The sequence below is a fragment of the Siphateles boraxobius genome, unplaced genomic scaffold (assembly GCF_051911475.1).
Source record: "Siphateles boraxobius isolate OS27281-9 unplaced genomic scaffold, OSU_SipBor_1 5, whole genome shotgun sequence".
Lineage (NCBI taxonomy): Eukaryota > Metazoa > Chordata > Actinopteri > Cypriniformes > Leuciscidae > Siphateles > Siphateles boraxobius.
The window spans coordinates 33,853,419-34,141,776 of record NW_027509141.1 but is presented as its reverse complement, the minus strand read 5'-3'; the positions used below and the strand labels follow the sequence as shown (position 1 = coordinate 34,141,776).

At 38.3% G+C, this 288,358-nt stretch overlaps 11 protein-coding genes and 1 pseudogene across 18 annotated transcripts; 10 read left to right on the top strand and 2 right to left on the bottom strand.

The window, feature by feature from the left end:
- The first annotated feature begins 36,894 nt into the window (after positions 1 to 36,894).
- Positions 36,895 to 49,789, top strand: LOC143711953 (taste receptor type 1 member 3-like). Its single transcript, XM_077204159.1, has 9 exons — positions 36,895 to 36,971; positions 37,051 to 37,251; positions 39,393 to 39,693; positions 40,330 to 40,686; positions 41,634 to 42,050; positions 42,147 to 42,350; positions 45,317 to 45,437; positions 45,838 to 46,208; positions 46,416 to 49,789. Exons 2-9 carry the CDS (start codon positions 37,052 to 37,054, stop codon positions 46,980 to 46,982), a joined length of 2,538 nt encoding a protein of 845 aa, XP_077060274.1. The 5' UTR covers positions 36,895 to 36,971; position 37,051; the 3' UTR covers positions 46,983 to 49,789.
- Positions 49,790 to 60,010: 10,221 nt separating this feature from the next.
- On the top strand, positions 60,011 to 72,270 carry LOC143711945 (taste receptor type 1 member 3-like; annotated as a pseudogene).
- An 8,792-nt stretch (positions 72,271 to 81,062) lies between these two features.
- On the top strand, positions 81,063 to 86,378 carry LOC143711944 (taste receptor type 1 member 3-like). Its single transcript, XM_077204144.1, has 8 exons — positions 81,063 to 81,262; positions 81,359 to 81,659; positions 82,286 to 82,642; positions 83,629 to 84,045; positions 84,142 to 84,345; positions 84,654 to 84,774; positions 85,190 to 85,560; positions 85,812 to 86,378. The coding sequence occupies exons 1-8, from the start codon at positions 81,063 to 81,065 to the stop codon at positions 86,376 to 86,378; spliced, it is 2,538 nt and encodes an 845-aa protein (XP_077060259.1).
- A 931-nt stretch (positions 86,379 to 87,309) lies between these two features.
- On the top strand, positions 87,310 to 97,149 carry odad1 (outer dynein arm docking complex subunit 1). Its single transcript, XM_077204145.1, has 15 exons — positions 87,310 to 87,405; positions 88,591 to 88,703; positions 88,785 to 88,884; positions 89,199 to 89,379; positions 89,465 to 89,590; positions 90,701 to 90,814; positions 90,898 to 90,965; positions 91,349 to 91,536; positions 92,239 to 92,367; positions 92,441 to 92,523; positions 93,185 to 93,353; positions 93,504 to 93,667; positions 96,156 to 96,259; positions 96,381 to 96,474; positions 96,570 to 97,149. Exons 2-15 carry the CDS (start codon positions 88,637 to 88,639, stop codon positions 96,675 to 96,677), a joined length of 1,695 nt encoding a protein of 564 aa, XP_077060260.1. The 5' UTR covers positions 87,310 to 87,405; positions 88,591 to 88,636; the 3' UTR covers positions 96,678 to 97,149.
- On the bottom strand, positions 95,167 to 136,745 carry slc45a1 (solute carrier family 45 member 1). 3 transcript variants are annotated; one of them, XM_077204142.1, is made up of 10 exons: positions 136,548 to 136,745; positions 135,549 to 135,982; positions 133,086 to 133,178; positions 132,703 to 132,927; positions 130,222 to 131,078; positions 128,858 to 129,011; positions 118,754 to 118,930; positions 118,461 to 118,666; positions 116,689 to 116,914; positions 114,059 to 114,459 (listed from the first exon to the last, which is right to left on the bottom strand). In XM_077204142.1, exons 2-10 carry the CDS (start codon positions 135,970 to 135,972, stop codon positions 114,431 to 114,433), a joined length of 2,391 nt encoding a protein of 796 aa, XP_077060257.1. In that variant the 5' UTR covers positions 135,973 to 135,982; positions 136,548 to 136,745; the 3' UTR covers positions 114,059 to 114,430. The 3 variants fall into 3 exon arrangements, with proteins under 3 accessions (XP_077060258.1, XP_077060257.1, XP_077060256.1); XM_077204143.1 differs by lacking the exons at positions 114,059 to 114,459; positions 116,689 to 116,914 and adding an exon at positions 95,167 to 96,288 and having other exon boundaries at positions 136,548 to 136,740; XM_077204141.1 differs by lacking the exon at positions 114,059 to 114,459 and having other exon boundaries at positions 116,207 to 116,914.
- On the top strand, positions 110,734 to 113,754 carry LOC143711950 (uncharacterized). 3 transcript variants are annotated; one of them, XM_077204155.1, is made up of 5 exons: positions 110,734 to 110,957; positions 112,097 to 112,189; positions 112,500 to 112,569; positions 112,684 to 112,769; positions 112,852 to 113,754. In XM_077204155.1, the coding sequence occupies exons 1-5, from the start codon at positions 110,898 to 110,900 to the stop codon at positions 112,921 to 112,923; spliced, it is 381 nt and encodes a 126-aa protein (XP_077060270.1). In that variant the 5' UTR covers positions 110,734 to 110,897; the 3' UTR covers positions 112,924 to 113,754. The 3 variants fall into 3 exon arrangements, with proteins under 3 accessions (XP_077060270.1, XP_077060271.1, XP_077060272.1); XM_077204156.1 differs by having other exon boundaries at positions 110,753 to 110,957; positions 112,687 to 112,769; XM_077204157.1 differs by having other exon boundaries at positions 110,779 to 110,957; positions 112,690 to 112,769.
- A 10,820-nt stretch (positions 136,746 to 147,565) lies between the features above and the next one.
- prxl2b (peroxiredoxin like 2B) lies at positions 147,566 to 159,196 on the top strand. Its single transcript, XM_077204127.1, has 7 exons — positions 147,566 to 147,770; positions 148,672 to 148,876; positions 150,177 to 150,228; positions 150,681 to 150,744; positions 150,938 to 151,013; positions 151,807 to 151,925; positions 158,737 to 159,196. Exons 1-7 carry the CDS (start codon positions 147,708 to 147,710, stop codon positions 158,761 to 158,763), a joined length of 606 nt encoding a protein of 201 aa, XP_077060242.1. The 5' UTR covers positions 147,566 to 147,707; the 3' UTR covers positions 158,764 to 159,196.
- Positions 159,197 to 159,254: 58 nt separating this feature from the next.
- mmel1 (membrane metallo-endopeptidase-like 1) lies at positions 159,255 to 189,098 on the bottom strand. Of its 2 annotated transcripts, XM_077204123.1 has the most exons (24): positions 188,888 to 189,098; positions 186,636 to 186,800; positions 185,794 to 185,823; positions 185,301 to 185,363; positions 185,050 to 185,211; positions 184,881 to 184,961; positions 183,350 to 183,445; positions 181,593 to 181,711; positions 180,410 to 180,475; positions 180,181 to 180,315; positions 179,956 to 180,045; positions 178,714 to 178,850; positions 177,848 to 177,941; positions 176,616 to 176,744; positions 175,801 to 175,899; positions 174,968 to 175,051; positions 174,759 to 174,859; positions 174,603 to 174,661; positions 170,618 to 170,737; positions 170,273 to 170,406; positions 168,478 to 168,543; positions 168,159 to 168,254; positions 167,604 to 167,680; positions 159,255 to 163,337 (listed from the first exon to the last, which is right to left on the bottom strand). In XM_077204123.1, the coding sequence occupies exons 2-24, from the start codon at positions 186,790 to 186,792 to the stop codon at positions 163,238 to 163,240; spliced, it is 2,295 nt and encodes a 764-aa protein (XP_077060238.1). In that variant the 5' UTR covers positions 186,793 to 186,800; positions 188,888 to 189,098; the 3' UTR covers positions 159,255 to 163,237. The 2 variants fall into 2 exon arrangements, with proteins under 2 accessions (XP_077060238.1, XP_077060239.1); XM_077204124.1 differs by lacking the exon at positions 185,794 to 185,823 and having other exon boundaries at positions 188,888 to 189,073.
- A 6,827-nt stretch (positions 189,099 to 195,925) lies between these two features.
- On the top strand, positions 195,926 to 202,168 carry miip (migration and invasion inhibitory protein). The gene is made up of 9 exons (XM_077204122.1): positions 195,926 to 196,408; positions 196,809 to 196,999; positions 197,295 to 197,382; positions 197,493 to 197,604; positions 197,805 to 197,881; positions 197,985 to 198,111; positions 198,952 to 199,048; positions 200,948 to 201,079; positions 201,816 to 202,168. The coding sequence occupies exons 1-9, from the start codon at positions 196,150 to 196,152 to the stop codon at positions 201,951 to 201,953; spliced, it is 1,221 nt and encodes a 406-aa protein (XP_077060237.1). The 5' UTR covers positions 195,926 to 196,149; the 3' UTR covers positions 201,954 to 202,168.
- A 628-nt stretch (positions 202,169 to 202,796) lies between these two features.
- Positions 202,797 to 218,069, top strand: LOC143711932 (uncharacterized). 2 transcript variants are annotated; one of them, XM_077204121.1, is made up of 11 exons: positions 202,797 to 202,881; positions 204,754 to 204,799; positions 206,254 to 206,349; positions 207,153 to 207,342; positions 208,258 to 208,409; positions 208,501 to 208,644; positions 208,730 to 208,873; positions 209,672 to 209,815; positions 210,315 to 210,334; positions 210,570 to 210,780; positions 212,228 to 218,069. In XM_077204121.1, exons 1-11 carry the CDS (start codon positions 202,831 to 202,833, stop codon positions 212,446 to 212,448), a joined length of 1,419 nt encoding a protein of 472 aa, XP_077060236.1. In that variant the 5' UTR covers positions 202,797 to 202,830; the 3' UTR covers positions 212,449 to 218,069. The 2 variants fall into 2 exon arrangements, with proteins under 2 accessions (XP_077060236.1, XP_077060235.1); XM_077204120.1 differs by having other exon boundaries at positions 209,669 to 209,815.
- Positions 218,070 to 218,620: 551 nt separating this feature from the next.
- tnfrsf1b (tumor necrosis factor receptor superfamily, member 1B) lies at positions 218,621 to 236,200 on the top strand. The gene is made up of 9 exons (XM_077204125.1): positions 218,621 to 218,780; positions 225,928 to 226,024; positions 226,153 to 226,278; positions 230,664 to 230,816; positions 231,214 to 231,304; positions 231,390 to 231,673; positions 232,190 to 232,264; positions 232,434 to 232,471; positions 234,672 to 236,200. Exons 1-9 carry the CDS (start codon positions 218,715 to 218,717, stop codon positions 235,080 to 235,082), a joined length of 1,341 nt encoding a protein of 446 aa, XP_077060240.1. The 5' UTR covers positions 218,621 to 218,714; the 3' UTR covers positions 235,083 to 236,200.
- A 4,196-nt stretch (positions 236,201 to 240,396) lies between these two features.
- trim62.1 (tripartite motif containing 62, tandem duplicate 1) lies at positions 240,397 to 287,036 on the top strand. Of its 2 annotated transcripts, XM_077204117.1 has the most exons (7): positions 240,403 to 240,558; positions 241,849 to 242,384; positions 274,523 to 274,618; positions 279,896 to 280,152; positions 280,276 to 280,320; positions 280,823 to 280,938; positions 284,697 to 287,036. In XM_077204117.1, the coding sequence occupies exons 2-7, from the start codon at positions 241,977 to 241,979 to the stop codon at positions 285,245 to 285,247; spliced, it is 1,473 nt and encodes a 490-aa protein (XP_077060232.1). In that variant the 5' UTR covers positions 240,403 to 240,558; positions 241,849 to 241,976; the 3' UTR covers positions 285,248 to 287,036. The 2 variants fall into 2 exon arrangements, with proteins under 2 accessions (XP_077060234.1, XP_077060232.1); XM_077204119.1 differs by lacking the exon at positions 280,276 to 280,320 and having other exon boundaries at positions 240,397 to 240,558.
- Positions 287,037 to 288,358: the final 1,322 nt, after the last annotated feature.

Genomic DNA, 288,358 nt, shown 5'->3' with positions numbered 1-288,358 from the left:
TTAAAGTTTGCATTTACCTGCCAAGGGAAAACAGATGAAAATTAGCCAGTGTTGGCTAAATCTTGCGCATTTTACATATTGTTATGTATTATTAATGTGTATTGTGCTTGATTAAATAAATAAGTAAAAAATAAAATTAACCCCTCGAATCACGTTCATTTCAACCGTGGTCAGTATGGATCACGTATCAACTACGATCCCTATACTTGATATCACACATCCTGTGATGGGACTATCACTGATGAGCATATCGCGATATCGATGCTAAAACGATTTATCATGCATCCCTAATTTGAAATGTTATAAAAGCGATGCAGAGATGGCATTTTTATTACTCAACAGGTGAGGTATTTTTATTGAACCATAAATTGCCATATGTATTGAGTTCATTGTAAAGCGTTATCTTTTGTGAAGGGTCATATTCATCCACACAGTCACACTGAACAGAAACAAAACTAAAACAATGTTCTTCCACAAAATGCATGCAGTTTTTTTTAACAGCTTTAAAGGGCCAAAAGTAACATCATGTATTTTTAACAAGCTGAAAAAGATTCAGTTTAAAGACAACAATTTTGCTCTCATAATGCAACAGATTGATGAGCGAAACAAGATATTCAATGAGAAAAAATTGATTTTGAAAAATATCCCATGATGAATTGGAGGAGTAGAGAAAATTATTACATTCTGATGAAAGATTGCAATCGTGGTTTTCTTTGGAATAATATGCAATGACAAAGACTCACAAAAAGACTAGAACCATGTGTTAAGAAAATAAAGATTCGATTTTGATGACATGCTGACTTTAAAATGTGTTTTGAAGCTAGAAACGTCTGTTTGTACTTCCAGATATCTGAATCTGATTCAATTCCCCGTGTTAAAGAAAAATCTCAAATTAGATCTCTCAAAAATCTTCTTGACAGCAATGTGCTGAAATTGAGAGCATTTCTCACATTTTTCTTCTGAGAAAAAGACCCTTATCGTGTCTCCTCTAGAGTTTCAAAAGAGATCAATGTGTCAAAGTCTTAAATCGGAGATCTCATTTTTTTCTCATGAAACAATCTGAGGTCACATTCATTTCATAGCTCTTTTTTTCTCCCAATGAAACACCTATACAACAAAATAAATCATTTAAAGAGCAACACGGAGGAGTTTTACACCTGTTGATTAAATCCGGTGGAGATGGGCTCTCTTTAAAAAACCACATGTGTGACATGCTGGCATATTGTCATGGAGTTCCACATGGAAAGGGTGTGCCATCATGAGGGAAAGGGGTGAATCACCAGGTTAAGGCCTGCACCTGTTGATGTAATCTCACTTTGCACATTTCCAAAGACAGGATCAAAGTTCAAACTGAAGATAAGGAGAGAAGCCAACAAATTGAGCTCCTCATGTGAGATGGATAAAAATCATGCGAGCTGTTTCAGAGTTTATTATACCAAAAAAGTCAGGACCTACAACAGCTACAGTAACCCTAAGTATTAAACTTTTTGTGCTACAGACTTATTGTTAGGTTTATGCTACAAACGCAAATACTTCAATTCACGTGGAAGGGAGATAAGTAATCTTACGATTTTCATCTTGTGAAACTAATTTTAAAAGACTGTTAATTGCTGTGGTAAAAACATGTTAATTGGTAAACGCAAATTCCCATATACGGTAAAAATCACAAGAGATCTAATAGGATGTAATTATTAGCAATGCTCTAACAACCAAAAAACACCAGTCTAGCATAGTGTCAATGAGTTTTGCAGAGGCATACACCATTTTTTAAAAGCCTTTCCTCCAGAAATTACAAAAATGTAGTCTTTTTCCTAACTCTGTCTATTGCAGCATAAGCTAGAACTAACTAAGCTGGAAAACTTTGTTTTATTTGAGTGAGAGCAAACATCTGATTGATTATGTGTAAATGGATACATAAACTTTACATGTTGGACAAGCTCTGCCTCTAACATGTGGCCTGGTTTACACAGAAACTATAACAAATGTTTGATTACAATGATGATGATAGCGCCAGGCGGTCTGATTCAAATTTGTTTAGTCAATATTGTAAGGACGTTAGCCTGGCAGACATGCTTATGCACAACTCAAACACACACTCAAGTGCCTCTACATTTTCATATAACATCACGGACAATGATTACAGAAACCTTACTCAACCTTTTCTTCCACCCACGGCGAAAATTAATCATTTTCTCACAAGCAATTAATAGGTTCGCTTCCTGGAAAGGATCTTTAAGACACATAGATGTCTAGCTCAGTGATAAAGCGTGGGGGTTTTGTTTGTTTTTTCATTTAAGACGAGTGCTGCACTCGTTCAAGCAAAGGTCAGGAATCAATAGTAAAGGGGCGGAGCTGTGCTTGTTCAAGCGAGGGTGTGTTTGGTTGGTTTAGAAAATACTGCTTTCTGACTTGCTGGCACCAGCATCATGTGTTATGACATAAAGAGGGACTTAAAAAGTATGAGCCGTCTCATTTATCTTACTCTTTTTCTTTCTTTGCTCTTGCTCTGTCACTTTGGCATGCTTCTAATGTTACAGTGCATCATATTTGCAACCTACAAATAGTTTTACATTGGTTGAAGAACATTTGAGTGATGCAAATCTCATCTAGGGTGGATGCTTGGCATCTTTAGTGAATCTCCCTTGACAAAATCAAAAACCTAAAGACGTTCTTTATTATAATGACACACTGGCAGGATCATCTGTCTCACATGTGGCTCACCTCCCACGTCTGTCTCTCTTATGGATGGAAATGGTTGACGGTGTCTCCACATCAGACAGAGTCATAGAGACGAAGACTATAAAATCCAGCAACTGCGGTCTAATCAGGAATGTCCCAACACAAGTCAGTCTCCTTAATTCCTGTTTTATGGCCAAATAAAAACAAAGAAGGAACACTATTAAGCTTTTAATAAGTGGTGCTTGCTAAGTCAAGTCAAATCAAGTCACCTTCATTTATACAGTGCTTTTAACATTATTGTTTCAAAGCATCTTTACAGTGATAATAGGAAATTAAAGTGAAAGATTGTTTTGGCTTTACGGCAGCTCTAGAATAAAGTTATTGTCCAGCTAAAGTTAGTTTTGATTGATTCACTTCCATTTCAAAGAGCATTAGTTATTAACTTACGGGCCGCTAACACGACACTGTTTTAACTGAAAACAGAAACTTTTGTGTGCGATCTGGCCGTTCATTTGCACGACAACAGTGTTTGGTGGCAAAAGCCAAAAATTAAATCCAACAGTGCAGGAGTTTTTGGATGATTGATTCAGTGCTTGAATCCTATCGTTACATATTTAGATATTTAATTCAGGTTTAAATATATTTTACACATTGTGGCTAGTTTTAAAGTGTATTAAATTAACACAAAGTGTATACTTTGGGAATTTTTGGAATAGACAAATGATTACTCTGATAACTATTTAATTTAATTTTTTTATTATGCAAACCAGTACTAGTTACAGGTGACAGATACAACAAAAACCAAGGCCAACAAAACATACATAACAACAACCAACATATTGTGTGTGTGTTTCTGTGTGTGAGTGTGTGTACAACCTTTTTTCTAAAAGATCTTTCTAAAAAGATTTGCAACACAGAGGCAAACAAATCTAGATTATTTTATAAGAAGTCTCTTGTTCACAAAGCCTGCATTAATTTGATCAAAAATAGAGTAAAAGCCGTGAAATATTGTTACCATTTAAAATAGCTGTTTTCTATGATAATACATTTAAAAATGTCATTTATTCCTGTGATCAAAGCTGAATTTTCAGCATCATTACTCCAGTCTTCAGTGTCACATGATTCTTCGGAAATCAGTATAATATTATGATTTGCTGCTCAAGAAACATTTCTGATTATTATAAATGTTGAAGTTTTTACTGCTTCATATTTTTGAGCAAACAGTGATACATTTTCTCCCCAGACAAACAGAAAGTTCAAAAGAACAGCATTTATTTGAAATAGAAATCTTGTGTAACATTATAAATGTCTTTACTGTCACTTTTGATCGATTTAATGCATCCTATTTCTTAAAAATGTCTTACATCCATAGATCTCAACATTTTAAATCAGATATACTGTTTATAAATTGTATATGCCTGTGTGTGTGTGTATATATATATATATATATATATATATATATATATATATATATATATAATTTTGCTTGCCAGATTCAAACCCATGTCTTTCACGTGAGCATCACACGGCATGAATGTGTCAGAATATGAGTCAGAATACTGGAGAAATTTTGCTTTCATTTATCTGCAAACCACAGCTTTATGTTGAAATGGTTAACATCCAGCATCCTGGCATGGGGGCGATGAAGATTCCAGGTTTTTGCGGTGTTTCCTGTAGTCGTCTTTAGAAGTCAAGATCACGCTTCATTAATGCAGCAATCAGTTTGAGTAACGTGAGAGCTGACGGATGAGGGAGTCACTCTTGCTCTCCTGGTTTCCTGTTCCGGAAGGCCTCAGGGACACACTGGAGAAACATAAAGACCCATACATACTTGCTAATAAAGATTTCAGATGTGCTGCCCGGAAGGAAATAATCAGGGTTGGTTGTGTACTAATACTTTGAAATGCAAGGTGAGTTTTCACAATAAGGGCATATACGGCTGTGATTCACTGGGTGTACATTTTAACACCATTGTACAATTGACAGCTTTTGGAAATGTGTCTCCTGAAATGTAACCATATAAGGAATTCAGCCAATAGACAAAATACAGGTGTGACTTGGTGATGCAATCGTCTTTAACAAAAGTGAAACTCATTGATATGGCGTCATTGTGAACATTTAAAAGGGTTCAAATGAAATTTATCAAACCCACTGGAAGTGCACTAAAAAAATATATATTTTCTTTCTTAGTAGTTTTGTTTGCCATAAACTCAAGAAAGGTTTGAAGAAAAATTACTTAATATCTTAAGTTTTGTTTTCTGAAAAATGCAGCAAACTTAAGTGAGTTTATGCTTAAAAACAAGAAAAAATATCTGCCAATGGGGTAAGAAAAATTATTGTTTTGTTCCTTGAATGAAATTTATTTTTTCTGACCCCACTAGCAGATAACTGTTCTTGTTTTAAGCATGAATGTAATTTTTGACACATTTTGATCTTTTTTTTTCAGAAAACAAGACTTAATATCTTTCGACATGTCAAGTAAATGCATCTTGATTTAAGAATGTTTATATCAATAATAGAAACCAAAAATACTGAGGAAGGAAATCTTTTTTTGCAGTGTGGTAGCATAAGTGTTCCTTAAACCTAATAGGCATAACAACCCAAGTGGTTACTACCTATCTCTTACAAAACCATAGCCAACAACATACATTAATTCATGACAACACAGCCACCCACACATGAGCACAGAACAACTTAATGAGGCCCTGTATCAGCCCCTAGGGCTCACCGACTTCACTTTTTCCAGCTTCTAACACAAAGTGTCCATGTGAATGCATCTGATCTGGGCTAAATGATATGCACATAGGGGAGTTTAAATGCACAGTCTCGAATGAAGCCTTATCATGGGGACAAGTCAAACTAAAAGTCTAAGAACTAAACCTACTGAACTAATAAACAAGCAGCCTCAATAGAGTTTGTGTTTATTCAGATAGGCACCTTTGAGCAGAGCACTGTGCTTAAAGTATGCTAGAGTCGTCACACCTACCTTCAAAAGATTCGTCAAAGTTATGTTTAAGCTTGGCTTCAATAAAATGTAAAGATTAAAAAAGAAAATATTTGTAAAACTGGCCGGCAATGCATATTTAAAGCTACACTGTGTAATTTTTTTAAGTTGATTCTTAGCAAAAAACACTTTTTTCTTTCAAAATTATATGTGCTCATTCATGTGTAATTACTTCCACCAACTAATCAAGTATTCTCGTAAGCGTAGAATCTGCCATTCAGAATAAATACGAGCGAGTCGCTCGAATGGCGGCCTCCATCTTGAAAATACATTAGCCAAAGAGGGACATACCTGGAAATTCAAGCTTCGCCTTCCGCGCTTTTACAGTCAGTGGCACCATGACGAATGCTCAGATTACTCATGACTGCCGGTCGATTTGAAAGCCTGTTGAAGATGGAGGATCACGCCTGTATTCCAGGACATGTAACAGAGTCGCCAAGGAAGCGAAAGAGAGAATTAAAACGACAACGCGACAGGCAAATCAACAAGACCAAAGTCAATATTGGAGTGGCATTTCAAAGTTGGAAAGAGCTCATGAGGATCAAGGATTTTAAAAGGGACGCCGAAGTTTGCCTGCTTTCTTCTCGACAGGTAATTCAGCCTATTTGTGTAAATTCGAAGTGTCATAGTTGCTTGGCTAACTATAGCATGGGTGTGCATAACGCTAGAACGACGTCTAGGATACTATTCCTTGCGCCAATGATAAAAAAGGAACACTAATGGAGGAAGTCGAACTGGAAGCCATGTTAATCTTGGAATAATACGGCCACCGTAGGAGTTAAAACGCCCTCGAAATGGGAGGGGCTAGAAAGTCATATTCAGTTGGTAGTCTTATACAATTTCTTCGCTAGATGGGAGAAAATCTTACACAGTGTAGCTTCTACGAAAGCATGCATGCTAACGCCTGTTGCCATTCAGAGTTAATTGACATGAGAGAATGGTCTTGCACAAATACAATGCGGTTCTCAAAAGAGAAACTGAAGCAACTCATTAAGAAAATGATGTAGCGAATGAATTCTGGGTTAGAGGGAAAAACAGTCTATAGTTCTAAATCTGTCATATTCTGGTATCACGCAACACTAAACTTAATGAGATGTGTTATAAAACCAGACCTGCAACGAAGCTATGCACACAGACTCTTATGGATGAAAGTGCAGTGCTTACAGAAACTACAAAATGCCTGCTTCCCAAAAAAAAAAAAAAAAAAAATTGTGATCTGGTACTCTTATCAAACAAGGTCTGACTAGTAAGTCATTTGAATTTAATTGTTTAATGCACTAGCTAAGCAACGCTGATTGCGATAATGTATGTTTAGCTGCTAAGCAGAGATAATGGTGTCGTAAAGGTGTGCTGTCACTGAGGAAGGATGTTTTACTGGACGTGAGGCTCTTGTAGGACTAATAAATTACAGCGAGACCTGAAGGTCTTTTATGCCTGCTTTCCGAACTCCTGCAAACCTTTAACCCTCCAAAGGGCCAGTAGTCCACAGCAGGAGGTAAAGGTTGGGAATGCTCACATTATGGGCTTTGGGTGTTTGAAGGTGTGTTTAAATGCTCACATGCTAGAGCTCATCTATAACCAACACACACACACGCACACACACACGCATACACGCACGCAAGCACACACACACACAAAAACTCTTTACAGCCCCCTTGCCACGTGGCACAAAATGACTAAAAGCTGCTTTTGTATCATGTTCACTATATTTAACATTTCATGAATTTATCAAACTGCAAAACACTTATATATTATATTACATACAATTACTTTATTTGTACAATTAGGTTAGCAGACAACTAATTCTTTACATTTTTTTCTGAATAAAATTAGGGATTAAAAATACTTGCCACCACGATGCTAGGGTGTCGCTTACAAACCAAGTAAAAAAAAAAAGTCCATCCTCGATACTGTATCTGTATGATATTCTGGTACTATATGACTCGGGTTTCTCATTCCATGTAATTTAATGTTTCCTGGCTGATGGATTAGAAAAGAAACAGCATGCTTTAACGAGAGACACAACAGGAAGAATCATTCACGTCGGTAGCGCATATGGTGCAGGATGGGTTAAAAAAACATATGGTTAGGGGTGTGTTAGGCAAGCATGAGCAATAGTAGTCATGCATGCCTTAGCAAACACCACTAAATAAAAACACTAAAGAAACACTAAAATGGTTTCCACAAAAATATTAAGCAGCAATGAAATAGAAATGAGCAGAAAATCAGCACATTAGAATGATTTCTAAAGGATCATGTAGAAAATTTAGCTTTGAATCACCGGAAATAAGGATATGTTTACACAACAACGATGTGCTAGAAACGACAACGTTGTCAAAATGATCTCCTTCACACGGATTGTTATATTCTGCTGCCAGGCCAGTAGTTGGCAGTGTCACTTTGTAAAGAAACACTATGCACTTATTGACTGAACACATAATACACATGCAAATAACGTCACCGTTTTCACAAATTTGTGTTTTAGTTGTTTACATAGAGATGATAACTGTAGGTTTGAAACCCAATTTCAAAAGCTTGTGTTTTCAGGCCACCAAAAGGCAGTTGTCGAGTAAAAGAACGGACAAAACGCATACAAAGTTATCTGTTTTTAGTAGAAAATAGTGTCATGTAAATGGCCACAGAATAACATTTTTCTATTTTAATATATTATAAATAGTGGTTTTAAATTGAAATAATATTTCACAATGTTTTTACTGTATTTTGATCAAATAAATGCAACCTTTGTTAGGATTAGATACTTCTTTAAAAAAAAATATGTTAAAAAAATCCCAAACAATCATATTTCGTATACTATCTATTTAGATACTCGAAGATGAGAAATGACAAAAATAATGGTAAAATTGTCAAGCTCTAATACCAGAAGCCTCCAGCTGATGTTTTGTTCATCCACCTTAAACAGGAGGAGGCCGCTCTGACCTCACACTTTACAATTTTTGGCAGAGTAAATAAAGAGCATGCAACAGTGATTTCATGGGATGATGGCATTAGTGCATGTACACACTCCACACGCAGCACACACCCTGACCTCTAACTCACATTCCCCACTGCACACACATTTATTTATCGAATAACTGCATATCATAGGCTTCTATTGTTTATATATAAAGCTAATTATAATTACTACAGAGTAAACCTCTAACATAAAGTCTTCTTATTAAAAACATTATGTTCTATATTTTTGAACCATTTTTCTAATTAAAGGGATAGTTCACCCCAAAATGATCATTTATTTATGTATACTATATACTTTATTTATATAGCAGTTTATACAATACAGATACAAAAGAGCTTCACAGAAATAAACAGGAAAATAACAGAATCAAATGAGATTAATTCTAGTTCTGCTGTAACAGCTCTAAAATAACAATAGTGTCATTATTCAGTTCAGTGTTGATTCTGTTAAAGTTCAATAAGTGTGTAAAGTTCATCAATCATGAAACTAGTACAATTCAGCTGTAAGCAGCAATAGTGTCATTATTCAGCTCAAGTCTGTTTAGTGTTGATTCAATTCAGTTCAATAACAGTGTCGATGTTGCAAAATTTGTCAATAATAAAACAAATTCAATTCAGCTTTTATTGAATGTGATACAAAAAAAACATAGACATTTGTAACGACATAAGGATAAATGATTGAATTTTCATTTATGGTGACCTATCCCTTTAAGGACATCCCCTCAGATGTCCTTGGCTTGCTTACAGAGACAATTCTCCCCAAACTTTAGCTAAGAAAACCCATACACACCATCCTCTGGATATCTTAAAGGTATTATATAAGCAAACTGTATAAGCTGCATAATGACTTCCCCATCCAAGTTAAATGTCACTATATGTTTTTTCAAGGCTGCATTTACAGTACGATTGTAATTTTGAATCACTTCTGATTTTGCTTATTTCTCTTCTCGGCTGGTGTATTTATAAGACCAAACGCAACAGCCTCTGGAAAAACACTGTCCCAAAAGCCTTCGTTTGCTTCAAATGCTGTCTGAACTCCAAGACAAACACTGCATGCTAATTAACTCTCCAACCTTCTAATTATGGAAAGGGCAATGTCTGATAATCCGCACTATGAGCAGTTTAACATGAGTATCTGCTGATTCGCTGGTCATGGAGGGACATATGTGTTCTTGCCATTATAACAACGTATGTGTGTAAATGTGCAAGTACACACATGTCTAAAGACATAAATGCCTTTGACACTCGGAGTGGGTGGATTGTGGGTTGTGAGAGCTCATGAGGCAAAGTCCCAATGCACGAGTTAAAAGTGCCATGTGTGCCTCCTTGACATTGACATTTCAACATAAACACTGACACCTCATCAATCCAAATAACAGGAGACCGGAGGTGAGCACCAGAACATGTGTGCATGAGTCACGGCCTTGCAAACCCTCCCTGGACACACATATGGACATCAAGCATCTGTCTCACGCTTCATTTTGGGCCAGAAAACAAGATGGCGTAGAGCTAGCCAGTATGATGTATATAACTGTGCAGGGGTCAAAATCAGAAAAATTCTGCTATACCATTTATACCACAGTATATTTAGGCTATATTTTAAAGTGATAGGTCACCCTAAAATGAAAATTCTGTCATCATTTACTCAAGTTGTTCCAAACTTGTATGAATTTCTGCTGAACACAAAAAAAGATATTTTGAAGAAAAGTTGATTGGTCCTATTGACTTCCATGGTATTTTTTTTCCATACATTTAATGGGACTCATCAACTTTTCTTCAAAATATCTTCTTTTGTGTTCAGTAGCTGAAAGATATTCATACAGGTTTGGAATATTAATTTTTGGGTGAACTATCCCTTTAAGTCTGTATGGGTCTGTTTGTTGTTTCTAATTCAAGTGATGATTAATGTGAAGAATCTGCTTTTACTCTGATGCTAGACACATTCATTTGTTATAAATAATCTGGTCTTTTGGTTTGCGTCCAACAAATTCCAAAGGATAGAAGAAAATATAAAAATTGATGTACTGTATCTTTTATTTTTAAAATATTTGATTAATTGGATTATCAAGAACAGCCATTATCCGAATTATACAGCAATCTTTATGATGTAAAAGATTTGTAAAGGTTTTTTAGCTGTAAATTCGTAATAAAGTTTGTTAGAAAATAATGGCAATACATCCATATTGTACGTTTCAGCATCTATCCAAATAAAATGAACTTTTTTTACCTGTAAATGTTACGTATTAATACCTATAAACAACAACAAGTGGCAGAAGCATCAGTAGTCCCAGTGTAAGAGGCTTGTTCCCCACACAAACTCACAAAAGATTTCAAAAACACATTTCAATTTCGACCCATTAAGAGCGCAGTTAATGTGGCTTCAGGTCTCTGGTGTCATTCGTATACAAAATGATACTTTGTTTATAGCAAGACTGCAAATCATGATAAAAACATCTGTGTTATACCTCCCTTAACAAGAACAAGAGCAGTCCATTTTATCAGACATAAGCAGGAGGGCCGAACTGACAGAGGAAGTGGCCGACACTGCTTACATTACTGGCTTTCTGAGACACGGAGCCAAAGTTTCCCACGCACCAGAGACGTCTTTCACCAACACACATTACGCTCCTAAACTTATCTTAATTAAAATATCAAATGTAAAACTGCAAATGAAAACAAGCTTGTCTTCAATCAAAATGACAAAATTTTCATTTTAATGCTATTATTTGGCCCACATCTGCAGAACAGCATAACTTAAGTCCGTTTAAACAACATTGATTATTTGACATGTCCCGATCACAATTCTTAAACAAAATGTGCTATTGTGAGGGCACTAATATTTCTCCTGAATAAACTTTGGAAAAAGCAGGCTGACTATATGTTTCTGTTTTTTGATTATATTTCATTCTATGGTTCACAAAAGGAGTGACTATGTGGCCAAGAACAACATGTGTGGGAAGCCATGTATGAACGTATAAAAAGAGATGATTTCAGGCAGAGTGTCTAGACATTGTGAGGGAGGAGACTGATTCTAAAAGTAGACATACGCACGAGTAATAATTAAATTGTCCTAGGGCCTACAAACGCTCTTGGCTTCCACTGTTTTGTTCCTATTCTCTTTCCATCACTGTTTAAAGCAGTGCAGTGCCGTTTTAATGAGTTCTTCCCATTTAAATTACCTTGCGGGTACAGATCGTCCTAGTAGAACATGGCACAAACGATTCACAGGAATCCTAGGCTATAGGACATATAATAAGATCATATTTAAAAAATATATAAGACTATAACAAGGGCAATTTCACACTTGAGTTTTTTGTGTGTAAATAGATAATGAAAATAACGAATTTCATTATTGATTATTCACGTTTTTGCACTTTGCATAGAGATTCACATCAATGATGGTACTTTAAAGTACTGAAAAAAAATATTCACATACTCACATTCATACAATAAAAAGCTCATGCAAACAGCAAAGAAAGAATTAAAATTCATGGTGACGGTTAAATTTAAAATACAGAGAGAGGGAGCTCAGTTATTATATCAGATTTTTTGTTTAATCAATTTATATTGTAACCTTTGCATTGTGGCTTTTATCAATATTATCAGCTCGTTTGTGATACTTGGTCTGGGGAGGGCCGTCACTAGAAGATATTTTAAAGAATATTGATATCCAAACATTTTCAGTTCCCCATTGACTTCCATAGTATTTTTTTCATATTATGGAAGTCAGTGGGGACCAGCAACTGTTTTGTTACCCACATTCTTCAAACCATCTTCTTTTGTGTTTTCAACAGAACAAAGAAACTCATACTGGTTTAGAACTTGAGGGTGAGTAAATGAAGAACTATCATTTTTAAAAAGTTAACTATCCCTTTAATGGTTGATATTCACTAGAGCTAAAAATGAATGCAATAGCAAAAGAAATTGAGATATTAATGAGATCTCATTTGTGATTTTCCATTTCCGTGGGGAAGAGCATGAGGTTTCCAAATCCGTTTCACACATTCTGCTGTGTCCCAGCGGACACATACCAAACACTGGCCAGATAAGATTGGGAGTCAGTGAGAACTGCCCATTACCTAAACTATCCCACCCAGTGTAGAGCAATCCATACAGAGCTATCGTCCCAGTTCCTGTATCAGCACAGGAAAAAACCTACAGGATGGCCACCCTTCAGTTCTCTGGACGCCCGGAAAACTGGTGACAGCAAATGCGTCAAAGGGAAGAGAGAGGATCGACCTCTGCTTTATGTAAGGTCAATGTGCGTGAGAAAACGAGAGTGTGTTGAGAAAGGGAGGAATGGAAAGAAATATACAGAGAAAGTAGTTCTCATGAGTGTTGACGGACAAGGGCGGTCAATCTAACAGCATTGTTTTTATAGTGACTAGCATGTGACGTTGAACAGGTTTTGAACTTTTTGCCAATTCATCAGCCATCATTTCACCCTTGTGAGCAATCAAGTTAACCATGACCACAGTCAAGCATGTAAAGCGCAACAGTCGGGTTCTGGAAGAAATAAATTAAATCACATTAGGGAAATTATGTTGAAATATGCCGTATGAACATTCAAGACAAGTCTGTGTGATTTCAACTCTATTAAAAAAGTTTAATAGCCACATTTCCAGTAAAGAATTGCACGACCCGTATTCTTGAGAACAGTTCAACCAATCAGAGAAGTAAAAGTTACTATAAAGCATTGTGATTGACAAACTATCAAAATAATCAATTTTTTGCCATGCACTTAAAATATATTGTTTCTTAGATTAAAAAATCAACTATGAGTCAATAGTTTTATTTAACAATGTTTCTTATTACATTTTATGATTCGCAATGCTTAATTTTCCCTTTGGAGAAAATGAATGAGAAAAATACTTGGGCAGTCACGTTTGCACTTTAACATCTAATGGCTTCAAACATCCTTAGGGGCCAGTAAAAAAAAAACAGGTACACTATCAGTCCATTTTTATGAGGCGAACAATCATCCGCTGCACATTATTGGTCGTTGACAGTATTTACAGACTCATGTTTATTCTTTTGACAAAGTGGCGCCATCTACATTGGTGATTCACATGGGACAGTCTAGTGTGAAGGGAACCCACGGTTGCTGTAGAGACGGAGGGTAAAGAGACACCTACACTGACCACGGCACAGTTAGTGAGTCATGAGAATGAGGCTAGTTCACAGGAAACGCATCCCACACAAGTCCTGTGAGCTGAGCACTTTGGGTCAATCAGCTGTGCCAACATGAATGGAGTAGGGACACCATTAGACATGTTGTCTTTAGGTGGGAAATAAGAGGAATGGACATTTTGTGCTTGTTCAATTTTCTGTAACACACATGTTTTTATAAAGTCGGTTTCAATAATCCAAATGTCACTCATGCAATGTGATGTAATCTGTGCAACTGGGCGTTTTGACTGCATGCTGTCAACCCCCGAAAATGACCTAACTCTGTTTATGTTAGGCCTGGGAGAGCTCTAATTGGCAAACTTGGTTGGATATGCACAACTTTTTTAGACATGGTCAATGGAAGTGGGAAAGTTTTAACATTTACACTTGAAATTTCAACATTGGCAATTAAATCGAAATATATTCTCAATGTATCATGAAAATGTTTGGACATTCTTTATCATTATATTTTCAACATCCTAGAATAATTGAAAAATGAAAACTAAGATAACTTAAAATTAAAGGAAGAAAAACTATTAAAAGTCCCCTTGTGGTGAAAATCCAGCTTTTAATATTGTTTATATGTCCATGTGGTCTTTTTAATATGCATTTGTACATGGTTTGTCTTAAAGCATATGTCAACACCATTGCTGAGTAACTGCAGTGAACCAAAGACAGTCTCAAAAACAAGGTTTGAAATCGCCGGTGTTTCTGACATCACAAACTACCTTGTAACCAATCTGGGGCCTATACCATGAAGCCGGTTTAGGTGGCTAACTTTCAGTTTAGTTTGCGCCAACCCTGGGTTTTGGACCATGAAAATGGTTTGGCTTTTAGCAGTGTTCATCACCATAGTAACTTACGCTGCACGGCTAACCTGGTCCGGGGCAGGTTATGTTCCAGGTAAGAGGTTGCAAACCAAACTTGGACCAATCAGCTGTGAGCAAAGTGACACATGTCTGATGCGATAAAGTCACTCCACCTGTTTCTACTCCAAATTAAATGTCTCTACATAGCAAATGATTTTTAAAGACAAAATCGTCTGGTTTTTAGTGATGCTTATTTAGAATTATAAATTTGTATGATTTAGATATTATTTATGTAATTATTATACCCTTTATCAATCAAACATGTAAAAATTTATTTAATTAATTATTATGACGCAGTTTAAATGAATAAATATATAAAGGTAATATAAAGCACTTTAGCATCAATAGATGAAGCTATAAAATACCTACATGTGAGCTTAAATGTTCAATTCTCTCTATACCTTTATCAGCTGTATAAAATAACTTCAGAACTTTTACTTGCACTGATATACATAGCGAGACTTTTTCTTTTAGTTGTCCTCTTTCATAGACAGCTGTTTTCTTCTTGCTGTGTAAATTTGTTTAAATTCATACTATTTTAATATTTTTATTTAATAAGTGAATTGCACTGCTTCTCTCGCGAGAAATTAATCTCAGTTTCACTCTTTCTCAACATGTGATTGGCTGTTCGCTACTGATGTCACACTTAAACTCCTAAACTCAGGATCAAAGCCTGAGTTGACAGAGAAAGTTGATGATCAGCATCATGGTACATACAAAGCCTGGTTGGATTGGTTTGGTTTTGTCAACTCTAAACTAATCCTGTAACCCTGAGTTTGTTCAACTACCATCATGGTACAGGCCCCAGGTCAACGTGTGATCGTAAATAAGTGGATCTCTGAGCTGCTGTGAGTGAGTGGAGGCGGGGCTCATTTGCATATTCATAGAACTGCATATACTAAATGAGGCAAGGGTGTGGAGTTACATTCAAGCTATTTTAAAGCATAAAGACATTTCTTTAAGGAAAAAAAAAACATTTAACCATGTAATTTTGGTGATCAAAGATGAGTTTTAAGGGATAAAAACTCTTCTTTTGGAAGATTTCAGCTCTGCTAACTCTGGACATTCATCATCCAACACAACATCCTCGGATATTTTTAAACAATATTGAAGGAGTTTGTCATGACACGTAATTTCAAGAATCTAAGCAAAAGCATTTAGATTAAAATGATTTTAAGACCATTACAACATGAATTTAGTCAAGCATATCCAGACTTTTGAATGGCAGTGTATAATTTATCAGACAGACATCCAAAGGAAATTTAATGTGATGGCAAAGGTCCTGTTGTTAACTTTTTCACCGTTTTGCAGCAGTACAGAAGCTCTGTTTAGGATTGGCTGATAAACTGAGTGCTGTACACTGAACTGAGCGAGTGGGAACTGAACAATGGTCGTATTATTGCCAGTATATTGGGTTAAATGCTGGCAGGCTAACAGCATCTGACACAATGTGCGTTTGTTATGAAGGTTCCGTCTCATAAACCATTCATATTATATAACTGTCTGTTCGGTTCTCAGAAAAATGCAAACAGTATGTGTACCCTGAATATTTAAGATTTGTAATTTAGTTTGGCGGCTGCTTTGCATCTTCTTGAAATCTTTTGTGTAACATTCTTTAATCAGGTACATGCGGTGATGGGTTTAAAGAAAAAATTCTGAATGTAAAATAGCCTCCCTTTCAATTCATGTGTGTGATTTTGAATTGGCCACACCCCACAGGAAGTTAATTTGGAATGTGAATTAATTGAATTGCAATTCAAAGTAATTCAACATGCATTGAGCAAAATGTGTTCTTTCATCCTGGAAAACAGTTAAATTGACTAAACATGTTCAAATATATAACTAAATACACATTTCTGTTATATTTGCTCATCATTTTCTGTTCGTAAGGCCTACAAACCTGAAAAAAACAGGCTTTTAAAACCTTTTTCAAGGTTTTGTCAAGCCAACATTCAACGTTTTGTCAGGAAAAATTGAGCTTTCCTATTTGAAAATTTAACTTACATAAAGTTTTTTGAATGAATATTTGAATTCCACTTCCTCAATTGTAATTCAGTTCACATTTAAAATAGTATCACTACTTGGAAAGTATTGCACATTCTTCAGGGTTTTCATGTATGCAGAGCCTGACTGGTGCAACACGAGTTATCTTTGCAGCAGCCAATCTAGTAGAATTGCATGATACCAGGTTCCTCCTATATCTGTCTTATGAACATTTACTTTTTAACAGAATCTGTTTTTCCTCACTATCCCGGTTGTGTTTACCTTTCTCCCTGGTGCTGAGTGTTCCCAGGATATCCACATCAGCTTCCATCTACCTACAGTTCTGATAAAACCCAGTGTTATGCACACTGAGATAAGGCTCACTAAGTCAATACCCAAATATCCTCTTTAGACAAAAACATTCTCCATATCTTTACATAATAAAATCTTGTTTTGGAATGGAATGGATACGAGAGTAACTAAAGTAGTAGTGACACTAGACACACAAAAGTGTTTTTCAGTAATGTGACAGCAGTTTTAAAACAGTGTAGCCTTTTCAGTAACAAGCTACTAAATAAAAGAATAATTCATTCTAGTGAATTATTTCATTTGGACGTTTCATCTGAATGAACCGATTTAAAAAAAAAATGTTCAACCAATTTGAGCCTGGACTCTGGACTTTTGTATGGGAATCAGTCTCGTAACTAGGATTGTAAAGGGCACCACTCACAAAGTACATACTTAAATACATGAAAATATAACATAATAAAATAATTTTGTGTTTACAGTCTCAATCAAGTTGTATATCTACAACAAATGCCAAATTTAATGTCTCTCCGTACATGAGACTATCCCTAAATTAATTTCACAAAATAGCAGTGTTCATTCTATTCATTTATTCATTCAGTTTGCAAATAGCAAACTTTAAATTACATTAACATTAAATTAACTTTGAAAACAAAGCATTCCTCTAGCTCAAACATGGTGCTAGTAATGCCAAGGTCATGGATTTGATTCCCAGAAATGCATGAACTGATCAAATGTATACCTCAATGTAAGTCACATTGGAAAAAAGAGTCTGCCAAATGCATAAATGTAAAGTCACTTCCCCAACACTGCTGTATTAATACAAATACTCACGCGCACACACACACACACACACACACACACACACACACACACACACACACACACACACACACGACTGTTTTCTGTTTGCCGGAGGGAGGGTCAGCCGTGCACTGCTTGACCGAGCTAATAGACAAATAACAGGCGCACTTCTATGAATGATGGTGAACTGTTTATTGTGATGAGGGGGGGGGGAAGGGGGGGGGGCACTGCTAATTGGTTGGGCTGTCAGATATGGAATTTGTTAAACATTGCGGTTGGTCTAGCCTGCAGCCAAAAAAATGTGACTGGTGTCCTTCTAAGAAAACAAAACATTTGATTTAATTGAAAAATGGTTTGTCAAATGAGACATTTGTGACTGAATTGTGAAAAAAACATTCATAAGCATTAATGTCATAGTGTGGCACTGAATACATCTGTCTGCCTATAGATTAACGTCTAACAACTGATTAATTCAGCTGCAAATTATCTATTGACATTCATTATGTAAACATTACAACAACAACAAAAAAAAAAAAATTCTTTGTTATTGGAACAGCCATTGCCAAACAACTATACCTACAACTTCCAAAAAGATTATTGGTTTTCTTTAGACGTGTGCTATTCGTTCTTAAGGAAGCTGCTATTTTGATCATCCCAACTGTGAATGGCAATTGTAAGTCTACTGTTTCATCACATGCAAAACCCACGCACTGTTTGTTTTACTTGTTTCCATAGTGATGTTGTCATCCATTAAAAGCTGAACTCAATAGCACAGGCTGCATTAAGATAATAGTCCTGGAAGTGTTTTTGTCTGTCGGATTCCTCACATCGTTTACATTGTTCAACCACTCGATGAGACCAGTGTTACTCACTGACCCCTTTTCCGGTGTATTAGAGGAAGCCGCATGACTCAGATGGTTTGCCTAACCCCCCTCCAGCCCAATTCACCCAGCTTGGTTAGGGAACTACAACCATGCAATGTGCAGATGTTGCTTATTTTCAACTTCTTTCAAGGAAACGTCTCTTGAAAAGTGACATATCTGGTCAAATATAGCCTTAGGAGAGACAACCTAATATTGCTTTTCTTGTGCATTTAGCAAGTACTTGACTTGTCAACCTTACAAGTTTTATTATAGTCTGGTGGAATAAGATCCATTAGACTATAATAAGTAAGTATAACCGTAAATACAAGTATCTGTTACTATATATTTGCCAAGATGAGCTACTATGTAAATCTAGCACATCAGAAGTGGGACTATTCGGCCATAACCTAACCAATAGCTAAACTATTGTGAATCTTTTATCTGATCAGAAAGATGTTTTATGGCTTATTGGCACTTGCCTGTCTGTCCTAGATACAATCTTCACTGGTAGCTTTAATAACATGCCATCTGCAAGTCTCACAACAGGAGATAATCCTCAAATAGATCAAGTATATTTTTATTGCTGCAAAATACAACATTTCAAGTTTTTAGTTTTTAAAGTTTTTAATATAAAACACAACGCTAAAGGCTGAACTCGAGTCAAGCAAGCTGTGATTTTAAAATAGTGGCACGCACTTATTAAGATAATTAATTATTATCTTTTTATTTAATAATTACGTAATTAATAATTACGGTATTCTGCTTTTAGGAAAAGCAGAAATGCACTTTGAGTTGGATAGCAAGTTTTCACATAATGACAAAACATGATGCCTTTAACATAATATTGAATATTCAAGATGGAGGGAAAAACAGCAAGACGCAATACAAGGGCGAAAAATATGTCTCTATGATGTATATGTACAGACACTTTAAAAAAACTGTCTGACCTTTTATCTGTCAAATCTAACTTTGAGAGAAAAGTTCTAAAATGTATATTCCTAAAAAATAATGAATATGCGAGACAAGGGGAAAACCAAGATGAGAAGCAATATAGACATGTATCTAACTAGCTCTGCTTTTATCTACCGGTCCTAACATGGTGACAAAATTACAAAAACAATTCAAGCTTTGCACTTCTGCAGTACATATCTATAGAAATTCAACAGCACAGTAAGAAGGTGCGTAAATCTCAAGCCTCGGAAGCTAAGGGCAATTCTAGAGGCCTGTCCTTGTGCACTTGCAGAACCAGCTCTGTCAGATATGTCAGTGTCCTTTCCCCTGTCGCTGTGGGTGAGGTTTGAATGAACCTTGGCTGTTGTTGCAAAAATGGTTTTCATAGCTGGATAGTCATCAATTAAAACACACCAAGTACCAGGGTTGCTTTACGTAACTCAGCTAATAGCATCTCTGTGACCCTTTAAGAGTCTCCATTTGCAGCTGAGATATTCAGTACTCATATATACATTTAGATGGCAAAACTGTCTGTATTATACATAAATCATCATGCTCTGATTCGTGGCTAATTTATCACCAAGTTTATTAGCGTAAAAACTTAATGTTCCTGATTAAGTCTGTGCTTCAATGAGTTTTCTTCCTGTAATATCTGTGGAGCAGTTAATATTTAGCTTTGCATGTACCCAGCTACACCTTGCAAGTGCTTACTCTTATTCCTTAGAGTGTGTTAACCTCGAAATGTGTGTGTTTGTGTGCGTGTGTCTCCCTGGGTGGGTGTGTTTGCATGTCTTCTGTGCTGTATCTGTTTGTTGTAGGTTTACAGTTTAAGTGGCTCCTTGTATCACTGTTTGTGACTGCAAATGTGTGTGTGTGTGTGTGCGTGTGTGTGTGTGTATACACACACCTATTTAAATGGACTAAGCCCATCTTATCCAAATCATTTTCTCCATGTGTCAGAATCAAGGTCACGAGCCTGTGTTTTAATGTTGCTAAAAGAGAGATAGATAGATGGACAGATAGAAAGAAAGAGAGAGAGACAGAGGGAAAAAATGACAAAAAGAAATGGTCAAACTGGAAAGTCAGGATTTATGAAAGCAAGAAAAAAAATGTACGAATGCATGGATCTGTTGAGAGACGAACAAGACATACCCTTCCTGCAACCTAAAACTAGAATCTGTGTCACTCTTAAAGAAGTTAACAGTATATTGAATAACTATTATTTAAAGTTTCATGTTACCATGCCATTTACCATTACACAACTCGTCTCCCTACTGTCCGGCTTCAGTGTGGATGTCTCCAGACAGGCTTCAAAGGTCAAGAGGTCACATTCCTGGAACCTCTCAGCATTCTTCCACGGGGATGTGCTTTATGTGTGTGTACAGCAAAGTTTTATACATGGTGTGTGACTATGTGTGTTGCATGTATGAGAACATGTTAAGGTGCAGATTTTTGCGGACAACATTCCTACAAGCAAAATCAAGTCTGCTACAAGCACTTGTCATGCAGATGATTTATGTGCTACAGTTCGACTTTTCTTTGCACATGATGTGTCTGTTTGGAATACTAATTCTGATTGGTCCCTTGCAGCATTCTGTGGTCAAATATTTTTGTATAATGATACTGAACTATATAACGTTGCCCCAAGCATCTGATTCCCTACATCTTTAAACTAATCTACATACAACTAGTGTAAGCTCAAATCAACCTCATGTTAATTCGCATGAATTTATGGTCCCACACATACCATAACCTTTTTAACCAACTAAGACTGAAAACTTAAAAGGATAATTCACCTAAAAATGTAAATTCTGTCATAATTTACTAACTCTCATGTCATTCCAAATGATGACTTTATTTTGCATATAAAAAACCCTCAATGAGGTTCAATGCAATGTGGACCCTGACATCCTCTAAAATATATTATTCTATTTTCTTTAAAGTTGAATTGCTATCTGAATTTTGAAAGTGGTGCCAAAGCTACAACCTTATTGCACTTTTTCCAATCGCATTGAATTTCAATTACTGATTAATTTTTTGGTTGGATGAATTTCAATAACTGAGGAAGGTAAATTAAAACTCATAAAATTGAGTAGAAATGCCAAGTTAAAGATGTTGCAATGATGAAGTCTTTTATAGTCACAAACAAAAAAGGAGGATTTATCTGCCCAATTAAAACACATCTTGGATGAGCATTGTGACATCACAGATTAAGCATTGACGTATTGATTTCAAGTATCTGCTTTGTCATTCTGAAGTCCACAAATTAAAGTCATATGTCATATCTTTGCCATTTGTCACTAAGGTGTAACCATGCTAGGGTGGCTCCATCATATTTTTCAGCAGTGCAATCCTTATTTACAATGTGAGAAGGAGGAGCTCCCTAATGGACCTGATGCAGAGGACCTGATAAAGGGTTTCCCCAAAACTCAGCAGATGAGCCAGTTCTGAGTTTTTAAAGGTGGAGTGCCACCTTTGCCTTGCCAGGGAGGTGAAAGGTTGACTGCTGGTGCTTTTGAGCACAGGTGTTTGTTTTGACAACATGCTAAGAGAAGAGACAAGAGGTCTGGCTAGTCCAGATAATCCAGACACAAACATATGGAAGTACACACCAACATGAGCACGCTTGCAAGTGTACATTGCTATGGATGCCTGCTTCAGACACACAAGGGTGTGGTGCAGTACAACTTGTCTCTCACTCGCTCTCTTTGAATGGGCCACTTGGGCACTGCTTATGTCATCATTTCCAGCCTTTGCCACCCTGGAACACAAAATAAACAATGACAAGAAAAGAAGGCTCATTTTAAGATAAACATGATGGGGAGGGCGCTAGACCTTACACACTTCCTCGCAATGACTCAGTGTTTAGACTGATACTCTAATTTAGTGTTTGGCGGCACTAAACAGGAAAATTTGAAGACGCACGTCCCGAAATCTCAAAACAGTTACCGGAAATCTGAGATAAGGCAACAAGTGACCCCCATTAAGGGGAGGGGTGTGTGTGTGTGTGTGTGTGTGTGTGTGTGTGTGTGTGTGTGTGTGTGTGTGTGTGTGTGTGTGTGTGTGTGTGTGTGTGTGTGTGTGTGTGTGTGTGTGTGTGTGTGTGTGTGTGTGTTAATCTACACATACTGACAGACACATTGAGCCAGCAGTCACATTCCACTGGAGTCAAGCAGCAATTTAGCCCACTATCCTGAAACATACACTCTTGCTGCTGTAATTAGTGCTGTTTGATAGAGCAAACATCCCTATTATTGTTAGTCATACTTGGGGTTAGGAATCTGAACAAAAACCCTCTACATATTAAACTATAGTAAATAAATCCTTTTTAGGAGAGTATATGCTATTACTTTGCTAAGCACTCAAACTTGTGTGTTCTATCAGCCAATATTGTTCAAATTGACAATGTATTCAATTTAATTTATTACATTGAAATATAAATGACATTGTGTCCGAAAATGACAGAATATTATTTGGGGTGAGGGTTGGAGGTGGTGGACTATCCCTTTAATCCTAGACATCCTGGAGATTTCAAATCCATATCACTGCCACTGTCTCATAGGAAGTGTACTTAACTAACATGGCACATCGTAATTTCTTCTGGGAAAGCCCACCCTCAGGAGAGTCACATCCAACCACATTCAAGCCCAGATTAGGGGGAGCCAATGGTTGCACACTAAAGCCAATGGAATCCACATGAGTCATATCCAGAGTCAGGATGTGTGAGAAGTGACGTATAAAATGGAGGAATACTATTGCTAATGTGCAACAGAACAGAGTTCTGAAGTGCATCTCAGGAAAAGTGGTTTCCAGTAAGTTTTCCACAATGACTATAAACAGGCAACACATAGAAGGTGGCCAAATCCCAGGGGCCGTAATTTTAAACATATGTGCCTAGAAACATGTTGCCCTGGCAACTTAATTCTGTTTAGCATCATTGTTAAAATAACATCTGCTTTCAAACTGATGGAGAGGAAAATTGTATTGCTTAGAGGCTGCTCTTTCATAGATCAAGAGACTGGTGGAGTTATCAGATTGAGTGAAGTGTCAAAATTGATTCGGATGTTTCTCCTAAAAAATAAAATAAGAAATAAAGAAACAAATTAGACAATAGCTGATAAATAATAAGAGTATAGAGATAATGGATAGCAGTCTGGATCATAGATTTTATAGATGACAAGCTTTCTTGGCCTGCAATGAATCAGACTGGCCCTATTCAACACATTTCAAAGACACAAACTGTTTATTCCCTGACTCTGAGATGTAACATTTCCTAGAACAGCTTCTCCAGAGTTCAGGGATGCAGGCAGTTTACCAAACAACTTAATTTTAAAGTTGAAAATTTGGGTTTATTAATCACAAACGCATGCAGGAATTTTGACTCACATTTCAGACTAACACTGATTCAAAAGAGCTCACGAACAGGATCTTAATTAGATCCGTGCTGAACCTTAAATGACCTTATTGCGATTTCTCGTTAACCCTTTCTCTTTATGATTACATATTTTAAGGATTACATTTCCTGTCTTCTACAAACATAACTCATTTTCCTCTTTGTGTGTGTTTTGCTTGTATGTGTGTGCGTTTGAAGTGTGTCTCCTGTGGGCCTTGACATTGCTCCGAGTGGTGGGCGTGGCTTTGGCAGAGGTGTGATTAACTCTGACTGACTCAGGGACAGGTGTTTTGAAAGTAGAGGAACGCACCTGTAACATCCTCCTGCTTATTTTAGTTTCAGACTGACAGTCAGCTCACTCCTTCACACGCAAACCTCTGTCATGACCTAAACACACACACATACACCAATTGGTGCTGTGACCAAATATCACGGCATTAGTAATTTTACATTATGGTAACCATAAATAATACAATATAGTTGTTTGGCTGAAAATTCAACTAAAAATATGGTTTATATATTAATATTTACAAATGCAAACCAAAAGATCAGGTTATATACTTGCAACACAAGTTAAAAACAAATGGCTCACAAAATAATAATAAAAAAAAAAATTTAAAGATAGTACCACTCTAAATAGTACATTTTGACTGAATGAGCCACACAGCTTATATACACATACCTATGACTTGTAACTGCACAAGTTGTATATTAAGTTGTGAAAGTTCTTCCTTGTTATATTTTGAAACATGTTACGCTTTTGTATTTTCGCATTTGTTCATGTTTCTTTGTCGTATATACGCGTTAATAACGTGAAATAGTCCTGCCCATTGCCATATAAATGGTCAAATTTACCACACCTTGGTGGATTCTTTTCTAACTTTGCATGATATATATATACTCACACAATACCACCCAGATCAAATACACATACAGTACATGCCTGCTCTGGTTCTCTTCATCAACATGAGCACAACTTCTGGGATCTCAACAGCTCATTTCACAATTTAGGCTACGGCCATTGATTCTTTGCCTTAGAAGAACAAATGACACGTGTATCATTTTGGCACAATCCATCTGTGAAGTGACATTGAGTGCTATTGTGATCAGCACTCAAGTCATGTGGAATTTCCTGTAAGATGGCCATTGTGACGTAAACCACCTTGAGAGTCAAAAGAACTGATTGAGTCATCAGGCACTACAAAGTGAAGGGAGGTAAACTAAAGGAGATGGACTATTGTTTGAGAAGCGTGCACAGCTTGTTTGTTTGAAATGTTGGATGATATCATCCCCATCTGACATCAACCTGACGATTCATTCAAATTTTTAAATATAAGCACTTGTATGCTTCAGATTTGCCATACCAGAAAACAGACCAGTTACAATTAGATAAAGATCTTGCATGACTGCAGGCAAATCAGATTATTATCACCTCCTCCACCTTTTCAGATGACACTATTCCATGTTATACTGCCAAAAGCAGTCAGGCTACAAAACCCATTTTGGAACAGTTTCAAAGCAGCTTTACAGAGATAACAGGAAAATAATGAAACAAAGTTTGTTTCCAGAAGAAAATAACGTCACAGTCCAGCTTAAGTAAGTTCAATGTTTCATTTTTGTTGTAAAAAAAGTTTTTAATTTAGTTAATTTATACATACAGCCCAGGGGTGCCCAATCCTGCTCTTGCCGATCGACTGATCGACTGGCACACTTCATCTCCAACCCTAATCAAACAAATTTAAGACCTTAAGTGGTTGCATCAGGTGTGTTTGATTAGGGTTGGAGATGAAGTGTGCAGGACAGTCGATCGCCAGGAGCAGGATCGGGCACCCCTGATACAGCCGCTCTGGAGTAAACCGTGATGTCATCGTCCAGCTCAGTTCAGTTCTCATATAATGGTGTCAATGCAGGCAGATCAATATTATTGTTGAATATTAAATTAAACTTACATTAAGTTAAAAAATTAAGTTACATTTAATGTCCCCAACTAAGCAAGGCAAAAGCCAATGGCAACAAAGGTGCAAAAAGGCGACAGTGGCAAGGAACCAAAAGTTAATCAGGTGGCAGAAGTCCATCAGACTCAGTCGGGGGTCCAGTTCTCCTCTGGGCAACGAACCAAAAGTGTATGATTATGATTCAGGCAGCATTACAGGTCAGATTGGATGGAAAATAAGGGGAGATGCCTCTGCTGCTGCCATAGGCTCTTAATTATAGGGTACAGAGTGAATTAAAGCGAACTGGGTGTTCTTTACCTTTGTCTGACTACAGTGTGATGGGGATCAGAGGTATCGACTTCTTTTCAGATGTTTCTTCTAAAATAACTTATGGAGAAAAAACAATACAAATGAGACAATAGGGTTTATGTCGAACGTCACATGACCAAACAGAAACCCTGGTCTCATCGCATCCGCTTGTAAAGTGTTAACAGCAGTATGAACTGATGCTCATATCTATGGACTTTTATGGTAATCTGCTACCTAGTTCACTTTGTTATTGCCGTTTTTATTTTTATATATCTAAACGTTAGAGTGAAGAAGAAAAAGGAAAAAACTTTTGGATATCAATCTGTATATGCAAAGGGACATTGGTTATTCTTATCTTTGCTCGCTCCTTTTAAGTTACAGTAAAATAGCAAATGTTTTCACAAAGCACATACAAAAGACCTGAACCGGAAGCGATGCGATCTGTTTTACAGAATACAAAAGTTAAGTTGCACATAATCCTTATTGTTGATGCACAATTAGACTATAGAGCTACATAATTAAAAGGATAGTTCACCCAAAAATGAAAATTAGCCCATGATTTACTCAACCTGAAGCCATCCTATGTGTATATGACATACTTCTTTCAGACGAATACAATCAGAGTCATATTAAAAAATGTCCTGGCGAGTGGACATAAAGTTTTAAATATGGATATTTTTTCTTACACAAACGCATTGCTTCACTTCACAAGGCCTTTATTAACCCCCAGAGTTGTGTGGAGCAATTTCATCATGAATGGATACTCTTTAATGGGCTTCCAAAAAAATGTACCCCATGACTCCCATTATAAAGCGTGGAAGTTAATATATATTTAATATAACTCCGATTGTATTCGTCTGAAAGTAGAATGTCATATACATCTAGGATGGCTTCAGGGTGAGTAAATCATGGGCTAATTTTCATTTTTGGGTGAGCTATCCCTTTAATGAGGATAGCATACAGTAGCCCAGACAATTTTGCTCTGGAGGAAATTTGATATATAATGATGAGTAATGATAATGATGATGAGTTCATATACTGAAATCTTCTTAACAAATCTGATCACAGTTTGTGGGGACCTCTTATGAAACTTCATAAGAGAAAAATCTGAGAAACAATAAACTTAATTTAATCCCATTGCTGTCTAAGAGATACAACTGAGGTATTAAATACATCACTTTTATAATTTTGCTCGTTATAGGGGGTTATTGTAGAATCCAAAAATTGCCTGTATTTAAAGGGATAGTCCAAAAATAATGTCATCATAAATCTGTTTGTATTTTTTATTTTGTGGAAAAGAAAAGAAGATATTTTAAAGAATGTTCGGAACCAAACAACATTGGAGCCCATTGATATCAATGGACAACAAAACCAGTAAGACATTTCTTAAATTATCTTCTTTTATGTTCCACAGAACAAAGAAAGTAATACAGGTTTGGAACCACATGGGGTGAGTAAATGATGACAAATTTTTATTTCTGGGTGAACTAATCCTTTAATGGTACCAACTATACATTGTTCATCCTTGTAACATTCTACCTCCATTATAATTTCCACTCCAGGCTATCTTTGCACTGAAATTAGCCCTATAATAAAAATCAAACGTTTAATGAATGTTCTGTTTCCAAATAGGCATAGCGTGATCTCATTGCAGAAGATTTCTCATTGCAGAAGAAAAGTCAGACGGTAGCACAAAACGCCCACTCTTATGCTATAATTATATTTTTCTTTCAAATGAGAATTTTATTCTCCTATCTGTCATACAGGATGCGCCTACACATCTGACAGATGACTAACCGCTCACCTGGAGTATAATTAAATCCCTCCATTCTATTGAAGCCTTCTGAGGATGTATGAGGCATAAAGGGTCTTGTGACTCACAACCAGTCAGGTAATATAAGCCTGACTTGAATGAACAGGACAGTGGCGAAATCAAATCCAGATCTGTGTCAATAAGCTAAAAAAGCCTGGGGTGAAAAAAGCATCTAAAAAAAGCATACCATTTCCAGACTGCAGGTGTGGATCCGGGGAAAAGTGGTTACATGAGTCAGAGGGGCTGAGTCAGTCTCAACAGGTGGGATTTCCGAAATTGGGATTATTAGATATTCATGTAGAAAGATGAAAAGAGGATGGAAAAACATGTTATATATTCTGTAACTGTGCTATGAAGTAACTAAAAGTAGCAGCACTGATGTAGCTGTTTTTAAATGTCACATTGCATTATTTTAAATTATGAGTACCTTGTAGACTGGAAACATCGCCAACGCTCTCCAATTCAAATCTATCCATTAATGCCCTGTATGGACCACTGATCTAGAAAAGGACAGAGAAACACTTGCATGGCTGACTGCTCCTGGGCCACTTAAACTCTTACATCAGCCTGATAATTGCACTTAAACATGCACAAACACAATCCTTTTGGCTTCAGCCTGTGGCTACAACACAGGGGTTCATACAGTTGTCAATTAACCAAGAATGTTTTCACCCCTGTTTACCCATAGGCTGCTCCAGTTTACCTGTGCTTTAAATGACAGGGTTTTGTGCTAAAAGTTTTCCAAGAAAAACTACCTGTGGAGGTCCATGCAATTATGTTGAGCACTAACTCGCAGAGGTCATTCTTATTGCTTGTCTTAACTGGGTTTTGGGAACTCCTTTGAACTAGTGCTTTGATTGCACAAGTGTTAAACAAGTGGTGTGAATCTTTCTGTGGATTCTGTGGAAGCATCACTGTTATTATGATTATTGTAATAAATAAACCCTTAAACACAAACACTGTTTGTGCTACAGACATGAAACAAACTACCTCAAATCTTTCTGGATTTATGATGATTGCCTGGTGGACAATAAAACAGGTGAAAAAAATCCCACTAAATAATAACCTAGAAACCACCAATCAACCACCCACAAAACTCATCATCACGACACTGAACATAACATTTTGAAAATCTACTCTTTCTTACTATTAGGATGCCTCAGTAACTAGCTGCCAAACACTTACATTTATGCGTTTTAGTAGACACTTTTATCCAATGCGACATTATATTCAAGGTATACATTGACCCATGACCTTGCCAATGCTTGCACCATGTCTACTGTTGGAGCTACAGGAATACCCAGAAATTGGTCCGTTTCATAAAAGCTTTCCTTAAACTTTTGTTCCACAAGCACAAGTTTAAAGCCAGTTTCTTCAATATAAACAGCTACATGAATCACAGATTCAAATACATTTCAAGAAAAATAGCTGCAGAAGATTCACAAACTGATGCAGTCTGTAATGGAGGTTGCTGGAGGTCCCTAATGGTCATGGAGGAGTCTAATGATTTACTATTTTACAGTAGGGAGCAGCTGCAATAAATTACGACAGCTCATAATTTATGCTTCATTACATCTAAAAATTAAATTAAATGAGCAGTGCTGAATTCATTCAAGTGTGCATGCCAAGTGGGAAGCTTAGAGCGGATTATAAATATATGTGTGTCGGTAAGAAGCACCTATTCTTGTTGCAGGGTTAGATTGCTCATCACAGCTTCTATATTTGTTGGTGACAATTGGGTGTTCAATTCTGAGCTCATCTAGAACTGATGAAATGCTGTATAATTATAACACAGAGCGGGAACCAGGTTTAGTCCACTAGATAAATCACTCACTCTCACTTTACCTCTTTCTCTCTCTCTCTTCAAATACATTTTATAATTAAAAACTGTGGCTATTTTTGAATAGATTAAGGATACAACTCCTCTAACAGACAACATGGCACACTTGACAATCTCGTTAACACATTTCCAACACCCTTTTATCTAAATCGACTTAAAGTGCATTTAAGGTGTTTGCTATTTGTATGTAACCTAATAATGACCTTGGATGTCATATGTTGCATTACCGAAAAAGGCAGTTCTGTTTAAATGCAGCTTTGTTGTAGTTTACAAACTGAGGTGCAATATGCTTACCAACTAAAGCAGCTGCAAGAGATATTTTTTGGAATATGATGCCTACAGATATTACTGAAATAGTGTGTCAATTACTGAAATAGTGTGTCTCAGTGTCCTGAGAAATCTGTGACAGTGTTTGACCCTGTAAACAGTCATTCTGTTTGCAATTCTGTTTGGTCTGTAGAAATTGTTCCTTACCTTGAACACAAAGAAGGGTTGACCATGGTGTGGACGGGCAGCTCGGAATTGACCAATAATTTTGTGCCAACCTGGAAGTTACTCACTGCAGTATACAAACACATTTTTTTCCTGCACTTTGAGTTTATGACGTGAAACAGGTTTGCTGTCTCTATATATCTCATATACTTTTATGCAGATTGTTTTGTTTTCTTTACCTCCTCCCTCTTCTGTCAAGCTTTATTTTGTTTGATTTTAATTACAGAGTTTGTATTTGATATGTGACATGGGTTAGTATCTAGCTACATGTATAATATTTTGGTACATTACAATATATGCTGTACGTGTTTAAGTGTGTTAATGTTTAGTTGTGTTTTTGCCCATGACTATGCATGTGTGTATGTGCGCGTGAGTCACACACATACATAGACACACACACACACAAAGTGCATACAGTAACACACAGCCCATGTGAACCAGAAGAACAGGTCAGACAACTGTAGATAAAGGGGGACAACAGGAAACAAGGATGAGTCTTCTGTGTTTAACTGCGGGTGGCAGGCTTAGCCAACACACAAAATCATCACTAAAACACTTAACACAAAACACACATTTTCTTTTATAACGCGTTAGACTACCAGATGTCCTAATGCATACACCCGATTAAATAACTTAATTCAGATAAAATCAGACTTAGCCTACATAAAAACAAACATCATTAAATTTTATATAAAACAAAGTAGCAGGCCAACTAGTACAATTTGGACTGTCAAAATAAACCTTATCATTCCAATCTGTATAAACCAGCATTTCTCTCATCCAACTAAACAGTTCTAGAATCATGTTAACACGGTGTTCTTATTTGCACTTTGCAATCTTATCTCAAACCCTGCAGGTGATGCAATTGCTGCAGTAGCAATCATACCGGTACTTTTCCTTAAAGGTGCTTTGTGCAATTTCACTACTGTATTTTACTGTATAAACCCTTGACCAGTATTATCAAATGTAAGACATACTCATCCTTCAGAAAAACATGTGCCAAAGCACTTATGTATACATGCAAACATATTGCAGACCATTGTTTTTGTCCTATAATACATATATGGAGACAAAAGAACATGCTGAAGGAGAAGGATTTTCAGAGCAAGTTGGAAAAAGAGCAGAGTAAGGATCAAGTGAGGCAGAGAACGAGAGTCTAGTTAATAATTTGTCAGCGACTGTGGTGGATCTAGCCAGCGTGTTGACAACGAGCCCAGTGTTCTCTGGGTCCGCTGATGGAGATTAGAGCTGGACTCATCCAACCATTCACGGGGGGAGAGAGAAAGAGAGAGCTAGACGGACATGAGGGGTCTAGTGAGAGCGGGGGGTTTTGGATGCAACACAAATGGAAGTTCAACAGAACAAGGCAGTGAGTCCACAGGGAATCAAGTGAGAACAGCATTCTGGGAGATCTCAGCACTAGCTTTCAGCACTCCCCGAAATGCTCACACACTCTATACTGCTTCCAAATGCAACTGAGCACCTTCTCTGACGTTGGTAAACTGATGCTTTTTGAAACAGTTTCATCATGCATTTGTTCTTTACTATAAACAGTATAAAAATACAATCCTAAACACCAAAAACAAGCCGTAAACCTGAGCAATAGCCGCAGCAGAACATTCTTACGCAAGCTGTAAAATCTCAGACTTAAACTAGACACCAGGGAACAAACCAAACACACATGATGTTGACAGAGTAATTATCTGCTGATAGGACAAACAGACTCATAACCGGTCACATCTCCGTTCCCTGAAACCAGGTACATTTAACCCATGATATCAGCTGTCCAAACACACTTTGGCTACAGAGTGTACCCTTGCACGGCCCCGAGGCCATCAGCTTCCACCCACGCATGTCTTTTTTGCCCTCTCTGTGCATATCACTAGATCCGTATGCCTCTATCACTCATTTCCTTAATCAGATTAGATGAATATATTCAGCTGATAAATGTGCTTTAACCTTCTTTACCTTGTGTATATATGTTTGTTTATCAGAAAAAACAGTAACAGCATGCAGTTGTTAACCACTTTAATGAGCAGCACTCTTGAATATTGTGCAAGCAGGGCACATCAGGGCGCATACTAAGATGCATCCTCAACCCATGTTCACTGCATGCTGTTTGCACTGTTCTGCCACCTAGTGGCTTCCTGGGGTGAAGTGTGCAGTACCAGATGATACATGACAGTGCTTATGACCGTGTTAAAGGATTTGTATGCAAAATAGACATAATCTTTCAAAGAACATACATTCATTTTTCACGATGTTACCATGCTGGAAACCTTTTAAATGCCAATGGATGAATTAAAAGTCAGACTAAAGTAAGAGTATTCACTTCAAAAAGTGTAAAGAAACATGGTGTATGAGTGGCAGCCTAGTTATTAAGGACCTGGGTTGATAACTCAAATTTTACGTGCAAGCCCTGAAAAGGGTTATACCATTATTCTGTTGAGAAAGACACTTAAAAGTATGACAAACATGAAAATGTTTTGCCAAACTAAATTAACTTTCCTATGACAAATTTCCTTTTGAAAATAATTTTGAGGCCAGATACATGTTTTATCTCCCCCTGATGCAAATTAATACTAATATGCACATTTTAGTGGTATATAAGGTACAAAAGTACCTTTCAAATTACTGCCACAATAATAACCTGGTGTACCACTAAAGCTACCAATGTTTTTTATGACAGTGAAGCGGAAATGACAAAAAAAGTCATTAAAACTACAATTTACAGTGTGCTTCAAGTCACTCACAGTCCAAGATGGTGTAGCTATATACTGTATGTAGATGCCAAGATTTTGTCCTGTTTGACTGAGTATGTAAGGGGGGGTTCCTCGGCTAGTTTTAATGAATCAACTATAAACCTCCATGTTTAATGCAGCCTCAGAGCATAAAACAAACTGCAAATGTGCAGCTTCATAATAACTCACCCAAACCTACGCACACACCCGCTCATCAACACCTACACATGCAGGAAGAGGGAAGGTGGAAGATCCACCTACGCATGTTTAAAACACACCCATGCACTGCACTCGAGGAACGCTGTCCAAACATGCAGCAGCTTCTGCGACAGGGCAACATATAAATACCCCTATGCTGACATCTTCATCTGAACATCAAACCCAAAACAAACTGAAGGAGAAAATTTGTTTTATATCATTTGTTCCAATCGTTTGTTCTTTAAAAAAAGAAAGCATATACGTGCAATATACGTACAAACTAAAGAAGAGAGAAAGCAAAAGTAAATGATCAAAGGTACCAAAAAGCTTTGAGGCAGATTAAAAACAGGATAGATGTTTATGTGCCTTTAGCCTACCAGTTGATGTCAAGATATTCAAGGAGATAAAGAAGTTTTTGTCCCTTTTTTCATTTTAGAGAAGACCTTGATTACAAATCTTCAATTAAAACATAATTTAGACCTCTGCTGGTTAGTGACATTAGAGATATAATGAATTAAGGTCGGCAGAAGCGAGAGACTGAAAGGTTTTAAAATGTCATATCAAGTTGCAAGGGAGCTTTTGTTCCATTTCTATGCAACAGAAATATGTCTCAATCCAATAGATCTCTCAAATGTTTCTCATTTCAGTGAATGAACTATTTATGTAATTCATAATTGACAGATTAACTCAAAATTAATTGAGTCCTGCTCATGTATTTACACTAGGCATAAAGATTAATCTATTCATCATCTGCTTTCAATCCATACAACTACAATAATCCTGTTAGAGATTTACAAAATAAGATTGTGGCGAGCAGGACGAGGCAGAGTGCCGTGGGAGAATGGTACGAGGGCGGTGGCGTGATTACGAATGAGCGACTCCTGCGCGACGCACCGGTCTCGTATCTCCCACAGAGGAGCGGAAGCATAAAAGGTAGAGCAACGACAGAGGAGATCGAGAGATGAACAGGCCTGTTTTTATGTTGTGTTTTGATTCTGTTTTGTGTGGCCAACAGTCGTCCATGAGGGGCTGCTGGCTTATACTATTGTTATTGTATTTGTTTTATTTTATTATTAAAATTTCTTTGAATGTTCGCCGGTTCCCGCCTCCTTCTTCCATGAATCTTAACATTGCTACAAAGATATAAACAAAAACAAACACCAATGAAAAGTAAAGAGAAAAATGCTACGCACCCTAATCCAAATGTATGCAAAGCACTTGTAAACATGTGGCTAGGACAGGAATTCAATGTAAGTTCATCTTAACAACAGTCAAAATTGCATTCAAATTTCTAACCGATAGTTTTGATATTATACGCCTGATGTTACACTTATGTATGCGCCCACAGTATTAAGTAGAGCATGTACGTGACTACATAACTTGCACGGAATAGAAATCTATATTGTAATACTCAATTATATACATATTTTCTTTAGAGTTTAAGGTCATAAAATCAATTCTATCAAATCACTGATAGGTTTAAAATAAATCTTAAAAAACCATTCATTATTAAAATGGGTTGGCCATTTAGTCATTTAAAAAATAGGGTAACACTTTACAATACGGGTGCACTAATATGCACTAATTCATATTTAACTAATGCACAGATAATTATGAGTTAATGTATGACTCATGAAGAACTAAACCATTAATGAATTATTACTGCATCAGCAACTAATAAAGAGTCCATATGATTAATAGATTAAGTAATACATTAAATGCTATTAATTAAATGTGTCATTGTGTATTAATTCCTTAATAACATATTTTATTAACTAATAGTGTAAATTAATGTGTTAATTAACACAATGGGTCAAAGCAATGTACTTCAACTTCCAGTTGTCTGCTTTAATTAATCATTAGCTAATGATTTGCACAGGTATCATTATGTTATGACTTTACTTGTTGAGGCACATGACTATTAACTAATTGTTAAGTAATATGTCATTATGGTTATGGGTTTTGACAGTTGCACATGCAGTGAATGTAATGTCAGAGAGTGTTTGAAGGATGGGTAAGTTGGGCTGCACACAAATATCAGCACACCAGAATCTGAACTCCTGACCGCTGTTACACCGCGTTTAAACTGGACGAGACCATTACAGCTGTCTACACTGGACATGACAGACCATTGCAAGTCCATTTGTCCTTCATAACAGAAGTAGCGCAAGAGCTTGGAGTACGTCAGAAATAGAGTGGCATCAGTTTACTGTCGGGTTTTGTTGTGTAATGTAGCATTGTGGCGCATCCAGTGTAGCATCACTGATTATAATGGGTTCTAGTGTCTTTGTCCAGTCTAGACACAGTGTTATGAAATAGCAGAGCTTGGCCGCATGTTCTCAGTGTTCTGCCTTCAAATCCTCGAGCTCAAGCTTAACCTGACACACTCCTGTGCCATGAACTATTGGATGTGGCAGTTCATCTGGCACAGTGGAATCCTGTTTGAAGAAGGCTGGAAATTGAAATCCATAGTGTGGATGTCATAACCAAAATTACATATTACTTAACAATTAGTTAATAGTCATGTGCCTCAACAAGTAAAGTCATAACATAATGATACCTTTTCAAATGATTTTTTACAAATCATTAGCTAATGATTAATTAAAGCAGACAAATGAAAGTTGAAGTACATTGCTTTGACCCATTGTGGTAATTAACACATTAATTTACACTAGCAGTTAATAAAATATGTTATTAAGGAATTAATACACAATGACACATTTAATTGATAGCATTCAATTTATTACTTAATCTATTATCATATGGACTCTTTATTAGTTGCTGATGCAGTAATAATTCATTAATGGGTTAGTTCTTCATGAGTCATACATTAACTCATGATTATCTGTGCATTAGTTAAACATGAATTAATGCATATTAATGCACCCGTATTGTAAAGTGTTACCAAAAATGGTATAACTACTTCCTTAGTTCTTGCTGTCTTTCAATGTTTATTTCGCTATTCATGCATGAGCTATAATCCATCATGAAGCACTTTCTATCAAATCCACAAACAAATACAATGGAAATACTTTTCTGTGCTTGTGTTCTCTCACTGCACTACACAAACTGTTTCTGAACATACAAGTACTGTTACAGGGAAACAACAGCCTGTTTGATAACAAAAAATTCCTTTGGCTCATATATTTTATTTAAGTACACAAACAATAACTTCCTAAACAATGCATAAGAAACTCCTATGATCTTTGCTGCAAACAGATATCTAGTAGCTTTGCAGTAAAAAGCAGCAAGACAGCCAAATAAGAAAGAAAAAAGCAAGTTCTTTTAAAGTCTAACTTGATAGTGTCCTAAAAACAAAACTATTAACAAAATAGCACAGAGCGAACAATCTGTGTGAACAACCCCTTATACTTCAAAAAATACTTTTTACTCTGTGAATTACCAATGTCATTGAAACGTACTTGAACATTGAGGTGAGACCAGAACATTTCCAAGTAAAGCCGGAATGAAACTTGATGTTGACCCTTGCAGGCAAAGCACCTGCAAGGTGATCGCATAAGTGGGGGGTGGAGCATATTACTCATATACTCACGTGTTGTCTGTTCACCATCTAACCATCATAATCTCTCGCCACTGAGAGAATCACAACACATCAAAACAAGAAGAGCCTAAGCAATACTTCCACTGAGGTCAGTCCAGTTATTTCACTTTCATTTATCAATGTCCATGATAAATATCTTCATGCTTCCTTGACTGTTTACCCTCCAGAATGGCTAAGGAGTGGACACTTCTGGTGCTCTGTGGCATTCTGGGGTCTGGACTCAGCAAGAACCCATCATGGTTTAAGAACATCTCAACAAATCTTTTCAAATCCCCTGGAGATATTCTGATAGGAGGACTTTTCCCTATTAACGAACTCACAAGTGAACTGAGCCAACGGGTGAAGCCTGAAGATCTTGAGTGCAACAGGTAAAATCTTTGAGGAAGCCATATTGACCACGTAGTCTACACATTTTTAAAAAGCATTACTCAGGGCAGACCCCAACATCTTTCGCTGTATGCAGACGATATTATATTGTACATTTCTAACCCTGAAATGTCTATTCCACCATTACTTGAGCTTATTGAAAAATTTGGCAGTCTTTCCGGATTCACGATAAATTGGGAAAAAAGTGAATTAATGCCAGTCTCTGACGATCTAGATAAAACATTTTTAGCTAGTACCAAATTTAAAATTGCAAACAACTCCTTTAAATATTTGGGTATGTTGATCACTAAAAACCCTGAAACGTTATTGAAATTGAATTGGAAAAAGAAAATTGATCAGCTTAAAGATAATATAATTTTTTGGAAGACACTCCCCATGTCCATGGTAGGCAGGATAAACGCGATAAAAATGGTCGTACTTCCAAGATTTTTGTATGTATTTCAATGTATTCCTTTCTTTATACCCCTTTATTATTTTAAACAGCTAGAATCTATTATTACCAGCTTCATATGGGCCAACAAGACTGCTAGGATTAACAAGAAACATCTAAATAAACTTAAGGATCAAGGAGGGTTCGGGCTTCCCAATTTTAAATATTATTATTGGGCAGCTAATATATGTACTTTAGCATGGTGGAGGAAATCCGGATTGGTGGAGTTAGGTGACAAGCCAGAATGGTTAGCAATTGAAGAAGCTTGTTGTAATAAGACTTCATTAACGGCTCTGCTTAATAGTCCCATTAAAATTGACGTCAAGAGTATCAACGGAAACATAGTTATCTCTAATTTAATTTAAGTGTGGAAACAAATTAAGGTATATTTGAAATTTCCAGATATATATCTGGACACTCCAATTTGTAACAATCATGCTTTTCCTCCGGGGTTACATGATAAGCTCTTCTTACAATGGAAACACATGGGTATAGTAACAATTCAGGATCTCTATAGAGAAGGTACATTTAGCTCTTTTGAACAGCTAAAACAAAACTATGCTCTTGTTTCTGCACATTTCTTCCGTCACTTGCAAGTTAGAGACTTTGTTAGAAAGCACATTCCAAACTTTGAAGTTTTGAATTTGAATCCCACCTTAGAGAGAATCGTTAATGTACATCCTGGTATGAATGGTAGTGTGTCTAACTTTTACAAATTACTGCTAGAAAATGTGGACAGTAACACAGAGAAAATAAAACATGACTGGGAGGAGGAAATTGGTTTTAACATTCATGAAAACGTGTGGGATGCATGCTTGAGAAACATACATACATGTTCTGTGAATGCTAGACACAATTTGATTCAGTTCAAGGTAATTCATAGGCTTCATTATTCTAAGTCAAAACTTCATAAAATATATCCCACGATTTCTCCGCTATGTAATAAGTGTAAATTGTCAGAAGGCACACTGTTTCATTCTTTATGGTCATGTAGTAAAATTCAGCCATTTTGGGAATGTATATTTAAATTTATTTCTGAAGCACATTCTATTGAGTTGGAGCCTGGGCCATGCACTGGACTTTTAGGAGCAGAGAATGCTTTATGTAATAAATATCAGGCACAGGCCATTTCGCTGTGTATGATGTTGGCAAAAAGACTGATTTTACAAATGTGGAAAGCAGAGTCTGTCCCAACTTTTGAGATCTGGGCTAGGGAACTGGGAAATATGTTCTACTTGGAAGAACTGAGATTTATATTAAAAGACAAAAGTTCCATTTTCATTAAGATTTGGGAACCAATAAGAAAATTCTTACAGATGGTCTTAACAAGCTTTGTATGTTATTTTAATTTCTGTTATAGCCATTCACTAGGATAAAAGACTGTATATGTTTATTCTTTGCCCATTTACTAAATGTTTTTGTTTGTAGAGCACTTGAAGACACCTTCTACAATCATTGCAATATTGTGGGGGGAGGGGGGAGGGATGCTTTAATTTAAAAGCTGTAAGTATACCTAGCTCAATGTAACATGTACAATGGTACTGCTTAGAAAGTTTATTTAGTAGTACTCTTGTATAGTTACTGATTTGGTGGCATTGTGCATGTGAGTTGTCTTCATAAAAACGAAAATAAAGGGAATAAAAAATAAAGCATTACTCCCTCAAATCACCTTTAATCTTTCTGTTTTGGCAGAATAAGCACATTTGGTCTGTCTCTCTCATTGGTGATGAAGTTCTCTGTGGATGAGATCAACTCTATAGAGGATCTCCTACCTGGAATCACACTAGGATTTGAGAGTTACGACACATGCATGCAACCAGCCGTTGTCATGAGGCCTGTCCTTCAGTTTCTCACAAAGGAATCAACAGAGGAACTGGACATCGCCTGTAACTACACTGACTACAAGACTCGTGTTATAGCTATCATAGGCCCCAGCACCTCTGAGTTGGTCCCGGTCATTGGCAAGCTGATTGGGTTTTTTCTGATGCCATTGGTGAGCTGCCATTAACAGTGTTAGAGGATGAAACAAAATTTCATTAAAAAATGTAGTTGTAACAGGAAAAAAAATTGAAATGCTACAGAGAAAATTACCTTATCATATACAATGAAAAACAAAAATACTGTAAAAAGGGTAACACTTTACAAAAAGGTTTCATTTGTTAACATTAGTTTAATATATTCGTTAACATGAAATAATAATAAACAATACTTCTACCAAATTTATTATTCTTAGTCAATTGTAATTTCAATATTTACAAAAAAAATTAAATCCAAAGTTGTATTTGTTAACATTTGTTGATGCACTGTGAATTAACATGAACAAACTATGAACAATTAGATTTTTATTAACATTAACAAAGATGAATGAATGCTTTAAAAATATATTGCTCATTGTTAGTATAAGATAGCTTATGCTATTTAAAGTATTACATTAAAAATAATTCATTTTTGGAAAAAAATATACATTTGTAACAAATATTATGCATGTACTTTTACCTGGTATATTGTTGGAATTGTTTTAGTAAGCAAAAATCTTAACTAGCATTTTCATACTCAATCTGGGATGCTCTTCCTGTTTTTTCTTTATTTTAATTCCTGTTTTAATTTATCTCTAATTGCCTAATCTTAGATTAGCTATGCTGCCACCAGCGACATGTTCAGTGACAAAGAGACCTTCCCATCCTTCATGCGCACAGTTCCCAGTGATCGCTGGCAGGTTGCAGCCATGGTGCAGCTTCTGAAAAAGTTTGGGTGGAACTGGGTGTCAGTAATAGGTAGTGACGATGAATACGGACAGAAGGGCCAGCAGCTGTTTTCCAGCATGGCCAATGAGGAGTCCATCTGTGTGGCATATCAGGGTTTGATTCCTGTATACACTGATCCAGAGCCAATGATAAAAGAGATTCTCAATCGTATTGTGGATGCCAAAGTGGGGGTGGTGGTTCTTTTCTCTCTCCCCAACCCAGCCAGAGACTTCTTCATAGAGGTAAAAAAATTATAATTTGTTTACAACTTTATAAGGGCCATATCGTGATCTTTTGAAGTACAGGAGTTTGCGATAATATAAAATTATACTGTAGATTCAGAACTGTAAACTTTCTGGCCAAACCAAAAAAGACCATTCAATTAGAAGTTGCAAAAGAGTCTCGTTCCAAAATTATTGGATTCCCAAATACATTAACATGACACCAAGCACAACTGCTGGCTACAATTTAATGGAGGATTTTTTATTGCTATCATCTTTGGTGAAAAAGGGTGCCAACCTCACATCACAACTTTCAAGAAACAGCTAAAACACTGCTTACCACAACCATAAACAAGGGCACTTACTTTAAAACTCACATTGTGCACTACAAATTTTGTAACATTTTTATAACAAATTGCTTGGTATATTCCTCATTTGTAAGTCCTTTCAGATAAAAGTATCTGCTAAATTAATAAATGTAAACTAAGTGCGGGCTGTTACTCATTTCACATGCTAAGAGGCGTTCACATGAACATTTAAGGGTTGTTCTAATAACATGTTTTCTGTTTAAGAATGTAAGATGCAGGACAGTGGAATGGGAAAAAATGCAAGGTCTTTCTTGAGGCATGTTTTAACTAACTTGACCACTGCCGTTTTTAGAACGCTGTGTCACATCCATCTAGGGCATGTTTAAAACCATGAAAAACAGTGCAGAGGAATGCAAAGATACATTCTTTGTGAACATCCCCTTAAGAAGCAAAAACAGCCTGTTTAAATTTAAGGCTCAAAAAGAGAGTAGAAAATGGTCACAAAACAAAATTATGAAACTATATAGGTGCCGGAAATATTATAAGTGGGCTTTAGGGAAAAATATAAATTTGTAATTCTTGTTCTCTTTTTTATTCACTTCTGAATAAGCATTCCAGTTTTGGTGATTGTAAATGTTTTTGTCATCACTACCTGACCAGGTAATCAAACGAAACATAACAGCCGTTTGGGTGGCAAGCACTGCATGGTCTCTGAATGATGGTGTATCCACCCTGCCCGGCATCAATTCAATAGGCACAGTGCTGGCGTTTGCAGACATCACCAGACCTATTGACCTATTCACTCCCTATATCCGTGAGCTCTTCAAAAAAATGGAGACGACACAAATCCCCCAGGAGCCTGATACAGAAATCTCCCCTCTGGACAACCCTTGCCCAAGCTGCAGCTCCCTAAGCCAAGCCAACGTGAGCATGGTAGAGATAAAACTTGTGCAGCGGTCTGCTTTCAGTGTGTATACTGCCATCTACTGTGTTGCACACGCGCTGCATGACTTGCTTGGATGTAATGCCACCCACTGTGCTCTAAATCCCAAGACTGACAACGTCTATCCATGGCAGGTAATCACACACAAGCATCTCTTTCTGTAAATCTGCTTGTTTTAGCATACAAGATTAAGGGTGTACTAATAGAACAGTATATGATCTTTCCTACAGCTGTTAAAGAAACTACAAAAAGTTTCTTTAGATCTAGAGGGAGTCAATTTTAAGTTTGATAAAGAGGGTAATCCAAACTTTGGCTACGATGTTATGCAATGGATCTTCAATGACACCACTGTGCACTTTGATGGAATTGGATACTTTTATCAGAACCTCACAATTGATGAAGAAGACATAAAATGGAACACGAAAAACGGAAAGGTATGAATTGGACAAATGCTTGTATTATAATTTAAATTCATATAACTTGTTTTACCACCAGTCAATAGTTTCTACACACTTTCTCATGATCTTAAATGCTTACAAAGCAGCTGAACGCTGATTGTGATGATCAACAGGTGATGTCAGAGTGCAAACATGAAAGTGTGTGTGTGCTGGTGTGTGAATGAGACGAGTGTGTCAAGGAGTGTTTGTGATAGTGTGAGAGAGAACAGAAAGCAACCCAGATCCTGACAGTTTTGTAGACTAATAATATATAAGACTTATATATTAATTTCTTTCAAATGTTTTTGAAACAATTTACTGTTATTTTAACCATTATTCTAAAATATGTAAAATTGTAATAATAGAGAATGAGTAGGTCTGTCCAAACTTGTGACTGGTTCTAGTGTACATCACAAGCTGTGTCCCAATGTGAAGGCTGCGTCCTCCGAAGGCCGCATTTGAAGGCCGATTGGCCGCATTTGAAGGCCGATTGCGTCACAGCGGCGCGACGAAGGCTGTCCCAATTCAAAGGCTGCATCCTCGAAGGCCGCATTTGAAGGCCGATTGCGTCACCGTGGCGTGATGAAGGCTGTCCCAATTCAATTCCGCATCCTTCGAAGGCCGTATTCGAAGGCCAGTTGCGTCATCGCGGCGCGACGAAGGCTACCCTGATTCAAAAGCGACGCCAAATGCACCCTTCGTTTCCCCGTGAAAGGAAGGATACATAAATGGATCCTTCTCGGTCTATCCTCCCCGATCCTACCCCATAAGTCATTGCGCGCCGGTGACGACAGCACTTTTATTTAAAAAATTACGGATGATTGTTCTTGTCGCCTAGCAACTGTGACAGCTACCGATGAAGAGCGGGAGTAACATTTGAACTGCACTTTTTTATATTCAACTGGGTTTTATATTCCCTTAGTAGCCTACGGAGCCCAGGAACTCTCCTGTTGGGGAAAAAATCAATCCGTGGCCACGGTTGTGCAATCCGTCCCCTCAGTTTATAAACTGTAGCCTACTCACGAATTCTTAAACTGTTCCCTCGGTTTAACAAATCGTGCCCACGATGATTCAACCAGTCCACCTGTTTATGAGGGATGCTTTGCATTGTGTTTAAACTTAATTTTTTTAAATGGATAATTTCTTCAATTTTCTAAAACTCAATTTTTGGGAGAAAAAAGCTCAGTATAATAGAATAAGCAAAAAAAGACTTCACATATAAAAAATAAATATAACACAAACACAAGGTTAGGTTTTATTATATAAAAATAAAACTCATAAATTATTTTATGATTAACATATTAGCCTACTGTCTTCAGTGAACTCATTTATAGTTATAATTATAAACACAAATAATAATAATACTAATTATCATTATTATTAGGCCTATACATTTAGGCTACATATTTAGAAGCCGCTTTTATCAAAAAAAGGAACAAAGCAATTCGGCAAATGTCAGTCATAATACAGGTTAGACAATAATAATACATGGCTAAGATTATCATTTTTTATAAACAAGATTTTGAGCATATCCAAGTGTTTGTGTGGAGTGTGGAGGCGTGCGGGCGCGGACACTTGCATTTTTCTATCAACAGTGGAAACAACTTAAAATAGGCTACTCTATCATTTCTGGTCATACAGAAAATAATAATACATCATTCGCAACTACTTGTATTTGTGCAAAAACGAACGGACGCAAAAGTACACGGACCCAACACTAACTTTTTCTACAAATAGCCTACATTATTTGAAATAATTAATAATATAAGGTCCGTGTACTTTTGCGTCCATTCGTTTTTCTTTTTTTAACCCGTAATTGAAAAACGAAAAAATTAAGGGTTGTTAGGCTATTTTTAAAACGCAAGTTGAGCACCAAAATTTGAATTTGAACTGTACACACCAAATGCTGCGCAAAAAAAAAAAAAAAATATTGACGTATTTTCAGATTTTTGTTTATGACTTTTTCCCCCTTTAATATTTGAAATATTCACAAATTGATAGGGAAAAAGTGACGATATTACTGGTTTTCTAAGGCCAAATTAGAACCTGGAAATTAGATTCGAATTTGTTCGTTTAAAAGTGGACATTTCAAGCTTGTATATTGGCTATATTTTGTTTCAGTTCATTTTTGAGACGCGCTCCAGTTCACGGAGATCATGAAAGCACGCCTGATTTTTTCTTTTATTTTACAAAAGCACAAAGTTTTCTTGTTATTGTGAGTTTACACCAATAAAATTGTGTATTTTTATTTACACATAAAAAATATTGTGAGTAGCCTACAGTTTATAAACTGAAGAGACGGATTGCACAACCGTCGCCACGGATTGTTTTGTTTTTTCCCACAGATGGAGGGTTTTTTCCCTCCATGATACGGGGTTTAAATATATATTTATATTCATCATTTATATTGTCCATTTATGCTACATAATAAAAAGAATACACTAGCCTACAAAATCGCATCAAGGTAAGATATAAGTGAACATTTGAACCATATGCCCATCATGTATGTTTTCTTTTCTTTTCATTACACTATTTACGTAAGTTAACACCCAATACTTGAACAGTTTAAAGTGTAATCTTGCAATTCAGGAAGCAGCTTCTGAATTGGGGCGCAGAAAACCTCTGGCCATGATCCGGCTATTAAAGCCGAAAATACATGACTGAAACATCCTCACCATGTCCTCCTGTAAAATATAAACAAAATAATGTTTATTCAATTATATAAAATGATTTATCAGGATGGCAGCCGTAGGCTACTCTCGCACCGTTGCTTGGCGCCAGGAGCGGTAATTGGGAACACCTCGATGCGCAATTCGGGAATCATACGAAGGCTACATCCGGAGCGTCCTTCGAAGGCTGGGTAGGCTGGGTCCTTCGAAGGACGCGTCCTTCGGAGGATGCAGCCTTCACATTGGGACACAGCTACAGAGTCTGCACCTCTTGACAAATGGTCTCTGTAACAGGTGCCAATGTCCACTTGCTCCTCAGACTGTGGGATAGGACAAGTGCGCAGAGTTAAAGGCTTCCACTCCTGCTGTTTCGACTGCATTGACTGCAAGGAGGGAACGTTCCTAAACAGCACAGGTGCGCGAGTACTAGGGTCTGAAATTAACTTTTCCATTAAGGGGCAATATTTGCCCACAGGAATTTATTTCCAAGAACATTTTTAAGAATGTTTAACGATGCTTTATTCTGTTCTAAGGTGGAATAATCCCATAATGTTATGAGATTAGTGCAATTTTAAATATCCTACGTAAATGATACAATTAAAAAACAGGAACTAAAAGTAATGCATTTTTTACCCTTGCCCATTCATTTCTGACCCTGTTTTCAAGTCATTCTAAACAATCCTAATAGGGCGGTTAATATTTCCTCTTAACATACTTGCTTTATCTAACATGCCTAGCGAATAGAAAATGAATGCATGAGCTCTTTGCCATTTGTATGTTGACTGACCTTAATCTGCCTTCTTTTTGATTTGAAGATGACATCCAGTGTAGATCATGTCCCGATGGCCAGTGGTCCACCCTACGAAGCACAAGCTGTGTCTATCCCATCTATACTTACCTGGCCTGGAGCAACTATGAGTCAATCGGACTCATTCTGGGAGGAATTTTGGTGCTAGTATTACATGTATTGGTAGGGGCTGTATTTTTCATGCACAGAGGAACTCCACTGGTGAAAACTGCAGGTGGACCGTTGAGTGGCCTTGCTCTGTTGAGTCTAGCGGGAGAATGTATAAGCCTGGTGCTGTTCCTGGGTCAGCCGGGAGACGTCGTGTGCCGTCTGCAGCAGCCACTAAACGCCTTTTTTCCCACTGTGGCCCTCTCGGTCATTCTGACCATTTCCCTTCAGGTGATCTTTACAAAATAATAATAATAAATCATTAAAAAATAATGTAATAAAATATATTTGCAATATAGATACAATTTAAATGTACTTCATCTGTACTTCACAACTTAATTGTGTAGTCCTGAAATAAAACCAAATAGAACCACTGTATTAAAACAAGAAATGCAACAAAAAAAATAAAACAATCTACTGCCATCTTTTACTTACCAGATTGTGTGCGTCACAGAGTTCCCTGAAAAGTCTTCCGATCACCTGGAGAACCTACGAGAACGAGGAAGCTGGTTTGTGATTCTGGGATGTTGCGGGCTCCAAGCGGGACTGTGTGGTTGGTACGCCCGAGAAGGTCCCTCCTTGACCCAATACGTGGCCAGTTTGGAGGTGAACTATGTGAAAACTTTTCTGCGTTGCCCAGTGGAGCCCATGTTAAACTTTGGCTTGATGCTCGGTTTCAATGTTCTTCTGGCACTGATGTCATTTATGTCTACCTTCATGGCTCTAAAACCGCCAGGACAGTATAACCTGGCCAGAGATATCACCATCTCCACCTTGATTTACTGTGTAATGTGGGTGATGTTCATCCCCATCTACACAAGTCTAAATGATAAAGAGAAGTCTATTGCTCAAGTAGGAGTAAGTTTACTTAGTAACATGGGGCTGGTAGCGGCCTATTTTTTCCCTAAATGCCACCTGTTGGTCAAACACCCAGAACTCAACACAGATGATCACTTTCGTACATTTTTAGAAGGGGTCCCACCAACACCACCTGAAGAAAGCTAAAAACAATTGCTAAATCATTACTATTATTATATTTATTGGACTCTATGGAATACCTGATTACGATTGGTCATTCGCTGTAGTTTGTGGTAAAATATTTTTGTTTAATGATCCTTATGATCCCTTTCTTTCTTAGTTCTCACTTAAAACATTTCGACGTCAATCAATATTTTAATTTATCTTGTAAGCAGTACACAGTCATCTGCTATAATGATAGCATTATGTTTTATTTTATATATGTGTGTATATACTGAACAAAATTATAAACGCAACACTTTTGTTTTTGCCCCCAATTGACTTTTTCTATGTACACAAAAGTCCTATTTCTCTCAAATATTGTTCACAAATCTGTCTAAGGCCCTGTCCACACGGACACGGGTATTTTTATAACCGTGACTTTTTTTACGCGGTTCGGCCTTTCGTCCACACGAAAACGCACTGAAACCGAACATTTTTGAAAACCCCTGCCAGGGTGAGGATTTTCAGAAACGCCGGTTACAGTGTTGTCGTGTAGACAGTGAAACCGGGGTTTTTGCCTTGCGACGTCAGAGTGTGCGCCGTTATCAGCTGTGTTTGACATCAGATTTGCGCTTCTGATTGGCCAACGTGGCTTTAAGGTTAAGGTTTATATCACCGCCTGCTGGCGTGGCATGCTCTTGACCGCGCTTGATTGCGTGTTTTTACGTTTTCATGTAGACGGAGACCGAGCATGTGTGGACGGGATTTTTTTTAAAAACGCTGTAGGAAAAACTCCGGTTATAAAAATACCCGTGTCCGTGTGGACATGGCCTAAATCTGTCTCAGTGAGCACTTCTCCTTTGCCGGGATAATCCATCCACCTCACAGGTGTGGCATATCAAGATGCTGATTAGACAGTATGATTATTAGGTGTGCCTTAGGCTGGCCACAATAAAAGGCAGACAGATTCTTATTTTTAAAGGCCAGTTATTTCATGGATCCAGGATACTATGCATCCTGATAAAGTTCCCTTGGCATTTGGATTTAAAAAAGCCCCACATCATCACATGCCCTTCACCATTCCTAGAGATTGGCATGGTTTTATTTCAGTTAGCCTAATAGCTGGTTTGATTTGCATTGAGAGATGATCTTATGAAAATTACCCCATGCCAATCTCTAGGTATGTGTGATGATGTGGAGCTATTTTAATTCCAAATGCCAAGGGAACTTTATCAGGAAGCATAGTATCCTGGATTCATGAAATAACTGGCCATTAAAAATAAAAATCTGCCTGCCTCTATGGGAAGTTAACATAGGGGTGTCCTGACTTATGCAACCTGTATTTTAAGGAAGAACATTTATTTACAATGCATTATTCATTCACAAAGAAAATTGGTGTCCTTAAAGATTGGATTTTTAAGGCATTAAGAATTTTTTAAGAATTAGATTTTTTTTATTCCTCTTTTTAGTCAACTTTAGCATGGGTGTGTTCACTTATGCTAAGCACTTTAGATCATGTATTCTGCCATTATTTACTCATTAAAGCAGCACTATGTAGTTTTTGGTCTCGGGGTCCCCCTACAGTTGGGAAACAGTATTCTCTTCTACTACTGTCGTAAAATCTTTATGGTTACACCAGGGGATACACATGCATTTGTTGACAAGCCGATACCGTCTTGAGTTCTTACGAATTCTCACGTCTTGGGCAGACTGCCAGCGTTGCGTGTGAAATGTCTTCATCCCAGGTACATTGGCAAATATTTCAGCATGTCATATGAATATAATTTCATGGGTTTTATTATTTTTCAAACGCCAAAAGATCGCGTAGCTCACGTTTACAAGCCAGCTTCATTATAATAGCCAATTGGCTACTGTTTTAAATAATGGATTATGCTAATTCAATTCAATGTTTGTGTGGTAGGTAATAGCCATATATCATCAATATTATAATATCAAGCTACCATAGATGAATCTGCAAATTTGAAAATCGATTTGCATTATAGCCTGAGGCAAGACACTTTCACCAGAAAAATAAATAAACAAACATGACTATAATGAAGATAAATGGAGGACCAGATAGATTCCGTAACATGGCCAGGCAGACAACAAATTCAAAAAAATAGAGATAGTATGCAAGCAATATATATACTAGTCCAAAAGCATGACGGCCAGGTCAGCATTGGTCGGGCACCCCTCATCCTCCTTTAGCTCACGCCAGCGAGCGAACGCTGGACCAATATTGATCCTCGTTCGGCCTTTTAATTTGTCACTCTCCCTTTTTCTTTTTTTAGTCTCCTCTGACAAAACCTTTGCCTTCTTCCTTTTAGTTGTTGCTTCGGCCATGACAACAACATACAGACAGCAATCAAATGCTAGTTGGGCTCTCACGTCAGAATTTGAGGAAGTGGGGGGTGGTGGGGGAAGTGAGGTATGCCGTAAAGGAGTCGAATTTTGTAGTTCTTTTGTGCTCCGGTTACTACCCGGAACCCGAAGTTACATAGTGCCAGTAAAAGCGATACAGACACTTTCAGGCTATGGCAGACCTGTCATTCAACCTATTGTAAGTCGATGTACCATCTCAAGGGTCTTGGAAATATATTATGAAGGTTGAAAAACTACATAGTGTCGCTTTAACCCGTATGCTGCTCTATGGAATAAATGTAAAAAAGTTTGGAATGACATGAGGGTGAGTAAATAATGACAGAATTGTCATTTCATGAACAGTTCCTAATAACAAACAGAAGAGGGCAGAATTTAGCCAAAGTTAGTGAGTCGTTAGATCATAGAACTCCCACAATGCCCTCATGTCTGTCATGTTTACAGTATATTTGAATAAATAAAAATATATTTTTCCCCCAGTATTCAATTATTTGTTTTGTTTTAAATAAGTGGTCACATGCTTTTGTGTTTCCCATGTCTCTATTTAAGAGTGACGGCAATAAAAGTTTGGCAAAACAACAATTTCCAGGTATTGTGTTTTAAACTTTTATCAGACATCAGATCATTTTAGCATATCTATTTTGGAGACTATCTCAATTACTATATTATGACAGATAGGGCATTATTTCAGCAATAAGGTGCTTGAGGTCATGTTATATTATGAATATAGTCAAAGGGTGCTTTTGGACACAACTAGTTTTTAACCCTTTAAACCATAAGTACATATAAGTGCCATATTCTACTTTGAAAGTACTTTGAAAGGAATGCTATTGACCAATCAATTTAAAAAAAAAACATATTATTATTTTATACTTACTTTATATTTTAATCGTTGATTTTAGCACGGAATAGGCTACTGGAGGATATGATGATTTCATTGGCAACCACGACCACACATTCACTTTTTTTTTTTATTATACATATTTTTGTACACTTATTCTCTACTAAATACTCTGTTTGTAGTATTAATTAGATGGAGGATAAAATAAATCTTAACCCTTGAAGTATTTGTGTCTCTTTTGATGCCAGAAGGGCTTAAAATACATTCCCTTTTCATTTTTTGAAAACAAACTTGCACAGATAATGCATCAGACACAACTCAAGATGGAAGTTTAGGTCCTTTGAAATTCGACCCCTTTTTAACCCCCTCCATTTGCTGCAAAATCTTTTGTGCACAATGCCCAGCGGGTATCCCCGCCCATCCCCCCATCCCCATAAAACATAGAAATATGCCAATTAATCGTTTTATAAGTTAAAGGGATACTCCAGCTGTGGGAAGATGAATGTGTATTTAATAGTGATCATTTATATAGTAGAAATGTGAAATTATTTTTTAAATTGAAGCATTCTAGACTGAGAAAAGGCAGAAAATGTATTTTTTACTCATGTGGCTGAAAGACAACAACTCCCAGAATGCACTTGCTTTGCTGCCCTTAAGAGGCCAGGCCACTCCCAAACCACGCCTACCGGTTACAGGCGGCAGTATCCGAAAAATTTCTCCACACATTCTCTAGGCTAATACATACTCTAGTAACAGTAAAGGTTTAAAGGTTTATAAAAAGAACCACAACCGATGGGAGTTATAACTTTTATATTAACGTAAAATTAATATTAACACTTTTACACTCAAAGCTCTTCCAGAGCTTCGGCTGTTTCCTTATATTCATTCACAGTATTGTCAGTCAGGAGCTGGATATTTCCGTCTGATGTCCTGGACAACACAGGTGGGCAAAACGAGACGATAGTCTTTACCAAGTCGCTCGCCTTGCTGGAACCATTCCATAAAGTGACGATAGGCTGTTAGGCGATATTGTCTACAAAACAGTAAGCACAACGTTAGCAATGCGAACTATTTGCACACAGTATACTATCATAGATGTAAATATAACAACAATAGCTCAGCTGACTAACGTTACGAGGGAAGAACATTGTGATAATGCCGGGTGTCCAAACTCTGTACATTACGTCTTGGTAAAAAAAAGAAAAACAAACCAAATAACGTTACTCACTTTACACTAAGCCGTCCGTTTGTCCCTGCGGGCTTTGGCTGGCGTTTCCAATTTATCTCGTCCAGAAGAAAATGGGATCGTTGAAATTCGTGACAGTAATAGGACTCTCTATCTGTTTCCATAGGCGCACAGCGAGAGCACTGACAGCTCCAGTCCGCCCCAGCTGGAGTCTGGCCGGGCTCGAGTCAGGTCTTGCTCCCCTGCTGCAGCAGCTGCTCCGGCCGCATCTTGTTCCTCCATCTCCCGCAACTGTTCATCGCTGTATTGCGGCTCGTACAGGTAGCCGCGAGCATCAGATTCGCGCAACTGATCTTCGAAATCCCCTTCTGTCATTTCAACTTCTAAACTAACGTTACCTTCCGCTATCGTGATTAGCCCACTATACAAACTTTATACACAGAGCAAGAGCCTGTTAGCTTAGCTTCTACAGAAAGATGGCTGACAATATCTTACTTTCTGGGAGTGAGATCCCGCCCCATATGGGCGTAGTGAAAACATGCGGAACTAGCTACTAGTACTGGCTGTAGTTTTAAGCCTCTGGCCCCAAAATCCTCCGATGACGAAAAATGACGATTTTTGCATCATCGGAGGATTTTTTCCAGACTAAAAATACATAAATCTCTCATATCAGGGGGAAATGAGGGGGGGAAGCAAGGTAATTCGAAAATACTACTGGTTTTCTACTGATACAAATCTTAATGCTAAATCCTGGAGTATCCCTTTAACTGCAGGCGCACCCGCACGCAATGACGGTAGCATCCCCCAGACAAACCCAGACCATGCAGGAAACATTTTATGGTTCACTTTTATTATTGTGACCATTTATTTCTAGTATTATTTATTGGATTTGGCCACTTTATTAATTTTTTTTTTTTTTTTTTTTTTGGAGCCTAATGCGCAATTGCGCTGTTCCCACCGTTTGTATTTGTTTTGAGCCTATGCTTTATTTTTCAGTTATGCACTTTATTTAGTTTCTGCTCTCGTCTTGATCTGGTTTGTTTAATAAAAATTCTTTTTTTATTAAAGTGGACGTGCCTTGTGTGTTTAAGAGTAAAAGCTTTAAATTAATTGTCTATTCGTGTCTCAGCCGCGAAGCTTAGCTCCTATGTTCAGCCTCGCTCTGTGTGAGGACATGCACAGAGCGGCTGAAATGATAGTGTCTGTCAGTTGTCATAACATTTTGACAAAAACAATTGTCTAAATTATGTTGCATATAACTCAACAGTTCTTGTGCTGATATCACTAGTTGACATAGTACTATTTTCGGAAATCATAGGCTATATGGCTATAGCCTACAAGTTTATTATAATAAATACATAAGTATGTTTATTTATAATTCATTTAGGCGGACAAGGCTACCAAGTACTGTGTAGCCATTAATCTAACCTTTTTTTACGTTAGAATAAAGTCGACTAATTAGTCGAAATTTCAGGACTTCAGTCGACCAAGATTTTCTTTGGTTGATTACAGCCCTAGGGTTCGCAGATGCTGACCCAACATTCACCTCCATCCTCCGCACCACCACCAGGGACCTCCCAGGGGTTCGGCTGCGCCCCTGCCTTCGTCTTCAGGCAGGAAATGCAGATCCCGGTACACTCTGATTGTGAGCTACGGATGGGGCACTATGCCAAAGAACCTCATAATATATCTCATAATATAATACTTGCTTGCTCTTGCTGGTCTGTTAATAAATTAATGCTTTGTTATGTAATTTTTAGGGATGCACCGATACCACTTTTTCCAGAACGGATCCGATACAATACTTTAATTTTTGGTACTCGCCGATACCAATACCGTATAACCGATAAATGTATTTTCACTGCATTTGTAATTTTTAAATGAATAGGTAGAGAAACAAAATAATATAAATTATATTAGTTGGCTTAATTTGTTCATCAAATAAATATTTCCTTCAGTTATTTTCATGCTTAATTAAGACTGATAAAATGCATCATGCAATCATATTTTATCTTTCATACAATAGCACAGCACATATTTAGAGGAAGCTCCAGGAGGGCTCAGTGCTGAGGACTGGGTCAGTGGTACAAATGTTTAGACACCAGTGAAATATTCATTCTTTATTCCAATTTTGATACTACAACCAAAACTACTGTAATCAATCAGATGTGAAAAAACTCTGCATATTCATTACATATGCATATAAATTAAATATAGATGGATCTTTTTTTAAAGTTACAAAAGGTAGCCTGTTTATTTCAGAGCAGGGAGTAATTTATTTGTCCTTTGTTTGATTAACATTAAAACACAGCAGCAGGTTTATAGGACCCTTTAAGACCGAACGCACGGACCCCATTTGAATACACTGTCTACTTTCACTTGAATTCGTCAGTACAAGCAAGAGGCTTGAAAGACAATTCAATTCAGTATTTGCGGGCTGAGACGCTGGTTTTCGGGGTGCGCGCTTTGGATGTTTGCAATCATGGATCTTCTTGACCTGCAAACGTCCTGTAATGTAGGGAATCACTCGTTATATACATAAATCAGGTAACAGTTCATGTTTTACTTACATGTAGAATTTAGTTTTAATCCAAATAACACGTGTTCAGTAAACGATCAGCAATCAAGAGCATAGAACAGAAGTGTCTCTTTCTCTCTCTCTCTTTCTCTCTATCTCTCTCTCTCTCGTTCTCTCTCTCTCTCTCTCTCTCTCTCTCTCTCTCTCTCTCTCTCTCTCTCTCTCTCTCTCTCTCTTAACATTAATAATAAGCTACATGCCTGGCTTTACTTTCCTTGCCATTGACATCCGACTAAACTACAAACTTTCCACTGACGTCTGTGAAAAAGTGACCAGCTTGCTGGGCTATAATATAGTAATATAGTAAATATAGTAAAACCTATATAGCTATGGTCCGCGAGCTGATAAGAGAAAACACCTATATAGCTGTGTCGCTGCACGCTCAATCCACTGCACGTTTATCTCTTATCAGCTCGCACACCACAACAGCTATAAAGGTGTTTTCTCTTATTAGCTTGCGCACCACAGCTATATAGGTGTTACTACATTTCGTTTAATATTCCACTAATAAGATACATTTACTTTATAGACAGCCTTGATTTTTATCCCCATTATACTCTCTGTTGTCAGTGTTTTTTTGTCTGGACACAAGTGTACAAACACAGCCTGGTATCGTTGTTGGTATCAGAGCATTTTTACAAGTGCGAGTACATGAACTCAGTGTCGGGCACGAAAATTTGCCTCCTGAGATTTTCTGGTTGAACCTCTTTTCCCTGAGAATAGGGAACGAGACACAGGTCGATTTTTACGCTATGGGAGAACGCCTTTGCGTGAACCGGTGTCTGAAATGGTTATCCAATCATATGCTCATGCTTATCCAGGCAATTCTATTGGCTGGCGACAGCCTATGACATCACAACTAGTGTGACCCGGAAGTATATAAGAGGAGCCTGGAGAACATACCAACAACTTAACATTTGATGGGACTGTTCAGCAGGCATCCCCAAGGCATGGCGAAAGACGCAGTGTCTCGTTCCCTGTTCTCAGGAAACGGAGGTTACAGTCGTAACCTAGACGTTCCTTTTCGAAAGGAAACTCACACTGCGTCGATTTGACGCAGATATGGGGAGCGATATACCAACGCCACCATGCTGAGGGGAGTGCATGCCAAATTATGGCTGTGACAAAACGTCAAAGATGGCAGTTTCACAGAAATGCCTAAAACACTCCCTCTTCGGGTCACATACAGGCTGTCAGTGACAGTGTTCCCTACGGCCCCTGCCCAAGCTATAAGCCTCAAAGAGGCCTCCAATACAATGAAGGCCTACCAAGGCCGTTTAAAGGCTTGGAACTAACAGCTTCCATGGAAGGGGTTCCTTTAAGGGGACATGGCCGGGGGTTCTCGTCCAGTCACTTTCTGAGGGGGACATGAAGTCAACCCCACATGCCACCAGGGAGGCTGACCTGGTCTAAAGACTCGCTGAAGCACGATCCATAACACTCAACAGCTTAACATACACGGGGCAGGGTGGCTGTGAGGGTTCGGGTTGTATATCCTCTTCACCCTCATCAGCCATCTCCTGCTCTCTTGGGCTGGTTGTTTTATATACAGCAGAGCACTCGCTGCTGGATCAGAGGATGTGAATGACAACACATCGTCATCCTGCAGCTCACTCTCGCGAGTCTCAGAGGGGCGTGAGAGATTAACAATTCTCTCAACCTCCTCAGCGAGCTCCCTCTGAAAAAAAACACAATTCCAGTCTCTGCTCTGCCTCAGCGGAAGCGGAACCTGAACCGCCTGGTACAGATGTCTGTCCCTATTCCCTCGAGAAGAGGGCAGACGAGAGTGGAGTTTTCTCAAGGGGAAAAACTCATAATGGCACAAGCAGATCCCTCAGGAACTGATTGTGCATGCTGAGCCCAAACAATAAACACACAGGTTGTGTGTCATCAAGTATCAAATATCTTAGACATAGATACACACACTTCCTGAAGCGTTTTTCACAAGCCATGATTACCTTTTTGAAGTTTCAGGTTGAAGCGTCCAAACCAGTGAGTCCCTAAAGACAAAAAATTGTTGACATGTTCTCTAGGCTCCCCTTATTTATTTCTGGGTCGCACTAGTAGGCAAGGCAAGGCAAGTTTATTTATATAGCACATTTCATACACAGTGGTAATTCAATATGCTTTACATAGAAGACATTTAAATAATCAAAAGAAATCAGAATAATTAAAACAGTTTTGAAAAAAAATATATATATACAGTACAAACAGTCGGACGAAAAGTGGTACAGTGCTCATTCAGTAAATGCAGAGCTAAACGGATGTGTTTTGAGTCTGGATTTGAATGTGACTACTGTAGGAGCACATCTGATCTCTTCTGGAAGCAGGTTCCAGCTACGGCTGGCATAGTAGCTAAAGGCGGTCTCAACATGCTTAGAGTGAACCCTTGGTATTTCCAGCTGATGTGATCCTAATGATCTGAGTGATATGTTGGGTTTATATTCAGTGAGCATATCTGCAATGTATTGAGGTCCTAGGCCATTGAATGATTTATATAATACTTTCAAGTCAATCCTATATGTAACTGGCAGCCAGTGTAAAGACCTGAGGACTGGTGTCATATGTTCATATTTTCTGGTTCTGCTCAGAATCCTGGCAGCAGCGTTCTGTATGAGCTGCAACTGTCTTATGGTCTTTTTGGGAAGGCCAGTGAGAAGTCCATTACAATAATCCACCCTTCTGGTGATGAAAGCATGCACAATTTTCTCTAAGTCTTGACTGGAAACAAAGCATCTAATTCTTACAATATTTTTCAGGTGATAGTATGCTGATTTAGTTATTGCTTTGACATGACTACTGAAACTAAGGTCTGACTCTAGAGACACACCAAGTAGTAGTGTTAGTAGTGATGTCATAGGCTGTCATAGGCCAATAGGATTACCGAGCGTTTCAGACACTTGTTTTTACAGAGACGTCCCCCCATAGCGTCAAATGACGCAGTGGGAGTTCCCTTTTGAAAGGGAACACTGACTACTACCAGGGTTGCCAAGTCCGTTGTTTTCCCTTGAAATTTAGTCGCTTCTCTAAACTGTTGCCAAATTTTCTTTTTCACAATGTTAGCGTGTTGGAAACTTTATAAAAGCCAATGGATGAAATAAAAGTCTGACTGTGTATGCGGGATAGCCTAGTTTTTAAGGACCTGGGTTGATAACTTAAATTTTCACATAAACCTCCATGTTTAATGCAGCCTCAGAGCATAAAACAAACTGCAAAAGTGCAGCTTCCTAATAACTCACCCAAATCCACACCTACGCACACACCCACTCATCAACACCTACACATGCAGGAAGAGGGAAGGTGGAAGATCCACCTTCGCATGTTTAAAACACACCCATGCAGTGCACTCAAAGGACGCTGTCCAAACATGCAGCTTCTTCTGCGACAGGGCAACATACAAATACCCCTATGCTGACATCTTCATCTGAACATCAAACCCAAAATAAACTGAAGGAGAAAATTTGTTTTATATCATATGTTCCAGTCAGCGAACTTCTTTTCTTTAAAAAAAGAAAGCATATACGTGCAATATATTTACAAACTAAAGAAGAGAGAAAGCAAAAGTAAATGATCAAAGGTACCAAAAAGCTTTGAGGCAGATTAAAAACGGGATAGATGTTTGTGTGCCTTTACCGGTTCATGTCAAGATATTCAGGGAGATAAAGAAGTTTTTGTCCCTTTTTTTCATTTTAGAGAAGACCTTGATTACAAATCTTAAATTAAAACATAATTTAGACCTCTGCTGGTTAGTGACATAAGAGATATAATGGATTAAGGTCGGCAGAAGCGAGAGACTAAAAGGTTTTAAAATGTCATATTTAGTTGCAAGGGAGCTTTTGTTCCATTTCTATGCAACAGAAATATGTCTCTATCCAATAGATCTCTCAAATGTTTCTCATTTCAGTGAATGAACTATTTATGTCATTCATAATTGACAGATTAACTCAATAATTAAATCAGTCCTACTATATTTACACTAGGCCAATCATAAAGATCCATCTATTCATTATCTGGATTCAATCCATACAACTACAATAATCCTGTTTGAGATTTACAAAATAAGATATAAACAAAAACTAACACCAATGAAAATGTAAGAGAAAAATGCTTCGCACCCTACTCCAAATGTATGCAAAGAACTTTTTGTTTGTATGTAAACATGTGGCCAGGACAGGAATTCAATGTAGGATCATCTTAACAACATTCAAAATTGAATGCAAATATCCGACAGATAGTTTTGACATTATACATCTGATGATACACTTATGCAAACCAATTTAGCGCCCACAGTATTAAGTGAGTATGTACGTGACCAGTGCTTGAAGTGGGGGAAAAAAGGTGCCGGTACGTGTGTGTGTGTGTGTGTGTGTGTGTGTGTGTGTGTGTGTGTGTGTGTGTGTGTGTGTGTGTGTGTGTGTGTGTGTGTGTGTGTGTGTGTGTGTGTGTGTGTGTGTGTGTGTGTGTGTGAAAACGGAACTCCTCCAAGTCTGCAAGTCCAAAAATACATTTATGGTGAGATACTATACATTTTATTTAATTAAATGCATTTATGGTAAGATTATTATATTTCCATGTCAATCTGTGTTCATTTTGACCACGAACCATGCGCTGTAACTTTAATTCAGCACGTGCAGCACAGCAGAAATAGACTCGTGTGGAAACGATCTCTGCACTGCTGTATAGGCTACACACCGCTCCTGGAACGGATCGCCGGAGCGCATCCGCGTGCAGTGTGAACGCTCTAACCTGTTAATACGGGTGCGGAAAAAATATGCACCACATACGCACTGCAAACGGAGTATATGTGAAACGGGCTTGACACTGACGCTTTTTCTGTCAGTGGTAGAGTACCGGCTACATACGAGAAGTAGCGGTACGCAAGAAACAGTGCAGGTACGCTTAAGAGTAAAATGTAGAAGTGCCGGTACTGCGTACCGGTGAGTACCTTCCCACTTCGAGCACTGTACGTGACTACATAACTTGCAAATACAATAGAGACGAAATCCATATTGTAATATTCAATAATCTACATATTATAGTTATAAGATAAAATATACAGTTTAAGGTCACAAAATCAATTCTATCAAATCACTGATAAGTATGTTTAGAATAAATCTTTAAAAATCATTCATTATTAAAATGGGTTGGCCATTAAGTAATTTAAAAATTAATATAAATACTTCCTTAGCTCTTGCTGTCTTTCAATGTTTATTTCGCTATTCATGCATGAGCTATAATCCATCATGAAGCACTTTCTATCACATCCACAAACAAATACTATGGAAATTTATGTATGAATGCATTGTGCAAGTCACCACATTTCAATTGTTTATTCAACATATATTTTTTTAACCAGATCTCTTTTCTGTGCTTGTGTTTTCTCACTGCACTACACAAAGTGTTTCTGAACATACAAGTACTGTGACAAAACTGTAAAACAACTGTGAAAACAACACCCTGTTTAATAACAAAAAAAATTCCTTTGACTCTTTTTTTATTTTATTTAAGTACACAAACAATAACTTTCTACCCAAGGCATAAGAAACTCCTCTGACCTTTGCTGAAAACAGATATTTAGTAGCTTTGCAGTAAACGCAGCAAGACAGCAAAATAAGAAAGAGTTTAACTTGATAGTGTCCTCAAAACACAGTGCTGAAAAAAACGAGATGAAATTCTACTGGAAAGGAGCAGCTATTAACAACATAACAACCTGTGTGAACAACCCCTTATATTTAAAAAAATACTTTTTAATCTGCGAATTACCAATGTCAATTGAAACGTACTTGAACGTTGAGGTGAGACCAAAACATTTCCAAGTGAAGCCGGAATGAAACTTGATGTTGACCCTTAATTTACAGGCAAAGCACCTGCAAGGTGATCGCAGAAGTGTGGGGTGGTGCATATTTCTCACGTGTTGTCGGTTGACCATCTAACCATCATAATCTCTCGCCACTGAGAGAATCACAACACATCAAAACAAGAAGAGCCTAAGCAATACTGGTCAGTATGGTCAGTCCAGCTATTTCACTTTCATTCATCAATATCCATGATACATATCTTCATGCTTCCTTGATTGTTTACCCTCCAGAATGGCTAAGGAGTGGACACTTCTGGTGCTCTGTGGCATTCTGGGGTCTGGACTCAGCAAGAACCCATCATGGTTTGAGATCATCTCAACAAATCTTTTCAAATCGCCTGGAGATATTCTGATAGGAGGACCTTTCCCAATTAACGAACTCACAAGCCAGCCAACATCAGCCAACAAAGTCACATGTTTGCCGGGAGCCAGAGCGCCTGACATCAAAGCAAATTTAAAAGTGCTGGCTAATGCTAATCGTAAAATCTCTAAGATTGTTATTCACGTCGGCACTAATGATGTTCGACTCCGCCAGTAGGAGATCACCAAAATTAATATTAAAGAGGTGTTTGAACTCGCAAGTACGATGTCAGGCACTGTAATTTGCTCTGGCCCCCTTCCTGTTCGAAGGAGTGGTGAGATAGTTAGCAGATTGTCATCACTCAATGGCTGGCTGTCTAAGTGCTGTCAGCAAAATAATATAGAATTCATAGACAATTGGAAAAGTTTTTGGGGCAAACCTGACCTGTTGAAAAGAGATGGTATTCATCCCTCCTGGGATGGTGCTGCTCTTCTCTCTAGTAATTTGGCTCATAGTCTTAGAGACAAAACATGACAATCTGGGGCTCAGGTCAGGAAGCAGACAGACTGGCTAAACCGACCATCTGCTAGCGGCCTCGCGTCACCAAGGTCAGATAAATCCCATCACATAGAGCCTCTTTCACCTAGATATCATCATATAGAGACTGTGTCTGTTCCCCGAATTTGGAAATCCAAAAAACTTCGAAACCGATCTAAGGTTAAAAATGTAATTGATTTTCAACAAATAAAAAATATATATAATACAGATGAACAAACGATAAAGCTTGGGTTGCTGAATATCCGATCCTTTACTTCAAAAGCGCTCATAGTTAATGATATGATTTCAGATTATAACCTAGATGTGCTGTGTATGACAGAAACCTGGCTAAAATCAAACGATTACATTACTTTAAATGAGTCCACCCCCCATGATTACTGTTATAAACACGAACCTCGCCTGAAAGGCAAAGGGGGAGGTGTTGCTGTAATTTATAGTAATATTTTCTAAACCACTAAAAAATCTAGTTTTAAATATACTTATTTTGAAGTGTTGGTGCTTAATGTAAAAATATATAATGTAAACGATAAATCAAGTTTGAGAATTCTGCTGGCAACTGTATACAGGCCACCAGGGCACCATAAAGATTTTATCAAAGAATTTGCTGACTTTCTATCAGAATTAGTATTGACTGCAGATAAAGTCCTAATTGTTGGGGATTTTAATATACATGTAGATAAAGAAAAAGATGCAATGGGATTGGCATTTAAAGACATTCTTAACTCTATTGGAGTTAGACAACACGTGTCAGGACCTACTCATTGTCGTAATCATACTCTATATCTAATATTATCACATGGAATCAATGTTGATGCTGTTGAAATTCTGCAGCAGAGCGACGACATCTCAGATCATTATCTAGTCCCATGTAAATTACATTTAGCCAAGGCTGCAAAGCCAACTCCGTGTTACATGTTAGACATATCACTTCTGCCACTAAAGATTGCTTTATCAATAATCTTCCTAATCAGTTTCATCATCTCAGCATCCCAGATAGCTTAGAAGAACTTGATATTGCAACAGAAACTTTTAACTCTCTCCTTTCCAGCACTTTAGACACAGTTGCTCCGTTGCGCTTAAAGAAGATTAAAGAAAATAGTCCAACGCTGTGGTACAACGAGCACACCCAGGCCCTTATGAGAGCAGCCAGAAAAATGGAGCGCAACTGGAAGAAAACAAAACTAGAGGTATTTCGGATTTCATGGAAGGAGAGCTCGGTTGCTTACAGAGAGGCTTTAAAAGCTGCTAGATCTGCTTATTTTTCAACCCTATTAGAAGAAAATAAACATAATCCTAGGTATTTATTTGAAAAAGTGGCTACTCTAATGAAAAAGAAAGCTTCAAGCCCAGAAGTATCCAAGAAACACAGCAGTAATGACTTTATGAACTTCTTCACTTATAAGATTGATAATATTAGGGACAAAATGATAACTATGCAACCGTCTACTACAGCATCGCATCAGGGAGTGCATTATAGTCTCCCTGAAGTAAAATTTGATTCATTCATTGCCATAGGAGAGCAAGAATTTTGCAAACTCGTTAATTCATCTAAATCGACAACATGTATGTTAGATCCTATGCCGACTAAACTATTGAAAGAGATGCTTCCAGAAGTCATAGATCCTCTTCTTAACATCATTAATTCGTCTTTGTCTCTAGGATACGTACCAAAAAACTTTAAGCTGGCTATGATTAAACCACTTGTTAAAAAAACGCAACTTGATCCTACAGAATTAGTCAATTACAGGCCGATCTCAAATCTACCTTTTCTATCAAAGATATTAGAAAAAGCAGTATCCTCACAACTGTGTTCCTTTCTTAAAGGAAATGATATCTCTCTATTAGTGTTACTTGATCTTAGTGCTGCATTTGACACCATTGACCACAACATTCTCTTAAATAGACTAAAAAACTATGTTGGCATTAGTGGAATTGCATTAGCATGGTTTAAATCATATTTATCTGACCGCTATCAGTTTGTAGCAGTACATGAAGAGATGTCTTATCGATCACAAGGCTCAGTTCTCGGACCGCTGCTCTACTGGGTGGTTGCCCTGCATGCTTAATAAACAAACTACAGCTAGTTCAAAACGCAGCCGCTAGAGTTCTTACCAGAACCAGGAAGTACGACCATATTAGCCTGGTTGTGTCAACACTGCATTGGCTCCCTATTAAACATTGTATAAATTTTAAAATATTGCTGATTACTTTCAAAGCACTAAATGGTTTAGCCCCCCAGTACTTGAGTGAGCTCTTAACGCATTATAGTCCTTAAGGTCTATTCCGATCTCAAAGTTCTGGCCATAATACCTAGGTAATCCCTAGAATATCTAAATCGACTGCTGGCGGTAGATCCTTTTACTATTTAGCACCAAAACTTTGGAACAATCTTCCTAACATTGTCCGGGAAGCAGACACAGTCTGTCAGTTCAAAGCTAGACTAAAAACACATCTCTTTGACCTAGCATTCACATAACACTCTATAGACTTCTATAATTCAATGTTAGGCTGCTTAGAACACTTCACCTTAAATCCCAATGTACTCGTTACATCATAAGAAGAATGGCATCTACGCTAATTTTAGTGTCTTCGTTTATCCCGAGGTTTTCCCGCAGCCTGCCGGATCCAGACCGTTTCCAGATCTGACGAAGGACTTTCGCCTGGACCCGATGACAATGCAGTGCTGAAGTGCCAACTAGCCTCTCCCTATGGAGGATCCCTATACCACTCTACAGATAAAGCGTTGTGGATTTTTTTTGGTTCGCGTACCTACCCGAAGTGTTAAGATAAAATAAAATTCTGCATCAAAATTTATAGACAAGACAAGTAGTTTGTTTAGGCATGGTTTGTAAGGAATTACAAACCTGCGCACATATATTCAAACGCACATAACTATAGAATCAATTCTTAATGCGCATGTGGATGCAATCAGCGTCTATCACAGGTTCGCGTTTAAAGTCTGTTTAGAGAGAACGGTGTCGTCTTAGCGGCCCCTAATTTAATAACAAACTACTTTAGCTGGAAAAAACATTTTTCAAGAACCACTATAAAACTAAACCAATCTCTGTTACCTTAAATTATATGTTTATCTCTGTAAAGCTGCTTTGGAACTATCTACATTGTTAAAATCGCTATATAAATGAGGATGACTTGACTTGACTTGACAAGTGAACTGAGCCAACGGGTGAAGCCTGAAGATCTTGAGTGCAACAGGTAAAATCTTTGAGGAAGCCATATTGACAACGTAGTCTACAAAATTTTAAAAAGCTTTACTCCCTGAAATCACCTTTAATCTTTCTGTTTTGGCAGAATAAGCACATTTGGTCTGTCTCTCTCATAGGTGATGAAGTTCTCTGTGGATGTGATCAACTCTATAGAGGATCTCCTACCTGGAATCACACTAGGATTTGAGAGTTACGACACATGCATGCAACCAGCCGTTGTCATAAGGCCTGTCCTTCAGTTTCTCACAAAGGAATCAACAGAGGAACTGGACATCGCCTGTAACTACACTGACTACAAGACCCGTGTTATAGCTATCATAGGCCCAAACAACTCCGAGTTGGTCCCGGTCATTGGCAAGCTGATTGGATTTTTTCTGATGCCATTGGTGAGTTGCCATTAAAAGTGTTAGAGGATGAAACATAAAATCTCATTTGTAGCAAATCTGAAAATGCTACAGACCTGACCTTATGACCTTACCATATACAATGAAAAAACAAAAATACTGTAAAAAGGGTAACACTTTACAAAAAGGTTAACATTGTTAACATTAGTTAAATATATTCGTTAACATGAAATAACAATAAGCAATACTTCTACCACATTTATTATTCTTAGTCAATTGTAATTTCAATATTTACTAATACATTTTTAAAATTCAAAGTCGTATTTGTTAACATTTGTTGATGCACTGTGAACTAACATGAACAAACTATGAACAATTCGATTTTTACTAACATTAACAATGATGAACAACTGCTTAAAAAAATATATTGCTCATTGTTAGTTTATGTAAGCTAATGCTATTGTAAAGTGTTAAAGTAAAAATAATTCATTTTTGGAAAAGAATATACATTTGTAACAAATATAATGCATGTACTTTAACCTGGTATATTGTTGGAATTGTTTTGGTAAGCAAAAGTCTTAACTAGCATTTTCATACTCAATCTGGGATGCTCTTCCTGTTTTTTTAATTTTAATTCCTGTTCCAATTTATCTCTAATTGCCTAATCTTAGATTAGCTATGCTGCCACCAGCGACATGTTCAGTGACAAAGAGACCTTCCCATCCTTCATGCGCACAGTTCCCAGTGATCGCTGGCAGGTTGCAGCCATGGTCCAGCTTCTGAAAAAGTTTGGGTGGAACTGGGTGTCAGTAATAGGTAGTGACGATGAATACGGACAGAAGGGCCAGCAGCTGTTTTCCAGCATGGCCAATGAGGAGTCCATCTGTGTGGCATATCAGGGTTTGATTCCTGTATACACTGATCCAGAGCCAATGATAAAAGAGATTCTCAATCGTATTGTGGATGCCAAAGTGGGGGTGGTGGTTGTTTTCTCTCTCCCTGAACCAGCCAGAGACTTCTTCATAGAGGTAAAAAAAAAAAATGTTTGCAACTTTAAAAGGGCCATATTGTGAAAAAAAATATTTGATCTTTTGAAGTACAGGAGTTTGCAATACTATAAAATTATACTGTAGATTCAGAACTGTAAACTTTCTGGCCAAACCAAAAAAGACAATTCAATTTGAAGATGCAAAAGAGCCTCGTTCCAAAATTGTTGGATTCCCAAATACATTAACATGACACCAAGCACACCTGCTGGCTACAATTTAATAGAGGCTCTTTTTATTGCTATCCCTTCACAAAGAAGCACAAAGTTGTTCTTCCTCTTTGGTGAAACAAGAGGCCAACCTCACATCACAACTTTCAAGAAACAGCTAAAACACTGCTTACCACAACCATAAACAAGAGCACTTACTTTAAAACTCGCATTGTGCACTACAAATTTTGCTCACTCTTATAACAAATTGCTTTCTGATCTACCTCATTTGTAAGTCCTTTCGGATAAAAGTATCTGCTAAATTAATAAATGTAAATTAAGTGTGGGGCTGTTACTCATTTCACATGCTAAGTGGACGTTCACATGAACATTTAAGGGTTGTTCAAACAACATGTTTTCTGTTTAAGAATGTAAGATGCAGGACAGTGGAAAGGGAAAAAAATGCAAGGTCTGTCTTGAGGCATGTTTTAACTAAATTGAGCACTGCCGTTTTTCGAACGCTGTGTCACGAGACGCGAGATATCCATCTAAGGCATGTTTAAAACCATGAAAAGCAGTGCAGAGGAATGCAAAGATGCATTCTGTGTGAACATCCTCTTAACCCTTTAGAGTCTTGGGCTATTTTGGCCGTTTTTGAGTACTTTTTTTATTTTTTATTTTGCGACATAAACAAATGTTTACCATACCAATGTTTGGTATAATTTTTTTCAGCACACCATCACATATATGAACAGACAATTAGTTTTTCACTTTGATGTACTGTATCAACATACTGCACCCAAAATCACACAAAAAACACAAAATGCTCAATGAAGCATTTTAAAAGGTTTAAAATGTAAACACAAGTTGTTAATGTCAACATATACAGGTATAATTCAGATATAATCAAGCTATATACAAAAAAATATTATTTACAAAAAATAGCGGGTGTAGCCATAGGCTTTTTTTTTCTTTTTAGCTTTGCCACTTTTTAAAAAATGTTGTGCACATAATTATATAGAGAGCTATATTTAAAGCCTTGCAATCAAAGAGAATGAGGGTTCCCAAATAGTGAAAATACAACATAAAAAAGCTAAAATTGAGATAAAATCAAACTATATGTACAGCAAAAAGCAGGTGTGGCAATAGGCGTTTTTCCTTTTCTTTTTTGCTTAGAAACTCTACAAAACACTTCATGTACAATTACACATATAGCTCCATTACAGGGCTTTCATTTCTTGAGTAAGAGGGGTTCCTCAATAATGCAAATATACTAGGGGTGTAACGATTCATTCGTTTTCTCGATGCATCGATTACAAATCCTGACGATGCATATGCATCGATCTTGAAACATGTATTTCGAATCGTGGATCATTTATTTCGGTCAATATTCGATTTAAAATGCTAAGAATTGCAAAATTTGCGATTCTATATCGATTCAGTGCTTCAAAACATATAAACATTAAATGACTACATGCGCGAATTGAGGCGTTGTGCGGCGTCATTTCGCGTCCTCACAGCTCTCACATACTTGCTGCACTCTTACCATCTTTCACTGGATTTCGCTCGCGCTCGGTCCCATATAGCTCTCATCTACAGATTTTTGAGCAGTCCATGTTTGAGCTCTCCTCAGGACAGCCATTGGTGTTCACATTAGCAGATGACAGCTCTCTATCGAGAAAGCAAGCCATTGATAAACCTGCCATATCATTGCGCGGGCACTGCTATGAAACAACGCGCTCGTTGCGTGTAAACGTCACCGTTAATTTCTTTAAGATAAGATACTGAAGTTTTACGGAAATGGGTCATACTCGTCCTGAGCAGTTAAAGTAAAACCCCACTTATTCAAGGGTGCGTATTTATTACATGGAAAGAGAAAACATATAATAGGTGTCTAAAATGCACACTCTTCCGATTAATCATGAATGATGAATGAAATGTAACTTAATGTCGTTAAACTGAACTGATGAAATAACTACAACATTAATTACACTGAAATAAGAGCGCGTGGTTTATCCATCAATCAGATGCGCATTAAAGTTGCATTCGTAATCGTTACTATAGCACGAGTAGACATCCGGCGCGTTTTCTTTCAGAACCACAAGGAAAATGTTCAGTCTGATAAAGAGAACAAAGAGTAGCTATTCCATGAGGAAACGTTAGTTAAGGTTTAGTTGGGAAAGTTCATGGTATTTTTAGTCTCACAATGGAAGGATGTTTAATGTACCAGGAACACTTTAAGGTTGTGTTCCTACAAAATAGTTCGCATGAACTACCTATACTTTTAAAGCCTCTTTAAATCTTGGTTTACATTTTTACAAATGCTTATTTATAGGCTTTGGAAATATTTTTTATAATAATAGATTCATTTAAAACTAACATGAACTAACGTTAACAATAGATAAAATGTCGTTAATTCTTTTTTTTTTTTTTTTCACTCTGACCCCCGAAGGCAGCTTTATAATTCACACCCTGACTAAGACCCATTGGGGGAAGCATTTAAATAATCCTATGAATGCATATAAAAAAATAAGAATCGAATCGAATTATTCGAATCGCATCAAATTTTAATGTGAATCGCATTGAATCGAATCTTTTTGAATTTGCAAAAATGGTTCTTTAATCGAATCGAAAACCTATGAATCGTGAATCGAATCGATTTGCTGCCTACCCAAAGATTCACAGCCCTAAAATATACCATACAAAAGGTAAAATGAACACAAAATCAAACTTTACATACAACTATTTACAACAAATATCAGGTGTGTTTTTTTTAAATCTGTGCCACTCCTCAAAACAGTTGATTTAAATCTACTCCTAAAGTACTCTCCAAATCTACTCAAACTCTTCCAAAAACTAACAATAATATCTCTCTCTAAATATATCATGTATATATGTCTCTCTTTGTCTACTCTGTAAATCTCCTGCCTTTCAATTTCGCTTCTTTCCTCAGTTGGCGCCTCCTCCATTCCCTAAAATGTGCAGCCTGAAGAGCAGAGTCAGCAGATTCACAAATTTTTCTCTATTTTTTTATGACATAACCAACGAAGTTATTAGAATAAATGCAACGCCTGTCGCATCCCATCTTGCGTTCTTTTACGAACGCGTCAATATTTTTTTATATAGACGCGTAAATGGTCATATCTCCGTTTTTACTTGGTCTATAAACACAAAACAAAAAGTAAAATAGAATTTCAAGCTAGCACTTTCGACAGAAGTGGATGGCAGTGCTCAACAAGACTTTTGTTTTTATGCTTTGACGTCTTAAACTGGTCGTGTGACTATCACGCCGGCGTGATCTGCGACCGCGAAGAGTTAAGAAGCAAAAACAGTCTGTTTAAATTTATGGCTCAAAAAGAGAGTAGAAAATGGTCACAAAACTAAATTATGAAACTATATTGGTGCCGGAAATATTATAAGTGGGCTTTAGGGAAAAATATAAATTTGTAATTCTTGTTCTCTTTTTTTATTCACTTTTTATATTCTGACTAAGCATACCGGTTTTGGTGATTTTAAATGTTTTTGTCATCACTACCTAACCAGGTAATCAAACGAAACATAACAGCCGTTTGGGTGGGAAGCACTGCATGGTCTCTCAATGATGGTGTATCCACCCTGCCCGGCATCAATTCAATAGGCACAGTGCTGGCGTTTGCAGACATCACCAGACCTATTGACCTATTCACTCCCTATATCCGTGAGCTCTTCAAAAAAAATGGAGGAGACACAAATCCCCCAGGAGCCTAATACAGAAATCTCCACTCTGGACAATCCTTGCCCAAGCTGCAGCTCCCTAAGCCAAGCCAACCTGAGCATGGTAGAGGTAAAACTTGTGCAGCGGTCTGCTTTCACTGTGTATACTGCCATCTACTGTGTCGCACACGCGCTGGATGACTTGCTTGGATGTAATGCCACCCGCTGTGCTCTAAATCCCAAGACTGACAGAGTCTATCCATGGCAGGTAATCACACACAAGCATCTCTTTCTGTAAATCTGCTTGTTTTAGCATACAAGATTAAGGGTGTACTAATAGAACCGTTTTTGATCTTTCCTACAGCTGTTAAAGAAACTACAAAAAGTTTCTGTAGATCTAGAGGGAGTCAATTTTAAGTTTGATAAAGAGAGTAATCCAAACGTTGGCTATGATATTATGCAATGGATCTTTAATGACACCACTGTGCGCTTTGATGGAATTGGATACTTTTATGTGAACCTCACAATTGATGAAGAAGACATAAAATGGCACACGAAAAATGGAAAGGTATGAATAGGACAAATGCTTGTATTGTAATTTAAATTGTTTTACTACCAGTCAAGTTTCTACACTTATTCATTATCTGAAATGCTTACAATTAGTTTTGTAGACTAATAATATATAAGACTTAAATCTCAATTTATTTCAAATGTTTTTGAAACAATTTACTGTTATTTTAACCATTATTCTAAAATATGTAATGAGTAGGTGTGTCCAAACTTGTGACTGGTTCTAGTGTACATCACAGAGCCTGACAAATGGTCTCTGTAACAGGTGCCAATGTCCACGTGCTCATCAGACTGTAGGATAGGACAAGTGCGCAGAGTTAAAGGCTTCCACTCCTGCTGTTTCAACTGCATTGACTGCAAGGAGGGAACGTTCCTAAACAGCACAGGTGCGCGACTACTAGGGTCTGAAATTAACTTTTCCATTAAGGGGCAATATTTGCCCACAGGAATTTATTTCCAAGAACATTTTTAAGAATGTTTAACGATGCTTTATTCTGTTCTATGGTGGAATAATCCCATAATGGTATGAGATTAGTGCAATTTTAAATATCCTACATAAATTATACAATTAAAAAACAGGAACTAAAAGTAATTCCCTAAATGCATTGTTGCCCCAGCCCATTCATTTCTGACCCTGTTTTCAAGTCATTCTAAACAATCCTAATAGGGCGGTTAAAATTTGCTCTTAACATACTTGCTTTATCTAACATGCCTAGCGAATAGAAAATGAATGCATGAGCTTCTTGCCATTTGATGTTGACTGACCTTAATCTTCCTTCTCTGTTGATTTGAAGATGACATCCAGTGTAGATCATGTCCCAAAGGCCAGTGGTCCACCCTACGAAGCACAAGCTGTGTCTATCCCATCTATACTTACCTGGCCTGGAGCAACAATGAGTCAATCGGACTCATTCTGGGAGGAATTTTGCTGCTAGCATTACATGTATTGGTAGGGGCTGTATTTTTCAGGCATAGAGGAACTCCACTGGCCAGCATCCATATCACCCTGTAGCCCAAGACTGGTTGCCCACTGAAGCTAAGAATGGCTGAGCCTGGTTAGTACCTGGATGGGAGACCTCCTGAGAAAACCAGGTTGGTGCTGGAAGAGGTGTTAGTGAGGCCAGCAGGGGGCGCTCACCCTGTGGTCTGTGTGGGTCCTAACGCCCCAGTATAGTGACGGGGACACTATACTGTCAAAGAGCACCGTCCTTCAGATGAGACGTTAAACCGAGGTCCTGACTCTCTGTGGTCATTAAAAATCCCATGGCACTACTCGTAAAGAGTAGGGATGTAACCCCGGTGTCCTGGCCACATTCCACCCATTGGCCCCTGCCAATCATGGCCTCCTAATAATCCCCATCCACTGAATTGGCTCTATCACTCTCTCTCCTCTCCAACTATAGCTGGGGTGTGGTGAGCGCACTGGCGCCGTTGTACTGTGGCTACCGTCGCATCATCCAAGTGGATGCTGCACACTGGTGCTGGTTGAGGAAAGAACCCCTGATATGATTGTAAAGCGCTTTGGGTGTACAGTAGTACATATGAAAGCGCTATATAAATGCCTCATTCATTCATTCATTCACTGGTGAAAACTGCAGGTGGACCGTTGAGTGGCCTTGCTCTGTTGAGTCTAGCGGGAGAATGTACAAGCCTGGTGCTGTTCCTGGGTCAGCCGGGAGACATCGTGTGCCGTCTGCAGCAGCCACTAAACGCCTTTTTTCCCACTGTGGCCCTCTCGGTCATTCTGACCATTTCCCTTCAGGTGATCTTTAGAAAAAAGAAAATAAATTAAAAGCCATTTTAATTTAATAAAATGAAATAAATAATAAAAAAATTATGTAATAAAATGTAATTGCAATATTGATACAATTTAAATGTAATTCATCTGTACTTCACAACTTAATTGTGCGTACTTAATTGTGTGATAAGTCATCACTTGAGGTTAAGTGTAAGTCCTGAAATAAAACCAAATAGAACCACTGTATTAAAACAAGAAATGCAAAAAAAAAAAAAATTCTACTGCCATCTTTTACTTACCAGATTGTGTGCGTCACAGAGTTCCCTGAAAAGTCTCCCGATCACCTGGAGAACCTATGAGGACGAGGAAGCTGGTTTGTGATTCTGGGATGTTGCGGGCTCCAAGCGGGACTGTGTGGTTGGTACGCCCGAAAAGGTCCCTCCTTGACCCAATACGTGGCCAGTTTGGAGGTGAACTATGTGAAAACTTTTCTACATTGCCCAGTGGAGCCCATGTTAAACTTTGGCTTGATGCTCGGTTTCAATGTTCTTCTGGCACTGATGTCATTTATGTCTACCTTCATGGCTCTAAAGCCGCCAGGACAGTATAACCTGGCCAGAGATATCATCATCTCCACCTTGATTTACTGTGTAATATGGGTGATGTTCATTCCCATCTACACAAGTCTAAGTGATAAAGAGAAGTCGACTGCTCAAGTAGGAGTAAGTTTACTAAGTAACATGGGGCTGGTAGCGGCCTATTTTTTCCCTAAATGCCGCCTGTTAGTCAAACACCCAGAACTCAACACAGATGATCACTTTCGTACATTTTTAGAAGGGGTCCTACCAACACCACCTGAAGAAAGCTAAAAATAATTGCTAAATCATTAGTGGTAAATTCATTAGTCATTTGTGGTAAAATATTTTTGTTTAATGATCCTTATGATCCCCTTCTTTCTCAGTTCTCACTTAAAACATTTTGACGTCAATCAATATTTTAATTAAGTGGTTCTCAACTCCAGTCCTCGGGACCCACTGCTCTGCACATTTGTATGTCTCCTTATTTAACACACCTGATTCCGATTATCAGCTCGTTAGGAGAGACTCCATGATCTGAACTGAGTGTGTCAGATAAGAGAGACATACAAAATGTGCAGAGCAGAGGGTCCCGAGGACTGGAGTTGAGAACCACTGTTTTAATTTATCTGGTAAGCAGTACGCAGTCATCTGCTATAATAATAGCATTATGTTTTATTTTATATATGTGTGTACTAATATATATATATATACTGAACAAAATTATAAACGCAACACTTTTGTTTTTGCCCCCATTTTTCATGAGCTGAACTCAAAGATCTAAGACTTTTTCTATGTACACAAAGGGCCTATTTCTCTCAAATATTGTTCACAAATCTGTCTAAATCTGTGTCAGTGAGAACTTCTCCTTTGCCGAGATAATCCATCCACCTCACAGGTGTGGCATATCAAGATGCTGATTAGACAGCATGATTATTGCACAGGTGTGCCTTAGTGTCCACAATAAAAGGCAGACAGATTTTAGTTTTTAAAGGCCAGTTATTTCATGGATCCAGGATACTATGCATCCTGATAAAGTTCCTTTGGCCTTTGGAATTAAAATAGCCCCACATCATTACATACCCTTCACCATACCTAGAGATTAGCATGGTTTTATTTCAGTTAGCCTAATAGCTGGTTTGATTTGCATTGAGAGATGATCTTATGAAAAGTACCCCATGCCAATCTCTAGCTATGGTGAAGGGTATGTGATGATTTGGGGCTATTTTAATTACAAAGGCCAAGGGACCTTTATCAGGATGCATCCTGGATCCAATAACTCTCTTTATACCTGCCTTTAAAAATAAAAATCTGCCTGCCTCTATAGGAAATTAACATAGGGGTTCCTGACTTATGCACCCTGTATTTTAAGGAAGAACATTTATTTTACGATACATTATTCATTCACAAAGAAAATTGGTGTCCTTAAAGATTGGATTTTTAAGGCATTAAGGCATAAATTCTTTTTTATTGCTCTTTTTAGTCAACTTTAGCATGGGTGTGTTCACTTATGCTAAGCACTGTCGATCATGTATTCTGTCATTATTTACTCATTAACCTGTATGCTGTTCTATGGAATAAATGTTAAAAGTTTGACCACATGAGGGTGAGTAAATAATGACAGAATTGTCATTTGATGAACAGTTCCTAATAACAAACAGAAGAGGGCAGAATTTAGCCAGAATTTAGCCAAAGTTAGTGAGTCAGTCAGATCGTAGAACTCCCACAATGCCCTCATGTTTGTCATGTTTACAGTATATTTGAATAAATAAAAATATTTTTTCCCCCAGTATTCAATTCTTTGTTTTGTTTTAAATAAGTGGTCACATGCTTTTGTGTTTCCCATGTTTCTATTTAAGAGTGACAGCAATAAAAGTTTGGCAAAACAACAATTTCCAGGTATTGTGTTTTAAACTTTTATCAAACATAAGATCATTTTAGCTAATCTATTTTGGAGACTATCTCAATTACAATATTATGGCAGATAGGGCATTATTTCAGCAATAAGGTGCTTGAGGTCATGTTATATTATGAATATAGTCAAAGGGTGCTTTTGGACACAACAATAGGAGTTTTTAACCCTTTAAACCATGAGTACATATAAGTGCCATATTCTAACTGTACGTTCACACCAGACGTGAATAGAGCGTCAAATTCACGCCTGTCGTGTCTAGTTATATGCTTAGACAATTTGAATCCAATTTGAACAATTTGAATCCATTAATCCAAGAATCCAAAAACAAAAGTTTGAAGCGAAATCCGTTGGCGGCCTTGTTTTTACAAGATGGCTGATGTTGATCGAACATTCATCGAGATAGTCATCGCTCTGTATTTGCTCTGGAGAGCAGAACAGCGGCGTAGGGATCATCGTCGCCTTATTTGGGTCCACCAGACCCTTCGGAGGCGAACCCAGTTTGGCGAGTTTCACCATTTGCTCCAGTAGCTGCGTCTGGATGACGGCCGCTTTCAGCGGTACTTCCGCCTGCCCCGCGCCCTATTTCCTTCTCACACAACACTGTCCAGACACAAACTATGTTCTTGCACTAAAGTATGTTGGTTGTCTTTACATTAGAATAATAATAATGTTTCATATAATCTAGATTAGATATGGAATAAATAGCATTCAATACAAAATTAATGTCTCATATATTAAAATCAAGTTTTTATGTGATAAAATATTTACTCGGGTGGCAGACGCGAATTCGTGTCTGCAGCGTGAATGCACAAAAAGCACTAAATAAAATCATTCGCGCGTAACGTGCCAGACGCTCAATTCGTGCCATTCGTGCCTAAATCACGCCATAAAGGGACCCTAATAAGGGGAGCACCTCCAGCTCTAAGGTTTACATTGCCAACAGGCAGCATACTCGGCAGAAGTGCTATCGACACTTTAAAGCAAGGGGAGTACAATCTTACGCTACTGGACTATCGAGGAGGCCTACTGTAAGGCCAGCTTCGAATGTCATGGGCATTATCCAAGGCAGTGCTTTGGCTCTAAGGGAGCATACTCAACCATCCCACATTGGGGGGAGTAACTAATCTGTCTCTACCTGAGCCTGGGTGGTGAAGGGTGATAACATACGGGCTATGGGTAGCAAAGTACTCTAAATAATGACTCTAGCAAGGGAAGTACAGCATGACCCTGAGGAATGTATCAGGTTGAGGCCTAATATCTTGTATATTCTCTACTAAACCCAAGGGAATAGAGGCCTCAGTAAGTGGCCAACGACATTCAACCTTTTGACTTGAATATTTTATTCAGGGGGCTCAGCGGAAAAAGGCCTAGCTAGATAAACTATCTACAATACTCAGCTCTAGATGGCTGAGGCCTGAGCACACTGCTTCTTACTTTCTAGAGAAAGGCCTGACAACGCACTTGAGATATCTGCATGGGAGGCTTTTTTGAAGAGAGCCTGCTACCTATGCTGCTATCCACCCTCTAACACCACTAGCATTTTTACACCTAATGCAAAAAGGTGGACCTTGGCTAAACAATCTTGTAATAAGAGGAGGCCAGTACTTGGAAAAGCTAGATTAACAAGAATAAATAATCCTGATGGGTTCTAGCTCGAAGGAAGCTACACTCAGTTACTGAGATGCTTGTGGTGAGAATGCTTAGCAAACCGCCACCAATTTCCTAGTTAATAAGCCTAAGCCAGATATTGAGGCGGCCCGTGAGGGCCAACACACGAATATTAAATGACTTAAGTTCAGAGCTATAATCTCAAACGACTATCTAAAAGTGAGAAGAAAACTGCTGCTCTAGTATAAGGTGGCTATCAAGGTGGCCTGAAGAGGGCCAATGCTTGACTTTGTAGTTCTATCTGGAGCTTGACAGAGTGGTGGCCTCAGTAGAATTACTCCCGATAGGGAGGAAGCCATCTCACACAAAAATGTCTATAGATGCTTGGATGAACTGTGGCCTCACTAGAGAATTTTCCATACAGCCAACCTGTTCATTACTACAGATTGGCATTGCCCGCTATATAAGCCTGACGACTATAACATAAGAGGAGGCCTATGGGAAGGGTATGCATAGCCTACCTATATATGGGAACTTCAGGGCCCTAATTTCACCATCCTATGAAAACATTATTTAACACCCCCTTAATACTTTCTAACAGGGAACCGTGGTCTATTATTCAACCTTACTAAAATCTCTTGTAAAGGGAGGGGACCTACAGAGCTCAACCTGATGCCCATAGAGCAATGGCCTAACCGAAATTCACAAAATGGAGGCCTATCACCATAAGAGCACGAAAGAGCGCACTTACTACCAAACCCCAGGCCAGACCTACAGAAGGGTTCCAAATTTAAGGAATAACTCATAATAGGTCCAGCCTCAGGTCTGATATAAGAAATGCTTGGGGTGAGAGATTTAAATGCTTCAAATCTGTCAGCAGATCAGCCTGATATGCTTGCAGCACCGTCATTTGTGTGCAAGGCATCACTAGCCAGACCCACCGCCGCGTATGCCCTGCCATTTAAGCGTGCTGTCATATTTTAGTGGCTTAAAAGGCAGGGCTGGAGCACTTAGTGTCGATGCCTCTCCAGTCTTGAGATAGTTCGCAAACATCTTGTCAAATGGTGCATCGACACATGCCTGTGTTCGAGCATCCCCTCAACATCAGCATAGTTCGCTGATGGTGATGAATGCGCGCTGTATATGGGTTCGTCCATGCCTTTTCAATCTCATTGTGTAGATCGGGCAGGAATGGAAGGCTCATGAGAGCTGGAGCTTTATGGCTGGAAAGAAACCGTTCGTCAAGTCTGCCACGAGCGGTCTCTTCCCTCACGTGCTTCAATAGCTGAAGCTTCGATGAAGCACGATCCATAACACTCAACAGCTTAACATACGCGGGGCAGTGGGCTGTGAGGGTTCGGGTTGTATATCCTCTTCACCCTCATCAGCCATCTCCTGCTCTCTTGGGCTGGTTGTTTTATATACAGCAGAGCACTCGCTGCTGGATCAGAGGATGTGAATAACAACATTTTATATTTAACACAGTCCTGTTCATGTATTTAGGAAAAATATAAAATGTATCTATTCATCATCTGGATTCAATCCATTCAACTACAATAATCCTGTGTGAGATTTACAAAATAAGATTAAAAAAAACTAACACCAATGAAAAGTAAGAGAGAAATGCTACGCACCCTACTCCAAATGTATGCAAAGCGCTTGTAAACATGTGGCTAGGATGGGAATTCAATGTAAGTTCATCTTAACAACAGTCAAAATTGAATGCAAATATCTGACCGATAGTTTTGACATTATACGCCTGATGTTACACTTATGCAAACCCATTTAGCACCCACAGTATTAAGTAGAGTATGTACGTGACTACTGTAAGGCTGGAAGCTTAAGCTGCTATTTTGAACCAATAATCGGAACAAAAGGCAGTTGAAGGATGACGTGTATAATTCAAATATTTATCTGACTCCAATATAATTAGTTTGACTCCATTAAAGTTGTTGTTTTTCTTTAACCTCTTATTCTTTAAAGGTAAAGGTCTTTCTTAGAACTGATAGGAAAACGTAGGATAGTTCAGCCAAAAATTAAAATTCTGTCAGTAATTACTCACCCTCATGTTGTTCCAACCTCATAAGACCTTCGTTCATCTTCTGAACACAAATTAATATATTTTTGATTAAATCTGAGAGCTGGATCACTCCTCCATAGGCTTCTAAGGGATTGAAACTTGCCTATTTTAGCGTAGTGCTTCTGTGTTGTACGTCACACGTAGGCTCACTATTGGCCGACGCTGGTCATGTGTAACGTGTGACGTACAACACAGAAGCACTACGCTGTTAAACTACATCAACTGACTCGAGGCCCACAGAGAAGGAAATTAATAGTTGAAATAAAGTCGTTATTTTTGAGGGGTTTTGCACACAAAAAGTATTCTAGTCGCTTGATACACTTAAGATTGAGCCACTGTAGTCACTTGGACTATTTTAACGATGTCTTTAATAGCTTTTCGGGGCCAGCAAGTTTCAATCCCTTAGAAGCCTATGTGAACCAGCTCTTAGATTTAATCAAAAATATCTTAATTTGTGTTCCGAAGATGAACGAAGGTCTTACAGGGTTGGAACAACATGAGGGAGAGTAATTACTGACAGAATTTTCATTTTTGGGTGAACTATCCCTTTGACCTGAACGTTTAGATAACGAAAGTTATAATCACTTTAGCTTTCAACATCATCAGTGATAAAAGGAAAGATTCTCAAAGCCTGTAAAGCAGGCAAAGTTAGTTAAAGTCCCTGTAAAGTCAAAATTAAGTATGTTTTCTGAGGTTTGTCACACCCCAGGAAAATGTGTTATTAGCCACCCAGCAAAATTTGAATGATAAAAAAAAGCCGGCAAGTACAAAAAATAAGCTATCAAAATCTGGAAAAAATAGTAGTAGTCTCTGCTCTCAAACGCTGGGGGAGTGTCCTCTGGCTGCGCTGAAACCACGCCCACTCACGGGAAGTAAACACTCACCAGTTGTCGGTGCGACAGGAGGTTGAATGCCGAGCCGGGAGATAGTCGGTTCAGCCCCATTCACCAGTAATGTAACAACAGTAACAGTCACTTATAATCAATGAATCCCAGTTGTCTCCGATGAAAGTTTATAAAACTATCCCGTGTAAAATCACCACTACAGAGGCGGGTTTTTGCTTCACAAAATTAATTCACCTTTTCTTGATGTGATCGTTTTTTGGAAATGTAAATAAGGACACCGATCTGTTTTGTACGTGACCGCATACAGGTAGTACGCATTTCCGTTATGAACGCATAGCTAGCTAGCAAACTGTAGGCTGTAGTAACTAATAGTACTGACAGTAACTCGCGATTGATTGAGCGCCAAACTGATGTGAATGTGCTCTATAATATTGTTAGGGGAGGGGCCAGCCTCAGGGGCTTCAGTGCGTCATCAAGTAGGGGCGTGTCCAGGAGCTCAGACACTCCAGTGCGTCATCAAGACCCCGTTTTAGCCCCGCCCAAAAAATTCGGAACACAGCAATGATGAAAAACTGTTTAACGGTCTAACTCCACAATTCAGTACTTCAAAGTTCACAGTCTTTGTAATATGTTTAGCAATACATTTCTAACATTTATAATGTGTTCAGAATTTTTCTTTAGAATTCCCGTTACAGGGACTTTAATAAGTTACATGTTTAAATATACAGACAGAAGAATGGAACGACATACTGTATAGAAAACTTAGTTGTAACAAATAATGCACTGTTGTGCAGAAGAGGCCGTAAAAGCCTTTCTCCTAGTATGAGGTTACGCATTGGATTGGGGGAGTGGCAGGGTTAAAGCCTTTCTCCAAGATCAACAGTTACCTTTCCTTCTTATACCCTGAGCAAAGCATTGTTAAACATGAGTGGAATACCAACACCGAAACTGACCGACAGGAAACCAAAAGATGAGGCAAATGGGTAGTGATCAAGAGGGGGAGAAATACATTAACATATTCTCCTCAATGGATGTTTAACCAACAGTACCTAGATTATATATTAGAATACTTTAATATCTCTATTAATTTCACCACCATTCATTTCAATTTATAAGCTGTCAGATGAGACCAAGCATTACATAGTTACATATTAAATACACTACAAATACATACACTAGTAAATAAAGAGTATGTAGTTGAAATCATATGTCCTGTGAAGCAAATGGTACAGGCGTGTCATTGAGGTGCAAATAACTCTGTCTCTCCCAACAGAATCATCCTGTGCCTGGGGTGTCCCAACAGTCCAGGCACACAGTAAAGAGTACTGGCCATATTTGCTCAGCCCTACACTACATAACTTGCAAATACAATAGACACGGAATAGAGATCCATATTGTAATATTCAATAAGATCCTAATGAGTTTTTTCTGTCTCTCCCGACAGAACCATCCTGTGCCTGGAGTGTTCCAACAGTTCTCAATCAGCATATTGATGACATCCTTCGCACTAGATAGGCATTAGCATACTGTGATGATGAAGGCCATTGTGCCACGTTTAATTCACATGTATGCCTTTAAAAGGATTTCTGAAGTACTAGGGCAGTAAAGAGTTCTGCCCATATTTGCTCAGCCCTACACTACATAACTTGCAAATACAATAGACACGGAATTGAGATCCATATTGTAATATTCAATAATATCCTAATGAGTTTAAGGTCACAATATCAATTCTATCAAGGCATGTTTAAAATAAATCTTTAAAAAATCATTCATTATTAAAATGGGTTGGATATATATCAAATGATTTGAAAATTAATATAAATACTTCCTTAGTTCTTGCTGTCTTTCAATGCTTCATTCGCTATTCATGCATGGCCTACAATCCATCATGAACCACTTTCTATCAAATCCACATACAAATACTATGGAATTTTCTGTATGAATCCAATTGTTTATTCAACACACATTTTTTATACCAGATCTCTTTTCTGTGCTTGTGCTCTCTCACTGCACTACACAAAGTGTTTCTGAACATGCAAGTACAGTGGGAAACAACACCCTGTTTGATAATATATTTTTTTCTTTTGACTCGTATATTTTATTGAAGTACACCTACAATAACTTTCTACTCAATGCATAAAAAAGTCCTCTGACCTTTCCTGCAAAACAGTTTAGTAAAAAAAATAATTATTTTGCAGTTAAAAGAAACGAGACAGCAAAACAAGAAAGCAAAAAGCAAGTTTTTAAAGTTTAAATTATTAGTGTCTAAATACTAATACTTCAAAGCTTTACTCTGCGAATTACCAATGTCATTTGAAATGTACTTGAACATTGAGACCAGATCATTTCCATGTGAAGCCGGAATGAAACTTGATGTTTGACCCTTAATGTACAGGCAAAGCACCTGCAAGCTGATCACAGAAGTGTGGGGGTGGTCCATATTACTCACATACTCACGTACGTGTTGTCAGTTGACCTTCTAACCATCATAATCTCACGCCACTGAGAGAATCACAACACATAAAAACAAGAAGAGCCTAACCAATACTTCTACTAAGGTCAGTCCAGTTTTTTCACTTTCATTTATCAATTTCCATGACACATATCATCATGCTTCTTTGATTGTTTACCCTCCAGAATGGCTAAGGAGTGGACACTTCTGGTGCTCTGTGGCATTCTGGGGTCTGGACTCAGCAAGAACCCATCATGGTTTGAGAACATCTCAACAAATCTTTTCAAATCGCCTGGAGATATTCTGATAGGAGGACTTTTCCCTATTAACGAACTCACAAGTGAACTGAGCCAACGGGTGAAGCCTGAAGATCTTGAGTGCAAAAGGTAAAATCTTTGAGGAAGTCATATTGACCACTTAGTATACAACATTTTAAAAAACTTTACTCCCTCAAATCACCTTTAATCATCCTGTTTTGGCAGAATAAGCACATTTGGTCTGTCTCTCTCATTGGTGATGAAGTTCTCTGTGGATGAGATCAACTCTATAGAGGATCTCCTACCTGGAATCACACTAGGATTTGAGAGTTACGACACATGCATGCAACCAGCCGTTGTCATGAGGCCTGTCCTTCAGTTTCTCACAAAGGAATCAACAGAGGAACTGGACATCGCTTGTAACTACACTGACTACAAGACTCGTGTTATAGCTATCATAGGCCCAAACAACTCCGAGTTGGTCCCGGTCATTGGCAAGCTGACTGGGTTTTTTCTGATGCCATTGGTGAGCTGCCATTAAAAGTGTTAGAGGATGAAACTTAAAATTTCATAAAAAATTTAGTTCTAATAGAACAAAAAGTAAAATGCTACAGAAAAAAATGACCTCACCATATACAATGAAAAACCAAAAATACTGTAAAAAGAGTAACACTTTAGAAAAAGGTTTCATTTGTTAACATTAGTTAAATATATTCGTTAACATGAAATAACAATAAACAATACTTCTACCACATTTATCATTCTTAGTAAATTGTAATTGCAATATTTACTAATACATTTTTAAAATCCAAAGTTGTATTTGTTAAAATTTTTTGATGCACTGTGAACTAACATGAAACAATGAACAATTAGATTTTTACTAACATTAACAAAGATGAATAACTGCTTTAAAAATATATTGCTCATTGTTAGTTTATGTTAGCTAATGCTATTGTAAAGTGTTACGGTAAAAATAATTAATTTTTTGGGAAAAAATATATATTTGTAGCAAATATGATGCATGTACTTTTACCTGGTATATTGTTGGAATTGTTTTTGTAAGCAAAAGTCTTAACTAACATTTTCATAGTCAATCCTTTTTTTCTTTATTTTAATTCCTGTTTTAATTTATCTCTAATTGCCTAATCTTAGATTAGCTACGGTGCCACCAGCGACATGTTCAGTGACAAAGAGACCTTCCCATCCTTCATGCGCACAGTTCCCAGTGATCGCTGGCAGGTTGCAGCCATGGTGCAGCTTCTGAAAAAGTTTGGGTGGAACTGGGTGTCAGTAATAGGTAGTGACGATGAATACGGACAGAAGGGCCAGCAGCTGTTTTCCAGCATGGCCAATGAGGAGTCCATCTGTGTGGCATATCAGGGTTTGATTCCTGTATACAGTGATCCAGAGCCAATGATAAAAGAGATTCTCAATCGTATTGTGAATGCCAAAGTGGGGGTGGTGGTTCTTTTCTCTCTCCCCAAGCCAGCCAGAGACTTCTTCATAGAGGTAAAAAAAAAAAATGTTTGCAACTTTAAAAGGGCAATATTGTCCAAAAAAAAAATTTCTTTTGAAGTATAGGAGTTTGCAATACTATTAAAATTATACTGTAGATTCAGAACTGTAAACTTTCTGGCCAAACCAAAAAAGACAATTCAATTTGAAGATGCAAAAGAGCCTCGTTCCAAAATTGTTGGATTCCCAAATACATTAACATGACACCAAGCACACCTGCTGGCTACAATTTAATAGAGGCTTTTTTATTGGTATCCCTTCACAAAGAAAGAACACAGTTGTTCTTCCTCTTTGGTGAAAAAGGGTGCCAACCTCACATCACAACTTTCAAGAAACAGCTAAAACACTGCTTACCACAACCATAAACAAGGGCACTTACTTTAAAACTTGCATTGTGCACTACAAATTTTGCTCACTCTTATAACATATTGCTTGTGATCTACCTCATTTGTAAGTCCTTTCGGATAAAAGTATCTGCTAAATTAATCAATGTAAATTAAGTGCGGGGCTGTTACTCATTTCGCATGCTAAAAGGACGTTCACATGAACATTTAAGGGTTGTTCAAACAACATGTTTTCTGTTTAAGAATGTAAGATGCAGGACAGTGGAATGGGGGAAAAATGCAATGTCTTTCTTGAGGCATGTTTTAACTAACTTGACCACTGCCGTTTTTAGAACGCTGTGTCACATCCATCTAGGGCATGTTTAAAACCATGAAAAGCAGTGCAGAGGAATGCAAAGATACATTCTTTGTGAACATCCCCTTAAGAAGCAAAAACAGCCTGTTTAAATTTAAGGCTCAAAAAGAGAGTAGAAAATGGTCACAAAACAAAATTATGAAACTATATAGGTGCCGGAAATATTGTAAGTGGGCTTTAGGGAAAAATATTAACATTCTTTTTTATTCACTTCTTTATATTCTGAATAAGCATTCCAGTTTGGGTGATTTTAAATGTTTTTGTCATCACTACCTAACCAGGTAATCAAACGAAACATAACAGCCGTTTGGGTGGGAAGCACTGCATGGTCTCTCAATGATGGTGTATCCACCCTGCCCGGCATCAATTCAATAGGCACAGTGCTGGCGTTTGCAGACATCACCAGACCTATTGACCTATTCACTCCCTATATCCGTGAGCTCTTCAAAAAAATGGAGGAGACACAAATCCTCCAGGAGCCTGATACAGAAATCTCCCCTCTGGACAACCCTTGCCCAAGCTGCAGCTCCCTAAGCCAAGCCAACCTGAGCATGGTAGAGGTAAAACTTGTGCAGCGGTCTGCTTTCAGTGTGTATACTGCCATCTACTGTGTTGCACACGCGCTGCATGACTTGCTTGGATGTAATGCCACCCGCTGTGCTCTAAATCCCAAGACTGACAAAGTCTATCCATGGCAGGTAATCAGACACAAGCATCTCTTTCTGTAAATCTGCTTGTTTTAGCATACAAGATTAAGGGTGTACTAATAGAACAGTATATGATCTTTCCTACAGCTGTTAAAGAAACTACAAAAAGTTTCTGTAGATCTAGAGGAAGTCAATTTTAAGTTTGATAAAGAAGGTAATCCAAACTTTGGCTACGATGTCATGCAATGGATCTTTAATGACACCACTGTGCACTTTGATGGAATTGGATACTTTTATGTGAACCTCACAATTGATGAAGAAGACATAAAATGGCACACGAAAAACGGAAAGGTACGAATGGGACAAATATTTGTATTGTAATTTAAATTCATATAACTTGTTTTACTACCAGTCAATAGTTTCTACACACTTTCTCATGATCTTAAATATTTACAATTAGTTTTATAGACTAATAATATATAATGCTTATATATGAATTTCTTTTAAATGTTGTTGAAAGATTTTACTGTTATTTTAACCATTATTCTAAAATATGTAAAATTGTAATAATACAGAATGAGTAGGTTTGTCCAAACTTGTGACTGGTTCTAGTGTATATCACAGAGCCTGTACCTCTTGACAAATGGTCTCTGTAACAGGTGCCAATGTCCACTTGCTCCTCAGACTGTGGGATAGGACAAGTGCGCAGAGTTAAAGGCTTCCACTCCTGCTGTTTCGACTGCATTGACTGCAAGGAGGGAACGTTCCTAAACAGCACAGGTGCGCGACTACTAGGGTCTGAAATTAACTTTTCCATTAAGGGGCAATATTTGCCCACAGGAATTTATTTCCAAGAACATTTTTTAGAATGTTTAACGATGCTTTGTCCTGTTCTAAAGTGGAATAATCCCATAATGTTATGAGATTAGTGCAATTTTAAATATCCTACATAAATTAAACAATTAAAAAACAGGAACTAAAAGTAATTCCCTAAATACATGTTTGCCCCAGCCCATTCATTTCTGATCCTGTTTTGAAGTCATTCTAAACAATCCTAATAGGGCTGTTAATATTTGCTCTTAACATACTGTACTTGCTTTACCTAACATACCTGTAGCGAATATAAAATGAATGCATAAGTTCTTTGCCATTTGATGTTGACTAACCTTAATCTGCCTTCTCTTTTGATTTGAAGATGACATCCAGTGTAGATCATGTCCCGATGGCCAGTGGTCCACCCTACGAAGCACAAGCTGTGTCTATCCCATCTATACTTACCTGTCCTGGAGCAACTATGAGTCAATCGGACTCATTCTGGGAGGAATTTTGGTGCTAGTATTACATGTATTGGTAGGGGCTGTATTTTTCAGGCACAGAGGAACTCCACTGGTGAAAACTTCAGGTGGACCGTTGAGTGGACTTGCTCTGTTGAGTCTAGCGGGAGAATGTATAAGCCTGGTGCTGTTCCTGGGTCAGCCGGGAGACATCGTGTGCCGTCTGCAGCAGCCACTAAACGCCTTTTTTCCCACTGTGGCCCTCTCGGTCATTCTGACCATTTCCCTTCAGGTGATCTTTAAAAAAGATTTAAAAGACATTTTCATTTAATAAAATTAAATAAATAATTAAAAAATTATGTAATAACATGTAAATGCAATATTGATACAATTTAAATGTACTTTATCTGTACTTCACAATTGTGTGATAAGTCATCACTTGAGGTTCAGTGTAAGTCCTGAAATAAAACCAAATAGAACCACTGTATTAAAACAAGAAATGCAAAAAAATAAAACAATCTACTGCCATCTTTTACTTACCAGATTGTGTGCGTCACAGAGTTCCCTGAAAAGTCTCCCGATCACCTGGAGAACCTACGAGGACGAGGAAGCTGGTTTGTGATTCTGGGATGTTGCGGGCTCCAAGCGGGACTGTGTGTTTGGTACGCCCGAGAAGGTCCCTCCTTGACCCAATACGTGGCCAGTTTGGAGGTGAACTATGTGAAAACTTTTCTGCGTTGCCCAGTGGAGCCCATGTTAAACTTTGGCTTGATGCTCGGTTTCAATGTTCTTCTGGCACTGATGTCATTTATGTCTACCTTCATGGCTCTAAAACCGCCAGGACAGTATAACCTGGCCAGAGATATCACCATCTCCACCTTGATTTACTGTGTAATATGGGTGATGTTCATCCCCATCTACACAAGTCTAAATGATAAAGAGAAGTCTATTGCTCAAGTAGGAGTTAGTTTACTTAGTAACATGGGGCTGGTAGCGGCCTATTTTTTCCCTAAATGCCACCTGTTGGTCAAACACCCAGAACTCAACACAGAGGATCACTTTCGTACATTTTTAGAAGGGGTCCCACCAACACCACCTGAAGAAAGCTAAAAACAATTGCTAAATTATTAATATTATTATTATTGGGCTCTATAGTATACCTGATTACGATTGGTCAATCGTTGTAGTTTGTGGTCAAATATTTTTGTATAATGATCCTTATGATCCCTTTCTTTCTTAGTTCTCAATTAAAACATTTCGACGTCAATCAATATTTTAAAGGGATAGTTCACCCAAAAATGAAAATTCTGTCAGTATTTACTCACCCCCATGTTGTTCCAACCCCGTAAGACCTTTGTTCATATTTTTGATTAAATCTGAGAGCTGGATCACACCTCCATACTAGTCCATAGGCTTCTTGAGGTATTGAACTTGCCGGCCTCGAAAAGTTATTAAAGACATCGTTAAAATAGTCCAAGTGATAAACTTAAGATTGAGCCACTGTAGTCACTTGAACTATTTTAACAGTGTCTTTAATAACTTTTCGAGGCCGGCAAGTTCAATACCTCAAGAAGCCTATGGACTAGTATGGAGGTGTGATCCAGCTCTCAGACTTCATCAAAAATATCTTAATTCCTGTTCCGAAGATGAACGAAGGGTCTTACGGGGTTGGAACAACATAAGGGTGAGTAAATACTGACAGAATTTTCATTTTTGGGAGAACTATCCCTTTAATTTATCTGGTAAGCAGTACGCAGTCATCTGCTATAATAATATAATTTGCCTATGTTTTATTTTATATATGTGTGTATATATATATATATATTTATAGAATACTGGGCATTCAATTTTGCAATACAATGACTTTTAATAAAATAAATGGAAAATAATTATTGTCAAATAGTTCAGATTATTTGTTATTTCTTGTACTACTGATCCTTCCAAATGCTTCTTTTGAATAAAAAACAAAAAATAAATAAAGACGAAACGAAAATCTCTTCATTGCATTGGTCTCGTGTTTGTGAGAAACAGCGCACTCTGTAGACCGTTTCTCCTTAGAGACAGTTGCTAACAACTTTGTCCAAAGGGGAGGAAGACATCTCAAATAAAACCACCTGAAGAGTGATAACAGTACAAGGTAAATAAGCCTTTATTTACCTCAATATATTTTATTGTTATCAGAGGCAGTGATCACTAATAAAATAAAGCTGTATGGCAAACCTAAGTAGCATTATTTAAAAATGTGATTTTTTTTTATCAAAGCTTGACTAGTCGTAGGCTAACGTTACGTTCTCTTCTTGATTAACGTTACATAGCATTAATATAATTTTAATTAATTCATAAATATAAATGTTAAAATGTTGTTGTTAAGGGGGGAAGGGGGCAGTTTATGCTTGTCTGTGTAGAAACATATAACGTTAGTAAACAAATAGCTGCTACTCCGGTACTAACTTAAGTTACTATGGGAACGTAAATTATTGAGATAACATTAATACGTATAACGTTACATTCTGGAACTGAATGATTACTATTAATGTATGATATGGTATTTACCATAAAGATATGGTGATATGGTTTTTACCATACTCCAAAAAGTACCATGGTATTACCAAAGTACAAGCCCAAAAGCGTGGTGATACTGGTCATTTCAGTTAGTGAACAACACAGCAGTATAAAAGTGTATAATTTTTTATACTGCTGTGTGGTGTTAAGAAACGATGCTAACGTTAGTCACTCACATAAGTATTGAGGGAAATTCATACGTCTCCATCGCGTTCACCGTTGAATTTTCGTCTTTTTCGTTGTCCTCTTCTTCATCTTTGTTCAAGTATTCATCTATAAACTCTTCATTCGTTTTTTTTAAATATATATTTCCATATATAATTTCTTGAAATGCCTCTGGATTTTTGTATTTGATGAATCAATTGCTAACATTACTCGCGCCAAAGAGGCTGTGCGCATGTCCGGGTTATGACCTTTGTTATCACGTTTTTGGGCAAATTAAATAATTGTACAATGTCAATGAATCAAATCTTTAATGTTCCAAACATAATGATAAATGTTTTACATGTACTTTTAACGTAATATATACACCATATTATTTTATAGTTTCTGTGTAATAAATAATGACACACATATCATTTTCTATATGTAAACTTGTTATATACACCCAGTTTTTTAAAGGGTTTTGGAGTGTTTAGTTGTTAAGTTGCTGGCAAAAAGTAAATAAATAATTTTGTACAAATCATATAAGGAATTGGTGACCTTGGAGTTTTTTTGTTACTTAAGTTTTGTCTTTATTCTTGTTCTGCACTGTTGTTAGACCAGTGTTTTGTGACTATAGCCTAGTCATCATCATCATCAACATCATGCCTCGTGGAAGATCAGCAACCAGTGCCCTCTCTGACAGCAGTGACTTGGAATTTGATGGAATTGGTAAGCAAATGAAACATTGTTATTAATAATTAAGATAAACAGATGAATGTTCTTATGCAACCAGCTGTTTTTTGTGTCCAGCTGAGACAGAGATTGAAAAACTGCAGAGACAGTTTCGCATAACGGAGGGGGATCGGCAGGCCTACAGCATCCAGTCACAGGAAAAAATTCGCAAACAGCGGTCAGTGCCATAAAACACTTTCAGACGTCTATTGGGTTAACTGACAATGACAAAACTTATTTTGAAAACTCTGAAACTGAAAACTTGAAACCTAACCCTAACAAAAATATTATATTTATTCTAAAAATTGTGCAAAAAAATGCATTCTTTTTCTTAGGGTTAGTAGTAGGGTTAGGATTTGTCATTAGAATCTAATGTCCTAATGATGTTTTACCCAGCAATGTTGCACTATGTACATTTATTGCATTGTGTCTTGTATGGAATGTGAGTTTTTAAGCATATTTAATTTGTTGTGTGTGCATGTTTGTCCACAGCCAGGAGATTTCTAAGCTGCGTGAGGAACATGATGAGTTACTTCGTGTGCTTGAGTGCCAATCACATAGAAAGAATGACAATCAGGACACTGAGAGTATCCAAACTCTGCTGGAGCAGCGAAACACACTGGAGGATCAACTAGAGAATGAGAGACAGACCCAAACACAGATGGAACAGGAGGTGCATATATCACTAATTATTAAACTTTGTCACATAACATACTGTTGGTGCTACAGATGTTTATTTGCATGCATTCTGTTTACAGATCATGAATATGGAGAAAAGGCTGGTGGAAGTGAAAAGAGGAGAGGTCACGGCTTCCCAGAGTCACACGTCTCATTCCCGCCAGACTCAGAAGGCCACACGCACCCTGGAGAACAAACTGGACCGGGTAAACAGAGAATCAAACATTTCACAGCATGCAGTTTTACTGACCACACAACTGTGGACACTTTACATGTAAATCAGTGTAGATTTAAGTGCAGACTGGACCCGACTGTGGCAAAAAATTTGCCCATACAAAACTGTTAATTTGTTCCTTAGATAATGCTGAGTAGCTCTGTTTTTATTAAACCAAATAATACCTTAGTAACAGGATCGATGACTCGATCGGACTGAAAAGCGATCCATTTAAAATTTCAATTGGATTGATTGGAAGGGGTGGTAAAGAACTGAAATAATCCGATCAAATTTTGGGGGTGCTGAAGATGCTGAGATAATGGTGACAACATGAATATAATGCAGAATATTGATGGACAAAAACATAGAAATTAAGAATTTTTTAGGAAAAAAATCCTTAGTAATACGTCCATATTAATATGTTTTACATTTGACTTAAGTAGATTGAAACAGTGGCCAGAAATACACCTACTATATGCGAGTTCATCATTTGTGCTGTGCATTGCTGTATGTGAATAATGGTGGTAAAAATAACCACAATTCTTAGCAAATAATCAGAATAATGAAAATTGTAAATAAAAGGGAAGAGGTTTGCTTGTGTCATGTAAACATCTTACTGCGATTAAGTCCTTACTCTAATGATTGGAAATAATCACATTACTGGTACATATATAAAAATAGTCATAGACCTTAGTCAATTGGACACAATATTGAATTTAACACGGATGAAAATGAGGCAGCACAAATTAGCGTCTGGTTTAAGACATGCTTTTTTTGGGTGGTAAATAATGGCTCAAATATCAGTAAATTAACACGCAAACCTTATTAAATCACCTTGCGTGATTCATTTAAATACTCTCCTTCCATAAATACTGCGTCTGAAAGGGTAACTCCTACAAATGCATATGCAATAATGTCAGCCGAAAAATAACCTTGTCTATGCCTTTTCAGCTCTAATTTTTCACTGTGTGTCTTTAGTAAATCCTGACAGTAGTTTTTTAACGCCAAAAGAGGGTTTGCTGGCGAAAGCTGCTGGTAAATCTGGCCCCATAGTGTGTGCATGAACTTCTCCTTAAATTTGTTTCCCTTGATGTCCCTGCAGGCTCTTATTCGGTTTAACGAACAGCTGACGAAGAACAGCCAGCTCAGAGAAGAGCTGGAGACACTCCGCATGGAACGCGTCCGATACCAGCAGCTGCATCGCAGACTGGAGAAGGTTGGGCATTCTGGGTGTTTAATGAGTTTGAGAGATCCAGTGATTTAGCCCAGTTCAAACAAGTGCTGTTGTCTTTTTTTCAGGTATTGCAAGATGTTCGTAAGGATATTGGTGAAGTTATCGACATTTCAACCACAGCTTATGATGTGAGGTAAGAGAGAAACTTTGAGATTTTAAGTTGCTTCGCTTATATACAAAGTTCCCAAAATCATGAAAAACTTCATAAAAAATTCTGTTTTAGGTTTTTTGCTTCTATTTCAATTTATAAGGCAACATTTCTAATTATTTCAGCTTTTAAATTTTGTTTTAATCGTTTTTGTTTTAGTTTTTAATCAATGATAATAACCCTGCCTCCAATATAAACATAAGTCATAAATGAAATATTATTGGTTATTATTATTCTTATTATTATATCTACATTGAAAAATGCACACCTCAATTTTAATAAAGAGTTTTCAGTATTACACATTGCTCGACTCTCAATGCGTTTTTTGGACATTTGTAGCCGGTTCTATTTATATGTGTGTATTTAAGAGAGGAGGCACAGACCAAAATGACCATGATGAAGGAGAAGGCGATAAAGGATTTTGCGCAGTACTCAGCTGAGATGAAGGAGCTGGAGAGAGTCATCGCTCATGAACACAGACTCAAAGAGTTCATGACCACCAAGAGTAATGAGAGAACCGCCATGGATGATGGACAGGAAATGAGACGCAGACAAGGTCAGAGAGCAATATTTGTAACCAAGAATTATTGTTGGTTAAATTGTGTGCACTACCGTTCAGAAGTTTGGGATCAGTAAGATCAAAAATAAATACAAAATTTTGTCAAGAAATTTTTGATGGCGCAGGCTGATAGGTCCTTAAGTCTGTTCGCAATCACATCATTATCTATTGGGCACAGCTGATTGGTTCCTGCTGTATCAGTAGCCAATGAGCTCGCTGCTCAGCCTTCAAATACTTGGTCAGCATTTGCTGTCGCAGTTGCAGTGCGCTTTCAGAAACCCTACACCTTCCCCAGCTCCACCTGTATAGATCATCTATGGGTAATTGATGTATACTGTGTTGTACAGCAGCAGCAGTATATCTGTCTTGCTCACAGTAGTGTGTTGTGTATGTATTGGCAGTAGTAAGTTCTGTACTTGTTCTGCAGCAACATCAGCAGCAGCAGCAGCAGTGTAGCAGATCTATTCTGCCAAGACCAAACATATCAACATTGTCATATCCATATCCATTTCCATGCCAAACACTCTAATATTTGTCTTGACATATTTTAATTTAATGCATCTATGCTGATTAAAAATATAATTTACTTTTTAAAAATTCTTGCTGGACGCAAATTTTTTTATACTCTAAAACAGACTGATTGATTTTAAATCCAGCTATTTATTTGGCTGAAAAGTAAACGATGTGTGCTGATGGCAGAGATGAAGGAGCAGAGGAGGGCAGACGCCGGAGAGGAGACATTTGACACTCTGGAGGAGGTTTTCCAGCGGATCAAGAGATTGACTGGGGAAGATAATTTGAAGATGTTGGTTACAAATTTCATTCAGGGTGAGCTTTATGTTTTCTGTTTTGTGCCAACAAATGATTGCAATGTGTTAAACTCTTTATGTTTTTTTAACAGTTGAGGACAAGAACTTTGCTCTTTTCAACTTTGTGAATGAACAGAACATAGAAGCTGAGACACTGAGAGAACAAATCCATCAGGTCAGTGTGTAAATCACAGAACTAGTCAAATAAAGACCCAAAACATACATATCGTTCTCAAGATGACCTGATCATTTAGTATAAATACATGATGAGGAAGGACAGTTTAGTACCCTCCACTTTTTGTGAGATAATGATTTAAGTTTCATTAGGTTTATTTCACTAAGCAGCTTTTGTTATTTTAGTATTATTAGTGGTGCATGCCAAAGGCAAGTTATTTACTTTATTTAATAGTTATACTATTATTTACTATTATAGTATTTATATTATATAGTATAGTATTTATACTAAAATATTCTATGTTTTAGTGAAGTTTCTTATTTGATTTTGTCATTTTATTATATTTAGGTTTTTTTCAGTTTTAGATATAGTAATTTTAACACTTCAACTTTTTTCAGTTAATTGTCAAAGTAACATTTCTAATTTAAGTTGTTTAAGTTTTAGTTTTTCGTCTAATATTTATTTTAATGAAATAATCTTAAGCTTTATTTCACTTAATGAAAACAATTTTAATAGTTTTAGTTAATAAGAACAGCACTGAAAACACTTAAAGACCAAGTAAAAGTCTGTGCCAAGCCAAATGAACATGCAACATGCATAATGTTATTCATATTCACATTTGAATACAGACACAACATTGTTTTTGTTGATTCTGTTCCAGATTGGAGAAGAGATTAAGCAGTTGCACATGAAAGGTGTCCAAAAGGAACAGGAAAATCAGGTGGCGTTAAAAGAGTTGATGGATCTACAGCAAGAGTGTGAGACACAAGCTCAACAGTATGAAGCCCAGGCCGATGACATCAGCAAGATCCTTCATCAGATCAAAACAGGTACTAGTAAAATCATCCAAACATGCGTTAACATAACAACGTGGATAAACCCTAGAAGAATCAAGAGGACAACACTGTCACGTTATCGTCTTTGAAGCATATTGATACTTACGTTTTAATACACAAAAGCTTATGTTGATGTCATTCTAGGGACAGACAGTGTGTTCAATAAGATTGACTGCGACCGAACACTTGTGGTAGACATGCTGGGCTCTTCCTCTGGGATCAGAGACAGTAACATCATGACTTACCTCAGCCTGGTGGAGCAGAGAACCAGTGAACTGCTCACCATCCAAGCCTTCATTAATTCTAAGGTACAGAAAAGACCAGAATATACCAACAGGCTATTTCACCCCCTATAGCCTTAAATAGGGCACTATTTGAGTGGACATTTGGAGTGCACTCATTCAATCCCACAATGCACCGTGATAATGAGTGTACAACAGATGTATGCTCATGGCTAGAGAATAGAATACCCATGATGCACTGTGAATTCCTCTAACCAGAAGATGGCGCAGCAGCTAAATCATCCATCTATCTATTTTCCAAACTGCTGGTCCTATGTGGATAAAGAGTAATATCATACAGGTTTAAATTCATTTTTAAATGATTATTAAATTGTTTAATTAAGGTTTATACATGACAGAGTTCAAGATAAATATTTTCATTTTATTACTAGAGCGGCCAGTTTGCTACGTTTTAAATAACTATTAAACATCAAACACAAACGATGCAAAACGGCAGCCGTTCCGGCGCACTCAGAGTCCGAAGTCACTCACTCGTTTTCATTCACTCCTTCAACTCGACAATATTAGTGGAGTGATGTAGGGAATAGTGAAAGAGAGTATTGGGGCCGATTTTGGACACAGCCATAGTGTTAAAGCAATTTTCTGCTGCTTTAACAACAATGAACAAGCAATACAGGTTTCAGATTCATCAGAGATTTTCTTTCAACTGAAGCTGCCAAAATTATATTTATTTTCCATGATTTTATCCCAAATAACATATTGTTTATTAAGCTGGTCTAATATACACTCTACAACAATAAAACCGTTAAAAACATTATACAAACAAGCATTAAAAATACTGGATAAAAAAACATACCATTACCACCACTGTAGTATTCTGAGGAAATATCAGTTACTTACCTGGCACAATCTTATTAAATTCAAAAACATCTGTTTAATATATAAAATCAGACATGTTTTAGCACCTCCTCCATTATGTGATTTTATACATTTTAGATCCAGTGAGGTCAGGGTAACCAGAGGGGCAGTGAGGGAAGATTGCATTATCCCCCGGAGAAAAACAGCTTTTGGTCAGGCTGTCTTCTCCGTTAGAGCAGCACAGCAATGAACACAGTGCCGGGAACCATTAGAGACTCTGTGTCATTCTTTACATTCAAAAAGAATGCAAAAAAATGGCTTGTAGACAGCCAAACTTGTGGGCACTAATGCTTCCTATGTGTATTTAAATATTATTTTAAAAAATTAAGTTGTATTTCTTAACTATAATGTTTTGCATGTAATTTTATTTTATGATTTTATACCTGTGATTATTTTTAAGGCTGCCTTTTTTACACCTGGCTGGGGGACTACCGATGAAAATTAGCACTGTCTTGCTAACTCGGGTACATTTACATTGTGTTAATGTTGATTAATGTACACTGTCCCCTTTTAAAGAAAAAAATAAAGAAAAAAATAAAAATAAAGAAATACAAAGCCGTGCGTTAGAGTGGTTTTACCATGGGTAAAAAAAAAAAAAACTGTCACGGGTGTTGTGCGGGTAGAAGAAGGCAGGCGGAGGCAAAAGCTCTAATTCCAATATTTACTCAAAAACTAATGAAAAGAATAAACAGACACAGGCAGGTTGGCAGAAGGGACATGCTCTAAACATACAGATGAGAACCAACCAGGACTAACTGAACAGAAGGAGACTAAATACAAGTACAAATGAACACTAACGAGGTGAAGACAGGTGACACAGATGTTGATGAGGAGAAACGGGTGGATAATGAGGGAGTGAGTTCAGGTGAGGAGACAAGCGGGATCCAGGGAAGTGTAGTGATGACAGAGACAAAGAAGGCGGTGAATGTGACAAAAATACAATTAGATTACCACTGAAAATAATTTCGACTTGTTCCTCAGTTTGTAAAAACAGTGTAGAATACTCTTACTCTTTGCATCCTGTGTACTCTTAACTTATATTTACGTCAGAGTATTATTATCAGTTATTATTGGTGCTTAATTATTAATACTGGTTCTTAATAATTGTTTTTCATGATTAATATTTTTGTAGAAACCATGATGCATTGTTTTCAGGATTCTTTGATGATTTGAAGGATCAATGAACAGCATTCATTTTAAATAGAAAAGTAATGAATGTGTCCTTGCTCAATAAAAGTATTAATTTCTTCTTTTTTTAATCTTACTTATGCCCAAACTTTTGAATGGTAGTATCACGGTTTCTACAAAATATGAAGCAACAAAAACTGTTTTCAACATTGAGAACAATCAGAAATGTTTCTTGAGCAGCAAATCGGCATATTAGAATGATTTTTTGAAGAATCATGATGCTGAAAACTCAGCTTTGATCACAGGAATAAATTACATTTTAAATATTTATTAAAATAGAAAACAGTGCTTTTAAATTGTAATAATATTTCACTGTTTTAACTGTATTTTTGATAAAATCAATGCATCCTTGATAAGTATAAGAGACTCCTTTCAAAAACATTTTTTTTTTAAATCGTACTTATTCTGAACTGCTGACCAGTATTGTAACTGTAATGTAAATAAATAGGACCTGGAGAAGAGTTACGACCTGAAAGAGGTTGCGCAGTTCCTGCTGGGTCAGAAACCAGATGTGCTGAGACACGCAGAGATCGTTCAGCCGCCCATTACCAGGTGAGGGAAGCTGGAGCTATAGCCACAGTCTATGGAGATAAAACAAAAGTACACATAATATGTGGAAATAATGACTTTAGTTTGTTAATATATGCTCCTGGTCTTTTTGTGCATGATTCAGGCATGATTATGAGCCCGAGGACTCTTCTCTCACTGATGAGGAGGATCGACCTTTGACCCACAAAGAACTCCATCAGCATGTTATGATGAGCAGTGTAAGGCACACAGAATAGCTCTTTCCCATTCTGTCTTATTCATTAACTATAGTTTGCATTACAGTAACATGATGTTTGTGGGTTTTCTGTTGCAGGTCATGCGTAAAGACGAGTCTCTGCGGCGTGCGGGAGGAGGCAAAGATGTGAAACCCCCTAAGAGCAGCACCATGTCTAGCAGCAGACAGCGTTCACTGGAGCCTTAAGACACACTCTGGGCGTCTAATAAAAATGTTGAAAATGATATATAGGCTATAATTCTCTTTCAGCTCCATTCAAACATGCTTAATAGCTATCTAGCTAGATTATACCTAGATCATTTATCCTGTCATTATTTACTCACTAACCCGTATGCTGTTCTATGGAATAAATGTTAAAAGTTTGGAATGACATGAGGGTGAGTAAATAATCACAGAATTGTCATTTGATGAACTGTTCCTAATAACAAACAGAAGAGGGCAGAATTTAGCCAAAGTCAGTTAGATCACAATTCGGTTAGAACTCCCACAATGCCTTCATGTCTGTCATGTTTACAGTATATTTGAATATAAAAAATGTTTTTTCACCCAGTACTCAATTCTTTGTTTAGTTAAATAACGCATCAAGTGGTCACATGCTTTTGTGTTTCCCATGTCTCTATTTAAGAGTGATGGCAATAAAAGTTTGGCAAAACATCAATTTCCATGTATTGTGTTTTAAACTTTTATCAGACATCAGATCATTTTAGCAAATCTATTTTGGAGACTATTTATCGCAATTACTATGTAATTATATTGGGCATTATTTCAGCAATAAGGTGCTTGAGGTCATGTTGCGAATATACTCAAAGGGTGCTTTTGGACACATCATTCAGAAGTTTTTAACCCTATAAACGATAAGTACATATGTTTCAAGTACTTTGAAAGGAGTGCTATTGACCAATCATCATCAAAGACTGGAAATATCTGATTTGTAGTCTTTAATTAAAAATATATATATATATAATTCTTTAATTCTTACTTTACATTTTAATCGTTAATTTTAGAAGCAGGGAATACTGGAGGGTATGAAGATGTCATCGGCCACCACCACACATACACATACTATTTTATGCATATTTTTGTGCGCTAGTATTTAATGAAGCTTGTTGTATTTCGATTGGGGATAAAAATAGATCTTAAGCCTTGACGTATTTGTGTCTCTTTTGATGCCAGAATGGCTTTAAATACGCTCTCTTCTTCATTCTGTGAAAACAAACATGCACAGATAATGCTTTAGACGCAACTCAAGATGGAAGTTTAGGTGGTTTGAAATTCGACCCCTTTTTAACCCCCTCCATTTGCTGCAAAATGTTTTGTGCACACGGCCCACCGGGTTACCATGGCGACACTCCCCCCTATCCCCCCCTTATCGTTTCCTTATACTAGCAACGACTCTCTCTCGCCCACACTGCAAAACAAGCAGCCAATCAGAGAACACGCTGACACAAAGAGAAACACTGACTACTACCAGGGTTGCCAAGTCCGCTATTTTCCCGCGAAATTGAGCCACTTCTTAAAGCTGTTGGTTTGGTTATTGGGCAATTTTTTTAACGCAGACCTGGCAACCCCGACCACTACAACTTGGCCATTTACTATATCACTTCTTATCTCATCCTTCCTCTGCTCTTTTTTCTTCCCATGATGTATGTTCCTTCCTGTCTATCTTAGTATTCATGTATTTTTAGTGTTTGCAAATGCAATTAAACTTTGGTACATAACTGGTCCTGTACTGCTTGTTTTACAGACAAGTAATCAGACTAGAAGTGGGCAACATAGTTTAAACCATGTTGTTTGTTTGTTTGTTATTTATATGTGATTTATTGCTAACAGTGAATGTATTTATTGTCTTATTGCTTTCAAACTATCAAAAAAGTTGCAGTCAAACACATCACACGCGTTCATTCACCGTTATCTTCACCACCCAAACTGGCCCATATCCTGTTAATTTTTCTCTGTCTATCTTGACTCTCCAGCCCTCGTAAACACATCCTGTTAGTCATTCACACACTTTTTCATTCTTGTCTGGCTACATCTGGTTTTTGATAAATCACATGTGTTATTCTGAAGTGACATCTACCAAAAAACTGGACTTTTGCTTTTTTCAAATGGTGGTCACTAGTTGCTTTGCATTGCTGTGCCGTTGCTAGGGTGTTGCTATGCAGATGCTTACCTTTTTGTGTGTTGCTATTCCATTCCCAGTGGGTTCTAAGTGGTTTCTAGAGTGTTGCTATATATGCAGATACTAAGCTCATCTGGGGGGGTTTGTGTGTTGCTATGTCATTATTAGGCTGTTTCTATGCAGATGCTAATCTCTTCTGAGTGGCTTTTCATGCATTGCTATGTCGTTACTAGGGTGTTGCTATACAGATGCCAGGCTCTTCTGAGTGGTTTTTAGTGTGTTGCTATTCTGTTGCTAGTGGGTTCTAAGTGGTTTCTAGAGTGTTGCAATGCAGATGTTAAGCTCTTCTGGGTGGTTTTTAGTGCATTGCTATGTCATTGCAAGGGGGTTGCTGTGTAGGCGGTGCTAATGTATTCCAAGTGGTTTTTATTGCATCGCCATTGGGTTTTACTAGTATATTGCTAAGCAGAATCTATGTTCTTCTGAGTGTTTTTTAGTGTTAGGCCATTGCTAGGGAGTTCTGGGTTGTTAGGTTGTTGCTATGCAGATGCTAATCTCTTCTGGGTGTTTTTAGTTTGTAACTCTGCCATTACTAAGGTGTTGCTATGCATATGTTAAGCTCTTCTGAGTGTTTTTAATTGGATTACTATGCCGTTGCTTGAAGTTTCCCCAGACAGCAACATCGTGTCAGCCCAGATCCGGCCCACATCTGGTACACATGAGCCGCGTTTCCACTGTCGGGCCAGTGCGAGCCAGGGCTTTAAACGGGCCATGCAGTGCTAAAAGCCTCGTGGCTGCAGCACTGAGCCTAAAACCATGCTGCATTTCCACCGTCGGGCCAGACGGTGAGACAAGAGGTCCTGACAGATAAAATAAAAACATGATTGTGATAGCCTTTATGATTTGTCTGATTTCTTCAAGCGGTCATATTTACCATGTCTACTAATGGTTAGCACGCAGTCCTTTGCATCGCATATATTTTTGCCTTGTACCGTACGGTGATCAGAATCCACATCGGATCACAAACAGAAGGTATTCAAACATGAAAGTAAGTTTTGAGCTAAAATTATTTTAAAAGTCTTTAATGCTGATGTTAGCTGGTATATGATTCACTCTGCCCTGCCATCTCCAGACTCAGGTAAACCCCGCCTCTGGCCACTCCTTAAGCCCGAGTTGGCCCGCTTTGAAACAAGGTATTCGGCGGGACAGAAAACCCTGGCCGTTGGCCCAGAGGAAGCCCTGACGAGGCCCGAACAAACCCCGAAAGTGACAGTGGAAACGCGACTGGCCCTGGCACGCACTAGTACGCCTGCTTTTGGCCCGACAGTGGAAACGCGGCTATGGATTTCACACATACCGTATGTGGGCCGGAACTGGGCTGACACTATGTGGCTGTCTGGGTCTAATCTAGTGGGTTGCTAAGATGTTGCTATGCAAATGCTAAGCTCTTCTAAGTGGTTTTTAGTGCATTGCTATACTGTTGCTAGGGGGTTTGGAGTGGTTGCTAAGGCGTTGTTTTGCAGAGGCAAAGTGACTTACTTGCCCAAGAGGGGAAAAAATCAATCTGCAAGTTTCCAAAACTATGTTCATTTTTATGGACATACAAAAAGATGTATAAACAAACTTTAACATTTTAAATCTACCCCTAGATATGAATAATAATACTGATAATTCATTAAAAACACCATGAGACTCTAGACCATTGAGTTTTAAAACTAAAACCATATTCACTGAATACACTAAAGTTAGAAACTTTATGAGGGTGCAATTATAGGTTACTTCCTTGTGGTATGTTCCTGAAGGCTGCGTTCTTTGCCGCCATTTCTTATATGACTGATATTGTACTTTACTCTCTTTACACCTTTATAAGGTCTGCCCGCTCTCTCTCTCTCTCTCTCTCTCTCTCTCTCTCTCTTTCTCTCTCTCTCTCTCTTTCTCTCTCTCTCTCTCTCTTTCTCTCTCTCTCTCTCTGTTTATTTTTCTTGGCAGAATTCCAAGTATTTTCTTCCTTCTCTCCATCCACAAATTGCATTCCCAGAGGCCCTCCCCCGCTTCTGATTGTGTTGTTAGGCAACCTGAGATCTTGCACTGACCTGACCAATCAGGAGCTTTGTTTGTTTTTAAATGTGAGGGGTGTTTTTTATTCTAGTTCTAAAAAACGTTTGCTTTTGCACCTATTTTTAGAACCTTTAGGACTGTGATGAAACCTTAAATGCCCTTTTACAAGGCAGAACTACTGTGATTATGTTAATGTGGTTATGCTCATAATTAGAGTAAACATAATCACAGTGGAGTGTGCATTTTACACACAAAGATACGGTGTAATCACATTTTTCCCACTCTGACCAAAGTACACATGCGCTAATGATGGATGACGTGTTACATTCATGCACAGGTTTGAAAACATGAAACAGACAAAGTCACACAAATCTAATTTTTGTTGCCTGTTTGAACAAAGCCTAATTTTAATGGGTTCCAGCTGTCACCATACATGAAAGCTTTTTGTTAGCTTCATTTGCATGATCCCATATCATTCATATGTGGGATATCATGATGGTTTTAAGGTCCTATGAGGAGGAAAAAGCATTGAATGCCGGTGTAATAAGTAAATGGTAAATGGACTGCATTTATATAGCGCTTTCACAGACCCAATGGCCACCAAAGCACTTTACATATTTGCCTCACATTCACCCATTCACTCACTCACTCATACACGGACATAAGTTCTCAAGGAACAGGGTACATTTGTTTAGTTTTGAATATGCCATCAGTTTCCTATCAATCACATGCCACTAGATGGTGATAATGACAGTCATGGGCGAAGAGTGTGGCGAGAACGAAAGCTGCTGTTGCTAGGTGATCCATCTGCACCTGTTCGTCATGTTACATGGCTGTTCATCACTAATGTTTGTATGCATTAATCTAGTAAATGACCGCTTTTCGTCTTCAGTAATATTTGTACAGAAAGAGCTTATTTGCTAGTTTATACCATTGAATATAGACGTATAGTACAGCAGTATATTTTTTAAAAGATTATCCATGACTTTTCTTGTATGCTACGTGTTTGGAAAATATATCAGGAATAAGGTAAACCCGAGTACAAGGACGTGTGATCATAATTGCACCTCAAAATTAAGAAAACTATTAAAGCACGCTAAAGAATGCTATGTTGTTTCAACCCGTGTTTGGGTAAAATTTGAACAAACTCAACTGTTGGTTTAAAATTTTAATTAAAAAATTTAAACCAACGGTTGGGTTAATCTGTATTTGACCCAAACATTGAAACAACATTTTTTTAGAGTGAATAATTATTTTTTATTTTTTTATTTAATAATGAAGTTAATTATTAAAAAATAAGGTTATTTTATGATCTTTTTCATCTTTAGGATTTTTAGCATTGTGGTATTTTTGTGACATTTAAGAACATTCTCTCATTATATTCTACAAATTATATACAGTTTAACTGTACAGTATTTATTTAGTATTAATTTATCCAGATTTACAATAAATGTGTTGGAGTAATGGTAAGAATCACCATTGAAAATAATGGGAATGCAATGCATACAGTAATGAAAATTAATTATCATGCAAATATCATTCAAATGTTAATGGTCCTAATAATCGGCTTCATTTGCTTTATATAAAGCATAAATTATCTTGAGTTGAGATTCAGCCTCAAGTTCTGAATTCTTTCTGTTCTCAAAACACCATCAATACAAACTTCTTTATGATTAGACCTTCAAAACAGCAGTTGTTAAATGTTTTACAAGCTTGTTCAGATTTGGAGGATCCTTCATGTCTAATCGGAGAGGCTGTTAAAACTGGCCATGAAATGGTTAACCAGAACCCAGCCCCCGAGAGCTCTAATTACTTTCATCCAGTCCTGCAAGGAAGTGTGTTTGCGAAAGATTACAGGAGCCCTTCTTGACCGTGCATGTGAAGGGTTTCGTTCTGCGCCCTCATTTGAGAAACCATAGTTGGTTTATCAATCACCATGAAATATCTCAGTGCATATTTACGGATCCCTGCAGAAGATCCTGTTCCTTCTCGTCTGTCTTTGTTCTCTCCTCTGTCCCTGTTTCTACATCTTTTTCGTGCTGCTGTCCCTCCCCCAGTCAGTCCGCCATGTTTCTGTCTCTTGTCTCATGCAGATGGTTCTTTGTTGAAGCCTCACAAAGGGGCGGAGGTCAGTGTGGCCTAAAACACATGCATAAACCCCATCACATCAACTTTAGCTGCTCCATGGCTCTCTGCTTGCCATTGATACTTTTGATGTTTGCTAAAGCGAGCATCACTCAAGGTTAAAGCAAACTTGTGCTCAAAACATATAAGGAGATGTGTGCTTTTACTTTTCAAAATGACATTGAAGGCTTGTTATATAATCAGTCTTTAAGCCTCTAAAAGGATCAACATGATAAAAACTTTGCTGAATAAAAACTGTTGTATACAATCTGTCGTCTGATTGATCGTTTATAAAGGCCTTTTGGTATAATTGTAAAAACGTCCACCTGCAGTTTGTGGTTCACGTGCCTTTCTGCTGTGAAATCTTTATTGATTTTTAATAAACGTAAGAATAGTAAGAATTGAATATTATTAGTTATATTTCAAGATGAACACTTACCGGACTGAAGCTACTTAGAAAAATCATGTAATAAAGTTTTTCTACTTTAAAAAAATAAAACCTGTTAAAATGTATCAAATATCATCAGGCATTTTTGCCTCCCAATAAAAAGCTTTGATTATAAAACTAAGCATTTAAATATCATCTTACTAAGACTAATATATAATAATATTTATATGAATTTTATAAATATCTTGCCTACAATACTGTTATAAAGATTTACATTATAAGCTTTCAATTTCATCTTACTTTTGGCCATGTAAATATCATAGCAACTGCACCAAATTGCATATTTTTGCTCAGTTTGAGCCTCAGAATGAAACTGAAGTGTTTTCTCCTCAAGTATCAGCTTCATATTCTCCTATCATAGTATATGAGCAATAAAGCCTGATTCATAAAATATGGTTAGCAAAAAACTCATGCAAGCTTTTTAAAATATTTTTTCTATTATTTCATATATCATAAATAGTTTCATGTTCATCTGACCCCAATCACACACATTTAAAGACTATGTAATATATAAGATATTGAAACTGACTGATATTATAAAGATATTGTTTATATAAGACTTGAAACTTTTCTTACGGTCAAACTCAGATTGATAGATGGAACAGACTCTAATTGTTTTTTTGTTTTTTTCTTTGTTTTTTTTTAAAGATGGGCTATTTATATCTTGATACACTTTGTTAAAAACAGTGTTGATATAGCTGGAAGCTAAAAAAAGAGAAAAAAAACATTGACAACAATGATGTCCGTCTGGATAAAAAAGAAGATTTTCTGAATCTGATGTGAACATTTTACCATGCAAAAAATAGGGATAACTGACTAGTGAGGTTAGCACAGACAAACAAACACCATTCACATATTTCTTCACAAAATGTAAACATCTAGTTTATCCTTTGTAGCAAAGGGTGCTGTAATGAAATGATTTGATATTGTATGTACAGTATGTGATGTTTGCACACTGGGCAATAACTTCTGAGCAGCTCTGACTGTGTGTATAAAGACTTCTTTGTCCTCAAAAAACGAATGTGTATATGGCAGCTCTTGTGGGTTGCATTTAGGATTAGCTCAACACTGCATCTGCCAGTGTTTCTCTGGAAAACTACATGTTTCAATGAGCAAATCCTGCAGTTTGCAGATCGTTTAATTGGTAAAGTATGGTTATCTCTTTGTATGTTTGAACTTGCATCCGTCCCAAATCAAATCCAATGGGAAAAATGTCAGCTGCAGCTTGAAGAAGGAAATGCTAATTTGCCATCTGGATTATTGTCCATTTGTTTAATTCCCTTGCGCAAGATCATCTGCTGCAAAAGAAACAGATCTGCTCACTGGTTCCTTCTAGAACTGTAATGCCTTTGAAGGATGCAGAAACTGGATAACCACACTAAGCGTTTAACATACATTAGGCATCTACATCATGTAGGAACATGACAACTTGGTTCCAGACCGCCTTCATTTTGACTACGACCTGCTAAGACCTGCAGACCGCTGGAAACTGTCTCCCGAGGAGTGGCTTCGCTGATGAGATCATGCTCCTGAATATGGGTGAAGCTCAGCCTTCATCAGTGATCATCAGGTAAGGAGGAATTAGGGAGGGAACTGCTTAGAAGACCCTCCCTGTGCTGAATGAATGGAAATTTCCACTAGAGCAAGTAATCAAGTCTTGACCGTAGGTTATTATGCAGCAGAACTGCATCTTTCATTCAGATTGAAATCAATTACTTACGCTATTGGTCAAAAGTTTGGATTTTTTTTTAATGTTTTTGAAAAAGTATCTTCTTCTCATGCACCAAGTATGAATTTATTTAATTGAAAATACAGTAAAAGTAGTAATATTGGGATATATATATTTTTTAATTTCATTTTTTTTCTGTCTGAATATATTTTAAACTGTAATTTATTCCTGTGATCAAAGCTTAATTTTCAGCATCATTACTCCAGTCTTCAGTGTCACCTGATCCTTCAGAAATCCTTCTGATGCTGATTTGCTGCTCAAGAAATATTTCTGATTATTATAATCAATGTTGAAAACAGTTTTGCTATTTCATGTTTTTTCAGGATTCTTTGATGAATAGAAAGTTTAAAAGAACAGCATCTTTAGAAATAGAATTTTTTGAAACATTATAAATATCTGTATTGTCACTTTTGATCAATTAAACGCATCCTTGTTAAATAAAAGTAAAAATAATCTTGTAAAAATAATCTATCAAATAATAATCAATAATAATCTTTAAAAAATCTCTTTCTTACCCCAGGTCTAAATTGTAGTTTATCACAGTTTACACAAAAATATCAAGCAAACAAACCATCAACTTTGATTATATTAATAAATGTTTTAATAAATCAGCATTGATTTCTGAAGGATCATGTGACACTGAAGACTGGTGTAATGATAAATTCAGCTTTGATCACAGGAATAAATTACATTTTAAAATAGATTCACATAGAAAACAGTTATATTAAATTCTAATATTTCACAATATTACTTCTACTGTATGTTTAAAAAAAATCAGCCTTTGGTGTGCAGAAGAGACTTATTTCACACACATTCAAAAAATCTTTATTAATCCAAACTTATAACGATTTAGTCATTTGAACAGCATTTATCATGTAACTCATATTGTGCACTGCATAAATGATTCCATGTATGTTCTTGTAGAAAGGATTGCTATTATATTTAGGCCTAACAGGCAATAAAATGTGCACATGCACACAAAAAAACATTACCTTAACTGCCCTTGCTCTGTAATTCATTCATCTACATCTTGGAGTCTTTGTTATGTTAACTGCCAGATCATTGGACACACTTACTGGAGTACCCAGCATGCCTCATTGAGTGTCACTATTCAGGACGGGGGGCAAATTGGCCACATTCCACAGCATCATGACCTATGTGAAAGCCTGGGCTTGGATAGAGGACACAAAGGACTGACCCTGGAGTTTTACTGTGTGCACACAGAGCCTGAACGAGAGACGCAAATAAAATATGCTGGACAAAAGTGCAGGTTAAATGTGACCATGTCTGATTGTAATTGATTAATGCAGATTATTTGACTCATTTCTAGTGTGTGCTGAAAGTTTGCAACGTATTGTTTTCAACAAACTTGTCAATGCTCAAATATATGTATATTGAAAAAAATGCATTGTTTTGTATTATTCACATGCAGATGCAAAACTGACCATAATGCTCTTTTGGTCCTTTGCGGTTTGCTGATTTTCACCAGGTACACGCAAAGGCATGAGAAAGCATTTCAGAGTGTTAAGGGTTACCACTGTTCAAGACAAAAGCGCACAGTTAGAACACCAAGCCCTCCCTTCGATTCTTCCAATTATGGTGACCCTGTCTTCCCTAATCCTGACCCCTGATCTTTGACAAACCCCTCCTCAAACATCCCCAAAGCCCTGAAATTCCAAGGGTCAGGTTTCAGCCTTTTGTCTTGAAATTTCAGGTGCTTCTGCAAATTACTTCCCTCACTGACCTAAAGGGGAAGTCCTGAACTCAGCGTTTAGAGACAGGAACCACAGACAAATGGGGTTTTCTGAGGTTATTGTGGAACCTGGAGTTTATTCGTGTGCAACTGTAATTTCTGACCAAAAAAAATCGGATAATTTGCTTACAACTAATCGCTGTAAAATGTGCTTAAAAGTGCAGTAAGCGATTTCTGAGAAACGCTGTTGATATTAAAAATCACCAAAACAAACACAGCCCTACCCAAAAGGATCACACCCATATCTTGATAGCTTCACCCCCAAAATCACACCATGCAACACAGGCCCCTCCCCCCTCATGGATGTATACGCCCTTTAATACTGATTGGCTAAGAGTGTTTTGGTGCTCGGTCTGATCCGCTGTCAACGGCATTTCTCAGTATTCGTTTACTGTGCCTTTAAGGAGCAGCTTTGAATATTAGAGAATAGTAGTGCATCCGATAATAAAATGCCATTCGGAACCAATATTGAAAAGGGATATTCAAATAAATAAATGTTGGCAGGACTTGATTTTATTCATCTGGAATCAATTGTAATGTGAAAAATGGGCAATGCCAGAAGGTTAGAGCGGTTGAGACGTAAGAGAGGTTTGCGACGTCATCTAAACGAAAGTCGTTTCAGAGGCGGAGCGTTTTTTTTTTGTTTTTTTTTTTGGAGTGAAGGGCACTGATTAAATGTGCAATAAGATCAGAAACATGCTTTAATATACTAAAAAGGGTGGATTTTGATTACAACATGGATTTGACTAAAAAACGAGAAAGAAAGAAAGAAAGAAAGAAAGAAAGAAAGAAAGAAAGAAAGAAAGAAAGAAAGTAACCATTCACATTGCATGAAAGAAAATGTGAGGATTAGAGGAACATGTTGGCTCTTTTCTTCTTCTTCCCATCTTTGGTTATTCCGAAGCTTTCCTTCATCAAAGTGTGCACTAAAACCAGCAGGCAATCATTGGAATTGTTCCAGTATCCATGGAAACAAATCTAGCTCGTGGGCAGGCTGTGGGTATTCTAGAAGGAGGGGAAAAAACTACAGGAAATGACCTAACAAAGACTCTCTCCTCTCCGATTGCTCCCATTTTCCAGTTAGGGAATGAGTAATGCTTGGACAAGAAGTGTTTTCTTTAAAAAAAAGGAAAATCGTCTGTTACTTGTCTGGATTTGTACGGCAGACACACCGTGGCCTTCCAGCAGCAGACGGCTGTTTCGGTGTGTGCTACATATGGTCTTCATTTCCCCAATGAAAGGGCCTCTCTGTGCATGTGTTCCACTGAGTTTACGTCCAAGCGCAAACGAGGCCTTTATGAGATTGAATTAATTTTCTGTCCATCTTAAGAGTCTCCACCCACTCTGACAAACTGCCAAAATCCAAATCAATCCAAACACAAGCCCATAAAACCTCTTCAGATTAAACATGCATGTAACACTTTCATTACTGGGGCTAATTACATCTACCTTTTAATGTGAAGACTTTTGATAGTTGTAAAGTACTGGTTTGACAGGATAAATGTTCTGAGAGGCATTGCAGTCATTGTAAAAAAAATTATTTCATGCATGCAGATGGGATTATGATCTGGGATTAGTGCTTGGATGCAGATGTACATTAATTTCATATTATTTTTTTCTACTTGTTAAATTCACAGAGTGCAACATGGATCAACATGATTGTTGATCCTGGAACAACATTTCAATCAACCAATCAGATTTGAGGGACAAGTTTATGTCAATTTTAGGCTTACAACCAGGGTTACGTGCTTCTACATCAGTGTTATTCACAATCATTTCTCTCTGATTTTAGAGATAAGTTATAGGTAGGGGTTAGATTTAGGGGAAGGGATAGGGTTTGGACTAAATTTATGGACAGGAATGTTGTTCCAGATTCAACAAAGTATGTTGATCCAGGAGCATGTCTTACTAAACTTTGCTTTGCTCGCACCAAGATCTGCTCAACCAATGGCATTAGTGTGTGGCAGGACTATCATTATTTCTGACCAATGGCAGGGAGAGTAGAGCATCAAATGAAATTATTGATATTTTTACATTTTCATTTTACTTTGGATGTGATAACAGTTACAGACTGTTCTTTTAGAGTGATAGCTTGCAAAAAGGCCAAAATGAATGCAGTCGGACTCTGAAGATTTGCACACAACATGAAAATATGTATTTTGAAAATGTTATATCAGCTAAATATTATAGTTTTCATTGAAGAAAAGCAGTATACTTTATTTATTTTTTGTGCCAAAGGTGTATAAAATAAAAAAATACATGTTCTGATATAGTAAAATCACAAAGTTTACTGCCAAACCTCACCTCATTTCTGGAAAACTAGTCTGAATGAAGCTATAGTCTCCAATTAAATTACTGTTTTCAGCCTCTCTTTTACATTGGAGCCAAAGCTGAGGTTTAAATCAGTGGTCTAGTGCATAATACTCCATCTGATAAAACAAAGACTACATGCTGACCCCTCACACAGCCCACCATAGGCCCACACCATCTGTGACCACCAAGTGCTTTGTTACCACGGTACGGCAGATCTGATGAGATTCAAATGGGGAGGGGCTCTTTATCTCTGTGTTCAAAAGAAAACCCTGATAAAACTTCTGCCTCTATGGACATTTTCAACTTAAACTGTCTGAAGAAAGAGAAAAATATGATTTCTAGTTCAGTATACTTACTCCTTTTGAGGAATTACAGATGTGAGGCAGGGTTAGACTCGTTTGACCCATTGAAAGGGGAACATTATTTACCACAACCGAAATCTGTTCCTTGTGCAACAGGTACTTTTCCTGTAACGGAGAAGCAAGATGACTGTGTGGCTTATCTGTTAGCAATAAATCAGCTGGTTATCTGTGCTGAGATGTTTGATGGTGTATGTGGAGTAGTCATGTTAGCATCTTAGTGTGACTTCTCATTATGAATGAAACAGCTGCCTGGTGCGTCTCCATCTGGGACACAATGGCCTCTGAATACAACATGCTAATGAAACTGTGGCTGTAAACAAAGCCCCCAAAGAAGCTTGAATTCATCTATGCAAGCTTGAAGGCAGGTTCCAACCACACAAAACAACTAGCAAGAGATGACGTCAAAAGAAAGGTCAAGGAAAATAGAAAAAGATTTGTGCAGTTTGCAAAGAGAATGGGAAATAATGACAAAACAACACAAAATATAACATAAAAATACACTGAAGAAAAAGGTTAATTAGCTTACAAATTAATTAGGCCTATATTATTGATACACTTTTTTTAAGTTTACTAACTGCATAAACTATTTGCACTCTCTTCAAATTTATATAGAGAATGAGCCCCTAAAATAAGGAACCAAAACAACGATGGTGCCAGAAATATAGATTGACGTCACCAAAATAGCTTGAATTGATCCTGACCTCGCACTCATCATTTCAGTTTAAATATACAATCTGTTACTATAAACATAACTATACTCCAATGAATTACATTATTATTTTTGGGGGGAATTTTTTTTTATTTATATGCAAATGCAGCCTATACTACAATTTATAGTTTTTTTTTTACCACATTTCTTAATTTAAATTGATGCATTTCTTATATCTCTAAGCTGATCAAAAAACAGGAAAAGATACAGATTCTTTAAATATTATGATAATTTTTTTGGTAATGCCATGTTGTTTTCCTCTGTATGTGTTTATAATGTTACCTTTTCTCTCTCTCTCTTATTTTATTTTATTTGTGAACCTTTACAAGAGGATTATGTAGGCTAATTTCATTCCTGTAGTAGAGGTTCTATCTGTTCTGTCTTGCCTATCTGTTTATTGTTCGATACATTATAATAATAATAATAAAAAGTCAATTTCGACACTTAAAAAAACATTTTTAAAAGACCGGGTAAAGAGTAGGCTAAAATTAAATATTCCACCAATAAGACAAGACGGGCGCATTACAAGTAGTACGAACGAAGGGGCGGGACTTTATGAAACAATTGACAGTGGCTTCACCAATCAAATCGAAGAAAGGATTTAGGTTGCTACGCTTCTGTCCAATCAGATGTCTGTGATGTTGCCGCTGCACTCGACGCGCCTTTCAGTTCTCAGGTTCTGGCAGTTTAGATTCACTCTTCCTCCTCACGTCCGACCGTCTCCTACCTCATCCCACCACTTCTAACGCTTTTTTCGGACATTTTTCTTTAAAACATCTCTATAAACCACCATGGCTGATACCGCTGTTGACACGACCACCACTACCACCACCACCGAGGTCACCGCAAAAGTAAGTTACCTTAAAAACGATGAATTTGAGAGAAGTGGGTATGCCTGACAAACAAAACCGAGAAAAAGGCAAAAATTATCAGCGGCAAATGTTATTCTCAATGAAAAAATGTTAAATTAGTATAAATCGAACACCAGCATCATATATTCCGTTTATTCGTGTTTCGCACGGAGTCGTGTTTAAATTAACGGTTAAAAGAAGAATCACTACGAACGTTGAATTCAAGAATAACGTTAAGTCGTACGAAATAAGGCAAACCTCTATGAGGGAAAATTTCGACATATATTCCCATATGTAATCATATCCAATTAACGGTAGGTATGGGGCTTCGCGGGAGGGGTGAATTGGTGAACCCATCTGCCAGAATGTTTTTTTCTCCGTTCTTTGAAATTTTTTGTGTGTGTGCAAAGTCAAGGCTCTTGATCTCTGCCGCGCGAATAGGCGGGAATATCGCCGCCGCGTGCTGTAAAATGCTCGCGCCTCCCGCCCCCAGTCTCTCGAGCACGTTGTCTTGGCGCGCGCTCTACCTCCTTTTGTTTCCAGCTCGGCGCGTGTGCGCGCATGCGCGTGCACGACCCCTACCGGGGAATAAAGGGGGCAATGGGGCAAGACCGGCGCGAAATAACCTCAAGTGACCTCGACATAAGTGTCCGAACAATAGATTTAATTCACGATGGAATGAACTTAAAACTGATTGTCTTTATATAAAAGATCTATTGTGGTGTCGTTTTCAGAGAAAGAACACAGACAACGTTAAACATTTTTTTTTTTACCATTTTCAGTAATTCACGTTGCGTTTCCGTCACGACAATGTGGTAAATGTGTTAAATGAAAGGTAAATCATATAAAATGATGGCATAGTTTCTAAAAGTGTATTTAAAGCCAAAAACCTGAGGTGGTTTTCATGACCCTGGTGTTGGTTTACCATTTTATGTATTTAAACAGGCAGTCAGCCAGCTGGTGTGTGTGGTCTGTGCCTCATCTGTGTGTGTGGGTGGGGAAGTAACTTACAGAAACAAACTTTCCACTTTACTACCATGAAAAACGCATGCTATCAATGTGAAATAAGCACAGGCTGCATTGTTTATGTAGTCTGAGGGGATTTATTTATTAACCGATAAACTTCTGCTTTATTTCAGGACCTGAAAGAAAAGAAAGAGGTGGTTGAAGAGGCGGCGGAGGCTGTGAAGGAAAACGGCAGCGAAGACGCACCTGCCAATGGAAATGGAACAGTAAGCGTTGAGTATTTCCCAGCAGGCCTTGTGGCTTTTGTCCCCTAGTACCCGCTCGCCGCGCAGGTGTTGAAGGGCCCCCTCCCCCTCGTTCATCACGCTGCTCTTTGTTTAGGGTTGGAGAACTGACACAGATGCATCTTATGAGAAAACAGCTTTGAGGCTGGTTATTTACTTAACTGACCTTCCCACAAACTTTGAAAATGATCGTAATGATACTTAATCGTTGACTTTGTTCATAAATCCCCAAGTCTTCTGGTGACATAACAAACTTGGTATCGATTTCACTCACGGTGTTTTCTCTCTGTAGACTACTAATGGTGCTTCACATAAAGAAGAGGAAACCCATGAGGATGAAGAGGGTGGGGATGATGAGGAGGGTAAGTTTGACTTTGACTCATAAACTGTGAATTTCCACATGTTTTTTTTTTTCACTTTTACTGAATTTACTAGTGCAAAAACTGATTAATGACACACTTTTTGGTTGTCAACAGCAGGAGAGGCAGAAGAGGAGGAGGAGGAGAACAAAGCTGAGAAAGAGGCAGACGAACATCCCGTGAAACGTCCAGCAGAAGAGGAGGTGGGTTTGAGTTTAAATCCACACATGGACACAAACACTCATGTTTCCAGCACGTCTAATCTTTGCTTTTCTGCTTTTTCAGGAGGCAGTGGAAACAAAGAAACAGAAGACAGAGGAGAACGGCGACTCCACAGAGGCTGAAGTCAAAGCTTAAAGTTCTCGCTGCCCTTCAGTAGCTCTGTCTGTATGGTCAGTTCGACCTAGTAGAGTTTGTGCTTTTCTGTATATTTCACAGACATTCCATTGCCGCTACAAGATCTTTTTTTTTTTTATTATTGCACTGAGGCCCATAACATCATCATGACCCTGTCCCTTTTGTTAGACCTTATTTATTGGTGTAGGACCAACATTAGAAACCTGTATTAAAAGAAACAATGGACATTTTATTTTAGCACACGTTTAACAAGCACACATTCTACTCTGTTTTTTTGACCAGCGGATGTACACGCAAGCAACTGAAAGCCTGAGGTTCTTGTCATTTTCATGGGTGACATTTTTCTGATCCACCAAAGACCAAAGATGAGTTTTAAGCAGGGGCTAATAGACAATGTTTAACCTGGTTGTGCTGCTAGAAGTTAATCCCTCGCTTTAGCAGATCAGTTAACATAACAGATGGCTCATATGAATGAGAGGGTTTCCTTAGTCAACGCATCGCCCGTCCGCCCCCTTTTCTGAACGGCCTCTAACATGTTAATTAACCCCTTTTTAAATCTTGAAGGTCTTTTGTTCCATATGCATTTAAAAGGATTATATCTTTCTATCCTTATGTACAGTTTTGGGGGTTTTTGTTTTATCATTGTGTTTTATATGGGAAGTGCAGAATGAAAACAATCTATAACAGAACTGTATGCTGGTACTGGTGTTCTTTCAGTCCTTCAAGCGAAACCTTTTTTTTATTGTGTTTTGGTTGCTTTTTGACCACTGCTTTGTATAGTTTGGTTCAGGATTATAAATAAAAAAAACAAACAGTCTTGTCTTTTTAAAACGAGTGCCTCTTGGGTCTTTTTTGGCGTTGCGTTGGGGGTTGCAAAACATTTTACGAGCCGCTTAAAACGAGATTGAACATGCACCAAGTATTTGAAAGAGTATTTACTCTTAACTGCTGCTGATATGTGACTCTTGGTAAAATCTGAAAGTAGCTTCTCTCACACAAAGAAAGACTAGTTAGGTTAGGATTTTCTTTGATTAGAGCTGGTTTGATCCTACTGCGCCCCCTGCTGGTTAAAGTCTAAAACATGTTTTTACTAGAAACCACCAGTCAATCAGAACGACATCTGCAGCACAAAACCTTCGTCCTGTGACAGTTTAATTCTCAGAGCATTTACCTGTACAGTGCCACTTATTTACATCATTTCCTTAAAGGAATAAGTACATGCTTGTGTGGATTAGGCAAACAATGTGATGAATTTCGTCTCGTTCAGTTCTTTATTTTTCGCTTCTTGATTTGCTTGCTACCTGGTGAACATGAGTTTTTTTTTTAAAGTATGAAGTGTCGCATGTATTGCAAAGCAAAACAGACAAAACATAAAAAGATGCTTCGCAATACAGGCGCACATTTCTGAGCGCTCTGGTGGAGAGTCCGGATTAGTTGTCCAGATTTGTTGTAGTCACCAAACAATACATTTGGCTTGTTCTTCCACACAGGGCCTGTTTCCGATCACTCACGCCTCAGCCTCAACGTCCGCTCTGCCTGATAATGACAAGAACGACGGTCATTACAACGATCACGCCAGACCACAGGAAAGCAGGCATGGGAGCGTGCGTTCCATGACATGGCTCAGTAGGGGGAACCATAAATACGGCATTTATGTTTTTCTTATAAATATGGAATAGGAGCGTCCACCAGTGTCACGCTACGAGCCATGTGACAGTATGGCAAACATGCGAAAGGAATATTGCTACTCATGACACTTGTGTAAGGATGAGTGTAGTAGGTAGCTAGTATTCAAATGATGAGCCTAATCACTTTAAAACAGTATATGCAAACCGAAGAACCAATAGACACACACACATTCTCTGTTTTACCGTCGTACAGTTTGAAACAGAGGCCTACAGTAAGGCATCAATGCGGCTTTGCATGCAAACAAACCGACAGGTTTCAAGTTCATGTGGACAGGATACATTTGCTTTGGACATGTGAGAGGGGTTTACTTTTATTAAAAGCAATGAGCTTTAACAATTAGCTGACCAAAAACAATATAAAGAGAGCTATAAACAGTTTTGGCTTCCTCCTTTATGAGGAATCGACAGTAAAAAAAAAACCATTTGACATATGTACAAGCCAGATGAAAGTAGTCAGGCATCACATGTTCACAAACACACTTTCTCTCATACACACACTACTCAAGCTCGCCGTCATGCAGTCACTGTCGCAGCATGCTTGCGTTAAGAGATCTGAGTGAGATGCATAGTCAAAATCGCTCTTTTTCCCTCTCTCACATCTCCAGCACTGCGTAAAGTGAGGAAGGTGTGTCTGAAGCAAACGCAGAGTCTGAGCTGTTCGTTTGTGTCGACGGGGTCCAAAATTAACTTTTTACCATGTTTGCCAACGGCTGTTGACCACTTTTGCACAATGTATATACAATAGTGGGTCCAAAAATCTGCATTATTTTTTTACATTCTTTTCTAATTTAAAACAATTACTTCAATTTGAGTTATATTTATTTGAAATATTTCTCAGTAGTAAACTTTAGTTTGTCTATTTGCATGACAGCAGCGCTTTAGATTATGTTATGGAAGCCCATTTACGCCACTTAAGAAAAAAAATCATGCGTTGGTAAATCATAATAATGAGATGAAAAGTCAAAATTTTTACATACTAAATCAAAATTATGACTTAAAAATTCAAAATTGTGGCATGCAATAATTTAGATTTTTTAAGTAATAATTTCGACTCAGTTTTTCGACTTTTTGTCATAAATTTAACTTTTTGTCACAATTTCGACTTTAAATCATAATTTCGACTTAATCATAATGTAATAATAACGACTGTCAATTTTGTATTTTTTTTACAAAACTTTGTCATAATTTTGATTTGGTATGTCATTTTCTACTCTTTTTGTCATAATTTCGACTTTTTAAGTCATAATTTTGACTTAGTATGTCATAATTTTGACTTTTCATCACATAATTTAGACTGTTTTATGTCGAAATTTTGTCATCATTTTTTTTTCTTTTTTTTATGTCATCGTTTACATTTTTTATCGCATAACTATGATTTACCAGAGCATGACTTTATTTTCTTATGTGGCGGTAATGGGCTCCATGTGATTTGAAACAAAACCAGATGTTTTTCAGAATGTTTTGAAAATGGCATAATTTTCTGTAATACAATTACCTCATTTATTTACACCTAGAAATTAAAAATATTCAATAATACTTATTCTACATATTATTTATTTATTTTTAACTATATATATAAATCCTAAAACTTTCTCTTTATTTTTATGTGTGAAAAAAAACAACAACTTCAATGTGGTCTCACACTTAAGGACCCTAATGTATGTATATTTTTACTTTTGAAAAAAAAAAAAAAAAAGATTATCCCTTACATATTTGTGTCAAATATATGAAACTTGTTACAAAAACACCATTTTGGTGAAATTTGTAGGTTTGTCTATAGTGCGCTGTCTATAAAAAAAACTTTGGCTTCATATAAACATCTGATAAAGAGATGTTAAAAAGTCGTTTGATGATGCACAACAGTCCTTGATCTTTTATTTAGAGGACTGCTGGAATTGCTTTGCTTTGATTCTTGGATATCAAAGAGCGTTCTTACATCATGATTTACGTTGTGTTGCAAATCAAGAAAGCTGGTAACTCGTGTGATGCTGATGGAGTGTTAATTTTGGACCCGGTGTGAGAGAGCAGATCTAAATGTGCACCAGTAGTGGCTGCGTCTCACTCTGGGGAGGCTCACCCTCGGGTGCTGGCAGATGGTACACCACACACAGTGAGGAGTACAGGCACCCCACAAATGACATCAGACTCGAAAAGTACATCACGCCCTGGGCCCCGCCCACCAGTGATGTCAGAGGGCCCATCGCCACGGAAACCAGGATTTGAGCCAGGAAGTACTGGCAGCTGAGCAGGGAGATGTCCACCCCCATACCTCGCCTGGTCCCGTCCTCGGATGAGCCACAGAACTGCGAGAACAGACTGAGATCAATCACAACTGAAATCACACTGTCTGCACTCAAACATTTAGCACTGCAACTCTGAGAAGATCAATAAACTCCATCAGCATGCTGTTGATCACCACTGACATTAACTGTGGGTCCCTCGATTATTGGAAACAAAAAAAAATGTATGTTCTGTATTATACTTACAATGGAGTCTATGGGGCAAAAGATTACTGAGGGTTTAAAAGCAGAAATGTGTGTTAAAGCACTTACAATAATTCTTCCATGAGCTGTAAAGTTGTATAAAATCTCCGTTTTATGTGTTGCAAAAATATCATTACAAATAGTTATGTTATATCCCTAGTATTTTGAATCCGTGTGCGTAAAAGTTACGTTCACTATAGTCGTGAAAGAAATGTAACGATTCTATATCGTTTTGCACAAACAAGGTTAGTAAGCAATTTGGTCACTAGTCTCATGTTAACTCAAATAATGCGTCATCTTGATGCTATACTTTTGAAATAGTGTGTCTGTTAATGTTTATACTGATAAGGCACTTACGGTATTTCTTATGTGTGCTGTTTGAGCTGTAAAGATGTATAACATTTTTAATTTTATATGTCGCCAAAATATGGCAAATAGTTGAGTTATATCCCTATTTTCCCTATTATATCGCTATTTGGTATCATTGTGCGTATTGTCTAAAAGTTGTGAAAGGAAGATTCAATATAATTTTGCACAGACAGCAATTTTGTCACTAGTCTCATATGAGCATGCATAATGTTGCAACTTGATGCTATACTTTCAAAATAACGTGTATATCAATTTGAAACTGATACCGTGACTTCAATTGCAAATGCATTCCCATAAACACAATTTTGGTTTCACAGACCAGGCTTAAGTCTAGTCTCAGACTTAAATGCATGTTTGAGCTGTTTTAACTGAAGGCAACTTGCACTGGCATATTTAAAATCTGTCACTGCCATTGTTTTGTCACATGATGTACACCAGTTTTTTTTTTTTAAGGCACGTTTATAAAAGTGACTAATTTAACTAAAACCTAATCCTGGCTCAATCTAAGACCAGTCTGTGAAACCAGGGGCCGGTTGCATAAACTTCTTAGACTAGTCTTACAAGTTACTCATATTTTTTTCTTCAAGACTGGTTCTTCGACTTTTGGTTACACTTTATTTTAAGGTGACGTAGTTACACCGTCCTTACTCTAATAAGAACTGAGTAATATCAATTAACTACATGTATTTAATGTTACTGTTAGAGTCAGGGTTTGGTTTAGTGTTAGTTACTTGTAATTATGAATAATTTACTGTTATTAATATATTAAATATAACTACATCACCTTAAAATAAAGTGTCACCTAATTTTTTTTAAATCAGATACATAAAAAGGTAGATTGGTCTAATTTGAAACTGAAAAGACTGATTAGCCCAAACATATTTCTAGTTGTTCAGACTAGTTGTTAAGCCACGGCTATGTTTATGCGACTGGCCCCAGGCCTTTGCATGGTTTTTTTAAACATCTAATTAAAGTCTGTTTCTGAACGTCCTCTCACCTGCGGGCTCTGGTAATATTCACAGAGCAGAGAGTAAGGCAGCGTACAGAGAGAAGAGAAGAGCACTCCGTAGGTGACGCAGAGAGACAGCAGCACGTACAGGTTTGTGGAGAGAGTGGCCAGTCCTGTGCCCAAACCAAAGGCCAGATAGGCAAAAAAATACAGCGAACGCAACGAGAAGCGCTCCTCCAGCTTCTCCAGAATGGCTGCAAGAGGACAAGACAAAAGAAAGGAATGCTAATACACACTAGTGTTTGTGCATGGTCAAGATGTACAGAATCACTCTCACCAACCTGAATAAAAAGCAGCACTGAATGCATAGATGCACATTCCCCAGCAGCCCATGGTGACGCCAGAATTGTAGCGCTTGTACTCCTCTGAATCGTGGTGAGCCTTCGGGTCTCCGCCAAACACAACCTCCCCCATGAAGTCAGTGTAGAAGAGCAGCATCCCCTCAAACGATAACCAACCTGAGGATCACGTTTTAGTCCAAATTGATGATGGAAGATGAAATAGTTCCACATAACCACTTTTAAAAACACTCGAATCACGTTCAAAAAACCCACACACTTCACATCATTCACAACGTTGTGCACATCCTGGGGCCTTTGTGTTTTTAAAATGATTACCTATAAATGTATAGCACTCCCAGATCCATTTAATACATCTTACCATATTTAAATCCATTCCCTTAAATCAGTGTTATTTTAGCATTATTTATCCACTATAATAGTATTTATTGATAATTTTATATTATATAATTTTTTAAATAAAGATATTATATAAAAAAAAAAAAAATATATATATATATATATATATATATTAAATTAACATGTATTTTATTTATTAGTATTTTGTTTAAATATTTCTATTTAACTTTAATTCATTTTTATTTCAGTTTTAGTACTTTAACTTAAACTAGTTTTTTTCCCCAGTTATGCCTGGCTCACACTACAGGAGTTCCTAACCGATTGTGAAATCTGGTTGCAGCACACACTTAAGGAGAATCTTTGCAGATTTTCTTCCCTCAAATCTTAAAGGGTCATTCCACCGGTGGAGAAATGAATATGTATTGAAAGTGGGTCATATATGTAGTAGAATAGTATCATAAATTTCTAATTTGGGACCTTCTTGGCCGATAAAAGGCAGAAAATGACTTTTTAGTGCTTGTGGATTGTAGACAACAATCCCCATAGTGCATTGCAATGCTCAGCTCCGCAGACCACTCCCACTACAGTAGCTAGCTTAACTGCAAGATATTTGTGCAATGAACCTGCCACGTTAGCGTATTAACAAAATGAAAATAATCTCACTTTATAGAAAGACGACCATTTGACCCTGTTGGCTTTGGCTGACGTTGCCAGTTGACGTTAGGTATTGTAAAGTAGGTCTCCAGGACGCCGCTATCCATATGCGGTGCGAAACTCGGGTGAGCAACAACACACACGTCCGTGTCATCCTCCGATTCCGTAGCACCGCTGGAATTCTCGGCAGCAGACAGACTCTTGTTCTGGGTCCATTGGCGCACAGTGAGAGCACAGGCACCACCAATCTGCCCCAGCTCGAGCCATTGCGGGCTCCTCGTCCGCGGCGGGCAGATCGTCTGCATCGGCTGTGGTGGCAGCAGCTTCAGCCGCCTCCGGTTCCTCCATAGCCCTCAGCTGCTCGTCGCTATACTCATAAAGGCAGCCATGAACATTCGTTTCTACCATAACTTCGTCAAAATCCAGATCCTCCATAATGCATCCGTCTGCGTATTCAGTACCTTCGTCCATATTTTCAAAAAGTTTCTGCCGGTGAAATCAAGCGCACTGGCACTGATCTGATAGGTCTGTTAGCGCATTAGGTCCAACCCCCCTATGGTTTGAAAGGGCGGGAACTAGTGCTTGTAGTCTTCACAGAAATCCCCCCCTTTTACACTTCCTCCTACAATGACGTAAAATGACGATTTTTGCGTCATTGTAGGAGGAAGTGAAAAAGGTAAATAGAGGATTACTCTCGTCTCAGGGGAAAATGAAAGAGTGTTGCACGACCATTCAATAGTATGACTGGATTTCTAACAATGGAAATCTTAATGCAAATGGGTGGAGTGACCCTTTAAACATGCTCACACTACAAGATTTGAAAATCGTGGCGCATCACACACTACACAATGTTATTAAGATTATCGTGCCAGAGGAAGCGCTTTGATATGATTCCACCATATCAAAATCCAACAGAATCCAACAGATCGGAAGCAGAAAAGTGGATGTAGACAAAATATCTGTCCTTCATATCAAGTCATATTCGTGAAAAGATTGCCTGTGACCAAGGAAAAATCATCCTTTTAACATTTAAAGTCCCTGTAAAGGCAATTTAGAAAAAAATTCTAAACACATTATAAATGTTAGAAATGTATTGCTAAAACATATTACAAAGACTGTGAACTGTGAAGTACTGAATTGTGGAGTTAGACCGTTAAACAGTTTTTCATCATTGCTGTGTTCCGGGTTTTTTGGGCAAGGCTAAAACAGGTCTCGATGACGCACTGGAGCCCCTGAGCTCCTGGACACGCCCCTACTTGATGACGCACTGGAGCCCCTGAGCTCCTGGACACGCCCCTACTTGATGACGCACTGGAGCCCTGAGCTCCTGGACACGCCCCTACTTGATGACGCACTGGAGCCCTGAGCTCCTGGACACGCCCCTACTTGATGACGCACTGGAGCCCCTGAGCTCCTGGACACGCCCCTACTTGATGACGCACTGGAGCCCCTGAGCTCCTGGACACGCCCCTACTTGATGACGAACTGGAGCCCTGAGCTCCTGGACACGCCCCTACTTGATGACGCACTGGAGCCCCTGAGCTCCTGGACACGCCCCTACTTGATGACGCACTAGAGCAACTGAGGCTGGCCGCTCCCCTTACAATATAAATAGAGCACATTCGCATCAGTTTGGCGCTCAATCGCGAGTTACTGTCAGTACTATTATAGTTACTACAGCGTACAGTTTGCTAGTTATGTCTTCGTCACGGAAATGCATATCTTACTACCTGGATGCGATCATGTATAGAACAGATCGATGTCCTTATTTAAATTTCCTAAAAACGATCACATCAAGAAGAGGTGGATTAATTTTTTGAAGAGCCACCTTGATGGAGAGCTGAGGATCACCGCCAAAACCCACCTCTGTAGTGATCATTTTACACAGGATAGTTTTATAAACTTTCGTCGGAGATTCACTGGGATTCAACTGGGATTCACTGATAATCCACTGTTACTGGTGAATGGGGCCGAACCGACTATCTCCCACCTCGGCCTTTATCCTCCCGTCGCGCCGACAACTGGTGCCATCATCGGCAGTGCGTGGCCACCAATGAGTGTAAGTTTGTGTGCTTATGTTATAACGTTAATTAACATAATAAGCTGCTAGGAGCATCCATTCCGGCTGTAGCGGGTGACAGTTGAGTGTGGCAACGGCAGCTTTACCGAGAGTGGGCGTGGTTTCAGCGCAGCCAGAGGACACGCCCCCAGCGTTTGAGAGCAGAGAATACTGCTCATTTTTTCAAGATTTTGATAGCTTATTTTATGTACTTGCCGGCTTTCTTTATCATTCAAATTTGGCTGGGTGGCTAATAACACATTTTTCTGTGATATGACAAACTCAGAACACATACTTAATTTTGACTTTACAGGGACTTTAAGGATATTTCTAATGAATGGCGTCAGCTCTGGTCAATGAATCAATGCCATTGATCTAGTGATGCATCAGCTTCAGCGTTACCCATGCGCCGGATTGCGGCTCAGCTGAGCCTAAAGTGGAGCTCAAAGTAAAAATTAAATATTAAAATGATTAACAGCTTGTTTCATTACATCTAAGAATAAATCCGAATTTTTTTACATTTCGTTCAATGAACAGTTTTAATGACTCCCTCAAAGGCAGTCAAGAATCTGGATGTGTCTCTAGAGTCAGACCTTAGTTTCAGTAGTCATGTCAAAGCAATAACTATATCAGCATACGATCACCTGAAAAATATTGCAAGAATTAGATGCTTTGTTTCCAGTCAAGACTTAGAGAAACTTGTGCATGCTTTCATCACCAGAAGGGTGGATTATTGTAATGGACTCCTCACTAGCCTTCCCAAAAAGACCATGAGACAGTTGCAGCTCATACAGAACGCTGAGCAGAACCAGAACATATGAACATATCACACCAGTCCTCAGGGGCCTCATTTATAACCATTGTGTACGCACAAAACAGGCCCTGAAAGAGGCGTACGCCACTTACGACGCACAAGTTGTGATTTATAAAAACAAACTTGACGGGAAAATTTGCGCACCTGCACGCAAACTCTGACCCATGCGTACGAACGTTTTGGAGATGGAGCAGTTTGGCGACACCGATGGTGAGCTGGAGTTAAATGTCTTTTTGGTCACTTTTAGACAGAAAATCTAAAGAAAATTATACATATACAGAAAGATAATACAAATTTAATTTCACAAACCAAGCCTATCACATGAAGCAAACATCCATCCCTTCTTAAATGTCCGCCCCAGCGAGCGCATTTGGCTGTTTAGTGAAACTGACGCATAGCATAACGCATCTAATACCGTAAATCTTCATTATAAGTCCTAATCATAAATACAGTTCATATTCACAATAACAGTTTAAATAAAACAATGATTTAAACTTTGTTTTACTTCTGTTGTAAAGATTTAGATTAAATATGTATTAGATTAATGTAGTTAAACACTTAAATTACATGAAATCATTACTGAGAAGTTACAACATTTTTTATATTCAATAAATAGAAATATTTGTTGTGGATGCAATGCTTTCGAACACTTTTCCTCTTGCATGCTGTGTTTTAATGTTTTAACTAAAGAGATAATTGCTTATCATGATTGTCTGAGAAAATGGTTTCGTGCAAATAATTCACAGCAAGGTCTATCTGTTTCCATTAAAAACACAAATCTATTAAAAATACTCTTTGGCCAGTGGAAAAGATTAAGAAAAACTTTCTCCGAAATGTATTCTATACTATTTGATTTATTTATTCAAAAACAAGGCAAGGATAGGCTACTAGTTTTTATTAATGTAACTAATGTGACAGCACAGCCGCATTTCATATTTTCCTAATGTCTTGTACTGTTAAACATGTTATCACGTGGATGAATAATCATATGCAAATGATATGCAGATGAGGATGTGCATAGTAAAACTAGGCGTTGTAAGCTCCATATATGGTTGTTTCGGGGAGGAGACGCATGAGCACAGTCTTCCGCTAACTGGGATTTATAAAGTGAATTCTGCGCAGGTTCTGGCGTACGCACGGTTTTATAAGTCTGAATATTTTTTTGAGTACGCCATTTTTAGCTTTCTGGCGCACGTACACTTTTAGTAAGTATCCTACGCACAGTTTTAGAAATGAGGCCCCAGGTCTTTACACTGGCTGCCAGTTACATTTATGATTGATTTTTGAAGTATTATTACTGGTATATAAATCATTCAATGGCCTAGGACCTCAATACATTGCAGATATGCTCACTGAATATAAACCCAACATATCACTCAGATCATTAGGATCACATCAGCTTGAAATTTTGATCCAAGATGGCGCCGCGGATGGCTGCCTCGGTGTGGAGCTCTCCAGCTATTGTGTTGTTTTTGTTAGTTTGTTCTGCGTTTAGTCATTCTTTTCCTATCAGTTTCACCAAAGACGAACTACTGGACATTAGGAAACACACACCAGAAACCTTTTCTACAGTTTTTGATTATTCGGACGTTTTGCTGGACATTCTCGTCGGAGGGGCAGCGTTGTTGTTCAAACGCGCGTTCAGACGCAAACGCGGGAAGCGTGCCGGCGCGCTGGTTAAACTCCGCGAGCGCGGCCTGCGCACTGCACTCCCCAGCATTCATCTTGCGAATCTCCGATCCCTTCCTAACAAAACGGATGAACTTCTTCTCCTCACCCACACTAACAAGGATTTTTTAAACTCTGCTGCTTTGTGCTTCACTGAAACCTGGCTGAGTGAAGCCATACCGGACAACGCAATACATCTGCCGGGCTTCCAGCTGTTCCGAGCGGATCGCATCGCGGAGCTAACGGGGAAAACGAGAGGTGGTGGATTGTGTTTCTACATTAACGAAAGTTGGTGTTCAGATGTAACAACACTGAAGAAGATGTGCTCTCCTAATTTAGAGGCACATTTCATAAACTGTAAACCCTTCTACTCGCCTCGGGAATTTTCCTCTTTCATTCTCGTGAATGTTTACATCCCTCCAGACGCGTGCGTGAGCGTGGCGCTACAACAGCTGGCTGAACAAATATCTGAAACGGAACAAAGGTACCCAGACTCTCTTTTAATCATTCTTGGGGATTTTAACAAAGCAAATCTTTCCCGTGAACTACCAAAATACAGACAGCACGTTACATGTCCCACCAGAGACAGTAATATACTGGACCACTGTTACACCACAATAAGAAATGCATATCACTCCGTCCCACGGGCAGCTTTGGGGCTCTCTGATCACTGTTTGGTTCATCTCATACCGACCTACAGGCAGAAACTGAAATCAGCTAAACCTGGAATAAGGACTGTAAAAAGATGGACTAATGAAGCAGAGCAGAATCTACAGGCCTGCTTTGATTGCACTGATTGGACTGTTTTTGAAGCTGCTACCAATGATCTGGATGAGCTCACAGATACTGTAACATCATATATAAGTTTCTGTGAGGATACATGCATTCCTACCAGGACATTCTTATCATTCACTAATGATAAACCATGGTTTACTGGGAAACTCAAACACCTTCGTCATGCCAAAGAGGATGCTTACAGAAGTGGGGATAAAATCTTGTATAACCAGGCCAGAAACAGATTGACAAAGGAGATCAGAGTTGCTAAAAGGAACTACTCTGATAAACTGAAAAACCAGTTTTCATCCAACGACCCATCATCAGTCTGGAATGGCCTGAGGAACATTACCAACTACAAGTCACCATCCCCTCGATCTGTGGACAATCAACACCTGGCTGACGATTTAAATTCATTTTACTGTCGGTTTGAAAAGCCCTCATTCACACCACACACCCGGTCTGATCTGCACTTCACACATTCAGCATCACCTCCTGTTCTCCAATTATCACTCCCCCCTCCTGCCATCCAACCTGAGCTTAAGGTCTGTGTGGAGGACGTGAGCCGAGTCTTCAAAAAACAGAAGACTAGGAAAGCTTCAGGCCCAGACGGCATCTCATCTGCTTGTTTAAAAGCCTGCGCTGACCAACTGGCCCCGGTCTTCACGCAGATCTTCAACAGATCATTGGAGCAGTGTGAAGTTCCCTGCTGCTTCAAACGCTCCACTATCATTCCTGTCCCCAAAAAACCCCAAATCACTGGACTTAATGACTACAGACCTGTCGCTCTCACGTCTGTGGTCATGAAGTCGTTTGAAAGACTGGTGCTGCCCCACCTGAAGGACATCACTGGACCCCTGCTGGATCCCTTTCAGTTTGCTTACAGAGCAAACAGGTCTGTGGATGATGCAGTCAACATGGGACTGCATTATATCCTGCAACATCTCGACAGACCAGGGACTTATGCAAGGATCCTCTTTGTGGACTTCAGTTCGGCCTTCAATACCATCATGCCTGGTCTTCTCACAGCCAAACTGACCCAGCTCTCCATACCATCCTCGATCTGTCAGTGGATCACCAGCTTCCTGACGGACCGGCAGCAGCGAGTGAGACTGGGGAAACACACATCCAAGACACTCACAATCAGCACTGGTGCTCCCCAAGGGTGCGTTCTCTCCCCACTGCTCTTCTCCCTGTACACTAATGACTGCACTTCTAAAGACCCCTCTGTCAAGCTCCTGAAATTTGCAGACGACACCACTGTCATCGGTCTCATCCGAAACGGTGACGAGTCTGCTTACAGACTGGAGGTTGAACAGCTGGCTGGCTGGTGCAGTTATAACAACCTTGAGCTGAACACGCTCAAAACAGTGGAGATGATCGTGGACTTCAGGAGGAACAGCCCAGCACTCCCCCCACTCACCATCATGAACAGCACTGTGGAAGCAGTGGAGTCATTCAGGTTCCTGGGCACTATCATCTCTCAGGACCTGAAGTGGGACAATCACATTGACTCCACTGTGAAAAAGGCCCAGCAGAGACTGTACTTCCTTCGCCAGCTGAGGAAGTTCAACCTGCCACAGGATCTGCTGATTCAGTTCTACTCAGCCGTCATTGAGTCTGTCTTGTGCGCTTCCATCACTGTCTGGTTTGGTTCAGCTACCAAATCAGACATCAGGAGACTACAACGGACAGTCCGGACTGCGGAGAGGATTATTGGTGCCCCCCTGCCAAACCTCCAGGACCTGTACTCTTCCAGAGTGAGGAAGAGAGCAGGTAAAATCATCACAGACTCCACTCACCCTGGACACCACCTGTTTGAACTGTTACCGTCAAGACGGAGACTCAGATCACTGGCCACAAGAACATCTCGGCACAGGAACAGTTTCTTCCCACAGGCCATTTCCCTCCTGAACAGTTAACACTCCTCCCAAGGCATATGCCTGTAAGTGCAATACTCCCACTGTTTAGTGCAATATCCCACAACCCAGGTGATACTTATATGTAGATTTATTTATTTATAATATTCAAAACACTGTAAATAGGTTCATAATCTGTAAATCTGAAAATGTCTATTCTGACTAAACCCAACTGTGATAGTTTTATTCTCATATATTTATATTTTTATTTTTTATTCTTATAATTTGTAGTATTATGTTTCATGTTGTATTTGTATATGTCCACTGGAAGCCTCAGTACCAAAACAAATTCCTTGTGTGTGCAAGCACACTTGGCAATAAAGCTCTTTCTGATTCTGATTCTGATTCTGAAATACCAAGGGTTCACTCTAAGCATGTTGAGACCGCCTTTAGCTACTATGCCAGCCGTAGCTGGAACCTGCTTCCAGAAGAGATCAGATGTGCTCCTACAGAAGTCACATTCAAATCCAGACTCAAAACACATCCGTTTAGCTCTGCATTTACTCAATGAGCACTGTACCACTGTTCGTCCGACTGTTCGTACTGTATTTTATTTTGTTTTAATTATTCTGATTTATTTTGATTATTTCTGTATTTTATCTTTTATTCTAAACTGTTTTAATTATTCTGATTTATTTTGATTATTTTAATTTCTTCCATGTAAAGCACTTTGAATTACCATTGTATATGAAATGTGCTATATAAGTAAACTTGCCTTGCCGCCACCTAGTGTCGTAACAGTGTAACAGCACACTGAGTGACAGTCTATATCACGCAGAGACGAGAGACAATACTGGTGAAATATGGTGAAAGCAAAAAAAATAATAATAACCCCACAAAAAAAATTTTCACACAGAGAGCCCCTTGTAAAGTGAGATTCGAGGATCGAAACTAACTGTTATATAACAATGATCTAACAAGCTCAGTGTCAGGTTTATGTTCTGTTATTATATTATGTGGACCCTTATTTACTTCTTACTTCTTTTTACTCCACTTTTTTTAGTTTCGGTTTCATTACTCAACATTTAACTTTACTAGTCCTCGTGCCTGCTGACAACAGCGTAACACTTATTTATTTAGCAATAAATAAATAAATAAATGAAAATAATACCGCATATCACGCTGTTGTCACTCAAAATTACCTCAATGGATATTCCATCACCACAGCCCTAACGTTACTTGTCTCTTATTGGCTATTGTATCAGTACTGACGTAATCACAAACGTGCTCATCCCGATAAATATCAAACTTGTTTGATGTGATCGGGACGAGCCCGATTTGTGTGAGAGCAGATCGGGTGGTGCAAGATTCAATCCGTGAACGCCTCACATTACCAGATAATCTGCGCCGAACATCAGAACCGATCGAGGTCCTCGACAAGATATTTTCTCCGATTCTCGGGAGGGGGAAATCGGGCATAAATCGGCCTAAAACTCCTGTAGTGTGAGCCAGGCTTTAGTTGCCAAGGAAATATTGCTATTTTTTTTTTATCTAATTGCAAGGTTTTTCATCATATATTTACATTTCATTTCAGCTTTATTTCAATTAACTTTTATTGTATCAAAATTTTTTAATTAACAACTACAAAGCGAAATTCAGCAGATTTCCCTCCGAAATCAGTGCAAATAAATTCCATATTTAAGAAATTGAATCAGCTGTAGGTCAGTGCTAACACTTTAGTCTATTATCAAAATCTTAATGTCAGTGCTAATTATATATATATTTTTTATATATATTTATATATACATTTTTTTATATATATGTATATATATATATACATATATATATAAAAAAATGCATATAAATGATGAGCCTCAGACATTTTGTATATGGCTAATGAGATTCAAAACCTATCTTACCCAGGAAATGGTTGGTGCACAGGCTTCGTAAACATGGAGGCATCCTGCAGATGGCGGTACAGAGCAGCAGGATTGACATCTGAGAGTCTGCTCCTTCATGGCTGCCACTGAGGTCACTGTCATAGCGCATTCCATTCAGCAATATATTTGCCACCTTGGGAAAGGATAAAGATAAAAAAGAACATGCAAAGTTCAATGCCAAGTTGCATACATGCAATATTAAATTTCGAATAGATTTTAAAGTTTTGCTTTTTGTTTTTAAATCTCTACAGAATCTAGCTCCCCAGTACCTATCTGAACTGCTTCACCCAGAATTTAAGTCAAGATCCCTAAGATCGGGGGATTCGAACCTACTTTCTGTCCCATGGACCAGATTAAAAAATAGGGGTGACCGTGCTTTCGCAGCTTATGGACCCAAGCTATGGAATAGCCTCGCCTCAAATATCAGATCTGTCCAAACTCTGACACTTTTTAAACCTTTTCTGAAAACGCACCTTTTTTCATTAGCTTTAAATGTACGTTGATGTGTCCGTCTTTTCTCTTTGACGTGTATTTGTTGGTTTCGTGCATGTATTGTCTACCTTTTTATTGCTTTGTTAAAGGGTAAGTTTGGCGTTTTACAAGTAAAGCCCTGTTTTAAGATCGTTTCTGGTGAAATCGAACGGTTAAGATTAAAATTTGGACACATGCTGCTGTCCCGAGAATTTTAGGTTTTTGTGTTAGCACCCCCCCCCCCCCCCCACCTATACAATGGTTTCATAGGTGCCTTGGAACAATCATTCATATAAATGCATTCAATTTTAGTTTACAAAGACGTGAAACTCACCGAGTGGCCTGGGGTGTTCACTGATATGCTCACGCAAAAATCGCTGCAAAAGATGCTTTCCAACAGGTTTTATCGTAGTTTTTGGAAGAATGTCCGGTTGTGAGGCGTTGGAAAAATAGGTCCACAGTTTTACAACGAAAGGTAAAACACCTGTTGGAAAGCATCTTTTGTAGCGATTTTTGCGTGAGCACATCAGTGAACACCCCAGACCACTCGGTGAGTTTCACGTCTTTGTAAACTAAAGTTTAATGCGTTTATATGAATGATTTTTCCAATGCACCTATGAAACCATTGTATAGGTGGTGGGTGCTAACACAAAAACCTAAAATTCTCAGGACAGCAGCATGTGTCCAAATTTTAATCTTAACCGTTCGATTTCATCAGAAACGATCTTAAAACAGGGCTTTACTTGTAAAACGCGAACGTCTATCCTTTAAGCACTTTGGTCAACGACAGTTGTTTTTAAATGTGCTATACAAATACAATTGTATTGTATTGTATTGTAATATGCATAGTCAAACCTACAGTGCACACTGACCTGCTGACTGAAAGTGACGGTGCGTCTACGACCGTTGTCCAAGCCGCCGCTTTGAGTAATGAGCGGGTCCTCTATTAAGGCCAGACTCTGAGGACGCTTCAGTATCCCTGAGGAACTGCCTCTCTGTGACCCCGACGCCTCACTAGGATCCGCGGGTTCAATGGCTTGATTTTGCTCATCAGCTTGCAACTCTTCACTCGCCTGCAACTCTCCGTTAGGCTGTGAGTGTGTGTTTTGCTGTGAAACTTCATTTGCACCAGGTGTTTCACTCTGCCCTCGAGGCGGGGGCGTTTCTCCCGGTGGCTCTGGTTCTAATGGCTGAGGAGTCTGCTGTCCCGTGTAGCATTCAATCAATACTCTGTCTATGTAGGAGGTGCCTAAGGAGGATGCAAACTCATTAATGCCCGTGAGCGAGTTGTCCCGACTGATGAAGCTGCCGTATTTGGGTGTCAGAGGACTGAGAGGGGAGATGGGGCTGGTGAGGCCTGCGTAGAGACGTGCGTTAGCGCTGCTCGAGCGACCCAGCGGATCCTGGTAGCGGTAACTGGAGAACTGGCTGTTATATAGGGCTTCTTCTTCGTCCTCTTCGTCCTGCTCGACGGCAGCTCCAGGAGGAGGCGGGGGGGAGGGCGGGAGAGGGAGGTTGGGGCTCTTCAGGTTTTGGCCGCTTCTGGTTTGAGGCTGGGATTTAGCTAGAGTTCGCTCAGGAATACTCGTGAGGGTCATGGCCGTGGTGGCGGCGAGGATGATGCTGGTGAACAGGTATATGACCCGGAGCTGGCCACCTATTGACCTTCCGAACTCAGTATTGCCCCAGTTAATCCCACCCACAATGTAACCAAACCCGCCTCCAAGGCCTGAGGTAAATGAAAGATGCAATAGTTAAATGAAAGAATAGAAGTGAAATGATAGATGCAATTAGCCTGGGAAAACCCAGACGAACTTCCGGCAAATTTAGATTTGCTCTGCAAGTTAGTCTGGCGAAGAGCCCATTCAAGCTCATTTCCAATCTTTCCAAATCGAAGCACCAATCACAAACGTTGAGGCGGGCTTTACAAGATGACAATCGATCTGATTGGTTTCAGGTCTATCCAATTGCGCCCAGAGGCATTTGAGCGACATCCGTTGGTGACGCCCCTTTGGAAGTGAGCTGTGAATGAACCTTCCCCAGACCCTAACTCAGTTACGACTGAGAAGGGACTGGTTTTAACCAGGCTAAGATGCAATAGTAATGTGGCTCAGTGTTGTTATTGTTAAATAAAAATAAAACTGTGCATATCATTTTGTGTAATGTAAATAAGTTTAAAATCAAATCAAAGGTAACACTTTATTTTACAGTGTCCTTGTTACATGTTACATGTACTTATCATAGTAATAACAGTAAATTATGCATAATTACATGCAACTAACACTCAACCAAATCCTAATCCTACCTTAACCCTATAGTAAGTATGTGTTGTTAATTAATATTACTCAGTACTTAAATATATCATTATTACACTGTAACAATGACACCTTAAAATAAAGTGTAACCAAAAAATATATAAATGTTAGATGAAAAACTTAAACAAACATGAGAAACGTTGCCTTCACAACTAACTGAAATAAGTGTTAAATAAACTAAACTACATAAACTAAAACTAAATAAAACTTGTAAAAATGACAAAAGCACATAAAATGACAGACAAAAGGTATATAAACATAAAAGGACAAACAAATAAACATAAAAGGTAATTCACAATATTAAATACTATAGTATACTGTAAATGATACTAAAATAACACTTTTTTTCAGGGAATTGATTTAAATATAGTCAATTAAAATGTTAATGGGTCTGAGAGAACTATATTTTTTTATAAGTAACTGAAAACATAGTAAAATTAACTAACTGAAATAAATAAGTTATGGTTGAAGTACTAAAATTACTCAAAATAAAATTGGTATAAAATAAATTAAAGTACTTAAAAACTTAAAAAATGACAAAAACATATATCAAAGATACTAAAAATAAAACTACAATTGAACTGAACATAAAAGCTAATTCACAATATTAATAAATACTATATTAATATATAAATAGTACAGATTTTCAAGGAAATTATTTAAATTATGGGACAATGTGTTAAATTAACCTGGGAGAACTATACTTTTATAGGTAAATGAAAACATTTAAATTAAAAACATTTAAAACATAAAAATTAGCCAAAATAAATAAAATTAAAAAGGCCACAGGGCATATACACTGACAAAAATGACAAAATCACATAATACAATTACTAAGACTTAAACTAAAATTAAAATATAAATATGAAAAATTAAATAAAAATGTAAATATAAAAATTAAAGCCAATTTAAAATATTAATAAATACTATAGTAGTATATAAATATGACTAAATATATTGGTTTGAGAAAAAGATATTCATTAAAAAATGCTTTAAATGAATAGTTAACCTTAATTAATCACAAAGTTTTACTCTAACCTGCCAGAAGAGCGTGTATATTTAGGCCTCGGTCTTGGTCTTCTGGGCTACACACATCCATCATGTACGCATGACTGGGGTTGTCAGCTGAGTCCGCGCTGAAGTCCATCAGAACCACACCACACACCGTCAGCACGATGCCCCACTTGTGATCCAGGGCTGTGTCCGCCACTGCTGATCCAATGTCCCTTCCATTCAGCACCAGTGTTAGACCCAGCAGAGCCCCTACAAACACAACAACAGAACAACATTACCACCAACTTCTCGAAAAACTGAAGTTTCAATACCACATATTAAAATGCAAAGAGTTCGAAACAGAAAAAGATTCTGAGCAATTCGAGCAATTAGTGAAGTTTGCAATAGCTAAATTCAGTACTGCTCACCTATCGCCAGGGCAAAAATAAAAGGTCTCCTGCGGCCAAAGCGAGACGTACATCGGTCACTCCATCCTCCAAGAATTGGTTGCAGTAGGAATCCTGACAATCATAAAAGAAGAGGGAGAACAAAAAATAACTGGCTAAATAATGGTTCTAAACTGGTATTGCTATATGTAACAGAGGCCAGTTAATAAGAGCTGGAGGTTAAGTGTCTTGCTCAAGGGCACATCAGTCGTTTCTTGGTACTGAGAATCGAACCCGTGACCTTCAGGTTACAAGTCCAACTCTCTAAGCATTAGGCCACGACCTAAACTAGGTTCAGAGGGGTGAGTGTAACGATGAGCTGTGCAGGGAAACCTCACTCCCCTGACCTCAAGAAGTGCACTAGCGACTGACGCTAGAGGCTTTGACGTCCTTGGCAGCGCACCCGCATCCCATGCTGGAAACGCTCGTTCGAATAGTGGTGCAAGTAGAAATTTCCATGTTTTATGTAAAAAAAAAATTACATGTTAAATATTTATGTTGTAATATAAATATTATATGAAAAACGGAAAAGAAATGTTGCCTTGGCAAACGAACTGAAATAAATAATTACTGAAGCTGAAATTAAAATATAAGTTGAAATATTAAAATTACAAAGATTTAAATTAAAGCTAAATGCATTTTTTTTAAAGTCAAAAGCTCATAATAAAATTAGGAAAATTTGATTAAAATGAAAACCTGAAAATATAAAAATATTTATAATAATAATATAAATACTATAATATTAGATCAATAATACTACATGTTGGCTGCAATTGCAACATAGAAATGGCAAAAAATTAAATAAAAAATATGTTGCATGTTAAATATATATGTGCTGCAATATAAATAATAAATTAAAAACTTAAACATAATTTTTTTTTTAAATACTAGAAATTTTGCCTTGGCATACTAACTGAAATACATATTTACTGAAGCTGAAATAATTTTTTTAAGTTTAAGTACTAAAAAAACTAAAATAAAAATAAATTAAAGTTAATATAATTATTTTTAAAAATTAATAAAAATGACAAAAGCACATAAGAAAAAACTACACTTATAAAAATAAAGGACAATTTAAACTATTAATAAATACTATATATAGATAATACTAAATGTTGCATGTTAAATATATATTTTCCTTTTCAGGATATCCAGCTCATTCTTTTCAATATAATGAAAGAGAATGCTTTTACAAAGTAATCCATGTGTTCTTCTAAAGGCATATAATAGCTTTGTGCGAGGAACAGCCCCAAAAGCTTGGCATCTGCTCTAGCTTCGAGAAAAAGCTTTTTCAGGAGAAAAGTATGGATTTTTGAGTCTGATTTGTGAACGAAGTAGTAGAATATTCATTCACAAATCTGACTGATACAGTATTTGAAAGACCCTCAATGATCTGTGACTGTTTGCATAAGCATAGATCTGAAGTTAGAAGTTAGTCGTATCATTTTTTATTTAAGATTGCACATAAATAAAAGTAGATCGGTCTAATTTGAATCCGAGACTGATTACCCCTCGACCAGTTTTAAACACAGTGGCTGTTTCTGCAACTGGACTCTGGTTACGTCAGTTAACAGGCAACTTCAATTTCTGTCTGTTTTTTATACAGAGATATCACATGGCTTCAGAGGCCTTTGAATATGAATATTTAAATTTCATATACTACTTTTATGTACATTTATGCATTTAGCAGATGCTTTTTTAACCAGTGAATAATTTATAAATTTGTGAGAATGGAACCCATGACCTACACACCATGATCTACTGTTTAATCCACAGGAACATTCATCATTTGCCTTATTTTTTAAGCTTTACAATCAAAAGTCTGCGGGGACATTCAAAAATGTCTCCTTTTATATTCCGCAGCAGAATCATTTGTTTGAATTAATCATTTAAAGGCTCACTGAAGTGCCTTGGAACACGCAGCTTGAAACAGGAAGCTAAGGCGGGACATATTGAATGGCTCCTCCCCCTCTTCAAACAGCCAATAGCGTTTAGTTAACCTCACAGACTGCAAGTCGTACTTGACAGCACCATTGAAATGAATCTGAGCACTGATGATACGTTGGATTCAATAGTAGAGGTTTGAATAAATTCTAGCCATTTCATTCTTAACCAACGTACAGTTGGAAAACCGAATAAAACTCGAGCGTTTGAGCAACCGAACGGTCGCTTTGGTCAGGTGGTATTTATAGAATAGGGGGCGGAGCTTTAGATTCTGGAAAGCATTTGATTGGACAGAAGCTGAAGTTCGCGATGATGTCATTAAAATCCGTGATCCATTTTAGTGAGAGACTAAGTTTTGAATGCTTATATCTCCTAAATGCGAATTTTATCAATGCTTTGGAACAAACCAGCAAATCCATAACATTAAGGCTAACATATTCACACTAAAAGCTAAAAAACTTACATTTTGATGATTTCAGGGGGCCTTTAATATCTACTTACCTAAGATTGGACTGATGAACCACACAAGACTGTAGAACTGGTCGGGCAGCCCCATCTGAAGTAACACAGGAGTAACATACGCCGTTTCCATCGCGTAGCTGAACTCGATACCAAACAAGATGGATCCATTGAAGAGAAGCTCGGGGAAAGTGCGTCTCGGAGGCAGTTCGCTGAGGTCGAGCTGCTCCAGGAGACACGGGGTGTTCGGTGGCGGAGGAGGAGACGGTCTGATCAGTTTCCGACGCTTCGGGTGCCTCTGGAAGTTATTGGCTCTGTGACTGAGGTGCCGTGTGGTGGACGCTGGGAAGCTGGACGTCTTGGACAGAGTGGGTCTCCATGTGCCATCCTGGGCAGTCCCGAACTTCCCCCCCACAGGACTGGACAACAGGGGGTCGCTCGAGGTGCCCATTCCTGGAGATGACATTCTGCTCACACTGCAAGGGGAAAAAAAAAGAAGTGTTGATGCAAATTTCAAAAGACATGGAAAAGCAATCTATCACCGCTCTCAGAGAGCGCTCTTAGGTCATGGTGACATTGAGATAGGACAAGATAAACAGCATAATTACATAAAGCCATCACAACAGGGGGTTTGTGCCTCAAATCAGCAGAAACGTATCGTGATGAATGAAGCGCCATTGCTTCAAGGTGGCCAGTGATATAGATATGACACTTTCCTCGTGCACACGACTCACTGCAACCAATGCGCAGAGTGTGCAGATGCGCAGTGCACATGTGGTCTCTTCGTAGCTGAGGAAGCAAAACGCATAACGGCAGCCTTCTGAGAAACGCACCAGGCGTGAATAAAAAGAGCACGTGATCTTCGATTAAAAGATATGTGTAATTGGCTAATGGATGACAAAGAGGATGCTTAGAGAGCAAAGCTGCTGCACTTAAGTGGTGCACTAATCACCCCAATCATTTGATTTCAAGGCAAAGATTATACAATCGACTCCTCCACTCGTTTGTTCTTTGTGAGAGGCGTGCACATGAAAATATTACCTTTATCCGGGATGCTCTTCATGCATTACTGGTTTGCAAACTGCAGACGGAACGGCAAATCATGTTGACGCTGCTGTTTAACGTTTCTTCCTCCTTCGTCCTTTCTGGCGCAGTCATTTCCCTGCTTTTATCGTGCTCCTCCGGTCTTCCCCTGTTCTCTCATCTCTCCTCGGCTGAGGCTCGGTTCTCCCTCGTGACGTCACGGCACCGCCCCTCCCGCGCCAATCTGCAGCATCAGCATCAACTGAAAACTGACACCTTTCTTAACGCTTCAAACTCATAAAGGGACAGTTCACCCAAAAATGAAAATTCTGCCATCATTTACTCACCCTCAAGTTGTTTCAAATCTGTTTGAATTTCTGTCCTCTGCTGAGCACAAAAGAAGATAGGCCTATTTTAAAGAATGTCTGTCAGCACTCATTGACTTCCATTGTAGACCTATTTTTTTCTATACTATGGAATTCAATGGGTTCATATCAAATATATATTGAAAATAATCATCATAAATTAGGTATCATTCGAAAGCTTACGAACTCAAAATTCACCCTGTGAAAGGCGTTTTGAAATTGGCCGTTATGTTACAATGGAAACTATACTCTAATTTCTTTTAGTGGACTCATCCACAGTGTCAGGTTACATAGCCTATTACTAAATTTATTTTAACTACTTTATAATCAAAACCTTTTCTAATCTTGACAAAACACATGTCATCCGAAAGGTCTGAGTCTCAAGGTTCCATATTTTGTATAGTGATATTTGGACAAAAATGTATTGATTTGTTACAGGAGAATGCATTAACACATTCATTGGAATGTGGGTGACGTGACACGTGGCTATTTCTGATACAGTGCCTAAACAAAATCCATAGGAACTTCAGTTTTTGTGAAATCAACTTGGTTAGACATATGGCTTTGATTTTCTCGTAATTTTAGAGCAAAAATTTTGTAAAACATTTTTAGCTCAGTAGCTACATTTGATTTAGAGTAAATTTAAACTAAAACAGTAATATTCCAAATTATTCTTAAATTTCACCCATTTAAGTTTGGATAGAGCATTTTTTAACAACTATTCTCAAAAAGAGGGGTGACAGTTAAGGCCCGCTCACACCGAGGACGATCTATAAATATAACAATAAAGATATAGTTCTAAAAATATTTCTCAATATTAAAGAATAGCAGAGTTCATACCACAGCTATAACGATAACGGCACAGAGAAACTATATCATTGGAATCACTTTAAGAATGATTTTATCCAGCTGATGAACCATAAAAACATTTACAGCCAATCAGAATCCATCTTCCTGTAATGAGCTCGAGCATTTAAAGTGATAGACAAGCACGATTAGAATAAACAAAATGATATGGTCGGCTGGTGTTGATGCTAATATAGTTATCGTTATATTTGTCTTTATTTATCTTTATAGTTATCGTTTTTGGTGTGGATGGGCCTTTAAGAGGTTAAAAGCATATGGACCTTCAAGATGTCAAGGTTGACATCATAGTTGGGTAAACTTCTATAGCGGTGAATGAGAGACAACATTAAATATATTTTTTGTGTTCCCATTTGCTCAACTAGCAAAAGAAAAACTCCACAATTATGTGTTTTCACAACTTTAGAGATTGATAAAGGCAGTCAGAAGAGAGAAAGATTAACTTGACTGAAGTCAACTTTACCGTCAGCTGTAGCATTAGAAACACCCTCACAGCAGCGTTAACTAGTTTCTTGTTTCAAAGGTAATACAAAGTATAGTGTTATAAATGTAGCCGACATACATAAAAAATTAAAAAATATAAAAAACTTTGCAGGATGTTGATGATGACTGCCAAAACGCGTCATCACAGTTTTTGAAAGGGGTCCATTAAGGAGTGGCAGACAGCTTGGTTAAACCCCTTTAAATATTGCATTAATAATAAAACTAAAGAAATACATTTTAAAATTTTGCATACCATTTACCCTGTTAATTCTATAATTCCAAGGTACTCTGATATTGAAGATTTATGTCCCTTTTGTAAAAATGGGAAAGAGGTGTTGACGCATGTTGTGAACTTCTTCTTCTCAAGTGTAGAAAAGATAGAGTTGCAGACCAGGAGATTGTTGAGGTATAAGTTCTTTATTTCGTCGCTGTAGTCATCTCAATCAAGTCTAACTAAGGGAACTTTACATTGTAGTTTATATACATTTCAAGAGGAGGAGTTACATAAAGGTGGAAACAAAAGCATGCAAATGAGGCATCTGGGTTAAGGATGTGCCCTAGACTGAGAGTGTTACCAATCCTAATCCAATCAGCATAACAGTGTAATGTAAATATCCTAATCCAATCAGCCAGACTCTTCACCGATACCTTCACATTATCTTAATGGCCAGGCAGTGCATAAAGACAAAAGGTGATAGTCTCAGTGCTCTGACCAATTTAACTTACAATAGAGAGCTGGACAGACAGGAACAGGCAGGTTTGTGACATCATTTACCTTAGATACAAAATTCACACTAATAAACTTTCTCAGTTTCTATGCTATTGTATTGGAAGCTCAATTATACATTTAAAATAAAATTTGTAATCCTACAGTTCCCCCTTTGAGAGTTCTAAATAACTCTCACAAAATACAAATTTAAAGACTTAAAAGTTCATTCTTGTAACTTGTGATCGTTACAGGCACATAATGCGTGTTCTATGTTTGCTTTGCTGCAATTGCATGCTGACACAGAAACAAACATGCAAATTTAGGGTCCGTGAAGTTCTTAAGGGTAATAGTCTTTTCTGTTTGGAACTGTCATTTCTTTGTGAGGGGCGTGAGTCATTTGTTGAATGAAACACTTGATACTGTGGACGCATAGATAGTACGCTATTAGAAGAAATAACAGCAGAATTGCTATTTCCTTTATCCACAGCCAGGGTTTCCCAATCAAGTTTCCGAACCATGAAAAATTTACTTCAGTCATCTGGTGTAATTTTGCTGAAAGATCAAGAATGTCTTGTTGGATTTTGTTCAAGTTCTCTGTTGGATCCATTAAAACCCGGTGCAGCACTCAGGTCCGATGATGGTGCAGGCTCCTTCCGTTGCTAGAATGTAATCTAAGGCCACTCTGTTCTGTAAGATCATTATCTTGTGCGAAGCGAGAGTGTCTGTGATGTTACTGGTACGACAATCTTGATCATGTTGATGGATGACTGAAGGTTTCGTATGTGAGTCTCTGCGTTGTGTATTTTTTTCTTTTTCTTTTCTTTATCCTTTTGTGATAGTTGGCTCGGAAGAGGGTCAAGTTGTTTCTTGAGGTTTTCTTGTGGCTTCATACGCAGATGACGAGGTCAGTGCGTATGGGTCTCGGGAAGTCATCAGTGGTATCTGCACAGAGTAAGAAAGAAAACAAAAGACAGGAGAGCAGTATTTGTTCAAACACTAGGGTTGTAAACTTCCGAGTCTGCTAAGCAGTAGAGCAGTATTTGTTCAAACACTAGGGTTGTAAACTTTTTCTGGGTCTGCTATTGTCGTTCCATCTCTCCCTATTTCTTAATCCCTTTGACACCTAAAGAACAGTGAGGTAAGGATGGACTAGGATAGGGCCTATGAGGGAAGTCTTCACCCCAGGGTTAACCCCCGAAGCCTATTGCATTCGGTTCTTCCCGGGGCTCCTCACTGGTTCTGTGTCCTAACCTATCCCTGTTGGTGGGGGAACAACCTTACAGTGTGTACAATGAGTCCAGGTTTTCCTTCCCTGACACAATACTGCAGCGGCTGTAATCAACATCACTTGATGTGGCCCATGCCACTTTGGTTCTAATGGCTTATTTCTGAATGACTTTATCATGACCCATTGACCTGGGATGATTGTGTGTCCCCCTTCTGGTGAAGTCTGCCAACATGACTCAACTCTCCCTCTGGCACTCTGTACCGCCTTTGTTAGGTTTTCACAGTAAGCAATCAGGGCATCTGAGGTAATGTGTACATCAGCATTTCTAAGATCAATCACACCTGGCATCTGCATGGGGCGTCCAGTAATAATCTCATGAGGGCTCAGTCCTACTGTTCTGTTAGGTGATGCTCTCATACTACACAGTACTGCTGGCAACGCTTCAACCCATGGTACTCCTTCCTGATGCATTTTGCTTAGCCTGATTTTGATTGTTCTGTTTGCACGTTCAACCTGTCCTGATGCTTGTGGCCTATAGGGGCAGTGACGGTTCCACTTAATCTGCAACATTCTAGACACTTCCTTGACTATCTGTCCTGTGAAGTGTGTACCTTGATCTGAGTCAATCCAATCTGGTAATCCCCATCTGGGAATGAAATCAGTGACAAGACATTTAGCAGTATGTGCAGCTGTAGCACGCCCTGTTGGATAAGCTTCTACCCATCTTGAGAACTTGTCTATTACTACCAAAACATCAGTTTTTCCCTTACAACGAGGCAATGATATGTAATCAACTTGCAGGTGACGAAATGGTCCTGGTGGAGCTGGGGTATGTGCTGCTGGTGTAGTGGCTGCTGGTATATCATTATTTTTCTGACATGTAACACACCTCTTGGCTGTTTCTGTGGCTACATTTCTGAATTTTGGATTCCACCACTGATTTGAGAACCTGTGATTCATCGTTGCTGGACCACTGTGACCTAAACTGTGTATTTGTTGAGCCAAATATGGCAGCAGTGATTCGGGAGCGACATACTTTCCCCCTTTGGTCCAGCAACCAGATGAATCCACTGTGGCTCCTTTGTCTAACCATGTCCATGCTTCATACAGAGGAACGTCTTTGTACAGATCAATTATTGATTCAGGAGGCATAATTGTCTTCTGTGCTGCACTACCTGAACACACTTGTACAGTTGCATAGAAACAAGCCTGTTTAGCTGCCATATCAGCAAGAGCATTACCTTTAGCTTCCGTAGTATTAGTTGTGAGATGTGCTTTCACTTTGATCACTGCTAATTTCTTTGGAAGTTTCATGGAAAACATTAGATCTTTCACTAATTCAGCATGCTTAATGGGGGATCCAGCAGAAGTTAGAAACTGTCTGGTTTGCCAAATGACACCAAAATCATGAATTACCCCAAAAGCATATCTGGAATCTGTGTAGATATTAGCAACTGATCCTGAAGCTAGCGTGCATGCTCTTGTTAGGGCTACTAGTTCTGCAGCTTGAGCTGAAAAATGATCTGGAAGACGTCCTGAAGCTAACACTTCCGTGGTGGACGTTACTGCATAACCTGCTCGTCTGTTACCTTCAATTACTTGAGCTGAACCGTCAACAAACAACTCAAATTCTGAATTCTCTGTGGGAGTTTCTTTTATTTCACTCATAGGTGTATATGTAAGCGTAACACAATCGTGTGTCATTTCTCCTTCATCCTCTAACAAAACTTCAGTCATAGCAGACATCATACATGAGGACGGATTCGTGACAGGTGCACGCTGTAAGACAATATTCGGGGCTGTGAGAGTTGCTAACCAATTTCCCCAGCGAGAGGAAGTGACAGAAGTGACTTTTGCTTGATTCATTAATGCGGACACTGCGTGCGGACATCTTACGTTTACAGACTGTCCTAACACCATTCCTGATGAAGCCTGAAGCGCTAGATGCACTGCCTGTACTGCTCTGAGGCATGGGCCCATACCTTGAGCTACTATGTCAAGTTTACCAGAATAGTAATGAATTGGGCGTAAACTGCCCCCATGATCTTGCATTAGACATGCAGTCATGAAGCTTAAATGTTCATGGACATAAAGCACAAATGGTCTATCAGTTTGGGCAATTCCTAATGCTGGTGCTTGACATAGTGCTCTCTTCAAATCATTGAACGCTTTGAGGTGACATTCTTCCATACAAACAGTATCAGAATCTTTACCATGGCCTTTCAACAAGTCATAGAGCGGCTGTGCAATTGAGGCATAGTCTTCAATCCAAGGTCTACAGTAACCTGCTGTTCCTAAAAATGATCGGAGTGTTTTAATGGTAGTAGGCGGGGGTATGGCTTTGACTGAAGCCGCTCGATCCTGTGTAATGGATCTATTTCCTGCACCAATTGTTTGACCCAGAAATGTGACTTGCTTTTTAGCAATTTGAGCTTTGTGAAAGCTGCATTTGTGTCCTTTCTTATGCAAATAGTCCAACAATGATGCCAATTCAGTTTGATGTACCTCGTGATCTGTTGAGGAAATCAAAATATCATCGACATATTGGATCATAGTGGACTGTTTTACCGGACATTCTGGGTCACACAAATCACGTCTGACAGCCTGATGGTATATGGTTGGGGAGTTTTGAAATCCCTGTGGCAAACGTGTCCACTGGTATTGCTCATAGTCAACTGTGAAAGCTAACCATGGCTGGCTGTCAGAGTGCAACGGTACAGAAAAGAATCCATTAGACATATCAATTACTGAAAAAATCTTACTCTCTAATGGTATGCCATTACAAATTGTGGAAGGATCTGCCACTAGAGGGGTGATTTTATCAATATTTTTATTGGCTACTCTGTAGTCTATTGTAAGTCTCCATGTCCCATTGGATTTCTTGATGGGCCAAATGGGTGAGTTACAGGGACTGTTGGTTTTAACTAGCACTCCTTGCGTCAGCAACTTTTCTACAATAGGTTTGATCCCCTGTATAGCTTCCTTATTGATCGGATATTGTTTGGTGACCGGAGGTGGAGTCCCCGTCAATTTTATTGGTTCTACACCTGTCAACAAACCACAATCATCCTTGTCTTTAGCCCAAATTGGATGATTCTGTAAGAAAGCATACTCTGGAGGGATTACATTATTGGTAGAAACTTGTGCTGAGGAAATTTGAATGCTAGCAGATTCTGAGGACACGTCTAAAGTTAGATGTATTTGTCTCAGGAGATCCATGCCTAAAATTGCACCTGTATTTAATGGAGCACATAACAATTTTGTAGTCAGAGTTTTTGGGCCAAATTGTACATCTATGGGCGGGGTTTCATACAAATCAGAATCTTCACCTATTACGCCAGTTAAAGAAAATTTGGTTTTCTTGTACGGAATGTCTAAACCTTTAGCCAATTTTGTAGGAATTATGGTAATTTCTGCACCTGTATCAAGCAAAAAATAAATTTCTTTCTCTTGTATGCTACCTTTCACAAAAATTCTTGTGTCATTATGATGTATTACAGGGGTAAGGTAGCTACTCACAGCCCCAACAATTAGTTTTTTTCCTGGTCTTTTTGTGCTCTTAAAAGAGCCTGAACAAGCTGTCCTAAAGTTTCAGTGGACACTTGTGGAACTGCTTCCGGGTTGTAAGCAGGCTGAGAAGGAGCAGAATTATGCATAGCATTTCTTTTTGTATCTTGCAATTTCTTCCTACACTCTTTCTCCCAATGTCCTAATCTTCCACAATAGTGGCAGCTCCCTTCTTTTTTAGACCACCTGTTTTCTTGTTTTGCTGTGCTAAATGTAGCTGCTGCTGCTACTCTCACTTTGGTTTTAACATCAGCATCTCTTTCCCATGCAGCTAACCTGTCAACGTTACTTCTGAGAGTTCTGTTAGACCAAGTTAGATCTAGGAATGGCAAAGCTCTTCTGTATTCGGCTACAAGGCCATCTGACCAGATACGAATTAGTGGTCCTTTGTCATCGAGCACACTTTCGGAATCATCCACTATTCCACTGTAAGTTATGGCTGACTGACAAAACCGTTCAGTATATTCATTTACCGTTTCTTCTTTCTTTTGTACACAGCTAGTAACTCTAGACCAGTCTATTTTGGGTCCTAAGATAGTCTTTAGGATTTTCAAAACACCTTCTCTCATATCGCCTCTACTGGCATGTTGTAGTTCAGAAGTCACTGCAGATTCAAAACTGTTGAATTCAGAATCAGTTAAAATTTGTGACATTAACTGTGTGACTTCTGTTAACGACATGTCATATAGACGAATTTTGCTGATCAATGCCCTTCTAAATTCAGAAAACTGTTTACGTGGTGAGGGTAAACTCTCAGAGAGTCGTTCTATATCCTTAGGTCCAAGGGCTTTTGCGACAGTTTGTATTCGGACTACAGAAGGGTGGGTAGAAACACTTTCATTTTCCTCAATTCCCTGTGATCTTTTTCTAGCTCCACACACATAAACTGAATTAACAGGCTTATCAGTGACTGATTGGACGGCTACATCTGTTTCAAAGAACGTTCGTAAATCAGGGTAAATGTTATCAGGCTGACTTACTTCTTCCCCATCAGTTTTTTCTGCATCTTTGTTGCGGTTCAATTTCTTGGTTAAAGAGGAAACTTTAGCCCGGAGCTCATTAATCTGTTTCTCTAGCTCTGAGTTGCGTTTAGACTGTTCTGTAGCTAGTGCTAAACCAAATTCTCTATGGCAACATATTATGCCTTTCACATTGTTCTTGCGAATACTTGCTCCTAGTACTTTTTTACACTCATCTACCGACCAAGTTTTGTCTGGATGAATCTCATATTTCTGCGTTAGTTCTTTTCTAACTTTCTCAGTGACTATTAGGTTCATTTGTTCTCCTAACAGTGTTTTAAATTCACTATCTGACCACAAAGGAGTCGCAAGACCAAATTTTTCAGTTGTTGGAACCAGCCTAGCATTCGTTCTAACCATTTTGTGGATTTCTTTATCACACAATCAAAAACACTAAAACTTCTCTGATCAAAAGAGTCTACACTTATGTCACAGATCAAACTGTTGATAAACCTTCCTTGTTACCAACACATCACATTTAACTTCCCTGCCAGAAACAGAGGATGAAACACAAAATATTAGCACGTTACGCTAATCTTCCCTGAAAGAAACGGAAAGGATCTTTCACCTTCCTAACTTTTTAGAGGATAAAACAAAATTACTAGCATGTATTGCTAACTCTTCCCTGCCTGAAACAGAGGATCAAACTTTCCTCTCTAAAAGAAAAACTTTTAAAAGGGTAGCCAAAATAAATAGCCTGTAAGACTACCTCTTCTCTGCTTGCACAGAGGCTAACAATATTTTAACTTGAATGCTAAAATCTTCCCTGTCTGCACAGAGGATACCAACAACTTCCCTGACAATTCAGAGGATCAAACTCTCTTCTCTAAAATAATTTTTTTTTTAGAGGGTAACACCACAAGGTAACAAACAACAAAACAAATAATTAGCAAAATAATACTAATCTTCCCTGCCTGACACAGAGGATATCTTTTTAACATGTGATGTTAAAAACGTCCCTGCCTGAACAGAGGATATATTTTCATCTTTAAAAGACAACTTTTAAAGGATAACTTTGGGTAATCAAACACTACAGCTGTCTGATAACTCTTTCTCTGACGGCACAGAGGATAATTTTTACTGGTTTTTCAACGGTTCTTTGAATGGAGTGAAACTGACCAAATTATTGTTGTATGGAAAAAATTCCGTCTGGAAACTCAGTCAGAGATCTTTGTTGAGCTTGGTTCTGGAACTCAGTTAGCTTTGTTGAGATCTTTGTTGAGATTCAGTTCTGGAACACAGTCAGCTTTGTTGAGATCTTTGTTGAGATTCAGTTCGCGAACTCAGGCAGCTTTGTTGAGATCTTTCTGGATTCAAAAGATTCAGTCTGGAACTGGAAAGTAAGATCTTTGTTGAGATCTTTGAGCTTTGAAGTTTCAAAAGTTCATTCTTTGTTGAGTTTCAGTTTCTCCATCCCGGTCACAGGGCACCATCTGTTGTGAACTTCTTCTTCTCAAGTGTAGAAAAGATAGAGTTGCAGACCAGGAGATTGTTGAGGTATAAGTTCTTTATTTCGTCGCTGTAGTCATCTCAATCAAGTCTAACTAAGGGAACTTTACATTGTAGTTTATATACATTTCAAGAGGAGGAGTTACATAAAGGTGGAAACAAAAGCATGCAAATGAGGCATCTGGGTTAAGGATGTGCCCTAGACTGAGAGTGTTACCAATCCTAATCCAATCAGCATAACAGTGTAATGTAAATATCCTAATCCAATCAGCCAGACTCTTCACCGATACCTTCACATTATCTTAATGGCCAGGCAGTGCATAAAGACAAAAGGTGATAGTCTCAGTGCTCTGACCAATTTAACTTACAATAGAGAGCTGGACAGACAGGAACAGGCAGGTTTGTGACATCATTTACCTTAGATACAAAATTCACACTAATAAACTTTCTCAGTTTCTATGCTATTGTATTGGAAGCTCAATTATACATTTAAAATAAAATTTGTAATCCTACACGCATTTGTTTTTTGAATGTAATATTACCCTACATTTTTGGAAGGATTTGGCAGAATTTATCTTCAATTTAGTAAAAATTAAATACTACTTTACTTTAAAGGATATTATGATGTATTATGAAAACAATGTTAACAAAGGTCTAGAATACATTGTTAATTTCTTATACTCCTGGCTAAATTTTATTTCCATAAGCAAAAATTTTAATTCATCCCCAATATTTAAAGTGTTTAAATTAGAATTTGATATCTTCATATCTTCTCTGAAAATGTTAAGAAAAAAAAGTCATTAACATGTGTAAAATATTTTGATTCCATTTTTGGTTCCCCTGTATCCAGTTAATGTTTCTTCTTGATTTGTAATATTGTATGCTATGATTGTATTTGTTCTATCTGCAATAAAAAAAAAATAATAAAAAAATGAAGGAGTGGCAAACCAACACCTTTCTGAAGTTAATAATTTACTATACACTGATATTGAGTAAAATAGTTTTTTTTTCTCTTGGTCTGTATTGATTATTTAATGTAAATCATTACAACGTTCTAATTGAGGAAGACAGACTGAAGTTACTGACCTTTGATGTACTAAACAACACCCTAATTGTCTTATAGAATATGTTAGCCTTGATGGGCTCAAAAATATATATTCTAGAGTAGAGTGTTTCATGTAGCATCCATTTATATTTAATGTAGCTACTGAGTTTGTACGGGAACAAATATTTCGGGAAGTGATTAAATAACTAACAAATAATAGTTGCCATTGTCATATTTATGTAATATGCCCCGCCCCTCGAGCGCATGGTTTGCATTCCCGAAGCTGTGATTGGCCTATACGAGTGTCACTCACGTTATTGTCTTACACAAGTGGGCGTGTGTATATAACAGCGGCGAGTTTGTGTGTTTGTGTAAAGACAAGCGTAAAGAACCGCTTAAGGAACAAGGGCAATTTTCACTCCTAAAGACCAAATATAAACACTAAGAAAATGTCGACTGTGAATTTGACCAGCCTAGGAGCCAACCACCTAAAAAACCCCACGTCTGGAGAGGTAATAATTCAACTAACATTACAATGTTCCTAGAAGTTAGCATACAACTAGCAGACTACAGTGATGTAGCAGCTACTGAATCATTTCCAAAACTTAAATGAGTGCTAAAGAAACCTGGTTATTGAGAACAATAAATACAGTAACGTTACTACTTTATATTAAAATCATTTAAATTACAATTTCAAAGTGGTGTCATGAAAAACACTTCCTGTTCTGATTTTTCACATTGATTGTGACAACATTGTGATAAATTACTCATTCACTGCTTGCAGGTGTCAAATGCAATGAACACATTATGATTCTTTATAATCTATTGCAACAAAACTATATACTTTAAATCTATGCAGTTATGAGATTCTTTTGAGATTTCCTTGTTCTAGTTGGGTGTATTGATATTTAAAATAATATATGTTATTTGCCTTCGAAGTTATATTTAAAATATTTTTATATTTAAAACAAGTTTTTTTTTTTTTTAGTTTTAGGCTATGTCTTTGAAGGCATATTTTTCAAACCATTTAAAACATGCATGTGACTCAATTTATTTTAAATACTTAAAAGTGAAATTACTTGAATACCTAAATACTTGAAAGTTAAAGTTTATTCAAATAAATCATTCTCACTCAGTAAGTCACATGATAAATAACCATGAACAAATGACGTCCATGAGCATTAATTCTTTTCAGAATCAGGAATTCAGGTTTTTGTGACACATTAACATTTTAAATATGTAGTCTCTTAATTATGAGCTCATAAAAATGTCATGTGTAATAATTTTTTTAAATGAATTAGAAATTGAATTTTAAATGAACTATAGCATGTCATGGCTTCATATGTAATGTCAACCACCCAAAAATGTAAATAAAGTTGTTCTGTTGAACAAGTCTCTTGTCTTGTTTATTAGATGGTGGAGGTTGGTTCTCTGTGGCGGGAGCAGACGGTCATTCTCTTCTTCTTGCGGAGGTTTGGTTGTCAGGTGTGCCGGTGGATGGCAGCGGAGGTCAGTAAACTGGAGAAAGACCTGAAAGCAAATGATATTGCTCTGATTGGCATCGGACCTGAAGAGACGGGAGTGAAGGAGTTCATGGATGGGGGATTCTTCAAGGGTGGTGAGGATTTTGCACTTTGCTTTATATTGTTTAATATTGTTCCTAATTTCTTAGTTTTACACTAATGTTGCTCAAATATGCAATGGGTTATTAAAGTCTTGAGACCACAGTGAAAGATCTAGTAAGGCCTGTTCTGACCAAAGACAATGTCTATAGCAATAAAGATAAGAGTTCTAAAAATCATTCTAAATATGAATGAATAGCAGAGTGCACAACACAAATGCCATATAACGATAATGACACAGAGAAGCGATATCATTGGAATCACTTTTAGATCTACTGACGACATGCGAATTAATGAACAAACGCAGCCGGATCATTTCCATAATAACCAACACAATCTACCAAGAGCACCGCAAATTAGCATCTGGCTTAAGACATGCTTTTTTTGGGCAGTAATAATGAAACAAATATCAGTAAATTGACTTACGCAAACCTTAGTGAATTAACTTGCATGATTTATTTAAATACTCTCTTCCCAGAAGTTTTGTGTCTAAAAGGGAAACTCCAAATGCATATGCAATAAGGTCAGCCGCAAAAATAACCCTGCCCACGCCTATTCAGCGATTATTTTTTACTGTGTGTCTTTAGTAAATCCTGACAGTAGTTTTTCAACACCAAAAGAGGGTTTGCGCTCGTTATCTTTATAGTTATCTTTCTTGGTGTGAACAGGCCTTAACTCGTAATGTTGGGTCCGTTTTGACCCAGAAGAGATGCATAAAAATGTCTTTAAAAATACGTAGTTTTTAGTATGGGAACCAAACTTTGTCAAGACTATGAAAAGCATATTTTATTTTACAAATATTTAAAAAAGAGATTTAAAAATTTAAACCTGGAAATGAAAGAAACTGTAAAATAATGCATGTCATAACATGTCATGCATGTTATGCATTGATCAAATGCATGTAACTGAGTGACATTGATCATTTTCTTGCTTCAATTGAAGCACAAGATGCTCAAATTCACCTTGTGCTGGATTCAGGTTTTCTTCAAGCGTCTCCAAAGCAGGACATAACAAATTATCAAATGCAAAATGCAGTTTTAACAAGTGTGCTCTTGGACCCCATTGAGTTAAAGAATGATTTCAAAAATGCATTTTTTCTTCTGAAATAAGTGATAACCTCAGGTTAAGCTCATTGTGTGGGTTTTGAATTTATTAGTGATAGAACGTGTTTTTTGCTGTTATTCTTACCTGTTACTATGCTTGCCATGCCTGTGTTTACCTTGGGTTTGCCACTGATAAAAGGTGTCATAGGCGTTTTCCCGATCCTGTGAATATTTAACTTTTTCTTTGTTTTAGATATCTACATTGACGAGAAGAAACAGTGTTACAAAGATTTAGGCTTTAAAAGGTATGAGGTTCAACTTGAGCATATTCATAACTTGAGCATATTCATGAGTATTTTTAATTGTGGTATTACATTCTTAATTTAAAAAATCTTTAAGGAATAGTTCACCCAAGAATAAAAAATTCTCTCTCAAAATATACTCGCCCTCAAATTGTTATAATCATGTTGTATTGAACACAAAAGAAGATATTTTGAAGTATGTTGGTAACCAGAAAGTTGATGGACCCCATTGACTTCCATAGTATGAATTTTATTTTTTTTATAAAAGTCAGTGGGGTCGATTAACTGTCTGGTTACTGACATTATTCATAAAATCTTCCTTTGTGTTCAGCAGAGGAAAAATTCATACAGGTTTAGAAAGTGAGTAAATGATGACAGTATTTTTATTTTTGGGTGAACGAATGTGGATGTAGGACCACAAAAATGAACAATAATCCTCCGGTTTCCAATCTCAGGTACAATGCCATGAATGTAGTTCCAGCTGCCATGGGAAAGAAAGTACGAGAAATTGCCTCAAAGGTATTTATAACGTCATTTTTTAATGCAAATTATAATACTGGCCTAATGATAATTAGTGATTAAGTGACTAAATGAGATGTCTTATTTGTAAACAGTTTTAATAATGACCAAATTTAAGGTGTTAAATAAATAATAGCTTATTTCAAAATGTGCTAAAAACTTTTGATTCATGTTTTTTCACCCTGTCTTCAAGGCAAGTGCAGAAGGAATTCAAGGAAACTTTAGTGGAGATCTTCTGCAGAGTGGAGGCATGCTCATCGTCGCAAAAGGTAAAATAGTTTCTGAGTAAGATTTGTCATATTTTCATAATTTTCACTAGGAAGATGTACTGGTCCGGTCTTGTAGTTTTTTTATAGTGATTATCTTTTTCTTCCTCTGTGTACTGATAAATGTGTCATAGAAGAGAACCGAAACTTGTAGTCTAAGCAGTCTGCATTATTGCCACTAGAGGGCAGCATGACTTCAGTTAAAAAATGTAGCACATGCAAATCTGTTCTGTGCTCAACCATGAGAAAGATGTGAAGAAATCTGCCTGTAGCAGAGATTAACATTTTAGAATAATACCTTGATATTTCTGGATTTGATACATTTACGTTTAGTCATTTAGCAGACGCTTTTATCCAAAGCGACTTACAACTGAGGACTAAAGCGAGTCATCATGTTAAGTGCTCACGGAAGAGATGAGTTTTCAGTTGTCTTTTGATATGAGTCTTTTGATGAGTCTCTGAACTGTGTCTGGGTATCAGGGTGCCAACCGTATGGCTAGCGCTAATTCAGCAATACAACTAAACATGTTTTCCTATTACTTGAACTCTCGTTAACTCTCATTACTTGAATGCAACTGGATGTTGAAGTTCGTTTGTAATACTCATTAATCTCATGATGATTCTCATTACTGTAACAGAGTGATGAGAATATTTGTCCAGACGCAATTGTTTATCTAATTAAAATAGATTCATTTAATGTTTAAACAGTACCACCACAACGTTTCATGAAACATGTTAAATGTGCTTAACTGTGATGGAAACAATATCACAATGCAAAATGTGTCACTCTGTTCAGGTGGAGAAAAGGTTTTGCTGCATTTTGTCCAGAAAACGCCTGCAGACAACGCATCTCTGGAGGACATCACCAAGGCTCTCGGGATCTCGGCGAACGTCCAGGCTGGTGAAAAGCCACAGGTAAATCAGGAAGCATTTGTAAGGTCAGACCTCTTCAGCCCGGTTTACACCTGGTATTGAGATGCATTTTGGTTGATCGCATCACAAGTAGACGAGGCAGACACATTCCCGTTTACACCTGTTGTTTTTTTTTAATCCATCTCTTATGTCCACGTTCGCCCACTTCTGTCCTGATTTCTTCCAGGGGAGGGTCTATGGCTGGGCAAATGAATGGGCTTCTTCTAATGTTTATGCTTTAGGTCAGTAGGCCGAGAGTAGGCGTCTTTTGTGGCTGTTCAAATGCATTTGAACACATGAGCGTTTACACTATGAGAGCAATCCGGTCTAATACGTTTTACCTTTGTAAGTGGTTGAAAGTGGAGAAGCTCAAAACGTTTTAGACCCCGTTTACACCTGTATTTAGTGTCGTCCACTTGTGATCCAATCGGCTAAAATGCCTCAAAAATGCATCAAAATGCATCTTAACACCAGGTGTAAACAGAGCCTTTCAGTCTGGTGTATAGTCAGATGTCGCATGTTAAGTTAGTGGTTGTGATTGTCATTGTGTAAACCAGTAAGGAGTTCTTCCTCTAAATTGTTTCTGGATATTCTATGGAACAACATTGCAATAAATGGAGTGCCGAAGTTATAACATCACTTTGTAGGCCAAAACGCGGAAGTGAGTTAGCATTTTAGCACTTCCGGTTCCCTCGCTCTAAAGTCTATGGGTTTTTTGAATGGGTTTTTGCTAAATCGCCTGAAATAAGGTCTGTGGTTAACAAAGCCTCTAAATATTTTCATGTTTTGATCTATGACATAAAACACACCAGTTATAACCTGCTTGTGGTTTTTTAAACTTTATTGTGTCTACTTGTAGGTTTTTTAAACTTTATATAGGCTTCAAAATGTATACATTTTGGATTAACTTGTGAAGATTATCTTTATAGACAAAACGTGTAAGGGTCACAACTCTTTGTTGAACACAGATCTTATTTTTTGCGATTTTCCAAAAGTCTATGGGGAAAATGCATAGCTTTCCGATCGAGGGAACCCATGCGCCGCTAACTTCCGAGTTGTCCTACAAAGTGACGTCATAACTTCGGATTAAAGGAAATCCATTAGGACTTGATAGAAAAGCATCAGTGGTTCTTCACTAGGGGCCTCAGTAAACTTCCAAAGTGACTTAAAACTATTTAAAACCACACAAAACAAGCATTAAATCAGTTAAAACAGCCAAAAATGTTTTACTTATGCCATGCTCTAAAATATTTTGTCTACTAGAAAATAGTAAGTAAAAACACTGATTAATCCAGTAATGAAACAAGTCATTGAATCAGTCTTTCAAAATTATTTTAAAAAATAAAGCAATTCAAATTGATCAAATATTTATTTTAAAAGACTACAGCAATTAACATTTTATCAGAATCGTATTACATGCCATTTGGTTTAGTTGTCTATTCAGAATCGTGGGAGATTTGCGATCTCTATTTTAAACAAAACAATTAAGAATTGTGATTCTTAATTTATTAAAAAACATTCCGCTCTAATGTGTGCATGTGCATATTTAATCTTAAAATGACTTTCAATGCAACTAAAGAAAACGTACAGAAAAAAGTCTGAACTTTCCATTTTATAATATTAGTGTTACTGTTTCTAGATTTTTTTTACTCAGGTTTTACATGATGTGAAGCTGTTTTTGCACTGATGTCAGAATTGTCCCAGACATGTCCCTTGTTCATGTCCCAAATAAAACACGATTAATTTTATATAACATATATATGAAAGCAGTATTTAAAATATCAAATTACTCATTAGTCATATACATAGGATTTTAGACATACTGCCCACCTCTAATAACTATCTGAAGTGATTAATATGGCTCAGATTGAAGTTTTGGTCTATAAAATGACTATATTCTTTCAAACAAGTTGTTTCAGTATTGTACTCATGTTGATGCTTGATATTGCATTACTTATGAACAAGTGATTCTTCTCCACAAATTGTCCAACATTACCCACTTGTATATGTTTCTACTTTAATTGACTCAAAAATATGGGACCACACTATTAAATTAATGTATTTTTAAGGCCATTCTACTTTAATTGACTCAAAAATATGTGACCACAATATTAAATTAATGTATTTTAAGGCCATTCTAAGTACTCTTTTTGTGTATTGTGTTGGGTTACTTTACAAGGACAATTTCACTGTGGATTTTACTGCAGTAAAGAGTTTATAGAGTGTAAGATTTTAAGTTGCATTGTTCCATGCAACCACACAAGACCGTTTAATTGCATCCATGGTGAAACCAGGACTCCAGAGACATCCTTACATTGTTTTGCTCAATTTCACCCAATTTTACCTCAGTGGCTTAAATAGTCCAGAATATGAGGAAAAGCACAATGAAACCCTTAAAGGCCTCCACAAGACATGCTAAAGAATCCGTGTTCTGCCGCAGCGTGACCTAATTCATGTCTACGAGCAACTTCACCAATAGCAGTTCTATAAAGAAAGGCATGAATCTCTCTGATGTTAGAGCACAGATGCTTTGGCTTATGTAAGTGGATGTTTGAACAAGTGAAGTGATTGTGGGGTAGAACAGAGTCTTGTTGTGAGGCTCTTCTCTTGGTTTAGTGTGATCTTAACCACCCCGAGGCCCCATGATGCACCTGGGCGTGTGATTACAGTGGAGCTCCTCTATCAACAAAACTCACTAAAACCAGCATTATTGGTTATTTCTGGGGGTTTTTACATAGACGTGCAACTCCTAAAGTCACACATGGTCTGAATTAAGGACTTTACCGTGGTATCCCGCAGGAAATGGCACTTTTGACCTTTCTTTTCCTTGTCAAGCTCAAGATGAGGTGAAGTAGACAAAATTACCATGTTCAAATGGTGGACGCAGTTCATCTGGTTCTTTGTCTGTCCAGTCGAGGAAGCAAAAAGTTTCTCTATAGAGAATCCCCAGAGAAACCGAAGAAATAGAGCAACTGATTGTTAGAATATACTTGAAATAAATTTTTTTTACGTTTTTTGAAAGGTAATTAAACCTTTAGACAATTTTAAATGAGCAAATAAAAAAGCTTAATAAAGCATTTTGTAAAAATCTTAAACTTAAACATTTTCTTTTTTTTTTATGAATACAAATCACATAAACTAAATTGTCCATTTCCTTGTTACAATAAGATTTATACAAAACGAAAATTCGGTCAGTATTTACTCACCCTCACGTTGTTCCAACCCCGGCCGTAAGACCTTCGTTCATCTTCGGAACACGAATTAAGATATTTTTGATGAAATCTGAGAGCTGGATCACTCCTCCATAGGCTTCTTGAGGGATTGAACCTGCCAGCCCCGAAAAGTTATTAAAGACATCGTTAAAATAGTCCAAGTGACTACAGTGGTTCAATCTTAAAGGGGACCTATTATGCCCCTTTTCACAAGATGTAAAACAAGTCTATGATGTCCCCAGAGTGTGTATGTGAAGTTTTAGCTCAAAATACCCAACAGATAATTTTCTACTGCATGTTTAAATTGTCACTTTTTGAGGCTCAGAAAAACGCACCGTTTTAGTGTGTATCCCTTTAAATGCAAATGAGCAGCTGCTGCCGGCCCAGAGGGCGGAGCCTCACGAGCTCGCAGGACGTGTGTCAGGAGGACAATCTCTCATCTCACGGAATGATAATATCAAAACATAAACTCTCAGTAGCCGTGTTCATTTCGACCCGGAGTCGGACAATAATGCCCAGAGAGCCAGATAATATATGCTGTAAGGAGACTGAACAGGTATAGTCTAGTTTAATTACGGTTATAACTTGTTTTTCCATCTTTCTTTTATCCACTATTAGTACAAGCCTGTTGTAGCGGACCGCGTCCGAATTTTGTAAACATATACTGATGAGTTCAATGAAGTTTATTGTACATCACACAAAAGATGAAGCGTCAATTTCACTCTAGAAAATCACTGTAAGAGCTGAATAAACACTGTAACGTTATAAGAAGTCCGCATTAAAGTTTTATCCATAAACTCTCTCCCTCTCCCTTTCATTATTATCAACATGCACAGCGAAGTACAAAAAACACTCGTTACAACTAACAGTAAACAAATATTATACACACCTTTTCAGGGGGTGCTTAATAAACTGGTAAACTGTATATCCGTAAAACAACTCCTATGAACTGTAATAAAGTGCGCGCTCTCACTTTCGTTACTGCCATGATCAATAATGTTAGGCCTATCGCTCCAGTAAATAAACAGAGCTATGTGGATTAATAGATCCAGCTACACAACACCGACAACGCTTGGGAGACATTCTCGTCAGTGCAGCAATGGCGGATGTATACAACTCTCAACTCGCTGTGAAATCGATCAGGGCGGTTCTATGTTAGAACGGCAGTGTCTGTCAACACTCGTGGGCGGGGCCTGTGGCTGTCAACACTCGTGGGCGGGGCCTGTGGCTGTCAACACTCGTGGGCGGGGCCTGTGGCTGTCAACACTCGTGGGCGGGGCCTGTGGCTGTCAACACTCGTGGGCGGGGCCTGTGGCTGTCAACACTCGTGGGCGGGGCCTTGGCTTTAGTGACGTCACTTAAGCCACATTCTGAAAACAGGTCGTTGGGAGACTCTGCTTATGATTTATGGGGATTTAAAAAAAGGAGTGGGTGGATTTTTATCACTGCTGGGTGGTTGTGTACACACACTGCCATCACACATTTATGTCCAAACACCATGCAAATGTGATTTTGCATAATAAGTCCCCTTTAAGTTTATCAAGCGACGAGAATACTTTTTGTGCGCAAAAAAACCAAAAATAATGACTTTATTTCAACTATTCATTTCCTTCTCTGTGGGCCTTGAGTCAGTTAACGTAGTGTGATTGCGTAGAGCTACGTCACACGTAGGCTCACTATTGGCGGACGCTGGTCGTGTGTGATGCGTGTGACGTACAACACAGAAGCGCTGCGCTGTTACACTAGTGAACTCACTCGAGGTCCACAGAGAAGGACATGAATAGTTGAAATAAAGTCGTTATTTTTGTTTGTGTTGATTTTGATTGAGCCACTGTAGTCACTCGGACTATTTTAACGATGTCTTTAATAACTTTTCGGGGCTGACCAGTTTCAATCCCTTAGAAGCCTATGGAGGAGTGATCCAGCTCTCAGATTTAATCAAAAATATATTAATTTGTGTTCAGAAGATGAACGAAGGTCTTATGAGGTTGGAACAACATGAGGGAGAGTAATTACTGACAGAATTTTCATTTTTGGGTGAACTATCCTTTTAATGTTCATCCTGAACATTAATAACAATACAAAAGTTATTCTTAAATTTACTAAAAAATTGTAAAAATTTCACAGCAAAAATACAGGTGAACCACAAGCTGAAGGGGGACGCTATTTTAATATATTTTAAATAGTAAATTATTCCTTTGATCAAAAATGATTTTCTCAGCATCATTACTCCAGCACATGATCCTTCAGAAATCATTCCATCAACTGTGCTCAATAATGGTTGTTATTATTAATGTTGAAAACTGTTTTTGCTACTTAATCAGCCATTCTGATTGCAAGGGACATTCATTTCATCAGTTTTCTCTGAGCAAATTTTGTGAAGTCGCACTCCATATTTTTAGAACGTTTTATTCTGAGCTATTATTGTGGACTCATTTGTTTTACTTCATGCCGAAGTCAAAAGTCTGGCTACTCGAGAATAATCCATTGTGTCGTACCACACCCTTAGATCTAGCAAAAGACCTTTAGTCCATCTGAAGAATAAACATGTGTCAGTCAGCAGCATATCTCACAGCAGATCGGCCCCAAAGGTCTTCTCAGGAAGGAAGGGCCCAACAGACGCCGTCAAGAGCCCAAACCCAGTGTCGTCACTGGATGACATGGGAGAGTCTCAAGGGAAATCGATTCGACCATTAAATTGTACGCATTCAATAATAGATCTGTCAAGGGCATTATGGTTTTGAGAAGTCTCACACAAGACTTTCATAACCTGCTGATAACTTCCTCACATTTGATTTTTTTTGTTTTTGCCTTCAACCATTAGATGATGCTCTGAATGAACATTAATATTTGTTTGGCAGACATGCATGAGCTCGATCTGCATGCATAATGGTGACTGATATATTTCTATTAATATGACGAAGCACCACAGCTGCTCTATATTAAACCGTTACTTTTGGATTAGACAACGTTGCTTTGAAGTTCAATAACAGGACGTGTCGCAGGTCTTGTTTACCCATTAAAGACTACCGGTGTCTGTTGTCATTTTTCAGCCACCGATGCCATTTCCTCTGTGGGATTGTGGGGTGTGATTGGTTACTTTCACACGACTGTAAATGCTTTGACAGACTGACCTGTGCGTCTGAGTTCTCCTTTGATTGTGGCTTGAAAGATCGACTTTCCTTAATTAAAGGGATAGTTCATCCTAAAAAATGTTTAATTCGGTTACACTTTTTTTAAGGTGTCATTGTTTCAGAGTAATGATATATTGAAGTACCAAGTAATATTAATTAACTACATATGCTTACTATAGGGATTGGATTGGGGTTTGATTTGAGGGTTAGTTGCATGTAACTATAATTTTTAGTTATTACTACAGTAACTAGTAACTACATGTAACATGGGAAACAAGGACACTGTAAAATAAAGTGTTACCATCAATTCGTCATGTTGTTCCGAAATGCTATCAAACTCAAAAGATATTTTAAAAATGTATCAGTGTTGTTTTCTCTTTTCCATGGAGTAAAATGAGGTCCAATGTTATACTCAAGGATACCCAAGTTATCAACCAAATGATTTTAATATTTCTGTGTCTTTTACAGTGCAGTGAAGATGTTTGCACAAGATAGAGGATTCAATGTTCTTCAGGGATGAATGGACTGTGATTCCTGGTTATCTAGTGTTATATTCCCCCTAATCTGATTCAAATCATCTTTTACATGTATGTGATACTTTGATTTAGATGCTAAAATATAATTCACTGATCATACAGTTACAATGAGCATTTTTTATGCATTATGTTTCTTTTGTTGATGAGTAATTAAGCTCTCACAGTAGTTGTGTGAATAAACACTAATGCTGCTTTGATCCTAACATTTTTGTTTGATCCTCAAATCCTTAAAGTTTGTGTTTTGTCATAAGATACTCCATTTAATGAGATTATTTTATAAACCTGAATTTATAGATTTTTTTTCTAAATACTTCTGACCAAATGTGACTTGTTAATTTAAAAATGTGAATGACATTTTCTAAGATGTACTTAATAAAGCTCTAACCAAAGTATATTTGTGTTTTTTTTATGTGTGAATGTGGGGGGGGGAAAAAACACATGCATAAAATATTTGTTACTTTATATAAGTTTATTTTTGATGCTTACATATTTCACTCTTATATATCATACAATATCTCAGTAAGTTTAAGGTAGCTAAATAACATTTTTAAGCCATATATGTTTGCTTGAACAATCAATATAGGCAGAACAATATAATTACAAAGCATTCACTTGGAAAGTCATTAAAACATATATGGTCTCAATCAAACGTGGACCCCATATAATATCAAGAGCATTTATGTCAGTACGTATTAACTGAGATATTTAAACAGTCAACTAGTCTATGAACAGAACAAGACCAGCCCCAGACATATATATTCATATAGCAGCATCTGTGGTCATGTGGCATATCTTAACATAAGGGTGAATCTCACAAAACCTGGAAAAAAATATATATATAATGATGGGTTATTTCAACCAATGCTTGGGTCAAATATGGACTTACAATTTAATTAAATAATTTAAACCAATGGTTGACCTAAACATGGGTTGAAACAACCCAGCAGTTTTATAGCAGTATATATATGCCAACTACCCCTAGTCTTTAATTTTGATTTTTCAATGAAATGCAACTTGGACATGTTTTCATGAGATTCATCCTTGAACTGAAAAACAAAAATAACAGAATCTGTAAAAAGGATTTGTGAATCATTCTTGAGTCTGACAAGTTCTTGGCATTGTCCCTATGTATAATGCATTGAAAAAGAGACTTCATATTTAATCATCATAAGCTTATTTCTAATTAAACACCTTCGGAACCAACGACACTGAAGACACTAAAATGCACACATTATATTTTACAATTCACACTTGGCAAAGTATTTGATAGATTATATGCAGTTATTCTTCCTTCAGTTCAGATTTCTTCAAAGCAGTCGTATAAACAACAATCACTGAGGGTGATTTAGTATTTCACAGATACAAAATAGCTATTTTAAAATGTGATTTTCTCAAAAGCAATCCTTGGCACAGAGATGTTGCTCTTTAATGCGGTATAAAGAACAGGTAGTTCACATCACACCTGATTTGATTTGTTCTCAATAGTCATAATATTAAAAGCCTTAAGGCAAAAAAAAAACGAACTGCACAAATAGGCGTCTGGCTGATGAATGTGTGCTATCAGGGAATTGATAATGTTGTGTACATGCATATGTAACATATTTTGCCATAATGCTCCTGACTTAGCAGTGATGTGATTGGCAAGTAAATCAACCCAAACATTGTTAAATACTGTACATAAAACCAATATGCACATTCTCTTCCCTGACCATATTAAAACATTACAATACTGCACATTTAGATAGAGTATGTGCATTACTGGGTCCACTATTGTTTCTAAACCATCGGATTCTATCCAGCACTTTTAAAGCTCAAATCATTAGATATCCAATTTCTATGTTTTATTGAAAGGCAGAGAGCTGCACTTCTTTTCTGCCAAGTTTTGCATTGGAAAAAATATATGCACTAATAATTCAGGGATTATGTTTCATTTGGCATTTCATCACTGTAAAACCCTTTCCGCCGCGAACAGAATCCGAAGTTATAATATTTAATTTGTTCTAAAGTTGCTTGCATTCAATATATCGCTCATCTCTCGTGCATCAATCAGTACGTGGCATTAGAGTGGTGTCGAGGTTTAGATTGGCTAGCAATGAAGGCAGATATGAACATTCAAATGATCAAAGTCTCTGTCGTGAGAGATAACAGTCATAATCAATAACCCAAGGCAACCCAATATCGACTCTGCTAAGCTTTCCAAGAACTCGACAATTTCTCTGTCAGACGTCTGTTTGATCTTTTCCATTCTATTATTTTTCCTGCGTCCTGTTCGGCTCTTTAGTTCTGCTGTCATTACGGCTTATTGAAGATGGAAAATAACAGTCCCCGGCCTTGCCCGGATCTCTAATGAGGGGGCCGCCTCCCGAAAGCGTCCATTTGAGAGACAACTGCCGCTTGGCTCCAGATAACACATGAACCCCTGCTGTCCCATTAGCCTCCGTCTCAGATCAATGTATGAAATCAACTTCGCCTACTTCCTTAAAATCACAAACCCACTGGCTTACAGATCCTTGAGTGAGACCTTTGCTTAACGATTCCTCCTGTCCGTTAATGGTTTGGTGTTACATGTCACCTTTTATGAATACAATGACATATTCCCTGCTGGGAAATCAAGGTTTATGAGATTTTATAGTTGGTCCAGGCTAGTTTAGATGGTTCATCGGCTAGAATTTTACCTGGGGCCAGTTGCATAGACATAGCCATTAAATCTTACTTTTTGGTATCAAATTAGATCAATCTATGTTTTTATGTAACTGACTTAAAAAAGTTTTAAACAGACTTAAAGGAAAACATTTGATGACTAGTCTTTAGGCAACCGCCGCCTGATAGACCAAGCTGGTTAGAGTTGATCAACCAGCAATTTAAATTAATTTTCCATGTTGCAAATAAAACAAAGATTATTAGAGTATATGCTTTACAAGAAAATACTATTTCAGTCTTTCATGTTTAATTTAATGTTACTTGCTGTTTCTTGAAACGTTCCTTGATAATCTTGAGCAGTAACTCAGGACATTAGAGTGATTTCTGAAGGATCATGTGACATGAACAATGGAGTAATGATGCTGAAAATTCAGCTTTGATCACAGGAATAAATTGTGAAATTTACTAGGAATTTCCAACTTGACCACTTTAATTTATTGTTTTTTTCCCCAGCAGTTATGTGACATGAACATTTCCACCAATGATCAAATGCTTATAAATTATTAAAACTAAACTAATTTATGACCAAACTATTGGTTACAAAATATGCTGCTTAAGAAAGTAAACTTGATCTTCCAAAAAACACTATTTCTCTGTTTATTTGCAGAAGTCAATGCTGTGATGATGTTTTTACTAAGAGAACCGAATTAAACAGGAGGACTGAAGCGTTGAAGACCCTCAGTTTCAATACAGATCTGATTCTTCTCCCTAAACATGCTAAAACATCCATAGGTAAGTGTTAAAAATAGCAACGTACAGAAGCGCTCCCTGGCAGAACACAGCTTGTATGTATGTACAGTCTGAGTTCTTGTAACTATTTTGTTCCTGTATTGCAAGCGGCTTCCTGCCATTATCTGCTGGCTTTAACAAGTTAAATTACAAGGCAAGGCCATGAATAGGATCTATTTATGGACAAAAACACATGAAGCTTTAAGCGATATGGTTTTAACAGTCTTAAGGTTGTCAGGTAATTGTCGACACAAGGCCCGTTTACGTAACGCTAAGCCCTCGCTTTCAAAGAAATATTGATTCTTCTGTGAAACGTACATTACATTAGGATTTTTGGGGGAAAACAGCGCTCAATAGGACTCTGGCTTTTGCCTCTTACCAATGCGTGCTTTAGAAAATAATGTCTTATACCATAATCAAAATATTTCAAGGCTGCTTATTATGAAACGAAACATGATGCCTTGACTGGGTTCTATTCAAACCACAATCTCGTTCGGTTTCCAAGCCTCCAGTTGTTGGCTGATTTTAGGATCGCTCAAAGACAACGGATATTTTCTTGGAGAGCCGACAGAATCCAAAGCCAACTGAGGGATTTATCCGTTTACATAATCTGATGTCAATAAACCCTCCCTCTCGGCACAATGAAACTATTTCGTTTACATGTATTTTCCAATGCCAAAACTAATAATGTGTCAAAAGAAACAAGCGAACAGGACGAAATCTTGCTTAAAAGTCTCTGAACAGACGATGATAAAGCATGCCTCTTTTTCAGAAAAACAACACCCTCACTGCGCACGTTCACGACGCCTGCACTTGTTGGTTATATGTGCGCTTTTGAAAGTTCACAGTAGACATCTATGCAGTCACACATATAGGTGTCTACACCGGGGTCGTGTCTGTCACGTCAGATTAACAGACAGGCAGCAATAACAGCACAACACGCTCTCCTAACCGCTGCCTTTCCTCCTAAAATATACACTGACTCCAGGACCTCCGACAGCAGGTTACCACACTCGACACTTCTCCTCGGGGTTCATGGGAGTTCCTCGTTCACAATGAAACGCTTCGGAAAAAGCCTCAAAGTTCTGAAGGGAACCGAGAACCCTGTTAACAAACAAAACAACATGGCACTCAATCCTTTATAAAAATCCCTATAAACAGTGTTTTTATCACACTTAAAAATGTCTGAATGTCGTTGCATTAAACAACAAAATCACTGCAGGATCTTGGCACTTTTCTTCAATTCAATTCACATTTTTTGTATAGCACTTTTCACGATACATATTGTTTCAAAGCAGCTTCACATGTGTCTACATTCAAATTTAGAGTGATTTCTTTTCAGAGGTGACTGTGACTTTTCTTCATTTTTGCTTAGTGTCTTTGAATCACCTGATGTTTTGAGGTTTTTAGTGGATGTATGAAGTCAGTTCGCTCAGGTTTTACCACACGTTATATCATTTACATATCGATTAAAAATATAGCAAACTGGGGTAAGGAAACATAAAGTTCAGTAAGAACAGTCAGTAAGATTTTTATAAAACTTTTATTCAACATGGACGCATTAAATTTATAAGAAGAATTGGACATTTATAGTGTTGCAAAAGATTTCTATTTCAAAGAAATGCTGTGGTTACGAATTTTCTAATAATCAAAGAATCCTGAAAAAAATGTATCATTGTTTCCACAAAAATAAACTGTTCCCTTTCGAAGGGAACTCAAAAATATGTCATCGACGCTATGGGGGAACGCCTTAGGCGTGACAGGTGTCTGAAATCACGTCAATCGCATTGACCGGCGACAGCCCGTGAATCATTAGAGTGATGATTAACGTGCGACCTGGAAGTATATAAGGGCGCCTTGCAACATGACAAATCATATCATCGTCTTCAGGGACTGTTTGTTTGAAACGCTATTCAAGTTTACGGATTGTTTTCGTAAGTGTGCCGACCCGTGTCCGAGGTTTCTGACACCGGCCGACACACACGAGCTGTGCGTTTTTTGCTTGGGTGAAGAGCACGCACGGGAGGTTCTCGAGGGAACCCTCTGTGCGAACTGCGAGCGTTTTTCTCTTAAAACGCTCCGCTCTCGTCTGGCCCTCTTCTCGAGTGAAGGGGGTTCAGCGTCTGGACCTCATGGTGCGGGTCCCGCTCGTGCAGAGGCCGAGCGGCAACTTACATCATGGGGCTCCCAGATGGAGCTCGTCGATCGCCTCGAGAGGGCTGTTAACCTCTCAGATGAATCGACGGCTGACGAGGGCGAACTGCAGGTCGATGGGGAAGATTACTCACCGACTGTACCTGCAGTTGATGCTCTTCAGGACGCGCAGGAGATGGCTGAGGAGGTTTATGATCAGGTAGATCCTGAATCTCCTCAGCCATCCTGCCCCGTGTATGCAGAGCTGGTGTATGTGATGGAGCACGCTGCCAACAGGCTACCTTGGCAGCGCGCTAGAGGCGAGATCGCTCGCGGTAGGCTCGACGATCAGTTTCTCCCTGGCCATACACCACCAGCTCAGGTGAGCCTTCCATTCCTTCCTGATCTTCACACGGAGATCGAGAGGGCATGGAAGAGCCCATACTCTGCCCGTATTCACCGACATCAGCGGGCCAGTTTCGCTGATGTGGAGGGGATCGGAGAGCATGGGTACGTATCAATGCCGCCCATTGACGAGACGTTCGTGAACTATCTCGTGTCTGGGCGGGCAGCGACACTGAAAGCTCCAACCCTGCCATCCAAACTGCTGAAAACAACGGCTCGTTTGAATGGCAGAGCATACACGGCAGCAGGTCAGGCCGGTGCTGCACTGCACACCATGGCAGTGTTACAGGCGTACCAGGCCGACCTGCTGGGGAATTCTCGACCAGGGGGCAGGGATGTCCCCTGAGGCGGTCGCTGAGCTGCGCCGCACCACGGATCTGGCTCTCCGGGCTACCAAGCAAACCGCTGCCGCGATCGGACGGTCGATGTCGGCGATGGTGGCCACGGAGCGGCATCTGTGGTTAAATCTAGCCGACATCGGGGAGAAAGAAAAAGCCTTTCTCCTCGATTCGCCGGTTTCGCCTTCCGAACTCTTCGGCACCTCCGTAAAGGCGGTGGTGGGGAAGTTCAGGGAGGCGAAGGCGCGCTCAGCAGCATTTAAAACCGCTGAGATCCGCGTCCGTACCCCGGCAAGCGGGAGGGCCTGGCCCTTCACGGTCTGAGGACCGTAGGCAGGGCCAACGAGCCAGTGTCGCCTCTCGTCCGTCCCCTCTCGCAAGGAGCAGGTCGCAGAGAAGGCGTGACTCCCGCAACAGGAGAGATCTGAGGGAGGTTATCCAGCGCAAACGCACACAGCGTCGGTGATGGATAACCTCCCCGGAGGATCATGACATCTGCCCCCTCCTCTCTCCTGACCCCCAGGCGTTCATTACATCAGGCCTGGGGATGGGCCTATGATGAGAACTATGTTCTGACGGCCCACCTAGGCTTGGTTTGTGGAAACGCCCCTTTCAGGCTTGTGAAGTGGCGGATCCCAGGTTCTAAAAATAACTATCTGGCGGGTCTTTACTTCGCACCGCAGGTGAGCTGACCAGTCTTTTGAAGAGTATTTTTTGTAATTAAAAAATAAAATGTTTCTCTTTACAGACCGCGTTCCCTGTATAGAGTTATGGGGTCATGTCAAAGTACTAAGGTAAGATAACTTTATTGCATTATTAGGGCCCTGAGGTTCCCTGTTAGGTGGCCAGAACGGTAACTGTGTTAGCCTTCGGGCTGCTAGGCCACCTTAGGGTAGAGTAGTTGGTCTCTCTCTTTTAGAAGTTTTTACTTAATGTTGACAGACGCTAGTGCTTCAGTTAGATCTTATGTCCGTCCCACGGGGCCGTTTTGACTTCTCTGAGTGTTTCGCCCCTTGACCTCTGTTTGGGTTTTCAGTAGGCTGAGCGTTTTTGCAGCCCTTTTGTATGGAATAATACAGACTATATTCTTTAGTGGCTGTGGCTCCTCCGAGCCCTCAGATAGATCTATGCTTGCAGGCTGGCCTCACCAGGGCCGCCTCTGTAGCTGGCCTAGGCTGTACCTGGGATATTGAGGCGCTCTGCTTAGTTTAGCATTTCTTCCGCTGACTCTTCACTTTGTGAATGTATGTTTCTGCATCCCTGTATAACAGCCAGTCGTTAGGCCATGACCCGCCCCCTTCTCTGCATTCTGGGGCGACTAGAATAATGCAGCTTGGTGCAGAGGTTGGTTTATAAGGACGTGGTAGGCCTCAAACAGGCCTCCGCGGTATTTATATCTTTATTGAGCAGGGTTAGGCCGTCTTTCGCTTCACGGAGAAGACTGGGTTTGCCTGCCCGACCCTGCCGTGCAGAACTGGCATACGGATTAGGCCGCCAGTATAGGCTTTAGTTACCTCGCTGAGCTACTGCTCGAGCGCTGGGTTGTAGGTGGTGGCTTTCAAGTCAAGCCCCACTCCCCTAGGTTGGGCACAGATACATTTCTGTCACCCCTAGAGCCGCTGGCAGGCCCGCACCCTGGTAACCTCAGGGTGAGGTGTGAGTATTCCCCTGTGATACAGGGTAGGTCTGAGCACTTCACTCCCAGTTCTGTATTTTCCTACCTCGCACCACTATACAGGTCGAGTATGAAGTAAGCCTTCACTTCTTCTTTGGTCGAAGTACGCTCCCCTGGAGCCAGAGTATTGCCCTGAGCTGACGCCCATGCATAGATGGTAGGCCCCTGACTAACTGGGGCCTCCTTGATGCAGAGTGGCGTATGTTGTACTCCCCTTGTTTTAAGGGTGCTAGCTTTCTTGCAGAGTATACTGCCATGGGCGATGTGGTTAGGCACCTGGATGCGGTAGGCGCTGCGTGAACAGCTTATCTACCAACGAAGGCTGCGCCATTGAGTAGTAGACTTCAGCAGGCCTCCTTGACTGGGCAGCCCCCAAGAGGGCGGAGAGTCATAACCTGAGACGTTTTCAACATTGATAATAAAAAAAATGTTTCTTGAGCAGAAAATCAGCAAATCAGAATGATTTCTGAAGGATCATGTGACACTGAAGTCTGGAGTAATGATGCAGAAAATTCAGCTTTGATCACAGGAATAAATTACATTTTACATACATGTTCAAATAGAAAACAGTTATTTTAAATTGTAATAGTATTTCTCAATATTACTTTTTAAAATAAAGCATGAGAAACTTCTTTCAAAGACATCTTACCGACTCCAAACTTTAGAAACTTATGCAGAAATTTATGTTAGTTTAAAGAATTCTTGCTAACTAATTTTTGCTTATTTGTGCTATCTGTAACCTAATCGAACGACATTTGTAAGTGTGACTTGGACCCGTTTTTTCATTTATAATTCACAAATCTTGCAGAGAGATCTTGCCTGTATTCCAGAGGGCTGTGTGGGTCAGTTTTGATGGACTGAATGGCGTACTCAGGGCGACAGGCTCCACACCAGACCTAAAGAACACATCAGATTCAATACAATTAACCCAGTCATATTAAAGTCAGCTGGACAGATGAACACATGGATTTTAAACATAATTTTTTGACCTAATATGCACTTTATGCTTGAATGACATTTGTAGGATTCTGCAAAACAGATCAGTTGTGTATTTTAACACATATTTTGACATGTGGCTGTCGAAATAATGACTGTTAAAATCCCAGTCCTTTAAAGCAGTCCTCATCCCAGTGGATGACACGATTCAGCTACGGATTTCATGCCTTAAAGCAATAGTTCACCTAAAAAGTAGAGTAAATGATGGGATAGTTTTAATTTTTGGGTGAACTATTCCTTTATATTAGACAGCCGGTAGTCATTTAAGCAGCACCTGTGTCTTTTAAGTAATGTCAGTTTAATTTGATGCAGTCTATGCGAGACTGACCTCGCATGGGCATCAAGGTTTTAAAGTGTATGTAATTCATGATGACATACCTGGGCAAAGTTCAGAAAGAAGAGCTGTTTATGATCCATATCCAGTCCGGGAAGATGGGGCTCCTCGCCCTCCCTCTCCACCCACTTTACATATGCCTAATATCACACACACAAAACTAATTCACATATACAGATTTTTACATGAAAATGTGAAAAGTGCTTGCCATGATGCTATAGGGTGTTTACGTTTAGTCATTTAGCAGACGCTTTTATCCAAAGCCACTTACAAATTAGCAACACACCTATGTGGTTGCTGAGGTGTTGAGTAGTTTTTATCAGGTTACGAATTGGTTGTTTAAAGGGAATTAATCATACAAACCTTATATGCTTGGCGAACTCCACCGTTATCAGCAATATTCTCTCCTAATGTTGTGATGCCACTGACCTGCAAGTGCAACAACATGAATGTAACATTTTTTAGTGTTATTAAATTACTACATGTTCTATTATAGTAATTATTCATATTTTGAATTAGCTTTTACATTTTCATTGTTCATTTTAATTTTATGTTCTTTTTTCATGTTTATATTTAAATGTAGCTTTTAATTTTAGTACTTCAGCTTATTTTATATAAATAGTAATTTGACAACATTACTATCTTTTTTAAGTTTAAGTATTTCATCCAGTATTTAAATTTTCTTTTATTTCAGCTTCATTTCGATTAATAAAAATCGATTTTAATAGCATAATTTTAAGTTTTAGCTTACAGTAACAACACTGTGTAACATATATAAATCACATCCAAAGTTTAACTCAAGTATCAAGTTTGGATTGTTTGAGTTTATATTAAAATCTTTTAATTACAGACTTTAATGTCGTGACAAATCTGAGGACAGTTTGAGTTGCACGATTAATCGTTAAAAGACTGCGTTCTCGGTTCAAACAACCACACGATATTATTCCTAAATGTCTATTAAACATTTGACAAAAAATATAATTATATCTGTCTTACAATCATTCATATTATCACAGAAGTATTGAGATAGAAGTTTACAGTTCAGATATAAACACTGATTTCTATGGTAGCGATCACAATCACAGTAAATCACCTTTTGTAAGTAGCTTGACGCTTCTAATAACGGTTGAATCATTTATATCGTTATACCAGTAGTTGGCAACAAGTGACTGTTAAAAATTTTTTATTTGTCATTGAATCATTCATTCCAGAGATTTGTTTAAAAAATGCTGATCCATCCAGTAATGAAACAAGTTTAGTCTTTATGAGTGAGTTGTTGAATTTTTTAACAAAATTGTTTTATTTATAATAATTAAATTAAATTACATAAATTAAAGTGAAATAAAAAAGAACATATTTTTAAATAGACGGCAGCAATTAACATTTTGTCAGAATCCCTATTAAATTATGCTATTTTGTTTAGTTGTCTGTTCAGAATCGTGGGAGAATCATGATTCCCAAAAAATTCTCAATTTATCTAGAATTGTGCAGCTCTATTTGCTGGTCTCTTCTGAAAGTCAGTAACCATGTTTAAAAGAAGTCTTAAAACAAGTAAAATGTCCATAATAAGTTTTCAGAGAATGCACTGAATACAGTATCATATTTACTGTAAAAAAAAAAATTAAATACAAAACACAAATAAATATTGTAAAAAATGCCAATGGGACTGTAACTTGAGTACACTAAATCTTCACTAAACATTTTAAATGTTTGTAAAAAGTTTAACTTATTAATCTATTTCTGTCTAGAAATCCATTCAATTTTAGTGGCTAGATATTTATTTGAGTTTTAAGTTATTCTCGCTTGCCCAACCGGCAGATTTTTTTCTATTTTTAAGTGTTTTGATATTTTTATGTCAGCAAAAGTTTTAATTTGAGTTTAGAGAGTGGGTATTAGTAATTAAGTGTTTTTGTTTTGTTATTTTGTTTGTTTAGCACTGTAGGAAACTGTTTAAATTTTATTACGTACGTCTTCCTTATACCACTAACCATCCGTAGACATAACACTGCATTTAATTTCATTGCTTTTTAGGCCAGTGGAAAAGCAAAGCAAGCACATTCTACTCAAGTACTGTGAGTAAAGACTTAATATGAGTTTGAATTGTTTGTTTTCTGAAGTTCATATTATTTCCATTGTACTGAACCGAAGTTCGACTTACATTTTGGCCTCCTGCAAGTTTCCAGCTGAATTTGGCGTACTGTTCCACCATGCATTTAGATTGATCCTCAAACTGCTCGGCAGAGTAGTTGCTCCACCAGTTGTTCATGTTCCCATCCTTGTCGAAATTCCGGCCTATGAAAATAAATATTTCATTTTGTGGAACAAAGACATATTTTAAAAAAAGACAAGCATTGTGGCATGCTGGTTTGGTCCGATGGAGAATTTATCCGTGATATTTAAAACCCGTCATTCAGCACAGAGTTTGATAATCAACAAATCCTCAGTTTATTCATCCACAGCTAACTGATAATTAGTACAATCCATCAGATGAGACCCATATTACCGTGATCGTCAAATCCATGAGTGATTTCATGTCCTATAACCATCCCGATTCCACCGAAGTTTAGAGCTTGCAGCTGTTTTTCACTGAAGAACGGAGGCTGGAGGATGCCAGCAGGAAACACTGAAGGAAAGAAAGATGAATGCATAGAAAGAGATAGAATTCAACAAAATGCATGGATAATTGACCAGGAAATGCGTTTTTGAGATACTAATTGAGTCACATGACAAAACAAAACTCATTTTAATAGTAGAGTGTTAACTTTGGAAACTTTTATGTCCCAGAGGTTAATTTGTTTTTTTATTAAAACTAAGAGGTTTCAGCTTTTTTCTAAAACCCCCTTTTTAAGGTCAAATGAACAAAATATTTCAAAATAGACTTTCAAAATATTATATTTGATCTTTAAAAAATATATATACATTTCATGTTCTAAAGAATGAGAATTTAGCATGATATATTTATTTTATTTATTATATTTAAAATATGATATTTGAGAACAGTTTGAGTAAATTCGAAAAGTCAGTAAAAATATTTAAATGTCTTAAAAGAAGACTTATTTTCAGAGAAACGCATGAAATATAGTGTTTTAAAGTAAAAACATCTTCTGAAGTATGATCATTTAATATAATATATTATATTATTATTATATTATTTTATATTAACTTATTTATATTTTTGCATATACACTTAAATATTTATTGTGTATAAATTATTTATATGATGCCACTGTAGGGCTGAGCAAATATGGGCAGAACTCTTTACTGTCTTAGTACTTCAGAAATCCTTTTAAAGGCATACATGTGAATTAAACGTGACACAATGGCCTTCATCACCACAGTATGCTAATGCCTATCTAGTGCGAAGGATGTCATCAATATGCTGATTGAGAACTGTTGGGACACTCCAGGCACAGGACGGAGTTATTTGCAACTCAATGACACGTCTGTACCATTTGCTTCACAGGATATATGCTTTCAACTACATACTCTTTATTTACTAGTGTATGTATTTGTAGTGTATTTAAGACCCTTATGCATCGTCTGGTGTCGTTTTTTATAGCCATTTGAAGCTGCACTGAAACTGTCATTTGGACCTTGGACCGTTTGGTACCCAGTGAAGTCCATTATATGGAGAAAAATCCTAGAATGCTTTCATCAAAAACCTTAATTTCTTTTCGACTGAAGAAAGAAAGACATGGACATCTTGGATGACATGGGGGTGAGTAAATTATCAGCAAAAGGTTTTTAAAAAGTGAACTAATCCTTTAATATGTAACTATGTCATGTTTGGTCTCATCTGACAGCTTATAAACTGAAATGAATGGTGGTGAACTTACTAGAGATATTAAAGTATCCTAATATACAATCTAGGTACTATTGGTTAAACATCCATTGAGGAGAATATGTTAATGTATTTCTCCCCCTCTTGATCACTACCCATTTGCCTCATCTTTTGGTTTCCTGTCGGTCAGTTTCGGTGTTGGTATTCCACTCATGTTTAACAATGCTTTGCTCAGGGTATAAGAAGGAAAGGTAACTGTTGATCTTGGAGAAAGGCTTTAACCCTGCCACTCCCCCAATCCAATGCGTAACCTCATACTAGGAGAAAGGCTTTTACGGCCTCTTCTGCACAACAGTGCATTATTTGTTACAACTAAGTTTTCTATACAGTATGTCGTTCCATTCTTCTGTCTGTATATTTAAACATGTAACTTATTAAATAACTTTGGCTTTTTGATGAACTCTTTCCTTTTATCACTGATGATATTGAAAGCTAAAGTGATTATAACTTTCGTTATCTAAATGTTCAGGTTAAATCCTACGTTTTCCAAACAGTTCTAAGAAAAACCTTTACCTTTAAAGAATAAGAGGTTAAAGAATAACAACAACTTAAATGGAGTCAGATTAATTATATTGGATATTTTGAATAAATATTATCCTTCAACTTTTGTTCCGGTTACTGGTTCAAAATAGCAGCTTAAGCTTCCAGTCTTACACCACAGTGCTTATTTGTGACATCAATCAACAATTTTCCCAAATAATGTTTTTTTCAAAATGTAAGCGTTCATATTTACCCATGATAAAACCGTCATTGAAATATGAGTCATGTAATGTTTGAAGGAGTCCATTATTCCACAAATGTTTAAAATGTCATTTCCATCACAGCATGCATGAAGATTTGAGATGTGGTGGATGACATTTGTTAGTTTAGAAGAAATGTCAAAAGTTGATGGACATCGTGTTAGTGGACAAATTAGATAAATGAGAGTGTGGAAAGTGCTTTTTAAGAGACTCAGTTGAAAGAGTGTGATGGTAATGGTAAACACTGGATAGCAGAAGTGATATTGGAAGGACAGAAAGATCTGAAATGCCGTCGTGCCGCAGTTACAGCTGCCGCTCGTCTCTAAAATGGCAATTCAGCTTGAAGTGTTTCCCAGATTGTCCAGGAACATTAAAATGTGCAATCTAGGAGTAATTATGTGGAAATTTCTCCCGCTGAAAATCTGCATAATCACTTGGCTTTTTGTAATCTGTGTATTAGCCAGCGCTTGGCGTCCGCAGCCCATCTCTGGAAGCACAAGCTTTGTGGGCACTGGAGCCTGAAACTAGCTTTGTTTAATCTACAAGAAAAAAGCACTACAGGCATTAGAGCCATTATGACAACGGGCTGAGAAAGCGTTTGTATTGAGAGCCCTCAAAAGCTTAGGAGAAATCTGACCAGAACAAATACTTCACAAAAGACCCGTGTTTGGACAATGCTGCTTTTTTTAGCTTGCGGTTGTGGAAAGATCAGGGGTCGTTTCCCGAACAATGATGTAACTCGCTGCTTCACTACCATATACAATGCATCACTGAAGAAATCAACTAGCTAGTCATGACTGTTTCCCCAAACCGTATTGTCGCAAATTTGCCACGTTGGCTAACGATGTCACGCAGGTGCTTGAGTAATAACTTATTTTAATGAATCCTTTTGCCTCAATGAAGGACGCATTGCCTCCTTCCATACTCCTTCCATACGCTGCTTGGATTCAGTGGAAAATTTTAAAACACAGTTGGAAACTCTTCTATTTAAAGAGGCTTTTAGCTAGACTGTAGAGTGGTTAGGCCGGTCTGATGTGTATTTCTGTTGTTGCTTAAGTTATTTAAATTGGATCATGTATTGTAATGTATTTATTAATGTTGTGTATTCCCTTTTGGTTGTGAAGCACTTTGTGATTCTTATCTGTAAAATGTGCTATATAAATACATTTAACTTACTTACGTGATAGAATTAATGCTAGATGTTTTGCTATTCAATCATAGGCTTGTTCTCATGGAGCACGTACGCACATGCACACTCTTCAAAAACATACTTTAAATCTCTTGACAAACTAAAAGACGTACATGACATTTGTATGTATTAGAAATAAAAGATATAGATTGCCCTGAATGTCAGCTTACTTATTTTGCTTAAGATAAGGATTTATTGAGTCCACATGTCATGAAAACATGAAACTCTGCTTCTAGCCACAGGTCGAGAGCTGTCGCTCCAAACACACAACTTTGCAATGCTGTTTGCAAATCTTCATTGGAACTATGGTCTGGGAAACACTGACTCGTTGAACTACGCTGATAACGACGATAACTTGCGACCATAGTTGACTAATGATGCTTTGGGGAAACACAACCCTGTTTAGACACCGTGAATCTGGACTAGACTGGTTTGTGCTGATCTAGCTGGTGGACTTTTTGCTTTAAATAGACTGGAAGGGTTGTAAAGTCCATTCAGCCATTTTGTTGTTTTATTTTGTTTGTTGGTAACATATTACAATGAGGTCTCATTTGTTAGCATTATTTAATGCATTAGCAAACATGAATTAACAATGCCTATGTTTGGATAATATCCAAACATAGGCATTGTTAATTCATGTTAGCTAATGCATTAAATAATGCTATATTATATTAAAATATATTAGAAATATATTATATTTCTAACTATATGAACTTACCAATCTGGTTTCTGTTGTGTGAGTAGAATGCATTGACCACAGCTGCACCAATAATCCACCTAAAACATTCATAGAGACAAAGAGAAAAAGCAATGACTCAGTGAAAGGGCAAGAAAGGAAAATGTCTTTTCAAGCATATATTTATGTATTTCGTACAAGTCAGGATCCACGGGCTCCCTCAGCTTTTTGTGACCTTTCTGGGCTGATGCTGCCAGGTTTTCCAGAATGTTTTCAAAGTAGTTCTCACTGAAATTAAGCTGTGGACAGAAACATAAAAACACATATCATAGATGTATCATTCTTGTATTTATGTAATGAGATACAAGATACAAATTTTGAGCTCAAGGTTCTCTGAGTTTCCATACATGTGTGTATTCCTCGTCTAGTTTCTTATTTTCCTCCTCAAGGATGTGGTCGGGATAACCGATCTGTTCCGATATTGCCATGGCCTGCAAAACAGGAGGTTGGAAAAGCGAGAATAGCTCAGACTGTAGGATAGTAAGAGCAAATATAATAATATTAATAATAAACCTTATTTGCAGCACATTTCATACAATAAATGCAGCTCAACATTTTTACAATAAAAAAGCATTATAGTAAAAAACACCAAAAGCAAATAAAAATACCATAATTAATATTATGTAAGATTAAAGATCAAACCCACTTAACAAAGATAATAACAAGATAAAAGCTATATACATAAAATGCATAGCAAAAATGGAAGTAAAAAATAAAAAAAATGTTGATATACAACCGTTATTGAAATTGTGCTTAAAAATTAGTTGGAATATTATATAATTAATTTGCTTACTTTATTAACAAAGCTAATTGTGTATAGGATAAAGTGGGGTTTTCCAAACTGGGATTTGTGGGGGAACGGCAACGTTTTTTAAGTTGATTAAAAGCTAATAGTTAATTTAATTATAAAAATTACATTTAACATTTAAATAAATAATACAAAAATAAATAAAAACTATCAAATTAAAACACTAAAAATTTTTTTTATTTTATTTCATTTGTTTACCTGCATGTCATGTGACCATTAACCGACATTAGAGAACCATAAACATGCAAATGTGTAAATATTTTAGTTTCAAGGGGTTCAGCTGACAAAAAAGTTTGGGAATCCCTGGGATTAAGGAATGAACACCAGAAATAAAAACATTTTATTTAGTTGTGGCCATTAAAACCATCTTACCTTCTCTCTGGCCTTCTCCTTGGATTTTTCATCCATCCAGCTCAATTCTTCCAATGTTTCCACATAAGCTTCCTGAATCTTTTTGATCAGTTCACCCACCTGAACAACAGCGGAGAGACACGCTTCAAGTAAACATGAAATGGCCCTTTTTCAAATAGCAGAAATAGCTATTATAGTTGGCAAATCATTCAATTAATGTAATTAAATGTATAATTTCAAAATAAATTATTTGATAAATACATTAAATAAAAATTATATTAAAAATATTATTATTAAAATGTTTAAATAAATATTATATAATAAATAAATTAAAATAAATTAACAATCAGCTTAAAATTTTAACGGATTAATAACACTAATTGTTTAAGGGTATTATATATATATATATATATATATATATATATATATATATATATTTATTTAATTTTTTTTCATTTTTTTTGAAGACCTATGTCATGTCCGCCAAAAAGGAAAAGTCGTTTTCCAAAATTTTGATGAAAGATGATGAAGTCATTAAGATTAATTTTGACTTCATGCTGACTTTAAAATGAATAAAACTATTTGACTGTCCTAGAAATACTATATGAAGCCACATACATCTTGATATTCAATACAGAGTTACATAAAATCATCCCAGATTAAAAATAAACGTAAAAAAACTGAGATGACTGACAGTCAAATCACTGAACCCATCATTGGAACAGTCTAAACAATCCATTTGTGTGATTGTTCTGATTGTGTAAAGCATTGAAAGAGGATGTTCCTGTTATGTCTAGCTGTGTGTTTTTAGGGCAGAGTTGGTGTTTTAGTCTCACCATGCGTTTGCTGTTTCCAGAGAAGGTTTCCCGGACGTACAGAGCTCCGACGGCGTTCTCCATGTTGCCCTGGACGTAACGGACACAGTCTCTCCACCTCGCCTCCTCTACTGTAGTGCCATGCAAAGCCTGAGTGAACACACACACACAATGCAATGAAGAAAAATGGGACCAAAATAAGGTTGAGAACATTATGTTAAGTAAGGGATAATGTACATCCAGCCGGTTGTTATCGCAGAATAAACCCTGACAGGGTGATCGGGACAGTCTTGATTTAGCCTGAAGGGGTTTATTCTGAGATAACAATGGATGTATGGATGTACATTATCCTGCTTATTACACGGCTACTTGGCAGATAAGTAAATAAAGACATGAAATATTGTCGAATTATTAGATCTTAAACATAAAGCTTCAGCGGAGAGAGCAGTTGCAGCGCGGCAAGTTCAAACAAGACAGACATTTAACGGATACGGTACAGTCATAACACTTATTACACATTTCGCCACGTAAATAATTATGGATATATTGATATGGATTTCAGATTAAACTGTTTTAAAATCGTACCTGTTTGTTATCTTATCTTGTATCTAACTCAACAGTGTACAAAACAATTGTCGTAAAATGGCAGCAGCTGCATTCGTATGAAACAAAAAAAGAGCGAGTCCACGATACTGGATGACATAATTAAATAAATGTACACAAAATATTGATTTGAATGAGTTTTAATATTTTATTAACTCAACAAAGCAAAACTTCCACAAAGAAGAAATTTTCTTAGCAAGCGTATAGCGCTGACGTCAGTTGCCCGGATAAGCCTGTGTTAACAGGTTTTACCGGTTGTTATTGGGGAATAACATACCGCTGGATGGCACGATTGACCAATCAGAATCAAGTATTCCAGAGAGCCGTGTAATATCAGGGAATCACACAACTTGGAATGTTGCGATTGACCAATCAGAATCAAGTATTCCTGAGAGCTGTGTAATATCAGGGAATCACACAACTTGGAATGTTGCGATTGACCAATCAGAATCAAGTATTCCAGAGAGCTGTGTAATATCAGGGAATCACACAACTTGGAATGTTGCGATTGATTAGAACTGTTTAATAAAAATAAATAGAACCTATTGGATTGAAACAGTAGTGGATCACCAAAAGTGAGTTTTAAAGCAGGCGAAGTGAAATGCCATGAGAGCTCTCCTCTGTTTGTGTTTGTTTCGAGTGCGACTGACCTTTCTGTAGTGCGCTCTCACGTCTTTGAAGCGACGGCTCATACTGTTGACCCTCTCCATGATGAGCATCCATGCCAGATAGTTCTGCAGAGTCCTGCCGAGATCACAAATGTGCAGATCATTTAATGCCATATACAGCACAAAACTATGCAACGTGCATTTTAACATTTACATTTCTTAAATTCAACTAATGTGATTTTTGTGGATTATTGAAGCAGTGTTGTTATTTCTAACCAAATACTAAAAACATTTTCATTAAAAAAAAAATAAGTTTAAGAATTAAAATTACTAAAGCTAAACCTGAAATAAAACCTGAAAGAATAAATACAACAAAATTACTAGAACTAAATTTAAAAATGAAAACTAATTTAAAATTTGAAGAAATACTATAATAACTTGAATGCAATGTATAGCGCTTTGGATAAAAGCATCATAAATGTAAATGCATATTAATAGTGTAGAGAAGATCTCCTTAACAATTAAGTTGTTTCTCCTAGATATCAATACGATTAAATGGAGCGCAAATTAGAAAAGAGGAGAATTAGAAGAGATCTTAACGATGTCTTAATCTGTGTTCAGAAGTGTGTCAAAGTCAGAGATCTTAATATGAACTCAAATTCTATGCTATCCGCATTCATTTACTCTCATTGTGTGTCAGTTATCGTCTCGTTTTATTTCTCCTTTTAGTTCTCAAGTTTAGGATAAGCACAGGTGACAAAGTTGATACTTCAGTGGGACATTCACCTTTTAAGTTGTCTCATCTCTGAAACCAATATGTATTTCTTCTGGATGACCATAATTAACTTGACAATGAAGAATGAACTCACATTTTTCATGTGTCAAACAGCGTCACCTAAGAACATCACCTGTGACTGTGCTTGGCCAGAACGTTGCGGAGCTTCTCCAGGTAAGGTGAACAGTACACAACCATGGGCTCTTCTGGTCGCACCGTAACTGACACGCTGGACATGATTCCCTGGATGTAGCGCGTCCAATTAAAGCCCTGACATTTCATAAAGACAAAACAATAAGCATATGTGCTCTAATGAGAAAACAACGATCATTTGGAGAAGTGGGATGTGTTCCTGGATCAACAGGGGTTTCTGGGAAAGTGCAAAAACAATTAACAATAATAATAAAAAACGGTAACTATAATATATAAAATTGACCAAATTTGGCATTATTACATTTATATTCTGGCTTCTAAAGACTGGTGGGAGAGACATTAAAGTGATAATTCAACCAAAAATGTAAATTCTTTCATTAGTTAGTCGTTCCAAACCCGTTCATGAGAGCACCACGAAGCAGAGCCACAGAAATCAATGATCAATGTTTAAATCTGAATAAAAGCCTAAAATAATTATGTTCATCATATAACCTGATCTAGTCCCTTCAGAAAATTTGGACTAAACCGCTCAAATCATATGGATTAGTTTTACGATATCTTTGAGAACGTTTTGAAGCGCCAAAGTGGTAGTTGCGTAGCTGTCAATGGAAGGACAGAGAGCTCTCAGATTTCTTCAAAAATATCTTCATTTGTTTTCTGCAGATGAACCGTCTTGTGGGTTTGGAATGACATGAGGACGAGTAATTAATGACAGAATTTTTATTTTTGGGTGAACTATCCCTTTCATCACAATTATTTTGTTGTATTAACAACCATAATTTCTCTTAAGGTTTAGACTGTTTAAAAGTTTTTTTTTTATTCAGCATTAAATTAATCAGAAATTTCAAAAGTTTGAACATCAAATCAACATATTAGAATGATTTCTGAAGAATCATGTGACACTGAAGACTGGAGTAATGATGTTGAAAATTCAGCTTTGATCACAGGAATAAGTGGTATTTTATTTATATTCTCATAGAAATATTTAAAAAAATAATAATATTATTTCACAATATTACTGTTATTACTGTATTTTTGATCAAATAAATGCAGCCTCTGTGAGCAGAAGAGAAAAATCTTACAGAAATCTCAAACTTTTGAACAGTATATATAACAGCTTTTACTGGTGCAGTTTTCATTGACTACACTAAAGATTGAGGAGGACCAAGTGTAAAAGTAAAAAAATCCCCTTCCATTAAAAACCCATGTTTTCTGCACTTACATTGAGGTTGAAAGCTTGCTGCACTTCTCTCAGTGTCATTTTGTTGTAAAGCACGGTGATGTCATTGCGCTCTTCGGCAGGTGAGGTAGCCTGTTAAAGCACAAGGCAGAAATCAGATGCAAACGTATGACATTTACAGCACCAGAACGCATTTCACACACTCTGGCCTACTTCCAGCGTGTTACTTTTTGGCTGTTGTGTTTTACCATTTTCAGTTAAACTCACGTTAGCAATGTCTGTCTCCAGCTCCAACACTTGAGTCATGTCCTCCCACACGCGCTCTTCATCTTGGGTCAAGTTCCTGTCTTCTCGTGCGATCCTCGCCATGGAAACCATGAACTCCAGGTAGGACTTGCGCACCTGCCCACAAACACGACGGAGGATCTGCTGATTCATGTAATTATAACCAAAGCATTGAGGGGGAGAATGGCTCTCACAAAATGACACAACTTACCTTCTTATAATTCCCATCGCTGAGGTAATAATCTCTTGAAGGCATTCCTAGTGCTGGCTGGTCAACCTATGCAATCAGAAAGACGTAGTTAACTGATCAAATCATTTGTTATGACAAACAATCTTCTATTCGTTATCTGCATGGCTTTTGGCTGCGGCGTGCTTGAGATCATCCAATAGTGCTCTGTTCATAATTAAACCAACATAAAAATCACACCCGGTTTCATTAACTCATGCTCCAAATGGCATTTTAATCACGGAGTATTATGTGAAATAAATTGCAATTAGCCACTGTGTGTTTTCAGAGGTGATGTGCCACTAAAGCAACCAATCTATCAAACCGACAAGTACTGATGTGATTACCAGGGCATCATAAAGCAATACCATGATACTTTGATATACACCATGATGCTGAATGGTTACCATATTTATATACTACTCTTTAAATGTATGCCCAAAATCATGGTATTGCATATAGGTACACTTCCAGAAAACCATAGTAGCACCATCGTGCACGTCCAAAAGACTATGGTAATACCATGATAAACATGGTATTTCTATTGGATATACAGTACAATAAAAATGGAATTACCATATACACAGGGCCTAAAACTAACTTTTTAAAGTAAGTTTTTACTTTAAAAATTTTTTTTACTTAATTTACTTTAAGTAAGCAAATGTAAAATAACACTGCATAGACTTCATTATTATAAATTAAACATCCTTATTAAAGTTAAAAAAGTTATTCAGTCTAGAGCAGTGAGTGACTTTTTCTTCATCCTTTGTTGTTTGATTAACATTAGAAACACAGACAGGAGCAGAATTAGGCTGCTGTCACTTTAAGAGTGAATGCACGGATCTAATATACTGATACTGATCACCCTCGTTTACTTTCTGAATTGTTTACGTTCAATTAAGACATAACCGACTATGTTTACTAGAATACTCGCTATTTTTTTTACAGGATTTTGTCAGAATTTTTCCACTCAAGTGCAAGAAGACGTGAAAGAGAGCTCAGTTTAGCATTCGCACTTTGACTGAGACGCGGCTTTCTGGACGCACGCTTTAGATGTGTGGCATAGAAAACATGGAAGTACCATCATACATGTCCAAAAACATGGTAGCTATGAGTTTTTTGCTAGTCATACATAAATGTAAATTATACAGGATGATCAACAACTTACATGGATAATATAGCGACTGGAGTCGCGATCATCTGGCCACACAAACATCTCAAGCATGGCCTTCTTATTGTAACGAGCGTTCAGAACAGCCAGTGTGTCCTCCAGGCTCCACGCTTGCTCTGTAACATCAAAGTTTTGTGGCTTTTAGTCCATGTCTGTTTGCTTTGAGGCAATCTATATGCTTTACAACTACATAAGCATGCTCCCAAAATAATTTTTTGCGCAGATATGCGTTTATTATGTTCTTAGTCTATTATCAGCAGTTTTCAAACTATGAGAATGGTGCTGTGTTCGGAATCGTGACATTTCAGAAATACGGAAAAATACTGGCAAACATACAGCGCGATCCGTTTAGTTCGATTCGTGAACAAATGAGTCGATTCTTATGAATAATTTAAAAAAAGAGTTGTTGCCAGTTTGAATCAGCCTGAGGAATCCTTCACTGAATGAATCTGTCAGTATGGCAACTGAATCAAGAAAGGATTCACTTACTGAACTGCAAGTTCCATGTCAATGCATCGTTACTTCAATAAAGTATATAGGGCTGGTTCACACAGAATGCATTTTGCGTACAACTGCACTGCTTTTTAATAGTTTAGGAAACCCCGTTCTTTTCCGTGCTGCGTTGTTTTATATTCATTTTATAGCACCATTAGTCTTTTGATAATGCAATGAAATCAATTGTCAGTTTAATACTTTGACAAGGAAAGTAAATGCTAAGATCAAATGCATTTTTTTGTCTCATATTTCACTAAAAAGAACAATCCTCTCAATTTGTCCTGCCTCAACTTTCTTTTTCATTAGGAAATAAATCAAAACAGGAAAGAAAAATGCATTTGTTAAAGCATTTTAAGGGATCTTGCAACATTAAATAATAAAAATACACTTTTCTTGCATGTGATTCATCAGTGCAGGTTTTCCAATGAAAACAAATATATTTTACTCTGAACTGACTTTACTTTTCAGCCAGCTTTCTTATTTGTTGCTCCATTCTCCATTTCACAATCCAGTTAATTCCCAATGGACACAATCAGGTCCTACATTTTTCTTGTTTCACATAGAAATGCATCACATTCTGGAAGTAAAAATAAGTTGCAAACACTGTTTCAATGACTTTAATAACCACAAATGATGGCAAATGACTGCATTGCACATCATCAATGGTCAATTTCTCGTTTATTCAAAATTCTGGGTTAAGAACCTATTTCAAAAATTACCTATAAAACCCAGTGTACCAAATTGCCCTTTGTTTGCACAATCAGATGGATACTAGTAGATGCAGTAAAACATAATTACAGGCTGGTTTTCCAAAGGCCAGTTTTGGTTAAACGTCTCCAGTGGCATTAAAACCAGCATTAATTACCTGTCCATTGCTTTAATGACACATAATAAATCTGTCAGCAAAGGCCAGAGTGTGTGTTTGGGTTGATGTCTGCATATGTGGATTCTATTCCAGCCATCTTCTACTATTACATTTAATTATTCTGCCCTCTCTCGAGGTCTATAATGAGGCACAGTGCCAATAATCACAGTCCTCTCACCCTCCTCGACGGGGCTCTATCTCCCTCTACACGTGACAGATGAGCAGGACGGCCACTGCTCTGTGAAACCACTGGACTTTCCCATCAGTTCAGCGCCTTATCTACACCCAGCGACAGCACGGCTGGAGCGGGTGCATTTATCCCATTTAGATAAGCTCAAGATTCTGCCATTCTCTGCGCGAGTGAATTAGAGAAGGCCAGCGCTATCTCCAGTACCTGATGTGCCGTTCCAGACCTCAGAGGCCACGGGCCAGTCGCCAATACTGTCAATGAGCCCCAGAAGAGGCTGCGAGTCGCGCTGCTCAATCAGAACTGCAGGGGGAAGCAGAGTTGGTTCAAATCTTTTTAATTAATAGTCATAGTTTTAGCAAAGAGTATAGAAGAACAAGAGGTGAAACTCAATAGAACGTTCCATTGCAACACCAGCGCCCAGCAGCAGCGCTACGCTTCCGCCATTTTGGGGTGAAACCGACTCGGCAGTCCAATAGTGTTGATGTGTCATTCGCGAACGAGCCGCTCTAAAAGCCGATTCTTTGAAAAGAGCCGGACTTCCCATCACTATCCACTAGCTTTTTGCTGTCGCTATGGCAATATCTGCTCCTTTGTAATTTTTTTTTTTTAAAGTACATTAAAGATCAAATCCAAACTGAATGATGACAACACAGAATAACGTACAATCACTAACTTATACTAGTCATCATCAAATCCCTTTTAACAGTTTATTTCACAGACTTAGACAAGTTTTCTACTTTTTTCCCACAAAACCTTTAGTATTAGCATTACAAACACTGAATTAATACCAACACCTAAAATTAAGTAAAGGGCATGCTATTTCAGATCTAATTGGGAATGTTGGACAATAAATATATATAACAGCAATAGAATAGCTTTACAGTCAACTGTTTTTGTTTGTTGCAGTAGGCTACTATGTTATATTAATGACCGTTAAAGCAAGACAATGTAAACAAAAAAACACAGCCACTGTCCATCACGTTCTATAAGATCATCATGTTTGTAGCATGATCCTGGGGATTAAAACGTACAAAATATATTTCAGGCCTGGTGGAGTTGGTAACTAATAATAGTAGTAAATGTGTAAAGTTGCATAAAATGGAAATACTCAATAAAGCAAGAAAAAATTACCCGAAGTGTGTATTTAATGATTGGATTAACTGTTATCTGTGCTGTTGTCCAGTAACTCCAGTTGGAATTTTCACCCCAAAATGGCGGCCGTGCTACCGAAGCGCCACCTAGTGGCTGTTACCCAAAAAGCATCAGAGTTTCGCCTCTTGTTCTTCTATACTCTTTGGTTTTAGTCAACTATAATAACACTGAAACTAACCAGCTTTGAGATTCATTGAAAAATGGCATTGCAATATAGAACACATTGATTTACAGTATAAAATACAATGTGTTCATTAAGTTTATCACAAACACATACAAATGAGAATGTCATGAAACTCCATCATGTCACCTGCAATGATTTATGGAATTGCACACTATACGTGTAAAATAATTAGTTTTCGAACTTGTAAATATAACGATTGTAGCATGTTTTACAAGAAAATACTATTTCAGTCTTTCTAGTCAAAAATAACGTTTTAACTCAATGTGTTACAATTCTCCGTAATTATATGTGAAATCATTTCTGACTTTAGAAGTAAATCCCATTTTTTTACGCGTAGTTTTAAATCATAACAGAAACAATATAACAGAGTACACGTCGATCACAGTGTTGTGTACTCACTCTCGTTCATGCATGAGCTGTAGAGCGTTTTGGCTTTCTTGAAGGCCTCTCTGTCATCCTTACTGTCCATCTCAAGAACTCCTGTGAGATAATGAATCAGCACCAACAAGACGAAACTGTTTAAAAGAAATAACACTCATGGTGTTTGTGTGAAGCTGACGTAACCCACCCTTGAGCACAATCTCCAGCTCGTCTCTCAGGATATTGAACACGCTGTGGAGTGAGCTGGTTTCGGGAATGACGTGCCGCTCGATCCAGCCTCCACATGCGTACTGATAGAAGTTCTGGCACGGCTCCACGCTGGGGTCCATGTTCTGGAGCAGTCGGGCCGCTGTGGCATTGACATGAATCAAGAAATGGTTTCAGATCTAGAATATAAGTTTGGACACGGTATATAAAAGGATAGCTTTCAGACATTACCGGCAGTGACACACTGTGGGGTTGTACAGACATTGCTGTCAGCTTTTGATGGATATTTCAGCCCTATTGTGATGTGGTGAGAGAAACAACACAATTGAGGTTAATGTCTTACTGAGATCATGTGACATAATCCACTCAAAAGTCCAGCTCTATAGTCAGAGCTTATTGCTTCAGCTTAACCCTGCAGGCTAGCATGTAATATAATGCAATTTATTCAAATAAAGCTTCAGTTGTTCGCTCACTTACCAAAAGCTAGCCATGAGAAATACATTTTGTAAACCTGTGACTGTGGTTGGTTTCAATTGTTAATAGTAGTGCATATGTGTAGTATATTTATACTATGTGCAAATATATTGTACAGTATATGGAGTGATTATGCAGAATTTATGGCAGGGCAAAACTCAAAGTAAAATAAAAAACAGTAGATTTAAATGAACGGTGTGGATAAAAATCAGATACAAATATTTATGGTCAACTTAACAGCATACTTTACCTTTTGAAGATTTATTTATGTTAAAACGCTCTGAAATATAAAAAGAAAATGCAAGATCTTAAAGAATATAATTGATGTGAGATGCTTTTGGCTAATTCTACATTTTATATTTATGTGAAAATGTATGAGATATCATTATATGATAACTCTATACACTTAAGTTGCGCTATATATATATATATATATATATATATATATATATATATATATACGACATACAGAACTTTATATATATATATATATATATATATATATATATATATATATATATATATGAAGAGTTCAGATGCAAATGTCTCTAAGAGCCATCTGAAATTTTCTTCTAGAATGATAATTTTTATCAAGCTTGTATATTTAAATTCAGTCATTTCACTTAAATGACAATTTACTAGACAATTTACCTATATGATAATAGGTAATTTGCATTGCCATTTAAGTGAAATTGCTGAACTTAAATATACGAGCTTGATAAAAATTATCATTCTAGAAGAAAATTTCAGATGGCACTTAGAGGCTTTTGCATCTGAACTCTTCATATATATATATATACATATATATATATATATATATATATATATAATAATTGATTTAATACATATTTTAAATAAAATAATATTATAAAAATAAATATACAAAAACAATCATATAATTTGTATATAATTCATTAATAATTAAAACTTTTTTTCATTCTGGTTTTCTAGAAAGTTCTTCCAAAGAAAGGTTTCACCAAGCTGCTCCACGTGGGCTATACATAAATAAACGCGGGATATTTCTCACAAAGATCGTGAGCATGTTTGTTGTCTCGTTTGAGTGTGTTGAATATGATTGTGACGCGTTCCCACCTCTCAGAGCTGAAGTGTAGAGCACTATGAGTCCAGCCAGAGCACAGCTCATCAGAAGAACAATGACAGACAGTCCGATCTCCACCACAGTCCAGCGATGCTTCCTCGGTTTAGTGCTTTTCTCCATGATATCCATTTGGCTCTCTGATTTTCCCATTCTTGGAGCTGTGGAATAGAGTATTGAAGTGTTTGTGGAGAGGCCCGAGTGTGTGTGAGCACTGAGAGCCACATGTGGAGCATCAGTGGATCCTGCTTTAGCCTACTACACGTTTACCTCCAGAGAAACAACGGGTTTTAATGCGGCAGCTGCTACTGAATAAGAGACTCGTTAAGAGATTTCATTTCACTGAGTATTAGGACTACACGTGATATAGCCTACACATGACTAGAAATACGACCCACGAATTTCAATGACTTTTTCCAGTCTTCGACTTTTAAATATAGCCAATATAAATAATTGTATGACGATTACACTAGGCTATGATATAGTAGGCTATGCATTTACTTTGATAATTTGATATCATTCCTAAATGAAACGACACATTCAGTACAAAAATGTGAGGCGGGTCAGTTAATGCATCGATTGATTGGATTGGATTGTGAAAAGAGGGCATTACACAACAGAATGCGCGTTTGATACAACAATATTAGGTTTTTCACTGGTCACACTCAGCTGAAAGAGTGGAGCTTTTTTTTTGTTTTTTTGTTTGTTTTGAATAACCTGCAATGGTGAATCGTTAACAAAGGACCAATAATGCATATTAAGAAAGTAAATTGACTTAAAGACATTAGGCAAGCAAATCATGAGGCAGTTAATGTAGCTGATAAAAGTTAATGTAGTTGAATTATTGATGGTTATGTTATTGTAATAATGCATTCAGAAAAAGCAACAGCTTTGTTGTGTTTCATTTTTAATGATGGCTAGATCCAAACCTTCTCGGGGTGTCTTCAACCACATCGTGAAATGTATGTAATCTGTGGTTTTAGAAAAGAGTTTTGCTTCATGTCAGCATCAGCACTTTTTCTGTCTTGGAAGCTGGAAAGTTAAAGATAAATTTCCTGCAAAATGTTTAATTTCCTGCAAAATGTTTAATTTCCGGACTCATTTGATGTCTGACGGCAAAACAATAATCATAGAAAACAATCTCATAGACATTAGTTGCTTTTCTATTGCATTTTTAGTCACGTTTCTTTTAAAGCTCTCAGCTATGCACAAGGCAAAAATGATCTGTGTGCTTTTTGATTGTAATAATCCACATTGATAAAAACACACCAATACATGCCTCCTGACAGTGTGTATGTGTACGCACTATATAATTGAAGAGACTAGTGGCATTAAACTATTATATGGGGAAAATCAGTAGAATCACATTTGCATTTTGAATATATTTGGTAACACTTTACAATAAGGTTGATTAGTTAAAATGAACTAAGAATGAACAATACATCTACAGCATGTATTAATCTTAGTAAATATTAATTTCAACATTTACTAATACATTATTAAAATCAAAGGTTGTATTGGTTAATATTATTTAATGCATTGTGAACTTACATGAACAAACAATGAAAAGCTGGATTTTTATTAACAATAACAAAGATTACTCAATACTGTAACAAATATATTCCTCATTGTTAGTTCATGTTAGTTAATACATTAACTAATGAACCATATTGTAAAGTGTTACCATATATTTATATAGTATTACACATTGTGTATACAGTCCTAAACATCTCCCCATATCAATAAAATGCCCACATATAAGTTTAGCTTTTCAGCAGGTTATCTGTCAATTGCAATTAGACATCATAAAAACGGTACATTATACATTAAAAGACTTTTAAATGAAGTACAGCATGTCACACTCATTTCATTTTAACTGTCATGCGTGCAATTTGTATTTATCATGGGAAGCACTTGTAAGTACAGCTCGTCTGCATGTGTGCATTAAGAAAATGAGCTGTGAGAGTAAATGATGGCTTTATGTAGAGTCCCCCGCAGCAAAGCCTTTGATCAAACAATCTAGTCAAGAAAAACCAGAAAGCAGCGCAGAAAAGAAACTGCGTTACTCTAAACAATAACTCAATGATTGATGTGCAAGATCAGTGAATTATTAATTTAAGTCCTTTTACAAACACCTGTTTGCATCCATCATCTCAGCACACAACTCCACCTGTAAACTACAGAAAAAGTATTCCCTTCAGTTCCAACACTAAACACCCTCATGCTGTAGAATGTGAAGCGTCCGTACCTCTCTGATGATGGAGTCCTTGTTTGCCCTGTTAGGACGCCTTTCAATTTCACAAACACCCCTTCTGAGTTTGCACCCAGAGCTGGTGTGTGGTGAAATGAAGCAGCGTCCGACAGCTGGGTGTCGGGGAAGCTGTCTGTTCTGATGTTCCTCTGACTGACTGACTGAGTGTGTGTGTGTGAGTGTGTGTGTGAGTGAGTGAGGAAAATGCAGAGGAAGAGAGAGAGAAGGAGGGATGTAAAGGAGGAGGGGCGATCGAGAGACGCTTGTGCCTGATGATTTGTGTTTTTAGCAGAAATCAAGAGGGGCTTTCGGTCAATTAGACGGTATCAGTAATATATATGTATGTGTGTGTGTGTGTGTGTGTGTGTGTGTGTGTGTGTGTGTGTGTGTGTGTGTGTGTGTGTGTGTGTGTGTGTGTGTGTGTGTGTGTGTGTGTGTGTGTGTGTGTGTGTGTGTGTGGCCTGGTAAACCCTACATTGCAATATCCAAAATCCTTGTCCTTGTGGGGACAATTTTGCGTCCTCATGAGGAAAACAGCTAATAAATCATACGAAGTGTTTTTTGAAAATGTAAAAATGCAGAAAGTTTTGTGTGATGGGTAGGTTTAGGGGTAGAGTTAGTGTAAGGGGACAGAAGATATATATTGTACAGCATAAAAATAACGTTGAAAAGTCCCCATAATGCACAAAAATACAACGTGTGTGTGTGTGTGCTCGTGTGTGTGTGTGTGTGTGTGTGTGTGTGTGTGTGTGTGTGTGTGTGTGTGTGTGTGTGGCCTGGTAAACCCTACATTGCAATATCCAAAATCCTTGTCCTTGTGGGGACCATTTTGCGTCCTCATGAGGAAAACAGCTAATAAATCATACTAAGTGTTTTTTGAAAATGTAAAAATGCAGAAAGTTTTGTGTGATGGGTAGGTTTAGGGGTAGAGTTAGTGTAAGGGGACAGAAGATATATATTGTACAGCATAAAAATAACGTTGAAAAGTCCCCATAATACACAAAAATACAACGTGTGTGTGTGTGTGTGTGTGTGTGTGTGTGTGTGTGTGTGTGTGTGTGTGTGTGTGTGTGTGTGTGTGTTGTAGCTCTGCATGAGTTATGATGAGCCAATGTTTTTAATAGTATTACAGTGAAGCAGAATAAAAAAAATGTTTTTTTTAAATTAGCCGTCTTTATTTCACCCCACAACACCTGTTAAACAGAGGTTGTCCAAATCTGGAAGAGCAGCTCAGGTTAATGTCCGCTGGCCTCTCATTATTCACAGGCCAGGTGGACTGAAGACCGCAGCGCAGTCGGGGAGCTGGCAGGAACTGACATCAGCTTGGCAGGGAAGTGAGCTTCACTCCCACCGGTGTCAGATTGAAATGGCATGGTGCCCATACTCATTACCAGCCTGATTAACCACTGTAATTAGCTGATATTAGAGAAAGCGAGAGCCACCGGTGGCGGCGATCAGCACTGGTGCAGAACTGCCCAGCTGTCCATATCAGTTAGCCCATCATAACACAAGTCGAGGGATAAATGCTAGAGACCAGAATAGAATGAGAACAACCTTTAGCTCACAATAGGGAACATGGGTGAATGGCTGCTAATTACGGTCGTCCATTAAAGACGACGAACTTCTGCAGGGTGATCTCTAGTCAGGTTTAGATGGATATAGAAACAAGATTAGTGTGTCTATGCTCAGCTCTCCAAAAGAAAAAAAAATATTATTTCCAAATGTATTCATTTTAGTGCTGCCTGCTAAAGTAAGCATTTTACTTAAAGGACAGTTCACTTCAAAATTAAAATTCTGTCATCATTTACTCACCCTCAAGTTACTTTCTTCTGCTGAACACAAAAGAAGATATTTTGAAGAATGTCGGTAACTAGACAGTTGATGGACCCCATTGACTTCAATAGTAGGAAAAAAAAATTACTATGGAAGTCAATGGGGTCCATCAACTGTCTGGTTACCGACATTCTTCAAAATATCTTCTTTTGTGTTCAGCAGAGGAAAGAAACTCATACAGGTTTGAAACAACTTGAGGGTGAGTAAATGATGACAGTGAACTATTCCTTTACTGATCTGAACAAACCCATAAAATAATTATGCTTGCCTGTGCACTAATCATTTACATTTGGGACAGAAATATGGTGCAGAATTTACACACTTCACCTTCAAAATCAACGTGAATTACCATTCACAACATTTCTAAATGACACAACACATCCAATTGGAAAAAAAATGTGGGACGGGACTTGGATTGGATTGTGTAAAGTGGAAATTACACACCCGAATTGTGCAAATCTGAACACATAATAAAAAAATATATAATATTAATAAAAAGCAATAAGCATCAAATTATTAATATTTGACCAATTCAAATCAACATGTCATAGTAAAAATTTATTTTATATGCATTATTGTATTATTTAACAACCAGACTCATAAAAGAACAAGCATTTCTCAGAAAACCAAATATCATTGCAATAAATATTAGTTCATCAGCAGAAACCTCATTTAAATAATGGACTTTTAACAAATATCGGCTAAGCTGCTCTTTTAAGATACGAGTTCCGCCTTAAGAGCTTAATTAAAAAGCTTTTAAAGCTTGTTTTTTCTATGTTCCTAATCATTGAGACAGTGAAGTATTTACCTGAGCGAACTCAATCCCCGGTCTTACACAGCATGGCAAATAAATCTCTAATGACTGAATTTGTTCTCCCTGCACTGGTACACAATTAGACACGTTTTGCCAAGAAGAGCCGAGTCCTCAGTCTGCCTGCAGGTGCCTGAGCATTCAAATGACAAGCCATGAAGCAAGTAATAAGTGCAAGCAGACATCTGAGACCAAGAGCATTCATCTTTGCTTCGTGTCACATTAGAGGCCGCAGGTTCACGATTCAGCTAGAACTTCACATTAAAGCCTATGCAGGAGAGGTTTTATTTTATTAAGAGTTTAGTGTGCTACATAAGATTAAAGTGCAAAGGCGAACAACACCGCTTGGAAATTCTCGGAAGTGTACGTTTAATAAGCATGCATCTTGGTTCCAGGAAACCAGTGCTGTGCAGCAGGATATTAATTTCAACACTCGGGCAAATGCTGTTTAAATGGTGACAATCAAACTGTATTTTGACATTTTCCAGAGAAAATGTGAGTGGTGCGTGCTTGTAAAACTCATGAGCATCTAGGATTTTATGGGTGGTTGCCAGGGGATTACTATGTGGTTGCTAGGGTGTTGTGGATGGTTTCTAGGTGATGTTTCATTTTAACTTCAAGGAGTTTTCATGCATTTTATCATCCGCCATTGCTTCGAAAAGTAAATGTACCGCTCTTGTCATGATTTGAGATATCATTCATGTAGCACAAATGATGCAGGACGAGTTATGCAATGAAGTTTATTAGTAGGGTTAGTGATTTGAACAAACATAACATAACATAACTTGACTAAATGAATGTTATATCAAACCTCTTGCCTGTAATTTTGCACATTGTGCTATTTTAACAAACCTTGTTTGTGTGTGTGTGTGTGTGTGTGTGTGTGTGTGTGTGTGTGTGTGTGTGTGTGTGTGTGTGTGTGTGTGTGTGTGTGTGTGTGTGTGTGTATACATTTGTATAACATTTTTTTGGCTGTTTCAGTAACTGGATTCAATTATGTATTGATCAATACAGAAAATTTTGCACATGGTGTTATTTTTACTATTTGCACTTATAACGTATTACTACAGCACACTACATTCCGCCAAATTTATGTTCGAATGAGCTAGATTGTTTCACATAACCAAATGCATTTCCATATTAGCTGAATATATGCACAAAATTACCAAATTTACATAACAAATCAATGCGACTGGCTTGAGTTAAGGATAAGGAATTGCTTTCTGGAGGTGAGCGACACGAATGCTGAAGACGTCCATCTTTTGTGCAAGCAGCTCTTGGCAGATTCATGAGCTTTGGTCATGGTGTGGTGATCTGCCCTCCATCACACACTCATTCCTATCCTGATTGACTGCTATGTTCCCTTCAGGAGATTTACTGCTTGAATTTAACTCATCAGACCAGGTGCAAAACAAGGAGACGGTCAGGCGGCGAGAGGCCATCAGTCAAAGTACACCCTGTAATCAGAACATATCTTTTTGTTCGGCCAATTAGTTTGTGAATAATCTAGAATTAAACTAGCCTTGGTTTTAAATGTAATCCTATTGGCTTTACTCTGTAAGCTAAGCGATCAAAGTGAAGAACAAGAATCGAATGAACAAGAATGCTTTCTTAATTCATACTATTGGTCAGATTGTGAACATTTTTTATTGGTGCACTCACTGAAAAATCTTTCAAACCCTTATATTTTTCAGCCCCTTCAACCATCTGTTGTATAAATCAAAATACAATTATTAATTAATTATTTTTACTCAATTCATTTACTTTTAATTCATTTAAATTTTATAAATTAATCATACAGCATATTTTATAGCCTGTTAAACATGTATTATGCTAATTTCAGACATTTTTCCTAATATGCCTAGAACCTTTTGGGCACAAATGGTTCTAAATCAAAAACCATAGCGTTTTATATAGAACCTTAATTCTAAAAGTGACCACAGAAAAATTCTCTCAGAAGGGTTTTGCCATTTAGCAGACTCTTTCTGATCCAAAGTGACTCCAATTCTCCTAGTACAACAAAGTGCTTTGCTCAAGGTCTCAGGGTCTCAACCCGCAACACTCGGGTTATTAGCCAGGATCTTTAACCGCTAAGCTGCACTTCCCAAAAGTGCCTGCTTGCAGTAGCACTTTTAATCACATGCACAACAAAATAAGTATGCTGTACTTTAGGCGTCCGCTAACCTGTTATTACTGCCCATGTTTCCAAGGCAATGCGAGGAACTGCATGAATTCCCTTGTGTAGATGTTGACCCCTCTCCGGAAAATGCATGTTGTGGATTTTTCTTTAGCATCATTACAGCCACTTTACTGTTGTTTTATACTGCAGTGAAGGGATTTTGATAACCGTTAGACCTTGTTGCCCTGCATGTGCTCGTTATCCAGTGTGTTCTTGCAAGATTCAACAGCACTCGGCTGGAGTCTTTTTCTCTACCCGACTAATCCGTCTTATCTTAATAACATCCAGCCTCTATCTGGCACATTACAGAAACAATCGACCCAAAAGTGCTCTTTTATCAGTGCATTCACAGCCTGTTCAATATCAGGATACCTGTTCTGTACAGCAAACGCCCCAGCTGATCTTATCTCTGACAAGTTCACATTTTCATGCTAAATCTTCCTATTCTGTTAAAATTGTATGCCTTGAAATTCATATTTAATATTTGAGCATGCATTCTACACCAGTTAAAATTTCAGCCTGTCATTTATACACAACAGAGGCCCTCAGAAATCCAGGCAATTCACCATAACATGTTGTCTAATTTGCCAAATACTGCCCTCTGTTGGAATATGTCAAATACACATGCAAATAACAGACTTTATTTTACAATCACATTAAGTCGTGAATCTAATTAGTTTAACTGATATGTTTTCTTATGCCCAAAATGCTCTGTTTGTTATACTGCAACCTATTTTGAATTATTCCACTATTTACATCTTGTCCACATCATGTTTGTTTTTCTCCCTGTAGCCCTGATAAATGATCTCTAATTAATGAGCTATGAAGTATTCAAGCAGCATGCATTAATTGTCCCCAGAACAAACTGTGAAGCGAGAAATTATAGGGACGGTTAGAGGTGACCTGACTCCACGACCAGCACTGTTTAAAGTTAATGGGATGCAACACAACAGTGCAGTGGTCAGTCTAATGACATTGCACTTGCCTGGACACATTAGATACGTGCTCTGAATATGGAGAGCTACTGCGCCTACACTAGTCTGCACTGCGTCCATATCATTACTGTCCTCACTAGCTGTCACATGCTGTGCTTTGATTACTGACATTATGTCTGGACAGCACTAACACTTAAGAATCAAAACACAAGACCAGTGAACTAATGCACAAATAAATATGAAGTAATATATGAGATATGCATAAATGTGTGTAGTTTTGCCAATGCTGTAGGTGTGTAGCCTCTAATTTTCTTTTGATTGTGGTGTAAGAAAGAGGATTTATTTAAATGAATCTCATAAAATCATGTAGGCCTACTGTCAGATGCTGACATTTTTTCTTCTCTGTTTTTCTTTCTGTGGCTCCTACAAAATGAAATAACCAGCAATTAATGTTACACATTTTATTGTTGTGCATGTGCATGATAAACCAGTAATAAATTATAAAAAACATTAAACAATTATAAACAATCAAATAACATTTTTAGACATAGATAGATAGATAGATAGATAGATAGAGACAGACAGATAGATAGAGACAGACAGATAGATAGATAGATAGATAGATAGAGCCAGACAGACAGACAGACAGATAGATAGATAGATAGATAGATAGATAGATAGATAGATAGATAGATAGATAGATAGATAGATAGATAGATAGATAGAGCCAGACAGACAGACAGATAGATAGATAGATAGATAGATAGATAGATAGATAGATAGATAGATAGATAGAGACAGACAGATAGATAGAGACAGACAGATAGATAGATAGATAGATAGATAGATAGATAGATAGATAGATAGATAGATAGATAGATAGAGACAGACAGATAGATAGAGACAGACAGATAGATAGATAGATAGATAGATAGAGCCAGACAGACAGACAGACAGATAGATAGATAGATAGATAGATAGATAGATAGATAGATAGATAGATAGATAGATAGAGCCAGACAGACAGACAGATAGATAGATAGATAGATAGATAGATAGATAGATAGATAGATAGATAGATAGATAGATAGATAGATAGATAGATAGATCCAGATAGATAGATCCAGACAGACAGACAGACAGATAGATAGATAGATAGATAGATAGATAGATAGATAGATAGATAGATAGATAGATAGATAGATGTGCTTGTCCCTTTAAATAAGCCCAGTGGTCACACAAATGCATTGTGGGAAATGTCCTGAGCCAAGCCAATCACTGTTCTCCGTGCACTGTTTGAGTTTGACCGTTTACGCTTGTGGCGGAAGTTTAGAACCCATTATTTTTTATTTTAGCATATTTCACAGTCACACAACATGGTTTATTAAACTAGAATTTAGCTTCCAAGGAGGATTAATGTACCCGATGTTGTGTGTTTAATCTGTTCCACGTCTGATTCGCCTGCTGGATTTTCTTTTTAACTCGTTGCTATGGCGACGGAATGGCCGCGCTCGAGCAGATAGACGCTTTACGAAAGCAGAACAAAGATTTACTGAAGAAACTGACGAAACAATCCGAAAAACTCCACCAGCTGACTCTCTCATGGCCGGACGAGGAAGAACAAAGTCACCGCTCTGTGTACGAAGCGTTTACCGTCGGGATTGTCCCGCGTCGAGCGCCTTTAACGGAGAGAAACGGAGCGCGTGCGGCGCGAGCTTCACCTTCTTCACCAACAACAGTGAAAACCGTCATAATATCCGGTCAGAACATTAAACTTCTTATCCCGATTGATCAACGATGGTGTCTCTTAAGATGTGTGAGGTGTTGTTTATAACTTGTGGGCTCCGTTTAAAGTGTGCATGGGTAATGTTATCTGTAAATAGTAACGTTATATTTAAGTAACGTTAATTTGGTAATATTTGCTATTTACCATTAGTCTCTATAGACGTCATGTTCATGTCTATTTTTTTTATTATAAAGAAATCATAGTAAAGATTTCTTTTTTGAATAAATGCTGCTCTTTTTTAAAACTTTCTATTCATCAAAGAATCCTGAAAAAGTATCACAGGTTATATATATATATATATATATATATATATGTGTGTGTGTGTGTGTGTGTGTGTGTGTTATCATTGCTTATACAATGTCTTGTATCTTCAGATGAACAACTTTCTGAACATTTTGAATACCCCACACTGGACCAACATAAACCCAAACAGAAGCAAAGTTCAGAGGTGTCCACGTACAGCACACTACTGCAGGACACAGGCAACAGACGCTGGATGGGACAGAGCCGATCTGTGAGACTGATGCTGCCCAAATCTGCACCTCTCACAGCGGAGAGTCACCAGGTATGTGTACTTCAACATCAAGACTTTTTAAAAAGCAGACACACACAAAGCTGACAAGCATGGTCAGCTGATAAAAACCAGGTCATGCTAGATGGCGCCATGTAACCAGTGCACAGTAGAGAGGAAAAAGAGGTTACTCAATCTAATGGAGATCTGATGGTTTATACAATGATTTCTAAAGAAGTGAAAAAAGCACCTACAAAGGAAGAAATCCCCATCTGCTACATAGTGTTTTCATTTCAAGAGTACCAGATGTGTACTGTGTGTTTTTCCTTTCCTTTTCTTGGGACTGCAGAGAGAGACTGACAGCGCAACGACTGCTGGACTGGATACTGTTTCAGAGAGACATATACAGCCTTTACTGGGCTATGATTGGATAGCAGGTAAGTTATTTGAATAACGTTTAAAATAATTATTTTCAACTCAACAGTTTTCCGTGCAGGTGCTGTTTGGAAACCAGTAAAGGAAACCGTTTGGTTTGATTTGTTTGTAGGCCTCCTGGACGCCGAGAGCTCTCTTGCCGATCGCTCTCAGCAGTTCTTCAGCGAGCTCCGCAGCTTCCGTCAGGTCAACCGGGACGAGTGTGTCCACAACTTGTTATCAGGGTCGGTCCTGCAGATTGTGTCATTAGACAATGAAACCCTGATAAATAATGATTTATTGTATAATCCAATGAAGGTTAGATGTCTAAAACCACCTAACCATGCACTGTAACACACAGGCTTTTGTTGCATAATCCTGAGACATCTCAAGTCATCCATGTCAAAAATTGTTTTGATTATGCAAATGCAGTTTTTTTTCACAGGCTTCCATCTGTTGCTGATCTTGTGTCTTCCACACTTGATGACGAAGAGCCGCAGGCGCCTGAAGACACGCATCAGTGTAAGAGATCTGCTGATTTGTGTTTTTATAACATCGCTTTTGCACGTCATGAAGTTCACTAGAAAATTGAAGTCTTCGTTTTCATTTGGCCTTCGGTCCACAGGCACGTTCTGCTACAGAATAAACAGTCGACTGTTTGCGGTTCCGCTGGATGCACAGGCCGCCTGTCCGGTGTGCAAGATGCCCAAATCTGAACACCCTCATACTGAAACAGAGCCTGCTTTAATCAGGTGAACACAGCAAAGTGTTTATGCAGTTTCTTTTTAAACTTATTCATACGGTGCCGTTAAAAAGTTTGGGGTCAGTTTTTTTTTTAAAGCTGATACTTAATTCAACAAGGATGCATTAAACTGATCAAAAGTGACTACAGACATTTATAATGTCACAAAATAATTAAATATCAATTTTGATAATAATTGGAAATGTTTTTTGAGCACCAAGGATGATTTCTGAAGGATCATGTGACACTGAAGACTGGAGTAATGATGCTGAAAATTCAGCTTTGATCACAGGAAAAACTTAAATTTGAAAAGTTATTTAAATAAAAAAATAGTTATTTTAATTGGTAATAATATTTCTATTTCACATTATTACTGTTTTTACTGTATTTTGGATCAAATAAATGCAGCCTTGGTGAGCAGAAGAGACTTTTAAAAACATAAAGAAATCCTTCCTTCCTCAAACTTTTAAAACTGTAGTGTTTCATACAAAAATCTAAAATGGTTTAGAATAGTCAATAGTGGTTTAGTTAAATTGTTTTAAATGGTCAATGACAAATTAAGATGTCGGAAAATTATGAAAGAGAAAAATGCATGCCATTTTCTTTAGAAATATGTTTGGAAATAATGTTGTTTATACCGTTTCAAACAAAATGTTTTCTTTAGTGATTAAAATTGTAATGTTTTTTTTTCTTTTTTGAATAAATTGTTAAGAATGTGAAATGAATGTGCAGTTGGGTATAGACAATACAGCTCATAAAATTGCCGTTTCCAAGACTTGATTCGTATTACTCCGTGAATGAGTGACTGTTTGAGTATCAGTGTCTGACTGTCTCTCTGCGTTTGTTTCAGGGTCAGTATTCCTCGCTCAACTCTGCTGCCAGCTCACCAATACAAATCCCATCGCCGCTGCAGTTTTGATTCCTCTGACAGTCTGAGTTTGCCCTCGGTGAGTTTCATTTTGGGAAATCAGCATTAACTGATAAACATATGTACGGTAACGGTCAAAAATGTAGAAACTTTACAAAGAAAATGCTCAAGAAACATTTCTGATTATTTAATTCAATTTTCAATTCAAATTTATTTGTATAGCGCTTTTCACAATACACATTGTTTCAAAGCAGCTTTACAGAAAGTGCATTTCAGAAATGTACATAGAAAAATACAGTTAGTTAATCATGTATTAACTTAGGGCATAACATATCGCCGGCTTTGAGTCGTCTCTTCACAGGCGTCGAGTCGTCTCTTCACAGGCGTTGGGGCATCTAAAGTCTCCGTGAGAGGCTGGATACAAACTGGAGCTGACGAACGCTATTTACCTCGGGACTAGCGTCCTGAGATTACAGCAGAAAAGCAGATGGGAAATAATTAGCATAGCTGATGTTCATAATATTAATGCATTCGATCTGATTCAACAGTAGTATCAAAGGTTAAGCATTAAGTGAATGCTTGGTTAAAGAGATGCGTCTTTAATCTAGTTTTAAACTGGGACAGCGAGTCTGAGTCTCGAACAATATCAGGAAGGCTATTCCAGAGTTTAGGAGCTAAATGCGAGAACGCCCTCCCTCCTTTAGTGGACTTAGATATCCTAGGAATGACCAGAAGCCTCGAATTTAGTGATCTTAAAGAGCGCGATGGATTGTAGGGCGATAGAAGGTCCATTAAATACACAGGAGCTAAACCATTTAGGGCTTTATAGGTCAGTACTAGTACTTTGTAAATGATATGGAACTTAATAGGTAACCAGTGTAGAGATGATAAAATAGGTGTTATATGATCATATTTTCTTGATTTAGTAAGAACTCTATCGGCTGCATTTTGCACTAACTGTAGCTTGTTTATTGAGGATGCAGGACAACCAGCTAATAAAGCATTACAGTAATCTAGTCTCGATGTCATGAATGCATGAACTAACTTTTCTGCATCAGAAACAGATAGCATGTTACGTAGCTTAGCAATGTTTCTAAGGTGGAAAAAGTCTGTTCTTGTAACATATGAAATATGATTTTCGAAAGACAAGTTGCGGTCTAGTATAACACCCAGGTCTTTTACTGTAGTGGATAAAGTAACAGGACATCCTTCTAAATTAAAGTTGTATTGTACGAGGTTAAGATTATTATCAATGTGCTTAACATTGCGCTGCTTAACATCTTTGTGGAAATGGTCATACTTTTTTTCAGGATTCTTTGATGAATAGAAAGTTTATTTTATTTATAGATTTAGCATTTATTAAAGCATATCTTAAATAGAAATTTTTGTAACATTAGAATGTCTTTACTGTCACTTTTGATCAGTTATAAATGAATCCTTGATGAATAAAAGTATGCATATATATTTTTTAAATCTTACCACAAATGTTTGAATAGTATTATTGTTTCCACAAAAATGTGAAGCAGCAAAAACCTTTTTCAATATTGACAACAATAAGAAATGTTTCTTGAGAAGCAAATCATCATATTGAATGATTTCTGAAGGATCGTGTGACTGGAGTAATGACTCTGAATATCTTTGATCACAGGAGTAAATTAGATTTATAAATCTATTAAATTAGAAAACAATTCTCTTAATTAATAGTAATATTTCGAAATATTAATGTTTTCTACTGTGTTTTCGTTTAAATGAATGCAGCCTTGGTGAGCATAAAAGACTTGACAAAAAAAAGTTTCAAACCGTTTGACAGGTACCGTATATCAACCAAAGCTATTATATGGTTGATATTCGGCTTTTGAGATCATCGCCATTGGCTATTAATGTGCCTGTCAGCTTTATAAACGGATAATTCACATTTTTCAGTGTGATTATGAACATCTGCTAACTATTTATTCTTATGCAAATATGAATTTTACAGCACTGTTTGTCTGGGTGGTCCAATCCCACCCTGAACTCTGGCTCTCAGATGAGCAGTCTGGATCTGCGGGGCTCAATGGCAAAACATGCGGCCATGAGAGGCTCATCCTCATCCTGGCTTGACAGTAAACTGGTGAGACATTATAGGGGTGTCCTGGTGTTAAGCGACCATTGCAATACTACATATTTTTTGTTGTCAATTTGTTAATTATTAATGGCATTTCAATATCACTTCATATGAAAACAGTAGTGTCGATAATATGCATGTTATCTTACTGCTAATAATAATAATAATTCGATACATATATATATATTTATATATATATATATGGCTTTTCTGGGTACTCAAAGCGCTTCTCATGGAAGGGGGAATCTCCTCAACTATCACCAATTAATGTTAATATCTGTTTCATAATGCACCTGCTTTAATGGCTTCAACCGTTTTATATTCTTTTGGTGTCAGGGTGATTTCATGTTTAATGCGTCATGCAAATCAGATAATCTATTTCAGGTTTACTTTACAGTCAGTAAAGAGAGATCAAACAAAATGTAGTTTCTTGGAAAATCCTGAAAGAAAAAAAACATCTAATCTTCTTTACAAATCTGACACATTCCTTTGAAATGCCAACGACTGAAATGTTTGTGCAGAAACATGGTCACGTTCGTCTTGCAGTTGCATTGGAAATTTTGTGTCGAATCTGTAATGTTTGTTCCTTTCAATCGTCACATCTGCATATACATGTTAGTTTACAATAAACTCAGCCTGGAAGCAAGTTATTTCTAGATATAGAATATCTAGTGTATCTTGGATGATTTCTGTCAGCTCAGTATTTTTGTTAACTTTCAATCACTTATAATCATATTTTTAGGATTCATCCCTGCCCAATCCATCAAGACACCAGCATTCTGACCAGCTTCAAAACGTGTCTCGTCTGCCACGATATGCCTTTCAGCATTTAGACCCAAAAAGGCCAGAAGCCCACAGCCGCTCTTACGTACTTTACTGACGTCTCTGAAGAAGTTGCATTCAAAAAGGAGCAACGCATGAATGTGTCTGCGTCCAGTGGATTTCCTGGATTTACTGAAAAGAGTGCTTGTGAACAAGTTGCTTTTTTGTATGTGTAATAATGAAAAACCATGAATCATTTGTGTAAAGCACTTCTACCATGGTGATGTTCACTGGTTTTGTTCTAAATTTCAAATAAAGAAATGAAATGGAAAATCAAGTGTAACAGTAATTTCTGCTTTCATAGCATCATCTGGTGAGTTTTTTAATGTTCACTGAACCGTAGAACTTGAATGCAAGTGCTTAATGTGATCTTGTAGGCTATGCACAGGTTTTAAATACTCAAATGTGGTCAGTTATGCACATATTTTAAATCCACATTACTGAGTTACATTAATTCAGTTTATATTCACTAAATAAACTGCACATTTGGCAAAGGTAAATTTGTATTTAACTTATGTGTTTTAGCATCAATTGTATAAACATTTACTGTACGGTTATTGAGGTTGCACTTTATTTGACAGTTCATGCACTAATGTGTACTATAAGGTAACTACTTAAGGTTAGGTGCAGGGTTATATTTCCTAGTTATTGCAATTACTATAATAAGTAGCTATAGTATGTATATGGGAAACAGGACTGTAAAATAAAGTTCAGCCGTTATTGAATTAATCTTAATGCATGTGTACAGATAAGGTATGCACATAATAAAAAGCTTGCAAATAAAATGATACTAATAATGTGTATGCGGTCTTTCTATGTAGACAACACATGTCTCCTCCTCACTCATTGGTCTGGATCTTCCGACGCGCTCATATAAAGGCATTACACTGAATGACATTTACTACAGCGCTCAGAATCTGCATCTGCTGTTGATCATGACACCATCTACCTCTACAAGTAGCACTTTTATTCTGCTGTTTTATCTGGTGAGTTTGGCTTTTTCTAGTTTCGACTAGAGGTTTTTCAATAATATTAATTTATTACGTATGTTTTTTTTTTCAAAGGAACTTTTATTATTGTCGGTTTAGAATAAATCATAACTCTGTAGGATGTGTCTCAAGACTAAGTGAGCTTCAAAATAAGGGTTCCAATTAGCGCCACAATGTTACAATTTGATGTTGTTATTCAATTTAAACCGCGTTTTTAATTCTCTATTTCTCCACAAAACAAATTAAAACTTCAAAGCAACCATATACAGTCTAAATAGTTCCTGCTAAGATGAGGGATTGTTACAAAGAACCGATTGTTTAAAATAAAATGCCAGGCATCTCACTAGGTTTTGTGACACTGACAATTGGTCTTTAATGACATTTAATAATTAGTTAAAAGTTCTGCATGCAGCCTGTATCAGTTGACTGTTATTGAATATTCACACTAGGCTGAGATATATTGAAAGAGTTTCAACCAAGAGGCACTGAATGCAAAACGCATTTTCTCAGTTCCAGCACACTGACCCTTTGAGAGGCCTTTTAAACAAGTGCACTTCAGAATTTAGTCTTAAAAGAATTTCCAGTCATCTTAGTAAGAGGACAACAAAGCATTTAAATTACGGGTAATCTTCATCTGTACCTACTCATTTCTGCCCCAGATACAGAGGGAGAGCTTTGAATTGTAATAGTTCTACCACCATATGACTAAGAGAAAATAACCAATCTCTAAGAGGATATGATCTTTCAAAGCAGATCATTGAGGTGAACCCTATAGTGGACATTCAAATTGTTCTGGATTCCCGATGCAAAACCAACCCACCCACTCACAGCATGAATGAAACCGTGTCATATGGCTTGCTTTTAGTAACTTGTTTCCCTGTACATTTTGTGTGGTTTTCTGTAGTGACCAGGTCATGAAAGCAAACCTGATAAGAATTTTTCAGTGGGTGTTTTTTTGGGTTGAGAAATTTCCATTTTGTGAACTATCTCTTATCTGCCCCTTATCTCAGGCAGTTTGACAAAAAAACAAAAAACGATTACATGCATATGTGAATTTGTCAGTCCTCTGAGTGCCATGAAAACAACCAGATCCACAATCCCATCGATTGTCCTTCAATGGCATTTTCCCTAGAACTAGTGGCATTATTCCTAGAATTTCCCTGGACTGTACCTGTTTTCACTCTGCGGTAGGGTGACACAATACTGTAAAACACTCTTATTTAAAGCATCTGCAATTAAAACAGTAAAGGCTGTCAAGCAGGTTGGGAAACCTACAAAACAATCAGTTCTTGTCATCAAATGACTCTTCAAAACTGCACACCCTTCCTAGTAAATTTAATAAGTTCATGCACTTTTCTCTGCATCCTCTATTTAATGTGTCACACGCTCCTTAGAGTTAATTTGGGGTCAAACTTTACGTGATGTTACCTACCTGTTTTCTAACTGATTATGCAATCCTAAAACTACTCAGTCAAAAAAAATAAAAATAAAAAATAACTTCCGTTGGTTATAACAAATGTTTGAAGGTGTTTTTGAACCTTTACTTCCTTTCTAAAATACATTAAGGTTAAGTCAAGCTTCTTATCATTCACCATATCTGCAGGGCACACGTGTTGTTTTTTTTGCCTGATGCGATCGGAGGCTTGTTTGCTGTCATCACCTTGAGTACGACTGCACATTTACACTCAAGTTTAAACACTGTTGTAAGCCTAGTTTACTACATCTGGTTTAATGATCAACAGAATACAGAAAAACATTAAAGGCCAAAGAAAAATGCAGAAAGTAGAAGATTTAACCTGATATAAGTAGACAATATTTATGATTAACATATTCATGTGCAAATCAGTTTTATTTGTTTTTCTTTAACAGCTTTTTCCATGTATGCATGCCAGCTGTCCAACTACATGTCCCAATGGTAAGTTTATACCACTTCATCTTTACGTCTGTCATGTCTCAAACATACTGGCCTGAGGTGAATTAGATCAAATTTCTGAAGTACAGTCCACACTCTAAAAAAAATGCTGGGTTGTTTCAACCCTAATTTGAGTCAAATATGGACAAACCCAGCCGTTAGGTAATTTTTTCTTTTCTTTTTTTAACCCAACAGTTGTGTTCGTCCATATTTGACCCAAATTTGGGTTAAAACAACCCTGCATTTTTTAGAGTGTGCCTACAGTATTCTGTGTAACCATACAATACAATATGATCTCAGTCCATTACTCACTTATGAGATATCTTTAGATTATTATCTTGAAATAACTGATAGAAAAAACAAACAAATAAAGAGCGTGGGAAACAGGTCTTTTGAACGCTGATACTGACGTAAATTGCATTTAAACAGACATATCTTGTGTTTTTATCAGAAACAATGTTTTAATCTTAAAACAGCTTACACACTCTTAAAAATAGAGGTTTCTCAATGCAATGGAAGAACCATTTTGGGTTTGCCCAAAAGAACCTTTCAGAGAACAGTTCTTAAAAGAAAAATAATCTGAATAACCTTTTTACAATTACGCTATGGAAAAATAACTAACCTCAAAATAAGTACCACAAACCTCTGTAACCATTACCTATTATGTGTAATGTCTGAAGATAATGACACAGGCATTTAACATCCTTATAAGCATAAGCATGTCCCAATCTCCTTTTATAGTAAAAACAGTGGTTACTTGCTCATCAATTCCATTTAGCTTCATCTAATTTTGTACTGCACAAGTTTCATGCTATTAGTGGTTCAGGTTGAGGAGAAGAGATCTCTTACTTCAAGCGGCCACACTTTTTTGCCTGCCGGTACATGCACTTTCCTACTGTATGTACCAGAGTTATCTGAAAACTAACTCTTGAAGATGGACTCTCTCATCTTGGGCAGTAAAAAAAAAACACCTAGCAACTATTCCGAAACACCTTAGAAATCACGTTGAAACCAACTGGAACAGTCATAAGGTTTTGCAAAACGTGTTTCCTTGTGAAATTGAAAAATCTAGTGTCATGCTGCCAGTCAACATGTAAATGTAACAGATGGGTGGTTCAAAACAGTCAGTCTGTCCCTAACTGCCATTAGAAGACATCAACAGATCATCTTCTGTGTTTTTAGATTGACCAAAAGCTTGCACCCTCTGTCACAATAAAGCCTTGACTTATGTGAATTGACTATAGGGAGTTTACTCAGCCTTTAACTGAATGCTCTTCCCTCAAGTTTCAGAATGTCTGTATCTGTAATTTGTTTATGAGAGTGTGCTTTGAAACTTGCTGCCAGTCACTTCAAAACTCTTGTAATCATGCTGCATAATTGCTTTTACTCCTGCACATCCAGCAGAGCGGTGTCACATGGAGATTACTCTTGATCTCTGTGTTCTGTTTCTCATGTAGGTTTTAACAAACCCGACTGTGAGTGCAACAGTAATTGTTACCGGAAATCCAGACAGGGAATCCTGACATGTCAATTCTGCACTCAAAAGTGTTCTGGTTAGTGATTGTTCATGACATTTCCCAGCATTTAAATGAAAGGGTAAATAAAACTCTGGATTATGTCATCCTTTATTTACTTGCTTCATCCTCATTCCTGGACCTGACTCATCAGTGCTCATTATTACATAGAAAAAGTTCAATGTAGCCTATTTACCTTTCAGCAATGTGTAATAACTTCCTCTGCCTCTGAAACAACATTTTATTATGGATGATGTCAAGGTTGTTAAGGAAGTTTTCGAGAGGGGAATAGTTTCGCCATTCAATTCAATTCCACTGGATAAAATCAAGTTACATTCTATTTTTTCTTGTTTCCTAACCCTTCTCAGGAAAGTGTTGAATTAACACTTGTTGTAAACATTGATGAATCATGCACAGGACTGGGAATGTGAAATAAAAAAGTAAATGTTGACTTTAACCTTAGTGTCCATTCACACAGAACGCGTTTTTTGCCACAAAATGAACAGACGTCTTTTGCACGTAACAAGCCTTAATAATGCCGTGCTTGAGTTAAAATAAGTTCAACAACACATCTCGAGATAGCGTTTTTATCCATTTCACTGCTAATGGATAATTGCGACCAAAGTCGACCAAAGTCGTCCGTCTATGATGCATGTTTACATAGAAAAACAACAGAAAACCAGCTCAGTAGAATGCAAATCTGTGTGAATTGTCCCAAACCTGGGTTTAAGCTTAATGTGAAAAGTAGAAAGAAAAAAAATATATAAGATCTCTTTATGTTTTAGTACAATTATGGTCATTGACGGCTCTGTATGTCTTTTGTACATTTTGGATGGAAACAGAGGATAAAAATCAGATGGAAGTTACTCCATGCACTCAGGAAAGCAATCGGGAGTGCTTCTGCAAACCAGGGTTTTACTGTAAGGAAGGCAACAATTATGTCACATACTGCCATAAACCATGTGTTCCCTGTAAGACGGGCACATTCTCCAGCGAACCCTCTCTGGACCCAGCCTGCAAGCCTCATAAAGAGTGAGTTACATTCATACATATTAGAACATTCATGGCCCACTATGGGTCTGATACTGTTTTTTTTAGGTTGCCACAATACCTTTAAAAACTATTTATAAATTATCATTAATGCATGCAAGTCCCTCAGGCTTGTAGTCAATCCAAATAGGGGATAACTTGGTGATGGGCTGTTTTGGCCTTCATTAAACTAGCAACAGTATTTTATGGGACTGAAATACTCAAACTGTTTAATAGGCATGCTTTTTGTAAATGTGTGATTTACACAATTTTATTGGCAATAATCAGCTAGTCCTTCATATAACAATTCAGCATTCAAAATTGAAAGAGAATGAAAACAGCATAAATTCATTCTAACAGTAAGATAAAGAGTCAGCTAGTTTCACTCTCTTTCATTTTTCTATCTACCTCTATCTCTGTTTTTTTTCTCACTCACTTTCTCTATCTCTCACACATTTTATATCTTGGCTTCTGTTTGCCACTTATTTTTACAATGCAACTTCAGCATTCGGTCTGTTATACTACAGTATATGGTTTATTGTAACTGTAAAGTACCACATCAGAGACTTTATACCATTCTCATCACAGATCTGTGTATGAGAATCAACACACTGTCCCTGTGAAGTGTACAGACAGCTGTAAATGGTTAAATATATGCAAGGACGATAAGACCAATCACAATTCAGAATGCAAATTACAGCGATATAAGCTCTGATGGTTACATTTAGAATTCTGAACATTCTATCTGGGAAGGTTAAGGTTATCAAAAGCACACATAATATTGAGTTATTTGCATGTTATCTACTAGATATCTGAGGAATGTTAAACCAGTGCTGTCTTTTAAACACAATATTAAATCAACATGAAAAGGCAGAGCTGCTATTGTCTCAAGCATTCTCTCGGTGCCCTTTTCTACAGTTGTGCTCAGTTGGGAATGATAACGCTCAAAGAGGGCACAGCGACACAGGACAGAGAGTGTGCGTATGCCACAACAAAGATGGCAGCATCACCTACATCCTCCATTATCATTACTACCATCTCTTCTGAAAGAACTCCCAAGCCAAGGAAAGGTACTGTTGGGATGTGTTGTTTATACAATCATATCTTTATGGAATGGATTGTATAAAATAGCCTATTTAATCTTACTGTGAAAAAAAATAGTAACCCTCAGGAGCTTGGGCACAGATGGCACATCAAGACAGGGCAGAGAGGGCGTGAATGCCACAACAAAGATGGCAGCATCACCTACCTCCTCCTTTATCATTTCTACCATCTCTTCTGAAACAACTTCCACGCCAAGGAAAGGTACTGTTGGGATGTGTTGTTTATACAATCATATCTTTGTGTAATGGAATGTATAAAATATTTAATCTTACTGTGGAAAAAATAGTAACCCTCAGGAGCTTGGGCACAGATGGCACATCAAGACAGGGCAGAGAGGGTGTGAATGCCACAACAAAGATGGCAGCATCACCTACCTCCTCCATTATCATTACCACCTTCTCTTCCAGTACAACTCCCACCCCAAGGAGAGGTACTTTTGGGATGTGTTGATTGTATATACAGTGATGTCTTTTTGGAATGTAATGTGTAAAATATTTGAATCTTAATGTGAATATTTTTTTTTAACCAATGAAAGTCAGAATTGCGAGATATAAACTTGCAATTCTGAGGAAAAAAGTCACAATTGCTAGACAAGTACAAGTTTATTTTTTTGTGTGGCGGAAACAAGCTAATAACCAGATTCTGTAAAGAATATAGCAGAGTCATATCACCTAAAATTTAAAATGAATCAATTTTGCATAAAGAAAATGAAGCCTACTTTAGGACCAAGTTTTTTGTAGCATTATTTTCACGAAATGTATGAATGTATTACCCTAATGCAGAAACCCCCTCCAAATTAAAGTTTTTTTTTTTTTAATAATATGGTAGTATTTTTGTGCTCATTTAATTAATAAATAAAATCATTGTATCACAGTAATGATAATCACCATAATCATGGACTCGAAAATAAAAAATCTTTATTGTAATGACAATTTGTGGGCAAAGTGTGCTTAACCCTGATCAAAATAAATAAAAAAATAATAATTTTGTTTCTTCCGTTTAGGATGACTAAAGTCAGTTCAGTGTTGACTCAGTTCCGTTTTAAAGATCAGTTATTAAATTAGTTCATTTTATCTATAAAGCTGTTCTGCAAAAAAAAAAAAAAATGTTCAGTTCAGTTCTCATCCAATAGTGTTAGTGCAATCAAATCATTAATATTGTTGAATATAATACAGGTACATAGGATTGTTGAGTGAAATAACATTGTGTTACTCTTTGTCATCAGCAGGGGGCAATCTACTACTAATAGACAGCAAAGAAAGCCAGTCCAGTTGGCTGCTGCTGTTAATCTTCGTGTTGATGCTCTTGTTCATGGCTGGTTTTTGTATGCTGATGAAAGGCAAGGCGCTGAAAACCCTTTCAAAATGCTTCGGTATGATATAAAGACTATAATGCATTGGATCTTATGAATACTTAAGCAAGCAACAGGCTACAAGCAAGCAACAGGCTACAAAACAATACAAATAACACAACCCTGCAATGATACGGTGTTCGTCAGCAGTAATTGTTTTTGTAATTTGTAATTTTAAAAAAATTAAAAAATTAAATCGAAACACAAGAAACTCCTTTTGAACCACAGCATTCTATTGTCATGTCTGAAGTGCTGTGTAGCGTCTATAAGAGGCCTGGAATGCACCCAGATAACTTTTTACAGTAAAGCCAATTGCACTGTGTCTCACGTGCTTTAATTCCCATAAGGTCACACTCAACATATATATTCATAGTGTTTCAGAATGACATGCATTCAACACATCCGTGGCAACCTGAGAAACCACAGAACGCCTGTATGCACGAAACATACACACCGCGCACCTACACGAGCTCTGTCTGACACACACAGCGTATTTACTTATTTCTTGTTTTCATTTTAGGTTTAATAAATGGAAAGCATGTAAGTACTTTTTGAGATCGCATATCACAATAAATTAAATTAACTTGATTTTCTTCATATAACTAAAGTGTTAAAGAGGACCTATTATGCACTTTTACAAAGTTTTGGGCTCTACTAGAATAGTTTATGCTTGAATGTTCAAAAAACACATAACTTTTTCCCATATTTGATAGTGTTGTAGCTCTTCTCATAAAGGTGAAAATTACCCTATAATTTTGTTTTATGGTCACTGTAGGAAGAACAGCAGCACTGGAAACAGAAACCAGGTGACCACCAAATTTTGTCCAATTCCCAATCCTGCACCTCAACAGATCACAACACGGAGGCTGAGATACCGCTTGGCAGTGATGTCAGAAAGGTCAAAGTTCAGAGTATGGGGATGGCACCCCAATCTAGTGTCACAGTGAAGCACAATGGGAAGGCTGAGAACGTCAGCAATACTGTAGGTGAGTCCTGGAAGCCTTCCCTGAGCTTTGAGCCATTTCTGAACTTTGTTGAATTTGCCTTCGCATTGCATTTGAACTTATTGTACAGCATCTTTGTAAATCATTTAAAGGAATACTGTCATGATTAAACAAAGAAGTAGATCATAGGAAGAAGCTCTAAAAATGTTCAGTCTCTTGCTCATTTAGATCTGGAATGTAGTGCATATGTCATGTGGACACTGCAAAAAACGAAACAAAACAAAACATCTTCTCTACAAACCTGAAATTTATTGTTGGCTCCTTGACAAATTGCTTTGTTCCTCTCTTGTAATTCGCTTTGGATAAAAGCATCTTCTAAATGCGTAAATGTAAATGAGATGAATTAAGTCTTTTATTGAGTTTTGTTTTCTGATAAATGTATAAAAATTAAGTGATTGTATTTGTATTAGATTTGTCAAATTGATTAATCACATCTAACATAAACGTTTGTTTAAATAAGATATGTGTGTACATTATATATATATATATATATATATATATATATATATATATATATATATATATATAACTGTGCACTGTTATATATATATATATATATATATATATATATAATACACACATACACACACACACACACACACACACACACACACACACACACACACACACACACACACACACACACACACACACACACACACACACACACACATATCATATATATATGTAGGCAAAAGAGCATCTTCTTTTGTGATTCTCAAATGATGATACAGGGATCATCATGATGAGGAAATGATGACAACTCATTTTTGAGGAAGTTCTTACAAGCCAGAAACTGTTGCAATAATTTCCATTGAGTATTTTTTTATTTTTTTTATTTAGAACCGGCGTGTCACTTAAGCCTGTTGGAGCTTAAATGTTTTAGACTGGCTATGTGATGGAAATGTGTAATTAACCTGTCATTTAACCTTTAGGGCAGAAACACTTGCAGTTTCCTTGCACTTTAGTCCACTATTGTCTAAATTCCATTTTCACTTCCTGTTATGTTGGGGCTTTTTTCTTTTACAACTTTTTTGTTTGTTTTGGATTTCCTTTTAGCTTTTTCCTGCTCCTGTTGGAGGTGATATAAAACAGTTTGGTTCCTCTCTGTCTACCTAGACAGAGACCATAACATGTCCTTTTACAAAATCTTGATTTAGTTTTCAGGATCTGCTGCTTGAATGTTCAAAAAACACCCTATTTAGTCAAATATTTAATATTGTTGCAGCATCACTCTTCCCAGTCTGTCAGTCTGGTGTGTTTCTCATAGCCATACATGCATACATACATACGTATTTATTATTTTGGCTACAAAAAGGTATGGGCAGTATAAGTTTGATGCATTTTTTGCATCGAGAGGGTATAAATAAGACCTGTTTTGATTTTTAGTATAAAAGTTGTTGACTTCATCATCATTTGTCTATTTTAGGGTCCATCTACATCTACTCTCCTGGAACAGTGATTTTAGGCACCAACTCAGGCGATAAAAAGGAAGAGGCAGGAGTTTGCGAAGAAGTCACTCCCCTTATCAGCGCACCACAGCAAGAGTCAAATCCAGACTCACAGGAGGTCAGAATAACAATGAGTGCACAGGAGAAGGCCGAGGAGGAACCGATTTTGAGTTTTCCTGTGCCAGCAACTGGAAAGTGAGAACTTGAACATGTGGTTTCTTGCATGAACTACTGAATAGGCTTCAACAAGGTTCCAAGTTGAATCACAAGGCTGAAAATCACAAGTGGCCAGGTGTAATATTCCTGGTAGATCGTGGCACAATATTAAATGCTAAGGTCATGGTTCCCTTTCGAGAACGGTCACTTCGTGTTGCATTTAGCTAGACGCTATGGGAAAACTCCTTTTCTCGAGAATATTGAAGCCTTTATTTTAAAACGCAGTGCAGCTGCACAGCGAGAATAGAGCAGAGCGTCTAGCTTGCCATTGGCTGTGCTGCAGCAACTGCACATTCTATGGCGAGTCCACGGAGACACGCAAACCAATCAGGGTGCTTCACGCCAGAGTGCGTCAGAGCCCGCCAGAAGGGGCCGGGCTTATGACTATATAAGCCTGGCCAGCTCGCCATGGAGTCAGATTTAATCTCCTTCAACGAAACTTCACATCATTGACTTCTCCATAGATCTTGTCGTCGAAGTGCACCTTGCAGCGGAACGAGCGAACTGCCAGCTAAGCAGAGTCTGAGGACCGGCACCGCCTCCCTGAATTTGCCGTTAACCTGCACCTATCCGGCGAGAGAAGCCATATCCTTTATATAAAAGCTTTCAGCTTGCTCGCCGTCGCGACACCTGATCTAAAAGAGCAATTTCTGAGAGCGTTGTTGCAAATGCAAATGCCTCTCATCGACTGTACCACATGACTCTCTGCTCGACGGAGACCGTCACAGCGAGTGCGTAATCTGCCTGGACCTCGCCCACGCAAGAGCTGCACTCAACCACAGCGGGTACCTACACTGTGACAGCCTTCCCATCACTCCCCTGTGTTGTTCTCGCAAATGGATCTCTGCCCCTCATCTCAAGCAAATGATATCATCTCGTTCGGGGCCTCAGGAAGAAGGCGACGACAGCCTTTCGCCCGCTGCGCCTGAGGGAGGGAATGGCCAAGCTCGACACCAGACCTTGCTCTTCAGTCCCAGGCCAGCTGTGACGGAGCCAGAGTGAGTGTCGACGGCGAACTAATCTGCGTCCTCACAAAGGCCATCAGCGACCTCGGCATCGACTAGTCCCTGCCTGAGGAGCCTGGTGTGAGCCGGCTCAATGGGTGCTTCATGCAAGGGTGCCAGCAGGCCCCCCACCAGAGGGTCATAAAGAACTAACAAAATCATGGCGCGCCCCGTATTCAGTGCGCATGAAATCTTCTACCTCTGCCACGCTCTCGATCATCGACGGCGCTGAGTAGAAGATGTATGACAGAATGCCACTCCTAAAAGAGGCCATGGCCGTGCATCTATGCCCGCCCACCTCTAACGGATGGAAAACTAAAGCTGTCCACTCATCCAAGCCGTGCTGCACCACTAAAGCTCTCGCTGGTCGCGCCTATGCCGCCGCTGGCCAAGCTGTATCGCCCCTGAACACCATGGCCGTTCTAAAGGTATATCAGGCCAGACTCCTCCATGCTATGGATGAGACTGGACCAGTTCCAGAGGCATTTAGGGATCTGCGCAGCGCTACGGATTTAATCCTTCGAGCCACTAAGTCAACCCACCGGGCTATCGGGAGGGGGATGGCTATTATTGTGTTAGAGCACCATTTTCAGGGCCCCCGACCCAAGATTGTGTTGGACCCTGTGCCTTGGGCTCCCTCCTAGCGGGGGGTAAAAGAGAGGATTTGAGTCCCGCTGCAGCCGGATCCCCCTCAAAGAGAGCTCGTGCACATCTCACAGTTCCCACTTGGCTTCAGGTGACTGTAGATGCTCTTACTGCAGTAAATGGGCCCATCATCAAGAATGCACCCCTGCAAACAAACGCCTTTTTTACAGTGAACCAAAAAAAGCACAAAAAGTGCTATCCCCCCATTCTGTTTATCCCACCCTTAAGATCGCCCCGTGGGCCTGCTGTAAAGCGTGCTCCACTACAGGCGAACGTCGTAGCAACGGCAGCTCGTTCAGAGAGAATAAAGAGTGTTTTCATAATTGTACAGTTCAGGCGGCCCGAAATGTTCAAACATCAGTCACCTGGCCCGTTACAAAGCATATGCCACTGATAACAGACACTGGCGCCCTAACAGAATGCTTAGCTTACGATAAGTATACTCCATTATAAGGGCCCGGGGTTCCCTGGCTCAGGGGAGTTCCTAGCTTCTATCCTAGTGCCTCTTGTGCATATGTTCAGAGCAATAATATAGGGTGAAATAATGGTGATAGCATGGCGTTTTGCAATGGGTTCCCATAGCGTCTAGCCAGACGTAACACAACGTGACCGTTCTCGAATGGGGAACGTATCGGTTACTAACGTAACCTTGGTTCCCTGAGAATAGGGAACGAGTGTTGCCTACCCTGCCATGCTACCACATCCGTCGAGTGTTTGCTTCAGTCGATTTAACCTGACTCCATGGTGACCTGGCCAGGCTAATATAGTAATAAGCCACGCCACTTCTGGCGGCCTCTAACACGCTGTGGCGCGAAGCGCCCTGATTTGTTCGCGCATCTCAGCCGCCTCGCCATAGGATGTGCAGTTGCTGCAGCACAGCCAATGGCAAGCTAGACGCTCTGCTCTAAATAAAGGCTTCAATTTTCTCGAGAAAAGGAGTTTTCCCATAGCGTCTAACTAGACGCAACACTCGTTCCCTATTCTCAGTTAACCGAGGTAACGTTAGTAACCGATACGTTTCGCTTCCCGAGAAACACGCATGCTGACATAATGTATTGGTTAGGCTACCCTGAATGAACTGACAGTCGAATACAGAATGCGCGAAAGTTCCAGATGTAGAGCGCCAAGTTACGAGTTTTGCCTTTTTGCACATCAAGAAGATTAAAGGGATACTTCTGCTCTGGGAAGATGAATGTGTATTTAATAGTGGTCATTTATATAGTAGAAATGTGAAATTATTTTTTGAAATTGAAGCATTCTAGACTGATAAAAGGCAGAAAATGTATTTTTTACTCATGTGGCTGAAAGACAACAACTCCCAGAATGCACTTACTTTGCTGCCCTTACGAGGCCAGGCCACTCCCTAAACACGCCTACCAGTTACAGGCGGCAGTATCCGAAAAATTTCTCCGCACATTCTCTAGGCTAATACAATAAATACTCTAGTAACAGTAAAGGTTTATACAAAGAACCACAACCAATGTGAGTTATTGCCCTTCAGGAGCTGGATATCTCCGTCTGATATCCTGGACAACACAGGTGGGCAAAACGAGACGATAGCCTTTACTATGTCTCTCGCCTTGCAGGACCCATTCCATAAAGTGACGGTAGGCTGCTAGGTGTCGGCGATATTGTCTACAAAACAGTAACGTTAAGCACAATAGGACTCTCTATCTGTTTCCATAGGCGAGAGGACTGACACCACCAGTCCGCCCCAGCTCGAGTCTGGCCGGGCTCGAGTCAGGTCTTGCTCCCCTGCTGCAGCAGCTGCTCCGGCCGCCTTTTGTTCCTCCATCTCCCGCAACTGTTCGTCGCTGTATTGTGGCTCGTACAGCTAGCCGCGAGCATCAGATTCGCGCAACAGATCTTCGAAATCCCCTTCTGCCATTTCAACTTCAAAACTACCTTCCGCCATCGTGATTAGACTACTATAATCTTTCTACACAGAAAGTTTCTACAAACTTTCTACACAGAGCAAGAGCCTGTTAGCTTAGCTTCTACAGAAAGATGGCTGACACTATGGCTGCGTCCCAATTCGCCTACTTATACTACGACCTAAAAGTATGTACTCTTTTTGTGAAGAAAAAGTACATACTTTTGAGTGTGTAGCAAAAGATTAGGCAAGCTTTGGGACATACTACTTCGTCATCTTTAACAGACAGCTCTGTCGCGTGCGTCCAGCAACTGTAAACTGCCCTGTCAATCATCTTGTCAAAGTTAAAATCCTCCATTCAATCTAATTTAATTTCCTACCTTTTCGGAGAGAAATGTTGTGGCACCTTGGTCTGCAGCCGTGGGTCATTAATGCGGTGACTCTCCTCATGTGTTTGCAATTTGAATGTAATGATCCATTTAAAAGTTAATGGCTAAACGTATCTTTACAAAAGTTCACAATGCTGCTGCAGATGCAAAATAATGTAGACAACATTGAATAAATAATTTTTCGTCATGTTAGATACTGATAATTACCCACTCAAACCCTTTTATCTAAACCTTTCTACATAACCACCGGACTCGCGCGTCCTCCATGTCTGTAGTTTTTTAACACCTTTCACTCGTGTTTGTTGTTGTAATCGAATCCTCGTCCAACGCGCGATGGGTTGTGGGCAATATCAGCAGTTAGAGTGCGCATCGATCTGCACTTCGGATTCTGACCGGAAAAAGTAGACCATCCGGGTATCTTTGGAACACTCATTTCAACATACTACGATTTGGGACGTACTAATTCTAATTTCGAATACTATTTAGGACGGATAGTATGCGAATCGGGACGCAGCATATCTTTACTTTCTGTGAGTGAGATCCCGCCCCATATGAGCGTGGTAAAAACATGCGGAACTAGCTACTAGTACTGGCTGTAGTTTTAAGCCTCTGGCCCAAAAATCCTCCGATGACGCAAAATGATGATTTTGCGTCATCAAAAAGCACGGTAATTCGAAAATACTATTGGTTTTCTACTGATACAAAGCTTAATGCTAAATCCTGAAGTATCTCTTTAAAGGCCGTTCACACCAAGGACTATAACTAGAAAGATAACGATAAAGATATAGTTCTAAAAATCGTTCTCAAAATAACAGTATAGCAGAGTTCACACCAAAGCAATAACGATAACAGCAGAGAAACGATATTGTTGGAATCACTTTCAGAACGATTTTATCCAGCTAATGAACGATAAAAACATTGGCAGCCAATCAGAATCCATCCTGCTGTAATGAGCTTGAGCATTTAAAGTGACAGACAAGCATTAACCGATGATGTGGATGCTAATATTATCTGTATAGTTATCGTTGTTGGTGTGAATGGGCCTTTACGCCTAATTTACGTGTCAATTTTTTTCGAAATGCACATCTGAATTGAAAAAAATTCAAAAATTTCTGTTATTTTTTTTATTTATTTTTTATGTACTTTTCCTCTTAGAGACACTGTATGACGAATGTGAGCACAGGAGGTACAGACAGGGTGAGAAAAACGCCCACGAAAGTGTTTTGAGTTTTCACAACGTATATCCTACAAGACTGCAATAAAACTAAAAAAGGAGATGATGTGCATGCATGTGCATGAATTGTTTTGTTGTTTAAGTGAGTGGTCGAGAACCAAGAGACTTCATCTGTCTGTTTCTAAACAGGGTTTTGTTCTACCACGTAGGTGTTTAATATGCATGTCTAAAAAAACCCGACCTCACCTCTGGAAAGAAGGTGTCTGTAGGAGGTCAGGGCAGACTGCGTTTAACCTGCAACCTTTAAATGACAACTTTAAAAACTGCAATAGAGTGCCTTCAGAAGACGCTTCATACACCTCACATCCTTCATTTACTTTTGCTTGTGTGTCAGCTTTATTTATTTTGATTTGTTTTGCTATTTGTTATGTTTGTTTTTGGCAGTGTGCATGGAGGTTTTGTAATTTAATGTGTTCTGATGCTTTACAAAGAAAATAAAGTCTATGTCTTTATTTACTCTATAGACTGGAATTTTTTTTCATGTGTAGGCCTATTCAAAACTCATCAAGCTGCTAGACGGTATTTTTGGGAATGATCGACATGGGAAAAACCTAGTGACCTGCCTACCTAGACGACATATTTGAGCATAATAAAACATAAAAACATAATAAGACATAAAAACAATGCTATCTATCTATCTATTTATCCATCACACACCCAGTTTACCGGTCTAGTAAAACAGTAGGCCTACAGCTGATGTATTTGTACGCTACATAAATGTATAAGTATAAAGCCAGTGCAATGCTTTTATTTAGCATTGTTATAATTTAATATATAACATTTGAGTGATTGAACTGAAACATTTCTCAAAAGTAGCTTGGTGATCTAGACATAGTTCTGAAAAGGCTATTGTTTATTTCTTCCTCATTTACGTAGTATTTTTATTTTACTAACTCCTAATTGCCAGGTTTAAATGGGTTTTTGAGTTCATTAAGAGTTTGTTAACATGCGGGGTCTGAGTCTTGTGTTTGTGTGACACACACACACGCGCGCGCAGTCGCTTCCTGGTTACATGCAGGGGGATTGTCTTGCAACATTTCCGGGACGCGCAGCGCGTGAGTGATGGTCAGTTCTCATTCAGTCGCGCGTCCGGGTCGCTGAAGGATGATGTTGATTCTCATCTCACGGTTATTGTTTATGACGGCGGTGTGGCGCGTGGCGGAGGGGAAGGTAACGAGCAGGTTTATATGTGTGTTGCTGACAGACACAATGTAATGATTCATTCTTATACTAATGACTTTCACAAGTGTGTTTTGATAGACATGAAAATATACTTCTGAAAAACACTAAACGGAAACAAAAGTTATTCTGGGATTTTAAATGTGTGTCGTAAATGAAGAACATTGTTATTTTCAGTTATGTTTTGTTATTTTGCTGTTGGAACCAGCCTAGGTTGCTTGTTTTGGGTACGTCTCAAATAGTGAGCTGCCTACTGTTTGGGGTAGGCTATCACGTGCAGAGGCAACATACAGTAGCTGTCTACCTAGGCTGCATGTTTTGACATATGCAAAACCTAGTGTGCTGCCTACGTATACAACATTGTGGGTGTCATAGTGACCTAATATGCTACATGCCGTGACTTATTTTTAAATTATAGGCATAGTGTGCTGCTTAACGTTACTTAGACAATATTTTGGGAATCTTGGGCACCACTCTAGTGTGTGTGTGTGTGTGTGTGTGTGTGTGAGAGTGTGAGAGAGAAAGATGGACATGATAAAAGAAAAACTAATGACCTGTGTCTAGTGCCTTACCCCCAGTCAGATAGCACATTTTGGCATCATACACATTTTTGCACATTTTGGCATGATGTAGCTACTGCCTACCGTAATGCCATTTTTTTTTTAGCATCATAGGTAGGCTATCTCAAAACACAGTTTGCTGCCTATATAGACAGAATTTTAGGCATCTTGGGTGTAAGCACCACTCTATAGTCTAGATTTTTGGTCACCATATGAAAAACTCAGCTAGCTGCTAAGCTTGACGTGGTTTTTGGAATGATGCACATGGGAAAACCCCAGTGACCTGCCTACTTATTATATTTGAGCACAATAAAACATAAATTACTGCCTACATAGACAGCACTTTATGGCGACTTTGCCTAAAAAACCGTGCTGAGTATCATAAGTATCTTACAACTAGTTTTATTTTGGGGGCATAACATGGGGAAAACTAGTGAACTACTACATTCTTGAGAATCATAGGTATCTTAAAACATGTTGGGCATCATGGGCATAGGCAAAAACTATAGGCCTAAAGCTACCTTTCTAGACAGTATTTTTGAACATGATAAATGAGGGGAAAAGAAAAAAAGTGTGCTGGTCTACATGGACAGCAGTTTTAACCATCAAGTATCTCAAAACGATGTGTGCAGCATTTTTGGTATCATAGGACCATAAGATGCTTACTGAGTTCTAGCTCTTGCGGTCTAGATTGTGAGGGTGGGGAGTTCACGTATGTCGCAGTATAACTAGAACACAACCACGTACTTTACCATGCAACAAGACAGTCAAGTGAGCATGCTAAGTCTTGTTAATCAGCCTTGATTTTACCTATCAACGTAACCTTTTAAAAAGTTACATTGCAGGTTCCACTTGCTGTTCTTGATCTGTAGGCCATGGGAGAATAAACTGCTTTGACTGAGAAATGTGCTGGAGCCCTGAGAAAAGAGAATGCTTAAATAATAAACAGATATGATTCATGTATATTAAAGATTAATGAATGATTTTGGTTGGTTATACAATGTTTTAGTCTTTTTAACAAGAAATACGTGCATGCATTTTACATGCAACGTCAACGTGTAAATGTGTTGCCACTGTTGAGATCGTTTTTTACTTGTTTGGCTGACTTACAAGGACACTGATAGTGTAAAGATAATCGCTCAGGTCTGTTCTACAGTAAAGCTCACTGTTGCATGGAGGAAGTCTGCTGGCCTGTATATGTGGGTCGTTTCCCAGTAACACACCTCAGCAATTTCCTCTCTAGATCTTGAGCGTTTGTCTGAGAGAACGTCAGTGGTTTTAGAGATGATGCAGTCATTTTTCGTAACGTCTAATCTGCATTATTATCTCAGAATGTGCATTTCCCGCTGAAAAGCTTGATTTTTCATCTGGAAGTTAGACTTTTAATCTCAGATAGTTTCTTGGGCCAGCTCTTTTTTTTTCTCAGTATAATGAGTCATTTATAAACCTGCCACATGAATTGAGTGTGACACTTGATTGCAACAACTCTTAGATCATTCTGTGCATTTTGGTCTGAGGCAGAAAGTACAATCCTCCAGCAACTTCCTTTTTAGGAGCACGGATCAGTAACAGTGCCGATAAATGCTGTACAAATGTACTCAGGGTTGTATTTTCAGATCTATGAGGGATTATGATAAATCCATTTAACTGTTTGATTGTTCACACTGGGAAATACCTAGATCTTTGAATGTGAAATGTGTTTTGTAATGATTTCATCTATAGGGCAGGGATGTCCAAAGTCTAAACCTGCTCCTGTTGGGCCAATGTCCTGCAAACTTTAGCTCCAACTTTCCTCAACACACCTGCCTGGAAGTTTCTAGTATGCCTAGAAAGATCTTTGCTGCATCCCAATTCACATTCTTATACTATGCCCTAAAAATGTGTCCTGTTTTTGTGAAGAAAAAGTACATACTTTTGAGTGTGTAGCAGAAGAGTAAACAGCTTTGGACAAACTACTTTGTCATAATTGCGACTTTAACGGACAGCTCTGTCGCTTAGTTATGTGCATCCTGTCAATAATCTTGTCACCGTTAAAATCCTCCACATTCAGTTTAATTTAATTCCCTTCCGTATCAGAAATGTAGCTGCACGTTGATCTGCAAGTCGTAGGTTTTTCATGCAGAGACTTCCTCATGTGTTTGTAATTTGCATTATGATGCATTTAAAAGTTAATGACCAAACGTATCTTTATAAAAGTTCACAATGCAGTTGAAATATAATGTTGATAGCATTGAATAAATATATTTTTGTCAGGTTGGATACTGATAATTAATCACTCAAACCCCTTTATCTAAACCTCTCTACTTAACCGTCTTGCCAATCTGCCATGTATGTAGTGTTTTTTCAACACATTTTACTCATGTTTATAGTTCTAATCGAATCCTCGTCCAACACGCAATGGGTTGTGGGCAATATTAGCCGTAGAGTGTGCATGGATCTGCACTTTGGAAAGCCGGAAAAACCGAAAAAAGTAGGATCTTATACTTTGGAATACTTATTTCAACATGCTACGATTTGGGACACATTCATTCTAATTTCGAATACTATTTAGGACAGATAGTTTGCGAATTGGGAGGCAGCACTTGATTAGCTGGTTCAGATGTGTTTAATTAGGAGCTTAAAGCCACTTAAAGTCCAACACGTGTAAACTCTGAGTGCAGTGACCCTTCAGGAGCAGGATTGGAAACCCCTGCTATAGGCGCTCAATGCAAACATATACTCTTGACTGGTACGTAACTTTCTTTAGGCATAAAATAGTACATTTTTTACATTTGATTCGGGGTTAGATGTGATCTCGATAATATGCTCTGTTATATTCATTCATGTGGATATCAAACAATTCTAGCAAGATTCTACATATCGTTAGATATTATAAATCACCTCTTGGTATATTTTATGTGTGGCTGGTTTTAAAAACACACACAAAAAAAAAAATTGCGTATTAAAGTTGTCAAGAAGTTCCCAATGATTTGCAAAAGTCCCTTGCTTTTCCTCTAAAATGTTTGTCTGATTTCCCGATCTGAGTTTCCCGGTCATTGTTGTTTCTCCCTCGCTATTTTGTATATTATTATTTATACAGTTAGTTAACAGTGATTTCCCTCTGATTTCACTTCTGCTTTTGTCCTCCTTTGCTCCACCTTCCATCCCCTCTGTCAGTGTTTATCATTTGGAAGTTGTACATTGGACACCGTCTGCACTCAGAAAGCAAACTGCTGGAGATTCTGTATAAGCTCTCAGGATATCAATCTATTGGTCAGAAGATTATTATAGGACAGAAAAACAACAAGCATTGATCTTTGCCACTCTCCATCAATACCTTTGGCCCAATTTGGCCATTTATATCAGTTTCCACTGTGCGTGTGGTTAAGCTCTTCACTGTGAAAGTTAAGGGGTGTGTGTGTGTGTGTGTGTGTGTGTGTGTGTGTGTGTGTGCGCGCGCGCGCGCGCGCGTGCGTGCGTGCGTGCGTGCGTGCGTGCGTGCGTGCGTGCGTGCGTGCGTGCGAGTATATACATGTATATATACATGTATGTATATACTGTATATATATATTCCTTTTCCTTTCAATAAATTGTAACTATATTATCTATATTTACATATCAGCAACCACGTTGAAATACCCACATCTTTCAAAACATCTAGATAGTTGGGTTTGTGTGTGCCAAATTAGTGGTTGACCATCTGAGTTTTTCAGTGTTTGATTGTGATTCTTAAATGCCAACATTTCAGAAATTAAATGAACACTAATATTTTTGCTGTAATAAAACTGTTTTTCATATCCAATGGATTCGTCAGTGTTAACTAATTAACTGATTAACAGTGTCAGACTAAATAAAATAAATATGAGCTACAGTTTTTAAAGTTGCAGTAGGGAGTTTTGAGAAAATGTTGACTAAGCCTGAAAATTTGAACAAGCACAACTTACAGGTCCAACCCCCTTGCTCTCTGCTACGCTACAGCTCCTCCCTCCACAGTTCCTCCCTCCACAGCTCCTCCCCCACAGCTCCTCCCCCACAGCTCCTCCCTCCACAGCTCCTCCCCCACAGCTCCTCCCCCACAGCTCCTCCCTCCACAGCTCCTCCCCCACAGCTCCTCCCTCCACAGCTCCTCCCCCACAGCTCCTCCCTCCACAGTTCCTCCCTCCACAGCTCCTCCCTCCACAGCTCCTCCCTCCACAGCTCCTCTCCCACGGCTCCTCCCCCACGGCTCCTCCCTCCACAGCTCCTCCCCCACAGTTCCTCCCTTCACAGCTCCTTCCTCCACAGCTCCTCCCTCCACAGTTCCTCCCTCCACAGCTCCTCCCTCCACAGTTCCTCCCTCCACAGCTCCTCCCTCCACAGCTCCTCCCCCACAGCTCCTCCCTCCACGGCTCCTCCCTCCACGGCTCCTCCCTCCACGGCTCCTCCCCCACGGCTCCTCCCTCCACAGTTCCTCCCTCCACAGCTCCTCCCTCCACAGCTCCTCCCTCCACAGCTCCTCCCTCCACAGCTCCTCCCTCCACAGCTCCTCCCTCCACAGTTCCTCCCTCCACAGCTCCTCCCTCCACGGCTCCTCCCTCCACGGCTCCTCCCTCCACGGCTCCTCCCTCCACGGCTCCTCCCTCCACGGTTCCTCCCTCCACAGCTCCTCCCTCCACAGCTCCTCCCTCCACGGCTCCTCCCTCCACGGCTCCTCCCTCCACGGCTCCTCCCTCCACGGCTCCTCCCCCACGGCTCCTCCCTCCACAGTTCCTCCCTCCACAGTTCCTCCCTCCACAGTTCCTCCCTCCACGGCTCCTCCCCCACGGCTCCTCCCTCCACAGCTCCTCCCTCCACAGCTCCTCCCTCCACAGCTCCTCCCTCCACAGTTCCTCCCTCCACAGCTCCTCCCTCCACAGCTCCTCCCTCCACAGCTCCTCCCTCCACAGCTCCTCCCCCACAGCTCCTCCCTCCACAGTTCCTCCCTCCACAGCTCCTCCCCCACAGCTCCTCCCCCACAGCTCCTCCCCCACAGTTCCTCCCTCCACAGCTCCTCCCCCCCACCTCCTCCCTCCACAGCTCCTCCCCCACAGCTCCTCCCTCCACAGCTCCTCCCCCACAGCTCCTCCCTCCACAGCTCCTCCCCCACAGCGGAGCCTGCCGTGAACGCGCAGGCTAGTAAGCAGGACCACCGATGACGGCGGATTATAAACAGTTATGGAACATTCACTAATAGGGACGAAACATCAACAATATGCTTTACATTGACTATGGCCTGCCCATACTTTGACTACAAACTTGGTCCTCAAATCATTATGTATTTTGCAATACATGTAACTTTATAACGTTGCACTCTTTCTATAAGTTATAAATAGCTAGTAAGATAACGTTAAAGGATTAGTTCACTTTAAAAAATACTTTTGCTGATAATTTACTCACCCCCATGTCATCCAAGATGTCCATGTCTTTCTTTCTTCATTCGAAAAGAAATGAAGGTTTTTGATGAAAACATTCCAGGCCTTTTCTCCATATAATGGACTTCAATAGGACACAAACGTTTCAAGGACCAAATGACAGTTTCAGCGCAGCTTCACAGGGCTTTAAACGATACCAGACGATGAATAAGGGTCTTATCTAGCGAAACGATCGGTCATTTCAAAAATAAATACAAAACTTTAAGTTTTATAAGCACAAATGCTCGCCTTGCTCTGTTCTGTGATGCACGTTCGTGATCCTGTTCGAACTCGTTCATCCAAATGAACAAATCTTTTTTCGAGTCATTTCGTTCGTTGAATGAACGAAATGACTCCGAAAAAGACTCGTTCAAAATGAACAAATCTTTTTTCGAGTCATTTCGTTCGTTGAATGAACGAAATGACTCGAAAAAAGATTCGTTCATTTGGATGAACGAGTTCGAACAGGAGAGTCACAAACGACGGTACGCGCTCGCGCTGTGCAAGAGAGGGGTGATCAGCGCGTACACGAGTGTGATTGACACTGCTAAGACATTCCTCCTGGCTCTGATTGGTTGTTTCTGACCGGGAGCGGTGTATTTCTGCAAATGGCAATAGGACCACAGGGAGGAGCCAGAGGAGCTTGATTTTTTCCACAGATTATCTGTCTCATATTCTACTGTCAGGACATAATGACAGTTTTAATAAATATTTGTTTACAAAAGTGACCTACTGGAGCTTTAATTGGCCTGGCTGATATATCAGTCTACCACTAGTTACTGAGACTTTGTTGTAGGTTTTGACTAGCTTTGTAGCTGACGAGTGCAGATTTAAGACTATCACACCAGCTTTTTCAACATCCATCCATTTGAAGTTACTCTGTTTTTCACATTTTTCATCATGTCAGTGAACCTTGTATAAAAGTTTTATCTGTCCCACACTAAATGTTTTATCTGTCCCACACTTGGCATCCTTGGGAAAAGACTTATCTGTCCCACACTAAATGTTTTATCTGTCCCACACTTGGCGTCCTTGGGAAAAGACTTATAGGAGGAAATGATGCACACTGTTTTGTTCACAAGCCACATGACATGTCCAAGTATCGGTTCCTGATAAGTCAAGGAAAATGTCACTGTCTGATATTTTTGGCTTTGTCCTTTATGTTCATAGGCACCACTTCCATATAGCTCAAATGGAGTATGTGACAACACAACCACTGAATATTACCTCAAAAGTCTGAAAATATGCTGCAGTAAATGCAAACCAGGTAGGTTGACAAGATTACAAATGTTTCTGTTTTTACCACGATAGGACAGTGTAACCATTTGTATTCATAACTTTATTAGTTTTGTTTAGAAATGACTGCAGGTTCTGACATATTTATATTTATTGTAGGAACACGTCTGGATAAAGAGTGCACTGCGCATTCAGACACCAAATGTGCGCCCTGTCAAGATGGACAGTACTCGGATCAATTTAACCACTTTCCCAATTGTTTCTCCTGTCCGCGTTGTAAAGATGGTGAGTCAACTATTTTAATACAATCACCCCAGAATCAAAAAGGCTTGTTTTTAATATTCTTTGGAATATATCTTTGAGGGATAGTTCATTATAAAAAAATAATTCCGTCATCATTTACTCTCCCTCTTGTCCTTCCAAACCATTAGGGGTTTAACGATACACATAACTGACGGTTCGGTTTTCCCACGGTTTTGACGTCTCGGTTCGGTTTAGAAAGCTAAAAAAAAAATTAAACAGTGGTTTAATGAAAAAATGGTGTCTTTGTCTTTAAATTAATTCAATTACAATTAAACGTTTTGTAAGGATTAAAAATCTGCTAATGCTGTAAACTATATAGGAAGCCGCACATTACTATAACATTAAAGGTTAACAACAGAGCCTAAATTCAGATGCTATTTATTTTTTAGATTTAATAATCAACACCCAACACATTGTATGAAAACATGTAAACTGAACATAAGACAGTTTTTGCATTAACTTTACTCTAATTTGTTATTGAAATATAATAATTTACACAGTTGCTGTCATTTTTATGAAAGATATTTTAAACGTACATTAAATAATCAAGATATAATTAACAGGTTAAGTAAAATATAATATATAGGATAATATAGTGCATTTATTTAGTGCAAGAGTTCATTTCTCTAGGAACCAACAAGTTGTGGACACTGAATCACTTGCCTGTTGAGGTAAATATAATGCTAGTGACAAGCTATGCCGTTTTATTGACGTCTTTACGCTGCTGAAACACTGATTGAGCGATTACACGAGTTATGATGCCTTTCAGTAAGTATACTGTATTTTTCAACATACCTTCAGGTGTCCATTCATGTTTATTCTGTAACTGAGGAAGAGATGATCGCGTTTACTCGAGCTCCGCGCTGCCACTTGAAATGAGGAGCTAGTACAGCAGGGCTCTCAAGTCTAGACACACGCATTTCAACCCGTTCACACGCCACACCTTGTATTTCTCACGCTGAGGAGTAAGGGAACTTGTCCCGCTATACAATTAATGAACGAGGCGCAGGCAAACGGAGGGAAGTTCTCTGCCGAGTTCATAGCATCTGTCTCGAGTTATACAGAGTTAAATGCTAGCTACCAGCCAATTAGAATTAGTTGTTTCCGGGTAAATTATGTGTTCCCGCTGCAAGCTCGTTCGTTACTAGACAACACGCGCACACACGGAGTGGAAGTTGAAAGAGCACGATCTGATGAATGCGGTTTGCGGACATCTTCATTTATTTTTTTTAGCATTTTGATTTTACGATTCCTGGACGATATCTCTTGCCTGTGATCAAAGACAGTGAGAGCTGATGTTGAGGAGTATAGCCAAATTCGTGCTAAATTATTTTTGATGCATTCAAAAACTCTCCAACTGCTTTCAAAGGGGTCATCGGATGCAAAATACACTTTTATATGGTATTTGCAAATAAATGTGTCTTTGCAGTGTGTGGACACAATCACCATGCAATGAAAAAAATCCATTCACTTTTTTTTTAATCCTCAAAAAGCCAAAAAGTTGTTGCTCATTATCATTTAAAGAGACATGCACCGAAACGGGTCACTGTGAACAGAGCTGTTTTTGAAGAGGTAAAAAGGGTGTTGTTTTACACAACCATTGAGAAATTTTAACCAAAGTATGTTAAAAACTTTACATGAAGACCCAAAAGAATCATACCAACTTGTGGAAAATGGGCATCCGATGCATAGGTGTCAACCCTCCCGTTTTTTCCGGGTTTCTCACGTATTTTAGCTCTTTTCCCGCTGTCTTCCCGTTTTAGTATTTTCCCGTAAAATATCCCGTATTTTTACGCTCTGATTGTGTGAGACGTACTTGGGCAGATTCGGCTTGAAGTTGTTCATCCTCGGATGCGGCGCCGCAATCGCTGTTACAAAAAAAGCCGTGCACACAGCAAAGCGAAATGTGGTCTTGCGCACCCAACTGGTCATTTTTGCCGCGCGCACCTTCGCGCTCATGCGGACGCGTCGAGTATAAACCATGGTATAAACAAAGCTTAACCCTAACTCCGTGTCAGCGTGCGCTCTGATCTGTAAAGGGGCACAGACCTCTACCAAATCATCTCCTGCAGCAGCCTCCGAACTTCCGAAGCACCACTAACTCCGCCTCCGTTTCCCTCGTAAGCTGATATTAGTATTTAAACATTCTCTATGATAAAAAATGTAACAAATATTTTAATAACACGATTTTGGCGGTTATAGAGTTCTAATGACGGTGTTCAACTATAACCGTCGGTCTCACGGTTACGGTCACACCCCTAACACACACACACACACACACACACTGTCTCTCACTACCTCTCTCTCTCTCTCTCTCTCTCTCTCTCTCTCTCTCTCTCTCTCTCTCTCACACACACACCCACTGTCTCTTTCTCTCTCTCATACACACACACACACACACTGTCTCTTTCTCTCTCACACATATGTAGGCCTATATGTAGTTATAAACTCTTTAGATTGTTAATGATTAGTGCTTTTTTTTTTTAAAGTTTGTGGGTAAGAATCGTGTAAAAAAATCCCTTATTTTGGGGATGGATTCCGGGAAATCTCCCTTATTTTCAATGTTCAATGTTGACAGCTATGATCCGATGACCCCTGTAAAGGTGACCGGTTTGGGTCTTGACATACATGCTCAGGGCAAGTTGTTATGACACAATGTTATGTACATTGAGCACTGATGTTCAGTTGGCTTGTTTGGGGTCAAATTAATTGTTATTTTTCAATAAATTTGTATTTTTTAAATATAACTATTTATTTTATTTGGATGAATTTGTCTTTTTATCAGATTTAACAATTGTTATAATTTCCATTTGTGCTGGTCAATTATGAACAATAGGCAAAATTGAACTGCTAGCAAAAATTGAAGCGAATTTGGTTGGGTCGAGGGACCGCTGCTGCAAATATTTGGGTGGCTCCTCCCCTAAATGTCACTCTAAACTTTTGATAAAACTTGAGAGCCCTGAGTACAGCGATCTGTCACGCCACATCAAAGAGCGCCAAAACGGCATTTATTGTTTGATTTTGTGATCAAATAGTCAGAATTTGAAGATTACACCTTGCTTATTATCGAAAGTAACAAAACACGGAGCTTGCTATTTGGTTTTAATGGTGGTTAGGCTACAAAACGGAATTCGTTGTGTACACATTCCAGGTCCAATGAGCCGGGCTGGGCGGGGCCGGGGTAGAAGCGGGCGGGGTGGGGCCGGGGTAGCAGGGGGCGGGGCGTGTTCGGTACGCCATGAGAGTATCGCGATTCGAATCGTGGGTTCTGTATCGCGGTTCTTCGGTTCGGTTCGAATATCGTTACACCCCTACAAACCATTGAAGATTTTCTTTCTTTAATAAACAACAAATGGAGATATTTAGCGCAATATTCACACTTCAATTTTTTTGTACAATGAAAGTGAATAGTGACCATTAGTGAGTGACAGAGGCTGTCAAGCAACAAAAATGACAAAAAGCAGAGGTGAAGGTTAATATTCTTCACACAAAACTACCGTATAATTTGTGTAAATGATAAGAGAATTTGCATTTTTTTATGAACTATTCCTTTAAATTTTAGAAAGTTTCAAATTAAAATATAAAATGTACGGATTAAACAAACTACATGCTGATTTCCACAAAATTGCTCATGTGAGCATTTACAGTAACACTTTGCATTTATACATTTATTAACAGTATTTATTCATCTTTGTTAACTTTTGTTTATAAAATACATCTGTTCATTGTTAGTTCATGTTACCTAGGGTCCATTAAAAATATTAACAGATACATCTTTTGATTTAAATAATGTGTTAGTAAACATTGAAATTAAGATTAATAAATGCTCATTGTTAGTTAATTTGAACTAATATAGTTAAATATATAGTTCAGTCATAAAACTTTAGAGGGCACAGGCTAGTGGTGCAACGAATCACTAAACTCACGGTTCGGATCATATTACGTTTTTTGAGTCACGGATCGAATTTTTTTCTCTGATCAACTAAATAAATAAATAAATTGGGGGGTGGGGGTTAATGTAACTTTGCTTTTCATTTATTACTTAAAGCCCTTCGATACCACAGAAAAAAAGTGTTCACTGTATAAATTAAACATGTTCATCTATCTCAAGATGTGTTTTGTTTGATTAATATTAATGATATGGACAGCAGCAGATTTTTATAGGCTGCTGTAATTTTAAGATTTAATGAGCGGATCCAATATAATGATACACATCAGATTTCTCTCTCAACTGTTTACTTTCACTTAAGACATAACCAACTTTGTCACGGGTATTTTAGTGTTTTGTGTGTTCGAACACTGAATTTACTTGTATAAAAATATTTATTTAATTTTTTCCCCCAACTGTGTTCAATTCTTCTTGATAGAGAAAGGACTGGCTTATCATAAGAAATGCTCCGCTGATACCCAAACTGTTTGCGTTTGCAAGCCTGGAATGACCTGCATGGACACTGTTAATGAATGTGATCAATGTAGAAAATATAGATCCTGCAAACCTGGTGAACGCATCATCAGAAAAGGTAAGAGGCAAACATAATCTAGCTACTGTACGTTAACACTATAAGAGCATGGGAAGCCAGAATTGGAGATTTGTAGCATTTATGTATGTTGATGAAATTATTTTTTAGCACACATCTAACATTTACAGTCTCTTTTGGGAAAATTGTAAAAATATGGATGACTCATTCAACTTTTGTCAAATAAAATGCGTTCTAGCTTACGAATGCTTCTCCCCTTAATATCTATAATCACTAAAACAACATGTAGCAAATGGTTGCTGGTTACTTGCTTTATAAAAAGCTGTTTGTTTCAATGGGAAATGCATTAATTTTCCGTAAAGTCATTTGATGATGTATGTGAATATTTGTTTCAGTAGACCAGTTACATGTGGCATCATCCTTGTGTTTGTGAATGCAGGATCACCTAAAGCTGATGTCAAGTGTGAAGTGTGTCCGCCTGGAACGTTTTCAAACCGCAGTAATGCTGAGCACTGCCAACCACACACACAGTAAGATATGAATGGAAAGAAAGAATCATTACTTACAAATATACACCAATGAATACGGCTTATTTGTCTTTTTTTTCTGGGTTAGATGCAATGGCGGTTCAGTTTTAAGCCCTGGCAACTCTGTCACTGACACGGTGTGTGATATGACACCACTCCCATCAACAACAACAGAGGTTTCTCTTCAGATTTCCTCAAAGCATACTCGCCCAAAAGGAATTCATTTCCAAAGTCCAACGGTTAAAGTGCAGCGCATGAACACGATCACCACACCATCTCTGCTTCCATCGAGCAGCATGACGCCAAGCACACCAGAGAATCAAACCACAATAGGCCCTAACCCAAATACCTCCATTCTAATCTACTGCGCTGGTAAATATGAGGCCATTTCATTCAAATTTAGGTTGCAATCCTCATAAAAGTACCATGTTGTTAAATAGTATCGGAATACTATGCAGGAAATCGGTTGCCTGGTGCAAACATAATTTAAACACAAATATTTTACTGCAGAATGCTCTGATCGACCAATCAGAATCAAGTATTCCAGAACGCAACTTAATAGAGTGCAAAAGTCCCACCAACCTATTTTTATTTTAACTTCTTAGTATTTCTATAGGATTTATGAGTTTTTGTCAAAGAGTTATAAGCCATGAACCAAAACAATCAGCTACAGGTGAATCATAACATTACAAGCTTTGATTTGAAGATTTTTTTTTTTAATCAGACAAAAAGACTGTATCTGTCACTGAGTCACTTTTTGATGCCTTGCTTGTGACAATGTTTGAATGTTTTATTCTCTGTCATGCATTTCCTTCCTCACTTTGTCACTTGTAACCTTTTATTGTTTCTTCTGTGGTCTGTCTTTATCTCTGTTTCTGTTCTCTTCAGTCATTGTTTGTGGTGTTCTGGTTTTGCTGACGTTGGCAGTGATGGGGATTACATGCGTGTTACATAAGAGAAAAGGTAGTGTGGGTATTTTCATTTAAATAATGAAGAGATCAAAGAAGTAATTTTGGTAGATCAGTTAAATGTTATCTGCTCTTTAGATTCAGATTCGGTACTTTTTAATTTTTTTATCATGATCACTTTTTTTATGCTTTCTGTGACGTCTTTCTCTAACTTTCTCCTGCAGGTGCACACAACAAGGTTCCAATCACAGGGGGCACAAAGGTACGTTTTTCTTTTCTATGTACTGCATATTATTTTTTAAAGATTTTTTTAAAAAGAAAATGGTATGTTTAAAGCAATTTTTTTGGTGTAGCTTTATTATCAAACAAGGTAAACCACTAGTAAAAAATGTAAACTACCAGCAGAATTTTAATGTTAAATTTAGGTTCTCCAATCAACAAGCCTAAATTCTAAATAGCATACCATCATAATACTATTGTACTAATACTATTTCTGCCATATAAAGATACAGTAAGTCTATATATCTTGTTTTGTTACATATAAAGGATAAGCATACTAGCATACTACTATTACTATTTCTGGAAAGTAGAGATATAATAAGGCTGTTTCTGAAATCGGCCTTATACCCTTAAATAGGGCACTATTTGTAGTGGTGTCCGAAACTATCTTGGATGTTAAGTGCACTCATTCAATCCCAAAATGCACCGCAATAACGAGTGTACAAACCAACCTTTATGTAACTGACAAAAGCACTAAGAAAAGATTTCCAATGTTTTCACTGATCAACTTAATTGTATTTTGTAAAGATAAATATGCTTGGATTTTGATGGCTGCAACACACTCCAAATAAGTTGGGACAGAGGCATGTTTACCACTGTGTCCCATCCTCTTTCCTTTTAATTACACTTTTTAATTGTTCGGGAACTGAGGATACTACCCAATCTGGCTTGATAGAAGACAGCTGCTTAACAGTCTGTGGTCGTCATTGTCTGATTCTCCTTTTCACGATGGGTCATACATTTTCCATAAGAGACAGATCTGGACTGCAGGCAGTCAGTCAAGCACATCCACTCTATGGTGTAGTGTCTATAAACCACTCCGATGTGGCACTTGCTGAATGAGGCCTGATATTGTCTTGCCACCCAGGAAAGATGTGATCTTAATACCATTACATATCTCTCTTCAATCTGAATATGTTAGTATCTGAATATGTCAGATGTCAATATGTCTCCATGTCAATAATACCTTCACACACATGCAAGTCACCCCTGCCATTTGCACTGATGCACCTTCGCACTATGACAGATGTTTGCTTTCGCACCTGTCGCTAAGGAAAGTCTGGATGCTCCCTTTTGTCCTTGGGACTGATAACTCATTGTGTTTTTCCCAAAAACAAGCTGAAACATGGACTCATCTGACCACAGCACACATTTTCACTGTTTTGCAATTTGCTAAATCTTGCATTTTTTTAAAATTGTTTTACAATTCTCTAATGAAACTTGGCACAGAGTGGTGAGCCATGACCCATCTTTGCAAGCAAAGACTGAGATGCTCATTTTATACCCAATAAAGATACCCTCACCTTTGCCAATTCACCTGCTTATTGTGGGCTTTTTCTAAACAGTTTAATATTATATTCTATAATCTTTTAACTTTTATTTTTCCGCTGTTTCAACTTTTTTGGAGTGTGTTGCAGCCATCCAAATTAAAAATTAGTTTATCTTTACAGAATACAATTCATTTGGTCAGTGAAACCATTGGAAATCTTTCCTTTGTACTTTTGTCAGTTAAATAAAGGTTTAAGAAAATGAACAAATCACAGATTCTTTATTTTATTGCACTTTACAAAATGTCCCAACTTTTCTGGAAATGGGGTTGTACAACAAGAAATTCTTAGTACACTAAACTAATTTGTCACATGACCTCATTTCCACATTGCATATTTAATTCAGTGTCATACATTTAATATATTAGAAATAAATAGAAATATTGTGCGGTTTTTCATTTATCCAATCAAATTACGACTGCGTAAATCACATACTCTCCTAAGTAGGTACTTATTTTGAACAATTACTTCACAGCCGCTAAAAATGTGTGTTCTATATAGTATGAATCTAGACGTACTACATTTGCAATGTTGTCATTATCATGTGACCTACCAGCTTCACTTCCATTCATAAATCCTCTCCCATGGCCTCATGGGATTGTAAAGTTTCCATCGTACACGCACTTCAGAATCTCACCAGAAGTCGTAGGTCATCCGGGTACTTTTTTCCTACTCTTTTTTGAGTACTGTGAATTCGGACATACTACCTTTGTCACATAGTGTTTTCGCCTACTATGTAATAGGGAAGTATGTGATTTTGGATGCAACCAACGAAATTCCTAATCGAGCACATTGCATTGTGGGATACAAGTATTCTACACATCCTCATTTAATTTTTTCTCTTGTTCTCTTCAGCCAGAGCAGGATCCCTCGAAGAGCGACATACCTGATTGTCAGCTTCTATTAACTCCCGACAAGTGCCAGAAGGAGCCCTCCATGTCTTCATCGGACAGCCAGAGTCAGCCGGACTCCAGCCAGAGTCACATCAGCGGAGACTGGCTGGAACGCACCAGTCAGGAGGAGTCGCTACACGAGCTGCCGTCCGTCTCCAGCCCGTTAGTCAATCTCAGCATCACGGCCACCTTCAACTGCCAGCTGAACCCAGCGACAGCGTCCTGTTCCATCCCGATGAACACATCTGCACCGACACCCCGCGATGAAGCTCCGGTGCCGCTTTCCCAAGAGGAGGTCTGTGTGTCCTGCCAGCAAGAGGACGGCAAAGAAGCTCTGCAGTCAGTGCAGGAGAGCGGCCCGTGTACCTTCTGATCCAATGTTACCGATCAGGCCAGCTGAAAAAATGTATACGTTTCGAGAAGTGTATTTTCCAAATGCTCGAATGCAATGTAATGTTATTCAGGGATTTAAAAATAACATTTTTAAAAAAAAAATGTTATTATACAAGGCTGATTTGTAAAACACAGTGGTTGATATATAAGCTCACATTACTACTTTAGCACTAATTAGTGTTTTTCACCATACGATGCTGATATATAAAGAGCAGGGTGGCTGATGGCTGATTTAATTTCACATCATTTGATGATAGGAACTTACTCATACACAATTACAATTTCTGGCCCAACTAGAAAAATTTGCATCTGACTTCAGCCCACCAAAGCTCTATCCTGCAATACTAATTAACCAAACAGGCAAAGTCGACAATGCTGATTATTTAAAATACCAAACATCTAGTGTGAATTATTTACATCAGTGATGTTTCATAGTTATAAAGCTTTAGGATTACTTATTTAGTAATTGTCTTTGACCCAATAAGACTTAAAGCGATAGTTCACCAGATGTCATCATATACTCAACCTCAATTTGTTCTAAAAGTTTCTTTGTTCTGGGGAATTTAAAAGATATTCTGAAGAATGTTGGTAACCAAACAGTTTCTGGTCCCCTGTGACTTTCATAGTATTTTTTTAACCAGCAGTTGTTTAAATACTCACATTCTTCAAAATATCTTCTTTTGTGTTCAACAGAGCAACTTGAGTAAATGATGACAGATTTCTGGGTGAACTATCCCTTTTAATGAATAATACATAAATCTGTTTAGATAGATGAAGTTAGCGCCACCCAGTGGTTATTTTCTCTACCTCCCCGTTTTTTACTGTCCTGTTTTTTCCCCATTATGATATAAAGACTCAGTGAATAGAGGGATTACATGAGATGAATGAGCAATAGAGCCTTCTGTTGCAGCACAGGTTGTCTAAAAATTTGTTGGATTAGAGAGTCAACATACTGTATATACTGTATTGCACTTCCAAGTATTTTGCCAAAGATGATAGATATGTATATAGTTATTTTTTATGTTTTTAAAGTTGTAAATACATTTTCATTGTAAAAATGTGTATATATACATGTATAAAACCCAATTTTATTCATAATTGTTTGTCTATGTTATTTTTTTTTCTATTAGGCAATCTATTGCTATTACTTACACAAGTATAATTTGTGTAACTCATCCAGAGTCGTTTGTGCCACAGACATGGATGAAACCTCTAACTTGAGATTTCTCACCTGGTGGACAATGGTGGACAATAATGTAGGCTAAAAAAATCATTTGAGGGACCTAGCAATGCCTTGATATTATGCCAGAGAGTTTTGCACAGGAATCTACTACAAATCTAAAGCCCGGACATATTTTATTCAGCATATATTGCTTTAATTTATGTATTTCCCCATTGACTGACTAACTGTGGAAACTACAGTGTAGTCAAGACCAAACTGTTATCCTTGCCAGAACATTCATTATATAGACGCTGTTGGTATACCACCAGCACAAAAAACAGTTTAAGATGAAAGTCTCTTTGAGGCTGGAGGACAGCCTCCAGCGGTGGATCAATACAGCTGTTAACAGACTTAAAGAATCAGAGAAGTTTCTCTTTAGGAGCTGATTTAATATTGATCATGCTGTTTTTGATGGTTGCTGTACTCCCACGTCGATACTGCACTGTAGAGCGAGCTGCTTGCTTTTTCTGAGCGTGGAACAAAGTCTTCACTAAGCCACATTCTGTTTGTTGTGGGACTGGTTCAGGAAATCTGGTTTTCATTTGTAGCTCATTGAGTAATCACTTGATTTTTTCAGAATGGGAACAGATGATGTAAGTATTATAATGTACAAGTCCCCCTTGGACACAGTAACACCATTGGGGGAATATTGGGGTGTAAACACTTATGATTTTTATTAAAATAAATTGGAATTTTGTTGTTATTAAATTAACTTACAGTTTTTTAATATATATATATATATATATATATATATATATATATATATATATATATATATATATAGAATTAATGGCACCCCTGGTAAATATGATCAAAACTGTAAAAAAATAAATCTGCATCGTTTATCCTTTTGATCTTTCATTCAAAAAATTGCCAAAAATCTAACCTTTCATTGAAGTAAAAGAATTGAAAGTGGGGTGGGGAATAACATTATGAAATAAACGTTTGTCTCCAAAACAAGTTAAAAATGATGCAGATTTAATTTTTACAGCCAGTTTTGATCATATTTAACAAGGGTGCCATTAATTCTGAGCACAACTCTGTGTGTGTGTGTGTATATATATATATATATATGTATATATATATATATATAAAAATTATTTTTTTCCATTTATTTAAGTATTAAAGTATTTTATTAAAGTAAAATAAAAAGCATGGTCATCTATATGAACGATTTCAGTATCTTCTGTGATACCTGTCGCTAAATAGAAAGAAAAACTTTTTATGATATAAATTTAAAAATTATTTTATTTTTTGTTTATTTCTGCTTTATTTTCAATGTCTTTTTTATGCATCTTGTTTTACCCTCGTCACAGACCCCGACTTCCATTTTTGCAATATGAAAATGCAAGAAGTAGAGCATTCTACTGACAACTGCAAGTTTATGGGTTCAATTTAATTTCATTTCATTTCAATTTCGACTTTCATTTTTGCAATATGAAAATCCAAGAAGTAGAGCATTCTACTGACAACTACAAGTTTATGGGTTCAATTCCCAGATAAAGCATGATAAAATCTGTTTATATCTACAGCTGTAAAGCAATGTATGTCACACTTTCGATACGTTTTGCATTAATCTAAATTTATTTTGTGTAAATCCATTTTTACACAGATTACATCCTAGTGCATCGTTCCATCACAGAATAAAGGATAAATTCTAATGTGATATTGGAAATGAGATTGTGTATGGATTCAGAAAGAAAAAAAAGACTGTGATGCATGAATGGCCACTGTTGAGCAAATTAAATAGTGCGAAAGTTTGTTTTCTAAAAGTTCACAGTTTGCAGAAAGCTTATAGGTGCTATAGGTGAGTCATTTCAGTATGCTGTGTTCTCCATAATCCATCCCTGTTGTGAAACCACAGCATTATGATTATGAGTAAGCAGACAACAGAGATAGAGTTGTTTGTGGGAAATGGCTTGTTTGCGCTGTACTCTATGACAGGAAATCCTGACATCAATTTGAGGCAGGGAAGCAAACCGACGACCTACCCATTAACAGCACGCCGTTTCTCAAATGCAATGCAAGCTATGAATGAATTCTGATAGGTCTTTGTTGCAAGCTTTCAGAATGAACACACAGTGTGTTGCACTGAAGATACTGACTGCGCTGCAACTGAGATGCAAGTAATGAATGTAAACCACAGGACCTCAGATTTTCAAACCGAAACTAGAGAGATAAACAAGGATTGCATTGATATCTGTCAACCTCATAAACTGCTGATTCATAAATTCTCATTCTTCCTGTAAAGTGGGGACAGGTGAGGAAGGCATCCTTATTTCTTTTAATGATACAGTTGTCAGTGATGTTAAATGTGTCTTGGCAGAAGTCAAACCACGAGCATCAGAATAGCTCAGCGAGAGGGTTGGGGGTCAAAGGCCAGCTTCTGAAGTGAGATGTGTGAGGCCAGTGTCGGGAAATGTGGGTGCGCAAGTAAAGGTGAAAACACAATTACATTGGCATTCTTTGGAAAGAGCTTTGACAATAATAAGGACAGTAATTTAGTCAGGCAGTTGACCTGTTGTTTTGCACAACACTTGTTCTGCTAATCTGCGGCCTTATGGCCTACAATGACTCACACACACACACACACACACACACACACACACACACACACACACACACACACACACACACACACACACACACACACACACACACACACACACACACAAACAGGCGCACACATCTTTGTGGGGACTCTCCGTAGGCGTAATGGTTTTTATACTGTACAAACTGTATATTCTGTCCCCTAACACTGCCCCTATCCCTAAACCTACCCATCACACACAACTTTCTGCATTTTTACATTTTCAAAAAACATTACTTAGTATGATTTATACGCTGTTTTCCACAATGTAGGTGATTTCAGGTTTTACTATACTTGTGGGGACATTTGGTCCCCACAATGTAATATAAACACACACACACACACACACACACACACACACACACACACACACACACACACACACACACACACACACACACACACACACACACACACACACACACACACACACACACACACACACACACAGAGCAAAAGAAAGAAACTTGTACAGGTTTGGAACAACTTGAGGGTGAGTAAATGATGACAGAACAATGCCTGTAAATGCTCGAGCTCTTCAAAGCGGAACTGATTCTGATTGGCTGTCATTGTTTATATCGGTCATCCGCTGGAAAAATCGTTCTAGAAGTGATTCCAACGATATAGTTTCTCTTTGCCGTTATCATGATAGTTTGTTCGTGAACTCAGCTATTATTTTATATTTAGGATAATTTTTAGATCTACATCTTTATTGTTATCGTATTAGCCTAGTTATCGTATTTAGTGTGAACGGGCCTTAAAAGACTTTTTTCTATATCTATGTTCAATATAAATGTATTTAAAAATGTATTTTCTATGGGAAAATTAATAAGAAAAGCAGGACAAATTCTTCCATGATGTATAAATACTTTTGCATTAATTGCTCAATCTTCTTCTATCTTCTTGATGAATCTTTTTATTATTATGACCCTGGAACAGGCTTCATGAGATTATTGTCATTATGTAAAATCGTAATGCACTTTTGCCAAGTTGCACTGAGGTCTATGACAATTTATTTACTATGACCATATGTACAATTGCATATTAAAAAAAACAATAAACTGAATTATTTGCTTTGAAATCTGGATTTTTGGATTGACTTCAAACTTTCTTTAATTTAAATAAATGAATACTATGTTGAACTCATTGTATAAAAACACATTTGTGTTTTGTGTCGACCTACAAATATACGCCAGCAGAGTGCGAGCAATCACCCTGATATTATCATATGCCTGTGATGAGGAAGCCGGAGCTGTACCATCACAGCAGCGGGAGGGATTCACCCTTCATCCGTGTAAAAACGTTCTATATACTTCACGAATCCAGGACAGATGATAAACACAAACTGAAAGTATTTAATTTTCTTAATGTCCTTACAGCACGAATAAAAGTCCAAAGAGAGATATATTAGCTTGTTGTCTATTTGTGTCTCCCCCCCCCTTTGTGGAGTTGGTTCGTTCCGTTGCTGTGCGCCTCTGGAGCGAGTTCAGAGCTTTGGGATTGTGAAGAGCTGCGCGTGCGGTCGGTCGCTTCAGCTTTGAAGGATCTGACGTGATGAAAATTTGTTATTAAAACAACGAGCCGTTCTTATAATTATGTGACAGTTGTTTTTTTCTAGTGTATAACGCGTCAGGACCGTTTGGGGTAAGTGAATGAACTGATAATGTCAGTTTTTTTCAGAGGATTGAATACATGGAAAACCTGTTTACACATCCTGCTAACTGGCTAATTATTTAGCAGCCGGCTTTGATAAACAACAAGAAGAAAAAATGGAAACAGGGAGGAGAAATTGTTTAAAAGCTGTTTTTTAAAACAAAACTGTGATACTCATAACTTTTGTGAAATTTGCATGATGTACAGTACAGGAGCTTTCTGATTTATATACCGCTGATTTAAATAGACTTGATAACATCCCAATTATCTTTAGTTGAAGTCTTGTGGCAATCTGTGTGTGTGTGACATTATGTGTATGATTCGAGTTGTATCATTACCGTTTGTGGATTTATTTTGATTATTTCTATTGTTTATTTATTTCATTCATTAAATTTATTTGAAAAGGTCTTATTGAAAAGTATTTGGTGACTGAGTGACAGCTTGTATAAATTAATCTGTTTTATAATTCAATGTCTTTAATTAGCCAGTAGCGAGCAATATCATTTTGAATCTTTTTTTAATTTTAAATGCAATATTTTTAATAATTTGATTTGTTCTTTAAATGGACTTGACAAGTTATGGAATCCCAAATCTGCAAAAATAATGAATGTAATGTCATGTAATAATAGGAAAATAAATAAAAAGAATAAAAGTAAAGTTAAATTAAATATATGTAGTATATAAATAAAGTAAAATAAATACAGAAAATAGTAAAGGAAAAAGGGAAAAAAATACAGGACTAAATCAAGTCATTTATTGCTTTATTTTCCTTTTATTCAGTTTGTTCTTTTATTTATTTATTTAATTTTTAATTTCTGCACGTTTGGGCCTCCATTCAATATTCCTTTGTATCCTGGTAAAGTGAATGGTGACTGAGTGACAGTCTGCAAAAAAAGAAAAAAAAGAAAGAAAACTTTTAGAAATGAATGTCTTTAATTAGCCTGGGTGGGAATATCGTTTCCGATTCTTAAGTGAAAATGTAATTATATTTTTAATGGGCTTGATAAGGTCCTATTGAATCCTCCAGAATGAGGGCAGTAAATAATCAGATTTTCAGGCGAGTCTCTTTTAATTAAGGAATATCAACTTTTTCTTGTCTGGTTTCAGTCAGTAGAAGATTTATCTGCATTCGCTCATCAATGCATGATAATTTAGGGCAAAGTCCATGTCTGAACAAGCACACGAGACACACGAGAGTCTAATGTTAAACTTAGTGTACCTGTTGCAAAATCTTTTTTAAATGTCTTGCTTATTCTCTCCGTTTCTGCTTTTCCTTTCTAGAACATTTAATCTAATTCAGTAGAGGAACATTTTCAAGACTCATTTAGGAAGCCCGTCTGGTTTATAAACTCAGGGTTTGTGCGTCCTGCTACCTGCACAGTGCATGACCGACCCCTTCATAGATTCAAATGGCTTGCTGTCTGAAAGACGAGCTCTTGTGTTCCATTTGTCTGAGCATTTATCAAGACCCAGTCAGTTTCGGCTGCGAGCACTACTTCTGTCGTAAGTGCATCACTGAGCACTGGAGCAGACAGGAGCGTCACAGCACACGAGACTGCCCGGAGTGCAGGAGGACCTTCACGGATCCCCTTTTGTCCCCGAGCCTCAAGCTCTCCAACATCGTGGAGAGGTACGCCGCTTTCCCTCTGGACGCCATCCTCAACGCCCAGAGGAACTCGTACCCATGCAAGGACCATGAAAAGGTCAAGCTCTTCTGCTTGAGTGACAAGAGCTTGGTGTGCTTCTTCTGTGATGAGCCCGCCTTACACGAACAGCACCAAGTCACCACCGTCGACGAGGCCTATGAGGAAATACAGGTCTGTTTTAAAATATTTTTATTTTTTATTTTATTTTTTATATATAAACACGAGCCCTTATTCTCCTCTAGGTCATGTATGTCACCATGAAAGCTCTTATTGTTTCCATTGGCATATTATGTGATAAATCCCGCAATTTTACGGTTTTCTTAAGGTGATGATACACAGGGCAACTTTTTGAGCAATGTTGCTGGGCAATCTTGCCGAGCGATTGTTGCTTGGGCACTTTCCCATTGAAAATGGGCAATAAATGTCTATCTGGATAATTTAGACTGGTCGTGGGCCCTGTGTCTCACCTGGTTGCCCGTTGACGGCAACATTGCCGAGCGACATTGCCCAAAAAGTTGCCCTGTGTATCATCACCTTTACAGGTTGTAAAGAGCAATTCAAATGTAATGAAATAAACAAGGTGCCAGGCTTTGAGGAAGGTCAGTTCTTAGGCAGTAACAGTATGTAGCGCAATAAACTAAAGTTGACAAAATTTGAAGTGTTGAGAATCTGAAAACTTGCTGTTGTCATTGGAGGGTTTCTGATTACCGTGATCAAGAATGAGGTGTGGAATTAGTGTCCAAACCCACAGTGCATTTCTTTAAAATAGTCATAGCTCTTCAGTAGGTCAGTGATTAAGTCTTTTGTCCATGAGTAGGGCTGGGCGACATGGCCAAAAAAATTATCACGATAATTTTTTTATATCAGTCGATATCGATAATTATCACGATAAATGTCAAATCTTTATTTCTTTCAAGTTTAAAAGCAGATTTTTGCTCCTAAGCGAAAGTTGTAGAAACCAGAGCGTAAATTGACTCTTCGCCAAGCCCCGCCCTCCCTAGTTACTGTTGCTACGCCTGTCAAGCTTTCGCGCCTGGCATGTCTATTACAGTGTGTATGCACCGGTGTCAGACATTCCCAATGAGATAATTAGTAATTTTTGGCGAACTCTGCCAATATCTGAGAGAGCAAGACTAAACTGCAGTGCATTCAAGGGATATATCCACGACATAATATGCAACCGATTAGAGAATAATTTCATAAAAATTGAAGCTGAAGCCAATAGTCCCAGCGCAGCAGCAGCGCCTCATACGCCGACCATTCACATGGGAAACACACAAATTGAGGAACAGCTATGTTCGTGCACAGCAGGGTAAGTGAAATGTGAAAATCTAATAATTATAAATCAAACAGCTTATCCATAAATCTTGTGGAATAACACTAACACCGGGAGAGCCGCGATCGGATTGGGTTAAAGTTACTCAGTCAGGGGTAGTAGGCTTTCGATTAACAAAATGCTGAAATATATTTTAAAGTATGTCAGTGAGCCTCCGTCTTGTCTTTAATCGTCTTATTTTACGTTAAAATATATGCATTATGAACAAAGAACCATCATTATTTCCAACTTCAAAGCAATAAAGTTAGGTGTTTATATTATTCCTGTCGACATTTAGATGTGAATGGGGTCTCCCACACTGCTGATCCACGCACATCACCATTTCTCCCCTCGGCTTTTAGATTTTCAGGAAGGAAAAAAATTCCACTCCCCCATCCAAACTTTTAGGATACCGGGAATCAGATTTGCACAATCCATTTGCACAACGCTTCGGCATGTTTCCCTTGCTCAAAGGCTTGCCAGACCTCCCGTGCCTAGTTACGGTTGCTAAGACACGATTGGCCAGTAGCGGTTTTCGGGCGTGGCTTAGCGAAGGGTCAATTGTGGTTTTAAACTCCTCTTTATTGTCAGAACATATCATGACAAACACTTGCCAAACAGGTGAACATTTGCCTGACTTTGATGGCACGTATCTTCAGCACAGTTTGTAGTGCAGGCTGCAATATTAATATTACATATTTTGCCTCGAAACCCATATTTGACAGTGAGTTCTCAAGTTAATACTACTATGTTAAATTTATGTTCATTAACAAAAACAGTAACATCTGTTAAAGGGTTAGTTTACCCAAAAATGAAAATGATGTCATTAATGACTCACCCTCATGTCGCTCCAAGCCCGTAAGACCTCCGTTCATCTTCAGAACACAGTTTAAGATATTTTAGATTTAGTCCGAGAGTTTTCTGTCCCTCCATTGAAAATGTATGAACGGTATACTGTCCTTGTCCAGAAAGGAAATAAAGACATCATCAAAGTAGTCCATGTGACATCAGTGGGTTAGTTAGAATGTTTTGAAGCATCGGAAATACATTTTGGTCCAAAAATAACAAAAACTCCGACTTTATTCAGCATTGTATTGTCTTCCGGTTCTGTTGGGGATCCGCGTTCACGAGTCCGCAGTGACGCTGATGACGTAAGACGCTGCTGACGTGTATCTGGTGCGTCCGTGTATTCGGGTTCAAATAAATATGGCTGGGCAAAAAGACCAAAATGTATTTCCGATGCTTCAAAACATTCTAACTAACCCACTGATTTCACATGGACTACATATATCCCTTTTCGTATAACCTATTCGATGCAGGCCTTTTGTTAGGTTCTCTTTTACTTCCTGGTCTTTACAACCGAACATCGCCTACAGTACATGTATATTGTGAACTCTGTTCTCAAAAGTACCATGCCTTGAAAGACGGCAAAGAGTAGGTCAACTCACATTAAACCTTTCCTGTATTTTTTAGTGAGGTTTTTCTCTTTGAAGTTTAGTGCATCTTATTTGTTTTAGATGTCCGTTTTGTTATTCATGTGCTTTGTTGTACTGTGCCAATGTACATGTTGAACATTTTCATTTTCTGGTTCATTACATTTCATTTCATTACACAAGCATCATGAGCTGTGCCCTTCATTAAGGAGATCTACTCAATGCATAACCTTTTTCTACTTGAGAATATTTCTTTGTCATTTTAGTCTGTATGCTGAATTATTACTCTGAATATAAGTTTATTGACTGGGTGTTAATATTTGTCGGTAAAGTTGCATATTTGCTTTTTTATTGTATTGAGTGATTTCTTTACATTTTAAACTTTCAAAAGTTTTTTTTGTTTAGTTTTTTTGCACAATTAGGAGTATAATTTGATATTTACATTTATCTGAAACTTATAATTTATAATTTATCTGTTTTTTGGTTTTTTTGTTAATGCATGGAATAATTCATGGTTAGAGGATTGCAATAAGTTAGTAATTGTATGGCTGTTGCCTGACATAAATAGACCGGCTCTTTATCTCAACTGACTCTAGTTTGACATATTGGTCATTCAGCACCTACTCCTATTGTCTGATAACACACGTCAGAGGTGGCTAAAAGTGACACTTGCATTTAGTGCAACTTGGCATTATCTAAATAGGACTGTTTAATTGTCTGGAAGTGGGAAAGTACTTGGGAAATGGATAGAAAACAGCAATTACACAGATGTCATCAAGACAAGTGAAGTGTTTGAGTGGAACAGATTGTTTTATACACGAGCTAACATAGAAAAACTTTGTCTTAAACTGTGTTGAGATGGCATCCTAAATAACATGGTGTATTTTATCCGTGCCGAAATCACTTTTGCACGTTTTACTTTAAGTCTATGTGCTGTTCCCTTTCGAGAGGTCTCTCCTATTGCGTAAGTAGCTTACGCTATGGGAAAACTCCTTTTCTCGAGAATATTGAAGTCTTTATGTAAAACGCATTGCAGCTGCACAGCTGACAGCAATGAACGAAGGCAGCTCGGTCATTGGCTGTGCTGCGGCAACTTGCTCGAACCAATGACGGGGCGACTCTGAATGCGCGACCAATGAGCGCGCTTCGCGCCCGCGCGCGTCAGAGCCCGCCAAGATGGGCGTGGCCAAGAGCTATATATTGGGCGCCCCGTCATGAGAGTTCTTTAGATTTAATCTCCTTCAGCGAACACCTTCTTCGCTGGATCCTCCGGATTATTGAAGCTTCGCCGTCGAAAAGCATACCAGCGGGATTTGCTACGAGGACGTCGGCACCTTCAGCCGCCTTCTAACGCGATCCTACTGAGCCATCCGGCGTACTGCTCACGCAAGTATTTACATCTGTTCGCTCTGCGACACTTGTAAAAGAGCAAATTTTCCAAGGCGTTGTTTCAAATGCCTTCCTGCGCGTCGTGCAGAGACCTTCTCCCGGACGGGGATCGTCACATCATCTGCGCTCGCTGCCTGGGCCGGGACCACGCAGAAGCTGCTTTGACCAAGGGCGGATGCCCCGAATGTGACGACCTGGGTCTCTCCGCACTGCGGGCTCGCCTCGCCGCTTTCGCCGTGAGCGAGCCCATCGCCGCCATCCCTCTGTTCGAGCCGCGCACTAAGAAAAAGCGCCGCTCACAGAGGCTTCCTGAACCTGAGCTCAGTGACGTCACGCCGAGCCAGTCTCCGCGTGCTTCACCGCCGCTCTTGCCTTCCCCACCGCCGGTTCAGTTCACCCAGCCGGACCCACACCCCTCTAGCAGAGCGGTGGGCCTTGTGACTTTCGGCGCGTCCGAGGACGACGGGGGAATGGATGACAGCTTGTCAATCGACGCTGCATCGGACGACTGGCCGGGCTCCACTCTCGACCCCGCCCCGTCGACGCTAGCTAGCGCGAGCGGGGGCTCCACCATGGATAGCGAGATTATCCGCGTTCTCTCTAAGGCCGTGGAAGACCTCGGGCTCGATTGGTCTTCTCCCGAAGAACCAACCCGGAGCCGACTGGATGAGTGGTTTCTGCAGGGGCGCCAGCAGGCCCCTCGGCAAAGGCCTTCTCCCTTCTTCCCGGAAGTTCACGACAAACTCACCAAGTCGTGGAAAGCCCCCCACTCTGCGCGCCTAAAGCCTTCTTTTTCTTCCTCGCTCTCCTCTGTGGACGGCGCGAAGGAAAGAGGCTACGAGGGAACACCGCCCCTCGAGGAGGCCGTGGCCAATCATCTCTGCCCGCCCTCCACCACCGGATGGAAAGCCAAAGCTTCCCACCCCTCGAAGCCCTGCCGCACTACTTCAGCTCTCGCCGGTCGCGCCTACGCCGCCGCCGGCCAAGCTGCATCAGCGCTTCACTCTATGGCGGTACTTCAAGTGTTCCAAGCCAAGCTTCTCCGCTCTATGGACGAGTCTGGCCCCGAACCCGAAGCCTTTAAGGACCTACGCAGCGCGACTGACATAGCCCTGCGAGCCACGAAGGCCACCGCCCAGTCTATCGGCCGTGCCATGGCTAATTTGACTGTTCTCGAGCGCCATCTGTGGTTGACTCTGACTGAGATGAAGGACGCGGATAAGGCGCCATTTCTCGACGCGCCTATCTCCACCAGCGGGCTGTTTGGACCGGCGGTTAAGGGTTTCGCCGAACGCTTCACTGAGGCCCAGAATGCTTCACAAGCTATGCGGCATTTCCTGCCCAAGCGCTCCAGCTCATCGCAGAGCAGACAGAGGCCGCCGCAGCCGCAGCGGGCTAGAACAGCCCCCACCGCCTCTCAGCCCGCGCCTCAGGCTGACGCTCGACGCCGCTCGCGCTCTCACAACCGCAAGCCGCCTTCTGAGCGACGGGGTCCTCGGCCCAAGATTGTGCTGAACCCCGAGCCTCGAAAGCCGTCCTAGCCACAAGAATGAAAAGAGAGAGTGCGTGTCTCGCAAAAGCCGGACCACTCTCTCTGCAAAAGCTCAAGCATTACCCAGTCCCCTTACAGGCGGCTGGATATGTTCATACAGCAGTCAATGGGCCAGTCACAGAGCTCGCTCACCTGCAAACAAACGCCGTTTTTACGGCGACGCACAGAAAACACAAAAAGAGTCTTTTTCTGCCTGTGTCACTAAGGGTTCACATGTCCACAAGGTGTGCATTCCCAGATACTGTCAAAACAGTGCCAAATTCATTCCCAGCTCAAGCTGCGCACCCCATGAATGTAGATCACGTGCCTACGGTCATGTACGCACCACTACACACAAGCACTGTTCACACAGTTATAAATTCATCCCCAGTAAAAGCGGGAAACATTATAAAAGTGACGCGTGTGCCTACCACTGTTTATGCACCCCCACTTATAAACACTGTCCTTACAGTGTCAAACACAACCCCAGCCCAGGCTGCGAGTTTTACAGACACAGCGCGCGCTGCTGTAATCACACACGCGCCCATTCACTCAGCTGCTCAGCGCGCGCCCGCGCCTCTGAGAGCTATGAGCTCAGGCGATTCGCTGGCCGGGTCCCTGCGTCACAGCGGCCCGCCCCTAGCCTGTATTCAGCCCATATCTGTACACGCAGCGGCATGGGAGAATATTCCAGATATGCCGAAATGGGTATTGAATATAGTAAAGCACGGATACTCGCTCCAGTTCGCTCGCAGACCACCACGTTTTACGACTGTGGTCGAGACGAAAGTGAGAAAAGAGTGCTCACATGTTCTACGCACCGAGGTGCGCAAACTAATAGAAAAGGGTGCTGTGGAAACTGTTCCCCCCTCTCTGAGCGAGGCAGGTTTTTACAGCCGCTATTTTCTCGTCCCGAAAAAGGATGGCGGTCTCCGCCCCATCCTAGATCTCAGACACCTGAACAAAGCACTAATGATTCGCTCGTTCAGAATGTTAACAACCAAGCATATCCTCGCGCAAGTACGCCCAGGAGATTGGTTTCTCTCAGTGGATCTGAAAGATGCTTACTTTCACATTCCAATAGCGCCTCATCACAGGCCGTTTCTGAGATTCGCTTTCGAGGGACAGTCGTACCAGTACACAGTACTTCCGTTCGGCCTGTCCCTGGCTCCCCGTACATTCACGAAATGTATGGATGCAGCACTTTCCCCCCTAAGGCGAAGGGGAGTGCGAATACTGAATTATCTCGACGATTGGCTGATTCTAGCACAATCAGAGAGTCAGTTAATAACACACAGATCTTGGATTATCAGCCATTTAGAATGCCTGGGTCTAAGAATCAATTTTGCAAAAAGCATACTATCTCCCAGCCAGAGGATTTCTTTCCTGGGAATAGTTCTAGACTCGATGCAAATGACAGCGCGTCTCTCATCAGAGCGCGCGCTCACCATCCGGCGCCTTGCAACATCATTCAGGGCGGGCGCGCTCGCCCCCGTCAAGCGGTTTCAGAGGATGCTCGGTCTCATGGCCTCAGCATCGGCCGTACTCCAGCTAGGATTGTTGCATATGCGCCCTCTCCAACGCTGGCTCAAGAGCCGCGTCCCTACTCACGCGTGGCGTTCGGGCCACCTTTTAATCAGAGCGAACCACGGCTGTATAAAAGCCCTGACGCACTGGAAAGCCGCCGACTGGTACCAGTCAGGCGTGAGTCTGGGTGTGAACACAAGGAGAAAGATGATAACGACAGATGCCTCCAAAATAGGTTGGGGGGCCCTTTACGAGGGCAGGCCTGTCTCCGGCTTTTGGTCAAACCCGGAGAAGCGCCTACACATAAACTGTCTGGAAATGAAAGCGGTCGCTTTGGCTCTCAGAGCCCTGCTCCCACAGCTGAGAAACGAACACGTCTTGGTCCGAACGGACAACATGACGGTAGTATCGTACATAAATCGCCAGGGTGGACTCAGGTCGAGCTCCATGCATTCAATGGCCAGGAGACTCATTTTATGGTCCCAGCACAACTTGCGCTCGCTGAGAGCAGCGCATGTGCCAGGTGCCCTGAACCAGGGGGCGGACATGCTATCCAGAGACAAAATTCTCCCAGGAGAATGGGCTCTCAACCCGCTGACGATTCACTGGTTATGGAAAACCTTTGGCAAAGCGGAGATCGACCTCTTCGCCTCCAAGGAGAACGCGCACTGCCCTCTTTTCTTCACGAAAAGCATGGATGCGCTCGCCCAGAGCTGGCCGAGCCGTCCCTTATATGCCTTTCCCCCGATCGCGATGCTACCGCAGGTCATCAGTCGGGTCAGAGAGGAGAAAGACGCAGTGCTGCTGATAGCCCCACTCTGGAAGAACCAAACATGGTTTCCAGATCTGATGCAAATGCAATCTGCACCACGGCCGATTCCACTGAGGCCAGACCTCCTCAGTCAGGCCAACGGGATGATATTTCATCCCCGCCCCGATCTGTGGGCCCTTCATGCATGGCCCCTCAACGGGTTCCCAGGAACCTCACGAGCGGAGCACTAAAAACCATCGCTGAGGCGCGGGCGCCCTCCACGAGACGCTTATATGCCCAGAAATGGAAAGTGTTCAGTGTCTGGTGTAATGCCAAGGGCCTGAACCCTGAAACATGCGAGATTACGAACGTACTCGCTTTTCTACAAGGGCTTCTGGAGGCGGGCCGCGCCCCCTCCACGCTCAAAGTATATGTGGCGGCCATCACAGCATCACACGACCCTGTAATGGAACGTCCATTGGGAAGAAACGACCTAATTATTCGTTTCCTAAGGGGCGCTAGGAGGATGAACCCTTCACGCCCCCCCTCAGTGCCGATCTGGGACCTAGCTACTGTCCTAGACGCTCTTAAAGGGCCTCCGTTCGAACCACTCCGAACCGTGCACCTTAAACAGCTCTCGCTCAAGACTGCGCTCTTGCTGGCACTCGCCTCGGTCAAGAGAGTGGGCGACCTGCACGCGCTTTCGACAAGCGCTGCCTGCCTAGAATTCGGACCTAACGACTGCAGGGTCGTCCTTAGACCGAAACATGGGTATATTCCTAAAGTGCTCACCACTCCCTTCAGAGCACAGGTTATCTCCCTAACTGCGCTATCGTCCCCAGCAGACGAACACGACGCTAATCTACTCTGCCCCGTTAGGGCTCTCAGAGTGTATTTGGAGCGTTCTGCCCTATTCAGACAGACAGAACAACTGTTTGTATGCTTTGGCGGCCGTACGAAAGGTTCCGCCGTTTCAAAGCAGAGAATCTCTCACTGGATAGTTGAAGCTATAGCGCTGGCTTATGAAGCTAAGGGACTTCAATGCCCCTGGGGAGTCAAAGCACACTCCACCAGGAGTGTGGCTTCTTCCTGGGCATGGTCGAGCGGGATACCGATCGAGGATATTTGTGCGGCGGCAGGCTGGGCCTCACCGTCCACATTTATCAGGTTCTACAACCTACAGGTCCCGGCACTGCATTCCAATGTACTATCAGCATGATGCTAGTTGAACTACGAGTTCGTATCTAGATTATGTATGTGCTTGTGTCACACTGAGCGCCTTCTAGCCGCTCTGTATTCTTTCCCACATATAAAGCTCGCCTCTGCCGGCTAGTTGGATGATAACTTTGCTTTTTTAGCTCAGGCACCTGCCTCTGGCTATCATAAGGCGAAGTTCAGCACGCACGGCGTTTTGCATGGTGTTCCCATAGCGTAAGCTACTTACGCAATAGGAGAGACCTCTCGAAAGGGAACGACTCGGTTACTAACGTAACCTCGGTTCCCTGAGAGGAGGGAACGAGTATTGCGTAAGCTGCCGTGCTTGTGCTTGGTTAGTTCGCTTCAGTCGTTTTAACCTAAAGAACTCTCATGACGGGGCGCCCAATATATAGCTCTTGGCCACGCCCATCTTGGCGGGCTCTGACGCGCGCGGGCGCGAAGCGCGCTCATTGGTCGCGCATTCAGAGTCGCCCCGTCATTGGTTCGAGCAAGTTGCCGCAGCACAGCCAATGACCGAGCTGCCTTCGTTCATTGCTGTCAGCTGTGCAGCTGCAATGCGTTTTACATAAAGACTTCAATATTCTCGAGAAAAGGAGTTTTCCCATAGCGTAAGCTACTTACGCAATACTCGTTCCCTCCTCTCAGGGAACCGAGGTTACGTTAGTAACCGAGTCGTTTTGCAACTTTTGAATCATAACAGCATAATATTTGCTCAAATTGGACCTCTATCAGAGTCCTTTAACTTTCTGTAGTCTGCGCTATAGAAGGAAACGCTTCTAAACTGCTGTTGGGGAATTAATAGGAGCAACATGCTGCAGTTGTCAGACAATTAGCAGCGGTCTCTCTAGAGACGCTCTCGAGGGACAGACTTTATTCCGTTCCATATCTTTTGGGACAAATACAAGACGCATCTCATCTTCAGCACTTTATATGGCTCAGAGATACACACTGAACGCCTCCATCATGAACAATGAGAAACTGCACACTCTTTATACACACGTTTTTCAGCAGTTTACTCTTTTAACACAACAAAGAGAAAATTGCTTGGGAATTCCTGGGCAGCTCTTGGGTGCAAACAAAAGTGTTTATCCTCAACAAAGCCCTTTGACTAAATGAGGTAATGTGTTGGATGGGGATTCATAAGATGTGGCAGTACATGTGAATCAATAAAGCCCTTGTAAGGTCTATTTAGTTAGCACTAACATGAAAAAGCTGTAGGCTAGTTGTAAAGCTTGTTTCTTTCTGAAACAGCATTTTATTTGATAACTTTTGTTTTGTGCTAAATTATGCAAGTTGATTTAAAGTACTCATAAGCAATGGTCAATGCTGGTGTTTGATAGACATTGACTAGTGTTGATTGTGCATGTTAGTCATTGGTTTGGGAAATTGACGGAATTTGGTATATTTTACAGAAATAATCTGCACACTACACCAACAGTATACTATTTTATCCGAATTCACAAAAAAGTAAACCTCACAAATAAACATCACAGTTTTTTTACATTTAATATTATCTGGCCTTGTATATTTTTCTAAATGATGGACTTATTTTTTTTCTTTTTTTCAATAAGCTCTTTTCCTTTTGCTCTTATGAGCTTCTTTGAAAATATAATGCTTTTTAAGCTCATGTATCTTTGTTGTTGTTTATAGTCTGCTGTTTCCGGCTTCCAGATTTCTCTGGTTTTATACAACACTAATTTTAGTGAACTAGTAGATTTCTGGTTTAAAGAAAATCATACACAGGCATACGGATCTGAACCTCAAATCAACAGATGATTTACTAAGTCGACAATTCATCTCTCTACTTACTGAGCCTGTGAGAATATAGAAAGCTTATTGTACTGAAACAGACTCAAGGGTCATCTTTTATATGCAGTGCCACTGTTCAGTGCTTTTATTAGATTGCATAAATAGTCGACTGTCTGCAGATTTCCGCACTGGGAGGACAGGAACTTTGACGATAATGTAGTTTCTTTTAGAGCAAAATATAGCCATTGGCTGATTACTTTGGCTAATTGCATCATTATTACATTGTATGATGATATGTATAGATCTTCTCTTGTTCAATTTTCTTGTTCTCATCCTCTTGTTCCTTTAGTTGTGTGTGTCTCTTTAACCGCTATCTCTTTTCTCATACTTCATCAGTCTCCCTCTCTCTCTCATAGTCTTGGCCTATCTTTTGCACAGTTTTTTTTTTGTTGCTCTTATTCATGCCTCATCTCTCCTGTTGTAATGACACCTTTCGAGTTCAGACACCTCTGTTTCAGCAGAGATTGAGTTGAGGCTGAGGGAAATAGGCTGCTGAGAAAGGAACAAAAATATCTGTGCGTGTGTTCCTGTTCCATCAGCTCCCCAGACCATGCAATTTATGTCATGCAATTTTGACACGATGCTGCTTCTCATTGCACATTAACTTTGTTTTACCACTGGAATAATTGGAATTGGAATAATATTGAACATAAACAACTTGCAGAGCTCTGACTTGTACCACTTGACTTCTGCAAATTCATTTCGGCATTGATAGTGTTGACACAGAAATGCAAAAATCTGAGTCTGAGGAGGACTTGAACAGCTCCAGGTAGAACATCACAGGTTGCCATCTCGTATTTACGGTTACGACATGGCTTGAACGCAGCGATAAGCTTATTGTTTTGGTTCAGGAGGAACTGTAAAAGGCTGCTGTAGTTTGTTTACGGCGCCCCGTGACTCTCTGTCTTCAACTCTTCATCGCCTCATGCAACGCGCTGATGACGTGTGATGATCCGATCGAATGCAATGATTGGAAGAACATTTTTTCCTCCTGAGACTTCCACAGAAGACGTACTTTTTTTTCATATTTAAACCACTTCTGTAATTCATTGCTATCAGGATATGAAGAGTGTATCAACCAGTATAACAAAAATTGCCTATACCCTACCTTTAATGCATTATTAATGTTAGTTATTAGTTAATGCACATTTGTTAATGCTAGTTAATAAAAATACGTAGTTAATGTTGAGATTAATGGTGCTTTCATCCGAGTTCGATGGACAAGAGTTCGGTTTGTTTGGATCATGTGAATGCTGTTTTCCGAACTCGGGTGTGCACTAGTGATGGGAAGTTCGGATAATTTTATTCGGAAGTTCGGATAATTTCGACTCTCTTGTTCGATCTCGTTCATGAAAATAAACAAATATTTTTTTCTGAGTCATTTCGTCCATTTAAGTGGCTTTAAATGTTATACTTTTAACAGGCAAATTCCCCGAACACATCCACCTACACAATCTTTATCATATTCTGAATTAAGAAATCATTTATAATGCAGTCAAAAATAATTTACTGCGAACATAAATAATTACTTTACCTTACGAGCAGGGTCCGAAATTAGCACCCGCCAAGCGCCAAATGCGGGTAGATTTTCCGTTTGGCGAGTAAATCTCAAAAGGCTATCCGCCACACTGGCGGATGGATGTTCCAGACATCCAAAGTCTTGCGGAAGTTTCGGGAGTCTCCCGCATATTGATAGCGGCTGCCTGATGCCCGCAAATTAGTTCAAATCTCCAGCAATCTAGAGCGAGCGAGAAAGAAAGAGCGCGCTCATACTGTGCTCCAAACCGTGTAGCGCGCGCACTGCAGAGAGCGAGAGACCTGTGTGTGTGTGTGTGTGCCTCAAGAAGCGTGTGTGAACCTTCTCCACACCCAAAATAGACCAACACTAAATATATTATTTTAACTTAAAGAATTAACAAATTAAGATGACAAAAAGAAAACACTGAATCAGTTTGAAGCTTTGAAAAAAACGCTTTTTTTCATCAGACTACGTTTTTTCGTCAAATAAAAATAGCAGGCCTACCTCAATCCACAGCTTGTCTAGTTTTTACTTAAAAAAGTAATATGTCTACATGATGCGGGGTGAGTCTGGATCTCCGATGGCACAGATGTCCCGGGAATACAGAGATGACGTCTCGCTAGAGTGGCCAATTTCGGAAAGCGCCTTTCATTTGCTTGTGGATGTTTGCTTCGCCAGTGATATTGCATTGTACTTGCACTAGGCCTACTGCTATTTTAATACCACGTAGCATATTTTGCAAGTAACTTCGTCGCCCTTTCTGTCAAAATGGTCCCACACAGTAGCTACTTCTTTTCGCTTGCCTTGCTTCATTGTGCTTGCTCAGCGAAATATGTCTTTAGGCGCGTGTGGTTGCGCGTGTCGACGCACCCCATGATTTAACAAATACAGGGTATATATACTGTTTTTTTTTTTTTACCATGCAGCAAACAAACAAAAAAGCTAAATGTGTGTGTGTGTGTGTGTATATATTTATATAATTTTAAAACATAATTTTATGTTTACTTTCGGTAAAGTATCTGATTTACAAAACCTTCAAATGTACTGTTATGAGCACTAGTTCCATGCTCACATCTTCCATGTCTTATATTTGTTGCTCTGATTTGACTTCTATGTACTCTTATTCATTCAACATAATACTTATTTCAATTAAATGTACTGAAATGAATGTATATGTGACACAAAAAGGCTGTTTATTATTTTGGCCGGTAAAAAATATGCTTGGCTGGTGGATTTTTTCATCTACCAGTCCCCGTGGCAGGTGAGCCAAAAAGTTAATTTCGGACCCTGCTTACGAGTCTTTCGTTCATTTGTCACGTGACAGACGCAATTAACTGATTGTTCATGAATGACCCATCACTAGTGCGCATCCATGACCCGTACCCGAGTCTGCTTTAAAAGGGTGGTCTGGGGTATATACGGTTCATGTTAACTCGGGTACGGTTCACTGCTGATATGTACGCAATCCTACTAAATTGCATAAATGAACTGCTACAGTGGATGGGAAAGTTTTTGCTGATTTGTTAAGTGAAGTTGAGAAAGTTTAACTGAAAAAGATAATAATTAGATACAATTTCTAGGCTAACTATTGCAAATGTTCTTGTTTGTTGCAGGCAGTGTCATAAAGTGTGACCCGTGCAGACTAACTCATGAACAAATGTTTAAATCGTTGTGTATACTCAATATGTTGTGTATACTCAATATGTTGTGTATACTCAACAAAAAGTAGCACTAAAAGAATTGTTAATGGAATCATTAAATAACTGGAACCGCTACGTTAAATTGTTTATGATTCCCATCCTTGTTCTCCTCTCATTTGTAGTCCATGGAGTCTCCACAGGCTTATTAATGCTGCTTACGTGATGTTGTTGTGCCAGTGAGCTTTTCACAAAGTACGTAATCAAGGATTCTGTTGCAGGCAGGTCTAATTGGAGCGGTTTTTCAGCTGCCCGGCAAGCTCGTGTCGAGCTATAAACATATGTCGGCTCTCTCTGCTGGGCCACACAACGCTGTGAGATTTGGATTGTGCCAGTTGCAGTATATGCTTGCCGCAGAATGTTTGTGTAATTTACTTAACTTCGCATGTCTCACCCCTTTGACCTATCAGACATGGCAACAGCATCTGTTGATGGACGTTTACTTTGCTCATGCCACTCTTCTCCGTCCTTTCGTTTTCCTCCCAGGTGATAATGTTACATTCCTAATGCATTTGAGCATCGACCAGCCCAGCGGCACGTAGCCCCGCACCCTCTTCAACATGCACTGTGTGTGTTTTAATGTAGAGGATAGGAATGGATTTGTTTAGAGCTCTAGTTTTTGCTTCAGGGGGAAAGTGGGATTTCACTGCAAACTAATGCACTCTTAGCCCTGAGGGACAAGGCTTTTCTTAATGTCCTTGTTGCGGGCCGTCAACAATCGCCAGCGCTTGCGCTCTTTCGTCTGTTTTTGTGCTGTTTCCCTGTAAAACGATTATTAAACAGGAGTTTTGACCTTTGCAAATGTTTCGATGTAATCGGTAGTGTATTTCTTACACTACTGTCTCAAAGTTTGGGGTTGGTAAAACAGTAATATGTTGTATTATTACAATATAATTTTCTATTCCTGTGATCAAAGCTGAATTTTCAGCATCATTACTCTAGTCTTTAGTGTCATATGATCCTAACAGAAATCATTTTAATATGCAGATTTTTGGCTCAAGAAACATTTCTTATCAATGTTAAAAGCAGTTGTCCTGCTTAAATTTTTTTGTTGTGTAAAAAACATTTTTTTTTTCACGAATCTCTGATGAATAGAAAGTACAAAAGAACAGTATTTATTAAGAGTAGAAAATTTCTGTAGCATTATAAATGTCTTCACTGTCACTTTTAATCAATAATGTTTCCCGTACATTGATTTGGTGACACATGCGTATCATGAGAACTGGCATATTTTCTAAATCGCATAAATACTTCAGTGCAAAATAATTGTTATTTTTGCTGTAAAGTCTTCTAAATTACCTGTCTGAGGTGAGGCTATATTTATATGGATTAAATTCTGTATGCACTTTGCTCTGTACAAAACATTGTTTTGCGATTGTTAATGCCGTGTTTCCTGCACCGCTACTCTAAAAACAGTATTCTGTAGGAAACACATGTCTCTTCCTGTTATCCTCATGCAGACATCATGCAGATATATATATATATTTATATATATATATATATAGCTATAAATTATAGCTGGTCTCAACATGAATTGAAAAATTTGTGATAATTAACCACACAGTATTTGAATTTCCATGCTCTGCAGTTTTCCACAATAAGATGAATTTGTGTTTTAAATATATTTTTTTTAATTTTATGATGCTTGCCACTACCAGTTAGAGTATTAGTTAATACACTCAGCTTTTTGAATAGTTTTAAATAAACATTTTTAATCTGAATAGTCCTTTGTCATATGGGCCCCAAAAGAATAGCTTTTTGAATGCTTCATTTTCTTTTTTCTGCAATAGAGGATCTAGTCTTTAATTTGGATCTAAGCTTTGAAGATGTGTGGGTTGAAAATGTTGTAAGGGAGCTTCACTGCCTTACAAAAATGGGTTTTACTTGTTGCTGATTTCCTAATAAGTGAACCCTAGAGAGTCTGTTGGGGGTGGCTTAATTTGAAATGCCTATGGCAGGTCTGTTTGTTCTTTGTCTTCTATAACCCTGAGACGCTTTTTACTTGATACAATGTGTGTTTTGTAGGTGTGTGCGTGCTGCTAGCAAGCGAATGAATCCAAAAGGAGTAATAGTGAGTCATCTTATGGACATCAGCTTGAGGCAGTTAGATTGTGATCAAAACTATATGCTGTCAACAGGCACTGAATTCAGGAATTTCAGATAATCTAGACAATTCCTACATGCCTGTCCAAAAAAGAGGCCAAAACTCACATTGTTGTCATACCTAAGTTGAGTGCTGGAAGGGCTAGATCATATAGCTATTGAACATTCACCATCATTTTGTTGTCAATATATGGCCTATAGTCTATCTATGTTGGTCGATAATTAGGTTCGTTATATTGCTGCATAAAAGTAGATTTTAAATATAATTTCTTGTTCATTTAGTGAAAATCAGTTTGGAAAACATGACTACTTTAAACAAAATTTGTACTTCTTGCATTGAACATTTTGTATCAGTTTGACAGCAATGGCTGTTCATTTGAAGTTCTATTTGAATGGCACTTAAATATCGAGATGTTTAACGTTATTCATAAAACGGCTGAAAAATATACTGTAAAAAACAAATTCCAGCCATATCACCCATCTCTAAGATCTGTTTTTGATCTGTTTTTTTTTTTGTCCCTTTTTGTCATAAAGTTTTTAGATAACCTGTGATCAACTTCAATACCTTATGCTCTTTTTCTCTTTGAACTGTTTCATCACAATTTTCTCTCTCCTTCAACGGCATCTCACGACTTCCTTTTGAGAAATACCAGCTCTTTTAGTTGGAAAGAGATTTTTTTTTAGAGGCTTCTGAGATTGTTACCATGTGATTTATTTCCCCTCAGGTATGCTAACAAATGAAAAGGCAGCGGGTGGTCAGTGAGGAGTTGTCACGTTCACAGTCTTCACACAGAATCACAGCCATGGCGAATGGCAGAACGGTCATGTTGCATTAGACACATTACAGGCTTTACATGTTTGTCGGAAGGCTAATACACAGTGACAAAGCATACAGCATAACATTCTCTCATGCTGGCTGCCTTGCATGACGACAGTAGGAGAGATTGTGACCTGATGCAACCTTGAACAGAGAACAAGCTGGGGTTAGTTAGGCTACATCTTTGCCTGTATTATTGGATATAAACACAATGGGCCTCTATTGAAGTAAAACTTCACCTAAAAAATAACATTCTGATTAATCCTCATATCATTCCACACCCATAATATAGGAATGATGTGACATAAGGATGAGTAATTCCCTTTAACTAATATTTGACTTTTACCGTTTAATTTACTCATAAAATTATTGGATATTGATCTTTTTTACTAAGTGTTATGAATGGTATCAGTTTCTTTTAGAAACACATTTGTAAAGATTGTCCCATACTACAGTAGCTTTACCTTCTTTCTGCATTGCATCATCTTAAATGACTGCATATTTGTGTGCTAATTAGATGTATAAATGATTGAATGTTTAAACTCAAGTGCATGCTTTTATTTGAGCCTCACATTCACTGTAACCGTCACATGGTTTAGCAGCTCAGGAAATTTCTTTGTTTCCAGTGAAATTGGATTGTTTGGAGATTCCCTTCCTACGCTTCCTTGAACGAAGTGGATTTGTATGTCATCTGGGAGAGGAAGTGAAAGTGGTCTACTAAACCTCTAAACCTTTTGAACCTTTTCTTTAAACACGTTCTTATGCTGATCCTCAGATATGAGATTGGTTTATGAGGACAGGTGCTTACGAAAACTATTACAACCTGCCACTAGTGCAGATGAGATAAGACCACACTTTTCCCATATTAATCTTTTTGTATGTTTATCAGAATTAATGTAATCTCTTAATGTGAAAAAAAAATTCTGAATTAAAGATCTGCCAGCATAAGAAATGTACTTTCTTTGCACAATAGTGAATAAGCTAGTTGCTAATTTTAGTTGCTAATTAAACAAGTGCCCTTTAATACAATACAATACAATACAGCCTGATGCTTGTGCAGTTTGTTCCTTACATTTTATTATTATTCTATTTTTTGTTTTTAAATGGCCAGGTCGGCCCTGTAGTTCAGGTTTTTACTTTTCCTGTAAACTCTTTTTTCTTTTCGAACCACATTTTAACATTAAACCTATTCTTAAAAGGTGTTTTTTAATTTAATAGCCTATTTATTCTCTTCATTTTCCCTTTTCATTTTCATGTAAGTTTTTAGGCGTTTAATTTGCTATAATGACTGTAAATTATATACTTACTTCATAAACACTTTTTATTGTTCATGATTATGTATCTGCTTTTTTGTCATTTATATTTATCCTTATTGAGCCCTGTTATTAGTGTCTATACCCAGTTTTCTTCAGACAGACGCAGGCCCTCTCCTAAACCCGGATCCGTAGAGCTCCTCACCCCTGATTGAGTTTGAGAATTAGCAGAGATTACTGACCATTGTTCTGAGGCCAGCGCTAGACTAGGATGTAATCTCCTCTAATTCCTGCCCGTGATTAGCTCCAAAGGACTCAATTAGATGGCCTGGTGATGGACGTTCATTAGCGCTGTACATCAGAGCATCTCTGTGCAGACATATGTTTGCTACACATCTTTACCACGACCCTGCCTGGCAGATGGGTACTGGAATGAAGCGATGTGTGTTGCCCTCAGTAAAGGACCTCTTACTTTGCTGTTTGGGTTGGGTGAAGTGTTCTTGCCAGACCGCCTGTGGCGAGCTACAGTCTCAGTGCGTTTCATCTGTGCCCCAGCTGCCCCCTTCATCGCTCCGCACTGTGCTTTGGCATCCTTTTTGTCCATGAGGAGCCTGAGCCTATTTTCAACTTCAGATTGAGTTGATCTGTTCAATAGCTCAAAGTCCACCGCTGTGACTCTAGAGAAATGTCCCACCATTCAATAAGCATGACCTTAGTTGGGAGAAAAGGGTTGGATTGCACCTTGCGCTTTTTGCAAATGTTTACAGCATTTGAGAACCTTTTTTTCATTTAACAAGCTAATATTGTCGAACGCTAATCTGAGATCTCTAAATTTCTTCATGCTCATGTTCAGGGGTCGGATTCATGATAGAAGTTCAGTAGAAAGCAATTATTGAGAAATTCTCAAGTATACTCTTAAGCCAACATGTTGATAGTGGCTTCCAGATGCCTGTAAATTATATACCGTACAATATCCCCCCCCAACCCTGGTGTTAGCGCAATTCTGGCGTTGACGCAAGTTCCCTACTGGGAAATTGAATCACAGCTAAAACATTTCAAAGGCTGTTTTGATTTCAACACAGCGTGATGTTAATCCATGATGCATGACGTTAAGAACTGTCCTTAAGGGTGAAGGATGTCATTTTGTTTGGTGCCGCTACTGGAGAAATTACATGGTTCACCTTGAAGAACCAATTTAGAGTTTTTTCTTCATCCTGCAACCAGCCTTAGATGGAGCTGTTAGTGACCGCTGCAAGGCTCATTGGACACATTAGTCTTTCAGCAGCTCAGTAAACGCAAGCTGCTCGTCCATTTTGATGTTTGTTTGAGTGCTGTGTTCAACCGGCTTTGACATCCACTGCCTAAAGCTATTTATTATCAAACAGTTGTGGCTTTGTCTGCTGTAGGACCAGAATGAGATGACTCTGATGGGAGCTGGAAGAGGACACTTGGAAACAGAGGCCATTTAAGATTGTTGAATCAAGATTGGGTTTAAATGTTAATTGGTTTGGTTCTACTTGTGGCCATGTGTTAATACTTTCTAAATGCGAAAAGTTAGATTTAAATTGTCTAAGTGGTTGTCGAGTGCAATAGTGAGGTTCTCGAAGTAAAAATCCCACACACTTTCTCCTAAACTGATCTTATTGTTGAACATTACATAGACATTGTTGAAAACAATGGGCAAAATGTACTCTTATTACATGTTTCAGAAATAAGTCACCAATGCACTATCCTTAAGAATATTGATGGTACTAAATTCATACATGCCGTAAAGTAAATGTGTTTTCAAATTTATTAAAAAAAATAAATCGTTTGCTAGCCAATTCCTGGAAGTACACTAGCCAATCCTGAAGAGAAATCCTCCAATCAGAGAAGCTGCTGTTAACATGGAAATGACTTGCAGTGCCCAATCCCATGAAGCATTGCAAATTGCAAAATAATCAGTCTTTACAGAATCAAACAACACATTTGAATGTTATGCAATAAACTTATATATATAAAATGTTCCACTAATAAACAATGACTAAGTCAGTTTTTTTTAAATTGTAACATTTCATGCGATTACATCATTTGCAATACTTGATGGGATGCTTAGTTCATGGTCTCATTAAAAACATTAAGTCTTACACCATTTGTGTTTTTTCATATTTTTATATAGCATTACTGCTTTTTAAATAAGCAACAAGCCGAGTATCAGAGGTTTTATTTAATCCTAAGAAGCTTTTTTTTAAGATGACATGGTTATATATTGGGCTTTGCCATAATCTCCCCAGTAAAATATATTTTTAGTTGCAGTTTCATGCAGGGTTCTGTTGCTTTAAAACAAATTCTTTTTTTCACAGTTACTGGAGAGACAATTGGGGTGAAAAAAAAAGCCTAATGTATTTTGGCTAAAGCACCATCAGTCTGAGCCTAAATGAATAAGCCAGAGCTGCCCTCTTTTTTTAAGGTAATGCTACTAAACAGTCTTGTGGACAGTTTACATCCTCCTCAGCCAGTGTTTTCCAACTCACTACATCTCATCAGGCGACCTCCCGTTCTCTATACTTCAGTTCCTGCCAACAGTAAAGGAAGCCTCTCCCTGTCCCTGTGGAGTGCTGGGATACATCTGTTGAAGAGAGGGCATGTTTGAGCAAACTACTCTAGATGATCTAATATAGATGGTATCTAATGTAGATTGCGGCCTGTGTAGTTTGACAGTAGACCATGCAAGGAGACATGTGGGTTGTTCCAAACCCCTAATTCTTTTGAATGAAGTGCCTAAGTGATGTGTCAGTTCTGCCTAATTTTCGGTTTTATTCCTTGTTTCCTGCACAGCAAGTTCAAACCGCTTGGAGCTCTGTCTTTTTCTCGCTCTTAAAGGCCTTTGTGGCTTCAACAAGTCCTTTTGGCAGCTTTCAGCAGAAGCAGCAGGCAATACACACACTGCCTGCCAAAACCCAGGATTGTGCCTAATGTGGCAAATCAGCAAGACTCCTCTCATACCCACCATATTCAGTACAGTACTTATGGATAAATGCAGGTGGGGTGGCTTTTTTTTTTGGTAATGGTATATATCACTGTATATATATATATATATAGTTATTTTTTGGCAGGAAATTCAACCTCAAACTGTTTTATATATTGCATATTATTTTAATGACTTGATAATATACTTAAATATTTAAATTCTTAATCATTTTAAAGCAACACTATGTCGTTTTTGCGGTTTTTGCTCTCGGTGTCCCCCTACAGTTGGGAAACAGTATTGTCTTCTACTACTGTCGTAAAATCTGTCATGGTTACACCAGGGGATACACGTGTGCATTTGTTGACAAGGCGATACTGTCTTGAGTTCCCGCGGGCAGACTGACAGCGTTGTGTGTGAAATGTCTTCATCCCAGGTACATTGGCATATATTTCAGCATGTCATATGAATAAATTTCATGGGTTTTATTTTTTTCAAACGTCAAAAGATCACGTAGCTCACGTTTACAAGACAGCGTCATTATAGTAGCCTATTGTCTACTGTTTTACATAACGGATATGCTCATTCAATTCAATGTGTGTGTGGTAGGTAATAGCCATATATCGTCAATATTATAATATCAAGCTACCATAGATGAATCTGCAAATTTGAAAATATATTTGCATTATAGCCAGAGGCAAGACACTTTCACCAGAAAAATAAATACACAAACATATCAGATTGCAGACATTAGGATAGTTATCCCGAAAGATTATTTATTATAACCATCGTAAACTAGCATGTTAGTGTAGCTACCAGATTGATAATTTGCTACTCTACTAGCATTACTTGATTCGTGAAGATAAATGGAGGACCAGATAGATTCCGTAACATGGCCAGGCCATGTTATTCAGCCTTTTACATTTCACGCGATAGTCAGCTCCCTGACTCCCTGATTTATTTATAAATGTATAAACACTTTATAGATGACTGACTGCTGCGCTTGTGACAGGGTGCATGTTACTGAAAGAACGAGCAGAGAGAGAGAGCCGGTCACGCACGCGCACACTCTCACCGTCTTCAAACTGTCTTGCTCTCCCTCCAATAGTGATCCTCGTCCGGTCTTTTAATTTGTCACTCTCCCTTTTTCTTTTTTTAGTCTCCTCTGACAAAACCTTTGCCTTCTTCCTTTTAGATGTTGCTTCGGTCATGACAACAACATACAGACTGGTATCAAAAGCTAGTTGGGCTCTCATGTCAGAATCTGAGGAAGTGGGGGAAGTGACTTATGCCGTAAAGCAGTCGAATTTTGTAGGTTTTTTTTTTGTGCTCTGGTTCCTACCCGAAACCCGAAGTTACATAGTGCCAGTAAAAGCGATACAGACACTGTCAGGCTATGGCAGACGTGTCATTCAACCTATTGTAAGTCGATGTACCATCACAAGGGTCTTGGAAATATATAATGAAGGTTGAAAAACTACATAGTGTTACTTTAATAAAATGTATACATATATTATTTTTTAAAACATACATTTTACATTTATTCTACTTTAAACAAATATTGATTTATTATACACTTGACATCTACTATTTACATTATTCATTTATTTAATTTTAAATTTTTAATTACAATATACATTTTTTATTTTATGAAATTTATTTATACTTAATAAAAATGATATACATATTTAAATTACTCATACTTTTTATAAAATGACATTCAATTTTGTTAATTTTATTTATTTATTATTCTTTCTAGATTGTAAGTATTTTTTAGAAATCGCATCTACATATTATTACTAGTTACAATACAATACATTTTTTAATAATTACATTGTATATAATAAATATATTTTCTTTTATTATAGTTTTTTAAAATGTTCATCTAATAGTGCAGCAGATTAATTGCATATTTCAAGAGAATCGTTCAAATTGGTATAGAATCATGAAATTTGGCACAGATACTCTCTAAGGGTCACTTTTCGGAAAAAATGGCGTTGGCCACCCAAAGATTCAACATGGCGTCCATCTTGAAAAGATGGCCGCCATGTTGAATTTTTGGGTGGCCAACGCCTTTTTTGAATTTTTGGGTGGCCAACGCCTTTTTTTTCACCTTGCCATGGTGGAGAGGCTTGTGTACTCTAGGGCTGCAACTAACGATTATTTTGATAATCGATTAATCGGACGATTATTTTTTCGATTAATCGATTAATCGAATATAAATTAAATTAGATTTTTTTTTTTTATTATAACTAAATAAAACCGTAAATCAGGGTATTTATGTGTAAAAGTGTACTTTAAAAAGTGCAAAAGCCACACATTGAGTTTTACTAATATCAATATTTGCATTGTTTTTAATGATAATTGCTGATGGCAAGTTGACAAACATGATTATTGTTAAAAAAAATGATATCCAACATATTATGTTTTAACAATTTTTGTTAAAACAAATTTACACAGACATGTTGTTCAGATGTGAATATCTGAACTAAAAACAAACTAAAAACATCTAAAATATATAATTCATTTAATTTTTATTTAAAATTAATTATATATAAGGAATATAAGGATAAAGAATATAATATATATTATATATATAATATAGAAAATAATATAAGGATAAATTTATTAAATAAATATAGAAAGACTGAAAACAATTGTGTGAATGTAGAGCCGCAGTAGATCGCGTTTGAAAAACAATTAAAACTTAGTAGACAAATGCTATAAAAAGAGAACGGAATGGAGGTAACGTTACCCAGCAAGCTAACAGGCTTGAGTAAAGGACAGGAGAAATTATGCATTAGTGCACAAGCATTCGCTGAAAACCACTGAGTACAGTGACTAAAAAACAATATTTTACTGCTGCTGTTATTAACTGCCTTTGTATTTAATGCTTCACTTTGTAAACACCGTTTTAATTTAACCTATTTCTGCGGTAGCGCTATTTTAATCCATCACTTACGTTGCGAGCGAACTGATTGCACAACCTGATGCTCGAGACAAAATACAGACATCCCGGAAGTCCCGGGAGTCTCCCGCATATTGATTGCGGCTCCCTGATGCCCGCGAATTAGTTAAAACTCGCGAAATCTAGAGCGCGCAAGCAAGAGCGCGCATGCGAGACAGAAGAGACTGCTCCAAACCGTGTAGCGCGCGCGCTCGGCAGAGCGGCTGAGGGAGAGAGACCTTGCGTGTGTGTGCGTACCAGTAAACGCTCCCCGTGACGTAAGCAGACCAACTAATCGATAATGACATTCGTTGACAACGATTTTCATAATCGATTATAATCCATTTTATCGATTAGTTGTTGCAGCCCTAAAGTACTCCAATGAACCTGAGTGCTATGCCGGCGGGGAATTTATATCCCTGGCAAGTTTAACTAAGCTGGACAGGTCAAAGGAGAGGAGGCAGACAAAGCAGACATTATGACTATTTGACAGAAATGGTGGCCATCTTGAAAATGGTCGCCATCCTGAATTTTTGAGTGACACATACATTTTTCCAAAAGAGTGTTTATGCTTGCATCATTATTTGAACAATTGAAATAATTAATATTCGACAGGAACGGTGGCCATCTTTAAAAATGGCAGCCATCTTGAATTTTTGAGGGTCAAGCATCCTTTGCCATTAACATGTCCTTTAGAGAGTATTTGTATCAAATTTTCTGCTTGGATTACTGTTTGAATAATTGATATAATAAGCATTGAATAGCAATGGCGGCCATCTTGACAAAATGGCCGCAATATTGAATTTTTGAGTGGCCGACGCCTTTTTCCAAAATAGTGGCCCCTAGAATGTATCTGTGCCAAATTTCATGCTTTTATACCAAAGTGAACGATTCTTTTACTAATCTGCTGCACTATAATAAACTTTGACCATCTAACAGTTTTGTGTCATGCAGCGGTGCAATTTTAAAATATCCGACATCAGGCAGAAAACTACTCCGCAAGCTACTGAAAGAGTCCATCGGTGGAAGTTTGCAGGGTAGACTATAATGTTCATGAAGCAATTTTAAAAATGTGCACAGTCCTGCAAGGGCAAATCTCTGAAGAGCCACCTTTCTTGATACTGGAATGCCATGCCACGTGATGGTCCAGACAGAGGGATGGGGAGAGTTTGCACACACCGTGTCCTGGTAGAAGAGGAGGTCGCTGCATTCATCATTTACACGACTTGTCCTATATTCTAACCTCTAGAGGAAACTCTGCTCGATACAACCCACTTCCCTCATTTGCATTTATCTTGCATCATATTTTGCTGAAGCCGGTTTCCTCAACACTGTTCATTCTCAACTATCATGACAGGATTTTTTTTTAAAGCCCAGGGTTTACTCAATTCTGAGTCACTTGTTTACCCGCAAGGGAAATTTATGAGGTAGATCTAAAACAGCTTTCGGTGTGGCAGCCTCCATCGAGGTGACGGTGACAGCTTGCCGATTGCTTCTGCACTGCCTGACTTCCTATACGATTACGCTTTAGTCCCAATTCAACTGATTTATTCAACGTATTGTGCATTGCAAACAATTTCTGCACTGTTTTTGTGAGTCAAAGCAATAATTCAAACCACTTTTGCTGCCAACTTTACCTGGTGGCCACTTCTTTGATCCACATAGCTGACATCCATCAAACCTACAGGCATTCATTTTCCTCAATGAACTGGACTGAATGGGAGGGCAGGATCAGCAGGAAAAAGGTCAGATTTGTCAGTTGTAAGCTGTAGCTTTGTTTGTTATCGCCATCTAACATGTTGCACAAACCTTCTCAGGCTGGAAGTCATGACAGTAATAGACACCAACCGTACTGTCAACGGTTTGTACAATTGCTGCTTGGTGATAAACAAAGTTTGCCTTTGTGCTTCACTTTGTTGGTGCGTTTGCATTGACGTTATAACACAAAAGCATTTGGGGCAAGTCTTTTCATGGCAGCACCAGGTGCAACCACACAACCTGTACTTGGAATTGGAGGATTCAACACTGTTTTGAGAAACCAGTTGAATGTATGCAAATCACACAGACACATTTATTTTTTTCCAGACCTGAGTACTCGCCCTATTTGCTGTATGAAAGCTACGATGCATCCACTATAAATGATCTGCATCTCAGCTGCATTGTCATGCTGCTGCAAGCTGTGTCAGTGTGCTGTGGCAAAGATGACGTGCTCAGACTGCAGGGTACAGGCCCTCCCTCCTCTCACACAGCCGGTAGTCTCTGCTGAGACCGGGAGAAATCAGTCAAAGCATTTGTGGCACAGTTTGAGCATTTTCATATGTAGAAAAGAGGATGGAAAGCTGTGAGATCTCTTTGGCTTTACTCAGCATCCCGATTAATGCACAGATATATTGCTTTTTTTTTTTTTCATATCTTCTTTTATGGGTACTCGTATCCGCTGAACCATTTTATTCCCCAGGTGAGCACAGCGGGGATGATCTTTGCTGAGATCTCACCGTTACCACTGTAATGGACAACATAGAGGGCAAGTGCAGCTGAATCACCCGCTACTTGCATAATAAACACAAACTAAGTTTGCAAAATTATACAGTGTGATACTGCAGTTTTACAAACAACAGAATAATTTAATGAAGCGCCTTCTCACGCATCTCAGTAATGAGTCAGAATCCTTTCAAATGCATCCGTAAGAATAATTATGGATTATGGTTCCTTTTCACAGACCGATGACACGTTTCCACATTTATTAACATTATAAATCTAGCAACGTTTTTTTTACATACATATTTAAATTTTTTGAAGAAATTTTTTTTACATTTGTAAGACTATACTTTGTGACCTTTGCATTACATAAAAAATAAAAAACAAGTTGACGAGTGTTTCTAACACAAAGGCTGAGGGAGCACCGTAAAAATTCAGCATTTTTTTTCCTGAACACTGCAATCGAGCTCTCGATTATTATTTTTCCACGTTTGGTAAGAGATAGAAACACTATTATGGATTTTATCTTTTGCTATTGGGTCAAATGTGAACACATGTGAAACTATATATGTTTTCAAACTATATATGTTTTCAACCACTATAGAAGTTTGCTCAACTGTGACAACTTCTGCTGAGAACCCTGGAAATGTGAATAACGTCCATTATATAACAAGTTGTTCTGACTCTCTCTACTTATATTTTGTTTGAATAGACTCTATTTGGATAGAACATGATCTAAAGATTGTCTTTGACTTTTGAGCTCATTGGTTTGAATCTTTTCACTCCTGGCGTTTTCACACCTGGCTCGTTTGGAGCGTTTGTTAGGAACCTGGTGTGTTTTCTCCCTTAGTTCGTTCAATTAGGTATATATGAACGCAGGAATTGCGCTCATATCCACACCTAAATAATCGCTCCAAGATTGCCTGAACAAGGTGATCTTGGCCTGATTGAAAACAAACTCTGGAACGGTTCGGTTCCCTGTTTAGGAACAAAACAAACAGTCTACAGGTCTGAAAATCTCCTTAAAGCCAATTGTAAATTTGGTGTGAAAGTCCGATTTGTTGTTGTTCTTAAAGTCATTTGACTGACTCAGACGAAGGACTCTGAAACACCGGGGTTGATCATAGAGCTGTTTGTATTTGCATTTGCAGGTTTTCTATGCAATGAGTAAATACTAAACAGTAGCTTTCCTATAGATTTAATGAAATTTAATAAATTAAGAAACACTTAATCATGTACACTGATAAACAATAGAATGTCTGGGACACTAATGCTGCCGAATAAAGCAGAAATCACATGTATTACGCTTGGTGGTTACGTTACAGTGCAAGCCAAGGATACTCTAGCACCACATCTATTGTGTAAAAACACCCTTTTTAGTAGTAGAAGATTTCATGGTGATGGGTGTTTTTTAATTAATTCCGATATCTTGAGTTGACTTCAGAAACAACTTGTAGTGATGTCTAGCAAACAGACATGTTTTGTCCTTGCAAGTTATTCATGGCGATGGCCAAATGACTCACATGTGGCCACTATGCTTATGATTCATGTTTTTTGAGTTGGTTTGATTGGACCCTGTTAAAGAAGGAGTGCAGATGACACATTTGCTGTCCTCTTCAGATGTGATTTACACACGAGTCATAAAGAGGGATGACAGAACCAGCCTTGTGCACCCAGGCTGTTTATTACTTCGGATCCTGCTGCCTTGCAGAATTATGACACCAACGCTTACAAGGTTAGGCCAAAGTGTCTTTGATTGTGTACCCTTCGGGCTGATGAGTACTGTAGTTGGATTATTTGGCAAACTACTTCCTTATGGCATAAAATTGCTGTGTGAGTGAGTGGTTCTGCATTTTATGTCATTGAGTAATGGAGGTGTTTTTCAGGAATGAAAAGATGTTCACCATCTGATGATTCTGTGCAAGTTTCTTGGTTTTCACTCGAGGTTCATCAATAATGACTTCAAACTGCTCTACTTGGAATGCATTTGTTCTCAGGGTTTGAAAGGGTGCGTGAAGTATCTTGAGCACACCTGGTGCATTTCATTATTTATACACCCTTGATTATCTCCTTCACTCTCATCAGTGCCAGCAGTTAGAACGTATCTTTAGCTCAGAGGCAGGTGGTGGTTTAATGAACCTTTGAGGAAGTTTATAGAACGTACAGTGTAGCTAAATAGAGCTCAACAGTAGGGTTACTGAAGCAAAAACGCAATTCAAAATCTCTTTCGAAAAGTTTCTTTGTAATAACAGATAACTTTAGAAGATAGATGTTATATACTTATATACTAAGTCTTTGTATTTGTTTGCTTGCCAATTTTCCAGTGCAGAAGATCCGCCAGTCAGAGAGGTTGCTGTCTCGGTTGGAATGGAAATCAAAAGCTTTGCAATTAGGTTTATGGTGAGTTTTTGCAGGGTAGTGTGGACTGGCTAGATAACATTATCTGATTGAGGGGAAGAGCAGTTTATTCATTCTTTCTTAAAGGGACAGAACATCCAAAAATCATACAATGAAAGTGGATATGGACCAACAACAGCCATGGTTAGTGGTCACCATTCAAGTCAAGTCACCGTCATTTATAAAGCGCTTTTAACAGTATGGATTGTTTCAAAGCAGCTTTACAGTGATAAAAGAAATCACCGTAACAGATTGTTTAGGCTTTACCACAGCTTTAGGATAAAGTTATTGTCCAGCTAAAGTTAGTTTTGATTGATTCACTTCCGTTGCGAAGATAATTACCTAGTTATTAGCTTATGGGCCGCTAACACGACACCGTTCTAACAGAAAAACCTTAACGCGCTCCGGCCGCTCATCCGCATAAAACAGTGCCTGGTGTCTCGAGAACGCACTCCCTGAAATAGGTTCGAAGGTGCAAACGATTATTCTTTATCTTTGCGCAAACCTCAAAAACACAAACCCACGAAAACTCACATGCACATCACGTGTCAGTCGATAGGTATACACGTTTGAATATATATGTGTGCAGGCGTGTAGTCCTTCTTCACAAATCAACCTTCAACAAACTACTTGTCTGCCTTAAAAATGTATAATACAGAATTTTTTAAAAACCATTCACTTTCATTACATGGTAAATAGCATCGTGAACATATCCTGTTTTTGTTCCAAGCCATAAAGGTCTGGAACGACATGAGGATAAGTAAATTATTTGGAGATGATTTGTTCTGATTTTCAAATATATTTGGCTTTGAATTAATTATGTATGAGACAGAGTTGTTGGATTGGTGTCTTTCTGAAATGCATGTGCAGAAAAACGCACTTCTTCCATTTTCTTTTGAATATGTAGCTCAAATGCAAAGATGAGTCAAGCCAGAGTGAAATAAGTTTTAGTCTTGCAATCGGCCTTCAATGAACCCCCCCCCCCCCGCTGTGTAAGCCTGGGGAAATGTCATGTCAGACTTCCTCTTGCCCGCTCAGATTGATATAAACGTGGGCCGCCTTTGACCTCCAGTGCTCTGTGCTCTCCATGCAGCTAAAACCAACACACTCAGTCCTTTGTTCAGACATTTTGAGTGTGTGCTCACTTGATTTGCTGTAAAATGATTCATTCATAGGCTCTGTGCCGAAAAATTACAGAGACACATTTTTTTTAATACCCTTTTTAAAGGTAGAGGTAAATGGCACATACAAAATATATGGTCTATAATGATCCAATAACCATTTGCGTTTTACTCCTGAAGTGCACCGGCTGGTTATGTTGCTTTAACTTGATGCATTAAAGACTGCTCTCATCTATCAGGTATGCATACAGAAACCAGGCGGTTTGGATGCTGGGAAGGGCATTTAGATACTTGTAGAGCACAGACAGCATTTCCCTGAAGTAATGAGCTTTATAGAGAAAGTAATTGTATTCTCTGCTCCTCGTCCTGGATATCATTGAGAACTATTTCAATGCTCACATGTATTTGAGTCTAATAGCTGTCAGATAATACTGCCGAACATATTGTGTATTTTCCGAACATATTAAGTTTTTAAATGTTAGTGAACTGGGTCGTTAAAATATAGTATGAGAAATGGATTCCAACAGCATTTCATAGTCATAACGTTCATTTTCAATGAATCACCTCTATCAAAACAACATGGTGCTGGAATGTCAGATGAATATGTTTTTCAGGATAACCTCGTTTATGAACTATGTGGCCTGAACTCATTGGTGTTTATTTCCATCTGGAACAATAAGAGCATGAGTTAGTGGTGTTTCTTGAGGCTAGCATCAAGTATTGCTCACACTTTAGCATTCGAGTCAAATCCCTTGCGTATTAAACTTCATTGTGTAATGGCTTGGTTATGCCGTAATACGCCGTATTAAAGAGCCCCAAAATGACATTTATTATTTGAATTTCGTAATAAAAGCGACAGATTTTAAAATTTACTTCATATTAAAAGTAACAAAGCTCAAAGCGTTTTGTGATTATTGTATGGCAGGCTCGGTACAAATGTTTAGTGACGTTTTGTTCATGCTGAGCATCAACAGAAAACAGCACAGACTAAAAGATTTTAGATTTAAGAAACCATGTTAGTTAAAATCAAGAAATTAATATTGTCAATCCAGAGCTAATGTCCCCACAACTATTGTAGCTTACACGTTTTGCATTAAACGGACACTAAAAGCAGTCAAAACGTGCCATTGGAGAAGCACCAATTAAACATCCGTTTCAGGCACTGACTTCGGCCCTCCGAAACCAGTTTGGCTCGAAACCGAAAATTTTCAGTAGCCGAAATTTCAGTGCATCCTTAATAATTATTATTATTATTATTATTATAAAGGCATATTGATACTGTATATGAATTACAATATGATATTTTTCCCCCAAATTGTGCAGCCCTATATTATATATTAATATATGTGTATTATTCAGATGAGCTCTGGTGTATTGTAAAGGGGCTGGTGCATTTTGCCTGTTCTTATTCTGCCTCCAGGCGAGCAAACATGGGCGTCACAGTTCTGCCACGTCCACTGCAGCAGAGACCTACTTTCCCTGACACAGACCTCTCTGGAAACTCGCTGTTTATTTATACAGTTCTGATTTTTTTTCCTTTTTTTTTTTTTTGCCTGTAACTATAAAGGCACCATTCTCTGTACCTTTCTTACAATTTGAAACTTCCAGTCTAGATCAAAACCATGCATTAAAGGATTGAATTATAGAATATAGATTATTTCAGTCATTATTTTTTTTTATCGGATATCAGCATTTAGGAAGCTACATAGAAGTTGAAGATATTAAGTCAATGTTGAAGCAAATTTAAATCATTGTTAATGAAGCTCATTTCCATTCTAACACACGGTATACTGAAGATAAGGACCCTAGTGGCAAAGAAAAGTTCACTTTCAATCTTATGTCTGAGTTGCCCAACAATTTTTATTTTGGGCAGTCATCTAACGAAGGATTGTGTGTAGTGTCAGTAGTATCACAATTACTGCTATCAGAGTTGTGGTATCTCTCTTAGGAAGGCAGGAAGGCTTTGGAAGTGGTTTAGAGTAATTACTTTGGGTTAGAGGTTGCCAGATTAATGGGCAATAAATGACATGGTGTGTTGCGCTGTGGTTTTCTTACAGAGGGAGATGAAGGAGCAGCTGGTGACTCTACAGGACAGTGAGAAGGGGCATACAGAGGCTTTGCAGCTACTGCAGAGGCAGCTCACCGAAACCAAGGTAAACTTCTGCACATGCCATTTATCTGTGTATATTATTCTGAAGAGAAAAAAAACTGATTTAGCCTGTTGTACTATAGAACAGTTTTCCCTTGGACGTCCATTAAATGGGCAACCAAAGCCATATAACGATTAAAGTGAATGCTGTTTACTGCTGTCATTTTGAATGCTCCTCCACTCCCTTGTAATCAGATTCACGTTATGATTTGCAATAGTTATAGAAGTGTTTACTACTACATGTTTTAAGCCAGAGGATCAATTCTAGATTGATGAACCAACATTGATTTATATTTACCCAATATAATCCAGTGATTCAAATCACCACATTGACATTTCACCTCTGATGGGACTCTATTAAACCACATCTGGAATCAGGCCGCATAAAAATAGAAATGTAGCTGACAAACCGCTCACACTGCCCACCGTGCCCATTACGGATTCTCTCTCTCTCTCTCTCTCTCTCTCTCTCTCTCTCTCTCTCTCTCTCTCTCTCTCTCTCTCTCTCTCTCTCTCTCTGTCTCTCTCTCTCTCTCTCTCTCTCTCTCTCTCTCTCTCTCTCTCTCTCTATATATATATATATATATATTCTGTTGTACTTTGAATTGCCAACAAGCAAATTGGTTTATTGAACAGGCCTTTAATCTAACCTTAACCTTGTGTTAATCAACGGAGAGAGACTCCACAGTCAATAATGCAACTTTGTCCGTCTCCATGCTTTCTTCGCCCCATTTTTAATTATCCGTCTGTTTGGGATTGGGGATTAATGCAGAGAAAGAGCTTCGTGACACTGTGTGGATCTCTGGTGGTTTGTGTGTGTGGTATTTATGGCTTTTTTGTTTTATTTATTCATCTTTATTTTATCTGTCTTTCTGTATTTTACTACTTTATTTTGATGTATTTATTTATCTATATATTTTATTTATCTGTTTTATCTATTTATTTTGATGTATTTATTTATCTGTATATTTTATTTATCTGTTTTATCTATTTATTTTTTTGAAAAATTTAAAAATAGAAATCGTATTTTTAAAGTAACGTTTTTTTAAATGGTCACCATTTCTGTTTTCTTCATTTTAATCACATTTTTAGCTTTTTTTTTTTTCACTTGAAGTCAACAAGAAATGAAAATAAAGCCTATTTACTCTCTTAATACAAGTTCCTGGTCGTATTGTTAGCGATTCATCGGTACACCATTCAGAGAGAATTCTTTTTTGTTTTTGTAATCTTTCATCAAAATATAAAAATCTGCTCCACGTTTGAAAGTACTGATGAGCCAAGCCCTCTTAACTTCTTTTTTTCTTTCCCAGCCCTCTTCTGACCGGTCGTATAGACCTACTCTTCATAGTCTAATCCAGGGATGTCTGGACTCGGTCCTGGAGGGCCACTGTCCTGCAGAGTTTGGCTCCAGCTTGCCTCATCACACCTACCTGGACGTTTCTAGAGGGTCTAAGAAGACTTTGATTACCTGGTTCAGGTGTGTTTAATTGGGATTGGAGCTGAACTCTGCAGGACAGTGGCCCTCCTGGAGCAGGATTGGACACCCCTGGTCTAATCTATTCCTGATGCACAAAAATCAAGTTTTTTTCAATTGAACATCCTGTTTCACAGGATTTATATTACAAAGGTACAATGGATTGCACTGTAGACCCTGTTTCATGTTGAATTTTCGAAGAAAATATTCCTTGTAGTCTCTTAAGTCGAGTTAAACGACAGATGTGTATCCCTGTGATTGCATTTTCTGGAAGCAAACGATGTTTTCGTCTCATTGATTTTACAGATTGCATATTTATCTTGAAAGTATCCTTCAGTTCTTTCCCAGGAAAATGTAGATGTAACATTGACCAGCCAGTGGTATCCTGTGTGGATTCATTGATGCAGTGATTTAAGATGCTTACGAAGAGCCAGACGCTTGACATTGACATTCAGGACCATCAATGCAAAATACCTCCTGCAGCCCAGACTTTCCTGTAGAGATAAGAGGATGGAAGATTATTTTACATTCGCTGTCTCAAGAGAGCTGTCACAGCACAACCTTTTGAGAAGTAGATTTATGGAGTAAACCATAAATAAAGTGGGCTCATGGCTTCTAAATGATAATAAAGTGTGCCAACTTTTAACTCTTAAAAACCTGGCTAATTCAATTCTGTGTTAGAACTTTGATCTTATAAAGTACCTTTATCATATCACTAGAGGTACATTTAACTTATCTATTATTATTATTATTATTATTGCTCATACACTACTGTAGATTTTTTAATGTATTTGAAAAAGTATCTTATGCTCACCAATGCTGCATTTATTTGAGCAGAATTTTCAGTAGGAATTATCAATGTTGAAAACCGTTTTGAAAACACAATGTTTTTGTGGAAACCAAAAGAACAGCATTAATTTTAAACTAATTTTTTTTTTTAACTTTATAAATGCATTTACTGTCACTTTTGGTCAATTTAATGCATTCTTGCCGAATAAAATTATTCATTTTTTTCAAAAAAAAAAAATATGACCCTAAACTTTTGATTGGTCAAACCTCTAACCCCGAAAATTTAAACTTGAGCATGTAGCTTATGTCAGTGATACCACTAGTTCATGTTTACCTTGTTGTTTGTTTACTTGTTGCCACCTCCCCGCTAGCATGCTCTAGATTTATCTCGGCGGCAGACTTGCTGACAGACCCTCTCATCTGAAGTGCCGATGTTGAATCCGAAGGAAGACCCCAAGGAAACGTGTGTCTGATTAGCAGATGTCGAAGCGAGCAGGTTGCTTGGAGGCCGAGTCATGCTAGGCTCATAGGAGGTGTTTACTGGCTTTAAATAGACCCAATGTGAGACAGCACAGCCCATGGGGAGAATGGTTTCAAGAGACCAACACCACTTCAGCATCACTGAGTCCAACTCATCCATCATGCGACACCAGGTGGGCTGACTCAGCCGATGCAAATAACACCAGAGCAAGACGTGATCTTAACAGGATTTCATCTTCCCGGTGGCAAGGAAATCAAATTTCCCTTTGGAAAGACAGCAGTGGAACAAGTCCTTTATTGTATTTGTTAGTATGAGTAATCTTGTAACTGGTGAAGTCTATTTTTCCAGTTCTTATTATAGGCGAAGAAAGAAAAGGAAATATAATACGTTTCTGAGCTTGCCTTGTTTGTATGGACGGCCATCAGTGCAACGGCTTCTGTCCTGCCTCGATTCGACTTTGAGGTTTCAGATCTCTGATCTGTCGACTGAACCTGATGTTCTTTACGCTTTAATGGAGATGACCGGCTTCCTCAGAAACAACTCTTTTTATCTCTCTTTGACTTTTTTTTTTCCTCCTTCACGGTCAATGACGAGGTTTGTTAGCTAGTTTCGCAATTCTCTTTTACGTTCTGCATCATCCCCTCCGCTTTTATCTCGTTGCTCGTCTGAATGTGTAATGATGTAGGCTGTACTACAATAACCCCGAAGATTGAGGAAGGAGCAACCGAATGCCATTTCCAGTGACTATTAGACCGTGTCCCTGTCTCTAGTGATGCATTCATATGATGCAGTTTCCACTTGCTTCATAGTCCATTACATCTCACTGAGGCTGCAGAAATAATAATAATGATAATAATTATACAAAATAGTACCGGTATAATTATGATGATATCCCCCAACACCTGTGAAGAGATGACACTCCTGCGAGGACTGCAGATAACCCAAACTCTGAATCAATATGCACCTATGCCAAGTTTTCCATATATTGTAATTATCATGTTTACAACTCGTAAAAAATACTTCTGTGAGCTCATTGTTTCTGCCTTAAATTCATACATTGTTAGCTAACTGCACGATTTGTATATGTACATTGTTGAAATACATTACTTGGACAAAGTCACCTCAGATAAGAAATCACTCTAAATTGTAATGTAGACGAATGCATTTTCTGTAAAGCTGCTTTTAAACTGTATGTATTGTCAAAGTTACTATAAAAAAAGAATTGAATATATATATATATATATATATATATATATATATATATATATATATATATATATATATATATATATATAATAAAATGTATGTATCTTTTTTTAATAATTTCAATATAATATGGTGATTTTATTTTTGTGTATATATAAAAATTGATTATTTAATATGAATTTAGAGACATTAGATATAAGTACGGTTATTGAAACTGCATGCTTTTTGCTGTCCTCTCCAGATAAGTCTCTTACATCTCTTCTGTGTTTTTGTCTTTTTCCGGTCACTAAATTCTCTTTTTCCTCGTCATGGGTAGCTCTGTAGTTTCAGTTCACACTCCAGTTAAAAAATTAAATATGTTGTTTGTCTGTGTTTTTGTCACTTCAAGCTGTATTTTACTCCAGACACACTAATTACTGGACGTTTGAAGATTGTCATGTCAAGCCTGGTTAGGACACTACTTTTTTTTTCTTTCTTTTTTTTAAACTTCTTTTGCCGGGGTAGGTTGTGATCAGATACCTAGACCATCATTTTTAAACTTCTCAGACTGCACATACCATTATCTTTACATTACACGGAGGCATAATCACAATTTTAGATTTAATGGTCAATTTTAAGTTTATGTATAAAGTTTGCTTCAAATAGACACATTACTAAATAAATAATTAGTTATTTTAGCCTTTAATGTAAAAGTTTTTTTTTTATAATAAAAACTGTTGACTCAGAATGTACTCTACTGTAGGCAAATGAATTGTCAGTTTGTTCAGAGTATGTAAATACATTTTTGAAATCTTGAGATCAGAATGAAACTGTAAATTGTGCTTGTCAAAAAACAGACATGTATACTGCCATTCAAAAGTGTTTTAAAGCATAGAAATTAATACTTTTATGTACCAAAGCTCCATGTATTTGATCAAAAATACAGTTAAAAATGTACAAATATATGTTGATGAATATCCATGCATCAATGTTTTTATGAGGATTTTTTGAACAAAGTTCAAAAGATAACATAAATTTGAAATAGAATGTTTTTGTAATTTCATGCATCCTTGCTTTATTCATTTCTTAAAGACATTTTTTTTTTCAAAAGAACTTTTGAATAGTGGTGTATATATATTCATATACATTTATGAGAGAAACTTCCGGCCATTATGAGGATTTTCTTATGCACCCATTTTCCCCAGAGCTAAGACTTGTTTAAAACAAACATGCTTGATTGACATCTCAATTAGTGTATGCACAGTGGAGGGTTGTTATTTGAGACTGTGTGTACTATTTTAACTGAACAGAGTCTAGCCTACAAAATGTCCTAACTCTTCTCTACTTTATAGTCGTCAGCGAACAGCCTTCGTGCCACAATTGGCGATGCGTTTGAGCGACTGCACCGTTTCCTGCGCGAGCGGCAGAAGAGCACACTTGAGGAACTGGAGGCGGATACGGCACGCACGCTCTCTGACATCGAGCACAAGATCCAGCGCTACAGCCAGCAGCTCCGTGACGTCAAGGAAGGCATCCAGATCCTTCAGGAGCGACTCAGTGAGACCAGCCGGCACGAGTTCTTGGAAGGAATCGCCCTGACGTCAGACAGGTACTAAGGATGCGGTGTGACTCGGAGATGAGTGGATGCGCGTATGTTGAGGGTGTTTTATATGGTAGTTTGAGATTCTCTGGTCTAAACCGTTTTGTCTTTTTTCTTGTAACTGCTGGTCAGGGAGCAAGTGATTCGTGGAGGGTATTGCTGGTGGAAGCTACCAAGGCAAGTCAGGTTATTTGACTTATGTATGTGACCATTGCCCTTTGCTGTATGTCACAGAAACCCAGCCAGAAAAGAGACTAGTCTGCAGAACAAGATTGAAGATAGTTAGGGGGTAGAGAGATCATCGACGCTTAAACAGCATAAATATGTACGTTTTATCCATTTAGAAATGCGGTTCTCTCAGAATGGCTGTGTAGCAGTTGTTCTAGGTAATGACGAGAGGGGAATGAGTTAGCCTTATGGGAAAGGAATTGCATGATTAATGTTTAGGTTGAGCTAATGAAAGTGATCTGCAGTGTTGCCCAGATTGACCTCATTCCCAAAGGCGAATTTGAGCTGTTTGTCTTTGCGGGGGCAGCACAGCTATGTAGAAAACAGTACGATTCCAAAATGAGTGTTTGGAAACAGGATCTAGGCATTGAGGAAGAATCGGTTGCTTGGGTTTTGGTGGGTTGCCAGTGTTGAATTTGAATAATGCAGTTTTTGTCCTGTGTCTCCACAGAATAAAGGGAAAGATCCATGAAACGAACCTCACTTACGAAGACTTTCCGACATCCAAATACATGGGGCCCCTACAATATACTATCTGGAAGTCCCTTTTTATGGATATATCGCCAGGTAATGTTCCATAACTAAAGTTTTAAATAGTGGTATTGTACATACTATGTGTCATTATTGAGAAAATGACTGCAAATAATAAAGGCAATTACATTTTTTCACTGTTCTGAATGCTTATACCTGGAATTTATCCACATTCAATAATCTGCACCAAAATACTAGATCAAGGTTTCCCAAACAGGGTTTATGAAGGATCTTTGATGGCTTTATGAGACGACCTTGTGAAATCCTGCTTGGTAAACCTTGATCTAGTATTAGGGCTGGGCAAAAAAAAATAGATTGTTTGATAAATAGTTTTTTAAAAATGTGGTCGATTCAAAATCGATTCTCAAAAGCCACGAATAAATTTTTTTTCCATACTTATTTATCTGTTACCCAAAAGCCTCTATTCGTTTTCCTACACGGTTCATATAGGCTTGCAGCCTCCATGTTACAGCTAATGCTGTGAGATTTTAGGTTTATTTTATCTTAAACATAAAATAACCTGATCCTTTTTGATAAAGGCATGCGACTGTTCTGACTTGTCCAATTTTCAGCATCAATTTTTCATCAAAATCCTGTCTATTTATTGTATTGTATGGGTTATTTTTTAATGTACCCAAGTGTACCTAAAATAAAAAGAGTTTAATATACAGGTTTGTGGCTCTTAATTTCTTTTTATTAATTAACCACTTGTAAACTTATGTTCAATGTTCTTTTTTATAAATGTAAGATTTGTATTAAATCTATATTCATTGAGTCTAATCGAAATCGAAATTTAGAATCGAAATCGGGAATCGAGAATCGAAATTGAATCAAGAATCGAAATCGGAAATCGAATCAAGAATCGAAATTGGAAATCGAATTGAGAGCTTGCGAATCAAAATCGAATCGAATCGAAACACCTGAATTGATACCCAGTCCTATCTAGCTGTGTTTATCAAATACTTCCTCGCATCTCAAGCTGAATTCTAACATTATCATGTGCTTATATTCCAGCACTTTTTTGCCAAGGCAAGCGTCACCATTACTGTTACAGGTATTTGAGGTTCAGCCAAGCACACACTACAGGACTGAAGTGTTGCCCTTTCTATTGAGTGCAGACACTAATTTCAATCTTATTTGCTGTCATGTGGGAGCTCATTTAACATCACTAATTGTAGACTATGTGGGTCAAAATTATGGTCGCCTGGTTTCCTACAAGAAACTTTAAAATTAGCACAGGGCAATTAGCTTCTGTCTTGTATGCACTTGGCCTGACAAATTTAAACAAACCCAGCACTGTTTGTGCTACAGACATTAATGATACCTTAAATTGTGCAGCTTATCTAGGAGAGGTATATAATTACTTTTCTAAGAGATCAGACCAGTGTTATATTAGTTTTACTATTAAAGTTTTTTGAATTAACTTTTGCATTTTCAGCTTGGGTTTTATTTTTTAGCTCGATGGCACATAGACAGTTTGATAAAAATCCCATAGACTTGCATTGCTGGAAGAGCCTGAATCTAGAGACCAGAATATCATTGAAACTTTTGACCGGGGACTAAAGTAACCACCTAGGAACTACCTAGAAACACCTTAGCAATCGAATAGCAACAACCTAGCATTATGGCAGCGAGTTTTAAGCATTATTCTCATTTTGTTTAGAAAGAAATTGCATTCAATTATTAATCTCATTAAATAGCCTGTTGTTATTTGTGCATCTGTAGTACATTAATATAGTAATCATGTCCAATGATCTAATACTTATTGTGTATTTGTTAGTGCATCCAATTAGAGATGATCTAATCAACACAAACACAACCTGCATGTTTACAGCCCTGTGAATAAGATATGCATCTGATTGAGATCTGTACGAGTGGCTCATTTTAATAGCTGCAACGAGAAGCTCTAAAGGCCTCCTTCATCTGTATTCCCTCTCAGTACCCACCTGAGGCAGAGCATTATTTAAAATAACACAGCAGGGAATATCTCGCTCTCTCAGTCAATTGTCCAGTGTCTTTTACACTGACAGAAATAGGCAAGGAGCGACGCTCAGCCTTCCTTCCACACTGCTGCACTCGCCACCTTTTGTTCTGTACTGGATTGGCGTTTTTTAAATTAATTTCTATTATCCTTATTTGTTTTTCCTCCCAACTTGAACAGCAATATTGCCTCTTCCTGAATCCAAAGCCTGTTACTGGTGCTTGTTTTGTTTGCGTGACTCAGAGAGATAGATAGAGAGAGAGAGAGAGAGAGAGACTGAGAGAGAGACTGAGAGACTGATCGAAAGCAATGCGACAGAGGTTAAATTATTTATATGTTACCTGAAGCGCAAACTGCCAATGTCAAAGAGTGGAAATGTCGACATCCTATCCTCTGGACTGGCTTCTGGCTCTGCCATTTGTGGCGAAGGTTTTAAATAGCCAAGATGAAAATATTTAGCAAATTTCACTCTTCCTCTCATGGCATGCCTATCTATGGACTGCAGGAATACAAGCCAGCATTGTGAAGATTCTAGCCTAATTTCTTATAACCCTAAAAGTGCATATACAGAATCGTATCAGTGCAAAAGAATGCACAACATGCCTGAGAAGTGATTGCTTCAGATAAGCATTCTTTACTCTGCTTCATTTTCTCCCCACATTCCCTCATCATGCCTTATAAACATGATATATAGTTCATCATAGCTCGACTTTCCAGAATTATATCTTGGCGTTCCTGCATATCGTAATGTGCTGCAACTGCTTGGCTCGAGTTTCTTTTTCAGGTCCAGGCTAGTTTGGACTCTTTACGCTAAGTGGCATGTGTCCATTCTTTTTGTCTGAATGCAGGAAGCTTGTTCTTTTTCCAGGGTTTGCTCTTCTCTCAGTCTATTCCTTTGGCACACTTGCTTGCCATTGAACCCAAAGCAAGCTGGCACCGTAATGGGCACTACAGACGGTCTGCTGCTGGCATTGCTAGCCAGGCAGCGGTTGATGGATGGGTGGTTTATTTATCCTTTTTCAACAAAGTACTCAATGCCTGGCAGAAGCGCTTAAACAATGGCCAGTACTGAAAACCACACTGGCCTGTAGGCTTATTCTGATTGCTGGATGCTTATGAAGGTGTTTGCACTCAAACGACTGTACGCTTGAAATGACCTGACGATAATGAATTAGAGGGAGTGTGTTTGTGTTTCAGAGGAGTATTATTCCATCAGCTCAGGTAGTGATTGTGTCTGCGCTTTTGATTGACAAGAATGACCTCCAAAACCATTAATTTCCAGCTGCTTATTTAGCCTTTTTGAACATTTTCTCATTGATAAGTATGGAAGAGAGAGAGAAAAGGAAATAACAGCCCACAAAGTGTGAGCACATGTGCTTATGAATGCCCTCATGGATGCCCAAAGGCAAACCAGTCTTGCACATCTTTCTACAATTCAAAAGGAAAGCCTCTTGAGGAAAACGATCAGATCAATACATAAAAGACCAATAACAGAAGAGTGATATGTTAAGAAACAGTTGATGACTTGACGATGACTGTTGAATTATTGGAAACCTGATTCACACTCAAGCTAGTAATCAGACATGATTGTGGAGTGTATGCTTTCAGTATCTATTAAATGCATATACAATTATAATATTGACATTTAATATAAAAGGTATGCATGTATGGTTTATATTATATATTTATATATATAATGTTTCTTATATTATTTATCTATTTGCTTATTTATTTTTATGTAATGTGATAAAATTAGTCTTAACAAGCTTATTGAATGCACTGATTTTCATTTCCTCTATCCTGATGTTCACAGTGCCTGCTGCTTTAACCATGGACCCCATCACTGCTCACCAGCGGCTCATACTGTCGGACGACTGCACCATCGTTGCATACGGGAACCTGCACCCACAGCCGCTTCAGGATTCGCCACGCCGCTTCGACGTCGAGGTGTCAGTGCTGGGTGCCGAGGGCTTCTCCGGGGGTGTCCACTATTGGGAAGTCATGGTGTCCGAGAAAACCCAGTGGATGATCGGTGTGGCCAATGAGACGGTGAACCGCAAGGGCAGCATTCAGATCCAACCCAGCCGAGGCTTCTACTGCATCGTCATGCATGACGGTAACCAATACAGCGCTTGCACCGAGCCCTGGACGCGCCTCAACGTAAAGAGCAAGCTCGAGAAAGTAGGCGTCTACTTGGACTACTCCAAAGGTTTGCTGGTTTTCTACAACGCCGACGACATGTCCTGGCTCTACACCTACCGTGAGAAGTTTCTAGCCAAACTTTTTCCATACTTCAGCCCCGGTCAAAGTCATGCTAATGGAAAAAATGTCCAGCCCTTGCGAATTAACACAGTGCGTTTATAGATACTGAGTCAGAGTTTTGGGGATAAAAAGAAGAAACTGAAAAAACTAGGTTGTACAATAACGTTTCTTTCTTTCAGCTTACCTTAGGGCACTCGGTGGGTAGCCGACATTGTACTGAATGAAGCGATCTGACTGATGGATTGTGACGTAAGGCTCTGAACGCCTGGAGTTGGTAAATAAAATGGAGAGCCTTGCACTTTTCTGAGAGGTGCCTATGGGCGTTTTGTACATTCACTGTTGCTGGTCATTTGTAATCTTGCCGTGGCCGGCTTGCTTGCCCAAGATTTCCCAGCTGCTTGTACACAATACCCCGACTTATGTTCCCTCAGCCCCTGCTGGGTCCAAACGCTCCTTTCATGGCTCTAGTCTGGAAAAAAGAGCTTATCTGTTGTGCAGACAGAAATAAGAAATGTGTTGCCTGTTTCGTTTTGTGCAATTGGCTTTGGTGTGTTTGTGGAGTGTGTCCAGCGTCAGACTGCTTCTCGACACTGAGGTAGTGCTGTACGAACTTTCTTTATTTTTTTTTCTGTAACTGCATGAACGGTGAGTGGAATATCGTGTTCCTCAGGTCATGCTTGTTTGCGACGGTGATGGTGTTTGACCCCCAGCCATGTTTCTGTATGCGTGAATGACTGTGTATGTTTTTATTCCCTTTTAGTTGAGATTTAGGGCAGAGGGGTTCGAATGCCGCAAACGCATCTGCTGCTATCATAAAAAAGGGACTTTAAGCATTTGTACATTTCGCAGGACAGCTTTGCCTTTGCTCAGTGAAAAGTGCGTCCCCTGCGCCTTCTTTTTCCCTTTAGCTTGCTATTGCTTTTATTTATTCATCCTGTGATTACTTTCTAGAACATTCCAGAGTTTGCAGTCCTGGGACGTCTCTTTAGGATGGCCGAAGTGTTAAATTGGACGCTGGGTCATCTGTCAGCTTTGTCACATCAAATCAGGTGATAATAGAGATGGTTAAAGACATTTCCATTTCTGAGAAACTGCATCCGTTGCTCTTCATAAAAGTGTTGAGTCTAATGTATGTCTTAATGTATTTTTCCTATAGAGTCAATGGCTTTTTTTAGAGGATGTATGTGTATGTGTGTGTGTGTATATATATATATATATATATATATATATATATATATATATACATACATGCATATACATATACATGGCATTTTCATAGTACATGTATAATTTTGAATGGAAACACTACACCCTCTCAGAATGCTTGATTGTTCAGATGTGGCCAATGTTACAATTTGGTGCATTGATATTTTCCGAGGCTCGGTTTTATATCCTGATCCCTGATAGCTTGTTTCTCCATGAATTCTTGTCAATGGAGCAATACACCTGGTCGAAATAAATTTCTTTTATCTTACCTAGAATGACGGACAGGTCCGGAATCCATTCCATGTTTTATTCTGTGCTTGAGCTTCACTCCTGTTTGGTTATGATGTTACCTGTGTGTTCTGTCATTTTTGTTGTTAAAGGATAAAGGCGTTGGACATTTATAACCGAGACCTCAATGCGGTCAGTGTGACACAAGATTGTTGCTTGTGTTATGAGGCAGTCCGATGATTATTATCATTATTGTTAGATGATGGTGACGGGTTCTTTAAGATATATAGATATATATTGCTGAGGATTGTTGTTTTGGTGTTGATGATGATTTGTGTGTTTGGATGAAAGCTGCTTTACACCCATCATTGTCTAAATGCACTCTGCTGAGCTCTTGAAGCTGGAGGCTCATGGAAAAGTGTTTTAATGTTCAATTAAAAAAATGGTACAACCAAAAGCATTTCTGACTCTTCATTATGTTTGAATGACTTCATTAATATTCAACACAGGTGCCAAAATTAACACTTGACAAGTGCCAAATGAGACAAAGTTACTAGCCAGAGATCCAGTTGTTCAAGAATTATTTAGCCTTCAGGGCCTTCCAACTAGTAGGAAGTTTTGTTTTGTTTAAATTATTCTCCAGAACTGTGGAGACACATTTTGGCCGTTATACTGCACAAACATAAATATGTGAACTGGAGCAGTGTTATTTTAGTATTATTTACTGTATATGCTGCTGTATTAATTGATATTTTGAATTTGCTTTTTTTTTGCTTGTCATTTTTTATTTTAATGTTTCTATTTAGCTTTAATTTATCAAAATGATCAATTAATTGCAATTTTACTTTTAGTCATTTTAGTATTTTATTTTAGTTAGTTGCCAAGCCAACATTTCTCATTTTTATTTAAGTTTTTCATCTAATATATATATATATAATAACAGCATTGATGTGAAGCTAAATTGTTGATTCGAATGACGTTTCACAGAAATACTGGCTTGTGTATCAAATGTCATTTACCATTGGCAAAAAAGTTGATTTTGGACCTTGGTCCAATGTCCCCAGTATTTGAAATTGAAAGTATTATTATCAGTTTGACTGCTGCATTTTTTTTCTAGGTAATGATTATTTTATTTCAAGTAACAAAATGTTTGGTAACACTTTAATTTAAGATGATGTAGTTACATGTTACTACATGTACTTACTATAGTAATAACAGTCAATTATGCATAATCACAAGTAACTAACCCTAAACCAAACCCTAAATATAACCATAACTCGATAGTAAGTACATGTAGTTAATTAGTATTATGCAGTACTTATTTGAGTAAGTAAAATGTAACTGCATCCCCATAAAATAAAGTGTAACCAAATGCTTTTATGGTTTTAGTTTAACTATAATAACTCTGTTGCTATCCAGTGTTGTTATTGAGAACTAAAACTATTTAAAAAAGGTTTTTGTTAACTGGAGTACAGCTGAAATAAAATAGATACATGATAATGTGAGTGATTCAATGACTTGTAAAAGAACAAAACCACAGCTACTTACAAAATGATCAAATATCGAATGTCATTTACCATTGGCAAGAAAGTTGTGTCCTGGTCCAATACACCAGTGTTTAAAATTATTTGCATTACGACTGTTGCTCTGCAAAATCTATGTATTACGGCGAAATTCTCCAAAAATGCCGTCTTTAGCAATTTCCAACTTCCTTTTCATATACATTCGTCTCTTTTCCAAACAGCTGCTGATGTTGCATCACAACAAATCGCTCTTGCA

Excerpts from the sequence above, each read along its gene's own strand:
- trim62.1 (XM_077204117.1), top strand. The coding sequence starts at position 241,977 with ATGGCTTGCTGTCTGAAAGACGAGCTCTTGTGTTCCATTTGTCTGAGC. Across the intron at positions 274,619-279,895 it reads GGCAGCTCACCGAAACCAAG|TCGTCAGCGAACAGCCTTCG; the intron begins GTAAACTTCTGC and ends TCTACTTTATAG. Across the intron at positions 280,321-280,822 it reads TGCTGGTGGAAGCTACCAAG|AATAAAGGGAAAGATCCATG; the intron begins GCAAGTCAGGTT and ends GTGTCTCCACAG.
- prxl2b (XM_077204127.1), top strand. The coding sequence starts at position 147,708 with ATGTCGACTGTGAATTTGACCAGCCTAGGAGCCAACCACCTAAAAAAC. Across the intron at positions 150,229-150,680 it reads AAAGATTTAGGCTTTAAAAG|GTACAATGCCATGAATGTAG; the intron begins GTATGAGGTTCA and ends TTCCAATCTCAG. Across the intron at positions 150,745-150,937 it reads TACGAGAAATTGCCTCAAAG|GCAAGTGCAGAAGGAATTCA; the intron begins GTATTTATAACG and ends CCTGTCTTCAAG.
- odad1 (XM_077204145.1), top strand. The coding sequence starts at position 88,637 with ATGCCTCGTGGAAGATCAGCAACCAGTGCCCTCTCTGACAGCAGTGAC. Across the intron at positions 89,591-90,700 it reads TGGAGAACAAACTGGACCGG|GCTCTTATTCGGTTTAACGA; the intron begins GTAAACAGAGAA and ends ATGTCCCTGCAG. Across the intron at positions 93,354-93,503 it reads CCTTCATCAGATCAAAACAG|GGACAGACAGTGTGTTCAAT; the intron begins GTACTAGTAAAA and ends ATGTCATTCTAG.
- LOC143711944 (XM_077204144.1), top strand. The coding sequence starts at position 81,063 with ATGGCTAAGGAGTGGACACTTCTGGTGCTCTGTGGCATTCTGGGGTCT. Across the intron at positions 84,046-84,141 it reads ACAAAGTCTATCCATGGCAG|CTGTTAAAGAAACTACAAAA; the intron begins GTAATCAGACAC and ends TCTTTCCTACAG. Across the intron at positions 84,346-84,653 it reads GGCACACGAAAAACGGAAAG|GTGCCAATGTCCACTTGCTC; the intron begins GTACGAATGGGA and ends TCTCTGTAACAG.
- miip (XM_077204122.1), top strand. The coding sequence starts at position 196,150 with ATGGCCGCGCTCGAGCAGATAGACGCTTTACGAAAGCAGAACAAAGAT. Across the intron at positions 197,882-197,984 it reads GCCTGAAGACACGCATCAGT|GCACGTTCTGCTACAGAATA; the intron begins GTAAGAGATCTG and ends TTCGGTCCACAG. Across the intron at positions 201,080-201,815 it reads CCTGGCTTGACAGTAAACTG|GATTCATCCCTGCCCAATCC; the intron begins GTGAGACATTAT and ends TCATATTTTTAG.
- tnfrsf1b (XM_077204125.1), top strand. The coding sequence starts at position 218,715 with ATGATGTTGATTCTCATCTCACGGTTATTGTTTATGACGGCGGTGTGG. Across the intron at positions 226,279-230,663 it reads CTGTCCGCGTTGTAAAGATG|AGAAAGGACTGGCTTATCAT; the intron begins GTGAGTCAACTA and ends TCTTCTTGATAG. Across the intron at positions 231,674-232,189 it reads CATTCTAATCTACTGCGCTG|TCATTGTTTGTGGTGTTCTG; the intron begins GTAAATATGAGG and ends TGTTCTCTTCAG.
- LOC143711953 (XM_077204159.1), top strand. The coding sequence starts at position 37,052 with ATGGCTAAGGAGTGGACACTTCTGGTGCTCTGTGGCATTCTGGGGTCT. Across the intron at positions 40,687-41,633 it reads CCAGAGACTTCTTCATAGAG|GTAATCAAACGAAACATAAC; the intron begins GTAAAAAAATTA and ends CTACCTGACCAG. Across the intron at positions 46,209-46,415 it reads TTCTGACCATTTCCCTTCAG|ATTGTGTGCGTCACAGAGTT; the intron begins GTGATCTTTACA and ends TTTACTTACCAG.
- mmel1 (XM_077204123.1), bottom strand. The coding sequence starts at position 186,792 with ATGGGAAAATCAGAGAGCCAAATGGATATCATGGAGAAAAGCACTAAA. Across the intron at positions 174,662-174,758 it reads GAGCCCGTGGATCCTGACTT|GTGGATTATTGGTGCAGCTG; the intron begins GTACGAAATACA and ends TGAATGTTTTAG. Across the intron at positions 168,544-170,272 it reads AACTTGCAGGAGGCCAAAAT|GTCAGTGGCATCACAACATT; the intron begins GTAAGTCGAACT and ends TTGCACTTGCAG.
- LOC143711950 (XM_077204155.1), top strand. The coding sequence starts at position 110,898 with ATGGCTGATACCGCTGTTGACACGACCACCACTACCACCACCACCGAG. Across the intron at positions 110,958-112,096 it reads CCACCGAGGTCACCGCAAAA|GACCTGAAAGAAAAGAAAGA; the intron begins GTAAGTTACCTT and ends GCTTTATTTCAG. Across the intron at positions 112,770-112,851 it reads AACGTCCAGCAGAAGAGGAG|GAGGCAGTGGAAACAAAGAA; the intron begins GTGGGTTTGAGT and ends CTGCTTTTTCAG.
- LOC143711932 (XM_077204120.1), top strand. The coding sequence starts at position 202,831 with ATGACACCATCTACCTCTACAAGTAGCACTTTTATTCTGCTGTTTTAT. Across the intron at positions 208,874-209,668 it reads AACTCCCACCCCAAGGAGAG|CAGGGGGCAATCTACTACTA; the intron begins GTACTTTTGGGA and ends CTTTGTCATCAG. Across the intron at positions 209,816-210,314 it reads AACCCTTTCAAAATGCTTCG|GTTTAATAAATGGAAAGCAT; the intron begins GTATGATATAAA and ends TTTTCATTTTAG.
- slc45a1 (XM_077204141.1), bottom strand. The coding sequence starts at position 135,972 with ATGTCATCTCCAGGAATGGGCACCTCGAGCGACCCCCTGTTGTCCAGT. Across the intron at positions 132,928-133,085 it reads TATTTTTGCCCTGGCGATAG|GGGCTCTGCTGGGTCTAACA; the intron begins GTGAGCAGTACT and ends TTGTGTTTGTAG. Across the intron at positions 118,667-118,753 it reads CAGTGCTGCTTTTTATTCAG|CCATTCTGGAGAAGCTGGAG; the intron begins GTTGGTGAGAGT and ends GTCCTCTTGCAG.